The sequence below is a fragment of the Prinia subflava genome, chromosome 1 (assembly GCF_021018805.1).
Source record: "Prinia subflava isolate CZ2003 ecotype Zambia chromosome 1, Cam_Psub_1.2, whole genome shotgun sequence".
NCBI lineage: Eukaryota > Metazoa > Chordata > Aves > Passeriformes > Cisticolidae > Prinia > Prinia subflava.
The window spans coordinates 140,784,187-141,072,544 of NC_086247.1; the positions used below are offsets into that span (position 1 = coordinate 140,784,187).

The following is a 288,358-nucleotide window of genomic DNA, read 5'->3' on the forward strand; positions in this document are numbered from 1 at the left end:
CCACTTAAATCCCCTCAAACGTCAGTTTATTTTCTCTTGTAAGGTATTCCTACAGTGTGGGATTAACAGACACAGGGGAGGCCTTCAGGCACCGAGAATGTAAATTAGCCTAATCTCAAGAAAACAAGATGAGCACTTAACCATAAATATTTTTTATAATCACATCAAACATGACATACCTGGTATTCAGTTTTATATAAATCAGTTGTTATGTCAGACCTACTTCTGAGGTTATCCAAAACCCAAACACGTAACATTGTTTCTACTCTTCAGGCCTGAATAATATTTACAGACATTAATGCTATATCCAGCTCTACACTCATTCAAGACACATTATATAACTTTATTTTTTTATTTGACAAGCAGCAGTATCATGTTCGTCATTGTTTTTTTACATTTTAATGTAGATACAATTATTAGGTTATCTGTCATATTACAATATTTAGGTTTTTTGTGTGATTTTCTTTTACTTTGTCTTAAGATACATTAAAAAACATCAACTGCAAACGTGAAAGGGGAGGGGGGGGAAAAAAAAAGCATGGTACCCAACCAATTCTCCACATTTCAGCAATACTTCACTCATTCTTTAGTAAAGTTTTAAGAAATGTCATAATGACATGAGCTTGAAATATCTATAGGCATTTTCATTGACGCTCATGACATGGCACTGGTGATGTTGTAAACAGCAGAAAAACAGGGGCTGCCAAGTGACCAATTATGGAGGCACAGGCCTGCCTCTTCCCACAGGAACACACCAAACAGTGACAGCAATGATCTCCTTACAATCATACCTGCAGGATTGCAACATCATGCTACATAACTGTATTCGTCTGCAGAGGCCTGGCTTCGCTCTATGTACTGTTTGTCTATCAGGACTTCAATACACTTCTTAATCATGCTGATACTGGGGTTAAACCTAGCTCTTGATTGGCTAATTACCTGCAAAAGAAAGACACAGTTTTGGTGTTATTTTTGTTTTTCACAGTTATAAATGTCATCTAAATATTTGCTAAAGGCTTTAAGGCAAATTCAGTATATTTTTCTGTTAAAGACAGGATGAAATAAACCTGGAATAGTTAATTTATAACAACCAAGGAAGTATCTCTATGTATTGGTGTCAGGACACTGAAACTGACTGGTCAGCTCACTGGTTATTTTGGCCACATGCTCCCCAGATCTCTTCCTTCCTCTTGCTTGCTTCATTTGTCACAGTACAAATGAAGATAAATATCCATGTTAAAAATTAATCTAATATTAACACATTTCTTCACTACTATCACAGAGGAGTTTCCCTACCACTAACCCCCTTTCCCATACGATTGGAGAAAACCAGGATGAACTTCTTCTTCAGTCACTTAAGACAGACCTACAATTTAGTTGGCTTCATCTGCCAATGCTAGAACTTTTTAATACATGCAGTAAGAAGCTATTTATCGTAAAAACAAATCAATATTTGCATTATGGAAGAAATTGCCACCGCAGGCAAAACTTTAGATGTCTCTTAGTAATTCTCAGTTTTGCCCATTCTCTTGTAGAGAAGGGGACGAAACTCTGTAATAACAGAACATACAAATCTGTAAGTAGGAAAATTTTTCAAACAAAATATCTTACTACTCAAGTGTCTCAATATATTTTGTCTATAATTTTTTCTTCTGTAAAGAAAATTATTTTTTCTTCAGCTGAATTTTCAGTTTTCTTTACAACTTCTCATGGCTGGCTTTGTCCCAGCTCTAGAGTTTGCTGGGGCCCTCTGTGAGCCAACAGAATTCACCAGGTGGAACTCACCCAGCAAAGCAAACAAAAAGCTCAAAAGAGTGAGTTTTGTTGGGCTAACAGCCAAGGCTCTGGTACATTCCACAGCAGCACAAGTGAGGAGAAACTGGGTGCTAACAAGCTGATAGATCTGCTTGGATTTCACCTAACTTAGCCCTCCACTGAAGCTAATTGTCATCACCACACTTCATGTATTTACTTAAGACAGAGAGAATGAAAGAGAGAATTTTGTACTGGTATGGGTTTTCTTATTATTCTTGCTTTTTTTTAAAATGAAGACTAGACAGAAATACCTGATGGCCAGTATAAAAATTTTCTGGGAATGACTGCTCTGACGTCTTCCCTCCACTACTCTTCCATACTTACTCATTTTATAGGAAAAGCTACCTTGTCCTGCAGGTGACTGTAACACTGAGCTAGAATTGAAATTACCAGGGCGTATCTAACAAAATTAACAATTCCACAAAGACCACATGCTGACATATACAGCTCTACCAAGGGCCTGGAGTATTTTCTTGGACACCTCACCCTAAATGAAATGTGTGGTGCTCTAGTCCAAGTGTTAGAATCAGAGCTAACTACATTACAGTTAGGAGTCTCTCAAATATCTCTCAAATATCAGTATAATCCTGCCCTTATAGCTAAGAAAAAATATTAACAAGGTGAGAAAATATTAACTATTCATAATAAACAGACTCCTTTCAGAAAGATTTGCTCTTACTCAAGAAGTCAAACAGCACATTTTAATTGATACATTATATAGAAGAATATAAACAGCATGATAAAAATAACAATGGCACCAGAATTAGTAACAGTATCACAATTATACTCTCTGCTTAGTTTGTAACTGAATAACCATGAAAATATCCACCTTTCTTGCAAAACTGAAGGGAGAAGTTCCTAATGTTACTATTCTGCAAGAGCCCTTCAAGTGCAAAACACAGCAGGGACATATAAGTGGCCCTTCTGTTACACAAAGGAAGAAGCAACCAGAAAGGATTTGTTTCCAAAACATAAAAAATTGTAATCTATTTCACCCTTACGAACTGGTGTCAAGCAAAGTACATTTCAAGAAATTTTTCTAATAATTTGACAGTGGGCAGAAAAAAGTATTTTCAAAGATGAAAGGGCTTGCCTATCATTTTCTAGTTTTAATTGCAAATTCTTACATGATTTAATCATAATTGTATGGATGATTTAAATAATGGGAAACCAAATAAACAAAGATTTTGAGAAAAATCAGGACCTATGCTGCCTCACCTTTTAGATATTCAAAATCAGATTTCTCAAATTAAGCTTGCTTTCAGATTAGTGTATAAACACTTCTTCAATATCCAAAACCTTTAAGAAGTCTCACACTGCATCTTCTGGGCTTACAAACACCCTGTTGCTGCTAGGGTTTTTTAAGAAATAAAAAATAAGTAGTAGGTGTGGTAAACTGTTTCCTCCACCACCACAAATTTACTCAATGTCTCTCCACTTCTATGCTCAAAATGGTTGAGTAAAGCAGGAATTGTTATTCCCCCTCCCACCAGTCTTCTCTGAGGCCATCCAGCAAGGCTCAGAGATGCAAGAATGAATTAAACTGAAGAAAGAGCTTTGGAAGTTTGAAAAAAGTAAAACTGAGAACTGGTTGGAAGGAGCAAATATTAGGCTGGAATGAGAAATGCAATTAGGCAGGCAACCAGCAGATGGGAAAGTGGGAGAAAAACATAAGAAATAGCTCTTCCTTCCAAGCCAGCCTGTGCCAGTTCACAGGTCATTAATCTGGAATTTAAAAAATCTAGAGAACTGTACCATTTTGTGGAAAAGGGAGATTAAAAGTGCACATCTCCATACTCAGATAACTTTTAAAATTTAGACCATGAGTTATACTAAAATAACGATTAGAGCACAAAATTGGCTAAGTGCTTCTGTGGAAATTCCATACTAAAATATCCCTATTCAGGTTTTCAGCTGAACCCATAGCTCTGGTAATGATTTTTATAGGATACAACACTTCTTGGCATAGAACTGGCTAACAGGAAACAGCAAGAACTTAATGCTTCGGTGCTAAAACACATTTACAAGATTGAGGGATCCCAGCTAGTGCTCAGGTTCAAAATAGACCCCAGGGAAATTCTCACTAATTTCACTGGAGAACTGGTTTCTACATGGTTGAGTTTTGTAGTGTGATGTTTTACCCCACTATCCTGAAGATTTTTGTGACATTAAGCTCAAGGACTTTCTCTTACCTCCTGAATAAGAGCGTTATGTCGCAGCACCTTACGTGCTTTCATGATGCGGACTATAGCAGCTTGAAGATACATCTTCCTGTCCTCATCTACAGCACTTCGGGTCTGCTCCATCTCCTGCCACACAGGGAGAACAGGAAAGATCCAAATACAGTGAGACCAATAAAGACTGCATAAAAGTATCTTCAATCTATACTTTTTACTTTACTGAAAGTGGTGAACTAATACAAAAATGCAGGTGTAGTTCAATTCCAGGGAAAGCATGTGCATGAATCAAGGATACCAGGTTTCATGAAAGTCAGCAGGAAAGAAAGAGAGAGGCATCTAAACCAACATTTCTGCTAGGGAGAAAAACAAGCAGAATTGACTATAATGTACTGAGTTTGGCACAGACCTATCTTGTACAAAATCCTGTGTTTTAGGAGATACACTGAGAGCGTGGATTAACAACACAGGAATAGATTTGAGTTGTCAAAGGACACAAAACCATAGGAAAACAGTTGATTGGTTCTGCTCTTTTTGCAGTAAATTGCTTTTATAAACAGCAGCAACAAAAAAGTCTCTCAAGACAGACTAAACAGCAATACCATTTGGTACTGTCATTTTGTTTATCTTTTTTCTTCTACTATTGCTCCCTATTTCATCTTCTCTTGGCTATATTTAAAGTACAAAAAATTGCTTAAGCTTTAAACCTACAAAATTTCTTTTGTAAATCTTGGGGAATCTGATATATGCTTATACCAAACTAAAACAGTAAATTCCATTTTAGAAAAATAAGCTTTTTAAGCTATTCAGGCTAGAAACACCAAAGAATACTTGCCTGTGGCGTGTCTTTCTGCATTGATGTGGTAATTTTAAACTTTGTTCGTTTACTGCTGAAGTTCATATTTAATGAAAATGTAGACTCTGTCTCTATATCTTCCTGCAATAGAGAATAGTTTTTAAAAATCATGACTGGAACCAGAAAATAGTAACAATTTACTTTGAAAAGTCACAGAAAAAAATTCAGATTTGTAGTTAGAAATTCTAAAATGCCACTTGAACTGGGTCAAATTTTAAAGCTAGTTTAACTGACCTAGAAATCAAGTCTTTTTCAGAAAACACTATGAAGAACTCTGCCATACAAAAATTTAATTAACAAGTGATTTCTCTTTTAATACTTTGATAGCTTATCTTAGTTGCAAACATTTAAAGTCATTTTGTCCCTGCAAAGAAAGTAGGATTTGCATTTATTTATGACAGGACCTTAAAGGGGAGCTGCTGCTTTCATAATTTTTACAAAAGTTGTCTTCCAGAATTTAAGGAAAAGCATCCAAGCATTTTGTTATGTTATAGCAGAAACAGCTGACAAACTGCAACTTCTGCAGTGCACATCTATCTGCAGATTTCTAATTTCTTCCTGTCAGAATCTCAATTCTTTTGCATATATACGTATATGTGTATATACATTTTTTAATATATATATGCGTGTAGGTTTTTTTCCCTGCAGTATAAACACCTTTACATTCAACACAGCATGACTGGACAGATCTCTGTGGATTCCAGGCAAGAGTCTGGACAAGTATTACCAATTTCCAGTAGAATAAAGTTAATGGGATTCTGAGACCTTGCAATCTTGCCAAACTGTCTAAAGCACAAGCATTTTAGTAAAGACAGAAAATATTTATCCAAATATGCACTCAAACCAATATTAATTCTAATTTTATTATCTCACAACAAATTGTCTTCATTACAATATATATAAAAACCAGGATACCAGGCTTTGCATGGAAAATATAACATGAAAGGGGAAAGACCAAGAGCTTTAAAAATAACACACTAACAAAAAAACGGGCTAACATTAACTTTTAACATTATTTTGCAGATATGGTTGAATATAAACCAAAATAAATTGTGTATTGAGCATGAACTCAAAAAGCATGATTCTAATGAACCAATGAAGATTTTGCCCACAGATTCTCATGCTCTTTCCCCCATACCCATTCAAAAAACGAACAAACAAGAAAAGGCAAACTACAACATTTACTACAATGTACTTTTCCATCTGGCTCAGATAGGGGTAAAGAGAAGTTTGTGTTACTTTTCTGTTTGGCTCAGATACAGGTAAAGAGAAGTTTGTGTATTGAATTCCACTGCTTAAGCCACTAAAGCTCACTTGTTTATTTAATAAGTAAGCTGATAGACTGTCTACAGATCTGCTATCACATTGCTGGATGGAGTGCAAAGAAAACAGAAATAGTACAGACACTTGAAGACAATAGTCTGGAAGGTAAAGAACTGGAAAATGCAGTGATAAACAATAAAAAATAAAAGGGTTGGAAATCTATATTATTCCTTCTTCTATGACATAAGCTTTAAGAAATTGGGTGAACCTTATACAACAGACATAAATGAATGTAAATCCTTTAAATAACAGGCAATGTTCTAAGATTATTAAAGGTCTCACTGTTTTCTGTAATAGGTCCCAGTGTTTTATTTGACCCATGGTTTAACAGATATCTTCCCAGCAATTGTTCCAACCTGAGCTCATTTCTAGATATTGGAAGCATGTCCTATGCTTCAGCCAAGCATCAGATCTTCCTTGTGATCTCACCTTCCATTTTCTAAAATTTTCCTGGTTAAAACCAAAAGCAGCTGTCAGAGCAGCTTTGGATTTCTTCTTGTAAGGGAATTGAACAGCTTATCTCAGTTTCTTCTGTCTGATACTGTCTGCATAGCAGGCTTTCTGGGTGAGCTGGAAGCACAGGCTAATGTCTGTATGGGATGCACAGGCACTTCTTGGGTGTTTCTTACTTAACAGAGTAAAGTCTGTGCCCTTCGCTGTATGGGAAAAAAGGTTTCAATAGGCTATACAAAAGGATGAGACAGAGACAGAAAAAGAACTATCAACCATTGCCTTAATCACAAACAAAGCTCAGATATTACTGGAATTCCAAGAAACTTATGGAATGATAATGCTGGCAAATTGCAGCAAAAACCCTCTCACAGAAGTCCTCCTTGCTCTCTTTCTTGGTCCTGTAATCTGTCAGCAAGGAAGAACACGGTTGCTGTTGCTTTCAGTCTCTTAATCCCACAAATATTTTTTTAGGATCACTGTAAGACTGGTTTACTACTTGGGCTCCTTCTCACGATTCAGTACAACTTTGAAAGCAAGGCAAAAGAAAGAATAGAGTCCCTGCATTATTACCTTTTCATGCTGCTATAGGCATAGAAAGCCTTTATGACAGGCACTCTACTTCCTCCTGTCTCTTTCCTTATAAGCAGAGACTTAAAATTTTTCACAAGGGTCAAAAATAAAGCTCAGAAAAATCAAAGTGAACAATGGATATTAAAAAAAAGTGCTCAACAAATACAGAATGTCAAGACTGAAAACACGCAACTTTTTCACATCATTATGGCATACCTTGTCTGAGTCATGGTTGATCATTTTGACATCAAGCAAAGATTTGATGGTTTTTGTCAGTTCCTTCTCGTTCATTTGTGTACTGTCCTGAAGCTCCTTGTAACTGACAGTCTCACTGTTGTTGAAGGCAAGCAACACTGCCATTTGGTATGTTGTGACCATGGCTACGTAAGGTTTGCACAAATAATTCATTTTCACTTCACCTGTAATGACACAAGTAGGATTTTATAAAGCAATGAAAGGTGCTGAAAAGTCATCTGAAGCTTAACTCCTAGAGCTCCTCCTACATTTCCAGACATTCAACTCAAGTCTGTATTTAACACTTGAAATGGAACAATGACAACTGCTGCTGTGAATTTACACATATACAACGTGGCCTACAACACCCCCTTTGTCATGCTTAACTATGAATACTAGACAAATAGTGCAATATAATATATAATTATTAAAACAAAGAAATTCCAAGTAGCCTTAACACATTGCAATGCATAAACTTCAATTAACAGCTTACACAGAATCTCAGAATAGTGATTAATCGGAAAGTTGAAATTTAAAGGAAAGATTTAAAAACAAAGTAAAATAATTGTCCATCAAAATTTTTTCACATTCTTACATTTTTTAAATTCCCATGAAAAACAAAAAGCATTGAAGGAATCTACCTGAAAGCAGATTTAGATTTTCTGAGCAAAGGTGAGTGTGTGTTAACAGCAACCTTCTATTACCAGAACTAGATTTTCATTACATTACATTGTTGTAGGCTAGTATGATTTTCAGCTCCGTGGGATATGTTGCAGTGCTCAATTGTTAAAGCCTGATACTGAAAGCACTTAAAATAAAACATGATTGACTGGCACTTACTAAAATAAACTGTAATTTAATATATATCTTCTAAGATATTTTTAACATATATTCCTATATAGTAAATATAAGAATGCATACTCACATACCTGAGTAAAATAGTATAATATGCATTCTTAAAATTATTTAGTATTTATGTAAGGAACATCTGTACTACAGAAACAATGCCAGGGCAATTGTTATTAACTCAGCAGATCTGCAGTGCTTTTCTGCAGCTAAGAACATACAACTCTAGTTTTACTTGGATTTAATAAATCACAGCTTTACAAAACATAGATTTAGAAAATTCTAAGTAGTAAACATTAATTTATAAAACAAAATATGTCCGTTGACATCATATGCAAAATAATGTTCCCACTCCCCATTTTTTTGTCATTTGAAAAGAACTTTTAGTAAGTAACTGTTAGATCATAAGTTTAGCAAAGCACTTATTTTTACCTGTACAAAGATAATGTAACCAAGTAAGCTTCCTTCCACTAAAATGCTGACTGTAAAATAATTCAAACTGCAAAACAAAATGAACACCAATTAGTCATACAACTATTCACCACAGTTTATCATCACCCTACCACCCTAATGAGGAAATACTGGTTTTATGTCCATCACACTGGATGCAAACATTGCAGATGAATTCATGACAGCATTTTCCTTTAGAAGATGAGTGATGACTGAATCCTAATCTAACGTCTACCTCTCGTAATGAGAAGAACTTCAGTAGATTTGAAGAATCTTTTCTTAAAATGGGATCAAACTCCCTAAACACCCCAATGCCAACACTGTGTACACACACTAATTTGGCTTATTCTGGTTTGGTCTGGCAACTCTGACTAACACTGGAAGAAAACATAAAAACAGGGACTTTTGATCTCTTCAAGAATTAGGTGTTTCTCCACCCACAAGCCTGCAAAGTATGAAAACCAATATTTGTACACCACTCAGATAAATATACATTTACAGGAAGCTCCAGCAGTCTCAGAAGAAGCTGCTGAAGAGGTTGCCCAGTTACAGAGGTACTCACACACTTTGGAGTGCAATTGCAAAACTTTTTTTTTTTCTAAATCCTTGTGAGAATCCCAAGAGAACTCTCTCCGTGGGTCAAATGATAAAATTGGACATTAAATAAAGATATTGTCAGCCAGTGTTCAAAGACTCCCCCCCTCCAGATCATGTACTGTTTCTTTAGGGAATTCTAATTTAAAGCACTGATCTCTAGCTAGGTGACATAAGAATAACTTTGCTCCTTTAAAATGGCAAAATGGTGAAATTAGGCAAGCAACCCAGACTCTAAGCTGCTTCTGATACACAGTTCTGTACCAATTTTCCAACAGAGACACAACTGACAATACTCGTATTTTAAACCCACAAAGACAGCAAAATCTCATCAGTCACCTGGTCATCCTGTAGTCTGGATTGGAAACTATGATCTTAAAACCAACTGCCACTTAAGTGGAAATTAAAGCTGAATAAGTAGTCGTAATACTCAGTAGTAATACAAGAAAAAAGATCCTTCACTACAGAAGAAGACATTTGCCATTATAACTTACATCAAATAACAATTTAAGGTATGAAAACTACTATAAAAATCTCTTATGTCTAATAATACAAAATTTGTATTGCCCAAATTGTACTTCACCATTAGACACACCTTAGCAAGGATCAACACAAATGTTTTCTATTTTAACAAACATTGTGTAGGTAAGATTTAGAATACAAGAATATAATCAAAAGCAACAAAATACCTCTGCAAAGCAGAAATAATCACATAAGAAAAAAATATTTGGCTAAAACAAAATCTTTACTGCTTTGAAAAATCATAAAATGAGCTTTAGAGAAGTTTGCACAAAGCTTGACTTTGAACAGTTTCTGTGAAACAGGGAACAAGAAGCCTGTGTTTGCATCTTAATCTGCTATTAAGATGGTTTGGATTTAATATTAGAAATAGAATCTTAAATTCTCTTTTATCTAAATTTTATCTAAATATCAGGAGTTGGTTTCAAAGCAAAGAACCAACCTAGTTCATTTGATTGCATTTATTAGCATCTCTCAGCAATCACAAAGTGTAGAAGAGAGATGTGAAAAAGCTACACAAATACATACATAAATTCTGTAAGGTATTTGGGTGACCCTTCTACATTGCATATGGACTGCAAACTGATACCCAAAATTTACAATCAAAATGAAGCAGCTCAAGTTTTTCTCTGTTAGAGTGATGATTTTTCATTTGGAGTATTTTACATTTTCCACATGTTTACAGGAAGCCTCCTACTAACCTACCATCTGTACACTTTTTTCCAGTTCCTGAGGAATTGCAAACGTAGAAGAAGGAGCCTGAGTAAGAGGCCACGCACCAGCCTAAAAGTATTGGGAAAAATAAAAGCATTAACATTTTCATACAACATATATATTAAGAAAAAAATAACACTCTTAAGTGGATGTATAGTGTACATTATATCATAAGACAATCCACTGACTCAGGAAGTTTTACTGATCATTTTTTACTGCATGTTCTGCACTGCCCACTGAGGTATTAATTGAGCCTGAAATTTTATATCACTATTGTTTAGGGACCCAGTGGGCTGATTTTACAAAGAAACACTAGGAAAGTAAGTAAATCCACAGTGATCACAAGCCATCAATTTCCATATAAAGAAGTACTGATAATGAGAAAAATTGTATATTTGTCATCAGAACATAAAAAATAAATACAAATAACTCAGCAGCAATAAACATACATTAGTACCTGTAGAACATATATCTGAAAACTAATTCCCAAATCAATGATTGTGTCCTGGTTTTTGATAAAGTTGTTGAATTTATTGTTGAGATCAGCGCTAACACTCATGTCTGTATACATTCGATGAAGCTTGCTGGTGAATTCATAACCACAGGCTTGCTGTGAAGAAATATTGTAACAGGTTTTAAAGCGAAAACAGTATTCATCATATAAATTATATTCCCTCACTAATACAATATGAAAACCTAGTCAGCAAAAGTGTTGTTATATTTACAGAAAACACTAGTTACAATAAAAATGAACACTGTAAATTAAAATTATCACCTTCATCTTAGTTTTACCTTATATTTATGTATATGAAAAATATTGCTTTATAAAATCAAAAGATAGAGATGTTTATGAAAGTCCTTGATATTTTTTTAATGTTAACATGAATGTTTTGAACACAGCTAGTAAAATTATCTAAAACCTCCTAAAACTCTCAAATGCTTAGGTGATACTCAGCCTTTTATCTTTCACAGACTACCAAAAAACTAGCTTTTGCTTTCAGCTACTGGAAACAGATTTACTGACTGCTAAATCACCTCTGGCACCCTCTGCTGCTCCCTCTCAACACTACACACTTCTACATTTGTTTAATCTGTGTTAGAAGAACATTACCTTACCTTTAGTTTATTTATCATCGCTTCTTCAGAATCCATAGACATAGACAAACCATGAATTAATCTCTTTGCCAACATTCTGGCATAGAACTGCATTTAAAAAAAAAAAACAGATGAGGATTTTAAGAAGCATAACCACATCCTTCAAGTATGCTTTGAATGTGACATTTTAACCATTATTAAATAGGAAAAGTTACCTTTTGGAATACATCTTTGTCATCAATGTATTTGAAAACAGTAATGAAACTTGTCAGCTTGTCTTCTACTTCATTCTCTGTCATTCCTTTTGCTGATTTCTTTAACAAGTTGTCACAGTATTTGGCCAGCTCAAATTAAAAAAAGAAAAATCAAACCCAAATCTACTTGTCAAGCTTGAGAACAAACATATGCCAAGGTATTTCCAAATTTCTACCACAGTTCAAACAGGAAATAACTCACAGTCTCACATTCTATACAAGGGCTGTATTCATGGGCAAATGATACATTCTACATCCACAGAAAATACAGTCTATATCAAAAATTAGAACCATAGCAATTTTGCACTCTCACAAAATGTGTGTGCAGTTTAAGCTGTTGCTACTGAAATACACACCTGAGTGTCACCCAGTGTGAGAACTGCACAGGCATGTGAAGGACCCTATGGCAAATCATTTGCTGGTTCTGTACAAGAATTGCTGCTCTCTGTGTGCATCACTTACCAACTCAGGCGCTTTACAGATCGACTTGGGCTCCCGATAGTTAACTACTGATGTCAAGGCCTGCATAAAGACATGGTGCAAAGAGAAAAACTGTCAATGACTGAAACTTTTGTCTTTTATGAAATTTGAAGAAATCAAAAGAATCCTCAGGGCAAAGACCATCTGAGATTCTATGAAATTGAACTGCACGAAAGCGAATAAAAAAGAAACAATTAAAAAAGTTTAAATTACTGCTCTATGAGATTTTTGTTGTTAAACATTTTTAAGTTGAGAATTTATGGAAAGTGGAAAGAGTAGAGGAAGACAAATAATTATAGAAGACCAAAGAACAAATTATGTTCTGTTTAGAAACTTCACAAAAGTATGAATATTTTGGTATACAGCAATATTATGGTAAAGAAAACTTGAATATGATGAAAAACAGAAGAGATAATAGCAGTTTAGAAATTAAAAAAAATTTACAAAAATAATGGAGTTTCTAAACTACATGTCACATTTAAATTCGTGTTGTAAACTAACAGTGAACCAAAAATACTGCAGGACCATAGTTTGGAGGACTTATAGCTCCTCTGTAGAAGAAAATCTTCTTGTTATTATTATTATAAAGATAAACTGATGAGGAACTGTTCTGTACAATACCTCAAGATTCCAAAATTTGCTAATGGGTCCCTAGAATTCCTCTGAGACAAGAATGCACGACTTGACAAGAAATAGGAAACTCTGTAAATCTTGGAGCACTCTTTTGCAATAATCCTGGAAGCAGCAATAGCAATTTTGATATCCACCATCAAAAATTAACAGCAAATTATTATTTTAAGTATTTATTGTAAGAAAGATAAATGAAATGAAGAACGGAGCTATTTAAGAAAAGTACATTGTCTATGTGCCAGCAAATGAAGTGGTCAGTCTCTGTTACTCCACCTTCTGGTACATGACATTAATTGCAATGGAGAGAGAAATAAATTTGGTACTGAAGTATTTGCTTTAAAATGCTAAATAATTATTTTATCAATGTCATAAATACAGATGGGTAACTACTACTGGTACCTTCTCCATTATGGCTTTTCAGGTTAACCTTGACTGAAAATCATCAAAGCTTAGACTCTGACATTAACTAAAAACTGCAACTACTGCACACAACACAAAAGAGAGATCAACTGTATGTGTGCATGCTGTGAAAGGAAATCAAAGAAAATAAAGATATTTATTAGTTATAATTAATAATAATTAATATTAAAATTTATTACAATTTGAACTGTTATCTTGAATACCTGCATGGCTATGCATTTCAAATTAAAGCAGCAACCCTCTTTCCCTATATTTATTATTTAAATTCAAGTGAGCTCTCTCTGGAAAAAGTTACCTATCGTGCCAGTGATTGAAATAATGTAAGTTTCCAGTTTTCTATTCTTTGTAGTCCACTTGAAAATTCTAAGCAAAGATTCTGTGGAAGTAATACTAAGAGGGTTCAGAGATAAACATTATCTCAGCAAGCAAATTCAAGTTCAAATGCATGTAAGAATTACCAAACCTCCCAAACCCCACCAGCTGCCTAGTTATTATCTGCACTTATATTTACCCTGAATGGATCAGCACCATTTTTTTATTTTGAAATATGATGAAAAGAAAGGTCCTTCTTTCAGAAAACAAATATTGAAATGGTCTCCTTTAATATGTCTTTTCCCCTACACTGGATTGTCTTTTGCTCCATTGCATTTCTAGACTAGAAAGATTGTATATGAACTATCATTGAACATGTGTTGATGCCATGAAAAGTTTAGGTGAGCCTGAAGGAGGGTCCTGGATTTTGTTTTCCAATGCTTTGTTTATTTAAGTAAAACTTACCTTGTCAAGGGCACTCATAAAGTGTTGATCACCATTCAAAACAGTGTTGATCAGTTGAACAAATTTACTATGTACTTCCAAAACTGACTCCACAAACTGAGTTGGCATCTAAAGAGGGTAGACAAAACAGAACACAAGTTAGTGAGAAAAGTAGTAGTATCTAACACAAACATACCTATATTAGTTGTAGATTTTTTTACTAATGACTCTTTTTTGAGAAAGTTAATACTACAGTGATTTTTGAGAGGATGGATTCTGCATTGCTGTACTCTCACACTATGATGCTAGGGCATGTTTTGGAAACACAAAGTCTAGGCTACATTTACAGTCCTGCTATCCAGGCTAGATTTATGTCTATACTGCTCTCATGCCATCTAATTTTCCCTAAAATCCTTCATTAGCCTTTTCAAAAATCATTAATGCTAACATAAATACAGCAATCAAGCAACTGATGCAATAAACTGCTGCTTCTCCTACACAGTGACTTGAGCAACAGAAAATCTGGATGATCCCTTTCTATTTTCCTACACAGGGCAGTTACCAATTAAATTTTGTGCACTCCACTCCAGCATCACATTCTGCACAGAAATGACTGACATGAGCTGGTGGAGCCCCTACACAGACAAGCTGGCAGACACAAGTGCAACAGTGTGCAAGGCACTGGCTCTGTAGCATAACTCCCCAAATACACTCTCAGCTCACACATTAAAAATGTTTCAAAGTACGTCATATATACAATAGAATGAGTATTTCACATTTGAAATTATCTACATAAGGTTTTGAATTGTCACCACCCTCATGGGTCTGTATTTATTTCCCTGTGTAGACACTATTAGTTTGAAAAAAATAATTTCCATAAACCTAGAAGTAATTTGAAAGCAAACTATACTACTGAAGACTTCAGTCCCTTTTCAGTATGCACACAGTCACAGAATAGTAAGCATTCCTGTGCAGTCAGGAGTGAGTGTTCAACAGCTTGTGTTTATGTATTATTACAGACAGAAAGACTGGATAGCTAAAGTCACCATCCTAATGTGAGCACAGATGTAGACAGCAAGATGTACACATGCACAAATAAAATGTCAAATGAAAGCCTCTGTCTCTGAAGAGCAATGCTGGAAAAACAAAAATGGAATTGAGTAACTTAAATAGATATGGACAGAAAAAAAGTTTAACAGACTTTAGTAAAATAAATGAAATAATATTATTTTCAGAAACTACACAACAATATAAAGCAAAATGACTTGCAAAGCCATTAAGAAAACCACCACATTGAAATCAGGACAGGATGTCAAGTTTTTACACAACAGAATCATTGGCTCCTAATATACCAGAACAGCAAATGCCACAGACTTAAGAGAAATTCAGGAAAAAAATGCATACAGGGAACAAAAGGACCTACTTGCTCTGGCAGTATTATGCAAATAACAATGAGAAATATCTAGCTGCAATTGTTTCTGATTAGATCACAATTACAACAATCAGCTCTCAGGATAGATAAATGTGGCAGAGCTAACCATGCTGATGACAAATTACAACTTATCCATCACATTCCAAACCAATTTTATGTAGGCAAAATTAAAAAAAAAAAACAGACAGGATAAACTAACAGCAAAAGGGTGAACACTTAATCAAGAATTTTAATCAAATAGTCATTTCAGCTGCCTGAGGAAACTCACATTTTCCTGAGAAAGATTGCTGGTTGCTCTAAGGCCCTCATCATGGATATGGTCTTGGAGTTCCTGAATCATACGAGGTAAACCACTTGACACAGCACGAAGCAGAGTATACATATTGGCCATGTCTGTAACAGAGATACATTTATAGAGTACACTTAGAAATACTAAAAAATTAACACTTAATATAGTACCATAATTTCACACAGAACATTTTAAAGACTGAAACAAACCCAACTGTTTTGAAAGAAGAAAATTAACATACACTGGATCACTGACAAAAGAAAAAAAGGAAAGAGTAGGCCTATTATCAGTATTTACTGAGTCCTGCCATTGTGACTACCTCACTATTCCAATACAGCTTCTTTAGGAGAGACTCTAAGGAGATAGGTGGGCTAGTGTGGAGACAGTGTGCCAGTTTATTTTAAACCTTGCCCTCCCTGAATCTCCCTTAGCCCGAGCTGACTAAAATCAGTTTAGTTATCTTCTTGACTTTTTATTTGCCTCCAGTGATAGCTTGAAATTTTTCTCAGGTGAGAAAAGCTCTAAAAAAGCAACTGCTATTTTTATTATATTTTGCCACCCCACACCCCAAAAAAGAAACCAATGAAAACAGATCCAAACTCTGATCAAAATTGAAAAACTCCCTGGAAAATGAACATACCATTATTAGATACAATTTGAGTTTGGCCGTGAAAAATAATTTGTTTCACATAAGAGATACCATCTTCCATGCAAGAATAAGCATTCTTTCAAAGGTAACAAAGGTAACATAGTCATCAGGATGCATGTTTTTTTAGTCAGGCAGGGAGTGTAACTACAAGAGCATCTCCTGCTATAAAAACGATTTGGGATGAGAGGACCCAAAAGATTCAGGATAACAGAAAGTAGCTATGAAAAAAAGCCAAAATTTTTATAAGCCTGAACTGTTAAGTGATGATGAAGAAATCTATTAAGACAGAGCCATTGGTTTACAAATGAAAACATAAACATAAAATATGAGCAATTCTAGAGGACATAGGACTTCAATGTGTTTTCAAAACGACTAAGACAAGGAAAGAGAAAAAGCATCAGCTGAAAGAAGGGTTGTTAACAGTCAAAAGAAGGTTTTGACTGTATACTTGGAAGAACAAAAATTAGTTACATGCTAAAAGAAAAATTTCATTCAGGGTTTAATGGGGATTTCTAAATAAGTAACATTAGTTGGAAATGCTTATGTGCACAGAAGGTCATTGAAAAAAGATAGGAAATTGCAATTCTAAGTGAATAAAACAAAAATCATTTCAGTCTTTTTGTGACCAGTGAGACCTACCACTTCTTTTCTCTTGTCTGATAATATTGTGACATTCTGCATGTAGAAACTGCAAGTGATCAGCTACCATCCTCTGTTGGCATTCATGAGTCACTTTGCCATATGAGCTGGGATTCAAGTACTTCCGACATCGCATTTCTTCATCTTTTAATCTACCTAAAACCTGCAGACAAGAGTTTAAACTGAGTTGAAGACACTGACAACCACTACAGCATCAGAATATACCACAGTGTATGTATATAGAATGAGAAACAAGAACAAGTAATAAAGTTACAAAAGAAATTGTGCAGGATGCTGAAAAATTTAATTTATTCTTCTGAATCAGGCTATTACTGAATGAATATAATCTAGCCTAACTAAGCTTGGTCATTACTAGATGTCTACCAGCATTCCACAGATTTCATCTTGAAATTTCTTGTTCCCTTTAACCTTATGACCAGTCTTCCCCAATTTCTCTTACCATACTTCTTATTCCTTCTGAGAAAGTTTTCCACAATACCTAATAAAAAGAAAACTCTAAGAATCACTTCACTATTCCAAGTCCATCTGCTTGTACGTAAACATCTGCTCAATAGGTACAGGAATACATCTGAGCTATTAATAAAAGCTCTTTTTATAACTCAGTGAAGGAAATAGGCTTTATCACAAGATAAGTCTTATGAATACTGCCATAAAAGCACTCACATCCTGTGAATAAGAGGGGAGTCTAGGGAGAGTAGTGCAGCTGCAGACTACCAGTGATAGGCAAAACTGCTTTTGGTTCAGTTGAGTTCTTAGCCTGCCCCTGAATTTCACCATGGGTGTAACCATGAGCTTAAAAGCAATTTCACAGCCCTCTTCTCAACTCTTCTACCATGGTAGTGTGGACAGTACAGGACCAAGCACTGACTCCTGGTGTTGTATTCATCTTTGTTTTCTCTAACAAGGTATAAGAATTACAAGTAATTTAACCACAACTTAACTTCATACACCACAAAACAAAATGAAAGAAAATCCACCTCAGAACATGTAATTTTTAATAATGTTCTGTGACAACTTAGAGTTTACTCTAACCACATATTGCTAAAACTCTAATGTTACCCTACTTCAAACTGAAAGAAAATAAGTGAAAGAAGTGAGAAAGTAATACTGATCAACCTGATGTTTTATTTTTTGTCTCTTTTTTTTCACTTTTCATGCCATTGAGTCATCATTTATTATGAAATATTTTGATACTGACCGTCCATCCAAGGTTTGTAGTTTATGTTCAATTTAACCATGTCACTAAAAAGTACCATTTCAATTGCATGAAAGCATAACAAAGAGCAACTATGAGAACTGCAGAGGACAATATGTATCATCAGCAAAATTATTGTAATTATTGCACACATATTGAAGGATCTCTTACCTTCTCCATGTACTGTGAGCAATTTGACTCTTGCAATAAGTTTGAAGCTTCTTGTTTATAATACTCCCCTGTTTCATTCAGAAAAGGACACTCAAAAATTTCCTGATAAAACTAGAAAAGAGAATTTTTAAAAAGGACAAATAATATATATGCCAGGCTGACATTCCAAATTGAAAATACATAATCAGAAATGTGTATCTACCTTTAGGGGGAATTTTTTCTTATACTGTTCAACATGAACAAAGGAGTTAATAACCCCATGGATTACTTTCTGGTTTGGGTCTTCTCCACAGCGATCACTGAAAAGGACAAAGGAAACATTTCTGAGAATGCAGGTATCTGATGTAACTCATCTATAGCCAAATTAAATAAAATTGGATGAAAACATTTTCCAGTAAACTCCTCTGCTCAAATTGGCAAAATTGAAGAAGATTAATCTTAAAATAAAAAATGCACTTTTTTCTCTTACATAAATTGTTGAGATAGTTACTCATAAACTGTTCAAAAGCATTTAAAGGTCATGAAACTTCCAAGTATTTGCTAAGGATATAAGTATTCCAAATTACATATTCTAAGCAAGTAGTTTAAAAGCTACAGTAATTTCCATCTAGTATTTGGGGCTTTATTATACAGACTACCTTCATACTCTTGCCCCTTCCAAAAACTCCATCCTTTTTACCAGGATCACAACAAGAAGCAAGCTGTTTTCTTTTATGAATATTCAACATTTACATTTCAAGTGGAATAAATAACACACCTGGCCCATTGTCACAATATTTAATCATACATCAGAAAAGGAAAACCCTACATCTTCCATTCAAGTTCTTAGCTTCAAATGAAGGAGTTGAAGTAAAGAAAATTTTGTCTTTTGTTCCATTCAGGTGAAAATAGAAGTAATTAAAATGAGCATTTTGCATGCTAAAAACATTAGTGTTCAGCCCTTTGCAAAGACTGGACATAACAGACCCACAGCAGAGACTTCCTCTCAGGACATGAAAAGTTCTAAAAAAGACCACTTTCCATATGTACTTTACAACTAAGTAAAAAAAAATATTCCCTAACTCCTAAGTTGTTAAATAGGACTAAAATATGGTTGACAAAAATATATTTAATGATTAAGCATCAAAGACAAACATTACTAAATACCCATCTAGGCTGGGGTGAAATGAGAGAGAAGTAATTTTGCTAATATAATTTATTTTGGTTTGTAATCAGGAAAAACTCCAGAGGATATCCATGAGCTGTGGAGGTTTACCAGGACAGCCCCATCAGCAGTCATTGTATTATGCACACCAGACCATCTTCATGTATATACAACACTGTTAATTTTGGATACTGCTTTCAAACACTACTATTTTCTCAGATCAGAAAATTTAAGCTCATGATGGGTGTAAAAAATTAGCTCTCTTAACACATTATGAACAGTCACTGCAGTTTTGTTACCCATTATAAATGAACTGAACTGATGGGTTTCACCAGGGGTGGTCTGATTTTTCTCACTCAGGAACAGGAAGAATTCCTGCTAGCCATGGAGCACAGGAAGCCACAGAACTGAAAGCTGAGCACATTACAAAGCAGGGCTGTGGCAGGAGACAGCCCAGCCCAGCTGTCACATGCAGGGCTCTGGACCTGGAGAGGCCCCTGGACCAGGCACACAAACACAAGCAGCACGACTGGAGGAACAGCTCAAGGCTTCACAGGCCACCTGTTAGCCCATACACCCGTGGGAGGGGAGGGAGCAGCAATGGCCAGGGCCAGGGGACTCAAAGTACACTAGGAAAAAGCTGTATAAGTACAGGAGACATGCCCCATGGAAGAGCTGGAAGGAAGAAACAAGCTTTGGAAGCAGAGGTCAGGTGGCACAAAGGTAATAAATGAAAACAAACCCAGCAGAGAACAGCCCTTGCCTGCTCTGGCAGCCACTTCAGGTTTTTGTTTACACTAATGGCCCTCTGCTCCCAGGAACGTGCAGTGCAAATGTCAACAAAATTTGACAGAAGTTTTAAGGATGATTTTCACAAAAGTTGTAGTAGTAAGAACGACTACTACATTAAAATGGAATTGGTGACTCCAGAAAGGTAGAAGTCTATGAAATGTTTATTTTCTTTCTTGGCAGCAGTCAGCAAGCATTACAGATGCATAAAGCTACAGAGAAGCTACAACACAGGTTGAAGCAGGGATGTCACAGGTATCTTGGGTATAAAGATATGATGATGTTTGGAAAGGAATCTGGGTAAGAAGATAAAGTGTTAGAAATATAAGTTCCACTAATTCAGGTGGGGACAAGTTATTTTTTTCCAAAAGAAACAGAGAAAGCTACAAAACACATGCATGAGAAAGTTGTGCTGGTTTGTATTAACTCCATCTCGTTCCTGTCTTCAGGCTCAAGATAACAGTGGATGTTCAACATGCATTGTACAGTGTATTAGTACAACCCCAAAGAAGAACATTTTTAAAATTTCATGTACAATAATCGACTATCAGGTTCACTAAAAGAAGATTCCATCACTCAAAACAAGTGCTTTACTGTGTCAGACCAAGGGTCTCTGAAGGCCAATTACCTACAGAATTCATTGTGAACTAGCTGAGCCTGTTCCAAACACTTTTAAAGTGCTGGTTATCATTAGCAGAGAAGCCTTTCTCAGTTACTCTGTACTAATCACACTGTCATTTGAGATAGCACCTAATTTCCAAATTATTTCTGTTTAATAATTTCATAGATGAATTTTCTCACAATTCAAGATCTTGTTGGCTCCCTGCTGTGTTGAAACAAAAATGCTGAAGTTGATACTCAGCTTGCCTTGTAGGAGAAGTGCTTGGGCTAGAGCTAGGGGGGAGAAAGTGTTATACTCAGAACTCTGTATCATGAGTGCAGTCAGACAGGAGAGGTTTAAGTGACTTAAGAATTCTCTGCTGTTCAAGGGGGCTAATCCTGCTCCCTTTTGCTCAGTTGCAGACCTCTATCTCTCTTCCTTTGCTTTGGCACTCATCTAATGCTTTGCTGAATTCACTTTCTGTGCCCATCTGGTGAAACATTAGCCAAGATGGTTTTCTGTCACATTAGCGGTTGAGCTGGGTCACTAAGGGACCAGGTGAGCACCAAATTCATCACATGAAAGGTGGTAGAGCACAATCTGCTACTTTTCAGTGTCAGTAAACTCTTAGATCAGTTTAGCCATCTTGTTCAGCTGAGCCACAAGATGGCTCCTTCTACTTCTTTATTTTCATATACAAAAAAGCTGCCAATTTTAATGTATAATGTATATAGCTTCTAAAAAGTCGGTGTGCTCTAGGCTGTAGTCAGAAGTCTTTTTAAAAATCCAATTAAATGCATTGATAAAGCAACATTTGAAAGAATAATCTGTGGCTCTGCTTCCCTGCCTTTTCCAGTGCAGTAAGAAAGCTACTTTTATATGCAACAATTGACTACAACATTGGTTATCAACTCCACATACTGTTGTATGCTATGCAAACTTCCTGCCTAGAAGTAGTTCAACTATCCCATCCACATTAATGTAATTATTTAAAGCATTGTAATAAATCAAGCCATGCACAAACAAGTACTATGAGGAAGATGGAGAACAGAGGAGTTTTTAAGCCAATACATATATTAGTAATTTTATTAAAATTTCTAGGTTATATTATTCTCATGCATACCCTTGCATGTCTGACAGATATAATTTATGGATAGCCACCTTGTTTAATCCCTGAATTACTGAACTCAGTGCTTAAAGACATTTAAGTCACTTGCAGCAGCATCTTTAAAACTGCCTCTTAAAGCTGTACTGACCACTGAAATTATAGCAAAGAACAGCAACAAGCCTATTGCTACATGCAAAGGCCATCCTCAGAAGCCCCAGAGGAAGCACTGCATTTCATGACAGCAGGAATAAAACAGCTACAAGAAGTAGTTCTCTCTTATGTAATTCATTAAATGATATGCAGATCACAAAATGGCTAGAAGAAACTTAATTGTTTGATGTATATTTTGAGAAGCAGAACTGAATTAACTTCTCTGAGATCACACAAAAGACTCCCTAATAAAGAATGGGAAAAAAATCCAAATCAAATCATTAGAGACAATGACCAAAGTTTTATTTCAAAGTTTCCAAATAGTTTAGTAACAAATAGTGTCAACTTGTTACAGTCTCAAGATTTAATGCCTTGCAGAGCCAGTGACAGCCTTGATCTAAACACCAGGGGGAGGTCTGCAATCAGCCTCAAGCTAAATACAGACCAGTACTTTAAGGGGCATCAGATGTCTCTTGGAAAATTTTTTCACACACATTTCCACTCCCACCCACTAGTGACATATATACATTAACTAAGATAAGTCTTCAGCATCACTATGCTTGAGGTAACAACGGAGAATGTTTTCACCATGAATTAGGGAATCTCCATTTAGTAAAAATAAACAGTCAGAGTAAAAATGGATAAAGCACTATTAGTCCTGGTTGCAAAGGAACAATGATTCAACAACTGGAAGCAAATAAATACTTTTTGGCTTCAGAAATGCCATCCAAAAGAGATATAAAATAAAAAAAAAAAATCAGGAATGAAAAATACAAATAAACTATTAAAATTACATTTTCAATGCCTTACAATTTTTTTTCTGACCAAGTGCATGTTCAAGGAACTTCAGTCTGCCAAATTACCTCTCTCCCTCAGTTTACCTCCCTGAATCTGGTCACCTGAATAACCACTTAAAAAACCCCCCCAGTCATTAGGCAACTCCAGAGTGGTAGGAGCACAGAAACTGATGAAGTTTATAACTACACACAAGATCTGTTGTAGATCTCAAAATTTCTGTTTACTCATAAATTCGAAGATCCTTTAGAAGTTAAATAAAAATTTTAAATCAAAGCTTTAAAAGTCCCAAGCTCTTTGGCTTTGTTTAGAAATAAAAAAAACCCAAACAAAACAACAAACTATATTCAGAAATAAAATAACTTTCCCTCATACTGCAAAAAATAATTATTTTCATTTCATTCAAGTCAAACACCAAAAATGTTAAGTTTAGGTACAGATCTGAAAAACAGAAACCTAGAAGCTTTGTCTTCCTGACAGATAAGTAAGAATTGTTCTGGGTTCCATGCAAAGCAATACAGCTTCTCTGGCTTTGGCAAATCTTTGCCCAGTCCTTAATTTTACTGACAGCACAGAAGCTAAAAGGCAGTCAGTATCAGGCGGAGAAAAAGACAAAAGGCCTGTGGGACCAGGTAATTTATCTAACTCCTCTCCTATATCATTGATAAGAAGGGTTCCTGAAACAGAAAGATCACTGCTGTGTGGTTACAGGGAATTCACTGCCTTTTTCTACACATTAAAGCCACAAATACATAGCTACAGTGAGAAAAGCTGATAGACCATCACCATCAGATTAGAAGTTACCTTAAAAAAAACCATAAAAGAATTCTGTCAAAGTCCACAGATTTTCAAATTAAGAAAAACAAGTGCAATACCCCCACATTATGTTAAAGCAAGAAACAATCAAGCACTCACTTTTTTATTTCTCGGAGGAGCATCCGAATAAGGATGGCCTGCAGTGGCTCAATCATTAATTTTCTCCACATATCAAGAGCTAGCTGTCAGGACACAACACAAGTTTACATCAACAAAAAGCACATTTTAAAATACCCCTAAAAACCACCATACCAAACCCAGAACAGTATCAAAGATGACACAATTCCCCATTCAGGATTTTAAAAATTCAGTTTCATAACCTCTTCTTTCTTTAGTCAGGCAGTATGTGAATGCTGGCTTCCCAGCCCACATCTCATAGAACTGATTCATTCCTTGGTTCCACTCCATCAAGTATTCTCAAATGCATATAAGGACCCTAAGCAAGTTGGTTACAAGGGTAGACTGCACATAAACAAAACATCTGCACAGTAATAGGTAAGTAAAATACCTTCTACTCAAAGTGTCTGAATGTGTACAAACACCAGTATTGCTAACAACAATTGTAGAATAACCCTCAGCTGACAAAAGGGAACTTCTCTTGGCCAATTGGTCAGAGATCACAGCCAAAGATGCAGAATCCTTTCATCCAACACACAAAGAACATCTCCAAACCAAGATGCTTACATCTTAAGCACAGCAAAGTCAGTGGCAAGCTAACATCTGGCTTCAAATGGAACTCAATTCACTTAGGGATGGGCTACCCTATTTCTAATTTATCATTGCAGGAATCAGTCAAGTGGACTCAAATACTTCAAGTTCTTATGGGTGAGGCAGTTGCTCCCAAGAGATACCATTTTTAAAACCACAATTACAATAGTTCAAATGAGCTTTTACAGTTTAATCAAAGTCAGATTTAAAGCCCAAATGGGATAATGTGATCCCTTATATACAGAGAATAACTGCAAATAGGACACCTCCAAAAACACATGCCAGGATGTAGCAGACTCGGAAAAAAATGAAACTGCAAAGTTCAGTAAGGACAGAGGGAATAGTGCTTCTAAGAAAGCTTTGACACAACTAACAGGTCATTAGATTTAAAAATTAAACTATCAATCAGGTATGTCTCAACTGAAAGCAGGAACATAGCTATCAACTGCCAATCTGACCCACTCTGTGAAATAAATCTTTTTAAAGAGCAGACAAATGAACCTGGCTCCAGCTGTCACAGCACACTCAGCACCCATGCTGCAACACAGGCTTAAGAAAGTAAACCTGACACAACTGCATCATAAACAGGCTAAAGGAGAGGTAAAAATTTGCTTATAAAACCAAAGACAGATCATGTTTTGAAACCAAAGTTGTCCAAGGGGTGATTTTCACTGTCTTGCCTTGTGGAAGGTAGTTGGAGAACAGTTAAGTTTCTGTAAGACAGTGGGAACTCATCCAGTACAGAATCAAAGAAGCCAGCTAAAAGAAGCCAGCTCTGGAGAGAGTAAAGAAAGGGAGAGGAGAAGAAAAGGAAAAGAACTGATACATTTTATGACTATGAGGTGAAGAGAAACAACCTCAGGTAGATCTATTCTGCAACCCATTCCCTAGCGTGGTCCTTCTCACATATAAGCTGCCAGTGGGAAGCAAAGTCAAGCTGCCTACTGGAATTTTCTTGTCCAATAAACTACAGACAGATCAATCCAGCAACCTGATGTATCAGTTCAAGACAGTTTCTCCCCCTTGAGGATAGGCACTGATCTTACTTCCCCAACTAGACTGGCAATACTGAACGTGGCAGCTTTCTCAATTTTCCAGAATCTATTTCTGGGGAAAAAAAAAACAAACCCAGAAGGCACATCTTAACTGTCCTCTAGTTCAGGGCTCCCAGAGTCATTGAAAACTCAAGAGTTTGGAATCAATGATAGGAGCTCAACTCAGAAAAGCTGTCTCCTTCACCATGCACTTGTAACATACAGAGGAGAAAAAAGTAATCTCTTGCAAGCACTGGCAGACTATTTTCATTAACTTATCTCATCCTGTATGTTTCCTAGTGCAATTATTGAATGTACAGTGTGGGGATGAGGAACTGTTTGAAGCTGTGCCCGCACACCTCACACACGCACCTCTGCTCTCATGTACAGACCTCCTGTTACACACCTCAGAAGAACTGAGCAAGAATGGACTTGTTTAAGATTACTGAAAAGCTCACAAAGTTTTGTTACCACACAAGAGTGATGTTGAGACAGAAACTTCAGAACAGAGAGTGCAGTTCTGCTTCTAAAAATACTGGGCATTATTTATGTAACTTCATGCTGAGAATGAAGAGAACTATACATAAAATAAACATGTTTGACCTTGGGTAGATAAAGGCCAGATCATTTCAATCATCTAAAATGGCATAAACAGTAATTCCTTCCATTCTGAAGTGATGAACAACAAATAATTTGACTTCTGCCAGAGCCCTTGTACAGTCCAAAGAATAAAAGATAGAACCCTACAGGAACCATAATGAAAGAGAAAATGCTTTCAAAACAAAGACTTGATAAACTTGTCAAGATCCATGTAGGTTAAGAAATGGAGCAATGAATTCACCAAAATAGTGCTGCAATTTCATACATGAATGTAGGACTCAAGTCTCCATTATTTTTAGGACAAAGGAGTGATTGCCATAAACCTAATCCTACACCAATCATGAACAGATATTAAAATTACTGCCTTGAGATTCTCAAGAAAAGCTTTTATACTTTGTCACATCAATAAATAGAAGCCTAAAAACTAATGTTTCAAGGGCTTCCAAAAACAAAAGTATACTGCTTCTTCAGCATGTTTTCTAGATAGCAATATCATTTAAGAATCTAAAGCTTGTTTGCAAAGTGGTTCCAGTATCACATTTAAAACCCAAATTTTCCAACAGTTTTTGTATTTGGTTTTTTTTTCTCTGACAGGTCACTCTTATTTTTCTACACCAAAACTGTGATCTCATTTTACAAAGGGAACAGGGCTTACGTCTACAATATTTCTGTGACATAAAAAAGCAAAAATTTCAAAGGACAAAGCTGAACTCATAGCATTCTGAATACCATTTATATCCAATCCCACTTTCAGAGATACCTACCTCACCAATTTCCATCAAGGGTTCATTCATATCCACCCCCCCATAACCATACTGAAGATCAGCTTCAGTCAATTTGTTCTTCTTAATAAACTGTGTGTTGAGGTACCTACAGAAATAAAGATATTCTAATCAAATCAGGCAAATAGAAAAGGCTTTTTAAATTACATTTAGAATTGCGGAATGTCTTCCACATCCCAAAATATAACCTCCTTTAACCAATGCCATTGTTATTTGTAGAAAAACATTACAATACAAATAACACTGAAAGATTTTACGTCACATTGAAACAGTAGTGTTGGTAACAGAGATCAAACAAGAACCTGAAATATCACTGTCAGCATTTTCTTGGTGATCAATATACTTGAGTAATAATCTAACTTTAAACAAGCCCTGCTGAGTTATTCATACATATATGTGCAAAATAACTCCTAAACACACAGATTAGAGTGATAGTAGTTTATTCTAATGATAGAGAAACACTCCTACTATCAGATACTTTTAAGCTAGAAGTATTTTCTTCTACCTGTACTATTTATTCTGTTGTGTTTCTCTCAGACTGAAACATGGAATTACTGCTAATTTCAATGGGGCGAACTTTTGTCAGTTATGATCCCTTACTCAGGTCATGGTAACTAGCTAACATCCAGATTACAAATTTTAAAGAGAAGAATCTCCAGAAATCATTTTAAGTAGCAGTTATTAAAAGGAATGCAATAAATGCTATTTTTAAATTTAGTATTTACTACTGTATGGATAGTTTTTATAAAGAACACAAAATGGATTCTGTGCAAGACCTGCTAAAAATCCCTCTTGTCTCTCAGTATTACCATAAAACAAATATTGTAACATTTTTAAACTGAACCATTACTTTCTTTCCCATGTAACTGGGAAAAAAGATTCTAATACATTTTACAACTACACTTATAATATTTCTTATATTAGAAATGCTTAAGTGAGGTAGCTGAGAAGGTTTTTTAAATTTCTGATCTAACTAGAAGTTTCGAGATGCTCAGTTTCAGACACTGCAAAGAGCCAGATTACTGAAGCACTTTAAGAGATTCAGGCTTCAGAGGCTGCACCAGACCAGAGACATCTGAACACTCTCGGCATGAAGGCAAAAGGCACGCAAAGGAGAAAAGGAGGAACACACTGTGAAATCCTGTGAACTTGAAAGAATTTAGGGCACCAAAGAGTCCAAAGAAGGAAGACTTGTCATAGTGCAGTGATGATAAACTGGAGTACAGCAGACCGAGCCACTTTCAGACTCTTACAGAGTACTGTAACCCTGTGCTACCATCAACACCAACCACAAACTGTAAATGCAGGTCTCTCCAGAAGGCTACAGGCCCTCCATGTCACAGAAAACCCGAGAGCATGTCAGGAACACCAGCCTTCAGCAGGCTCCTTGGTGGCATTTTCCCATGTGAACAAAGCCAACAGTGGCCAATCTGCTTTTTCTCGTTAAACTTGCTAAAAAGGAAAGCCCTACACTCCCCTCACTTAGCCCTTCTCTCTTCCACCAGTACATACAGAAAGCAAACTAAGAGCAGCATGTAAAACTAAAATTGCTATACCTTGATATGCCGGTATTGTTACAAATATTTTAAAGACAAAATGGAACAAAGCAAAAGCTGTACCATGTTTGTTTAGTTTTCAGGATTCTATTATGAACAATTGTAATCCTTTCTTTTTTCGCTTTTCCTTTAAATTACTTAATTTCAATTTGCTGGATAATAAAACCCTCCCAACCACCTGAAATTAAAGTATGCAGACCAGACATTTTAAAAGCACCTATGAAACCAGTTACAGCACCAAGACACTGGTAACATCTGATGTCCAGCATTGCTTTTATCTATTATTTTTACCATCAGAACTAACAAAAACAACAACTGAAGAAGTTTCTTGCAGTGTTCATTCCTTATTCCATCAGTTTTATCATCTTGGTTTAGTCAAGCACATGTAGGATTTTACTTTTCAAACTGAATCCAGATTTGTTTTCCTAGCAAAATGGACCAAGGACAGGTAAAAAAAACCCCCAAAAAACAAAAAAAACCCACCCAAATCAACACTGAAGAAAGAAAACCTTTAGCTCATTTGCCAATTACATGATTGATCTTACATTTTATGAATTTTGCTCATAAGTGTCTCACGCTTGAGTAGTGTTTCAAATATTGCCTACCAGGTTAGAAGCAGAGATGCAAGTCTAATTAAATTTCAAGGGAATCTACTTTAAAATAACTTTCAGATTACCACCTGTAGACATTAATCAGTTTTTGTTGCCGGAAGAATTACACAAATTAGAATCTGGGATACAAAAGAATCACCTAAATTATGGTTCTTTTTTCAGAGCAGGTATGCAATAAGAAAAGAACTCCAACTGATTTATAAAAAGCAGAATATCTTAAAGCTTTGACTCAAACCATGCTGGTTCAACTGCATTCTGCAATTCAGTGACATCCTTGTAGAAGAACTCCTAGGATTTGAGCTTATACACTGCAGGGTTGGTCAGCAACAACACATTTGGCACTGCAACATCAAGTAGAATACATTAGTAAAGAAAGAACTTTAGGAACCATCTTGGATACTTACCTGTTGAGGCATTATTCCTTTTCTCTCACGTTCTGCTACTGTAACTATATTCTCTTCAAAACTGACCTGAGGCATATTCATCTATTGCACTCTTTAATCAGCACTCTTCAACTTCCCCTGCAGATTATTTCAATAATTTCAAAGGTTTAACAACCCTTTTGCAAAGCTTACCTGTACAAACAGTCCATATAGTCTGCCCCTTTGCTATACTCTTCCCAGTATCTGTGATACATAACCAGTACTTGTTCCTCAGCTTCCAGAACTCTCTGTGAAGGCACACACACCCCACACATCAGAATTAGTATGAAAATAGCACACATACTTAGAAAGTTATCACGGGATTATAATTTTGGAATAGCATTTGCATATTCAGAATTGTGGCAATGACCAAAAAGCCAACACATCTTAATAGTACCAAGTTTTGGCAAGCCAGGTAGAACACCTGGACTTGCTTTATTTTGTATCTAAAAGTAGCAATCTCTCTACTGTATCATTTTCTATAGATCTTTTCAGAAGTACCTGTTTGAATAAGCCTGGTTCATATCTTCACAGCAAACTGGTGGGATAACTCAACAGATAATTCTCTCACTGACACCGATCAGTTTTATATTCACACAGCCACATACACTGCACACCACAAGAATTGAGCACCTATAACCCTTAAAACCATTATGCCTTACTGGGTAGACAAGTCCTTATACTTACCAAGAATCACAGAATAAAAACAAGTTTAACAAAGCACAGATATATATAAATGTAAAATACAATAAAGTTTTTCAAATCTAGGCCCAAATATTTTGAAACTTAAGCAAATCATTATCTAAAAAGCTACTGAACTTCTCAAAATAGATTCATACTTCAGAGAAGTAAGTTCAACAGTTTAAACTAATTATTATGATTTGTGAGGGGGGATGATATCCTAGGAATTCAGCTTTAATTCTCTCTAGAGTTTGTAATTTTAAAATGTGGCTCAAGCATCAAAAAAAAAAAACCATGCAAAAATGCAAAAAAGGGTAAAAAAAATCAAAATAGGAAAGCTGGTAGACAAATCAGAACTGAGAAAGCTTTCCTCTGCTGTAAGCATTTTGCAAAGGTTTTCCAACGTTATTTCAGAGACAAGTGGTGGATAGCCAATTTAAAAACTGGATGTATGCCTTCTGCTACTTCCCACAGCTTCCACTGTGCTAGCACCTGCTTGATTATCCTAAGTGAGCTCATTCAGCTCACTAAATAAATGACAAAGAACTTATTTGGCAGAGTTCTCTGCTAGTTTAGTGAACTGATTCAGTCTGATGTCAGAGTGCCAGAATTATCCTCTCTGTAACCAGTGGAAGTGCCCATTAAGACACCCAGCCTATCTCCTCAAATACTCAGGTACCTGAGCATGAGCCCATTTAGCAGCACTGTCCAGGATTTGCAATGCTTTACCCCATATAAACACTCTAGACACTGATAAGCATCTTATTTAAATCTACTTTTTTTACTGATATAGGTGGACACCATTCATCTATCCCATCACAATTCGAATGATATTTGGTGTCTTAGCTGATGAAACAGAAGTTAACTCCCAACTATATAGACATACAAATACTGTTGTCAGAAAATCTGCCGTTATTTCCTCTCCTCCCAGGCATTTGTGTTATTTCCCACATATTTCAGAAGGTTTTTGTTTATTTTTAACAGAGTATATACAATCAGTTTCCAAGACACTGAAGTACATACTTTTCTGTTGAAACAGAAGGATAATGACAAACTACAGTACATTTGCAAAGTGAGGATGTTTCTCTAATTTGTTTGATTATAAATATTTAATGTAAAAAAAGAACTTGCTTTTCAAGCCAACAAATATATTGCATAAACCATAACTAATGGCTTAGAAAGAAAATTATTTCTTTTGTGTTGCATATCAACAGCTATCTGCAATACCTGCCTACATTTGTGTATATGTTGTGTGACACGTCACATATTTAATGTGATAAATACGTATTGTGTCTCTGCAACTCTGTCATCTGTGATTTAGTCTTATCAAGACCTACAAAAAGGTCAAAACCAGGATGAAGAACACCCCATGGACATCAGTAACTACAGGTTACCTTGTGCAAATGGCGTACATGATTCTCCAAAAAAATTTTAGTCTCAGTATAAAGTCTCTCTCCAAGAGGTTCGGGATAGGCCACACACAAAGCATAAATGTCTCTGGGCTCAAAGTCAAGGTTTGTATTGAAGTGTGAAAACATATCAACAAAGTTTATGATTTATATAACCCTTTCTTCTCCACACATGCAGTTAAAGTTTTGGGGTTTTTTTTACCTTCAAGCAAAAAGGATAAAATGAATCATTTTCTGAAATTAGTTTAAGTATTGGCTCATGCAGAACCCAAGTTTATAGCACCAGTATTAAATTTTAAATAGTGAATGCTGAGGCAATGTTAGAGCTAAGATCTCGAAACTTCTGATAGCCCCATACTGATGTGGCTTCTACCCTTTATTTGCCATGTATAATATACAATAACCTCAAGGTGAAAAAGCAGCTTTCATGCACCATTCTTCTGTATTTGCAGCCAACATGAACTGAAACTCTTCTCATATAACAGAAAGAACTAATTAGGTCAAAAATGTGATTAGTCAAACATGATTGGAGCAGAGCAAACACATGGTGAAGCCAACTTCAAGTTTTCCTTCCTGGAGTCCAAAACAACTTACTGTCCCTGCATTTTGCCCTCACCTCCACAGGTAAAACAATTCCACAGGACACTGAAAATTAAATAATCACAACAGTGGTGTGTATAAAAAAAGTCTGTATTCTTTTCAACCACTATTATAATTTCAGTAATCCTATCTAGATCACAGCCACAAAAAAGTTATACTTGTTAACTTAAATGAGCAGCAGCAAACTGTTAAGCCACCCTTAAGGTGGTTTTGTCCCTAAATTACCTTGGTTGTATCAAGTTTTAAGAGTAACTTGAGGAAGAGAAGTTATGACTGAGAAGTTTGCTTCCCAAAAAGCCAAGCAAGGATTAGGTCAAGCTTCACATGAACAACTGTGGGAAATTAGGTAATTCTGAAAAAATTACTTTAAAACATGCCTTTCCTTATTCTAGAGAACAAATTTTCTTACAAATGAAGAAAGCTGAATCCATTATTCTTCCTTGACATTTGCCACTGTGCTTAGAATCAGCAGATACACAAACGAAAGAGCTTAATCACAGAAGCACTTGAATAGGCACCTCACCCTCCTGTATCAACCAAATACTACTTGCTGGATATCAAGTCTCTCTGAAAATCTACAAAAGAAAAGCTACCATGAGACTGAAATATATCTGACTGTAGCAAAACTGTGCTTTCTTGCTCTATTTGCACTTGCTTCTTTATCCATTTTGTGTACAGAATTCAAATTTAAGTACCATATTCAAAATGTTGTGACTTGCTTAACAAAAACAACAACAAAAATCCCACAAAAACAAACCCAAAAAATCTCTGAGGTGAAATTAATCACTAATCATCACTGGTATTTTACTCCATAAACTTGAAGCACATTTATTTTTCCTGTGCTGCTGTCCCTTAGAACATCAGGAAGAAGCCTTTACTGTTCAATAATTTATCTTTAATGGGGAAAGCCATCTGCTCTTCCAGCTCAGCATGCAGTTTTGCAGGGTGAGAAAGGCCAGAGGAAGCTGCAGCCAAACTGCTGCCTAGGGGCCTTCACTCTGTATTGAGAACATCAAAACCCTTCTGTTCCTTAAGTGCTTTGGTAGTTGCTGTTTGAGGGGCATTACCCAGCAATGGGAAACTGAAGCACTTCCAAACTAAGAAGGAACAATAACAAAATTACTATCAGAAAATACTATATCCAAGGCTATAAAACCTGACAAATACTGTCTTCAGGGTTAAAAAAACCCACCTAGTTAAGACTTCTTTAGGAGACCAACATAGAGCTTTGGGCAATTTTCTATTTATCAATCTTCTGTAACAGAACCAAAAATTGTAGAGGATTTCAGGACTCAGTCAGAAAGAATTATGACCATACAAACTTTATTTACTTTTCCTTCTTGGCCAGTTGTTTTTAAAGACACATGTTTAAGTTTCTGGTTCATCATGGGGTCCTTGCAAAACAGTTCATTAGAGAAGGAAAAACAAACTTGGAGAAAAAATGGTGAAAAAAGCAGGTGGCCATGCTGCATACTTCTAATATAATTCTGTTTGAAGTACAGCTGCCCCTGGGTACTGTTCATCTTATTTGTAATTTATTGGGTGGAAAATCCAAGACAACAACAGGAAGAGCTTGATGTTCAGAAAAGTTCTAGGTAAAGGCAGTTACCAAAGCACAGATGAACTACCTACCAGTCTCTAACCAAGCCTTAACTTAAAAGCACTCCCATGCCTACTGAACAGTTAAAAGTAGAGTCTTGAAAGTGATACAATGTATTCACAATAACACCTTGAACAGAGACAAAACTGTCACTCATTTACCAGAAAATGAAACAAGTTCATACACATTTCTTTCTGCAGAGAATCTTAAAAGGAAATCTGAAGGTCAAAGGTGGCTCAGGATGACTCACATTTTAAATAAAGTGACATATGGTCTTTCAATTGATCTTTTCCAGAAGATTTTTAACTCTTACACCATTGTTGCTCCCAGCTCATTGCCATTCTAGCATTTCAAGTATGAGGTAAAATGTTTATTTAAAGACAAGCCATGTTTAATCATAAAATTACCATAAGTTACAAAGGAAACACTATTTTCAAGACAAGTTCTGGGGAACTAGTGGGGCAAAAATTAGTTCTAGAAGTGGAATATGTGGATTATAAGACTCTCATCCTTAAAATACTGTCAGCTTCCCTACTGCACTGGCTCTCAGCTGCCTCAAACAGCACAAGGGAAAGCTGAGAATACACTGATGCACATGTGATTGTTTGCTGTATCTTATCCCTTTTTCCACATCCCTGTGTCGACTATACAGTACAAAGATCAACTGATACTATAATCAATGAAATAATCTGCATGAGTTTATTGAAACAATTCAAATAATTTGCCATCTTTCTAGTGTTCTGATTAAGCAATAAGAAAAATAGAGTTAATAGAACATTTCCTTTAAAATCCCTGATGTTTAGAAACATTACTCCAATTAAATTGAATTTAAGAAAAAAAACCAAAGAACAAGATGACATATTTTTTAAATGCCAAATTTGTTTTAAATATTCTTAATACTTTAGTCTTCTTTATGTATAAAATCTGGAAAAAGGGGTTTTTTTTCCAGCTCTATAGAAGTACCAGTTCCCCCAAGCTGTTGAATACTCACTGAGCAGCTTGTGTTAAACCACCAAGTTTGGTTACAGGAAGAAGAAATACTAAAGAACCAACACTGAAGCTGGGCCAACACAAACCAACACAAACTCCTTGGGCCATTCAGCCACAGACAATGAGCCAGAAGGTTCATGCCTGTGCCAAATCAGGCAGTAATAGTGCCACTTTCCCAGGAATGTAATTAAGAGATGATAGTAAGGAAGGTCTTAGGAATTACATGCCAAATGATTATTCCAAGACAGCTTCCTGAATCCGCTATTCATAAGCAATCCTTTTCTGATGTTCAATCAACTGGACTAAATCCCAAAAGAGGATCAACAGCAGACTTGTGTGCAAGGTCTCCACATAAGGAGTTGTAAGCTAAACAGTGTGACAAGAGGAATCAATACAACATCTCCTGCAACAACTATTATTTTATACTTAAATCTATTTTACAAGTCCTTGTTTAAATGTTTAAAGTTTTAAGCTGCAGAATTTAACCACTTGATACAGACTGAATTATGTAAGCCTCAAAAAATACTTAGAAAGAATGACTGCAAACTGACTTCTCAGCAAAGTACCCACCTAATTAATTCAAAAATTTTTTAAATTCTGGAGTCACTTGAACTTGACTTCAGTACAAGGTAGCAAGTCATGCCCCCAGAAATAAATTACAAAAATTTAAAATGAAAGCTCTTAAGAGATTATTACACCACAAAACGTCTCCACAAAAACTACAAGCTATGAACATAAACACATGCACACACTAAAAACACAGGCACGAGGGAAAGTAATTCTGAGAAATGGTTAACATGTTTAGAATGAGATGAGAGTTCAGAGTCATGCTCCTGCACATAGAATAAGCTTATGTTGTAAAAATGTATATATAAGGATATTCTCAGGTGCTTCTTTTTCACCCACAAGAACTAATAAATTAATAAGTCTAAACGATTCTTCTCCCTTGTAATTAAACCAAACTGTGTCCAATCCCTGCAGAACAGGTGCAAAGCCTCCTAAATTTCTCCAATTATTCACCACAATGTAATGGCTAATGAATATATAGACTCAGGCCACAGCATAACTGGTTAAAAATGTTATATTTCTTTTAAAAGTTCACTGAAACTTAAATCTTGTAAAATATTACAGGTGCATTTTACATGTAAAACACAAACCTTTCCACTACAACAATGTGTGTGCAGCTGTGACTTCAACAGCAAGACCATACGAATGCAGAAAGAGTAGTTATTTTTAAACATAGCTTAACTGTCACGAGTAATGAGGCAATAACAGCAGAGGGAAAGGAAGAAGGCTTCTTCATAAAGCTGCTGTAGAAATGTCTAGTATGGTAGTTATCAGGACAGTTAGAAATGCAAAGAAGAGGGGGAAATCTTTATGCAGAACAACCTCATCATCTCCCACATCCCAAATGTAAAGATGTGCCCTCTCTGCCTTGAGTATTTCCCCTGCTACATATAAACACTTAAACATACAAGAAAACCTCACTGTCAGAATAGGGGATACTCAATACCTGTAAGAACAGCTTAGCATAAGCTAAGTATTAGAGCTACCAAAACTGGGACCAGTTTACTTTTTATCAGCATGGCGATTTTCATATAGAATATTTCCCAAATATACAGAATTTCCCATCCCTTTTAACTTATTCACAGTCCTAATAACAGGTACAGCCTAACAACAAGCTGCTCAAGATCACAGTTATGTAACACAGGTTTACTCTGTGCTAAACACATCACACAAACACATCAAGTCAGATTTTTCACTTAAAGGATACGAGAAGCGATCATTCCACGTTGCTCTTTCAACATAATCCAACATAACAACAGCTTTAATCGTTGTTAGAAGTTTGTTCCATGTTTCATCAAAGTCAACTACTCGTGGTTTCAAGGACATTGTGGGGCTTTAGTGTTAATCTGTAGAAGAATCAAACATGTCAGACAACATTGCACAACCATTAAAAAAATATACACTTCCTTTGAATTTTTCAGTTTAAACTTTGTACACTGTTGCACCACTATGATAGAGCGACACAAAGAACACCCCTCCAAAATGAAGCTTACAATCACTCATTTTTAATGCTTTCGAATGGAACATTAACGTTGCATGAGTAGTCTACAACACAATACTTATTAATCTAACAGCATCATGCTTTGTGAAGTTCATTATTTCACCAAACTGTTCATTTAACAGTCACATGAAGAAAACAACTTATTTGTTCACTTTTATTCCAAGACTGTTTCAACTGTCTCTATGAAAATTTGAGGTAAGAACAAACTAACTACAACCAGAGTATCTGAAATTCCTCCTGTCAGTTTGTAGCCTATGTTCACCTCGGGCTTTCATGAGACATTTTCAGTGTGAAACTTAAAAATCCGAAAGCTTTGATTGGGATGTAAAAAAGAAAACACGGCAACGAGCAGAACTTGTGCAGCTTACTGCACTATGCAACAGGATAAACAGTGAGATCTTTCAAGTAAGACATGGCTTGAAAGTACAGAAGCTGTGTTAGTAATTTCATATCAAAAGTATTGGAAGCGATTTATTGTGAAAAAACCCATTCAACATTAAATTATCTAAATAAAACCAGGTGAAAAGTAAGGTGATTTAAAAAAGAGAACTGTGAAGGCCTCTTGTTTCCACTAGTCTCTGTCCTATGCACCTAATCTAGAAAGAACCTGATGTGTGACATTCCATGCACAAAGCAAGTCCAGTTCCTGCTCAGAAACACAACATTGTAAGACTACAATAAAAAGTAGAAAGAATACTTCTATTTCCATTTCAAACAGATGGACAAGTGACTCTTGTCTTTCCAAATTTTCAAGGTCAGAAGGGAAAGTAAAAAGCTAATGACAGACTTTGAGTACAAGAGGCAGACCTGTGTAAGGAAAAGAATCAAATATCATGCTAAATAACTATTTAGCAACCAGTTTACTATCTTAACCACTACCAGCTCTTACAGGATATATCACTTCTCAGTTTAAGAAAAAAGCAATAAAATCAGATGCAAGTTTTAGCACGCATGCATACAATCCACCCCCTGACTAACTAACCAAGCCCCTCAACTGCTGTAAATGTTGTCATATTTGTAACATGGTTATTAATTCAATTCATATGTGTCAGCAGGAGCTTACACAGAAAAATCACTGAGAAGTGACAAAACAAAGATCCATCAATGAAAGTCAGCTGAAAAACACATTGATGTCTGTTTCACAGAAACATAAACCTCAGCAGAGGCAGACTTCCAGACTCACTTCCAGGAGGGCAGAGAGGGAAGTAATAATCTTCAAAAAGTCCCAATATCCCTCTTCTGGAAAACATGAGACCATTTCCAGCTGACCCCAAGAAAAAATAATCATGGTCCACAAAAGATATTAAGAATCATAATGAGTGCTTGTGTTAATGAAGCTGTACTTGTGCTGTATTAGAGGTCACTGTCTTGGAAACACACGTGGTACACCCAAGGTAAAAAAGCCTTTTCTTCAAAGACAAGCAAAACTGAGGGGAAGAACGAAAGGTGAAGAAAAAGCTCCCCCCCGCACATCCCAATGTAATTAATTAAGAACACCGTGTTCAGGATAATTAAAACCTAATATTATGTAAAGCATCCACATGCTCATCCAAGTACTCTGGAGTTAAATAGTTTAGGCTAACTTTATTTGGCATTCTCTTACCACTTTCATGGAAATATGAATTTAAATGTGTTTTAAAGACATTTTAACAAATATTTTACTGTAAGACACCGGACTTTCTGGGGTATGCTGTGCTTCCGTGTCAGCAACGCACAAACTCACCAACTTCAATTATTAAATGTCTTGTATTGATCATGGTAAGAACTACAGCAGGGCAGAATATCTAAACCCTAGGGTTTAGACTATTCAGGGGGTGGAAAGCCATACCTGTTGATAAACCCTAAGGTAATATATGTTATTGAAACACATTTACTCAGCAGGATAATGAAAAGAAGCCGCTTCCATCACCTCATTCTTTTTAAAACATACCGCTGCCGTGCTGCATATATTTGTTCACACAAATAAACATAGCATTCTGTGCAGCATTAAAGAACGCCCCAAATTCCCAGCCTATTTAAGGGTACCTCGATAACCAACATTACAAGCCCGTGGTGGGTGCGCAGCCACAGGCAGGAGCACTCGCATCAAACAGGTGATCAGTGCTGCCGGCCCCCGCCCCGCTCCCCACCTTCTCCTTCCACCAAAACAAAAGCGAAACTGGCTCAGGGCGCAGCCAGCGGAAAATGAGCGGCCCCGCCGAGGAGGCCGCACCGCGCCCTCCCCGCGGGGCAAGGGCAGGACCCGGGGCAGGACGCGGCGGGCGGGCGCTGCCGCACGGACACCGCCGGGGGATGGGGGCCCGCAGCGGGGGCAGCGGCGGGGCCGGGGCCGGACGGGAAGCAGGGCCCGATCGCCCCCGCGCACACCCGGCGGGGTCGGGACCGCCACCTCCCCGCGAGCGCGGCGCTCCCTCCCCTCAGCGCGGCGGGCCGGGCCGGGCCGGGCGAGGGCGTTACCTGGCGGCCCGGGGCCCGAGTCAGCGACCCCCGCCCGGCCTCCCTCGCTCCTGCCCTCGGCCGCGGTCGCTGCCCCGCTCCGTCCTCACAGCGCTGCCATTACCCAAAGCCGCTCGCGCCCCGCCCCTCCGCCGGCGCCGCCACTGCCGGGGTGCGGTCCCGGTCCCGCGGCTCCGCTCGGTGCTGCTGCCGCCGCGCCGCCGCCTCACTCGCGGTGCCGCCGCCCCCGGGTTCTCCCCGCCGGGCTCTCTCCGCCGGCCGCGGGATGAGCTGGGGCCGACGGGTGCCGGCGCTCCGCCACTTTCCGATCGCGCTCCCCCCGCCGGAGCAGCGGGGTTTGGTACAGCCCGCGCTGTACGGCGAGCGCGGGCAGCCACACTTCCCAGCGGCGGGCCGTGTCGCGCACGCGTCACTCCGCCTCCATGGCGGGACCCTTCCCGTCCCGCGCCTTCCCGACATGGAGTCGCGGAGGGCGGGCGGGGGTGGCCGGACGGGGGCTAGAACGGGCCTCTCGCCCGGGCGCGGGGTTCGAGTGAGGAGGTCGCCGTTACCTCGGAAGGTGGAGGTGTCCCCCTCCCGTCGCCGGCCCCCAGCAGGGAATTGCCCCAGCTTCCAGCGCCCTGCTCCGGTGTGGGACGCCCCGGCTGCCCCGGCAGAGCAGCCGCCGTCCCCGCGGGGCCCCGGCGGAAAGGGAACAGAAAGTTGTGGCGGCAGTAACAAAGTAGAGCCGCTCTGGAGACCAAGGAGCCGCGCGTGCTCACGTGCGGCGGGCGCACGTGCGCGCTGCGGGAGCGCCGGGCACCGCGGCTGGGCTCGGAGCGCTGCAACCCGACACAGGAGTGCTTCTAGTAAAAATGCAAAAAAACCCAAAAAAAAACCCAAATAGGGATTCATTTGGAGCACATAGTGCCGCTCTCGGTAGGAGACAATAGTCTTCTGCAAAACAGATATTTATTTCTGAAAATTCTCTATTGTTCAAACTACGCAAAACTCATGTCTAAATAATTGCTTTCCCTGATTTCAAATCAAGCCCTTGCGCATTTCATTTCCAGTGCTTGCAGCTTTATCATTAAGCCTTAATGCTTTCCTTTGTGTTCCCTTAAAATTCTTTTTATTAGCTCCTTCTAGAAATTTTAAACACCATTTCAACTTTGTCTATTTTCAACCCAAACCCCTTTATTTTTCTATTCTGCTAGTTTAAAGCTCTGCCATTTGCTGGGGGAGAGGTAGGCTGTAACTTTTAAGCTTTGGGGTGCTTGTTATTTCTGCAAGTGTTGGATTGTATCTGTGGCACTTTCTCCTTTTTTTAAGGACTGAAGGCTCTTTTTTAGTGGAAGCGTTAGCCACAAGATTACTTAAACTCTTAAGTAAGAGTTTACTGAGTTAAACTCATAGAAGATCAAATATATGCTGGCACAATTTAATTCTGCTATTGAACCATGCTGTGTGAATGTATTAATTGTACAAGACCAGATATCACAACTTAGACAGCCGTTAATGAAAAATGTCCTTATCTATACACTACCCAAACATTACACAGTACATATTTTCTAAATTTCTCTTACATGAGGAAGTTTAGTCCTGAGTTAACTGTTACAAACTGGAAACACAGATACAGGAAGGGAGGTATTTTCAAACTAATAATCTGGGGTATTCAGCATGGGAGAATCATGTATTAATTTTCTGAAATTATGAATATTCAGAATTAGCACAGACTTTAATTAGGTACCAAGTCCTCAACTATTCTGCACACTCTGTTCTAGAAGGCTGCAGTTGAGGAAGCACAATTAGGGAGTCACAATTCAGAGGGAGAACATGAACATTTGATACTGCTTTTATGTAAGATATTTAAAAATTGTTCTTGGATTTAAATGTATTTAGGAAATAACAATTCCTACTGTCACGGGTTAGCACTGGCCAGATGTTAATGCACCCATGAATATATGGTTTTTTCCCTAACAACTACTGTGGGATGTGATTAGGAACAGAGCAGAGCAGGCCCAAAACTTGAAAACAGAAAACAAAACTATATTACATTACATAAAAACAGAAATAGAAAAGGAAAAAAAAAACAAAAAAACAACCAAACCTCTAAACACACACAAAACCAGAAATGGAAACTTCCCAGAACATTTCTTCTCCTCCTCCAATTTCCACCCCTTACATGTTACCCTCCATAGACCAAACCCTTGGGTTTTAAATCAAACAATCACCACTCAAAAAACTAATCTTCAATTCAGCAAGGGAGAGAGGAGTCTCTCCTGCACCACAGACTGCTCCTCAGAAAACACAGGTCCACCCTTTATGTGTTTCCATGTCACCCATGGCACCACCTGGAGAAGTCTGCCGTGGTGACGCCCTCCTTTCCATGTCCAGTGCTCTCACCACTGTCTATGGGCCAAAGCTGCTATAGGGCTCTTTTAAGGATGCTTGCATGCTGGGCTCTCCCCATCTTTCCCCTGGGGCCAAGGGTCTCTTCTCTGAGGGCAGAGGGTGCCACCACACCCTCTTCCTCTCTTCTCTGTTCACTCCACTGCAGCAAGTTGAGCCGGCCACATCCACCCCAAAAATGCAGTTTATGTTCAAAAGAGACTCAAGTTCAGTCTATGGCTAACATTATGCAAGAAAAGTCCAGCCTAAAAGCCACTCCTCTTCATCTCTGCCTATCTGGGGTTCTTTTCATCTTCCTTTATCATCTCAGTCCCAGGCTGTCTCTCTGTCTCTTCTGAAACCACTAGCCATGAGAGTCAATGTCTGGGAAAAGTTTCCTTCTGCCTCAGAAAGAGTTAACAGTTCCTGGCTCCCGGCAGGGCTGCTGGCTCAGGCACTCCCAGGCTCGGCAACTCCCACGCAGCTGGGCATCTTCTCCCGGGGGGTGGGGGGGGAACGGGGGACGGGACGGAAGGCACCTCCACAGTTTTCCACCTCTCCATCCTGGATGGGGCCAGCTCAGCTCCAGTCCTGTTCACTCTCTTCTCCCCCTGGGGCTCCAGCTTACCTCAGCCCCGCCACGTGGTTCCCCTCAGCCCGGCCGCATGGTTCCCCTCCCCCACTCAGCCTTGTAAGCTGAGCAGGGGAGGAGGTGAAGATGTTTCCCTGCTGAAACCAGAACCCAAAAGAGGCAGACCCTCTAGCAGTCCTTGCTTTTAACCCCTTGTGTTCTCAGAAGTGTGTCCAAACCTCCCAGTGGTTACTCCAGGTGCCAGCATAAAACCTGACCACCGATTGGTTTGCCCATAACTTCCTGGAAAATTCACCTCCCCCTCAAACCGAGACACCTACTTAAGCCACAAAACTTTAAAATCTGGGTATCCTTTTCATCAAATTTTTTTGTCAATGGTGTCCAGAGAATTACCACCTGAAAACACAGAAAAGGGTCTTTCAGGAATCTTGAGATAAGCAAGCTGTGAGCATTACTGGGTGTGTTGCTAAGGTCATCTTGCCACTCCCACAGAGCTACCTGCACTTCTGAAAGAACAAAGGTTCTCATACAGTCTATTAAGAAAAAATTATAATGTATCTGCGAAGAGCAAGACTAAAACTTGTGTGCTTTATGTGAGTGGATACATGATTTGTGCATCAGTGGGTTCAGTTCAGCGTTAGCTCTGTGGTGGGGCTGCTCCTGCCTGCTGAGGCCCAGATGTTGATCATCTGAATTCACTTGCTGAGCAGACATGCCCAAGACAGCCAGCAATGAAAGCTGCCATTGGCAAAGCGTGACCAATTAATGGTGTCCTCAGCTGCCTCAGTCATGTCTTGATGCATTTCTTGATGGCAGCAGATCTGTAGACCTACTTTAAATCCTGCTTGACCAAGGCTTAGTGATGTGTTTCAGCAGTTGTAGATAACGAAGTTTAATATGGGGGACAGAGGGAAATTCTGGGAGTTTTATAGGATAGCCCTGTGGAAAAGTCAACTTCTTCCCACTAAATTCTTATCAGTTCTTTATATATTGTTGATTACAGTAGTGACACAGGTTGTTTTCTACTACATGCATATGCCACCTTAAAACTTTGCCACCACATATACAAATTGATATTGCGTTGATTACATCTGCTGTCAAGTCTGCTCAGTACTGTCCTAACCAGTATTGCAGTATTTCCTGAGTTCCCCCCTTGTTTTTATGCATTTGTTTTCTCTCATCTGACACTTCTGTTTCTCTGTCTGTTTGCATTAATTTGTTTTCTCTTATGTAATTAATTCTTTTGGAAGGTGCTGTCTATTTTATGTTTATGCTACATCTAACACCGTATTATTGTGGTAGAGAACAAGGAGTCCCATACCAACACTGTATGAAATGTGCCACGATACCACCTACGGCTGTATTTAAAAGCTGGTTTAGACTGCAGTCTGAGCTGATAGTGAGTATCCACATTCCCCACCACCACCATTTCATTTGCAAATGCCTTCCATGTTACTATCTTCTTGTCTTTGATTTAAAATCCTGTTTTTACAGTAACATATTCATATGTTAGTCTTTTTCATGTAGAAAATGAGAATATTGACTGGATTGTTTATGTTATATTCATGTTATATTCAATTTTTACTAGCTGAGTTAGTCTGAATTATTAATGCAGAAAATAATACTAATTTTTAAAATAATGTTTTGCTCTTGAAAACAAGATAAATGAAAGCAGGAATGGACCTTTATTTCATTATAGCTAATTTTAATCTAGACTTTTATTGTGGGTATTTGTCTTTCATGTGGTAACATGCAAAATGTATATATAAACTGAAAAAGTCTTTTGTGATTATAAAAATACACAGTAATTAAGTATTATTCTTGCAGATTTTTTAAGTTTATGGAGAATTTTAAATGTATGATTATTTAATCTGCTTTAACCCCTTTAATTTTCATTAAGAAGTGGCTGCTCACTGCACTCCTGGCCACAAGATGGCAACGCTGAATAGATCAAAAATAGTAGTTCAAGAGTTTCAGCTAGCACAACCTACAATAAAACTAACAAAAGCTACAGCTTTTTTGCCCATGAAATAGGAAAATTAACAAAAGTTGAACTCTCCCAAACAACATTTATTAGATAGCCATCATGTGTTTAGTTCATCTCTCAGATTTATTCTATCCTTCCCCGGGATGCTTGGAAAAAAATCTGCAAATATCGTTTTTTTCCCTTATTAAAAAGAGGCGCCAATTTATTTCCATGTCATTGTAGCTAAGAAGTTAAATTGTCTGTCTGAGCAAATCTAGTTAGTTTTTCTTTCCTATTTTTTTGCCAAAAAAAAAATTTGCTATGGATATTCTGCAACATTATTGACAAGCAAAATTGTGTATTTAGAACTCGTATTTTAGAGATCAATAAGCTGTCAAGACTTCATGATGCAGTAACTGAGCCTACATTGTTTTACATACAGGAATGTTCAGCTATTATACAGCTTTATGTATGAGGTATCAGAAGAGTAAAAGATTTTGGAGCTTTTGTGTGTTCAGTTACAAGGCTGTAAATCCTTCCTGTTCAGGAAGTGCATCAGATGCCGATGGCTCAGGTACTTGCTGTGGGCTGGGTGAACCAGATATAACAATTTACCAACAAACAAGCAACCTGGCATAGAAGAGATTTCAGTGTTCCTATTTATAATTGTTTAATATTGTTTACCTAAGCATTTGGAAAAATAATGCAAAAAGCTTCTAAAGAAGGTATTAGGTGGATTTATTTTCTGAATTGTTAAAAATGAAGGAGTCCTGGCTGAGTCATCTGGCTAGGTTTGAGTTAATTACTGGGATTTTGCTTTCAGGTTTAACTTGAATATGAAACTATCCCTTATTTACTCTAGTAAATAAGCTGGCTTGTAGTTTTCATGCTTTAGCTTATATGCATAAAATCCCAAAGCTAGTATGTTGACAGAGCTGAGGACATACAACTATTCAAACATCATCACTTATCTCTGCTGGTGGAAATGAGAGAGAGAGGGAGAGAGCCATGAGAGGATGCTGCATGCTAGGGAAGGGAAGCTGCAGTTCCAAGAAAGTTCTGTTAAAACTACCAGGTCATGAGCTGGGAATATATTTGTTTATAGTACCAGCAATGAACCAAACAATATTATTCTAAATGTCTCTTCTTCCCTTTTGATTCAGAAATTATGCAATTGTCTTCAGAAAGTGGTTCCAGTCCTTTTTTAGCAGTTTCTTTTTATAAAAGGCTCATAGATTACGTGCATAATTGTATCATTGCTTTTAAAAATCGTAGTGAAATAATCCTTTCATGGACATGCCATAACACAGTGAAAAGACATTGCTCAGTGCCTCGAGTCCTGTGTCTAGTTCTGGGCCTGTCACTTCAAGAAAGACACTGAGATGCTAGAGTGTGGCTGGAGAAGGGGAATGAAGCTGGTGAAGTGTACAGAAAATGTCATATGAGGATGCAGCTGGGGGAGCTGGGGATGTTTAGCCTTGAGGAGTCTCAGAAGAGACTTTATTTCTCTCTACAGCTCTTGGAAAGGAGATTGTAGCCAGGTGGGAGTCAACCTCTTCTCCCAGGCAACCAGAGACAGGATGAGAGGAAATGGCCTCAAGCTGCAATTGGAGATGTTCAGGTTGGACTTCTGGAAGAATTTCTTTACTCAAAGGGTTGTCAGCCATTGGAAGGGGCTGCCCAGGGAGATGGTGCAGCCACCATCCTGGGAGGTGTTCAAGAAACAACTGGATGTGGCACTTGGCACTATGGTTTATTTGACAGGGTAGTGTTTAGCCAAAGGTTTGACTCCATGACCTTGGAGGTCTTTTCCAACCTCAGTCATATATTTTATAATCCTATGATTTTATGAGCAGATACTGTGGGAGAAAGGGAGCTGTTGCTTTTTGTTTGCCAGGCACAATGTTTTGGAGAAAACAGTCATGTAAATCTTGAGTGGTTCTACCACTACTAAAAATGTAAACCCCAGCGTTCAGCTCTATGACATCTGTGTGTGCAGTACATATAAATATACACACAGATGGAAGAGAAACCCTTGAACTTGGTGACGACAGAACCCCTAGTGATGATGACTCTTAGGCAACACGACTTAATTTTGAGGCAAGGTTGAATTTGCAGAGCTGTTGTTTCCAGAAAAAGGGGGGGGAAAAAAAGGCAAATGGTATCTGTCTCTACTAAAATATGATAAATGAGAAGTATCTAGTGCCCAGTTCTAAAATGTCATTTTCCAAATCAAATTAAATTGGGCATCAGTCAATTTCCTTGGGTTTTCTTAAGAAATTATTTTATAAAAGTATATGTATTTGTCTCTCAAATAATCCAGTAAAACACATATTTCATACAATAGAGACGGAAACCTGTAATGTGCAAAAGTGCTAGACAAATAGAATGAGAGAAAACAGCTCATAAATAAGCCAGCTGGCAAAATGGCATAATCAAAGAGATAAATTAGTTGAGGTAGCATTTGATGAAAGATATATCCTTTTCAGAAAAATGTTTCTTTAGCCATTTATCTGTATAGGGGTAGATTAAGAACTAACAATTCTTGACATGAGAGAAATACAGAAGCTTTCTCACATAAACACACTGTAAATAACCTGATAATCTTTTGCTATACAGAATACTCTTTCATTTAGTTATTTTTCACTTGTACCTCTTCCTTCTCTTTATAGCTTTTATACCCCAGACACCTTTACCTTGCTCCATTTATTCAGCAGCTTTTACTTTTCATTTTATATTCTGCATTCTTGCTCTTCACAGTCATTTACAACCATTTACCACCAACAAAACAATCTGCTCCCCATCAAAAACAACCTACAGTTGCTAGAAAATCTAGTCTACAGCCACTGTGTTAACCAAATGCAAATTCTTTTTTATGTATTTTCATTGAATATTTTTAATAAATATGAACTCTTTGTATGTGTTTGTCTTTTACTGAATGTTTGATGTCATTCACTTCTGTATAAGGTAGTTCCTCAATGTCCTATTAGTGCTGGCCACTTTTCTGTATGCCAACTGTTTAGGATATCCCTATTCCTGTGGCACAGTGTATTCACATTCAACTACAAACTGTTTTCTGTGTAATTATTTTAATAGTAAAGTTTCATGTATTGAAATTTTAAATAAAACTCAAGCAGTTGTTTAGAAATTTAATATTCATTCCGTAAGTACTAAATAATGCTTTATACAAACCTGGTACTTTTCACCTGAAAAGTTCAAACAGCAATAAATTGTAAATGGTTATGAATGCTGTGAAGTACATGTTATATTCATGTTATGGGGAAAGTGTCATATAAGTAAAGTTCATTGTTCAGCAGAAGAAATGAAAATTTCATGTAGTAGATCTAAGTTACCTTTTTTTTTCTGCTGCAACAGAAATATCATTATGCATATATCTTGAAGTGACCAGTCGATCCTTTAAACATTTCAGACGCCTTACATTTTCCCTAGTCAGAATATTATTTTCCCATTATAATAATTTCTCTCGTGAAATGAATATGCAACAAATGAGTATGCAGCAATTTATATAATGTTAAGTTTTTTGTCACACTATAGGTTTCTTCATTGTTTTGCTTGTTCTGGCTCCAGCGTGTGGGGAGACACCCATGCTGGAAACCTGACCTGGGACAGGTAGATTAGGAAATAGTCTGAATCCTCTCAATTCTCCTCATTACTTACCTACTGACAAACACCTCACGAGGTATCTAACTACACATTCAAAAATCATTTTAGTAATTTGTGTTGTTGTTCAAGCAGTGATTAATAAAGTGATCACAGTTTAGCTGCTGGTGTACTCTGATTTGCTTTGCTATGTTTTGGTGCATCAGTAAGTACCTCCTTTCAAACTGCAGGACATACCAGACAGTAGCATATGACTTGGGATACCTGTTTCGTATTTATAAACTTCAATTTCTTATTACAAATCCTAAAAAAGTAAAAAAAAAATGCAAACAAACACAAATAAACCACATTAAAATGCTGTATTTCATCTTTGGAGTGTAAAATATTACAACATTACTGCAAGTTATTATCCAAAATCAAATCATTACAAACCCAAGAAAATCAAAGTAATGATATTTTTAAAAATGGACCTAGAATAGTACTTGATATCCCCTTCACCAATAATAATGTCCAACTCTTTCAATAAAGAAATCCTGATGTTTACATGACACAGGGCAAAGCAGAGCCAGCTGAAGTACTGCAAAGCCTCACAGCTGTTAGGCCAGGCTTCTCACTAAGCCAGGCCTGGGACCCCCCAAGGCTATTCCTTCCTGTGCTTCTGGCTTATGCAACCCACAAAAGTGAAGGCGGTGCCTTAGCACAGCACTAATTTCAGCAGTATTGATTTGCAGAGGTTCCAGTGAGGGACAGTAGCAAACAACAAGAATAAAAGGATCATCAATTTGCTCTTGTGCGACTTGTACTGTCACTCAGTCTCATTTCCAACTTAACATAGTTTAGGGATGGAGACATTACAAAATGTTTGTAATTATACAGATGTGTAACTTTTAAAAAATCTATATACATTTTTAAAAATTTACAAAGCTTTTACCTTTTACGATGTTGTTCAAGTTTGCCTTCCTAAGGGAGTGTGTAATTTCTGTTTCTATTTGTGAGCCAATGGAAATCCATATTTTTCTTGCATTGCTAGGAGTTTATAAAAGAAAAGCACAGGCAAAATAAATTATTAGTCTTATAGTTTATACATATTAAGGTGTACTTCTTGCCTAATCTGCTCTCTGTTTCAGACTGATCAGGATTCTGTTACAGCATGCAGATATTGGCTACTTCTGACTTTCGTCACATTTACAAAATAAATTGTGAAAACAGTGGCTGCGTGGTGACTGCACTTTCCTGTGACCACTCTGCAAGTTCTGCACTTGTTCCTCTATTTCCTTGCAGGCAGTGAAAGAGCAGAGGCAGGGTTATTCAATAATCAGCTAAAATTGGAGTGGTCTATGAGGAGAGCTGTGGTGAAATTATTAATCAGCAAGTGTCAGTATTATTTCAAATAGGATACCAGTCTATTTTTGTCAGTTTCACCTGTATTATTTTCAGATGTTTGGATTCTAATTAAATAGAAATTGACAACTAAGCTAGGTACCATATCCATTTTGCTGTCATTGTTTATGCCAAGACAATCATAAACTTTTTTACAAGCAAACTGAACAGGCATTTCATTAGATTAGAACTGAAATGCACAAAATTCTTTCAATTCCCTTAAAAAAATCTATATACGAGGTAGCTGTGTGAGCCATATGTAGAATCGTGTCTGAAAATTACACTGATAGCATTCCTACTGATGTAATGTGTGTTGGTGAGGTATTTATGCTCTCTGCAAAGAGCACCATGCTTCTTTTGGTGCCAAATGAAGTTGTTCCACCTCCCTGCTCATCTACTACCCTTCCTTGTTAAGGTGGTGGTGATGGTGCAGTGGATCAGACTTAAGGATTGATCCAGGTTGAAAGAAACTTACTGGCTCTGCCCACTGAAGTTAAAAAAAAAAAAAAAAAAAGCAACATTTTGAGTTTAAGAGAAAAGATGACTCAGGCAGTCCTTCTGACAGCAGCAAAGCGCCTGGATTTCAAGTACATGTTCCTACATAAATTATGAAAATCATGACGAATCCTGAACTGTGTGGCCTTCGTATGGGTTGCTTTTGGTCTCGGTGTTTGAAATTAAATGGGTTCACAGCAGGCATTGATCCCAATTTATAGAGAACTGTTTTCAGTCGAAGTGGGCACTTTCCAGCCTGGCCTCAGGTAACAAACACGGTCCCCCAGCCCTGCTGGGGTGAGAACACAACAGTCTCTTCTCATTCCCCTCCTCTTCCAGCCCTTCAGCTCCAGCGAGCTGCATCAAGAGCCAGATCTGGTTAGTCATCTTTGTCTTGCCAGGGTCTAAGTCCCTCTGGCAGTTCACTTACTTCTCTGATACACTTCATTACAAGAGAAGTGGTATAAATAGTAATAAATTTTTTGTTAAACATTTCAAAGCTGTTTATGACTTACTTGAAAACTAATAAAAAATAACTGCTTGTCCAAATCCAGACCCTAAGAGTTCATGGAAATTCTCAGTTTGTTTATATGTAACTCACTCCAGTGGTTTCCATTATTTAACATGCTCATTTCAAATTTCTTCCTGTTTGTAATAAGACTTCTACATTCAAAAATATTTTTGAGGTGCTGCTAATATCCTAAGAGCCATTTTTGGCTCTTCGAGCATACAAGGCAAAACTAAAATTTCTTCCAAAGGTTTCAGCAGAGTAATCTTCAGTAGTTTAACATTTGCCTGTTCCTTTGATTACCTGACTATTCTAACAAATATTTTTAATTGACGAAAGATTTTAATGAGTGAGCATAACAATACTGTAAGTGAGCTCTTAAAGCAGAATTCATTACAGGAAGAGAAACTCCTGTTTTAAAAACCCACAACAGATATATGCAACAAACAAAGGGAGGGAAACAGAACTCAAAACAGGAAGAGGCTGTTCAATATTTCAACAAAGGAAATGTAGGATGAAAACTGAAAACTTGCATAAGCAATAGTGATAATTGAAGAATCTGTATTTTTACACTAGATTGCAATTTTGATAGCTGTGTTAAGTAACTCCTGTGAAGCAAATTAAAGAACTAAATGCCTAAAGGCAAAACCTTTGCAAATAAATGTGATTCATCTCTTATGAAGTCAGAGATAAGAGTTATTTGTTTTTTTTAAAAAATACAGGAAACCAATACGCAGGTTCTCTTCATGGCATGAATAAGGCTGAGTGTTTGACCTGTGTGGACCTATCACCAATCCTGACACACACATCCTCCAATTCTTCAATCACAATGAGTTATGTGCAATTAACTTAGGGTTTTCATATTTATTTAACACACTGAGCTGTTTCTCACAGTATTAAAAAAAACAAACACAAAACCAAAACATAAAAATGGGTAAATACATTATGTAACCTCAGAATATACGTGCAGTGATGTATAGACATCCCATTTAAAATACACTGCAGTGTAATCCCTTCTTACACTACTTTGTAAAATACTGAGCAGCAATAAGATAGCCATAAGCAGTATGATGTTCAAACATTGCTAGTAACAAAGTTTATGGCTTACGCATTTGTTGCATTTTAATATTATTACCCCTGAGCCGACGGGCCCCGTGCTCCCGGCAAAGGCTCACACGTACAGCACATCCCAACATGACTCAGGACACTTGAACGCAATCCCGCGGCAGCCAGCGGGGCAACGCGCATGTCGAACCCGCTTGTTGCCTCTTGGCATTTTCTGATTTATTTAGTCAAATAAATGTAAAATACTATGTCATACCATGAAGGACTGATGTAAGGAACGTGCTTTTACTAAGCAGAATTACAAAACAACCGCGGGCAGCACCTCGGCGGGGCGGCCTCTGGGCAGGTTTCCGCGTCCCTCAGGGCTCCGGCACCGCCCAGGGGATAACCGAGGGCTGCGCCACGTCCCTTCCCTGGGTCAGCGCGGGGACAGCCGGGGCTGGACCCTGCAGGGGGGCCCAGCCAAGCGCCCTTATCAGCGGGGCCCGGCCGGCGCGGCGAGCGGCCGGCACCGCCCCGCTATCGCACGCCCAGAGCGCGGCCCAGCGAGCGCGGCGGGCCCGCGGCCGCCCCGGCTGTTACCGGCCGCCCCCGCCCCCGGCAGCGCGGGGCCGCCCCGCCCGCCCCGCGGCGCGTCCCGCCCCGGCCGATGGGCGGCGCCGGCGGGGCCCCCGCGGCAGCGGTTGGTCAGCGCCGCGGCCGTTGCGCCCCGCGGCCGCCCGGCACCGCCGCCCCGCGCGGCTCCGCCTCCCGCCGCGGCCGCTGGCGCTGGGAGGCCCCGCAGACGCCATTTCCTCGGCGCCCCCGCGGCGGCGCGGCTGCATCAGCGCTGACGTGAGGCCGACGCGCGGCTCCGCCCGGCTCGGTCCCCCCCACCCCCTGTGACGGGGGCAGCACGTACAGGGCGGCGGGTGAGTGCGGGAGGGGGCGGGGACACGTGTGCGCGCAGCCCGACCCCCCGCGGGCCGGCGGCGGGGCAGCGCGGAGGGCAGCGGGCGGCGCGGCGGGCAGGGCAGGGACGGGACGGGCAGGGGACGGCAGGGCAGGGCAGGAGGGGGGCGCTGTGCCGCTCTTGGCTGAGCCCCGCCGCGGGAGCGCGCAGGAGGCGGCGGGGGCGCGTCCCCGTCGGCAGCCGGGAGCGCGCTGTGCTCAGGGGCGGCCGCGCGGAGCCCGCACGGAGCTGTGGGGCTGCCCCGAGGCGGCTCCGATCCCGGGAATTCGGGAAGGGCTGCGCGGAGCGCCCGCTCCGCTGCCGCCCGGCAGCCGCGGCGCTCCCCGGGCTCCGGCAGGAGGTGGCTCCTGCCCTTGCTCGGGACATCGGCTCGGCTCGCCCGGCGTTGCGGCTCGGAGCGGGGGCAGCGCCTGCTCGCTGCGGGCAGAGGGCCCCGGACGGCCTCTCCTGGGCCTCCGCGGGGCTGCCCCGGGGCGTTTGCCGCCGTTACTCCCGGTTATACCCTTGCCCACAGGGCTTTCGGAGCTGGGTCAGAACAAGTGGGGAAGGATCACAGCGGACTCTTCATGAGTCCGCAGTCGTGCGTAAAACTTTGAGCCGTTTGTCTGCATCCCCCACTGCTGAGATAGCATCATTTTTGGTGCTGCAGCGGCGCGATAAGTGATTCCACGGGGGCTGATGCCTGATTGATCCCCTGGCCTACTCAGGGGCTGGTTGGGCCCTTCTGAAGGGGCCGCGTGTCCTCTCTGGGCCGGCTCCGCTGCCTTGTCAGCACGGCTGAGATGGCAGGTGCCGAGGGCCAGGTAGCATTGCCTGTGCTCAGAGTGATGGCACGGTGGGGTTTTAAGGTTTTGGGGTTCAGGGTGTAGCTGAGGTATTCGCGGAAGAAAACAGGGAAATAATTAGAGTGTAGAGACACAAGAAGCTTAGAGATGAAGCTTCTGGTGATACTGAAAACTGAAAGTTTGAACTTTAAAATTCGCGTTTGCTGTGCTGTTGCACATTTTATTTGACTGAATTCTGTGACCACCTTATCAGCTGGTGTCCTTCACGCTACCAGAGTGGTAAAACACTTATTACAGAGTTCATACTTGAGAACACAATGCTCTCCTGAAAGGACTGCATTCTGAGAGTTTCACACTTGCTGTGAGGTCATCAATAAATGCAAAACAGGTGTTTGTAAATTCATATTCTTGCTTTCTAGTAACTCCCCTGTGAATAAAAGCCTTCAAAGAGATTTTGAGCAAGGGCTGAAACATATTTTTTAGCCCCTTACGAATGATACCCTTTGTATCAAAGCACCTTTGTAAGCAGTCCCTGATGTATAAAGGATGGTTGAAATAAAAAAGTTGTTTTTTAAAATGTGTCTGGGTATTTATTTAGACACTCACACGCTTCCAGTTATGTAAAATACTGTAGCAATATGCTTTTGCACTATAATTTCACCAATAGACATTAAATATATTAATATGCAGTGGTGTAAAACAAACAGCAGTATTGGGAGGAGTGAAAGGATTTCTTGTGCTCTTTATTGCAAAAGAACATGTCATGATAGGGATGCTGTCCTTCATCTCTTACCTATGGGCAAAAATGTAAAAATTTCACACCTTTAGCTGTAAATTGCTTGGAATTTTCTAGAAAAAAAATTCTGTTTTCCTTTAGCTGATTCCATCTGTCAGATTTCTCCTGTCAGGGGTGGTTCATCTGGTTGCAGTTGAAGAAGCTTTTGATGTGCACTGTGTGCATTATCTTGATCAGTGTTTATCTGCTACTGACCTGCTGCCCATTAGTCTCAGTAACTACAGTAAACATGTGCTTAGATATATCGAAATGGAAACAGTTAAACTTCCTGCCAGATCCTGAAAATCTCTTTACAATGTTGTAGGAAGAAGCAGGTATCTTTGCTCTACATTACAGAAAACCATTTTTGTCCCTTTTTTACGTGAGTGCAGAGGTATAACTTGCTTATTAATTTGAAAATCCAGACTAGTATTTAAAATTATTGTTCAGTCTTCATAAGCAAATAAGATAAAAACATAAGAAAAAATGTATTAATACTGAGTATAAGACTAAAACTTGTATATAATTAGTCATACAATGAAGAAAAACATTATATAATTCTAAACAGGACCCAAGACCACCTACTTTAAACTTTTTGCTTAGTTTTCCCTTAAAAATAGAAGGAAATGTAAACTTTTAAGTGTGATGTGTACTGCTACTGATAGAATTTTATAAATGATTTTAAGGGCTTGGCTGAAAATTCTGTTTTACTTCCTTGGAAACTTAAAAGCAATGAATATGTTAGAATTTGCTTGCAATGCAGATTGATTGAGTGTGATCTGTGTGGAAGCAGTTGTCTGAATTGGATTACTAATGGTTTCATGCCACAGTCTGTATTACTGATGTTTTAGAAAAAGCATAATATTGCTCAATATTTTTTCTGTGTAATTATTTTAAAAGTTTGATATATTCATGTTGACATGATATGTACGGGAAATAAAACCCCTGTACAATTCAGGTTATAAGAATGCTCTGAAGACAGTGACAACCTAGTCTGAAATTCAGGAGTTCCTTGGCATGCCTGGTCTTGAGCTGTGTACAAACCCACATGAACTGGCACAGCTCGGTTTGACTGTGCCACCACTGACCCTGTGGGCTCAGATAACTGCAGCTGACCTGCTCCTGCCGCTTCAGTGATCCCGTGGTTGTGTCTGTGAAAGATTCCTAATCTTGTAACATGTCTGAATTGTGATACTAATGTGCTACAGTTTGTCCTAAGTCATCTTTTTCACTGAAGTTTTATGCCAAGATAGCTTGTGTATCTTTTAAAATTACTCATATACTTTGTTATTTTTGTTTTGGTTTTGTTTTTTTTTTCTTTAGGCTGTGACTGGATCTTTATATTTGGGTGTTGTTTTAAGTCAAGTCACTTTTTGGTCACAGAGATCAAACAGAAGCAGGTTTGAACTTACTGAGGAAAAATATTTTGCTATATTTCAGAGTAGTGATTGCATTTTATGTCAGTCAAATATTCAGAATTTACTCCACCCTGCTTAATTTTTCAATTAAGCAATCATTTGTATTAAGAGTCAGAATATACACAATTACAGATGGAAAATCTATATAAATTCTAGAGTTTTCCATATGTATCATAAATCTTAATTATGTTAGTCACTCCACTGACATGTATAGTTCTTGCTGTTGTTTTTCTAATTAAAGATAAATAATCAAAAGGACACCCCTTTCTTGGTACTGTATTTTGCAACATATGAGGAATACCTTTGTTAGTTTTCTGCTGCACTGGTGCTCTTTTTGTAGCTTTTTGCTAACTTAGTTAGCAAAACTACCTGCTGCAGCACTGAATTTTTTTCAAGATGAAAAGTGGCTCTTTCTGGGCAAAATTTCTATGAAATACATTCAGTGGGAATAAAAGTACTTGATTCTTGATTTTTGTTGTTGGGTTTCGGTTTGTTGTTTTTTTTTTTTCCCAACAGTAGGTTTTCTGTGACAGATGGCTCTGGATACAAAAATACTTCAGGACCTCCATAAAGTGAATTAATTCTGACTATATTCCCATCTTGAGGAAGAGATTACAATGAATATGTTGCCAGTACCTATGCATTTAATCTATCTTGGTGTGTGAGCTTATTCTTGTATGAACCACAGACCTTTCATATTTGAGACTCTATGGATGGTCCTACTTTACAAAGGAAGAACTTTTTTTTCCTACTTTATTATTGTTATTATATTACACATCTATAAAACCAGAAGAGTTTAACTAGATAACATCTTCTTATAGAAAATTATGGTGAAAAGCTTGGTGAAAACATTTTCTGCAGAGCTGTTAGACTGGTGAATTTTCGTAGATATTTAATTGGATTATATCCAAAGAAAAAGATAATTAGTGTTAACTAGCAAGACAAAAATGTGGAAAGATTTTAGATGTAAAATAACTCCCTATATTCTAATATTCATAGCTCCCTATGATTCTAATCTGAATTGATACTGGCATGGGGTATGTAACTTCTCTGAGCAGAAATACTCATGTTAACCCATAAAATGTTGAATTGTTTTGCACCTTGGTTACCATTAGCTCTAGTACTGGTAAAGTCTCGTCAGTAGAGTACCACTGGAGGCATATGAGCTCAAAATAGGCTGCTCTGCATCATTTGACTGGGTATCTTTTCATATTTTCACGCTTTTATTTTGGGCAAAAATTTGATTAAAAAAATACCATTTATTCTCTTCAAAGATTGTGTAATGTTCTGTAAAATAGTGCCACAAAAGGAGTTTGGTTTACATTTAATTGTATTTAATGTAGTTAACTTACAACACGTGGGACTAAATTGCAGAGCCTCAGAGTCGGGTGGGTAGCAGTCCCTGCCTGCCTCTTGCATCTCCTGGTGTGAGTCCTGAGGAGAAACCAAAGTAACTATCAGCCAGCTGAAATAATTAAACTTTGACTTCAGTCAGGCTTGGCATTCCTAGTTACAGAAACTGAACCTGGGGAACTGAGATTTGCTGCCTCTTAAATCCCTCACCTAATATCACCTAATATCACGTCCCCTTTTTTGGCTGGCAGTTGTTGTGTAAGCAGGGTGTAGGTGGGAGGCTGCAGGGCATCCTGCCTGCCTCTGCCTGACCCTGTGGTGTCTGTGTTCTGTTTGTAAACTGACCTGTTGCCATGGCAATGTTTGACATCACCTGTTCAATGTTGCACCTTCAGTGCAGGGTTTGGTAGGAGAGAAAGGGAGCCGAAGAGATCCAAGCTCTTGTTTTAAAACTCACACCTTCCGTTATGACTAAGTGTGCCAAGAAATATCGAAAAGGAGCTGTCAGGTAATTTCGTTTTTATATAGCAGATATATAGCAGTTTTGGAAGTTTTCTCTATAAAGTTTAAACTCTTAGCTTAAATTGAGGGTCAGCAAGTTGCTTATTTTTCAATGAAATCTACCCTACTTTTAAACCTGTAACGTGAGCAGAATTGTTGTGACTCTTGAGCAGTGAGTATTTTACAGACAATTGAAGCGTGGATGCCAGCAGGGAATAGGCATCCTGGAAGGTTCAGGAGAGCTGTAGCAGCCCATGGCTGCTGGGCAGCCTGAGGCTGAAGGGACTTGATGTGTGCAGCACTGGCAGCACTTCATGGGATCCTGGGACTCTGCTTGTCCCTTCCTGAGAACCATCTCCAGAACTGCCTCTCCCTGCAGCTTTCCAAAATACTTGTTTTAGAGCTCCTAGTTATATGAGTGAATATTTTAATACAGGGGAATGAAGAGAAGACTTCAATTTGACAGAAACATTCTTTCTGTCTGCTCCAAATAGTTTGGAATTACCCTCCCTAGCTGAGTTATTTAAATGTATATGTACTTACTTTTAGACTGATGACCATGGAAATGGTTGAACAGGATGACAATGCAGTGGATTCTATGACAGAGAGAAGTGCTGGTCACCTTCAGAACCAGCCAGGCCAAAGTCAGATTTCCTCAGGAGCTGAGGTAAGTTGAAATGTGGAAAGATGAGAACAATCAATGAAGTGATATTCAGAGCTGCTGTGATTTTTAAACTATCAATTTGTATGACATTCTCATGTTTTATAAGTCTTTATTATATTAAATAGGAAAAATACAGCAAAGGTATACTGGAAACTATGTCTTCAGTAGTTAACAAAGGACTAATATAACATCAAGTCTGTTAAAAGGTGACATTTTAGGAGCCCTTTCAGACAAGAGTGATCAGTAGACACATGGATTTTTTGCTTTCGCTTTCACAAGGTGATTGTTATAGAGATGGGATACAGTCTTAAAGAACTGAGGTGACTGCAAGATCAAGTATATCTAAACCATTTGTGTATCACGAAGATGTGTTGTATAACAAAAATGGAAACAGGAATAAAAAGAACCACGGTTCTCTCCTAGTTCCAGTTTTTGTACAGAATGTATTTTATCTAATTGCACGTACGTTTTAAATGTGTGCTTGTTTTGTTTCATCCCTCTGTATCTAATGATAGTGTGTGGACTTCTAAAGGCATACTTTACATATTTTCTATGGTTGCTCTACCTGTATTATTATTTGGTAGTTAATGGATAAAAGCTTATATAGTAACAATTCTCAAACCATTAAAAATATGTACTGCAATATTTGTCACTTGAGAGAAATAGTGTTCCTGACAGTACTAAGATTTATAGCTTCATTGAAGTGTGTGGACCACTTAAAAGGATTTCCAAAAGCCCTTTGTTGAATAAAAGAACTTAAAAAGCATCTTACAGAATTTTTTTGTCACTGGAAGTTAGACATTATTGACTAAGATTTGATGCCATGTATTTTGCAATGTATTTGGTATGTTAGATACTTGATTTACATTATAGATGTATTTTTAAAACTGAAAGCAGCTGCTCTTTTTGTCAGATCTTCAGGCACAAAGTAGACTGCAAAATATTTATCAACCTTTTTTTGTTGGTTTTGATACATGCAGCATTGGGAATATTGCTTGTACGGTTTTTCCTCTCTTTTTCTTAAAGAATTTTGTTTGGTTTGCTCTGTTGATGTCATCTCCCCATTTCTTCTTTAGTAGTTCTGTTCAAATTTTCTGTTTTAACTTCATAGGATGATTGATGTGTAAAATCTATTGGCTTGTGCAGTAGTCTGTGGAGAAGGCAGCTGTGAATTCCGTCACTTGGGATTTTTAATGTTGATCCAGAGACAAAGGTGTCCCTAATGCTGTAGAAGAGTTTCTGCACTCCTATATTGTGCAGTGTATAACACTTTTTATGTTTTTCTGCATTTAATGCTTGAGTACTGTGTGAGAGAAGGTTCAGCTGTACTGAGTATGGGTCTCATACCTTCCAGTTAAAATGAGTGACTGAAGTATTGATGAATCTCCTTCAATTAACGCTAAACCGAAGCACGTACCTCATGTGCTTTGAGTGTGAAGGCTGAGGGTAACAGGCCGGAATTGGCATCTGCAGTCCCTGTTTTTGGTCAGGTGGCTCAGAGAGCTGTCCTGGGTCTGTCGGGTGCTCGGTGCAGGCAGCTGGAGCTGACATCCCTGTCCCTGACTCCCAGACCAGCGGCCTTGGTGCTGTTATCCCTCTGCGAGGGCTCTGGGCCTGTGCCCGTCTCCAGCCACTGGCTCCGGGGCTGCAGCCCTCGCTCGCCCTCAGGGCTGTCAGGCTGCTCTGCCACAGCATTGGTTGTGGTGAAAGTGCCCGGGCAGAACGCTTACTGCTGGCAGGCCTTGTGGAGACGCTCCTTTGGCCTAAGATGAGCAGGCTTTTCATAGCCTGTGTTCCTACCTGGCTGGCTTGGAAGGTGAGGCGCTTTGCCATGGCGAGTTGGGCCTGAATCAGCTGGAATCAGCCTATATGGGACATCTGACTGGTTTTGTGGTGGTCCAGGTGGGAAGTTCGTGTGTTTCTGTGGAATTTGTGGCTGTGCCACTGGTCCTGTGTATTTTGACTATTATGGAAGAACAGAGATCCCTTCTTCCTCTTTGGCCTGTGAGGAGTGCAGTTAAGAGAAGACAACCACTACAAGATATTTGTTGGCACAAATATCTTGTGCCAACTTGCAGTCATCCCTCCTACTAATTTTGTTGCAAATATGCAGAAATAGGAGAAAAGAATCACTTGATTCTTACTGAGAGCTAAAAGGCCCGATCACTGAGGGCTCAAAGAGCTGAGGGCTCTTTTTCAGATATCTCTGATGGAGGGGGCAGATGGCGGCTTTGTTTGTGGTTTTTCTGGCAAAATATTTGTTCAACCTTGGTTTTGATCAGTCAGAAGTAAAATATTTAATACACTGTCTTTTAATTTGTGGTTTTCTGTGTATTATCAAAGAATTAATTGTAGAAGGGTCAAGCTTGGGAGAAACCTTTTAAGATTATCTAGTCTGACTTGCCTGTCCAAGCAGGGTCAGCCAGAACTGTGTTGTAAATATCTCCAAGGATGGAGTCTCTACGAACCTCTCTGTACCAGCAGCTGACTTCCCTTCCAGTAAAACAGGTGGAGTTTTTATGTCCAGATGGAATGTAGTGGTTTTTAATGTGCTTGATATTTAATTGAATTATGACTTTGGCCAGGGAGTGACTAGCAAAATGCTGAGGGATGCAGCTACATAGGAGGTGGGCACCTTTTTTTTCTTTCTTCTTCTTGGCGGGGGGGGGGGGGGGGGGGGCAGCTGACTTATTTTCCCCTCCTCTGTAGGCTTTTTAAAGAAATATCTGCTATTTAGTTTTAAAAGGATGGACCAGGTACTCCATAACATGATAACCTTTAGAGGGCAGAGATTGTTTTGTGCTGAAGTATTTTTAATGTCTCCCCTGTTGGGAGAGAGAGGAGACATTAGGCTGGAGCACTGTGGTGTGATGGGATAACCTCCAATGCTAAGAAGGACCTCTTATACATTATTTATATAATAATACCTCTTATACATATGTAGAGGAAAAAACAGTGTTTGTATTTTTTTCTTAGCTTGTGACATAGATACTGCTATATTCTCCTGCAATTTTGTTGGTGCTGAAAGTAAAATTGCTTTTTCTACTAAAGCAAAAATGAGTAAATTTGAAATTAGCAAAGACAAGATGCACTTTTTGTCCATTAAATTGTTGTTTTTTAAATAAAATGTCCTACTATAGGATCACTTTATGGTTGCGTTTCTTGCATCTGTCACTTTTAGCCAGTTGATGAATTGACATGGTAATGTTTTTGTGATCCAGGCACCCAAATAAATAGGTGAGAAACAAAAATTATTGGTGGCTGTCTTTAGAAGCGGTTGAAAATGTGTAGAACACCTGTACAAAAGCTTGGTGTCTTTGAGGAAGGAGCAGAGGTGCAAGATGGAAAATTTCTCCACCTGTTTTGAGATGAGATCCATGGGTTGTCTCACATGCACAGATCATCTGTTGCTACATATAGAGCTGTACTTAAGAGGAAGTTAATTTCTATTGGAATATTCTAACATTGTTGATGATAGTCAAGCTTACATCTTGGAAGACTTATATCTGGAATGATATTCAAAAAGAAATTAGATGTTCCTTTTGCAGGATTTCTAGAATCCATACTGCATTCTGTGTTGCTCTGTGCTCAGCTACATTAAATATAACAATGTAAGATCAATGCACTTTAGCCTTTCTCAGATTTGATAATAACACTTTCAGTTGTGTTTTCTTTTTTCTTTAATGCTACGTCTTGATGGGTTCCTGTTTGATTCACTTTCTGTTAACCTTGTCATGTTGTCTTATCAGCAGGGCTGTGTGCTGACCTTGTCTGAGGTGCCATCTGTTGACTCTTGGTGCTGGCCCTGAGTTAGACAAATGTCAGGATTTACAATGTGAGGACTGCTGTCAGAGAGCACAGGGGGATTTTCAGAGCCTGGAGTGCCCAGCTAGTGCAAGCTGGGGCTGTTCAAGTGGAGCGCTTTGGGAGGATTGTCCTTGTGGGCTCTTGACATCAAACAGTTAAATCTTGCTCCCTAGAGACTGAGACCTATAGGAGTTTGCTAGGCTGTTTTAAGTAAGGCTCTAAAACAAGCCCTCCAAATGCAAATGCTGGCCATTAAGCAAAGTTGATGTTAGAGGATTATAAATGGGGAGCTATGTCACCATTTTGTGCTTCCTTGAAGGGTATGGTGGCACCAGATGTCTGGAGTCAGCCTAACCATATTTTCTTTTAAAGTAGGTGCTTCTATCTCCAGCGTTTCCTCATAGAGGCTACTTGGTGCCCAAGTGTGGCAGGTCCTTTGTTCTTTTGTTAGGTGAATCCAGTGTGGATTTGCTGTGACTTTTCCAGAATTACTTTTGACTTTACTTCCAGTGTCCTTGTAGTATTTAGAGTCTACAGTAGGGGCAGAAATCAGATGGGCCTGTGTCCTGAGTTCTTCATTTGGCAATGTTGAAGGTATGAGGGGTTGAATGTGAAGGTCACCTCTCTAGTACAGGGACAGGATATGTGACATTCACAGGATCCCCAGGATAACTGTTCAGATGGTCCATGTAATTTGAAGTTAGAGAAATGATGGGCAGCCTTTTTCTGTGCAAGAGTGTGTGCCTCAGTAGGAAGGTAGTACTTGATCATTCTTGCTGGCTACTTTTCTCTCCCCACATAGAAGAAGGAGCACTTTCATTTCCAAATACCTGAAATATTGGGACAATACTGCTATTATGGGTTGCATGTTCGATACTTGTTGAAGCTATTGGACGTGACTCTTCATGCGTAGAATGAGCGTAGAACCCGTAGAATGTGTTAAGCTTCCCCTCAGCCTCTGTGTTCCTGAGTTGCTTCTGTGGATTGTTTTCAGTCGCTGTGCCAGACAGTCCTTGAAGTAGTGATGTTAAAGGTAGCATTGCTCATTGCTGATGTCAGAAAGGAATTTCTTTGCCAAGTCTGCTTCAGTCAGGATTTACGCATGATAGCGTGAAAATGTTCTAGAATTTCAGTTGACACAGGAATATTCCGTTTAAAAACTGTAAAGGAAAATCTGAATCAAAATTATAATAATAATTTCCAATATCTATAAAAGTGATGTAGGGTATGAACCTTGAAAATTTCATAGTACTACCATCTCCTCTTCCCTTAGCACTTATCCCCCTTCATTTAATCTCTTGTCTGGATTAATGGGAACAAAACAATTTCTCCTGTTATATTGTAAACTTTAGTCCAAAAGAATATTAGCTGAGTGAGGTTTTCCTTTTTTTTAATTTCCTGTGGAGTTATACTGAATAAAGAGCTCTAAAATGGATGTAGTTTTTTAATCTCTGTTGAATGGGTTGGGAAGAAGGTTTGTGTGTTCTGTTTGCGTTTCATGCCATTTAAGGAATGATTTAAGAAACTCATTTCAGGGTTAATAATGCCCTCAATTGTTCGGTTTTCTGAAAAGCTGTTCAGTTCCTATAAAATTGAACAATTGCATAGTGAATGTTGGCAAGATCCTGTCTTTGTTTCCTAGAAACATTGTTTCTTTGACGTAATTTGAACCAACATCAGGACTTTTTGATAGCAGTGCATCTTAATAGTAGTTAAAATTTTTCACTTGCTTCAAGAAGGGATTATTTCTTAGGCAAGCAATATGTTATGGATCAGGAATGAAAACTGCTTTTATATTTGGATTTAAAAAAACACTTCAGTGTAAATACATAAAAAATACAAAAGTTTCTTTAGCTTTTTTTTTTTTAAATATTCAGCATTCTTCATGTTTTTCTTTTTACTCTCATCTGATTTTACATTTACTCCTCATACCAATACCTTTGGAGCTGAGAACAAAGCTAGGAAGGGAATGATAACAGAATTTTATGTTTGAGTCTGAGTTTATTTTTGAATGTGCAAAATATAGAAATAAGACTTTTCAATGCATTTTAATTGAGAAACATAGTATTTCTTTTTATGTTATGGTTTATGTTTGTCATTGTCTTCTGAGTTTAGAGATCTTTTATCACACAAGTTGTGATCAATCATAGTGTTTTCCCTTTGTATCACTACTTGTTTCTGTTAATAGATTTAACAGTAACAGCAGAGATATTGAACTATTTCTTAGCCCATAGGTGTTAAGCTGTTTCTCAACCCATTCGTCCTTGGCACTGTGAGTTGAGAGTTACAGGCTGAGGAAAGCTCTTCTATGGCTGTGCTAGGCCTAAGAGAAGATTTGGCTATTCTTTATTTTTGTTGTTGTTTTGAAGCACTGATGGAGTCCAGCTGTCTTTTCCTTGATATATATAATAATATATGTAACAGGAGTCTATTAAACTAAATCAATTTACAAGTAGCTTTATTTAACAGGGTGATTTTATAGCTTTATTTAACAGGGTGATTTTTCTCCTCTGTCCCAAAAGCATAACTTGTAACCTAATAAGCAAAGCAAAACTAAAGCAGTTCTAGATTTTTTTTTTCCTATGAACATTCTGCCCTTTATGTTGTTGCAGTGACATTCCACTCCAGTGAATATGCATTGGGTTTGTGACATTTCTGGAGGTTCTTCTTAACCCTCGTGCTAGCAACAGCAGATCTGGTGTGTGATGGCCAATAGTTGGGGTTTTTTTTATTGAAAAGAAAATACAAAGTCTCTGGAGGGAAAAAACCAAATAATTGCAGTTTGTTAGGGTACAGATTTAAGCTTTCCAGACCTTTACCAGTAAAACTAATATATTTGTGTGTGTGATGATATACATATATACATATACATACATATATATATATACATCTAAGCTATTTTAGATGTGGCAACAAAATCAGTTTGTTTTAGTTATCACTTCTAAAAGCATTTGCTGAAGTCTTAAGGCATCTGACTTAAACATGATGCTTGTAATTTTTGCAGGTTTCTGTAGCTGCTTCCAGTGCTGGAAGAGGATCTCCAGCTGTAACTCTAGTGCAGTTGCCTTCTGGTCAAACTGTTCATGTCCAGGGTGTCATTCAAGCCACACAGCCCTCAGTCATTCAGTCACCACATATGCAAGCTGTTCAGGTTAGCTTTTTTATTGTTACATTTTCATGAATATTTGGTACCTCATAACTCTTTTCCCAACCCATCTTCAGTTTCTTTTCATTCCAACCAATGCTCCGAGATTTACTCAGATAGCACAGGAAACAGCAGGGGGAAAGGTGGCAAACTTCCAACCAGCAGCAGCTCTACAAGCATTGTGTAGCAATTTCTTACTGCTTCCTGTTTATCTTACAAGAAATTGTCTTGGAACTTGTGTCTGAGCTTACGCAATAGCAAATTTGTGTCATAGCATGGCCTTCCTTCAGTGTATCCTGTTAAATCCCGTGAATATAGTATTGCTAATGAGACTGTGAACTCAGAAATTTTCAAGTATCTCCTATTTTATTATTGCAAAGGGTCTGGATATAGTAGAAGCAAGCATATTGTATCAAATGGTTCCTTGTTTTTAGGCCCTATCAGACCCTGTTAGAGCATCTTGTATTGCTTTTTGTGGATGTGGATATATAGATACCAAAAATACGGGCAGCCTCAAAAGAAACATTCATGTGGCAGGTGTTCACGTGTTTAAAGTTGCTGGAACTACAAAACAGGGATCAGTGCAAAATGTGTAAGACTTTTCAGAGTTTTTAAAAGGTAGAAAAGGCAAGAGAGAATGAATTTCCAGTGTTTTGAAAATTGCTAGGCCTCCCACTGGCGTTTTTCTTGTACCTAGGAAGGCCTCTGCTCTAGTTTTATTAAAATCTGTTTGGGAAATGTCAACTGAATTGCTTTTTGCAGATACAATTGATATTTCTGGTAACACTAATTGATATTTCTGGTGACACACCTCTCCATGTTATGAGGGAAGGGTTTTATCTATGGCCATTGCAACATGTTAAGGAAAAGCCACGTGTTGTTGGTCTTGAGAAGCCATGTTTAATGTTAGAGGCTTCTTAGTAACTTTCTAGTATAATAAATAAAAATACATATGTAAGTATGACTTATATTAAAGAAAAAAATGAAACCGCAATCAGATAATGAATATTTTATTGTTGAGCCATAGGTGTAGATGATGGGACCTCAAGGGTTTGAAATCCTAGATCCCTGTTGAAAGAGGTGCAGTAGATGTCAATTCTTGATCAAACTTGGCATCAGAACAGAGTATTCAAAGTAAATACTTTTTTTCACTGCATTCTTTCTAACAGTAATTTCCTGAGTAACCTTTATTCTGTAAGCACATTAGTAGTTCTCAGTTTCTGTCACTGCTTTTAAGTCGGTGTAGTCAGGTCATACATGCAGAGATAGAGGACTTTTTTCAAAGCTCAGAAGGAGAAGTTTCTCAGGAGTCTCTTGCCAGCTGCTGCTGTGTCGTCGTAGGGGAATGGAAGTCAACTATTTGTTGTATTGAGTGAACTCTGGCTGTTCACCCTTTCCCAAAGGAGTAGAAACAGGAAAGTTTTGTCCCAATTAGTGGTGACTAGTTAGTTCCAGGATTTTGCTTTGGTTTCATCTGGATAAGAAAGGGCTTGAAGGTGCTGTAGAAGACTCCATCACAAAGGGTGTTGAGCCCTTCTGGATCCTTTTCAGTGCACTATCCTGCCACCTGACATTTCCTCTGGATCATTTGGCTTTAACTTGCTGCCTTCTCTCTGTAAGACAGTGGGGAACTTGGGAAATTAAATCCATTTAAAAATTAAATAAAGAAGTATGCTGAAGGTTGATGCTGAAGCTTGCATGACCTCTCCCTCAAACATCTGCCATTTTCAACCAGAAAGTGCTCAAGTTTTTTTCTCATAATGTTGCTTTTTAGATGAAAAATATATTTGTAACATTCTTTATTGTTTTGTTAAATGTGGTTCTATTTATAGGAAGATTTAAATTGTTATTTGACTTATTGCTTACTCTCCCCAGTAATGTGTCAGGTCTTGGAAGGACTTAACATGAGTTTGAAGTTAAATTTGCACAAATGCAAGTGAAGTTTGAAATAGGTAAAGTCAAAATCTGAACGATGTCAAGGAAAAAATTACAATGGTTTGTCTTTTAATATTGTAGACATGGTTGCTTGCTATTAGAGCAATCTAAAGTGTTCCTTTCTCTCTTTGTCATTATGAAAATGAAAACTTTTGAAATTTCTTGCAGAAATGTCCTCTTCCACACTGTGGTGGTTTGACACTAGCCAAATGCCAGGCATCCATGAAAGCTGCTCACTCACCCTCCTCTGCTACAGCTGGGCAGAGGAGAGAAAATGTAACAAAGGGTTCATGAATTGAGATAAGGACTGGGAGAAAACAATCCAAGGGCAAAACAGGCTCAACTTAAAGATACAACGTGAATTTATTACTAACAAAATCAGAGCAGGATAACGAGGAGTAAAATACACCCTTAAAAACACCTTTTTTCCCCCATCCCCTCCCTCCTTCCCACTGACAGTGCAGGGAGACAAAGTGTGGGGGTTTTGTTCAGTTCATCACCCGAGGTTTTATTCTGCTGCTCAGGGAGAGAAGTTGTTCCTCAGTGAGACTGTGAGGTCCTTTCCACGAGAGACAGTTCTCAATTATCTTCTCTAGCATGGCACCAATCTTTTGGGCAGCTGTCCTCCCAAAACTACTGCAAAGTGAGTCTCTCCCACAGGCAAACAGTCCTCTCAAAACTGCAGTGGCAAGGGTCTCTTCCATGGGGGTGCAGTCCTCAAGGACAGGCTGCTCCAGCTTGGGAGCAAGATCTGTCTCTCCATGGGTCTCTCGGTGGGCTGAAGCCTCCTCCAAGCATCCACCCACTCTGGCTTGGGCACCTCCCCCGTGGGCTGTAGGTGGAGCTCTGCGTCTCCTGTGGATCCCTGAGGGCTGCAGGGGCACAGCTGCTGCACCATGGTACTCACCACGGCCTGCAGAGGAATCTCAGCTCCAGTGTCTGGAGCAGCTCCTCTTCCTCCTTCTCCACTGACCATGGTGTCTCCATGTGGTTTCCCTCACATGTTCTCACCTCTTCATCTTTCCTGCGTAGAATTGAAACTGCCTCCAACCTTTGTTTTGATTTCTTCTAAATATGTTAACACAGAGGCATTGCCACCATCTCTGATTGGCCCCAGCTTGGCCAGCGGCGTGTCCATCCTCAGAGCCATCAGGGATTGGCTCTGCTGGACACCATGGAAGCTTCTAGCAGCTTGTCGGAGAACCACCCCTGCGGCCCCTCTGCTACTGAAAACCAGGCTATGCAAAACCAACACATGCATTGAAATGATTAAATCATCTTGTGATTTCCTTACCTTCTTCCTAAAGTAGGACTGTTCCCAACTTCTTCAGCCATCTTCGCAAACTAGGGGATCTGTTGGTAGCTGTTAGTGGAACGTGATGATTTAAAGACAACTGAGGTCTTGTTTTCAAGCAGTTTGTCCTGGAAAAAATAGATTATTTATTAACCCCCATGCCCCAGCAGAATAAAACCAGAAAATTCTGTTTTTAAGGTAGCATGCCCAGATTCTTTCTTGGCTGTGCTATACTATCTTGCTTTTGAAGAATTATGCTAGAGGCTTGAAGGTTGATCCATAAGGAGACTGCTGAAGGCATATTGGGAGGGAAATGTCTTTCAGGATCTCTCTCTTGTGCTTAGCATCGGTCTCTCCTGCAAAAGGAGAAATACAAATTTCTTGACGCACCCGTATCTCTGAGGTCAGCTCTGATGTCTGGTTTGGAGCTGTACATCTGTACCCATGCTGGAGTAACTCTCACTGCCTAGATGGCAGACATAGACTTCTAATGATATTTGTTGCATATTATCCAGAAAAATAATGTTACATTAAATATTGTTACACAGAAGTTTAATATAATAAAATTAACAAGGGGAGAGACAATTTGGTTCTGCAGCAACCTGCGGTTCCTTCACAGTGTGGTTCTACAAGTTTGAGCTGACCCAGGCCTATAAATTCCCAGAACCTTCCAGAGAGTCATTTTCTATTGAGGTCAGGCAGGTTTTGTTTCTAGTATGAAACACTGAGGACTGGCAGATGCATTAATTCTAGAGCTCTTCCTTGTATTCCCTGAGCTTCCACGGCAGCCAGGTCAAACACTTGAAGTCTTCTAGTCTTACATCATGTTTGTTCAGTGTTAGTTTAACAAAGTGCTTCATCTGAAATTGCAGTCTGGTCTATCTTTGTGTGAAAAGGTTTTCACACTGTTTCAATTTGGAAGTCTCAACACAGCAATAGATCTGAGTAAAGAATCCAAGAAAATAATGCCTTTTACTTGTTCAATAATGACTTTCTGTGAGTCAATAATGAGTTCTGTGTAGTAAGATAGATGCTGGTCATGGGTGTGATTCAGCCCTAGGCCTTAGTGTTGTCTGGGATAATTTTAAGAGAAGAAGAATGTATGAAAATCCTAAAGGTCTGAGAAAATGAGATAATGTGGACTTTTCAGGCACTTCCAAAACTCATACAACATTGCTAAGCAATGTCTTTGTATTTCTGAATGTGTTAGTAAGTCTAATAAATGTATATATTTAAATAAAGTTATTTTAAAATAATTTTGGTGTGGTGTGAAGAAACTTTTATATTGTATACTATTATTTAAGGCATATTAGCGCAGTATTTTAAATGTTTGACCTCACTTGAAGAGCTAATTAAATTGTATAATATTTTTATATTTAAAGAAATCTGTTTCCAGTACTTTTTCTAAGTGGCATTAACAAAAAAGTAACCTGGATTATATTGACTTCTTCCTTTTTCAAATGGAAGACATTACCTGAGTAGCCATGTCTGGGTAACCTCAGAATTTGCAATTTGCATTGGAAACAGTAGTCCAAAGTCACATGATTGGTGATAAATAAGTCAACAGACTTCCCATATGTAAACATGGAAGGAACTTTTAGAAATATTTTACTCTGCTGCTATTTTTCTTAATGAAGTTACGAATTTCAGGAACTTTGCTATTACAGGTAGCATCGATTGCAGATGAAGCTGCACAATCAGAAGTGATAATTGATTCTCAAAAACGTAGGGAAATACTTTCAAGAAGGCCTTCATACCGGTAAGGACTTTTAATTTTGGTTTTGCTGGCTTTAAAGGCAGCTTATTTATTACATCCAAACTGTCTGATAAAAGTTATGGACATGGATTTTCAAGTACATAAAATTACTTACATTCTTTTTTTAGAAAAATTTTGAACGAGCTCTCATCAGATGCTCCTGCGGTAGCAAAGATTGAAGAAGAAGAGAAGTCAGAAGATGAAGGAACGCCTTCTGGTATTTCTGCCATGGCCATGCCAACCAGCCTGTATCATACTAACACGGGGCAATACCGTATGTTTGCACATGTACTATGTGATGATGCAGAACATGCATAGCACAGCTTTGTTTCTAGGAGTTACATAATGCACCTGTTTGATTTTGATGAAGAAGAATGCGAGATTCTGTATTTCTAAGTAATTCCTATTAATTTTTTCTAACATGGGGATTATCGGCTTTTAATCTTTTACTATTTGTTGGCTGCTAGATTTAGTCCTTCTAGAGCTTTTATGCATTGAAATGTGGAGGTGAGACTCACCTGAAATGAAAAATGTTGATGCTTTTATGTGAATGTTTAATGATACAAATCATTGCAGTTTCAAATTCTTGTGATTTGCTATGAATTAGTGCTGTTCATTATATGAAATGGCAAGTAGAGTTTACTGAAATGTAAGGCTGGAGTATGAAATTACTTATTAAGTTCCAATTTTCTTTCTTAAAAGGACTATGTCTTTTTGTCACCAGTTTTTAAGTATCTACACTTTAACAGCAGAATTAACCTAAATCATGGTTTCCAAAATTTGATAACTTCATCTAAATGCAAGTTGAAAGTTACATTTATGGTTCTGTTCTATAGATTTGCTTTTGGATATTTTTATTCCTGTATTTATAATAGAGGTGTTGCATAGCTTTCACTCTGTGGCTTCTTTGGACGTCATCATAAAATCAGTTACCAGTTTGGATAACTTTATAATCCTAACTCTTTTTAAAAATATGTATTTGGTAAAGCTTCACTACTATAGTTTGTAGGGGGTTTTCATGTCTTTTCATAAGTAGACACACTACAGTGCAGGTGTTTTTCCTTTGATATAATGACAGGAAGATTGCGTAAGAAACATTGTGGAGTTTTTTTCCTGAAATGAGAAAACAGAGGAAGTCTATTAAAACACTGCAGTGGCATATAAAAGAGAATAGAATGGCTCTGGTTGTGTTCTACTCACACTTAGAATTCTTCAGTTATTTTTAATTTATGCATCTAAAATAATTATTAATGGTGAGAAGGCAGAATTTGCCTGTATTATCTGTTCTTTCAGCATAGAAAGTAATTTTGCTTGTGCCCCTAGGGGCCCCTAGGCCCCTTTCTGTAAGCTATAGACATAAATAAATGTTTGTTGTGTGATGTCCAGTATCTGGAGTGTTCTTTTCTGTGGAAAAGAATATGGTTATCCTAGATTACAACTGTCCAATACAGAATCTGGCATGTATTCATGTATTCTTGTATTTCAAGGAAAATTAAATATTTTTCTTCAATTTTTGAATTGTATTTTGATTTTGCTTATGTTTAATTAAATATATATATATATATATTTGCCATTTCAAGGCTTAAAACAAAGTGTTATAATGTCTGTGTATTACCTAGGTAGCCTGTCAACCTATCAGATTTCTAAGAAATTTTAGAGCTTAGGGTTTAATTGTAGCTTTCTGTGAGAAGCCAGAGTTGTACTTTGGCTGCAGTGTTTTGCAGGAGGTGATTCTTAGGGGAATATATTTTCGTTTGAACTCACCTGTAAACAAGAGTAATAGGGAAGTATTTAAGTGAATAGCAAAATTCAAGGGTTTTGCTTTCTTGTTCAAGCAGACATTTACTTCTGAATATTAAGCAACAGAGAGCATCACTGACAATGTGAGAACAGAATCCACAAAAACTTAATTAAATCTCGTGTCTTATTTTAAACTTGGCTATAAGCCAGGCTTGAGAGATTTCTGTTCTTTGCTGCTTTTTCTTTGAGTAAGTTATAGTTGTAGCCTAAAACATGTGCTGTATAATTAAGATTCTCATCATAATGGGGCATTGCTTCAAGATGCAATGAGACAGCTTTCGTGGACTCTCTTGGTTTTGGCTCAAAAACCTTGTTTTGAGAGCTTTTTCTCCTTGGAAATAGTTTTTCTTGCTGAATTTATTAATTCATTAATTTGGGTTTTTTTAAAAGTTCATTTTTATAAGTTAAAATATCTTTTGCCTCAGTGGAGTCTGTGTATTTTAATACTGTTTGGGCCATGTGATAGCCAAGATGGTAATTTCCTTGTCATAAAGGGGGGGTCTTGATTTGGAACTTACTGAAGAGAGCTTGACTGCTGACCCCTGGTCTTTACACGTATGAAGCACAGACCTGAAGCATTTCTGAGCCATCCTGTTGGTTGCCTGTGATCCTCAGGAACTGCTGTTTGCTGAAACAAGGCAGACTGGGTGGGAATATAGCAGCTCCAGTGTTGATTTTAGACTGGATATGATGCAGAGGGTCACTCCATGTACATCCTTCATCTTTCCTCCTCCTGTCAATAGCTCTGTGCTTCTGCCTGTTGTTGCTGTGCCTGAGGTCTCCTCTCTCCCTGGCCAGCACGGGCTGCACAGGTTCTCCTGTGCAGGCACCCAGTAGTTCATGAAGCTTGTGCAGGGTCTGTGGCAATGAAGAACTGGCCTTGTGGTATCACTGTGGCCATCCCACTGTGCCCTGCTTTAAAAGAGGTGTTACATTATTACATTTGGTTCCTTTTTTTCTCTACTGATCTCTCTATTCCTGCAAAGGAAAGGCAGTTTAGTTGAAAAGATCATTTTGGTTGTGTTTATGTCTGGATGTCTGGGATGACTCTCTTTGGTAGAACTTGACAAGTAAATTTTTCTGGAAAACAAATGTATTTTTGTCTATTAGCAGCATTGATAGCTGTTCTCTACTTACTTTTCACCAGCCAAAATGGTATGTTGCCATGGTTTCCAAATATCTTTTTCCCCAGAGCTCCTTGGCTTTGACTTATGGAAGCAGACAGACTGACATGACCAGATAAAATGTCTTTGCCAGCTACCTCCATCAACATATGTGTGGTCTTTCTGTCAGGGAAATGGGTGGTTTTGCACAAGGTGCTGTTTTGTGTAGGAGCCTCATATTCTCATCTGACTACACACCTACTCTGTTGGCTGTGGTTCTGTCATGTTGGTGTCCTAGGGTGACTTTATAAGTCAATTGGTTATTTAATAATGAAAAAAAATTATTAGTTTTTCACCAGTGGTAGTGGTCTAATGTATAAGAGTTGTTCATTCAGTTGGGATGTGTGAATCAGCCTCCCCCATCCCTGCGCCTCCTTGTGTGTATCGTGATGATCTGCATGAAAAAATGCAGGGGAAATGAAAATTACTAGACCTTTTGCTGTATCTTTGGGTTACTTACTGTCTTAGAATAGACTTTTAACAAATTGAGAACTAAGAAATCTTTTGGGAAAGACTAACTTCAGTTCCATTTCCAGTTTTGGAGGGGAAAAAGACTTGTTTTTTTCTGGATTAGAGCTGATGATCATACTCAGAGAGTGGTATTAGTACTGTCTTCACCCCAAGCTGGAAGAGAAGATAGCACTTGCATCCACCCACCTGCCTGACATTCAGCTGTAGGGACTGTCCAGGAAAGTTCTGTAAAAGTAGATGTTTTCTGTCGAACTCCAGCACAACAAAGTGTGTGCAGTGGTTAAGATCAGGACAGTGAATGGGGGGATGGGATGGGCAGTGTGTTGTTCTGGGAATATCTGGGAATATGGCAGGAATCAGTCCTGTAAGGGAGGCAGTTACTGGAGTTAATTCACTTTTGTTTATGAATTACTAGATTGGGATCTGAATGAATAATTGCAGGACAACTGTGACATATTTGTTTACCCAGGTTCCCTGTGGAGCCAAAAGCTTTGTATCAATCTGTGCTGATGTCTTACTGTTCAGGAAGCCAAACTGACTGGGGTTTATGTGGTATGGTTCTGTGATGGTGTAGATGTAGCATTCCTGGTGCTAACTCTGAGAGGCAGAAGTTGACTCTTTATAACTTCTCTGGGAGTTGACAAATGTTGCTCTTGTCCTGGATTTTGTGAAGAGTAGAGGATACAGTGCTTTACTTTTCTTGCTTCTCTCTTTTGTCCTGCCCTAAAATGGGACACTTTCTGCTTTGGAGGCCAGACTGAAATATCTTGCACTCCACACCCTGCCACACTCTTCCCCTTCTCCTCAACACCTTACGGAGCCTCTGTGCAACGCCCAGCTAATTCCTATGTTACTCCTTAAACCAAGGGTGGGACTGGAGGTCCATGCTGAACCCTGTTTCAGCATTGCAGATCAGGCTCTAAACTTAATTCAGCACGGGAGGAATTCTATGTTTTCTCCAAAAGAATCTCATTCAGCTGTTGGGATTTGGCAATCTCAGTCTCTTTCAAGTGTTTATATCTGAAGTTGAGCTTTTGAGATAACCTACTGTTGTCAAAACAGAACATTTGAAATGAGCAAGCTCTAAAATTCATATAGGTATCTAACAAATCCTGTATTGAGATAAGCAGAGCTGAACATTCAAGAATGGCATAAATTACTGTAATCTGACAATGAATTCAAAGGAGCTGGCAAGCCTGAATCTTTTTTTATGTCTGACTTATGTAACATCTCAGATCACTTTAAATACAATAGATCACTTTAAATACAATGTTCATAGTTTAAATATCTTTTGGGGGAGAAAGGAGTGTTTACTCCTTGAGAATTGGATTCTTAGCTAAAGGTTTCAGGGGATTGTTTTAGTTAACATAGGAAATGTGGATTTGGCTGGTGAATCACTTGGTAGAAAAGGAATTGGCTCAAAGAGCTCCAGTCAATAGCTTGATGCTCAGGTGGAGGCCAGTGATGAGTAGTGTCCTTCAGAGATCTGGTTTGGGACCAGTATTAATTAGTATCTTTGACTGGAGGTGTGGAACTCGGGGCTGAATGCACCTTCAGAAAGTTTGCAGATGACACCGGGCTAAATGATGCAGTTGATACTCAAAGCTCAGTAGAGAGAAGGGATCTCATCCAAAGGGACTGGGACAGAGTAGAGAGGTGGCCCCATGCAAACTTCATAATAAGGCCGAGTGCCGGGTCGTGTGTATGGGTTGTGGCAATCCTAAATGTGGACACACGCTGGGCAATGAGTTGATTGAGAGGGCTTGGATGTACTGGTGGCTGAAACACTGAGTATGAGCTGGCAACGTGTGCCTGCAGCCCAGAAAGCCTGAGGATGCATCCAAAGCAGCCTAAGAGGGCAGCAGAGGGGCAGTGTGGGCAGCAGATGGAGGGATGGCATTCTGCCCCTCTGCTCTGGTGAGACCCCACCTGCAGTGCTGCACCCACCTCTGAGTTTCCAGCACAAGACAGACATGGACTTGCTTGAACAGATCCAGAGGAGGTCCATGGAGATTATCAGGGGCTGGAGGTGTTCCCTGTAAAGACCGGTAGACAGGTTTGAGATTGATTAGCCTGCAAAAAAGAAAGCTCTAGGGAGACCTTGCAGTAGCCAGTACTTAAAGGGGGCCTACAGAAAAGATAGGAAGGGACTCTTATCAGGGAGCATGGTGATGAGAGGCAACAGCTTTAAACAGAGAGGATAGACTTAGTTCAGATATTAGGGTGAAATCTTCACTTTGAGGGTGGCAAGGCGCTGGAACAGGTTGCCCTGAGAAGGTGTGGATGCCCCATCCCTGGAAGTGTTCAAGGCCAGGTTGGATGGGGAGGCTCTGAGCAACCTGATTTAGTGGAAGGTGCCTTTGCCCGTGGCAGGGGAGTTAGAGCTAGATGATCTTGAAGGTCCCTTCCAAGTCAAGCCATTTGATTCAGTGATATTTCTATGTTTAACAAAGGCAATGCTGATTTCAAAAGGAATATACAATTAATCATTTGTCTAAGGAATGGCATTTTTAAAAATACTTGATTATGGCAAGAATGCAGTATGATTTTTTAATGGGGAAAGTATATTTGTTTTTTTCATATTGCTATTACATTGAGGGAAGAACCCCGCTTTGTTCTGTTTCTCTTTTTACATGAGTATTGGACTCCGTACAACTGTGTGCAACCTGGTTAACATTGTATTCTTCCTTTTTCTTACACTAAGGAAAGGATTGTTAGTGCTAGACAACTCTCTTGCTTTGTCTTGGTGTCCTGGTTTTTGTTTTCTGAGAGTCTATAAGCAACTTATTTTTAAGAATATTTTAAAACAACTTGTATGTTACTATTGAAAACATCACTTTTATGTGACTAGGAGCTAGTATTTTTTCCCCCCATATTTAAACTATTTTAGTAGAGTTAATATTTCTGGAAACATAGAGATAAAATGTGTTGAACGCTGCTTTTTGTCTGTTGTATGTATGGTATATACTACACAACAGGCTTTATATTTGTAGAAATCAGTATTAAGAGTACCTAAGTTTTATTGTACAATTAAGCCATAAGCAAGGAGAGGACCAGCAGTCCTATAAGACAATATTTATTTCATGTTTTTTAGCATGAGTTATGTCTTCCTGTTGCCTAACTTATATTTTTCTTTTTGTTTTTTCTGTTTAGTTACCATATCTCAAGGTGGTACAATTCAGACTGTGACAAATTCCGGAGCTCCTCAGCCAGGTGCTACCATTGTGCAATATGCAGCACAGTCATCTGATGGCACACAACAGTTTTTTGTTCCTGGAAGCCAAGTTGTTGTTCAAGGTATATTTTTTTTAGTCTACTCCATTTTCACTTTTTCATATTAAACAATTTTCCTTAAAAGGTTTCTTATTTTATGTTGACATTATTGCGTTATTAAGTAAATTACTCATAGTAAGATGAAAGAGTCTTGGATTCAGGTTCTCTGCTCAGCTACTATGCTTGGTTAAAAAGAATGAAGTAGCAGCATAACATCACTTTCTGCTTTGGATTCTCCTGTCCACACTTTGAGACATGTTTAATTGGAATAAAGGTACTATGACAGACTGAAGTGAGATGCTGAAGGTGTACATCATTTAATACATGAAACTAATTTGGTTTTTACAGCTGTTAATGTTAATAAAACACACATTCTGACGATTTGGGATATGTTTAGGGCAGAATTTCTTTGCGGCTTATGGCTCTTGCAGTTACTAGAAAGCAGATCCTTTACTGAAGCTAGTTTTCTCACAGAGGAACACTTTGAAGGTCCTACAAAGTGCACACATGATGTGATGAAAACCTTTGAAAATGGGAGAGAGATTTCTATATGGAGACACTAAATTAATAGCTGTGGAGGATATACAGAATTAAAAAAAAAAAAATTGACACAGAGAAATAGGGAGGGAGGGCGGTATGAGTCCTTTCTTAAGCCAAAACAGCTATATGAAATAAGCCATGAGAAGAGCTAGGAAGGATTTAGATATGTATTCCTGGAGTGGATGAGGGTCATCAAATAAATGCTGAAATACATCATTGACCCAAGACCTTCCAGAGGCATTTCAAGTGCTTTAAGACTATAAGATGAAAACACCGTAGCCAAATGTTACTTTTTATTGTTCAGAGGATATTGTTACAAGTTCCCTAAATGCTATTATGAATACATTCTTAAGAAAGCTTTAAGACCTAAATTTGTATGTCCCCCAAACCAGTTTCCCACTCCAGTACTGCATGTTTTTCTGAGTATGAGTCTAATACATTTTCTGTGTGTGCCTGCACATCCCTTAAATCAGAGGCCATCTCCATCTCTCCAGGTTAACTGCAGTGTTTTGTAGGTATTGCTTTGATTCTTCAGAGTTTTGGCATTGGGGCGGAAAGAACAACTCCTCAGCTGTTTCCTAAAACTTCCCAAATCTGTGAAGAAGCACAGCATTTGTGGATTTTATGTGGCAGGATTTCAGTCCTTGGGAGTTCCATTTGACTGATTTTCCTTTACAGACTTCCCATTACAGAGCTGTTCTCTGACAGGGCTACTCAGTCTCAGCAAGGGGCTCCACAAGATGCAATTGCCCATTAAGTGCTTTGCCTGTGTTGAAAACTCTCAAAATGGATTCAGAGACAGTTAATGAATACCTTCTATACTATGTTTCTAGAAGCATCCAGATACTTTTTACTAAATTGATTTATTCTCTGTCCATGCTCAGAGAAGTTTATATCCCAGAATTTTCTATTCCTTTGGTTCAAAGTCCAGTGCTTTAGTGAGCCTCATAGCTGTTAACACAGAAGAAAAATGGGACATAACATATACAGGGAAAGGTACAAAGCAAACAGTAAGTGAGCATGATCTTGGAGATGATGAGAAGATAAAAGGCTTCAACTTATTCTACATGCTATTGATATTAGAAAACGTTTAGAAAGAAACAAACCCTCTATAGTAAAAAAGAGATGTATAAAAATAGTGTGAAAGCACTTGAAGATTTTTATAGTAATAGAATTTTATGTAGGCAGCAAATTTGAGTTAATCACGATGGAGTGAGACAATGGAATAAGTTGAATATTCACGTGTCTGAAATGTCCTTACTACAGGTCATCTTGCCTATGCTAGAAAGTCTGATGGAATACAGGTTATGAACATTTGTCATTTATGTGTATTTTGTGGTTTACTGTTCACGTAATATTGTGGTAGCAGAGATTATAATAGAAAAATTATTCTACTTAGTAATCTTACCACTTACATGTGTATTTTTATAATCATTTTGGGTAGGCAGCATATTCTTTTTCTTAATCATAGAAGAAGAAAAGAACATCATAAATATCTGGAAGCAGAAAAGATCTGTTTCAGATGCTTTTTCATAATCTTTCAGGTATCAATATGTATTGATTTTTTTTCTAAAGTATTTGCTAATGAATCTCATATAGTAATGGGTAAGATCACATAAACCCTGTGTTTGGTATTTTCTGATATCCTATGGTGTGGAAAAAGACTAGGATAAAAGTGCCAAATGCATTGATCCAATTGAGTGACATTGAATTTGCTACAAGTTTACCTTTGTAGGCAAAATGAGAGGCAGTTCTAATGTCTGGGCAGTTTCCTAATATATTAAGGGTTAAAGATTTTTTTTTTGCTAGCTGAAGAAGGAAGTGTTTGACTATTAGTGAAAATGACTGCAGAAAAGTTATATAAAAATCATTCTTTTGGGATCTATATGTGTTTTCATTATATTGTTAGTGATATTTGAAATATCCAATATGGCTTGAATTCCTTGTGCTTTAGTTCCGATCTTCTGTACATGTGATCCTGAAGTGGTCCTGTAATCACAGAACACTCCTGTAAACACAGCATGTAAGACACAGAACATCAGTGCAAACATTGATGCTTCCACTGCTGCCATCCAGCACAGTTTCACAGTTGATAATTACCAATCTGAATTTATTACAAAGACCTTAGAAGTTTTCTGTGCCCTACATACAAACTGGTGCTTGGACTCTTGGTCTGAAACTAATTTCATTTGCAGTGATGTAAATAAGGAGTAACTCTCTTAGAGCTGAGGTTTTTGTGTTTTTTTTTTTTAATTTATATTTACAAACTAAGTTAACCAGATCTCTCGGACCTATTTTGAAAACAGATGGAAGGGGGAAGAGTTAGCCTTTACCCAGAGTTACTGTTCTGCTTACTACAGCATCTGAAATCACTGGCATTAGATTGACTTTGTTGGAGTGTTCCTAAATAATTTCTGAAGCTTTTAACTGAAATTAAATGAGTGGGTTGTGGGTTTTCCTGCAGTGCGAGGAGCCCTAGCCTTTCATTTACCTATTTGTTACAGCTTATTAAGCTTTCCTGTCTTGCATGTCTGTCCAGCAGAGTTCTCTGCCTTCTAGTGGAACTGTTCCAATGAAAACAACGGCATGTCTATTTTAAATTTCCTTATTTTCTATCCAGTCATGACTTTATCATTTGGATTCATTCATGAATGCTAGAGCCACGTTTTAATTTCTGTCAGTTAGTGCTGTGAATTTTCAGGTCTTTCTTAGCAGCCTGCTTTGTGGTGAGTGCTTTCTGTAGCTTTATGAATAATTCAGGGGAAAAGAACAAAGATAGGATTATAGCAATATGGAAGAGGGAAAGAAGCAGGTTTACTGGAAAAGGAATTCTTTGGGCTGCAGTTTCAGTGAGCTGTTCCAGTGATGGAGCATGTTAATGACAGTGGTAAGCAAGTGAGGTCATTGTGATGTCAGTGCTCTTGCTTGTAATCCTGCACATGCTTGGTAGTTTGGAACAGTTCATGCTGAGCTCTGCTAGAGGAGCAGCACAATCGTGTGTGCAGAAGTGGATCATGGCTGTAACAGGAGATGAAACAGGTAAAATTTTGTTAGCCTTTGACATGGTATTTTTGTATGTCTGTGCAGTGTTTAGTTAATATTTGTGACGTTTTCTTTTGAACCTGTTGCTGCAATTCTTTCATCTATCTAAAAGTCATACAAATAGCTTCTAATTATGTTTACTTACTGTAGGATTCCAGATAATTTTAACAGTTTTGCTTGGGAGAAAAAACCAAAAAAATCACTGTTAGTGCATGAGTTCTTGCACAGATTGATTCAGCAACTATTCTTTATTGTTTGATGCAGGATTTTGCTGAAAACAATCCACTACTCTACTTTTACATTTTTCTTTGTTGTGGCGATAGTCATATATGTTACTGCGTTTATAATTGCTTTTTGTTTTGTAAAAATGACAACTGCCTTTTTTATTGAGCAATAGACGCTACAAATTTGATAGCCATGAGCTTAAGCCTAGCTGTATAGAAATTGTTTCAGCAGTGTAAATCAACCCTATACTTCCATTATTAAAAAAAACACTGAATGGAAACAAATTTGAGGGCAATAATTGAAGTATTGTAAAGCCTGCTTGTTTTCTCCTCCGCTGTTAAAATGGTCTGTTCCTCAGCTAATTGAGTTCAAAAGACTGACGTCATTGGATTTCCTGGAATCGTGTTGCAGTAGGGAACTGGAAAAGTTAAACTCCAAACAAGATACACATTGACGTCAGCCCCAAGTCATGCTGCGAATTTAGTCAGTTCCTTTCTGCCTCGTCAATCGCCTCGGGCAGCTCGCTAACATTAACTGCTTCCGTGCCGCTTGCTACGTGCTGCTGCTCGGTTGTTTCATTAATCCAGCGATAAGTATCTTCTGCAGGTCGATGTTTTTAATGCTCAAAGGGATAATGATTCATGCCTTGTGTAGCCAGTTTAGTGGTGAAGTTAAAAACCCTTTGATAATCAAGCCCCACCATTATGACTCACAGAGGGGGGGGAATAGGCATCCAAATACATCGGGCATTTTTTCTCCTGGGTAGTCACTGAAAGAACTCGCGTGCAGGGATGCTCTCTAGTGTTCAGCAAGTTACTTTTTCCAAATGGTGGTTGCTTTTTTAATTTATTTTTTTAAAGAAAGCAGTTTATTGTTTTCACTAGTTGTCTTTTGCCTTTCTTAATTTTCTTTTTGTAAGTCTCAACTAAAAGCTTCAGGTTTGCAATGTCTTTTTACTCCCTTGCATTTTGAGGAGTAAAAAAAAAAAATACATATATGTATATATATGTATGTACATACACATATAGCTGAGTCTGTGTGTTAGGGAAATGCACCAGCTCCAGGTTTGTTGCCTTCTTAACAGTCTCAGTTCTGCTTCTGGTACCTTAGGAATTACGTTAAACCTTTGTGAAGTGTCATTAGAAACAGCCATAGAAGTTTGTCAATCTGGATGAAGTGTGTGTGACATTTGTCTCAGATGCTGAAATGGAAGGTGTGCTTCACTGTAATATAGATACATAACTAGGCTTAAAATAACTTTGAAAAAAAGAGTTTATTCTACTCTGTTTAAAGCCCCTTTCATCTTTCTAAAGGTCTTTTCTGGGGAAATCAGTTACAATGTAATTTCTTGAGATAATGTACAAAACATTTTTCAGTCTTTGAAATACTTTTGGCAATGATATATCATAAAAATAGATTATTGCACAGCTAAAAGATACTTTGTCCATGCTATGCTATGCTTTCTTCTTGTTTCTAAACTACAGTGTCTGGATTTTCAAGGTCTGTATCACCAGAATAGTTACATATCTATCTGTGTTTCTGTGCTGGCAGGTTTATAAGTGAGACAACTGTCAGGCAGAGACTGCCAGTGCTGGGACCTGCTCAGACTAGAATACTTACCAGTGGTGTTTGCTGATCCCAGCTGAGATAGGGACTTTTGTTAGGTCTTGCTGGAGGTACATGATCACACTGAGTCCTCTGTACAAAAGCTGCAGTAAGTCCTGTTTGCTGCCATCTGAGTATAAATCTGACACAGACAACAAAGTAGTTGGTCTTGCCAGGCTGAGGTGATCTAGATTGTGAAGCTTTCCCCATGACTTGATCTACAGAATGGTTTGCTTGGATTTCTGATTCATTGTAGCTAAGGCAAACTAAGATAACATCTGTTTAATACCTAGTGATGAGATAGAAAAAGATAGTTCTTGCCATAGGATCTGTAAGATATATGTAATGTGGCCAGCATAAAGGTGAGCCTGAGGAGTTGCTAAAATTCCATGTTTATAATTAGTGAGCTGAGGTGTCATTCTATTGACGTGACTGGGACTGCTAAGAAATGTGGAGCACTTAAAGGGTTAAGCAATTCCCCTGTAGATGTACAAGATGACCAAGCCCTGTGTTCATAGCAGCTGCCTGTCAGTGCTCACAGGGCTCTTCTGGGCTGATTTCTCCCTCCCTCCCTCCCACATCCCCGGGGGATTATCCAGGTCAGTTCACTGGTCCAGTTCATCTTGTAATTCCACAAACACTTTTACCCGCAGGACTGACGGGGGGAGGTGCATGGGGCTTAAGCTGATAATGATTTCAGGACATGTCTGTAGAATTGTAGTCTAAAGACAACTTGATTCTATTGGTTTGTTTTGAATTAGTGAAGCACTTGCATTAATATAGTAAGAATAATAGCACATTTTTATTAAATTTAATCTTTTCCCCCCTATAGTTAACTGGTTTTTTTTAAGTGCTTAACTTGCCAGCCTCCCCAAGATGTTTTTGCCTGCATTTTATTTTTCCAAGTTGTCCTAGTGTCAGCTAAGATAGTTAATTTTCTCCCTATTACCTGGTACAGTGCTGTGTTTTGGTTTTAGGATGAGAGAGATGTTGGTAGCACACTCTTGGTTTGGTTGTTCCTCAGCAGTACTTGCACTAAGTCAAGGACTTTCCAGCTTCTCATGCTCTGACACTGAGTAGGCTGGGGGTGCACATGAAGCTGAGAGGGATTATAGCGAGAACAGCTGACCCCAAAGAGCCAAAGGGATATTCCATACCATAAAGCATCATGCTCATCATATAAACTGTAGGGAAAGGTGCCTGGCCACAGGCTGGGCATCAGTTGGTGAGTGGTGAGGAATTACTTTTAATTTGCATCAATTATTTTTCTTGGTTTTATTTCTTTTTGTTATTTTCCTTTACATTATGTTTATTATTTTATTTACATCAAACTTTTCCCATCTCAACCTATGAGTTTTCTTACCTCATCCTACACTGGGAGCTGTGTGGGTGAACAGGTGACTGTGTGGTTCTTACTTGCAGGCTGGGGTTAAACTATGAGACATATTTTTCCATTATTTGAATAGTGCTTTAAAGAATTAAAGTATAAACTAAATGTAACATAATAGTCCTTGAAACATCAGCTATATACAGTTGCTTTCATGACAAAATTTGAAATTTTGTTTTATGATACTATAGAATAGTTATGCAAAGGAATAGATAAATACTTGGTTAGAATGTAAAGAGGAACGTATTTTTTGTTTGCTTTTGTTTTCTGTTAGACAAGACACAAGCACTTAGAACTTCCCCAGTGTTTTTGAGGTACATCATGTAGGGACAAGTACGTCTGAAATGAAGAAGTGACGTGAGACTGTCAGAAAGGTGTTGGTTTCAAGTCACGTCAGATCAGCGTTTAGCTTGGGGAGAGTACAAAACTGCTAAGCTCAGGAGCTCAATCTGAACTTTTACCCTCTGATTTACTGTGCAGCTACACCCCTTCCTGTGCAACCTCCATGCCTCCTGTTGTTTGCTAATGCTGCAGCATCCCACGTGTGGTCCTCTTGCCCAGGGAATAAATGCTTGTACATCCTGAGCACTTGTCTGTTCCTTTTCATTGTAGCAACAGCAGCTCTCACTCGTTATCCAAGGGTTGCCAAACTGCTGTTGTAAGAGGAGGAGAGGCTGTAAAGCTGGTACTGTTGCTATCACAAGGAAGAAGGAGAAAGTTGTCTTCTGAAGCAAATTGAGTCCTGTACAGGGAGAACAGGGTAGCATATAAACCTGAGTGGCTGCAACAGCAGGACCCTCTTTTTGTGGGATTGTGCAAACAGGAAGTAAGTGTCACTGCTCAAACTGTTTCTCAGACTGCTTTCCCCATGCTGTCTAAAGAGAGCCATGTGGAAGTTTTCAGTCTGGCTGGCTAGTGGGGCCACATGCTAGAGCAATTCAGATACTTTACAGTGTGGAAATAAACACTATTAAGATAAAAAATATAGTTGTGTCATTACAGCCCTGTGAAATAATTTATGTATCTGGGATCCTGGATAAATAATTGTCAGAAATCTGTTATTTTCAGATATACCTTCTTTTTTTGCCATACATTTTAAAATATGTTTCTTTTATACAGCTGCCACTGGAGACATGCCAGCTTACCAGATTCGAACTCCCACTACTACCTTACCTCAGGGAGTGGTTATGGCAGCCTCGCCAGGGACTTTGCATAGCCCTCAGCAAATGGCAGAAGAGGCAACACGCAAGAGGGAGCTGAGACTTTTGAAAAATAGGTAAGACTATATAATAGTTCATAGTCAGTATTGCAAACCACTCCCTCTCCTCCACAAACATTATAGTAAAGTTTTCTTCCTAAAGTCATGAGCACTGCCTGTAATTGAAGGGAAGGCAGGGAATTCTTTGTCCGTCATCCCATGTCCTTCTAGCATAAGTATTGCTTGTTAACTCTGGGAGATTAGAGTTGACCTTATACCCATGGATTTTTAGTTTGAAAATACTAAGTGATTCAGAAATCAATATCTGATAATTTTTGTGATGATCTAGAGTTATACTTTTTGTTAAATTTTACTTCCTGTCCTTTCCCACTACTGACAATATAATGACCAGTAAGGGCTTTTTCATTTTAAAACATCCCAGCAAAGAACTGGTTAGGAAAGTACCTGAGGATCTCATTTGCAGCTGTCAATTAATGATGCTGTGAAGAGGACTTACTCAAAGAAGGAATGATAATTACAGACTTTCCTAAATACTTGGCTACTGGGATGAGATACTTTGCAGTGCCCCTGTCATTTTGTGAGGCATATTGTGTGAAGTTGCTGTATATTTTTTAATTAGTTGTCATGAACTTGACTGAATGCTGTAAATGTCAGTCTTTCTCTGTGCACTCTTGCTATTCTTAGGGGAGTCTGTCTTTTTAAAATGTGTAGCCACCTCTGTCACTGGCAGATTAAGAGTAGAAATAGTCCGCTCTGCAGATCTCTAATACACTGCTAACAACTTGTCTTATGATTGAATTAATGGTATTGCTTTGCTCTCATGCCTGTCCTTTATTTTAAATTACTTATGAGGATCACTGCATTGTTGTGCCTCCTTTTTGTTTCTTCTCTCTTCAGTTTTAAAACTAGTGCCTGTGCTATAGCTCATAACCTGTAGGAATGTTAGCCTCTCAATTTGATAGTTTATCATGTTCCAAGGTGGTAAGGAAGACTCCTTACTTCTAATATCTCCGTACTTCTAATATTTCCTCTGGATCTGAATACTTGTTTAGTCACATGCTTCTGAACACACTAGCCAAAGCATTTAGCTCCAATGTAAGAGACTTTTGAGCAGCCTACAAGAATGACTTCAGGCTATCATTTGCCAAAAACCACAGACTCATGTGGCTGAAATGTGCTCAGGCAGCCAGTTCTGAAATGCTAATAAATTATATTTGTTTGGATTTAAATTGTACTGTACATTGTTACAACATGTTGTAGGTTTTTGGGTTCATGTAAGCTTGGCATCTAGTTTTTTATCTGAAAAGATTAGTGTTATGTTTGTGTTTTCTGAAAGTATATTCTCTGGGTTTGGTTTTAAGATTTTGATGGCAGAAGACACTGCTCCTGATAAACACACAAAATAGAATATGACTGGAGAAGAAATGCTGCTTTCCATCCTAATCTTTAGTACGATGCAAGTCAATACATTATCATTTACTCCCTGTTTTTCTCAGTTCTTCTGTGTATTGGTTCCATCTTTGTATTTGGTGATGCTGGATGCCTTTCAAGTTCTAGATGTTTTGGATTATATTTTAACTATGTTACTGCTTTTGGCTGTTATCCAATGTTCTGTTTGTGCAATCCAGCAATTGGTGGTGGTGGTTGTTGTTATTGTGGAACCACAGGGATTGCAGGTAATTGCATTTATCCAGTCTTTGCCATATTGTGGCTGTTCCTGTAGTCATTTGCCTTGTATTGGTTCCAGGGAAGCTGCCAGAGAATGTCGCAGAAAGAAGAAAGAATATGTCAAATGTCTTGAAAATCGTGTGGCTGTGCTTGAAAACCAAAACAAGACTCTCATTGAGGAACTCAAGGCCCTCAAAGATCTTTATTGTCATAAAGCAGAATAACTGTCTTTCATTTGGACCTCCTTTATTATGAACTTTAATCAAGGCATGAGAGGAAGCAATTCTACAGATTGCCATATGAACTTGAGAAAGAGACACTTGAGGCCCTTGTGGAACCCAGTTTTGCTTAGTGTTTTCAGACTGATTTGGGAGATATTCCAAAATTTGGAATTCTGTCATAGTCTCCATACTCTGCTGAGCTTTCTAATGGCATGCAAATGGCTTTTTTGTTTGCACTTTTTACTTCTGCTTTTTGCAGGGAAGCTGCTAAAGAATGTCGACGTCGGAAGAAAGAATACATTAAATGTCTGGAGAGTCGTGTTGCAGTGCTAGAAGTTCAGAACAAGAAACTTATACAGGAGCTTGAAACCCTAAAAGACATTTGCTCTTCCAAAACAGATTAGTAAAAATATTTATTATACTGTGAACTAAGATATGTCCAGTTGCTTTTTAAGACAATACATAGCCAACATGACTTACGGCTTTCTCTTTGTGTCATTTATAATATATTCCAACTCCTAACATTCCTGAATGCTTTCCTGCTTTTTGTCAATTCATAGCTCTAATTTCAGGTTTTTCATGCACCATCCTTCTGTCTCCCAAGGAGCCAAATGTTAAAAAATATAACGAAGTAAAAAAGCGCATAATTTCTAAGAGCTGTTTCTTTGCCATATATTTACATACTACTTTTTACATGTTATTGACTGTCCTGCACATTCAAAATATTTTGCAATTGTTTTAGATGAATCATAAAGATGATGCATCCAGTAATACAAGAAAATCAAACAACTCAAGGTATCTCAGGAAAGAGTTTATAAAAGAATGTTATGATTATATGTATGTACTAGCATACTAGTCTACAGATTATTTTATGGCATATTTTTATATTAGTTGCTTTGTGGAAAAAAGTATTGTATTGCTGTCACTGAGTGCCATGGTTAAAGATAGTTTTTAATAGAACCATGTTGTTTAACCTGTGTAGTGTCTGATTTCCTTTAAAAACCTGGTTGAGATGCTTTAAAATCCATGAGTATCTGAAAGAAGACAAAGGGAAAAAAAGCACACCTAAGCTCATGATGTGATGCTAAGTATATTGTAAATACCTGTAAGAAGCTCGCTGTTATATGGCTGCTATTTACTTAAATTTTCTGTAATCTGCAGAATATTTGATTGATGGGAGGTCTGTATATCAAAATTTAAATGTTCATCCTGAACACTTCACACTTTAGATCCTGTGCACCTGTGGATAGTTGCCTGTAGTGAAGATTGATAGTGCAGTTCTTTTGTACAATTAATTAAAAAATCTGTACAATTTCAGCAAACTGCTGAGTGGTGGTCAAGGTGTCCTAAAGAAGGAAGCTTTCCAATAAATAGTAACCATTTGCTGATTCACTGGGTTCTGGAATAGCCTACAGATGAGATCTGAAGATTTTGAAAATAAACCCATGTTTAAACCAGATTACAGCTCTCATAAATGGAGTGTGTGCCAACTTTCCACGTGCTTTGAGAAAAACTAGTGCAAATGCAAAGTTGCTTCTGGGTACTTTTTTAATTCAGAGGTGATCTAATTGTTTGGCCAGTACAGTCTATGAGCAGAGTATTTGGGAACTTTGCTGGAACTAATAGTACCATTGTCTTACTGATGTGGTAGGAAAAAAGGCCTGGTTCCTACTTAATTGGCATTACTGAGGGGTGTGAGAGTGTGACTGTGTGGAAGAGGGATGGAATCATAGTGAAGTCATTGAGACTTTCTGATTTAATTTAAACTCAATTTGCATTTAACCCTCTTTACCCTGACCCTATTGGGGTGGGTTGGTTTATGTATATGTTTCTTTTCTTTTTTCTAAATTACTTGAAATACACAGGATAATTTTCTCAAATATTTTGAAAATCCTACTCGGTACTTAAGTGAGGCCATTTGTAAGAAGAGGTATTCTCTCTCTCTTGCTGCAGCCACACAGTTGATTTAAGGAGGTAACAAGATGCCTCTGATCTCCAAGGCTCTGCTGCAAGTGTGGAACAAAAGTAACGTAAACTTTGAAATACCTCCTTCAGTGTGAAAATACATCTGAAGTGCCAAGGTCAGCAGAAGTCAAAGGTTCTGTTCAGGCTGGACAGGATGAGTGCAATCTGCAAGTCCATGTTCCAGCCTCTGAAGTGCAATAAGTTGTTTGTTGTGGCTCTGTTGCTAAAGCCTGTTTTCTGTTACAGGTAGGCATTGCTCCTGACTCGCAAGGGATTTGGAAACTTAGAGAGAAACCCTCTGTGCGTGTGTTAGAATGTCTCCAGTAAAAAGACCCCTTTATCTTCTAAACAGTATCTGGTACTAACTGCAGTTAGAAATTTGATAGCAGGAATCCTTGTCTCTTGGACATTTGCATAGTTTATACTCATTTCTTTACTAGTAGAATCATAGAATGGTTTGGGTTGGAAAGAACCTTAAAGGTCATCTAGTTCCAAACCACAGTGCCATGGGCTGGGATGCCACTCATTACTAAATCATGTTGCTTAGAGCTCCATCCAACCAATGCTTCCAGAGATGAGGCAACCACATCCTCACTGAGAATGAATTCTGAGTAAAGAATTCATTCCTAATATCTAATGTGAATCTCTCCTCTTTTCTTTATAACTATTTTCCCTGTCCTGTCATTGTCTGCCTGTGTAAAGAGTTCTCTCCTTTCCTGTAAGCCTCCTGTAAGTACTGAAAGGCTCAGTGAGCTCTCGCTGGAGCTTTCTTTTCTCCAGGATGAAAAAGCCCAGCCAGCTCAGGCTGTTTTCATAGGAGAGGTGCTCCTGCCCTGTGACCAAACCTGCTTTAACAGGTCCATGGTTTAGCTGTGCTGGGGCCCCAGAGCTGGATGCAGCACTGCAGTGCAGAGGGGCAGAATCCTTCCCCTCACCTGCTGCCCACCCTGCTTTGGATGCAGGCACACACTGAAGCAGGGTGATGGATGTGGTGCAGGAAAAAGGCCTTTTCCATACAGTAGTATTCTTTATATAGAAACAGCAAGTGAATCTGAGTTGCTTTATTACAAGAGAATTTGAGCACTGCCCAAGCTTTGATTTGGCAGAGCCAGGATTTTTGTTTATCACTATCAGGAAAAAAGGCCAAAATAATTTTATTTTTTTCCTTCCTGTTAAAAAACTGTGTTTCTGTGGTGTGAAACTCCTTTCTTGCTGAAATAACACAACTGCAAATTTCTTTAAGATCGATAGCTAGAGGATTGGCCTTTGAGGGAAAGTGTACACAGGCCTCTAGGGATTTTTAAATTTATTTTTCAAAATAGATTTTCTTGTAGCTCAGGTAAAATAGTCTCTTGTAAAGTGTCTTCAGCTTCCTAGAGTTGTGGGCGATGAGGCATGTAATAGTCAGCTTCCTCTTAAGGTACAGCTTTGAGTCATAGCTGTTTCCTTCTTAAACAGATGTGCAAAGAGAAATCTCGATAGACTGTCCAGACAGATCTCTCTTGACTCTCTAAAACAGCCAAAACAGCTGTTTTGGCCAGTGAAGAAAGTGATTAAAATGAGTATATTGTGTGAGTAGGTGTGGATTTAATTTCTGTGGGAGGACTTTTTGATTGTTATTCCCACAGATTTTGCTGTTTGCAGGAATTATTTCAGACTTTTTTTCCTTTGGCTGCACTCATACATTCCTGAGGAATGCAGGTTGTCTCCTGCTTGGTTTTCCTTCTGTTTTTGTCACATGTAATTGCTGATCTGTACTGGTACCCTGCAGACATAAGTGTAATAGCTAAATTCAGTGTGATCTTTTTCTGAATTAAACCTGCATCCACTTCAAAGAAAACTAAGGGGTCTGCTCAGCTTCTGGTTTGGATTGACTCATTTTCCCCACTGTTTTTTTGTGTTTCATCCCCTTGGTGTTTAGTGTGTGGGTGTGTACATGTTAAGAGTGTAGTGAATGCTGAGCTGTTAAGCAGGTGACAGAAGTAACTGCCTTTTGGTTGTCAGCCCTTCTGTAGAAAATATTGTCATGTGGGGAGGGGTCTGGGGTTTTTTTTTGAGATTTTTTTTAAGGTACCATGAGGCCTTTCTGGATGAGAATAACAGTGATCTCAGGATTCCAGCAAAAGTGTTCTAGTATATGCTTGATTTAATAACTGAGGAAAATAATCTAGGTAAATGCTAGAGCAATTTGGTCGTCTCTCATGCCAACTGGAAATGGCACGTAACAAAAATTAATTTATTCTTCTGTGTCTAATGAATCCTTAGTCTATCTTCTCAGGTTTCTCTTTTTTTCATGATTCTGATTTAGAACTTCCTTCTTGCAACGGGCTTGTTCAGTACAGTATGAAGTAGAAGCTGTGCACAAAGTCTGAGAGAGAGAGTAATGAGTTGAGTACTGTGTGTAGACTAAGGAAAAAACTAACTTCATTGTATTCTGTGTGACTTGAATGGAAAAAACAGTGGAGGAAGTGTCTTTGTTATGGTAACTGCTGAGCTTTTTCCTCTCCTTTAATAGCCTTTGTCAGTGGAATTGGGTGTGATTAATACATCTTGTGAATGGAATTATGGCTATAAAAATGTCACAATTCAGAAATCGGGTTGTCTAGCCAAGTCATTGTTTTGTTTTGTGGCTTCAAAAATATGATTTTCAAACAACCTTGAGTGAGGCTCTTAATATTTTCACTTCCATGATTCTCCCCTATCCCCCTTCCCAGTGTGTTGTTCTCACACCAGGTAAAAACTGCTGCAGAGTTGTTTAACAAGCTTGATCTGGACCAAGGGGATTGTTTTTTCTAAAACAGTTCACTTAAAGATTTTTCCCTCTAAGCCAAGTATTTATCACATTTCTAGCTTTCATTAATTCTTACAGAAGTGAGAGAACTGCAAACACATTTTTAAGTTTAATGCATACTGAGGTGTTTTGCTTGATGAAGTTGATTTTGAAGAACAAGGTTCTCCAGGATCCTGGTTGTGTGAACTAAAAGCTTTCTGAAGTTTGTCATTTGGCATAAAACAAAAAAAAAGTCAAATCCTTGACAGCCCTGCATTTTTACCAGTGAAGTTGTCAGTTACTTCAAAGATCCAGACATGGGCCTGGAGCTGCAGATTTCATGACAAGTGAGCAGCCCAAATCTGTTGAGATCTTCGAAGCAGACGTTGTTCTTATTCTCTCATTTGAGGTCTGATCTAACTAGCTTTTCTGAGGTACCTCTGTTGGAAAGGGTCCTAACGTGAACTACAGCCACAGGAGAAGTCAGGATAGACTGAACAAAGGGTTTGAAAGCAGTGCTGTTACAGAGTATAACACAAGCAGTTATGGTAAGTTGGATGTGGGACTGTCTGTTTTTTAATTTCTGTATTTTTTGTGCAAGAACCCCATTGGTCTGTGGAGGGATCAGAGCTCTGCAATGTTTAGCACAGGATGAAAAGTGTTAACATTTCAAAATCAGTTCTTCTTTCTTTTGTTGTATCTTGTGTAAATTGTTACCTATATCTCCCTCCCTCATGCTATCAGACATGTTCCATAATTGCTGATTTTCATTTTCCTGGAATACTAATATTATTCCCTGTGAAATGACAGTTGCTCATGTTTGTATCACATTTCTTCTAGCACGTTTTGAACCTGGTGGTCAACAGCAATTAAAGTTCATAGATTTGTCAAAGATCTCTCAAACATTCATGCAGATAGGTAGTTAGCAGTGAAGGCATGGACTTACTACAGAAGTTGGAATGTAAGGTTTTTAGATTCAATAAAACTTACTGGGAGTTTTCTGCTATTAGATTTCAGAGCATTAATTCACTGCCCGTGAACTATAGAATGTGAGGTTTGTTGCTGATGACTGTTTGTATTTTTGGAGGATGTTTTAATGTCTACAGATTATACCATATTTGTTTAAAAGGACAATTTGTTTATAGACAAAATGTATTTTATTAAAAAGCTTGAATACCTTGCAGACCTAAGCTGTTGGGTCTGACGTTGTTGTCTGTCTCTTCAATGAGCCAGTGGTAGTTGAGTAAAGGGCAGTGCAATGTATCCTGATAAAATACTTGCTGGATGTTCCCCAAATTGACACAGTTATTGTCACACAGGTTTGTTTTTTTTTTCTTTTTCCCCCACTTCAGCAAGGCAAATAAATTCAAAATAGACTGGTTTTGAAATACACTGTTTACAAGAAAATATACCCACTGTCTATACTGTTACATTGCAGTAGCTCTGAGTAGAATCTGATAATTCAGTCTTAAATTTGAAATGCTGGTGATTTCTGGCCTCTGGGTAAAGTTCAAAGCAGAAAAAGACACGATTTTTTTCCAGCTGTTTTAGAGTGACACCTTGTGGAATATAAATGTCTGCACTTTATTTTCAAACTGAAAAAGCAGCCAAAGGATGTTCCAGAAGTAAGGAATTTCTTATATCCTATGGGGGAAATATGGAGGATGGGGTGTTCGGTAGCTGTTGAGGACACAAACTCATTTTTCCTGCTGTTCCTGTGTTAATATATAGTTAGAAATAAGTGATTTAAAATTTGATAGCCTTTCAAGAGGAAAAGAATCATATTGACAATTTTTCAATTTATAGTATTTTTGACCAATAGTCCCATTTAATGAAATAAAAAATTGGGAATTATTTAATTTTGATTTATAAAAATAATAATAATTTTATTTAAATGCTATTACAAGTACTGCTATTGAAGCCCAGCAGTTATTAGTGCTAGGTCACAGAAATTAAATGCAATAAAAAACCTAAGTATCTTTTGAGATGTAATGATGTGAAGGGAAAATTAAATAATGTCATTTTAATTCTGGCATATGGAAATACCATTCTGCAAATGGAAAGGGGAGGTAAAAAGGGGGAATGCAGAACACAGGAAAAGATAAAGGCAAAGTCATGAAGGAGATCTTTCTTCAGGCTAGATAGAATCCACTTTTCTAATAAATTGCACAGTTGTGCTTTACAGCCATGACCATACAGCATTCTGTCCCCCACAGACGTGTCTGCAGGTGACCATGTGGATAGTTCATGTGTGTTTTTCCACAGAACCTGTGAAGTGGGTGAACTGAGCACCTAAACAGCATTTTTTTGACTCTTTCAAGAGAATTAGCCAAAAACATGAGAGGTGACATCAAGATCCAGAACAACAAATGCATTTGTTTATGGTAAGTTTATAGGCCAATTCTATGAAAATGAAAATATATGTGGTTTGGGAATTGTTGTTATTAAGAGATTAAATTAAATATTTATATAATTTGACAATTAAACAAGTTGCTAATGCCATGCAATTTTTTTTCCAGTCCAAGGTATTAACTTGGTCACAGTTAAGTTTGTGTTGTAACAGAGACAGTCTGAAGAGGGTCAGTATCCATTTTCACTGTAGTGTACAACTGCAAAGCTTATAAAACTGATTTGATGTCCCAGCAGTTTTTAGTGTTGCTGTTTTGGCCAGTCTTAGATCTGATTGTGCATCTCTTCTCCAGACTAGAGCATTCCTGAGGTGGCAAACAGTATCCTCAAACAACATGTACCATTAGCCCTTGCTGTTTGAGTGTATCAGTTGGTTTCACAAAGTCCTTCTGTTTCCATTTCAAGAATGAAGGAAATAAATGTTACATTTCTTTAGCCAGTATTTTAGCTCTGGAAATCCTTAGGTGTTCTGTTTGGTCTCCCACTTTGCCATTAGCTCCCTAAGGATCAGAAATGGATTTGCTCTCATAACCCAGCTGCGTGCTTGTATGAACAGCAGAGGTCTCATTGTGCAGCTTGGAGAGGTATGAGTGGAGAACAGAACAACTCCTGCAGATATGCACAGCAGCATCTGCAGGCCTCAGGTCAAGAGCCATCTCTAAAGACATATTTACTACTCCTTTGTAAATGACTGACAACAGAACCTCTGCTTTCTACTGTAATTTGCCCAAAACCACATATAAGAGTACTTGCTCAAGTTATTAATATTTCTGGAAGTACCACTTTTTATTGTCTCCTTTTAGTTTGTGTTTTAAAAGCTTTTTTCTCAGACTGATGACTCTTCTAGCCTAGTTAACCTCTAGGTTACAAAGGTCACCTCTAGGTAACAAAGGTCAAGTTTGAATTTTTCTCTAGCAAGATGGTCAGCTTCCACCTGTGGCAAGGCAACTTGTTACTCTTCTTAATGCACACTTAACACTAAGGGAACAGCTATAGAAATGTCTTAAGAGCTTTTTAAAGTGTACCAAGGTAAAATAAAGGCATATTCTCAAACTTGAAGGAAGGAAAAGCTTCCTTCGAGCAAGAAGAGGGCAATCTCATACTAAAATTATTAAAGCTCTACTCTGAAGATTCATAACAAACTTTAAATCTGGCCAAAGCATTTCCTCAGGTACTCCTCTGCCCCCTGCAAAGGTTTTGAAAATACAAAATTTCAACTTTGTAGCCAGTCCAAAGAATCTGAAAGAATCAGTTTACAGCAGATTATGTAAAAATCTGATTCTGATGCCTGCGTCTGCTGAAATTGTAAGTAAATAAACCTAGTGCATTCATGGTTTTATTATGCACTGTAGAAAGATTATATTTAGGACAAAGGAAAGCACAATTAACAGTGTCCACATAAACTTAAATTTTGGTTAGGATATGGGGAAGTCTTGTCTGTCTGAATTACTCATGGAAAAATCTTCATAAACAAAAAAAATTGCTAAAGTACAAGGATTTATGCAATTGCATGAGAGAAATTGTGTATAGATCAAACAAAAAATATGAGTCCATTAGTGTCACTTAGGAATAGGACAATGGTTAAGTATGTAGGTCACTTTATAGAGATTAGTTATGTGGGATCTTGGACAGATGTGCAGCAAAATGAAACACACTAAATGGAATTGCTGATATAAAACAATCCTATTAAAATACAATTTTGCAATAATGTAGAGAAGTGGGCTTAGGACAGCAGCTTTGTTTTAAGATACATACTTGATAAGACATAAGCCTATCAAATAAATAGAATCATAAGGACAGTGGCTAAATACCTTTTAAGTGTGGTTAAAGATTTTATTCTTAATGAATTAATCTACTTTAAATCTTTAGCAACATAAAGTAGGATGAAAGGTACTCAAAAATACAGGGAATGTAGCTGATATATCATCAGGTATGACATTTAGGCCAGATCAGCAGGTTTTGTTTGCTCAAGTCAGTCAATAGTTGTAGCAGAAAGTGTAGCTAGACCTTGTAGCATGGAAGGTACAAAAAACTACCCCACCCAGTAGAAACTGAGGCAGAATGAAGGAATATACTCCAGCAAAGGGACTGGAAAAGATAGTTGTCCCTACTGTCTTAGCTCAGTATTCAGTAGCAGTGCTGCAAAATGAGTCTGGAGTTCTACACCTGGCTCTCCTTCAACATCTGTGAAGCTGAGTATGTCCAGTGATGAGAGAAGCAGACCTGCCTGAAGAACAGAGCTGCTGCACAGCCAGACCTTGGCCTGCAGATTTACTTGTGCCTCATCACTGCAGAAGCACTAGAGGGGGTGAAACTCTGAAGAGCATCTCACGTTGATGGTACCCAGGAGAACTGCAATGGGAGTTGTGAACCTGCTAGGAGAAACAGCCTTATCTTAAGGGCCAGATGCTAAATGGTCCAGTAAATTGTTGCATGTCTAAACTTCAGATATCTGGTCCCAAATCTGGTAGTTGGATCTCTCCGTGTGTACCAGCTCTCCACACAGAACATGACTGCTTACATTAAAATTCAGAGAAGTTCATAGGAGTAAGTATAGAAAGTCCATCTTTCTCCTGATTCCTGGTTAACTGTTAATTGCTTGAAGTGATACTTGTCTTATGTAACAATGTTAATCTAAACTCTAGGTGTTTCTCTGTAGTCTAGTTCTGTATTTCAGTGGGATGGCAGGCAGTGTTTCCATAGTGCAGTCCATTACTCTGAGGATCAAGTTATTTGCCCTTATTGAAGTCCCTGCCACTAAACAAACAAACAGTTCAGAGTGGAGCTAGGAACAAAGGACTGATTTTTTTCAATTGAAGTTAATCAAGATACACCCAACCCCAATGTTATAAATTCCTGATCCTTCCCAAGACAGATCAACTTTTATCTTGAAGAACAAGTCCTGAGAGGAGCAGCTGTGGTAAGGAAGGGGAGATGGTATTATCAGAATAATGGTGTACAGACAGCAGACCCTGACCAGCATGGTAGCAGATGACTTCCAGGAAAGGTGAGACTGAATATTCTTTGGCAGATGAGGAATTGGATACATCCTACACATCTGTAGGATGTAGGGACAGTGATCTTCTCTGCCATAGAAGATGCGCCATAAAAATCCCAGGCATGGATGATGTCATTTTAAAGGGTAGTAATAGTTTTGTTGGCTTCATATGTCAAGCTTGATCTGAAAGTATGAAGTAGGTTTTGATGTTAACTGAAAACCCTGACGGCATCAGGTTGTGTTTGGCTTTCAGGTTATGTTGAGTGTAAGCTGCAGCTCTGTGAGCACTGAAAGAATTGTAGCTGTTAACAGGAGCTGTAGCCATGTCAGGAGCCCTTAAGACTGAGATATCCAAGTTCATTCACATCCCATTTTAAACAGCAAAACCTTGACTTTAGGTCTGGCCTTGTTGCAATATGCTTAGTCAAATATCATGTTCTCATTAATATTTCTGCATTGGTGAATGTGGATATAATTAAGCTTGAAGTACAGAGATACCCATGACCATTAAATAGTATATAATGATTATTTTCTTTCACTTTACTCTTATCAACCAGTATATTTTAACTTATTTAGCATATTTCTGAGTAGTTCCTAAGCTTTTGAATGTGTTTTAGAAATATTTTATGGATATTTACAGAGCTGAACAATTGCATAAGAATACAAGGAGGGCTTAAGCTAATGTGTGACTCTGCAGCTCTTGGGGATCACTCAGCTAGTCATTTGGAATTGAAAATACACAATCCCAGGAGGATATTATAAAGTGTTGTGGAGCTATTTTGCTCAAATTTGTTGTATTTTTGTCAATAATTAATTTTCAGCATTGTTATGTAAATGGGAATTCACTGTTACCTGTGAAACAGTCTCAGTCTCCAATAAAACCCCAAAATTCTTCACAAGATTTATTTTTCTTTGTTAGGGAGGAAGGTTTAAATTTGAACATTGTATAAATTGTATATTGCAAAAAAGTTCCCTGACCCAAATTTCTAGTCTAACCTAGATAGTTATTTAGTTTATGTGGGTTCCCGATGTCAACTTCAAAAGTTATGTTATTCAGATGAACAACATAAATTAATAATCAGTGCATATCTGAAAATTTTTGAAGATGTTTTCGTCTTCATTTGCAGTACCATGTGCCGTTGATGCTGACAGCTTTAGGACACGTATGATTAGTTCTCTGTGCAGAGAGAAACCTATTTGTTGTCCTGTATTTATGCTTTCAATCTTACCAGTACCTCACAAAAAATCCCAATTTACAGAGCTGTTATGGATCTTGCTTCTCCAGTTCTCTATACCTGACCTATTCAATCCCTTCTGGAAACCAGAGCTTGCCTCAAGCTCTTGCAGTTTCTGTGCACCTCACCATTCTCTTTAAGTAAATTGGTTTGCATTAGGAGGTAGGATAGCAAAGGCTTTTAATTTTAGTTCAACAGATCAGCTGGTTGAAATAAGACTGTTAAAATAGTTATCCCTAAAACTGTGTGAGTTTTTTGGTCCATTAAGTTAAATTGCATACCTACTAGGGTTGCAACACCATACATAATAGGGTTCCCATGTGCAGTAACTATAGACTGCAGGATACTCAGATCAGTGGTGAAAATAACAGTGGTATAAAGAGTTGCAGAACTGAGATCCTTATTTGCCAAAAAAGAGATGAAGATATATATTCCTTTCTCAGAAAATCCCACAGATACTGAGTTGGTCTCTTCTGGCAACCCATCAGCATCTCAGTGCTTTCTTCCATGAAGTTTTCCCTTTTATTATATAAAGGAAATTGATTAGTAATGAAGGCACTTGCCTCCTGCTATGGCTGGCTAAAAATACTTGGTTTGCAATGGAGTAATGTTTTGTCTCTTTTCTTATAGTAAAAGAAAACCCTAAACTCAAACATAAAACATCAGTGAAGGCTTCTTTCTTGACAGCCCAGGAGTGTGAAACCCCAGAAGGATTAGAACAACATTAAAGTTCCCTGTGATATGTTCCATTGGTCTGTTCTGACCTTAAAAGACCAGTGGGTATGATGAAGATGCCATCTGCTTATGGCTTTTCATCAAATGAACTCTGGAAAGTATAAGGTGAGCAGGGTACCCTTTTGTTGGAAACTGTTCTGATACCACAAAGGCCATTTAACTTATAGCCATGATGCCCATAACACAAGAAGAGAAGGTGGTTAGAGTGCCTGCTCCAATATGGTAATTCCTAGACCCCCATGGATATGTGCTGAAGGAACAGGACTAAGCAATTAAAATGCATTTCAAAATAAGAGAATGAGCAGAACAGAATATCTCACGTGCACTTCTCTGTGCAACGGGCATTAAATGCTTGGAGCTCAGAGTAAATGTGTGTTTGATAATGCTTGGTTAATAATGCTTCTCTTATGGTGATGTTTACTTCTGTGATCTCAGAATCTCAAATCTTTGAACCTGTAACCTAATTCCTATTTCTACTATAGCCAACAAGGAATAAGGATAAGGAATAAGGTATAAATACTTCACCAGTAGTAAAATCCTGATATTTCAGTCTGTTGCCAAAGCTTCCTGCCCAATTCTTGGGGATGATAGTCTTGCGAAGGAAATTCTGTAAATCACATTGGGGTTCTGCTGAGTTGGGTGGTTAGTGAAGATAGCACAGCTTTATTGTGCAGATGTTTGAGCTGAAAACTCTTAGTTCCAGATTTTGTGTATCAATAAAATCGGAACAAATGGAATCCCAGTTGTGCAACATTCCTCTGTTTCAGGTGTCATTAGAGAATTGGGTTTTGTGTTTATTCAGACCTAGTGTTTGAATCCACTTGTTCAGCAGTCAGATGAGGTCTTGTACCACTGGGGTCTGAAGGTTTGCATTCTATTTGTTATTTGTAAAAAATGCATTTTTACTTTGTAGGAGTGACTTGATCTTGCTTTCTTTGAATTTGTGCTGGTTTTGGCTTGGGTAGAGTTAATTTTCTTCACAGTAACTGGTGTGTGGCCGTGCCTCAGACTTGTCTGAGATCAGTGCTGATAACACAGAGATGTTTCAGCTATTGCTGAGCAGTGCTGATACAGCATTGAGGCCTTTTTCTGCTTCTTGTGAGGAGGCTGGGGTGGCACAAGAAGCTGACCCCAGCTGACTGAAGGCATATCCACATGCTGATGCCATGACCCCACAGGGTGCCATTCTCTGCATAGAAAGCTGGGGGAAGAAGGAAGGGGTGGATGTTCAGAGCAATGGTGTTTGTCTTTCCAAGTCACCTTCACGTGTGATGGAGCCCTGCTGTCCTGGGGATGGCTGAAAAGTGATGGAAGTGATGGCTGGGAAGTGATGAATGAATTCCTTGTCTTGTTTTGCTTGTATGTACAGCTTTGGCTTTACCTGTTAAACTGTATTTATCTCAACCCATGAGTTTTTTTCACTTTTCCAATTTGTCCTGTATCCCAGCATGAGGAGAGTGAGGCTGCATGGAGTTGAGCTGCTGGTTGGGTTTAAACCAGGACAGACTTGGTAGCTAAGTACAGGAATGAGACAAGATTCCCTTTAAATGTGTATTCCCCAGAGAACTGCCCTAAAAACAGGATGAAGACTGGAGGTGGTGGACTCCTGTGCATATGAAAGGATTGGGATATGCCTGAGTGGGGATTTCTGTTTCAGGGCTGTTGGCAAACCAGTGCCTTATGCAGATTCCAAGTTTTGCAGCAGAAGTTTGACAGTGGAGGTAGGAATTTTTTCTCTATTAAGTTACATTTATAGACATTGCAAAATTACACTTGCAAATGGACAATTTTTTTCTTGAGTATACAGGGTACAATGATCAAGACAGCCATTACCCATCACTGTATGTATTGCAGGTGAGAGAAGCTTCAAAGATGTGAACGATGCTCAAATGCATAAAATAGAGGTACTAAAAAGGGCTTATCTCCCTCCTTTGAAAATGAGAAGAGTCCCTGGAATGCCTTGACAGAGAAAAGAAAGTAGGATTTCCCAGATTTCAAGGGCAAGAAAAAGCAAGAATGCTTGGTATACACAGCTGTGAATATACAATGTTGTAAACTTCTCAGGAAATGTGAAAAGTCAATGTACATAGAAAGGCAGATGACATGGACATTGCATTAGTCCAATATGAACATACCTGGGTCTAGAAATTGTGGACACAGTCTGAAAAACATTGACCTCTGCCAGTAAAAGTATTTCCAGGTGTATTCCCAGGTGTGTACAATAAAAGGTAAAAGAAGTATTTCTGTAAATAGAATTATTAATCAGATATGTGGAACAATACCCAAGAACCTTTATCTCAAAAATGCTCAGAACTAAAACTGCCCATTCTTAATCTAGACTTCAAGAAACGAGTATTTTTTTCTCTTATTTCAGGTGGAATTCAGTAAACTTTGAGACAGCTGCAAGGAAGCTAAGATTTAATTCTTCCAGGTTATGCTTGTTCTCCAAAGGTGTGAAAATTAGTTTTTTAGGACTCTCATGCCAGTGCTTCACATCCAAATAATAATGTGTAGTCTCAAAGGTGTTAGGAAGAACTGAGAGAGCCTTGCATTTGTAGGCTCCTCATCAAAGGGTAAATCATCTCAAATTTATTATAATTTGTTATATCCTGATGTAACATGCTTTTGTTGGTTTTGTGAAGGTAACAGCCTGATAAAATCTTTCTCAATCTTCTCTATTAGCTCCTCTTATGTTCAAATAGATTGCTAGAAGTCAAGATTAGCATGACATCACAACTTTGGAATTAGAATCAGGTAGCTTGTAGTTTTCATATGTCTAACTAATAGTAAGTTGGAGTGGGTGAGTGATTGTGTAATAGCTGTTAATATTTTCTTTTTGAGAAGCAGCATGAAAAGAGATTAGGTTTCACTAGGCTATATAGCCTCTCATTTCCATGAAGATTTTTATTTTGTCAAAAAATATAAAAGTCCTCCTTTCACAGAACATTACAATTCTAATTTTTCTTTGGCACAGCAGAAGACTTTGCATCTTTTACTTAAAAATATTTTCCAAGTATTGCAGCAGCAGAGATCCAGCAACTGTGCTTGTGAAATGAGGTAATTAAAAATTATTATTTCCAGCATGATGCGTAAATGTAACAGCTTAATAAAAACCCAGCACTGGTTTCAGCATCTGTATTACATATTTCTGATTCTTGGTCTGTGCTCAGCAATGCTGTCTGATGTTCCAGGTTCTTGAAGTGGAAACAAGTGAAAAAACCCAAACAAAGAGAACAGCACAGTGGAAGATGTCAAATAAACTGCTGAAGCTACAGTTGTCTGGCACTAGTCAAATTCACATGATTAAAAATCCTCTCCTGCTTTTATTTCAGCATCTGAGAAAAAACACTGAAATGCTCTGCAAAAGCAACTGGCAATACAGGAGTAGTGATAGGGAGGATTCATGAGAATACATTTGCTCTCAGAGATGATTCCCAAATTTAGGCTGCTGTCTCAGTCACTTAAGCCCCTTGAGTGAGACCATGACCCAGAAAAACAGTCCTATCTTTCCCCAGTCACGTATTTCCACTGCTTCTCCTTAGCCAGTAATAATGTTAGCACAATTACATGGTAAGCTGGGTTAGAGACTAGCTGAAAACTTTGCCTGATTTAGCTTCAAGCAGAACAGGCTGATAGAGCTTCCTGAACGGCCATACAAATAACAATGTGGGCAGGGGGGAACAGACATCATCCTGCGTGTGGGAGGTCAGGACAGCTGGTTTTATAACAGTGAACACAATTCAGAGTGTCAGTTTATCCTGTGTTTTTGAGGAGATGAATGTAAAAATTGGGAAACTATCATCAGGGGCAGCAAAAGTTCCCAACTCATGTGTATTGGGAAGGAATTGCAGACAAGGATTTTCCTTCTTCTGCTTATGTGCTGGTCTCAGGGAAAGGGGGACAGTTTTGTGTCTTTCAGTGTTGGCCATTTTGAAATACTTTGTGTACCATTAGTAGGATCTGGAAGAAGTTCTGCATATTGATGCAACTGAGATGTTCAGTGATGCAAGTGAAAATTAGGCTGTTGGATCTTGTTTACTTTCACTAGAAAGGAGGCCTTTACCTCCAAACCTCAGAGTGGCAAGAATCCCTTCTGAAATGATCCTTGTACATTCATTCAAGTGTTGCAGTCTTTGGGCCAGAGTGATTTGATTCTCCTTGGGACAGACTCTACTATGCAGTTTTTAGTGAGGCTCTATTCTGCAGGGGACCCTGACACATTTACTGCTATGATGGAGCCTGCAAAATTGTACATTGAGTTTAAGCAAATCTAAAAGCAAGATATATTGAAGAGTGAGCACTTGCAGTGAAATAGTTCTCAGTGCTTGTATTTCTGCTTCTCATGGTGGTTGTTCTGGGAAGTTTTGTTCTGCAAAGCTGGTTTAGTGGTTTTTTGGGGGGTTTTTTTTTGGCACTTTTTAAAATTCTTATCAATGGGATTGTGCATGATTAAGGATATAGATCAAACTCAAAGAGTCTGTGAGCCCTAATACTCTGGATGAATGATAGAAAATTTATTTTGCATTACATAATGTGTAATTTTTCTCCTTTTGTTTGCTACACTGTGGCCAGCAGCCTTACTTATTCTGAACCTAAACACTTTGCCAGCACATAGTTGATTAGAAATATTAGCCATTACCAAGACACATATTTTAGCTATGTAAGCAATCACTAGCTGTGAATTCTTAAGATAACTCAGTCTGAACAACTGGGAAAATTATGAAACCAATTAACAGACTCAGACAAAAGACTGTGTTATCCTTCATATTAAACAATGAGATGTATCTTTGGCAACTTTATTTTGGACAAAGACAATTAAGGTTGAAGTTAGAGGCTTTGTGAGCTTGAATACCTAATTAGAATCCAAAGACTGCATTTCACTGGTCTTCAGTGTCTAAGGGGAAACTGCAGACATCTGACCTGAACTGCCTAAGCAGTCCAAATAAGGAAGTTTGCTTTCTAATCTTGTACCAGATGTTATAATTCATGTAACTCACCCAGTACTAGAAATTATTTTAACTCAGAGATTACAGAAACAAACAAGTATTTTTTGAAGTCTTTGCCATTTATTGGAGAGGTCTTGCTACAACTGTACTTTTACAACAGAATCTGATGAAAATAGGCATATGCTTATAGACTGATATTCTGCCCTGTGTTACACAAGATATTTTTCTGGTTTTCAAAATGAATTTGAGGAGGCCTGTCTTTTCTGTTTGGAGCCAAGCTTATCTAGAAGGGCTACAATTTATAGTCATATCTTGTTATATGCTTTTGTTATGTATTCTTTAGACCTTAGTTGTCAAATTATGTGACAGTTCAAAGTTCCTGGAATGTAAAAATCTGGTGTCTCTAAATCATTTCTAGTTAAGTAGCTTTAAAGTAAAGGGACACTCATCACTGAATTAATCAGTGTTATAGAAGTGTCACATGCATGAGCACAACAGAAGTATCCTGCAATAAATCTGGTGGTGCAGTGAGCTGGACCTAAGAAAATACCTGTTTTAATGCACACATTTTATTTCCCGAAGCACTCCCTAAGGGGCATATTTTGAGTGACAGCAGAGGACACTTGGGTGAAGTGTTAGCTGAAGAGTTCCAGCAGTGAAGGATAGCATTAACTTTGAATGAAAAACAGCAAGCTAGCTCCTTACTTGAGATAAAAATGTCTTCATTAATTATATTCTCTTTAATTTGAAATATAATTCAAATTGACTAGATTCTTCACAATATTAGTCAGCAGTTTTCTTCAGAAATGTGCTGAGTTCCCTGTTTAACCACACATTGCTAGATGCAACTGCAGGTCACAGGGCCTGCTGGCTGGTCAGCTGCTGAAATTCCAGAACTGCTGCAGGGACTGCAGGGCACTGAACATGTATAATAATTTCCTCATCAAGAGTTTAAAAAGTATGGCTCATTATGCCTTTTGATAATTTAGAATACTTGCACAATAATGTAATTGTATTCTTATTAGTTGCACTTGGTATTATTTTCATGTTTGCTATGATACTTTATTTCACCATAAAGTCCTGCTTCTTTAGTGCTTTAATTCTTGTCACTTTTAACTGTGTGAAATGGATTCCCAGACAGCCAACAGGAAGTGTTTTTAGGTCAGCAGCTAATTTTCCCAGGCCCATTTTGCAGACTCTTGTGATTTATACCAACTCTATTTATAGAGGAAAGATGACTTTTTTAACCTATGAACTTGCTATCCTCATGTTGGCATTTTTTCTGTCAACTGATGTATCTGCTTGTTGAGTGATGTTGACAGCAAAGTTAATAAGCTACACAAGTGGCAAAATGTATTAAAACAGACAAGAATTTAATAATTTAATGATAGTCCAGGCACTGCCTGCATCCTGCCGTGTTGTTGTGCATGTCAGAAGCACCACAGGAGAACAGCACATCTGTCATTACAGATCCATTTTATTTACTTGGTCCCCTTTCCTGTAATACATGAACAACTTGCTGTTTTAAAGATTTTAGTCTTAAAAAAAAACCCTTTCATATAGTGAGATTCTGTGATTCCCATTCACTGAAAGGGATATGAGATGTGGGGTTAAGTGATTTTCAAAAGTCTTGCACAGTCTGCAATGGAGCATAAAAATGAATTTGAGTTCCTTGACTGTGGGCAAATCACTGGGTGGTTATTCTCAAAAATAAAACAATCATTAGTCCTGTCTCTGTGTTTTTGTAGTTTAAAATGCGATAACAAAACCCCATGAGTTTCACCTGATTCAAGGAGAAGACTTTCTTCTTCCCCCCCTCTTCCCCCAAGTAATGGAAACTTAACCTAAGGATCATGCCAGATTTTGCTGTATTTGAGGGGAAATTTTTAAATGTTCACATGGAAGCCACAATTTTAGTTCTTTAGGCTTGCTTATGTCCTGGATACTTTTTCACTGAGATGGAAAAAACTCTGGAATACAAAGAGGTAATGTTTTTATTGTTTTTGTTGATTTTGTAGCCATTCTACTCAAAGCACATTGATATCAACGACCAATGATAGTGGACAGAATTCACAAGAAAAGCTTTTGGCCTGTTTTCATGTACAGTTTTCAGTCTGGCATTGCTTTTCAAAGGAGAATGTCCTGCTAATCCTATATAGGACCTGAGGAACAAAATCTGTAAGAAGTACAGACTCAGAATTACATATCTGTTGATGATTTGTTAAGTACACTAATTAATTTTTGGTTGTTTTAAGATCCGTATTTCCATTTTCTATATCTTCCAGACATAAACATGAGGGTTTTTTCTGGAGAAGCATGGGTTTTGGCCTCTCTGTAATTCCAAATGAGTTCCTACAAGTATTCACAATTGTAGTACCCTGCTAAAAATCAAGAAAGGTCATGCCTAAACACTTTTCTATTGAAAACTTGGATGCTTCAATTTAATTTTCATACTGAGAATTTTCTCACTGTTTCATTTCACTTCTTGATTTGAAAATTAACTGAGGAAAGTCTATTTTCACTCAATACAGATGTTAATACTTAGGGGAACTTAGCTTGAGAATGGAATCATTATTGAGATGCATCTGTACAGCTCACTGTAATAAGCTTGATTCCCTGTCTCTGAAGCCTATAACTTTTCCTCAGATCAATCCTTCAAACAAAACCCTTTTTTAATTCTACTTTAAAAGGATGGTCTTCTGGGGAGTTGTAAGATAAAGCAATAAACTTACTCACATTCTTCTTCATACAGAGAGCTCAGCCTGAGCAAATCTGTGTATCAACACATGACCTTCTGGTGAGCCATTTTTTAAAAGACTTCAATCATTTGCATATTACCCTATATTAGCTCATATTACAGGACTTGTAAGCTCATACTACACAAAAATGTTTTTAACTGTGAGTTGCCACGACTGATACTCAAAAATACTAGGTATTGACAGTTGGTAAAAGTAGGGGATGTTATTTTCTCAAGATGAATTGGAGAGAATACAGTTTTGTATGAACATGCTATCCTAAATTGCTGGGCCTGGTTCAGTTCTCATTCTTAGTGGAAATTAGGCACAGCTTCATTGAAACTAAAGAAGTTATATTTGCCTAGACTTGTATGAAATAAGAAGAGACTAACACATACCCCTTTAAAGAATGGGATCTTTCACAGGCAGGGCAGACTAAAACACAGTAGGCTCTTATTCATACTCCATATAGACTCTAGCTTGCAAAGTGCTTTGTGGTAGCACTGCCTGGTTTTACACGTTTTGTTTTGTTTAGTTAAGCTTTTCTCTACAAGGGGTTTTATTGTTCAAGAGGGGGCACTCCCACCCTTGCTCGTAGTCATCGAGTCATACCATGGAGTAATTACTGCTCTTTACATGCCAAGATCTCAGACCAAGAAAAGGCAGCCAATCCTGATCCAGGAAGACACACACTGGCACAAAAAAACTAACTGGGGAGACAATGAAGATGGGAAAACACAGAGTGAGCCTGTATGGGATTGTGCTCTATCTGCCTGTGACAGTAGCATCAGGGGCAATGTTGTTTTTCCCCAGTAGCTTTCCAATATAGTTACTCCATTCACTGATGAATTGAGAGTATGTGAAACTGTGCCAGAGCTAATCAAATCCAATTCCACCCAGCTGGTTCAATGCAATTGCCTGTGCTTTCCTCACAATGCAAGGGCAGCCGTGGTACACTCTGCTGCACTGCCTCCTCGCCCAAAGCTCACTGCAGAGCTGTGCAGCGTGGCTGATCTGCCCTCATAAGCGTAATGCGTGCATTTCTGCCTGCTCCTGTGTGCAGCTCTTATCTCATTCAATCCCTGAAGAAACAATAAAAACAAAAAGAACACATGTATATGTATATATAAAAATAGTTCTTCAACTGTTTCCCCTAAGACAATGAAAATCTTTCCCTACTTGTGGAGAAAGTGCCTCTTTCTGCAGTGATTTCAAGCTGGTGAGAAATATGGCACTAATAAAAAGAATTTATTATAATATGCACTTATCTGGGCTGTGTATGTTCCAGGAAGTACTCCAACACTTGCTCTCTGGTGTATCACGTTCCTTCTTGAAGCAACTGTTTCCTCCTGTATAGTAAGTGGCAATAGGCAGAGTCCTCTGCTTGCCACACACTTCAGAGTAGGAGTGTGACTTAGGGCTTTGCATTGTTGCCAAGAATAATATCTCTTTATGGGCTAGCATGAGACTAATATCCCAATTTATGCACTTAAATTTAATATGTTAAATAGCCCAAATTTCTGCCTTGATCTTAAAAAGAAATTGTTACCTACTCTTTCCCTATTTCTCACTGATTCCAGTAAGGTGCTTGATTCCTGTGAAACGTGCCATTCACCAGAGGAATAACTTCACTGATACCATTTGATACCATTCTTTTAAACCAGGTCCCATCTCTTACATACTTCTTGTTAGGTCTGGGTGTCTTTCCTGTGAGCAGCAGCTGCAGCTATCTGGGATTTACAGAAACCTCCACCTGTCTCTGGTGATGGCTCAGTGGCTGGGGCTGGCAGATAACTGGTGTTGAGGCTGAAAGGAGGTTTTCTGGCAAACACTGGATTTCTGCCTCCAAGAAAGAGAACACTGTCTTAACCCTGGAGGAATCAACACCTTCAGCCAAGGGGAAATCTGCCACAGGAGTAGTCTGTGCAAATACTTACAGGAGGGAATCTATGATGTGATCCATGAGTGCATTGCCTTGAGGAGCAGCACAGTAAAAGGCTTTGCCAAACAGCCTGGGTCAGAATCAAGTGTACTGCATTCTGAACTTGCCTTCAGGAACGAAGCCTGCTAATGCTACTGAATTTAGGCTTGTACCAATAAAAGCAAATATTAACAGAATTGTCAGAGGGATAATAACATTCCTCAGGTGTGTTCATGACTGGTTTTAACTGATTTGGAATTTATTACTACCACCGAAAGAAATTCAGCTATTACAATCAACAAACTCTAGGGTCCGATTCAGTTGATCAGACTGAACACTTTGCACATGGGAATGTTAACTTTAAGCTTTTGCTTAAAGTCCAGATAATGCATAGTTCTGTGAGAAAACTGACGTGATGGCATTTTAGAGTGGCTGTACAACCAAACTGCAAGTAGGACTCCTGCTAAACATCAGGGGGCGGTGTGGGGAAGGTATTGTGAGACACGAGTTTCTCAGGCTGTATCTGAAAGATGGGAAGAATCAAAAGATCTGGTTATCACCACTCATCTATCTTAAGCATTGTTTATTTTCTTTTTTTTAACTGTGCTTCCCAAATAATTTGCTTTTCAAGCAGGAAATATTTCTGAATTAAATAATAGTTATAATTTTATCTGCTCAAAATAGATAAAAAGCTTATATAAGTGAAACACTGACCTATATCTACTGATCCGAAACACATTTTTCAACAACGTTCCAGGAAGATTTCAAGCACAAAATTTAATGGGTCACATAATTAATTCTAGCCTATTAAAATCAATTGTCTTTTGTATAGTGGAGTGTCTTCTGTACTGTGGAGATGCTGCAGATTTAAAATATTTTTGTGCATGAATAGGCACTTTTTAAACAGAGGTATGTCAGCACTGAGCAATCATGAAAGCCTTGGCCTCAGTTCAGGGAGCTCTGTGGTGTTCCTCAGCTGATGCAGCTGCTCAGGAGGGCAAACTCAAAAATACATAGATGGTAAATCTCAAGAGCAGAACAGTCTCTAATCAAAGAAGGACATCTCTTGACATCTAAGCATGTCAGTAAGGTACAGTGAGCTGTTCTTGCTTTATGAATATTTATCAAATAATGCAGTTACATTTGCATCATGCATTTCAGATAGCTGAAATAAAATAATCATAATCAAACCCCAAATATGTTTTCATGGTATATATTTCACTTCTTCTCAGCTCTTACATACTAGCAGGAGACCATTACCCTAGTGCAGCATCCCTTTTCTTTGATTTGAAATATGTATTGTAGCACCTTTGTCATTTTAGTGTACTTCAGCAAGGTCTTAGAGTGAAAAGGAGGTATAAAGGTAAAAATTAAGAATGAAAGACTGCAAGTAAGAAAATAGGTAGCTATACAGAATAATAGAATAATAGATAGAACATAAAATGGTTCGGGTTGGAAGGGACCTTAAAGAATATCCATCATAGTCCTATCTAGTGATTACATGGTCACAGCCAGTGATCACAAATTTTAAATACATTAAAACAATAACAATGTTTAGTTTTAGAGTATTAGTTTTAAATAAAAACCAAAATTTAAATCAATCCTTTCTAATAGAGAAAACATCTTTTTAAGCTCTACTGATACATTTAGAGAGGCAAACTTTGTAATTAACCCATCTCCATCACTGGAAGCCTGTTTGGTTTCAAAGCTTATAAAAATTGTGGAGTAAATATAAGCTGCAAGTTTTGTCTAAGATTTTGCTACAATAGATTTACAACTGTTACAAGTTTCTAAATAATTAGGCGTTATGAAATGTTTCTGCAAAAACATTCTTATGCCCATTTGAGATTTAAGCTACCCCGCTGCCAGGTTCAGGTCAGGCCTGGTCTGGGCAGGCTCAGGCTCAGCTGGAGAGCAGGTGAGCTGCAGTGGAGGAGCTGAGGTGCCCTCAGTGAGTGATGTCTTGGTGGTGAAAGGCACTAGCTAGCGTGACATCCTCCAGGACAGCATTTCTAAACCAGAGCTCAGCAAAGATTTGCCTTTTGTCTGGATGGCAACTACTGAATACACTAATACAAAAAAAGATGCTAAACCTACCCTTAATTTATCTTGAGTTACTCAAAGGGACGACGTAACTCCAAATCTAGTGCCCATCCATGCTTGGGGAGGGGAGTGTCACAAAACTAGTTACAGAAGACATCCCCAAAACAGTTTATTTTGAAGAAACCTCAGGTTTTCTTTCTCCTTTGTACCCCACTGGAGTACATTTGCATCAAAAAGGCAGTTGAAAATTAAAAATTAGTTTTACTTTACAATGTGTGATCTGAAAAAAAAAAAGTAGGATTAAAAACTTACAAGTCTTTCATGTAATCATCTGACTTGAGCAGATCTTGTGAAAACATCAGCTATCATGAGATGCCTGATAGAATAAGTAATGGCTCCCTGGACACAGGGCTCTAAGTCAAAGCATCTTTTATAAACACAGAAAAGTGTTTTTCTGTAATCAAATTATCAATGTACCCATTCAACTACCATGACTCAAAACTCCGGCAGTCAAGAGACTTGCTTAGATTGCAAAGATTTAAAGGAAAAAATATCAACAAGAAAGAGTAATGAAATCCATGCACTATTCCCATCTTTAACATTACTTTGAATACAAAAAAGGTGGATTTGACTGGGAAAGCCCTAAAAAAACAGGGAAGGTGGTACAAAGGGGCACTTGACACCCTCTCATTTCTCTGTGGCCTGTTATCTTTGGAACGCTCAGTCTGCACGGGGGCTTAACAACTTCTCCAAGGCTCCGTGCAGTCCCTGCAAAGCTCTGGGACCCCAGTGACCATTTCCTGTTGGGCGCGGGTCCCCACGGCGGGGGCAGGTGCGGGGCCGGGCTCGGGCCTAGGTCGGGGCGGCCCGCGGGGTCCCCGGCGGGCACAGGAGCACGGCGGGATCCCGGGGAGCCCCGGGCCGGCGGGGCGGCCTCAGCCCGGCCGGGCACCGCGGGGAGGGCAGCGCCCGGCGCCGGCCGCGCAGCGCCTGCCGCGCCCGCTCCAGCATGCTGAGCTCCCGGGCTGTGCGAGTGTCCCTGAACGTGTGCTCCAGTGAGGAGGGCCGGGAACCCAGGGCCGGGAACCCAGGGCCAGCGCACCGGGAGGCCCGCGGCTCAGGGGGAGCCCTCGGCCGGGCGGGCTCCGCCGCCGCTCCCGCAGCCCGCCCGGCGGGAGGCGTCACCGCCCGCTTGAACCGGAACCGGTTCGCGGGGGCCGCCCGGGGCGGCTGCTGCTGCCTGCTGCTGCTGCTGCGGTGTCGCTGCCGCGGAGGCTGCGGCGCTGCCGCGTGGGTGCGTGCGCGGAGCGGGCCCGGCGGCTGCGCGGGGGCGGGGGAGGATGGGGCTGTGCCCCGGCGGGCCCCGCGCTGCCCGCCCGCGGAGGAGGGCGGCTTAGCTGCCGCAGCCCACGCCGGCGGGCCGCGCTGCGGGGCCGCCTCCGCGGATGAAGCGCCGGGGGGAACCGCCGGCGAGTGCAGCCGCAGGGCGCCGCAGCCGCCGCCTCCTCCCCCGCCGCCGCTCCCTGTCGTCGCCGCTGCCGCCCATGGCTTCCCGCCGCCCCCGCTGACCGGCCGCCCCTCGCCTCCTCCCGAGCCGGGCCGGGCCGGGGCCGGGCAGAGAAGATGGGGAACACCACGTCCTGCTGCGTCTCCTCCAGCCCCAAGCTGCGCCGGAATGCCCACTCTCGGCTGGAGTCCTACCGCCCCGAGGCCGAGCTGAGCCGGGAGGACACGGGCTGCAACCTGCAGCACATCAGCGACCGGGAGAACATCGACGGTGAGCGCGGGCGGGCGCCCCGGGCAGCCCCCGCATCCCTTCCTCTGCCCTCCGCTCCCCGCGGCGGGCACGGCTCTGTCCCGGCGGCTCCCCCGGGTGGGGCCGGGCCGGCCGGTCCCGCTGCCCCGGCACCGGGTCCCTCCGGTCCCTCTGGTCCCCGTGCCCGCCCCCGGGGCTGGCGGGGATGCCGCGGTACATTCCGCCTCCGGAGCTGCTCCTGTCCCCGGGAGCGCTGAGCGGGACCCTTCTAGCGGGGGCTGGGAGCATCCTCGCCCCGCATCCTCTGGCAGGGTGCTGCTTTTCGGCCCGGGATCTGCCCTGCCGAGACCTTTCGCCCTTCGGAGTGTGGTGAGGTGACATTCCGGGCAGCCCCGGCGGGCTCGGGGCTCGGCTGTGGCCCAGGGGAGCGCCCCTCGCCCTTGGCAGGGCTGGCTGTGCCGAGCTCACGTCACCTGCCGGGATGTCACCTGCCAGGCCTCTGCAGGGGTGAGCGTTTAAAGGACAAACCCTGCCAGCGATGAAAGTGGGAGAAATGTTTCCCATGACAACCTTCTCTTCCAGTGACTTTTTCTCTCGTTGCTGTCACGATGAGGCGCAGTGCTCATCATGAATGCTGCCTTGCCCTCTCCTTCTCTGCAGAGATATTAAAAAAGCCATGTTCCTGCTGGTTTAATCGTGTCTGAATGTAGTGCCGTTTGCACTGGCCAGAATACAGCTTTATTTTAAAGATGTGGGTTGAGTTAATGTATACATGTAATTTAGTTTTTGATTAGCTGAAGTATTTAGTCCTAAAACTTTACTTGCTAAAAGGTCAGCTATCTCGTGGGGTTGTTCACATGAACTGCTTTTGGTAGAAAGCCAGAAAGAAGGACTTTGGTGCCCTTCAGTTTGCCTTCCACATTTTTTTTTCACAGCTTACTAGATTGTGATTTTAGTGCAGAATTCAATGTTGAGTCACTTCTTGACACTGGTAAAGTTGTGAAGCCTGGGGAAGCATATAGATACCCTCAATGGTTTCTTTCAGTGAGGTGCATTCTAGAAATAGGAATATTTTTCAGATGTCTTTGCTACATGCAGCAGAAAAATTGAGTGTAAGAGGATCAGGAGGTGGAAAAAAATACATAATGGTCTGATCTGAGAAAGGCAGGGAGATGAAAGAACCAATTGTTGATCTGTGAATGATTAATTCTTCCAGCATCAGTGGTGTACAGTGTAGCAGGATGCAGCTCTCTCTGATGGTACGGATTTCTCCATCTATAACAACACAGGCTGCAGTAAAGTTTTTGGTCAGAGATGTGTGGGTTTTGTGCCTTGTTCTCAGTGTGCTTTTTAAAAATTATTTATGAATGGGAAGAAAGGCCTTGATGGAAATAGTAAATGCATGTGTACTTGTTAAAATGTGCATACAGTGCAGATAAGTTCCTGCACCTTAGTAGTTACTTGCAAAAAAGTCCAGATTTTTATTGGTTGGTTGTTTCATTTGTTGGGTCAAGGTACATGTGTGTTCTGTCTCTTCTTCTTTAAACTGTGGCATGTGTCAAGTGTAGAGTTGTAACCTGTTGTTAGAACACAGAAAATACCTCAACCATTATTTATTTTTACGTTTTGTTGGTTTTCATCAGGGGCCATTGTCCGTGCAATGCCACAGTTTCAAATGGGCAAGCTGTCTTCCAATTTGAAAACAAACAGTTACGGGTTTCCTTTTTATGCTTTGCTCTGCTCTTGACCCTTCCTATGGATAGAGTCTGAGAAGTAAGTTTTCACTGGTGAGACTGATGGGTAGTAGATGTCTGTACATTCAAAACATCTGGACAGACTTGGGTAAAACAACTTTTTGAAGTGTGCTTTCTTGCAGGTCTTGCAGGTTACCCTGGAGTCATGCTTGCTGGTGGTCTCTGGGTTAAAGATGATGACTGAGTATTAAATGTAATAGGATGATTCTTCGTTTCTGAAATTTTATTTTAGAAAATGTTGTATGGCATACAGATATTTATGGATGAGACTTTGGGGTGGGAAAAAACCTTTGCTGTAGAGAGAACTATGATGATCTTTTTTTTACCATTTTAGAATGAAAGAACAATACTTCGATTATCTGTGTTGGGGAGAGAGAGAATGCTGCATGTTTATTCCTTAGTGTTCCTGCAAGTCATAAGGTTTCTCAAATTGGTGGTGTTGCCAAATGTGCTTTTTTTAATTAAATAAATGATGACAAAGACTAATGCACGGAAAGGAAACTTTTTTGACACTTCATATTTATTTCTCACTGTTCTTCAAGTGAGAGGCCTTCCATCTTCTCACTTGGGTATGTGTGTCAGTGACAGGTCTCAAAGTGCAAATTCACGTCTCTAACAAGCGTTTACTTTGTCACTGGCACTTTTAGGAGCTGAAAAAATCATGTCAGGCAGTGTCTTAGTTACTGGGTTTTGTGTGGAAGTTGTTTTCATGCTCATATTGAGGGAAATTCAGGAAACATTTTATTTTTTGAAGTGGGTAAAGCTGCTTGAATAAATCAAGAACTTTTAGAATCTTTAAATCAGCTGTGGGCTATTTTAAGCTTTTAAGAGATGCGTGGTTTTCACTGTTGCAGGCCGTGTTTCTGGCAGTATGTGAGGCAGAAAGAAAAAGAAGGAGGGATGTCAAATCTTAAAGAGTGATTTAACTGGAAATTTTAGTACTAGTGGAACTGTTTGACGTCTGCCTGTCTTATGTACTTCATAAGGAAATGCTCATCAAAGCTGCCTTCAAAATCATGCTTTTGATTTCTCTTCTCCAATTCAAGTTCCATACCCAACTCACTAGTAGTTTTTCAAAGAACAGGTGAAGGAATTATTTTCCAGTAGGAACTGGTTTTATAACAAAATACCTCTACATCACTGGTACTTTGCCAGAAAAACCACAATTTCCCTAATATTTTAGAACTATTTGTAAATTGGTATCTGAAAGAGAAGAGAAATTTTGGAAGAGTTTTCATGAGGAGGAATTTATCAAGAGACTTTTTCTGGAGAATGGTAAAGTTGAATTTACCTCTCTTCCTCTTTTTCTTCCCCTCAGATTTGTAAGAAGGTAATGAACTTCTACAAAAATCCACACATGCAAAATTGCCTCTCTGTATATTGTGCAGTCATCAGAATGCTTTGTTTTTGTTGTTTTTTTTTTTTAAAAAAAATTTGTTTATTTTATTATTAGTTTGTACAGGCCCATGATAATGAAGAACACCTAACAGATTTTTAATGTTTTTCTCTTCTGAGGAAGAGCAAGAGGGTAACTGTAACATACAGAGGTTACCTTCGGTTTTTGATGATTTATTGCTTAGGGTGAGCTTCCACATTTTTCAGTTCTTCACATTTAGAAGTTAAATAAAATTGTGGCAGTGGATTCAAAACTTGTAGATTCCTACATCTATCTGTTTGCCATCAAGAGCTTTTTTTACAGCAGTTAATGGCAGCCATAAGTAGAAATGGTTGAGACCTTTATGTGCCAGATTCTGTATTTGTGTGCAGACCTGTGCCTGTGCAAGCCGTGTGAGCACCCTGCTGTATGCATCGTGTAAGTCCTCACTGGCTGGGCTGACTCCATTTACTCTTTACATCAGCAAGTCACAGTCAGAGCCAGAGGTGGTTTAACTTGTCAAAGGCAGCATGTGCTCAGGAGTGATTCCTCTTTTGAAGCATGACTTTTGCTGTCAGCTTTTCAATAAGGAGCTGTATTGAGGGGGCGAAAAGGAACGTCTTACTGCCAATATGATGGTGTGAAGCAAAGCTGATACCATCCAATAAATTGGCCAAAAGGCTGGTCTTGAAACAGAGAGTTCTTAGGCTATTTGAGGAAAAGACAATTCTTAATGATCAGCTTCTCCCCATTTCCCCATTCACTCCACAAAAATCAGATTTATTTTTTTCCCCTCTTTGTAAACTTCTGCCAATGTCACTAGGTCATGCATTGCTAGCTCAGATAATGTCCTGTGCAACTGTGCATCACTGATAAACCTTTTCAGCCTTTTTCATGATGGGTCAATCATTTTAATTGTTTTGCTGCATAATGCACAGACTCCTAAGAATGGACTGCTTTTTGAAAAGCCATTTATTTGTTCATTTACATTTTTTTCCCCTCCATCTCAGAACTGGCATAAGAGGGCTTCTGACATGGGATTAGTTAGTATTTGTGCATTTCTTGTCTGCTGGGTTTTATAAGAATTACAAGATTTTAGCAAAATAGAAGGAAGTTTTAAAATGTCCGCGTCATATACCTAATGGAATTTTGCTGAAAGGGAATACTGGTGTTTTCAAGAGCTAGGGCATAATGTGAAGCACATTGTGATGGAACTGACCTACTTCACAAAAGTCAAGACATAAGCATTTCAGAAGCAAATTAAACATCTAGTGTGCTGCACACAGACATTCCTGCTAAAACACGGTTTGTAAAAGGATAGCCCTTCTTTAAAAACAAAGTATTTGATTTACAGAAAATTCTCTTTCAAAAAACGTTCTTGTTCCCTTAGCCAGAACTCCAGCAAAGAGGTGATCTGTGTTTTTCAGTACTACTGTTTAGGTATTTCATATTTGGCATTATCTACCTAAGCATTTGTCAGAGATCATGTGTCAAGGTACCCCTGTATTCTGATGCATCAAAACAATTAAAAATGCAGCCTGCTGTGGCCTACATTGGTAAACTTTGGCCTCTGTTGCACCTTGCTAATGGTGCCTCCTGCACAGCTTTCTTTTTTTTTCTGTTGTCAGCCTCATCTGTTTTTTTTGTCTGTGCCCTGCTTCTCCTAAGAGAAACCATCGTGTTGTACAAAACCTTCCTAAAAACTCATTTTTACATTGTTCACATCAAACCAATAAATTTACACCCTCTATGAAGTCAGTATTTTCATATTTAGCTGCAGAAGCTTTCAGGGGTGCACGTTCTAGTCATAGCTGAACTTACCTCTAAGAAATTTTGTGAGTGCACTGCCATCTGATTATTGTTTTCTTTGAAAGTGAGTTACGCAATCTTGGCTGGGTAAATTGGTACTTGAAACAGAAGAACAAAACTTAAAATTACAGGTCTCAGAAAATGGAAGAACTACTGCATTTTGAGTTGTTTTGGATATTTTTTGATTTATATTTTGATTTTTTTCCCCTTGAGTTTTGTCATAAGAATAACGTATGTAAAAGGAGTAAACACCTCTTCACCGTGTGATCATAACTGGTTTACCTAATTTTATGTGCTTACTGAAGGTTTTTCAGGCTTCCAGGGTATGTTTAGTGCATCTTCAGGCCTTGCTCAGGTCAGATGATACAAAAACCAGTCCTGGTGGGACCCCATCCAGCAGCTTAGTGACATCACGAATGCCTTTTTCTAGCTGCTCTCTGCTACTGTCCTGAGGCTGGGAGGGAAATAAGTGACCAGTGCCTAGCACTACCTGATGGCTGTCCTTGTCCTTGTCCTTGTCCTGCCAGCCAGCTGCACTTCAGACACAGTCTAAGTATCTTCCTTGTTTAACATCTGTGCAGGAATATGAAATACACTTTGCAAGCTGAAAGCATACGTGTAGCCTTTCTCTGAGCTTTCCATGTAGCAATGAATCAACACTACTTTTGCTTCTTTTCCATTCCTTTGAACTTGGATAAATAGAACTTTTAAAATTTATTGATTTTCTATGTGCATTCTGACGTATGGAGTGATCTTTTTCACTTCATCCTGGAAAATATTTAATATATGTGCCATACCTCTCTGAAATGTATGTGATGAGCTAGTAAGCATTAATAAATCTTTCAAGTCTAGAACTGTGGATAGACTAGATGGACTACTCCAAGCAGTTTGCATAGGTGATGCCCTCAATGGAGTAGTTACTGCTTCCTCTGTATCTTCTGTAAGAAGAATGGACAGTTTGTAAGGATTTTTATCTCCTTACAAACCAACTTTAAAAGCAAATACTCCAGAACTGCTGAAATGGACTGTTGGGATGTTTGTTTCCTGAGCTGAGGCATTTTGCAGAAGTTGACCGAAGTTCAGAGATGCTTTTACTGAGCTCAACATAAACTAGCTTTTGTTGCTGATTTTGTAGCCCCATCTGCCACTGTAACACATCGCCTTGCTGGTGCAGTAGGAGCATCACCAGCCCTTGTGCTGCTTCTGGGAGGACTGAGTTTAAATTTGGAGTGCTCAGGAGCCTGAACTGGGTGGAGACAGAACTTAGTCTTCAGGCCAAAGCTCCTGCTTCTAATGATCAGCTAGTATAGAAGAGGCTAAGGAGCCATGGTTGGCATTAGTGGAAAGTTACTAATGAAAACTGGTTGGATAATTTGCACAAAATCCTGGTTTTCCCAGCTTTTCTTTTAATTTGTTTCCTTTCCCATCATGCCTATAACATTTTGGGCCTGCAAATTGGAAAGGATTTTTTAGATCATTCAGCTAAGACAAGATTCTCAAATCATCAAGTTGCACATTTTCCATGAGCTGGTGTTAGAATCAGAATATTCTGAGTTGGGAGGGACCCACAAGGATCACTAAAGTTCAACTCCTATTTATTTACTTCTCTCTTTATTTCTTCATAAATGAACACCATTTCTTTTAAGTCAGGCTAATGCTGTAACCATGTTGCTGAAATATCTTTGCTATGCCATCAATAGGTGCAGTTTGCACTGCAAAACTTGTGCCCTCCTCCTGTAGCTTATGGTGGTTCTAACAAAATGTATCAATAAAATCAGTGGTTTTGGTGCTGTGAGTAATATAAACACTTTATCACTTTATTACTGTTTTTGTTGGTGTGAAAATGTTGCAGAAAACTGCAGTAGTTGAATGCTCAGACAGGGTTATGGAGTACAGCTAATCCCAAGATTAAAAGAGAATTTTCTTCTACCTTGTGTAACATTTCCCATGCTCTTTTCTACCATGATTCTGAGAGGGAGAGTCTGCACTGTGATATCCTTCTCTCTGCAATAAGAGTCAGCCTTCAACTACTGAGTCATTATTTTCTTTTAAATAATATTCCACCCAGCCTTAGCTAAAAAAGTTGTATCTCAGACTTTTTGCGTGCTTTTTTTTTTTGTCTGCAAAATGATTCTTATAAGCTGTGGCCGAGATCCAGAAGGTATCAGATGGGAAGGAAGGTATTTACTTTCAACAGGATTGAAACAATATGAGAGCGTGTTGAAATTTAAAGGATTCCTTTTTTTGCTGTGTTGGTATTTCATTAGGAGTGGCAATTGATGAGTTATTCCTGCATCTGAAGGTTGGATTGTAAGGAGAGAAAACTTACAGAAGATACAGAGTACTCTAGGGCTTTGTGAAGTCAGACTAAGTGACATGGTAAAGATGCAGTGTTACTAAATGAAGATGCAAGACTTGATGGTACAGGGCTTCTTTTCTAGATTCAGAATTGAATCCAGAATTTGGAATTACTGGTATGCTTAAAATTATGTCTATTTTGCATTTTATCTCTGCACATCAATATTCTTTTTGTTGCCATGTTGTTACTTGTTTTATGACATCTTAAGGGACACCTCCAACTGAAAAAGAAACTTATTACCATCTTTGTCCCTGGAAAAAATACACTTATTTCAGATATTGCAAGTAGTACTGCATGGGAAAGAAACCATGCTTGGTCAGCAAAGATGTTTTGCATTGCTATTCTACACTTTTTCCCTTCTATGCAAGCTCTCTGTGGAGGGAGTTCTTTAGGAATTGTCAGTAGATGAGGCTGTAAATGGGAAATGACTGGCCCTAGTTATGTTTTTGTGCTGTTTATCAATAGTTCCATTTTGCAGTTAACTATACGGTGCTTTCTTTATCCTCCTTCCTCACCTTCCTATGGAAGGACATTGCATTAGATAAGAAGATCCACAGTTAGGGAATTATAGCTGATCCTGAATACAGCAGACCATGCTTCCCTGCTTTGACTAAAAGAAACTTTCAGGCTGTGGTCAGCGAGCTTTACAAGCAGTAATTACATCTCTGAAGTACTTGGAGAGGTGCTGTGCTGTAAAGTGATGCAAGTGATCTAAAGACCTTGAAGAAGGTCTTTCAGAATTTGAAATTAATTAGATCTCTTTATTCCTGGGCTCATATTAGGAGTTTTAGATCTCATCTGTTTTTGTAGCTTGAAAAAAGTTGTCTCTATGTTATATATGCAGTTTTCATTCAGCAAACTGTAATCTCTACTGATTTGGTGTGGGTCTCCCCTCACTTCTCCTCTTCAAAGAACACTGTTAGAATACAGTGTGAAATACAGGTTGGAAAAAGAACTTACATGAGAACATGAAGATAATCCTAAAAAATTTTGATTTCCAGGTGGTTGGTTTGCTCTTTATAGAATTGCAGTTTCCTGTGTGTTTGGGAGGTAGAACCACGGCTATTTGGAGCTGGGATCTTTTCGTGTTCTTGTTTTCTCCTCATTTTGGAGAACTTTGAAGGACACATTTTGTTTTTATTAATTAAGTTTATAAAAGATATAACTGAAATCAACAGAGTTAAAATCCACAATAATAAGTCCAGTGGCAGAATATTTTGCTTAACAATCAGTAGCATTATTTTGCTTTGTTTGTAATTAGCAAAAAAGCAGTTTGAGATTTTATTAGAAATAATTTTATTTCTAGTTGCTGGCAAAGTTTCAACTGCTGTTGTAGGCAGTAACTTAAATCTATTGGCTCTCCAAACTCAGTAAAATCTGTTGAGGATGATTTTTAATGTGAAATTCTCTGCCCTATTCACTATCACTTTTAAAATAAGGATTGTATTTAACCACTTGACACAGTTGTTCATACATGGGGTCTGAAATCCCAGTGTTTCCATTTTTAATAGTAATCAATGATTGATTTATTTGCATTTGGACCGAACAGTTCCTGAAAAGGGATTCTGAAATTAAGATACGTGAGCTTTTTTCTGTTTGGTATTATGATATTTCTTGTTAAAATCATATGCAGCAAATTTCAAAGTTCAGATGGTGAAATAAACATCAAGGTATAAACCAGTTTCATAAGTGAGCAAGAAGATCTTTTTGCATGTGCCTCTGCTCTGAGCTGTGTGACAGTCCAGTGGCCCTTTTTTCTTGGAGCTGGTTGCTGTGACTATTCCTAGCTGGCAGAAATCCATTTGCATTTATTCAGTCAGAGGAGGTTGAAAGTGTGTGGAGAGTTTGGAAATGCAATTGTGTTTTAAGCTTTCAAATACACTTTGTGCAGCTAAATGTCCTCCTTTCTTCTAGGATAATTCACTTGGGATAAGTGTCTAGAATGCTGCATTCACAATATACAGTTACTCTCTCTGTGTCAGACATAGAAATTTGAATTATAATTTTATGGACGGTTTTCTGTAGTTTTTCATGGAATTAGGTACAAGAAGGATTCCTATAACTGAGAATGTCCTAGAGATCAGGTCTGTGATAAAAAGAATAAGAAGTAGGAGAGATTTAACTGGTTGTTTTATGGAGAAAAAGAAACCAATACTGCCTTTGAAAGCCAAAAGAAACAAAAAAATAATTTAAAATTCCATATCTAAGCAGTGATGCAAATTCTAAATCTAGAAACTAGTTTCCCCTGGGCAAAAATGGGTATTTAAGTGAAGGGGACAGTGCCAAGTTAAATTGGGCTGTAAATTAATATTTTGTGAAAAGTAAATGCTCAACATTGTCACATTTTTTTAAAAAATATTATGGTAAAGAATTATTTTTGTAACAAGTATTTGAGTCACAGTTCATGCAATCCAAACAATGAGATTTTATATTTCTATACGAGAACCTGAACTTATATTGTACAACTGCTCTCGTATTTTCACATACCTGGTGGTGGGAGTTTTTTGTTGCTTCCATTTTTCTCCTTACTGCTGATTTTAGTTTTTGAATATAAATTTGCAGTTCAACAGCAGTGAAATTATGTATGATTGTGGGTAGAAAAGGAGAACTAAGGAAGCACAACGTAAGTACAACAGTAAAAGCAGCTTTGAGCTGAAAGATAAATATATTCCTTTGTCATCATTCTTCCAGTGATTTTTGATGATTTTTCATCCTTGTTGCTTTACCAAGACTGTCTGATTTTTATCTCCTTTCCCCTCTTCCCCTTTGTTTTGTATCACTCTGTCATAATCTGCCTTACTTGCCTCCTGCCTGTGCTCAGCCCAAACTTCTCCCCACAGCACACAGACATCCTGTCCCTGGTCTCATCTCCTCTTACTGGAGCCCTTGTGTTTCACAGCTCTTTTTGAGTGATGAGGAGTGCACAACAATTACAATTTGTTCTAGAGCAGGGTCAGTGAAGATTCCAGGGTGGCATCATAGCTGTCAACATTGGTTTCAAAGCCCTGTATTATCTTATGTCATGTTTTCATCTCAACGTTTGCTGCACATTCCTACTTTCCTCCCTCTTCAACATGTTTTACAGACAAGCAAATAGTCCTTGTTCTCTGGGATCTGTGTGATGGTTATCCACAAATTGGTAAGATTTCTGTATTTCTGCATTGTGTCTTTGGACTTCCAAGTGCATTTTAATCTCTATAATTTTCTTCATATCTTTTGGAGACTTGTGTTTTATGATGAATGTATGTCCTGGATTACAGTTTGGGATTACAAATAAGTAAACCATGAGTTGTAAGTCTTAAAACAGCCTGTGAAACTGTGTAGGTTTTTTCTTTTTAAAGAGTATGGAATGCACATACACCGCTTTCTTCTGAATAAAAAGCTGAAAAGAGAATTAGTTGGTAGGAGTCTTAAGATCTGCATTTCATGGAAGACATTTCCTGGTAATTACCATCTTTGTAATTGATACTCTGCTCTTTATTCAATGTGTCCAGCTGTATGTAAATCTTCTCTAACCATGTGTTTTTGCATTTCTTTCCTCATGCAAATGAGGAACCTTCTTGGTTTCTATTAGGGGACTCAAATCTGACTGATTTGGCGTGTCCTAATTGAAAGACAGGGTCTCTTGCTGGAAAAGGTTTTCTTTCTGTTGAAGGAGTGGGAATGTGCTTGAGCTCAGCCTTGCCCCGTGGGGTTGGTGGCTGGCCTGTCCTGGCTGGGGTTACCAGGTGTCACCCTGGGGCTGGCAGGGCAGGAGGGCAGTCGTGCTGTCACTGATGGGTGTCTGGAGTCCACCCAGTCCTGTCCTGCCACGTAGTGATGGGACCATGTCTGGTACTCTTCTTTCTCTTAGTGTTATTAGTCTGGGCTCTTGGCCATATGAAGGTTTGAGTTTGTAGGTCAGAAGAGCTCTCTATTCCTGTTGTCTACTTCTAGCTGGTGTTTTGGGGAAGGCTGCTGAAATGGTCCTGAGTGCTTGCTGTGCTCCCCTTGCTGGCCATGCCGTCATCTCCAGAAGTTCCATCACAGTGGTCATACTGTGCTAATTGAAGCTGGGGGAATGTTACGGGCTATGTCAGCACATTGTCAAATGTGGCTGTATCTGTATAACTTGTTTTATTTATGTGATAAAAATGATATTTGATCGCAACTAAATTTCATGGTAATGTACCGACTTGCTTGAGCCATTGTCAGTTCTTACATGGAGGTTATAATCTTGGTTTTCATTGACATAAAATAGCTTTGATACAGGTATACCAAAAATAAGCTGTTACAGGTAACTATCAAATGAGGGGTGGGATGATTCACGATGAAAATGCTTTGGCAGGGGTGCAGCAGTGTATAATTAAGTGTGAAGCTCGGTTCAGCAGTGCATGTAAACTATATATTCAAGTGCATTGCTGGCTGTAAAACACTTACATTTGCAATGATACTAAAGCATCTAAGCTTGTTGTTATCACACAGTTAATTCCTATGGTAAATTTTCTAACCAGGTCCCATGTGAGAATAACTCTTATTGAAGTAATTCAGAACTTGGAGCTTGTTCTTGCAAGATTCTTAGTGTTCAGCAAGGCACTTTTTGAAAGAGGATATTGCATCTGATTTCTAAATAGTCCTATTAACTTCCTATTGCTTGCTGCAGTTCTCTTTCCTCATGTAACTAATGTACTCATGTACATTTTTCTTCATATCTGATAGAAAATAATAGGGCAAGAATCCACTGATAAAACTTTATTATTGATGTCTTCTAGACAATTGGTAATATCTACCTGTAACCTGGAAAACAAATTTTACCCAGGAACCTGTTTGATCTCTGTAAAGATCTCTGTGGCATCGTTCAAGTAAGATTTGACAATACTTACTTATTGTCTGGAGAGAAACCCAGGACTTGGTTCGAGAAACCAGTTTTATGCCACTGCTAAGTGGCACTCCTGTCTACTTTGCTGTTTGGGTCTGGTCTTCTTTCATGCTCAAAGTTTTTCTTGTATCCTTCTCTTTTGTCTTCTGTTTATCCCTTTTTGACAGGGTTTATTGTTTTGCCACAAGTAAGCTTTTTTATCATAGCAAGCTGAAGTTATTACCCAGGACTCAGTCATGATAGCATTTTTTGATGCCATAACTAAACTTGGGGTGAGTGTATTTTCCTAATGGAATTTACAATAGATGGGAGGAAAAGGTCAGAATTTCCTTCTGATAATATACAGCAGCTATGTCCAGGCACATGCCTTAGTGTTTTAAATAAATAGCTAGTATATTGGTAGTTAGCATTAGTTATTTCCATTACCTTCATCTCTTTGATTAAAAGGGATCATTGTCATCTCCATGGTGGTACACTGACCTAGTAAACAGTGGAGAATCAGAAATTACTTGCATATGAAGGTTGTTGTGATGAACAACACTTTATGTGTTTTACTTATTAGTATAATATATTAATGATGGGTACCTTACGTGTTTTCAGGCTTAGACATCAGTAAGAAATGTCCTTGGCTCTCTAGTTATCAGAAATATGAAATTAAAAAAAAACCAAAAGGATTAGTTATATGAACAAAGAAAGCTGAAAACTATTTGAATATTAAATAATTTGCAAATACTGTGCCTGACTCTTGGGAACAGAATTTATTTCTAAGTTAATGTATGTCCTCTTCTTTTATTCTTTTATTTCCCTGATACTAAAGATTTTAATTCTTTTAAGACAGTATCTTGATGCTGCAAACTAGAATTAAAAATATCAGTTGGCATCTTTCAAGCAAAGTAATCTCCATGTCAACAAGTAATATTTGTGAGAGAATGAAAAGCCCTTAAAACATGCCAGAAGACCTACAGTGGGTGGGGAAATAATTGTTTTATTCACTGGAACTGCAGACTGTAGTAGAAGTTGCAGCATCCCTAATTTACTTGTTCCAATACTGTTCTCAGGGAATTGGGTAGAATCACATTTAAGATAATTTCTCTGTTTATTTTCCAAGGTGATATGTCAAGGCAACTCTTGAAGTTAGATCCGAGGTTTGGCAGCTCCTTCAGGGTGTGGAATGTTTCAGAAACCTGCAGGAAAAGAAATGGAGAGGTTTTCTGCCAGTTTAGACCAAAGAAAAAGTTAATCTAGTTTTTGTAGTAAAATTGCTTCCTTGAAAATAAAACAATGCTGTAAGATTTAGAATAGGTTTTGTTTTAGTTATGGGGTTATTTGGTTTTGTTTTGTGTTGTGGTGGGGTTTTTTTGTTTGTTTTGTGAGTTTTTTGTGTGTGTGTACATGTACATATGTATACACATATTTATGTACATTTATATAAAACCCCTCACAACTAAAACCTTTGGTAAAGAAAATTCAGGGTTCTGTGTGAATGTAGAAGCTCTTGAGACATAGATCCCTGCCAGGACTGTGTGAATTAAATAGAACTGGTAACAGCCCTGGCAGGAACATGTAAATTAAATAGAGCTGATAACAGCCAAAGACTTACTTTGCTAATTCCTTTACAACTCTCTACACTGTACAATGGCTCTTCTTGACATCTTGACATCTATTGTTTGTTTAAAAAAAAATTAAAAATTTAAAAATATATTAAAAAGATAACCTTCCTGTTTGCAGTCAAAGCCAAGGTATCCTTTTGGGGTTTTGCCCTTAGTTCCTGGCTCGTACAGGAGTTTATCATTCTTACCAGTCCTGGCTGGAAATTCCTTCTGTGCTGACTGTTAGGAAGTGAAGGACACACACTGAGAATTGCCTTATGGGACCTGCAAGGTGAACAGCATGTGGTGGGCTTACTTGGCTGGGATGTATCCAAGACAAGATCAGCAAATTTGGTCTTCCTTTGAAGATTAAGTTGGCATTAAATTATGCATTTGACTTGCTGTTTTCTTTTAGAGTGAACTTCAGCAGTGTCTCTACGATAGTAGCTACAACCTTGAGCTGTGGAAAAAATCCTTTCTACCTTTTCAACCACCTTGGTTTTAGCAAAGGACAAATTTTTACTATCTCAAATATTTTCTCTATGAAAGTGTAATTAAAAGGTAGCTGACCAATTGGTCTCCTGTCTCCCTCCCTGCCTTCAGACTAAGGGTCCATTCCTGCCACTGTCATTTTCTGATGAGTATTTGCTATGTGTATGTAATGCTGAGATATTCACTGAATGAGACTAATTTCTAGAAAGCCAAACCACTTGATTACTTGATGAATTTAAAAAACAAATGCAGAATAAGCCTTCACTAAACTTTATTTCCTTCCAAAAAGTACCTTACATACTTGTCTTCAAGTGTTGTATTAGCGTGTAGCAGAGAATGTGAAAAATCCCGCAGTTGGCCAAGAGAAAATCTGACAGCAGCAGCTGCTCGGAGAAAAGTGCATAGGAACATCTGCACTGTGCTGTAGTAGAAGAGCTTTAGAGAACTGAAGAATACCTGTAAACATGTAAGACAGAGGCAAGAATTACAACTGTTTTTGGACTCTTTTTTAAAGGGAAGATAGTATTAGCCTTAAAAAAAAGATCATTCCTTGTTTATAAACCTCTGTATTAGATTTGGCTTGCTTCTGGTAATGGAAAATAAGTTTGTCTGTGGGTTTGGAGTGCCTGTATGTCCCAGGCAGAAGGGCACGTGCTGGAGTCCTACAGAACTGTGCTGTGTGTGAGCAGCAGACATCCTTACATATTTGACACTTGAGTTTTATCAGGCCTAGGCTGCTGGATGGTCTATGAGCACACAGTGACAAGTTCTAAGAGTTGACTAGAATGCTGAAATGTAGTAATTATTTTTTGTTTACTTAATTTTGTTCTTCAAAAAGTTACTTGTTTTATAAGGACATGCAAATCAAGTTGAATTTTCAGTGTGAAATATGGTTTTAGTGCTTGTGCTGCACAGTTGCACGCCCATAAAGGCTGATGTTTGATTTGGACTTAAAGGGAGGAGCAAGGGGCCATCTTTCTCAGTCAGCTGTGGAAATAGGATAGGCTTTTCCAAACTCAGTAACGAGTATATTTCAGCCCTGGCCTTTCTGATTTCTGTACACAGCCTTATGGTTTCTTCAGGTCTCAACTCTTTTGCACTGAATGCTGGAGTTGATTTGAGTATTGCATGTCCTATAATTACACTGTGGTAGGAACACAGTGGAGTCATCAGCTGTGCTTCACAGTCTGGGTTTTCCTTGCCTGAGCCGTGTGCGAAGGGGAAAAGAAACTGGAAACATGAAACTTCTGTTAACAGATACAGTTTTGCTGCTCTGTGTATTGGGGAGCCTTGTTAGCATACACTGAAAAGAAAACTGGATTTATATGGGGAAATACATTGCTATGGGATAAAAGGAAGTGTTTTCTTCTAGAAAAGGTGTCTTCCAGAATATACTGCACTTGATTATACAGTAATCTTTATCTTTATTATCTTTTTATTACTTATTATCTTTAGTAATTGCAAGAGTTACATACTTGAAAGGTAAGTAAAGGTATGTAAAGGTAAGTAAAAATCAGAGGTTAAACTAAAGTTGAGGACTAGCCACCAAGTTGTGGATATCAAGTCTGATGATGCCCTAAACAATAGATAAGGTGGAAAAAAATTTGTCACCCCTCCCACCCCGCCCCCCACCGAATTCCATACTGCCCTTTTGACAAGACAGATATTCAAGGAGGAAGCAATATTGCAATTTGAAACCACAGTCAAGTGCTCATGCATTTGTGGTGTTACTGTTTCGGTTCCCCTTAATTTCCAATGAATGGAAAAAACTCCTGAAAGATTGTATTTCACTGAAGATTAGTGTTCAGGATATTCAGTGTATGATAGTCAACAGGTGACATTCTACACCGTAATTTTTACGGGTTTTATCTAAAGCCTGTCCAGAACACTGATTAGGAAAATACTTTTACCTTGGCAGTTTTGGTTCAGTTAAATAAAAAAGATTTAATTTTTGTACGTATCTGTTTGCATAACTTGATTTGAAACCTAATGAGGCACCCATCAGATAAAACCTATAAAATACCAGTATTTTCAAAACTGCCCCGTACCCAGTTCATTGTCTGAGATTTAAAATCTTGTGCATTTTTAATCTCTTATGTCTTAATTTAAAAGCTACTTGCAGTCATTACTGAAATTGCAAGAAAGTCTCTACATTGTCTGATGCTTGAAAGGTCTGGATATGAAAGTAAATAGACAGAAGGTGATGATATTCTGTGATCTCTCGGTTACTGCTTGCTGTTATCTATTTGTAGTCACCACCTGTGACTTCACTGATGTCTCAGGTGCTCACTTCTGTTTGTTTCCTAAATGTAAATGTTTTTTAAACGTGTAATAACCAACTGTTTGGCTTTTTGCCACTTCTTGTATCTAAAGATAAGGGAGAGCCAGCTGATCAGTACCTCCAGTGCCTGTGTGCAGTGTGACATGGGGTGTCCCTGCCCAGTGCTGTTCTCTGGGGTGGGCTCTGTGGCTTTCACTGGGTGTGTGCAGCAGTGACAGCTGTGTCAAGGACAAGGTACAGCAGCACGTGTTGTGTCTCTGCCTGGAAGTGGTTATTTTTAATTGGTGGAAGAACAGTCAGAGCCCACTATTGGCAGTAGTCCTGTTATTGTTTTTTTAACTATAAATTGTTCAGTGATGGGCACTGAAATTCCAGTGAGGCTGATGGAAAGGCAGCAGAAAGCTTTTAGATTTAATAAAATTAGAGTCTTTGCTTTGGCAAGACTCAGTTCTTTCTTCTGTTTTAACTTTGTCTAGGGAAGGGAAGAATGTTGCTGTAATTAAAGAAATTAATTGCAAGCAGGTGTTAATATTGTTAGTTCTGGTTTGTGTGTATCCTTTCAGCTGTATCTTCTAACAAAGCTATATAAGCATTTTCTTTGTGAGGCTGCTCTTCTGTAATTTTGATGAGATTAAGTTAACTCTTTGACTGTTAGTACATAATTCCAGCTTTAATTGTATTGCCCTTGAAATATTATTAATGTATTCATCATAGATTTTCATACCTAAAAGAAAATGTTCTGTTGCTCATAAACACTGCTTGTTTTCTATTGCAGCTGGACTGCCTTACCTCGTTCTGACTGCTCTTTAGAAAGCCCAATAGTCTACTAAAGAATTGCCAGCTTTCTGCATGACTGTTCTTGCTTCTGCCTTGTTCTGAATAGTTAAAATATTCTGGTTTTGAAATTAATGTGTTTTCAGAAGCTTCTTGTTGCACCTAAAATCTTATCAATTTGCTTCCAATGGTTTCCATTTCAAATGATCCTCTATAGTCCTCTTGATTATATGTTTTCTGTTTCTCTTTTCTCTGTTGCTGTGAGAAAAATGTCCTTTTGCATAGGGTAATTTCACTATGTAATGCTGTGCTCATTCTTACCTTTTAAGAAAAATTGCATGATCTTTCTAGTAACAATGATGATCCCTACATATTCCTTCTTGTGTATAAATGTGTATATTATTAAAATAATGGAGAATGGTTTGGGAGTTCGGGTCATTTATACACTGCAGGATATTGAGAACTAAAGGATACATGCAAATGCACCAAGAGGCCAAAAATGTTGTTGTAGGGATCCTAAGCATATACAGTGTCCCTCCCTCTCTGTTTCTGTGTTACCATTGCTTACTGAATGATTTATACAGAAAGATAATGTAGATGAATATTTAGCAAATAGATCCATCACCTTGAAATGTAAATGTGTTAGGAAGGGAGACCAACAATGTTCAATTAATGTTTTAATATTTCTGAAACTGATCCAAACTAAGAAATAGATATTTTATTGTAGTTTAGATTTGGAAATTGATGCCTAATCATGCAAATGAACTTATTTTCATGAATGTGCATCTGCTGGTTTTCTTTACCATAAATGTGATGTGATTAATTATGTGAAACTAAAAGTTCTATAAATAATTTAATTATATTCCCAAAATCTCCCTGGTAGGAGTGCAACTCAGATTACCAGCAAGAACAATACCAGTCTGGATTGTGTGCAGAAGTCAGAGAGGACCTGCTGTGCTTGTTTTCAGTTTAAGTCACTTGCTGGGACAGTACTGTGAAATCAAGATACAGGAACCCAATCTTTAAATCCTCTATTGCAGCATTTAAGTGTGTGGAAGATTTGACTGGGTTATTTTCTTGTCCCCTTTGAAGAAAGCAAATGATTCAGTAGGCTTCCAGCATACGATTGAATGGCATTTTTTCCCAGGGAATTTGAGATGTGTTGTTTTTAGGGAAACACCAAATCACATCTGCATGCCTTAGCATTTAAATGTTTAAAATACTAGTTTTGTATTGGTTAACAAAATTGCTGGAAACTGCTTTTTTCATCACAAAGAAGTGGAGCTTCTCTTTCTAAGGTTGCTTTAGCTTGTTGCTGGATGCTGTAATGCAGAAATTGTTCTTTTTCTAGCTAAACTGAAGTCAGAACAGAATTGCAGTATGCTCAGAGCAAAAAAGCTTGAGGGTGATCCCTGGTCTCTGTGGGCACATTGATCCCTTGGAGGGAAGTGTCTGTGTATGTGTGTTTGTCTAGCTCTAATCTTTGCTTCTTCAGTGGAGAAACATAACTGCCAGGTAATGAAGTTTTTTTTGGGGTTTTTTTTTTTTTTTTTTTTTTTTTTTTTTTTTTTTTTTTTCAGATTTTTTTTCTTTCACTGAATTTATTTATTTACAGATTTTAAACATTCTAAATTCTTGAAAGCCCCAAATTCTGATGCTAATTCTAGCTAAACCTGTGACACCTGTGCTCATTTATCTCAACCATGCAATCCCTTTTAAGGGCTTAAATTTTCCTTTCTAATCTGCCAGCTCACATCACAGTGTTTCCTTTCAAAGCCACTCATGTGTGCTCTGAAGTTGAACACTGATATCATCTGGGGCTGTAGCAGGCTGGAGCCCCATGGGTTTTATCTCTGTCTGCCATAATTTGCCTATAGTAGGCAAAATTTCTGGTTTAATCATATTTTGTTTGCATTCTGAAAAGACTGTGTCAGTTGATTTATTTCTGTGACACAGTTAACCAACAGGTAACCAACACAAAACTCTAATTTTAAAACAACGTTTCTTGTGCAGTTGGTACAAAGCTGCCATGTAAATACTGGACTTGAGAAATGTGTGAAGGACTTCAAATTTTCTAACATTTGTGAAATGACTGTGCTGTTTATCAAGCAGTGGTACTGTGGGACATGAAATGCAGAGCATGCTTTGGTTTTACCTTGGGGAAGTGCTTGCAAGTTGTGTATTTGTTTCCAGAGTTCTGTGATATGAGTGAGAGAGTGGGCTTGAAGTCTGCTGCTCCATGAAGAATTCCCGGCCCCAAAGCCAGGATAGAAGTGCAGCAAATTTGCATCCTCTGTGTTAGTTCTGCTTTGTGGAGATTTAATTTAAGGTCTTTCAGTCCTTAGAAATATTAATTATCAGAGCTGGCTTTGAGATCTTGGCATAATGACATGGGGATTCTGGCATGCTTTAAGAGAGAAACTGGATAGCCTTTCCTTACTGTGCAGTTGAAAGCTCCTTTATGTTTTGTCTGAGAAGTCACTGTGTCACTGTTGCAGGAAAAGAGCAATTAAGCTGGCGTTTCTACCGATATGAATTGATTTATTGCTTCTTCCCCCTGGGAATCAGCTGGGGATGAGCTTGAAATGGAGATGCTATGGAGCTCCAGCTTCAGGGCTTCCCGTATCTGAGTCTTTAGCATAAGAGAATATTGGGTAGGTTCTAAAGTTCCCGTAAAGCAAGGACAAATCCTAGCTAACAGAAGTTATGTCTCTTCAGAAAGGTGAATGGATAACTACTAGAGGCTGTGTTTTGTAGAGGCTGTATTTAATTTTGTAAAACAAACAGCCATGACAGCCAGAGGTTGAATAAGTTGTTTGAAACAGACATACAGCTTTCAGATAGCAGGGAATTGCAATGTCCTGTCTAGAGGCAAAAGTAGATATTAACCATTAAAATATACAGCAGATTTGAGATTTTTTAATACATTGCTTATTATAACATTATATTGGGTTTGAGTCTCTTAAACCTTGTTTGTTTGTTTGTTTGGGTTTTTGTGGGAGTTGTTAAAACAGAAGGAGTCTAAAACCTTAGTATGTACCTGACCTCTGAATCACCAACAGCATATGCCTTTTCTAAAAAGGAGATTTGGGTTGCATTTCTTTATATATTTTTGTCTTCCATGTGTTAGGAATATTTTCAGAGGTCTTTCCCAAAGCTATGTAACACCTGCAATTTTTTTTACCCAGAACAATCAATACTGTTAAGCAGCCAGCTGGGTTTGTGGTTCCTGTAATTTTCATTCTGATTTGTGGCGTTACCTTGTTTCATACATACTTGTTTAGTTCTGAGATATTTCACGAACAGGTCCCCATTAGTGTTTCAGTTTCAAAATCAATAAAATTTTTAATGGTCTGATTGACCATTCATATATTATGGTATGTCACACACTGAAAGGGCTGAAGTATTACTTATTAATAATAGTAATAAAGTTTTTTCCGCCATTCTGTCTTCTCAAAACAGGAGCGCTCTGTAATTGGACTTCAGGAATAATCTGGTGGAGGACTCTGCATAGCTTATTCTTTAAATTTGTCAAGGTTGTTTTGATTTTTAAGAGTGAGCAATTTACAGCTAGGAACTGTTTCCTGTAGGACAGGATTTCAGGACAAATTCAGGACAGGACAAATTCAGCCTTTTTGTTAAATTTATGTTTTCTACATGTTTTTATGACTGGGGAAGAATAATTTTAACTTATTTTCTGTTTGCATAAATGCCTATCTTATTTCTGTAAATTAGTTTAGCATTTTACCAGGTGACTTTGAATAGGCTTCCTCCTTCTCTCCCTGTTCTCAAATAACTCCTCTTTCAAGTTTGGTGCATTTTAGCTTCATTATTGCTGTTCATCCGGATTTGTAAGTAATATTATTAATTTCACTGCTAAAGGGACAGTACTGTTATATTTTAACTTACTGTTTATGCTTCCCCTTGGCTGAGCACTTGTGATGGGAAAGAAAACCTTCATATCTCTGTGTGGCTGATGCAATGTGGACCCATGGCCTGAGCATGAGAATATTCTTCTGAGATATTCTGAGAATATTCTTCTCCTTTTTCTTAGGGATGTGCTCAGTGCTGATGCAAACCTTGGAGGCTTCTAATTATGGGCTAACTTTTAGTAACATCATAAGGATATATGTGGCCAGTGGCATGCTACAGATATGTGGAAGGTTATTAATTGTATGTTCATGTGGGAAAGTGTCTTGTCAGAGAGATGTTTGCTGAAGAAGTGTTTGCCTGAAAAGCTCCCTTGCTCCAGCAAATTTCAGATGTCTGCCCATTTTTGCCTGCAAATGGTCACCCGTCCCAGTGTCTGCTCTTGCTTGTGTTGAAGTTAGTTTTTCTTTTGGGTTGAAATAAACCAAGTGTTGATTTGGCTCTGGCAGTCTTTTCATTGCAAGTTTTTTTGAGTTTGTTCTCTCCTCTGTTTTCAGTATACAATTCCAGCAATAGTGTGATGAGGAAAAAGACAAAAATAAAACACTGCTTGCGTTTTTTGTCTATTATCCTTTCATTCTCTGGTTGAACTCACTGTAGATGATGGATCAAGGACTTTTCTCTTCTTTGCCAGGGTAACTTGACAAAACAGAGGAATAGAAATGAATGAACTAAGATTTACCATTTTCTAGTATGGTAAAGTTGAAAACAAAGGAGGAATACACTTTTGCTAGGAGGTGGAAGTGTAGGACTTAACCTTACATCATCTCTAAGGCTGTGTTTTACTGATATGCAATGAGGTATGCCTGTAGCTTCAGGGCTGTATATAATTCAACATACAAATGTTTTCCATTGGATGCTAACTAGTGGAAACCTCTGTGAGACAACATCAGAAGTAGAATGCAGAATGTTTAATACATTAAACAGAGTCTTCTGTTTTTTCCTGGTCGTAGCTAAAGCAGTCTTAGGTATAGTTTTGGTTCAAGTGTGGCCCCACTGCATACAGACATTCTCCCATGAGCCAACTAAATTTTTTTTGTGGTTAAACCACAAAGTGTGTGGTAAACTGAACTATTATCTTGGTTTCCTTCATATTTATGGAAATGTACTATGAGGATTTTGCTATGTAAAAAGAAGGCTGCAAATTAAGAAGTGTGTGATCCCTCAAATAGGAAGTATTTTGTATGGTTATGTTTAAATCCTGTCTGAAAAGTAAAGATTTCTATAAATCCATGCAAATGTCAATGTCTTCTGCCCCATCTTGAGTGGGAAAGCTAAACAAATTTGAAGTCTTGTTGTTTATCATGTCTGAGACTGAATGAAGGACTGTTAAGAGGGAGTCAAAGCCCAATAAGTACAGCCACAGAGATAATGACAAATTTTCATAGCTGGTTGAAAATAATTTTCCATTTGACAGGAGTTTTGGTATTTACTCGTAATTCCTGCTGCTTTCCCATATGCAGTTTAACTGAAATGGTGTTAATTATGATGCTAGATAATGAACATCCTGCAGGCAATGGGGTGGTTGTTCTCTGTTCCTTAAACCAGCACAAATAGAGACCTCTCCAGCCTTTAGCTGTGCTGTGAAGTTGCCAATGCATTGATTTTCCTACTGCCAATCTTCTTCAGAGAAACACAGTTTCTTCTCACATGTCCTACTGGGAAATCAGCTGGTCCAGATTAAATGAGATGAGTTTTGGTCATTGTGGACTTGGGCTTTTCACTTGAGTGGAGACCACACTTATTTTATTTTAGACCTAAAAGTAAACTCCCAAATATCTTTCAACCCACACAGCTCCCACCATATGGATCAATAACATTGTGCTTTTTGATTATTAGGTTAATTCCGAGGAGCTTGTTCCTGTTATCTTTCTCTTTCAAATGACTGAGCCTCTGTAGTGCTGTATTTAGGGTTGCAAACTGAGTACTAACTTACTTTAATATCACAAACTGTTCTTCAAGCTTGAAGGTACTTTTCTAACATTTACTTCTGTAAATTTAGTATTTGGGGTTAGTAACTTGAGGGTACATCGGAGGTAGATGCTCCTTAGTGACATCTTTCTTTTTATTCCTCAGTGGCAAATATGACGAGTACAGAGTGTTAGTATCTTACAAGAAGATAGAAAATATGTTACATATATATGATGAATGGTTTGATTTAGTTTTTTGCAACAGTCTTCCATCTCTTCCTCCTGGTTTCATTCCTTCTTCTCTACAGCTTCTTTTGTTGTCAGATCCTGTATTTCCTTTTAGTATTGCTTTTGCTTGTGTATGAGGGAAGCTAGTTTGGTATTCTTTAATAGAAACAGAGATTCATGCTTTCAAGGCCAGGTGCTTGAAATTAATCTCTTAAATTAAAGAAGCCCAGCTCTTAATGTGTGTCCTAAGTGTACATAATTTTCTGTGGAAATTGTATGTGACCAGCATTCTATCCCTCTTTGATTTAGAATGCTAATCTTAGGGAAGTGTTCAACTTTGAAACAACTTGTTAGGTTTATGTTTTAATAATATTGAATGGCAAACGCGTTTTTGTTCCTATTTTTAAAAGGCATAAATACTACAAAAGCTAAGCTATTAAGCAATTTAAAACTCTCTCTGTGATGAGACTTTCAGTCATTTCCCTTACTTTACCTAGATTTGGTAACTAATCTCTGGGCTGTTTGGTAGAATTTGCTTAAGTGTTAGTGTGCAGCAGGGGCAATATGTGTAAACTGTTAAAAATGATCATTTGCCAGCTAAGTCACAGACCAGCTTCTGCTGAATGGGACCACGATGTCACCTTCTGTTCTCAGTCTGCTCTTTTTGTGTGTCAGGCAGGTGGCTGGCAATGTCTTTGTAAGTGGTCTGCCCTCAAGATTGCAATGTAAATAACTCCATTAAGACAAAAGGAGGAATAGAATTACAGCATCTTCCGTCTATTCACAGTAATGTAATTTGGCTGTTACAGTTCTTTCTTAATGTACAGTCAGCTAGGAAAGTCTCCTAATGCCCTCTGCAGCCTGGGAATTTTATCTCCTGTTCTTTCTCATACATTAATGGAAATGGGCTCTCCAAGAGCTGTGAAACAGATGTCAAAATTGCAGCAGAGAGCAGTGACAAACTCTGCCCTCTGTGTTTCTTGTTATCGTTGGATCTCAGCGTGGTTTCAAATCAGGATGAAAGGAACCACATCAATATAGCAAACTCCTTTTGCTTGTGTTGGATGTTCATTCTAAGTGTTGGCTTCAGAATATTTTTGGTACAATCAGAAATCTGTCTGTTAGAACAGCAGGAGAGATTTGGTTTGGGTGCATAGCTGCAGTGTGCTGAGCAGTCTCGTGCCTTACAATCAAAAATGTACATTTTTGTAATGTGTAAGAAATCAAAATGCTGTCTGCAGTTTTCCAGCTTTCCTTTCTCCTTGGCTCTGGAAATAAAAAAGTTTCGGAAATTTTTAAAAAGAACTTAGTTCTTAATTAGCTTAAACATTTTTAGTGTTTATTAAAAGCTGTCATATAATTCTTCCCTCCCCCTCTACCACTCCAAAGATGTAGAGCTCAGATCTTAAGGGATTTGTTAGTCTGGGAGTTTGCAGCTTGGAAAATGTGTAAAGGTAAAGTACACTGCCAGTTTTCTTACTGTTAATGCTTTTTCCCTACAACTTCTGCAATCTAGTCTGCTCTTTACATATTATTTTGAAGCTAATGTTTTTAGGGCTTTGGAAAGATGAAGATATCACCATAGAAGTACTGTGAAATAAAAACAGACTTAAAAAGTATTAATAAAGTGTGTTCTGTTGTGAATAGCCTGAATTTGTATAGAGCCTTGATTCATAATGCATCTACACATATGGTGCAGTTATGAACTAGGTTAATGAAAGGTATTTTTATCCTCAGCTTCAATATTCAGTGTCTTATTTCTCTTAATAGTATCAAAATGGGTGAGTTGTTACACTGGATGTGTAGTTAAATAGAGAATTCTTGCAGCTGCTCAGTTGTTTCATTGTGTTCTAGCTAAAGGCAATTCCATTGCAATTTCATTTCTTTGCCATGACTTTGTTCACATTTACAATTTTTTTTCATTATTTTAAATTAAGATACAAGATTTCCTTAGCCTGTATGGCTTATTTTTTTGCTATTTGTATCAGTCTGAGCAGGCACAGCTCCAAAGCAATGTTATGTTCAGTGGCGATTAGATTGACGTTAATTTACCAAGAAGAAAAAAAAATTACCAAGAAGAATTTACCACCCATGCTTACTCTTTTGGCCTTTAACTGAAACAGAACCATGCTACTAATATGTTTGCAGAAGTTCTCAAACAGCCTGCAGATAAATATTGGATGATTAAACAGGTTGTTATTTGTGTCATGGAAGTCAGTGGCTGTGCCCCTGTATTGGCAGTGAGGCATGTGCCCCATTTCTCCAAATAAAATAAAACACCAATTTGAATTTACACTATCAAGGATTGTTTATGTCCATTATTTGAAATATGGGAGGTTTTGAATTAGTTTCTAAATTTCTGCCTTAAGAAATAAGGTTTTGAACTCATGTGGCACAGTGAAGTAGGTCAGTGGCAAAGGCATGAGAAGGAAACTAAAAATGTCTTCTCGCTGTCTTGCTGTTGTATTTCTAAAATCTTGAAGCCACCCCTGCTTAGTCTTTCCTCTGAGGGATTTGACATGGAGATGCTTCAGTGATTCACCGTTGCTATGCAAATGGTTCAAGTATTTTGAGGCACTTTTCCTTCAGGCATCCCATGCTGTGTGGCAGGTTCAGATGTTTTGAGACTGTAGGAAATCTCCCCATCAGCTGAGATTAAAAAAAAATCTTTTGTCCCCAGGTATATATCTCCAATCTGCAGTTACAATTATAATATAGGAAAGTACTTCTAAATTCACACTATTGGATGGAGAAAGATATTGTGGAAACACTGTTTTCAGGTGAGTCCAGATAATTTTATCTTACTCAGATAAAATGATTTATTTCAGTACTGGGCAAACCCAAGCAGGTATATATTCTTTTTGTTGTTGTTCTTGTAGCCAGATGAAACTGATGGACGTGTTTACTCTTCAAGTATAGAGACATTCAACTTCTATTTGAAGACTGTAGTGAGTTGATCCTGGCTGGATGCCAGACACCCACCAAAGCCTCTCTGTCACTCCCCTCTGCAGCTGGACAGGGGAGAGAAAATATAACAAAGGGTTCATTGGTTGAGATAAGGACAGAGATCACTCACCAAATATCATGGGCAAAACAGGCTAGAATTAGAGATATTAATTGAATTTTTTATTAACAAAATCATAGCAGGATAATTAGAAGTAAAAACAGACCTTAAGAACAGCTTGTCCCCAACCCCTCCCTCCTTCCCTGCTCTGCTGTCTCCAGCAGTGCAGGGATATGGGAATGGGGGTCATGGTCAGTTCATCACAGGTTTCTCAGGCTGCTGAGGGAGAGGAGCCCTTGCCCTGCTCCAGCATGGGGTCTCTCCCAGAGGAGACAGTTCCCCATGCACTTCTCCAGCATGAGTCAATCTCAGGGCAGCAGTTCTTCACAGACTGCTGCAATACAGGTCACTCTTGTACAGGGTGCAGTCCTTCAGGGACAGGCTCCTCCAGCATGGGTCCCCCATGGGGTCACAAGCCCTACCAGGAAACCTGCTCCAGGGTGGGCTGTGCTCTCCATGGTTCTACAGGTCTCTGCCAGGAGCCTGTTCCAGCACAGGCCTCTCACAGGGTCACAGCCTCCTCTCAGGCATCCACCTGTCCTGGCGTGGGTCTCCTCTGTGAGCTCTGCATCCCTGTGGCCTTGTCCTGTAGCCCATCCATCTTGGAGCTAACTGGGACTTGCTCTGTTGGACATGGAGGAAGCTTCGAGCAGCTTCTCACAGAAGCCACCCCTGTGGCCACTTCTGCTACCAAAACCCAACCATAAAAACCTAGTACGAACACTTAGAAGAATCACCACAGTAAATAAATTGTTGAAGATTAATGATCCTCACAGGTAAACATAAGTTTTACCTAAATGTATTTATCACTGCTTCTAACTATTAGGTTTTGTTGTGGCTTTAATAATACACTCTACTATGTAATAATGTATCTGTGCAGTTTTCACCCAAATGTTTTTTGTAAGAATTCAGTGCTTATCAAAACACTGCTGTCAGTGGTTCTTAGGCTCTGTGCTTTCTCACATACTCCTCTGACTGGTAAACTTAATGATTGCCAGAGTGGTAAATTATATTTTTATTTATAATCTTTTGTTCCAGTAAATAATCAATTGTCAGTTTGAAACTCAATCAGTAGTCTTCTCCTTCTAGCCCTTTTATTCAACCGTTGTTTTTTCCCACTCTTGCAGAGGAGCTGGCTGTGTTCTGCTCTTTTTCTTCCTGTTTGTTGCTGCTGTGATGATAATAGATGGGAAGCTGTCTGTCATACAGCCTCTGGGACATAATTTAACCATAGCAAGGCTTGTCTGTACTATAGCTCATGGCAGTCTGCGCTTCACGGTGGCGCATGATGTCTGCCAGGTGAGCCATAAACCAGCCGTGACACCAAGAAACCACTCCGTTACTTTTGTAAAATAAAGGGAGCTGAAGACAATTTTCTAGGAGGTGGGTTGTAAATTGGAGGGATTGTGGAGGTTGTGTGTGGCACAGATGTGAGCAGCCTGTGGGCCACCCAGTGGGCATGGCTGCTGCCCAGCCTGGCTGGAAGGGCTGGCACTGCTCTTCGGACTCCTGTTTGTCACATGGAGAGCTCTCACCTCCTCATCTCCCAGGAGATGCCTGGTCATGGGCAGGCATTGCACACCTGGTGAGCCCTCAGCAGCAGAGCCCTCCTGGGACACAGTGGAGAAGTGAAGAGTTGTGACTGCCCCTTGGGAGCCGTCAGTTCCGTTCAGCCATGAACACCAACATTTCAGATGACTTGGCAGGCCCAGCTGCCAAAGACAAGCCCGGCCAGTTACACCCCTCGAGGGCCTGAAGCCACCCATGATGTGTCCTGTTCTGTCCCTTTGCAGCAGCACTCAGGGGTGCAGTGGGTGGGGATGCTGTCCTGCTCTGTCCCTGTGCAGCAGCACTCAGGGGTGCAGTGGGTGGGGATGCTGTCCTGTTCTGTCCCCTTCCAGCAGCACTCAGGGGTGCAGTGGGTGGGGATGCTGTCCTGCTCTGTCCCTGTGCAGCAGCACTCAGGGGTGCAGTGGGTGGGGATGCTGCCCTGTTCTGTCCCTGTGCAGCACTCAGGGGTGCAGTGGGTGGGGATGCTGCCCTGTTCTGTCCCTTTGCAGCACTCAGGGGTGCAGGTGGGTGGGGATGCTGTCCTGTTCTGTCCCTGTGCAGCAGCACTCAGGGGTGCAGTGGGTGGGGATGCTGTCCTGTTCTGTCCCTGTGCAGCAGCACTCAGGGGTGCAGTGGGTGGGGATGCTGTCCTGTTCTGTCCCCTTCCAGCAGCACTCAGGGGTGCAGTGGGTGGGGATGCTGTCCTGTTCTGTCCCTGTGCAGCACTCAGGGGTGCAGGTGGGTGGGGATGCTGTCCTGTTCTGTCCCTGTGCAGCACTCAGGGGTGCAGGTGGGTGGGGATGCTGCCCTGTTCTGTCCCTGTGCAGCACTCAGGGGTGCAGTGGGTGGGGATGCTGTCCTGCTCTGTCCCTGTGCAGCACTCAGGGGTGCAGTGGGTGGGGATGCTGTCCTGTTCTGTCCCTGTGCAGCAGCACTCAGGGGTGCAGTGGGTGGGGATGCTGCCCTGTTCTGTCCCTGTGCAGCAGCACTCAGGGGGTGTGTGCCGTGTGCGTGTGCCGGCGCTCCGCCGTCCCAGGCAGCTCTTCCTCTGGGGCTAGGCATTCACACAGTTAGGAGGAAATCCAAACACTTGGATCTGTTTCCTGGCAAAAACTTCCCTGCAGGGAAGTTTGGTATTTTAATGGCGTTTCTGCCTTAATTTGGAGGAAGGTTTTATTTTTATCTGCTTTACTGATCAGGTGGGAATTATTGTACAATTTATTGAGATTACACAGCTTTTAAAAAAAGGTAAAAAAAAATGGAAGACATGAAATGCTAATGTAACTTCTGTTTTCTTGGGTGTGAGTTTTTTTCCTTTTTTCTTTTTCCTAGTGGACTTTGTTATATGAAGAGTATACAGTACAGGAAAGCTCAAAGCTTCTTGCTTTTCCTAACCCTGTACAAGCTTCTACTATGCCTTGATAGACCTTTGGGATTAATTAGTTTTCTTCAAAAAAAAAATTAGCTATGCTTATTAAACTAGATTTGAATTTTGCACTGAGGTTTCATTTTAATAAGGTGACTGAGGTGTAGGAGGAAAACATCTGTGATGTCTCTCCTAGCTATGTTTTCTGGAAATACAGTTTTTATAGGGCTAAAGCTGTAGGTCAATGCAACATGCAAGTTGAATCTGCTGTATCAGCTGTATTGTTTTTTTAAAAAAAAAGATTTAAACAAAAACTATATTTTTCTTAAAATTTGGAGCACGCTTCTGCATTCTATTATTTTTCTGTTTAATTTTATTTTTCTGGTTTTTTTCTGTTTAATGTTGATATTTTTAAATGTCTTTGTTGGTTGTATATTGATTTTGAAGGATTGTGATATATAAACAAATGATACTTTACTGCTATGTGAGTCTGTGATCTCTCTAATATGGTGCTAATTTGAGCCTGTGATGTTGATGTTTTTAAGACGTACATTAACTGCAAATGGTGGTTGATAAATGTGTTTCTCTTACTTGCCTTGCAAATGTCATCTGAATTGGGATTCTTTCTTGGTGTCACTGCTGTTGCACTGCAGGTGATAAGAGTGAGGAGTGCTACTTCTCTAGCACAGCAAATTTCTGTCCTACTTTGTTGACAGCATGCCTAAGACTAGGGAAGTACCTAAATTTTGGAAAATGTTTGTCTCCTCTTCTGAAAATATTAAGACTCTAGTACATAATGTTCTCACAGCAGTTGCCTTTCTGATAGATAAAAATAAACAGTGATTCCTTAGGAGGACAAAAGCTATAATAAATTCCATTAAGATCTGAACAAATGCTTCTAAGTGTTATTGTAAATAATAATTCAAAAAAAAATCCCCATTACTTACCATATGGCACTGCTTTAGATCTTGCTGGGAGGTCTTGACTCTTTTATTTTAATGATTACATAACCTCTCACTTCAGAAGCTTGTTCACATTAATAGCTGGCTAAGGGAAGCCTGGACCTTTATCTCCTTTAGAATGTGTGGACTTCAGGTTTTAGCTTTAATGGGATTCACTGCAGGAATTCAAACTAGCTTTCCTTCTCAGCTTTGTTGCTGGAAGCAGGAGGATTCTTCATCTAACTAAGCAATAGTTGATTTCTGGGATTTTTTCCCCTTTTTTATTTTTCTTTCTCCTTCGTAATCAGCTGTGGATTTATTTTAAGAAAAATTCAGGGTCTGAGACTGCAATTTGTTTTTTTTTTTTTTTTTAAGGTGGGATGATTTACATGGAGAACAGTTGACTGACATAAGGAGGGGCTGACAGCCTCTAAGGGCTGAAGTTTTCTAAAAGGATGAGAGATCAGAATGACATTTGTAGAAAATATTTTTGCTTGCCAATTGTCTGCTTTGCATGTTTTTGGATTATGTGATACACAGCTTTATTGCTGGTGTTTTAACGAAAACTGCTAATAAAAGAGGTTTTAGTTTGGGTTGAGATTTCTTCCCAAACTTCTCTTCCAGTTCAGGTTTTAAATCTCTCAGGCAGTGGTATGCTCCCTTTTCCTTGGGAGCTTGTCACAGTTTGGAAGCATAATCAGTATTATGTTTTTTTAAAGATTCCCCCTGACATCTTTTCTCCAGGTTTTCCTCTACATACATCTTCTCTAATTTAAACAGTGTTAGGAGTTGCCTTCAAGATTTTTTGTGCACAGTGTAGGAGGAAATGGACTCAAGCAAATTACTGCATCTCTCTGTGCTCCTAATCATACTGGAAGGACTGTGAGATTTCAAAGTGATTTCAAAGTCTGAGAAGACACCACACTAATTGTATTTTTGCTTTTAGACTGATTGTTCCAGTGAAATGCAGACAAGGCAGTTGGGAGTGGGCCATTATGGGTGTCTGTGCAATTTGTTCTTGGGTGATATTTAGGATCATTTATTTTTGTTCAGGGATGAATCCTTTGCTTCCATAACACAGATGCACATCAAAGCAGTGTTCCCATTAGAAGTGCACTTACTGTATTCTTGATTTGCGTCAGATTTTTTTGTTGTTGGATTTTTTTTGTGTGTGTAAAACATATAGCAATGTAAGTATATAATACATTTTTACTTTGCAAGGTTGGTAAATCTGCCACTCTGACTCTTATTGAATTACTCACTTTCTCAGTAAGTTAAACTTTTTTATTTAGCTTATGCAGTTTATTTAGTAGAAATACTTTCACTGTAAAATACTTTCTGACATTATTAAATTTGCAAAAAATAAATCCAGTAAGCCATTAGATGCACTCTTTTTTATATGGAGAAGATATTTCCTACAGTTCTTCTCCTACTGTCACACCTGCTTTTATTATTGTAATTTATCCATTTCTGTAATGCAGGTTCATGATTGAAATTGTTGTGGAATTACACACTGTGTCAGCAGGGATCTCTTCACCTCAATTACTGCCACAAGCCTTTTCCCAGATGAAAAGCACTAGCCATAGCACAAACACCAAGAACAAAGCAGTTTAAAGATTTGGGTGGATGCACCATGGGCTTCTAAGGTTTCGTGACTGGAATTTTTAGCCCAACACTAAATTTATGTATCCTTTTATGTCTAGTAACAAAATTACATCTAGTAGGAAATTACATTATAGTCTTCATTGGCCACCATCTTAGACCTAGATTTAATGCAGGATCATGTGATGATGGAAGATTGATTTTGAAATAAATTAATTGAGCGTCTCCTTCAGAAAGTGAGACCAAGTAAACATGTAGTACTTGCTCATTGCTTGTTTTTAGCCCTAAGACTAAAATCTCTACTTACTTCCCCAGGAAGCTTCATGTTTCCTGCCTCTTTAGGCCTGAATTATTCGAGCTTCTGGTGTACACACCATTAATGTGTCATCTTTGGTATTTTATGTCTCAAGAAACTATTTGCCCTGCCTGCTCTGTGGAAGAGCTGTAGTCTTGTACAGCAGCTTTGTGCTGGACCTTGACATCTGCTGACGAAGCCTCAGTCTGTGAATATTGCCATCCTATTTGTCTTTGGCCTCCAGGTGTATTGAGTCACCTAAGTACTCCAGACGTGGATGTGTATCTATTTTAGCTGAGTTACACAAAATCTTCACTAAGTCTTCAATGTAAGTAAGATGGTGTTTTTTAAAAATACTGGATTTTAAAAGAAAATACTGTATTGTGAAGAAAAATCAACAGGAGGCAACCAGTCTGCCAGCATCCCATCTTGTAGACCAGGGGGATTCTTGAAAACATTCAGCATTCTTCTTTGAATATCCAAATACCTTTAATGATACTTTGTGGCTTCTTGTGCCTCAATATAAAGTGCAGGTAAGTATATAAAGATTATATTTGTTTTTGTAAGACTAACTTTAGTTCTGTGGTTTGCAATCCAATTATTTTCCCCTTCCATAAGGATTATTCAGGTAACTAATCCTCCTTTCCTCCCCTGTGATCAAAAATGAGTTTAATGCTGGGTGAAATGGACTGTGTAATGGGCTGCCTGTGCATCCTGAGGCTTACTTGAACTCACTTTTCTCATCAGGTACTTATTATTATTATTATTTTAAGGAAAGAGCAAAGATTGGAGGATTAGAAATATATACTATATTTGGGTATGGGATCTACTATAAAGAAAATAGCAAGATAATGATATTAAATTCTTGATATTTAGAAATAATAAGTTACAGTGGAAACAATCAAAATAATTAATCCTCATTTTTTCTCTCTTATACCTTTTTGGACAGTTAAGTTCCAAGCTGTTTATTTATTTCTATCTATGTTCTAATTTTATTTTTAGTTTAGTTTTCCCTGACTAAATCACTTCATGAAGTACTTCTTTCCCCAAAATAAATGTTTTTTCCTGACATCTATAAATAATATTAAATTGGAGTCTGAATAGATAGTCCCATTGGCTTTTGTGCATTAGTAGTAATTGGGCTGTAGTGTTGCTGGGTAGTGTCAGTGTGCTGCCAAGGGACCACTGCCAAAAGTGGACCTGAGGAGGTCCTGAACTTACCTGAATTTGTATAAGTTTCCCTGTGAATTGTTTTTTTCTGTCCTTTAATAAAAGTATATATTGAGTTGCATAGAGAGTAGAGGAAAAGAAAGAAGAGTGAGGAGTCAACAGACTTCCCAAATCCCGATACTTCTGTCATTCAGTTTTCAGAAACAGATCTTCTTGTTAAAGGCCAAGAAGCGAGCTGCAGGAGATGTCTGGTGTCCCTGTGACCCCGTGTGTTAGAGCCAGTGTGGGCTGGCACAGGCTGCTCTGCATCTGCCCTTGGCAGCAGCGAGGGAGGAGTGCTGTTCATGCTCCAGTCCTGCACTTTGGGGTTTTGGGTGTGGGACTTTTGTTTTTTATAGTCTCCAGCTCCTTCCTGGATAGAGGTGTGCCTGTTGTGGATTTCTAGCAATTGTTTTCTATAAATACTTTTAAAAATGTCATGTGTAAGCAGTGCCCTTTTTAGAGCTACTCTTCATTCTTTGTGACAAAAACCTGCTAATCTGTTTTGCCTTTGTTTTGTTGTTTGTCCCCATTTCTTCTGAGTTGTCTTGAAAAGTTATTTAAGTGTTTTTGATAGAATTGGGTGGGCTGTGCCTTGGGGCTGTGAATTTGGGGTGCTAGGGATGGTATCTGTATTTCTCTTCAGCGTGGGTTCCTTGCAGCAGTGTTTCTGGGGAGTTGTCCTCCCGGAGGGGCCGTGTTTGGGCACTGCTGCAGAAGGCACTGGCCTTCAGGGAGAGGCTGCACAGTCTGGATAACTCACCGTGCTGCTGGAGTGAGACAAAGCACTCAAGTTCCTTGTTGTGACCAGTTATTTGAAAATTTTTACAACAGGCAAAAAACCCCCAGACCAACTAAACCACCCACGGTGTTTTTGCCATCATTGTTTTGAAGTCTTTGATGTGCTGTGGTCCTTTCCAGCAGCAGAAGACCACAGATGGAAGTGTTCCTTCAGGGTAGCAAAAAGCCTCTGGAACATCAGTCTGCAATTGCCCATCTGTGCAGGCACCTCCCAGCAGCTTCAGAAGGGGTGTGCATGTTCCTAATTTTTTTTCCTGACTGCTTTTTCCTTACATCTGTATGGCTGGGCAGTTCTTTTTGTGTCCCATTCTGTATTTTTCCGTGTGTGCTCCCTGCTGTGTGGAGGGGGAAGCTCAGCAGAGCTGGTTGGGAGAACAGTGTGGGTGTTGGCTGTCTGCAGCTTACTGCCACAAACACTTTTTGAAACGTTTACTTTCCTCTGCGTTCTGGGTTTGCTTCCCTTGGGCATTTTTCCATTATTAGAATGCTAATGGAAAACAGTTTCTGTCCTCTCCTGGTGAAATTGGTGTATCTTGAAGTAGCTATTCATGTCTTTCTTTCTTCAGGTTTTAGTAATAAAAGGTTTAAAGACTCTTATATCGTGCTGCTCAACAAAATTTTTTGTGCTGCCTTTCTCCGATTTTCTTTAGATTTCCCTTGGTACCATTTGCTCCTTAGTTTTGGTAATGTACCTCCATTTTAGCTGGAAAGTGATCTCACCTATAGCCCCAGGTGTTTTCATCTACATTTATTTTTTTGAGAAAGGAACCTTGGTTCTTGTGTGAAGGTTATTTGTAAAAACCACCAGATTTCTTTGGATGGATTTGTTTGATTTCTTGCTTTCAGGAGTAGTTCTACTTGAATAAAATGAGAAACATTTTATGTTTTAATGTTGTTCTCTTTTGTTATAATTTCAGTTGTGCAGGGCTCAGTATTTTACTTCAAAAACCTATCCAATAAACATTATATAGTTCATCTGTCTTATATTCAAGAATACTTCTTATTCTGAGTTTTTTAGCTAGAGAAAAATTACCTTACTTATGTATTTGTGACAAAGATCTCTTGGTTTATGCCAAATGGGATGTCCTGTGGAATGGGGCCTGATGCTTCTCAGGAGGCAGAGATACATGGGTGTTAGTGGCTCCTAGGATGGAATATATTAGAATATATTAAATATTTAAAAAAATAAATGCTTCTGCTCCTAGAATGGAAAATGACAGAACTGGAACAAGAGGGATTGCTGGTGGGGATGATAGGTCTTTTCCTTAGCCTGCCTTATTTAAACAAGGGAGTTTAGTCCCCAGAGTTTGTGCCTGGTGTATAAAGTGTGTGGAATGTGCACCTTAGGTCTTGATTTGATTTTTGTCTTTTCTTTGGTCAGCATAGATCTAATCAAAGTCATGGCATCCTGCTGAGGTACTGCAGTGGGACAAGCTGGGTTGATTTAGGTATTCAAAATTTGTCATCTATTTTTTTGTGTCCGGTATGAAATGTTTCCTTCCTGTCTTTTAAATTTAGGATCTAAGTTCTGTATAACTATATTCCATTTTCATCTGAAAAGCTTTCGAAGTCCTTTTGGGCATCATGAAACAACTGAGCTAATTACATTTGCTTTCACTCAGCTTTAGAGGCACTCTTAGCTCATCAGGGATATTTTTCAGGGGTTTTACATAGTGGTTAATTTTGTTGTCTCGCTCTGTTTTAAGCAGCCAGTATACAGGGTGTGCATTTAGAGTAACATTGGTTCTTACCTTGTAGAAGATCATGTTTTGTGGTTTGATAGTTCATCTCCACAGAATGGCAAATTTGCCATTTCTAAGGTAAGTGAAGTTTAGTATAAGGACAAAGTTAAAGGAGTAGATTAAAAGAGATAAAACCAGGTTGTTTTCTTTTGTTCAGTGAGGCAATAGAAGTGATTTTTAAAAAATGCTCAGAAAGGACTTGGCTGCACTTCACTACACGGAAATCTTGAGTCTCTAAACAGAACTCTCTGAAGCAGTAAGTTTGTCCTCAGTCAATGCGTTTCACTATTTGGTCAACCCTGAGAGCAGGCAGCCTGGCTTTTGTAAGGAAAACTAAAGATCAAAAATTGGTGACGTGCAAAGTAGTAACAGATGATGGAAAGAATTAAGTCAGAACAGTTCAAACAAGGTATTAATAGAAACATTGGTTCTTTTTCAAAATATGGTCTGCAAAATGCCTACTTTCAAGGCTTCTGTTTTTCTATGTTTATTATAACTGTCTTCTTGAAATGTTTTGTGAGATTAAGTCTTTAGCTCAGTTTATGGGACACAGCTGTCACTGAAGTGTTCTGCCACCCCCACTGGAGAGGTAACATTATTTAATCCTAGCATGTTGAATTGATGCCCTGAAAGGTAAAAAGCTGCATTGAAATTGCTGAAAATATTGTTTGATGCTACAAAGTAGTATTCTGTGTAGGGTAGAAATCATTGCACAACCAGGTAACATTTGATCAATTTATTAAAATGTCATTAGCTGCTGTTGAAGGCAAACGGCAACAGTAGTGATACTGGGTTATAACACTGCTTTTCATTTTCTGAAGGTACGCTGCTGCCTTTATCTAGCATTTCCTCTCATATTATGACCTTCATCCACCCTGTGGAAGGGTTTCCTTGGTTTTTTCCCCTTTCATTTTCTTTTCTGTGCAAATTCCCAGCTGTGGATAGGAAGCCCTGCTTGCCCATCTGCAGTGTGTGGGGTGGTAGAGAGCCCTTACTCGCTCTCTTTGGTTTGTATACGGGCTGTGTTTGTAGGGATGCCAGTTTCTGGTTTATAGACCCTAACCATTCTATGAAATGTCTGATTGATTTGATTTCTCTGCACAGCCCCAGGGTATCCTCCTGTAGTTGGCAGGAGTTGTGGTGCCCATCCCTGCCACCAGGACCAGCCCTCAGGGCTGGGTCGCAGAGCCGTATCTGAACTTACCTGTGTGGCTTCAGTCTTGTGCTAAACTTCCTCACTGTTGTAGGGGGTATTTACTGCAGGCCAAGTCTGCATGTGTATGCCCCCTATTTAAGTGAAAAGGCAATTTGAAATTTCCTTGAGTCTTTTTTGCTGGATGTGACTCCCTCCAGAAGCAGAGATTAAGAGTGTCTCATGGAAGGGTCTCCTGGTGCTCTTGAAGGAAACAATTAAAACCACATTGTTAAGCATGAGGAGGACAGGGACTCTTTTTCCTTATGATGGATAACGTGTTAATGCATTTAATTTGTTTGCCACCAAGCTGTTAGTCAGTGACATTTCCAGTTTTCCTAATTTCTTGAGCAATATGTGTTGCGGATAAACTCGGTTCAGGTTTGCAGTGCCTTGACCTGCTCTGGATCATTTGGATCTGAGGTTTCCAACTACTGTTTTCTTTTTCCAGTTTTCCACCAGTGCTGCTGTCCAGGTGAGGTCAGGTGGTGAAGGCTGGTTTGGGAAGGCCTCATGTGTCCTGACATGCTGTTGATGTGTCTCTTGAGGGCAGTTATATAAAACCCCTAAATAAGCAGGCATGACTTCTGACGCAGCCTTTTGCAGCCCAGGAGGAAGAATGTAGAATAAGGCTGATCTTAGGCTTCTGGATGTATGTTATAAACTGCATAAATATACCTCTAGCAAAAAAACCAAACCAAACCACAAAAAAACCCCCAATAAAATACAGCAGAGGGACTCTGGAGCTGTCAGCTCTTCATCACAGCCTCAGGGTCATTTCGGGCTTGCTCTGCATTTTTCCCACTGACCCGTGGTGGATTCTGCTTCTCTGTGTAGGAGAATACCTGTGGGACAGCACTATCTCTCACTTGCCACCTCTGTCAGTAAGCTGGTAACAGAAAAGCCACTTGGAGATTTTCAATTGGTGATTTTTCTTGTAGGGATACTTTATTCTTGAAATTCCTTGTGTTGCTTCATTTTAACCCACTGAGTGAATAAGCAGCCTCCTTTGCAGTATATCTGGCATAGCATAGAAGTGGTCCTGCTGCTGTGGATGCTCTGGTTTCATCAAAGATGCTGACCAGCTGCTACACAGTTTATAATTGGGACTGAACTGGAGTAAAAGCCATACAAATCTTTATTTCCCTCATAATTGGGTAAAACAAAAAAAATATTTTAGAAGAAGATTTGTAAAGGCTGGAATTTTTGTGGTGGTTGGTTTGTTTTCTTGTAGCTGAAGTTCTGCCCTATTTAGTGCAAAAATGCACTTGACATTTATGTGCTTGTAAATATATATTTTAAACATCTTTTTGTTAAATGAATGACCCATAAATCTTCAGCTTTTATGCCTTTATCTACCCTGCATAATGTGAAACTTTTCTGTTCTGTGGTCAGCAACTTGAGTCATTGGCTAAAAATGGTGTAGAACAGTAATTTCTTTTACAGATCTTAAGCATACCTCTTTTAATACAGTGTTAAACATTGTAAGAAAGCTCTTATTATATTGCATTGAGATAAAAATTCAATACTGTCTGCTTAAAATAAATTGTGGAAAATATCCTTGCAGAGAAAAGAAGTCCCTAATTCATCCACCCTGATGAAGTTGCACAAGGACTTCTGTCATCCACAGCATTATTTATTTTTAAATGCACATCCATCTTACTCAGTCTTTCTCACCTCCCTTTAGTGGCAAGCAGCTGTTTCAGTCTGCAGAACCTTTGCTGTTTTTATAAGTGACAAGCAATTATGTAGCTTCTACATACATCTCTTAAAAATTTAACTACTGATTTAATAATGAACATTGCCTTATGAAGATATGTACCTTTTCTCAAAAAGGTATTGTGAGCCATTTTAGTTGTCTGGAGGAGTGTCAGTGTAGTCTTAAAGAGAAAATAAAATTTGAACTACATGTTTCTGTATTGCAGTAGTATCTTCCTCAGGGACAGTAGGGTCAATACCCAGTAGAGCTTTAAACCTCACTAAGGTGCTTGTTCTCCTGTCTTTAAAGTGATGTTTAATAAGCTCCTGGAAATGGTTGGTTTGGTTTTTTTTTTCCACTAGCAAACACTTTGCAGAGTGGTTCATAGGTGGTACATGTGATGCTTAATCCCTCATGTAAAGCCTGGATAATGCATGTGTAGCATGCAGAATTGATAGCAAAAGGCTTATTCCCAACACTTGGGTTTCTTAATTTGTTCTTCTGATTAAAGATTTTGGCCTGAAATATCCTGCCCAAGCTTGAGTTTTCATTCTGTGTGTGTTTTATGGTACAGAACAGGAGACAGTTTCTGGAGCTTTGTAATAAACCTAGGCCTGTTGTAGATCAGGGCTGAGTGTTGCTTGCCCTACAATTAGTTTAGATCCCTTGTAAGTGTAAACCTCTGTACTGTTTTCTTTCCCAAAGCAATTAGCTGTTGAGTACATGCCTTTTGAATGTGCCCCTGATGAGTTCACAGGCTGTGTGCATGTGATTCTGTCTTGTTTGTACCAATCATTTGTGCCCAGAGCAAAGAAGACATCAGTAACGTAATGTGGGACTTGAAGGATTTTTCTATGCCTACATTTACGTGGCAAGTTATTTTTTTCCACCTTCTGTTCAGTGTGTTCCAGCACTGAAAAGGGAAGTCTTTGAAGACTTAAATAAAATGAAGCTTTTTTGTCAGAAGATCCTACAGTGATAAATGCCTTAGAAATGTTGATAGGTATTCTGAAAAACTGCCTGTCACTCAAAAAAAAATTTAGTTCTGCTCATTCAGTAGTGTGTAAACACCCTTAATTTAGCCTGATATTTACACTCCTGCCTTGAATATTGAATGCTGGGAAATACAATTGCTTCAACTTAGTGCTAAGAAAATTGGGGGAGTGGGGGGTGGGGTTCTAATAAAATGAATTGTTGCAGTGAGCTGAAAATGGACAGAATTTGGAACAGGAATATGATCTAGTGTTTTGCTGTTTTACACAATTTTGAACTTGAGTGATGCCTGTGGAGGTGAAAACCCACATTTTCCTACTCTTTCATTTATTTCTTCTCTCTTTAGTCTGCCTCTTTTCAGCTTCCTCTGAAATTTTTAGTGCTGGTGTCTCCAAGATCAAAGTCTTGGTGTAAGTGGGAGTGTATCTGATGGTATATAGCAGGTACCATCCTTGAGCTCAGATATGTAGGGAAGGGACAAGCACCTGAAGTGTCTCCTAAACCATCTGTGTGAAGTGCTTGCCAAGACAGGAGACAGATAATAAAATCTGTATCATCAGTTTTTAGTAATTTTGATGCCTGTCTCCATTTGTGTGAGGTGTATGAATTATATAAAGAATACATGCATAGCAGATGCCCAGTTAAATCAGATGTGCAGCGTGCTATCATAATGAAATACCCTTCTGTCTCTTTTTCACATGTTCTTCTGTTTGAGGTACTGTGCAGAACATGTGAAAGACATGCACACCTTTGGTGGGTGTGTTCTGGCTTGCCAGGTATCGTGGTAAGAGTGCAGGCAGTGTGGGCAGACTGGAGCCTGCTGGAGAAATCAGAGATGGAGGGGGCAAGGATTGGTCAGATTGCTGGGAAGAAAAATGAAGGTGCTGCCAACTGTCCAGGAGGAATTCAGCCATTGGAAGGGCAGTGAGCATGAGGAGCTCACAGAAGCTGCAGATCATGTGGGAGAGAGAATAGTATGCTTAGAAAGGTTGGAGAGCAAGTCCCGTTTCCAGCTTCTATCTGGAACTTTTTTTCTCCTCACCAAAAATTTAGTTAAGGCAAACTCCAAGACACAGCCACATGCTATCACAGTTTTCAATGTGCTTTTGCAAATTTACTCGCCATCTTTCTGCTGTTTGTTCTACAAACACACCAAAATAAATGTAGTGGTTTAATTTCATGTTACTGATTTTTTTTTTGTTAGTTTGTTTTTTTTTTGAGGTAATTTTTCTCCAAATTGAGTCGATTTCCCTATTTCATGTTGACATATCCCCAGAATAACACATAGGGAATAAATTAATTTCTGTCAACTGTGATGGGAGCCTGAGGTGACTAGCCCATAATTTAAGCTTTATTTGGCAAGATGGGTTGACTGTGAACCTAGCGAAATGATTTTGTTCTTTTTTGAGGGGAGAATTAGTAATATTTAAATGCAATTTAGTATTATAGTCTGTTCTCTGGTCTCGTGTAAGTCCTTACTGTTCTCATGCAATCCCCTTGAATCCTCCATTTTTCTAGGCCATATCCCTCCTTTAAGCTGCATTTTTCTACAGCACACTTACCCTCCATAGCAGTTTTCTGTTTTAGCAACTGAATTTCTTATATTGAAAACATAAACATAGTGTGTCCTTTCCACGTGAGAGAATTCCCTTGTCCCAGCTGCAGGATCTGTATGGCTCTCCAAAGATCCAAATGCTCCTGGTTTTCAGTCACTTATGGTGTCCTGGGTCATCTCCTCTCCTTCACACTGAACCTTTTTGGCTGCCTGAAGCTGTGTGCCCCTGCCCTGAAGCATTGCCTGTGGACTGAGTGAGCACACCTCACCTCTTGCATACTGTATCTGTTTCTGTATTTCCCCCAGTGCTGGAGCCCTTGAGTAAGCCCTGCCAGTTTATTTCAGACTGTGATTTTGATACTGGAGATCCAGGTAGCTGCCATAGAGTGGCCAGCCACTGATGCAGCTGCCTTGACTTGTTTGGTGCTGCATGTGTGTCTGCATGGATGGAAGTAGGTAAAGAAAACCTAGTGAGTGCTCAGTGTTGATGTCAGCGGAGTAGAGAGAAGTTGTCTCCATTTCTCTTCTGCTAAGGAAGAGAAAAGAAAATGTAGTAAACATAAAAAACTAAAGCCCCAGGGCAACAGAAATAAATCTAAAAGCAAGAGAAGATAAATTATGTAATTTTGAAAAAGATATACCTCGGAGGAAAAAATTGAATTCTGGGGTCATGCAGTGGAAAACCTAGATTCAGAAAAGGAGATGTGCAAATAGATAATGCTGTATGTTACTGTGGCATTACAGATTTTTGTGGAAAAAGAACATCAGGAAAGTATAGGAAAATTCACTTTCCAGATTCATAGCACTAAGAACAGGTTAATGGGAACAGACATGATGGTGTGGTGTCCTGGTTGGTGGTACAAAAGTAATTTATGTTGTGTGCCAGCAATAGGGCACTGACACAGAGGAAAACCAGATGACATTAGTTAAGATCTCCCATGTCTTTGCTTCTCATTGCATCTGGAGATTTTGTTAAACACAAATCACCTTTATGTCCTTGTTCCTACAGGATATGAAAATAAACATGAAATTGCTGTTCAGAATGGACATTTGTATCAAACAGCCTAATGCAATTTGCCTTAATTTTTCTAATTTGATTGGAACATAATTTTAGCCTTCACCATAAAAGTATTAGTGCCAGGGGACATATTTTAACAATTGTGGGGAGCACTTAGGATCATTTCAATGAGATATGGATAAGTCCCATTAAACAATTGAGCAAATCTTTCTGCCAAGACAGAGCATAGTATGCTATATGCAGATGTGTGAAGTGTTTCATGAGCAGCAAGTCCAATGAAGTTTCTCTGTTAAATTTAATTTCTTTTTTTCTTAATAGTTGCTTGTAACTTGTATGCTGTGCTGCTCTGCCCTGACTTCCCCCCATTTTCCATCTTTGAATGGACACAAGTGCTGTCTCTGGGCTGGCCACCACCTCTTGAGATGAACCATCACTACCTCCTTCCTTTTAACAAGGTCTTTGATTTAACACTGCCTTTCCTACACCAGCCTCCCAGCTTTCCCAAAATATTCAGGCAGGTTGTTCTTTTGGGGTACTTAGCCTTTAACAAAATTTGTCAGAGTAGGTTTTGTTCTCAGACAATTTCAGGGCAGAGGGCTGTGTTACACAGTTACATACGCCTGATTTCCTTTGGAAGTACGCTAAAAATAGTGTTATGCCTGAATATTTATCTGCAAGCCAAGACGCTGACATCATCTATTGTCTGCGAGCCCCGTTTGCGAACAACAAAAATAAGCAAGCATGGCACTTCTGTAGGTGTCACTTTAGAAAAGGGAGCTGAAATTTCCTAACCCTAGGTAGTAAGATTCTCAGTACTTTCCTACTTAGTTTTTTAGCAACATGCATCCTGTATTTTCCCTTTTTTGTTTTTCGTTTTTTGTTTTATTTTTTCCATTTTTCCTCTTCTTTTTCCCCCTTTCATTTTCTTTTTTCTTAAATACACGACAACTGTTTTGGTGCAGTCAAATGCATAGGCAAATTGTTGCATATATAAATATTCTATAATCATTATTTCATGTTTTTGTAGGCTTCTTGGGCCTTTGGGCTAGATAGTGTGCTCTGTGCCAAGAAATGCTTTGCAAAGGGACATGAGTTTCACTGGGTTTTGATGTTTCTCTTTGGAAACCAGTTTTAGAATGATGATAATAATAACAACAACAATAATGTGTAAGAATAATAATGATGAGAAAAACTGTCTGCAGATAGTTCATACCTCTCCCTGTTTGCTTTGCCCAAATCCAGAGCCACTTTGTATATGTACCTACTCCGTTGCCAAGATGGATAAAGCCAGTTACTGTTTGAGCAACAGTCCTTGTACAAATGCTTAGAATTCCATATCATTAAACTTTTTGTCCAGTATTGTCTGTGAAATACCAATATCTGCTATGAAATATATGAATATCTTCTATGAAATAATACATGTCAACTAATGCTAGTTAAACAATTGAAAATTTTTTCTCTTCAAGGGAAGTTTATTTATGAGAAATGTGGCATTTACTGGAATAAGCACTAATGAAACACTGTGTCAGAGACAGATGATTTGGATGATTATTTTTAAGCCCTGAATATTACCTTTTTTTGTTGTTCCAATTTTCCTGGGTTTTTTTCTTTCTTTTCTATGTGGGTAAAGCATGGATTTTAGTGGAAAAAACCTCACAAGGAAATGAGTGCTGATTGCTATTTAATGAAGAGCTGGAGATTAACGAGATTTAACAGCTAAGCTACTTTATTTACTTGGTAAACAGACAGAGTTGTAAGAGAGCACACAGTAATGAATTTGAAGATACAACATAAAAACTGTTCTGACAGCATCATGTGTTTTGTTCTTCATGCAGACCAAATGACAGTGGACAAACATTTCCTTATCTCATTTGATGCTAAGACTTGACTTAAGTAGTGTTTATTCAGAATAAGTGTCTCTGTAGTTAATTAATAGCATAGTATGTTTTCCAATTTACAAACAATTTGCGTGTTTTAAAGTGTTTTAAAGGATTTTGTGTCATTTATTTTATTTTTGGGAAGCTGACAGCCAAGTAACTTTTGCTGTCATGTGCTCTACACTTGGATTGTAAAGCAGGAACCACTCATTCTCTTGAACATCTTGCTGCCCCTGACAGTAAAAATATATATTTATTAATTCTTGTCTTCTGGAGACAATGACTAGATAATCTAGAAGGAAATAAAATTTTAAAAGTTCTTACAGGGTTGCACTTGTAATGAAAAATTTCAAAATCAGAGTAGTTATTTAATTTGTTAATAATACATGCTCCATTTTTTTCCTATAGTGCAGTGGGGATTTATTTACTTATTTATTTGTTTATTTTTGTAAAATAAAAATCTTATTTGGCTAAGAGTGTTTTACTTCAGACGGCTACTTCAGTAGAAGAAGTTTGCTAAGCTAGAAAACCAGAAGATAAGAACCCGTTTTTAAAATGATATAGTGGTCAGCTGTGAAGCACAGTTCCTGTTCCTTTATTTTTTTCTGTAGAGGAAGTTCAGGATAACATTTCTTGAACATGTTATGAAGCAGATGGGCAGTGGGCATCCTCTGTATGAATTGTGTTATAAATAATGAATTCAAAAAATACTAAGAGCCAAAAATCAAACACTTGAAAAATAGGGTATACCAAGAAATAAAGTTGCCCTTCAAGCATAATTCATCTTGTTATTCCCCTCCTGTTATTCACAGTCCAGTCCAGCAGTGTGGACACGTTCTTGCCTTATTCAGTAGCATTGGTCACCTAATGGACTGCTTTACAGCATCTTTCATGTTTGTTTGTCACAGACCCAGTCTCCTGCTAGTCAAACCTTGTTCCAAGGTAATTTACACAATTGCTTGTGGACACAAGCATTTTTACTTGTCTTCCAGGAGTTTTATCAGATTTATCCTTATCCTGCAGATGATGAGCTGATATACAGAGTAATTTTGGAAAGGCCTGCTAATTTAGTCTTGTTTCTAAGTGCCCAGGAACTCAGTTTACAGGTTCTGTGCATTATGTAGTGGTTCCTGTTCTTAGCAGAGCTGCTGTTGTTGGTTCAGAGTTGCAACTCTTGATTACTTTGGCAGTTTTTAAATGAGGCCTTAGGAAGAGTTAGACATAGAATTATGGAATCCTTTTGGGTGCAATAGACCTCTAAGATCATTGAGTACAACTATTAACCTAATGTTGCCAAGTCCAGACATGCAGCACATGAAAAACTTGCAGCTGTGGATTGCCTCTGTAAAGTCTGGGGTTTGCCTGGCAGCAAACAAGCTCTGTCTGGGGGCAGAGGAGCCTTTTTTTCTGTCACCACTAGAGACTTCTCTTTACACAGTCCACTGCACACCTTGTTTTCTGTGACGAGAGGAAAAGATCCTTCAACACACTGCTGTCTTCATTTGGTGCTGCAGGTTTGTTCCTCCAGCTGCCTTTCTTGTGTGTAGTGCCTCTGTAACCACGGGGCAGGGGAAGGGTGCACTTGGGGCAAGTAGGGGCTGTCAAAATGAAGGAAGGCTCACAAAGGCTGCACACAGACCAGACTGCTTTGGCTGAACTTCCCAAAGTTTTGGAACTATGCTGAAAGGTTTCTGGTCACTTTTCCCAAAGTTTTCCAAAGTTGTAAGTAATAGGGCTAAGTCTGCATATTGGAAACATAAGCTTATCAGCTGAGGGTGCTGGGAAGACAATTAGCCTTGCCAAATACAATTTTTTTTTTCAGAATACAATGCAATAAAATACTCACACATTAACATTACCTTGTTGTGGAACTGAACCTTGAACAAGTGATGAGAGTTTGCTTATTCTGGCAAATAGGAGATACCAGGATGTCTCAGGATATTTAGGGGAATAACTAGGGTAGTGATTCAGGTTATTTCACAATAATAGAAGCTGGCTGCACTTTGAGTTCTGTGTCCAGTTCCGGGCCCCTCAGTTCAGGAGGGACATTGAGGTACTGGAACAAGTCCAGAGAAAGGCAGCAGAGCTGGTGAAGGGTCTGGAGAGTAAGTCATATGAGGAGCAGTGAGGGAGCTGGGAGTGTTTAGCCTGCAGAAGAGAAGGCTCCTGGATGATCTTATCACTCTCTATCACTCCTTGAAAGAAGATTGTAGCCTGCAAGTGGGGGTCAACCTCTTCTCCCAGACAACCAGTGATAGGATGAGAGGACATAGTCTAAGCTGCACTGGGACAGGTTTAGGTTGGAGGAAGTTAGGAGGAGTTTATTTGCAGGAGGGGTGATTACATAATGTACTGGACTATCTGGAGAGGTGGTGGAGTCACAGTCCATGGAGGTGTTTAGGGAAAGACTGAACATGGCACTCAGTGATATTGTGTGAGTGATACAAGGGTGTTCAGCAAGGGTTAGGCTCAGTTGCAGAGGTCTTTCCCAACCTGTTTGGTCCTGTGATTCTTTGATGCGTACTTAAGACCTTTCAGTTGCAGTTTCAGGTGCAAATTATTTCTAATGGCATTACTTTAGTTTTTCTTGGCTCCTTTCAGAAAGAGATGTTGTGCAGTGTGTTTTGATACGCAAGCACAGAAGAACCACATGAGGACAACCTCAAAGAGGGAGTTCACGTGGAAGGGGCAGGCACTGATCTGCTCTCTCTGGTGACCAGTGACAGGACCCGAGGGAGTGGCACACAGCTGTGTCAGGGAAGGTTTAAGACTCTTATTAGGAGAAGGTTCTGCACCCTGTTGAAGAGAGTGGTTGGGCAGTGGAACAGGTTCCCAGGGAAGTGATCACAGCACTGAGCCAGTCAGAGTTCAAGAAGGGTTTGGACAATGCTCTCAGACACATAGTTTGATTCTTGGAGTTGTCTTATGACTTCATTAGTGTATCAGTGGCATCCTGATTGCCACAATTTGTCAGCAAAATTTGCTGTGCTTCATCGTATCATCACTCTGGCAGCTTGGGAACTCTTCTTTTGCAGTGTCCATGTGGTACTTTAGGGTTCAGAGCAGAATAACTAAATGGTCTCTGTGGTAGAATATCTGAAAAGTCAAAGAAAGTGCTCTCCTGGATTAATGTCCTGTAGTGAGGTGCTGATATTTCCAGCATAACATTCCTAACCATAAATGTTATTAGCATTCAAGGTATTATATCTGCCTGAGTTGTGTGCTGCATTCATTTAGTTTATGTAGAAAATATGTCCATGTAGTAACTGCCGTACATTAGGAAGATAAATGGTGTTAGAAATTTTATTACAGAAGCAAATATTAAATGTGATTGTGAAATGACCCTTATGGGCTGTATAAGATAACAGACAAGCTTGCTTGGTTTTTTTTAAGGAAAATTGAAGTATGTTTAATTTACTTACAAAGTAAAGTTTACAAGTTTAATATACTTACAAAGATCACAAAATATATCTAGGGAACTCTCAGATAATACTGTAGGTATTTCTGCTTCTAAAGGCAAAAAGGATACAGGTTCTCTCTCTCTAAAAGTGTAGAAAAAATGGAATAATCTCCTTAAAACTATCAACTGTATCTCTCACTTCAGAACTGAACTTTGTTTTCTACTACACCTTCTGGGAGAAATGCAGATGATTTGGTTGAGTCTGGCGTGCTCTACCAGTAACATTTATTTGTTTTACTGTGGGATACAAAAACATGCAGTTTGCCATGCTTCATGCTAAGCATCTCAAGATATTAAAATTATTCTTAATAAACAATTTACGTTGCCTTATAATATTTTAGGGATAAGGAAAACAAAAAATTTTTAAAATTTTGAATTATTCAAAATATTAAGTAAAGCTGTTAAGCTTTTATATCTCCTACAGAATTAAAAATTACTGAGACAATAGTGACATACTGTATCTCTGTGTAATCTAGAAAGTTGTTTCAGCTTATGTATTTAAGCATTTTCCTGCTTTGACAGAAAGGAAAAAGTGTTGCTGTCTGCTGTCTGTTGAAAGTAGGAGGGGAGGGTAGCAGCTAAAAGAAACAAAAGAACCAAGCTGCTTTTAAAGGAGCCAGACCAGCTGACTGTTTATTAATTATTCATGAAGAATGTGTTCATGTGAAGTCCTTCATTGTCTGAAGTGTCAGGCTTCCTGATGAAATATAATAAACCTCTTGGTGAAAGGTTTCTATTTATACACCTTCAAGCTCCAGAAGGGATGATTGTGGTAAATACGACCCTGCATATTTTTGAACGCCTGATTTGTTATTTTTCTGAAATCTGTTTTGTAATTGTTTTCCCTGATGTATTTTTAGGCTTTTTGATCTTGAGCTAATCAACCGAATCTGTATAAATGTAGAATGACTGAGTGATAAAAATTTTAAGTAGTGTAATATTTTTTCCCAATGGCCGAAAGTTTTTTGTTCTCTCTTTTTCTTAGAAACAAACCCCACTATAAGAAAGTGAAATTGTACAACTAACATTAGAGTGTTAATTTTTAGTATTTTTTCCTCTCACTGTTTTCATTCTTTATTTATTACCATCTTCAACTCTTTTGTTTCTTTTAACATTAAAAATAATTAGGTCAAATCAGCTCTGTTATAGCTATCACCATGTAATATAAAAAAATATCAAGGAAGAAGATAAACAAGGATGAGAGGGGAGTGATTATGGACTTTCAAGTTTACTCCTTTCCTGAGTGGCTGACTGCCCCAATTGCTGAGTTACCTAGAAATTCTACATCCTTTTTCCCTTTTCCTTTATATGCTTCAGTTAGTCTCTGCTCCCTGTTGATTTTTGTTCCTTCTGGTGTTTCTGTACATTGCAGGCATAATTTTCCTCTTGAGCTGTCTTTGGGGAAAGCTAGACTTGAGGGAATTCAAGCAAGATGAAAAAGAGAACACCTGCAGGAGTACTACGTTGTTTTTAATTAAAAATCTTCCTGAATTAACTGCAAGGTGTAAGGACAATCTTGTTTAAATAAAAAAAGGAACATCTTTCACAAGCACCTAAAGTGTCAAAAACATTTTGGCAAGGGGAAAAATGAAAACAGATCAAGGTGTATCGAAGCTCGAAATAGAGAGAGCGTGATATTCATATTCATTTCACTAATGGTTGGTGACATCTCTCTTTGAAATAATATGCATAAATTTGCCTGTGAAATAAGCAGCATATGTTTTTGTGGTTTAAAACTAGATCTGTTTGCCAGTCTGCTGCCATAGGCATTCATGCCATTGATCACTGTAGTTTAAAACCAGCAGCTCTTCTCCAGCCAGTGTTGTAGTATGGCAGGATGGTGGTAGAATATCTATTCATTTGATGCATAACAGGGAATTTACTGTGTGGTACGAGCTGTAATACATGATAAATGCAAAGGTGCAGTACAAGAAAGCTTTACTTTATATTTTCAACTGTTTACTAATAGAAACTTGGTTTTGGAGCAGTTTGGCAGCAAGATATCCATTCTACCAGCAGCTGTAGAATAGGCTGAATCTCTTTTATATAGGAATGTGTTTTGTTAACCAGAGAAGGAAGATCTATGGGTTAGATAAGCATCTATATTCAGTTAAAGATTAAACTGTATATAGGTGAATGTTTATCTTTCTGTTAGAAGATGCTAAATGATACCTTTTTTATTTACATGATGATGAGGTCCCCAAATATACATCACCACTAACAATATGCAAACCACTTCACAATGATAAGCTGTCTGATATGTAGCAAGGGTAACTTCCAGTGATATTTTGTGCTGCCTTTTAAAGGTGTCAGTAGTGATAGTTGTACTTGATAGAAGTATACACTTGAAACTGTGCTAACACATAGCTCACTTTAAATGTGATGTCTGTCAGGCTCTGCTTGCCAAGATGTAGCTGCTAGTGTAAAGTACACTGAATTTGTTCCAAATACAGTCATCTGCTGTTGTTTGCTATTCTCTGGCCATCTTAAAAATGTATTTTATCATTGATGCCTGAAATTGAAGCCTGGGGACTTTTAAAGTGCACATATTCCACTTCTCAGAGACTGGTAACTTCTGGCTAAGACTTTGTAGCCTATTGTGGTCCAAAGAGTATTTAGAGAGACATTATCCAAATGTTTTGTTAGCCTGTAAGGTGTGATCAGGAGAACTTTGAAAGGCTGGCAACATTGAAAACTGTTGTGAAAGGATGTACTTAGATGGAATGGGACATGCATAGGAGGGGAGAATGGTCAAATAAGTGATGGATGATAATCACATGCTACTAATTAGACAGACTTAGTTACACTTGGAGATGGGGAAATTGTCATATCTATTGTAGAAGGGGTTACTTTTGATGACCTGGGTAAAGTCATTCTATTTAAATTTTTTGTTTGGTTTACTGAAGACAAAGGAAGTAATGAAATCCAGTTTGAAAGTTAATTTATCCAAAACATGTTGCAAAGTTCAATTCTATGCTTCTGAGAGCAGAAGAGTTAATTTTTCCAACAATGTAATAATATTTTTAGTTCCCAAAATAATGTGTATATATAACTGTCTCAATTAAGAGACTAATCATCTGAAGAGAACAGAGCAGACCCTCAGATGGAAGATAACAGCTGGGTGGACAGCAGGCTGCAGCTGTAGTTTTGAGAATGTAAATATTTGCAGGAGATATTAGAGTGAACTAGAAAGAAGGTATTCCATAGCAAGATACTTCTTCAACCTCTGCTTTAGGTTTGAGTAGAAATCAATAATAATTGCACAGTGGACTCCTCTTTCAATTTAGGTTTAATCAAGGACCTTTACCAATAAACGGTATCAATCTTCATCTGCCTACAAATAACAAAGGCCTGAGATAACTGACCATGATGGAATTCCATTTTCTGTGCACTGGTCTACTGTTTCTTAGGCCTTTACTACACTTCCCTTTATAAACAGAAGATAAATGAAGCTTGGGAGTTGCCAGTGTGGAAATGAGAAAGTTAGAAATTAAGTGAGCCAATGAGAAATAGGAATTAGATTCTGTGAGTTCACTAGAGACTAGGGCAGCCTGGATTACTGTGAAATGTCATACACATAAATTGACAGTATGAACTGCTTTATGGCCTCTGCACTTCACTTGCTCATGTGTTCATTTGTAAGTTTTTAAAACTTCTGTTGAGAGTTTTGTTCAACAGAAAAGCATATGTTGTAAGGAAAATGAACATTGAATCAACCACCTGTAAATGGTGAGACCTGTGGTAATGCAGAAGTTATACATAGCTGGCAAAAACTTGTATTCATGTGCTTTTTTTTTTTTTCATTTCAGGCAATATGAAAGTGGCTTTAAAAAGGCTCTTGGTGATGTTAATTTTCTTTTTTCTTTGAGAAATCCAATAAGGAGAAAGTGATGTTGGTAAAAGAATGCGAGGCAAATAAACATATTTTGAAAGCTTCTGTTCCAGTAATTTTATTTTGTTTTTTATTGCTTATTGGTTTCAGTGGGGGATTGAAGGGAACAATTTTCCGCTTGATTGTATGTGTTACTTTATGACAGTTGCAGAGATACTGATTCATTACAGAATGGCTATGAAATTTTTCTGGTGATGAGAAGTGGGAGAGAGGGCAGAGAGAAAGATTTTCTTATGACAGTTAAAATTAATAAGAAGAATTTACTTGTGAAAAAAGCATTCAAACAGAATTTTCTTACAGCTATTTGGAGACCAGCTTGTCTTTGTTTCTGTCACCTTGGAGTTGGAAGTGAACAAAGCTGTATTTTGGAAAGGATGCCCTCTGTAAAAATAGGATTCTTCTGACACCAATGTGACCAACTTAGAACAAAAAATGAGAAAACAAGTTTATGGCTTACCAGAAGAAAAAGGTGTAATCCTGTCCAGTTTTCTGGGCAATACATTTGTTTTCTGCTGTTTTCTGGTTTTGCAGGTTTAAAAAAATGGGAGTAGGCCAACATGGACAGCCTGTATAGTTCAAGAACCTATAGTTCAAGAGTACCTAAAGTTCAAGAGTAGCTCTTTGCATGCTTGCTCTTTGCAGTGTCAGTAAGTGGAAATTTTCTAATGAATGATGGATTCACCCAATGGCAGAAATGCAGGAATTTTTATTTGTAGTGTGCTGTCTTTTCCAGAGTTGATCTGACTGGTCAGATTGGTGGAAGTTACACTAATCGAGTTGAACACTCCTCAGTCTCAGGATTTCAGCAGTGCTGGGACATCAGTTTTTCTGTCTGTATCTCAGGAAGCCTTTGTATTGTTTCTTTCTTGGCACATCTGAAAGATTTCCTGGTTTTAGACATATTGTTACCCTGTCACTAAATAGACAGGGTAACACCCCAATTAGCTCTCAGATCTGTGCTAACTTCCAGGATATTTGGAACCTAAATACAACAGTGTCCCAGATCCCCATCCATATTGTTTTTCTGAGACACCCAGTGCATGTGTGGGAGTGTGTTATGTGTGACCCTAATATTTTGAACTATTTTAAGACTTCCTTGATTTTTACTTACTAGTATAAATTATATACAGATTAGGCAATAGTCTCTACCCTCTGGTCTATTTCCACTTCTGGAACTCTGCTTTGGCTCAGGAGGATGCTCCACAATTCTTTTATAAGTGCACCCATATTCACCCCTTCCTCATCTCAAACTAGCCCACAGCCTGCCTGTGCCAGCTCTGTCCTCTTGGCTCATTTGGTATGGTCCAATCCCCAGACTCATTTTCTTAGCTAAGAAAAGCTTTTTCAACCATTCTCATTAGTGCTTCAAATATTTGGTTCAAGTTTGAATGTTTTAGTCAGTCCTCTTTAGTTTGGTGGGTGCATACTGAAGTCTTCTCTAGAAAGGATAGAGCAGAGCATGCCAGGATATGGCAGCTTAGTAGCAACTTCTGAAAATCTGAAAGTTATCATAAGCTCTATGTAAACTCTTCCTCTGAATCATTGCACATGGCTATTGATTTTAAATTAGCTTGTGTGGCTTTAGTGCAGACAGTCCTTGCTGACTGCTACACGAGCCTCGAGAAGCTAAATGGCATTCTTAGAGCAAGAAACTGCAGTTCTTCTGCAAGGTTTGAAAGTGTCAATGATTGAACCATGAGGAATCCATGACAGAGTTGAATGCTTGCCCTGAATCTCAGGACTGCCAGCCTTTTGCCTCAGCTGCAGTGACAATCTCCCAGTAGGTTGTCAGTACTGGAAATACTGGTAGCTGATGGCCTGCAGGCCTGGAACACAGTGTATATGCCTAAAGCATGAGGCACATGGCAGATTTTTGAGATGGGTGTCTCAAAAATTGCTCCTGTCTCTTCAGTCATCCTGGTATTTTGAGGAACTGACGTACCATGAACTTTCAGAGTATATTATCATATTCAGTTGATCAGAATAACTCATGGCATCTCTTGTCATTGTTGATGAAAAGTGAATAAGATTTAAAAAAGATTTCAGGAATATCAGCTATTTTCCAGTTGTTTATATGGGAGCTAGTCTGTGTCCAGTTGTGGAAGTTTTGTTTGCATATCTTAAAGAAGAAATGTAAGGTAAAAAATGGTCAAAATGAAAGCACTCATAAAGTGTTTTTCAGTATGCAGATATAATCATATTGAGGACAAATAGTTTTCTCCTTTTGAAGTCAGACAGATTGGAGACAGCATCAAATTTTAAAGCCTGAGAAAGACAAAACAAAGGTGATGCTAATGATTTTTTAAAGGTGATGCATTTCAGCTGGATTCAGCTTCCTAGAGCTTGTGCTGTTAAAATATGTTGAGTTGAACCTTGTCTCTTTTCTATGCTTTTCTTCAGTACTGTGAGTCTTCAAACAGAATAATTGGAACTTTTCTTAAGACTGCAAAAGTCAATATTAAAACTTCTTCTGTGGTATTTTTGAAAATCTTATCCTATCAGTGGAAACAGACTGACGTCACTGATAACTAGAACTGTTCCATTTGCCTTAAGAGCAGGGCACACGGAAGAGTGGTAGATAAAGGGAGCAGGAAGACCTGTCCAACACTTCTGTCCCTGGAACTGCTGGTGTGTTACATGCCTGAGTGTTTATTGAAAAAAGGCTAAGGTTCAGCCAGTCCACAGATTTCAGAAAAAGCTGCCAGCAACACTGACGTCAATGTCAATTCTGGTGACTGTATTTTACAGTGACTGATCTGCTGGTATTTGGACTGAAACCACTGAAGTTATTAGATAGTATAAATTGGTGTAAATCCATTAACTTTTTTTGGATCTGTTCTTATTTATGGCAGGACCAAGCTGTTGTATAGATGTCATGCACGTTGTAATTGTTTCTGAATTTTACCCTCTAGCCTTTGTGGCTTTTGGTTTTTTGGTAGCTTTTTTGATGGTATAGAGTGAAGGAACTCAATTGTGATTTCAGCTACATGGATGTGTACTCTGGAGAAACATGCTGTTGAGCTTTAGAATGCATAAGAAGTGGCAGGTTTTCAGGCAAGCCTCCAAAACCCTCCCACATAACTGGAGATTATATAATCAAATTGTGTGTGTGTTTCATGTTGCTAGGACAAAGTAGAAACAGCAAATTGAAATTAATTCTCATTTTGTATAAGGAGGCTGTGAGGTGCCAATTTTTGGAGCATTATTACAGCAAAAGTAACAGGAATTTTTTTGAGAAGATGGCGAGGATGAAGTACAGATTGGATCTAGACTGGTTACAGGCAGTAGATAAAGCTGGTCAGTCAAGTCATTTTTCTTCACAACTCAGATGAGAATGAGGGGCAGGCAGAGAAAGACAACTCTATTGCCTTCTAGACAAGAGAGTTTTATTTTGTAGATTCTCAGAGCACAGTGTCATTCAAATCATAATACAGCACTGTAAGGCAGTGAGGGAACATTTAAACATCATGGTTTGAGGACTTCTTGTTTATTTGTTTTGTTATGTTCCATTTCTTATTTGCCTCTCTATCTGGCAATGATCATGATTTACAAAGTGTGGGAAATCTGTTTTAAAAATGTGTGTCAGAATGCTGACATCACCTTGAACATTTTTCTGTATCTAATTTTTAGAAACACAAACTTGAAATATTTTGAAAAATGTTGACAAAAAATTATTTCACCAGGGTCTTTACTGTTAAAAAACAGTAGCAGCTTTGATCTGTGTTTACTGAAGTGTTAGAAGTTTATCAGTCTCACTGAGCAGTTCTGTGCTTTAGGTGTGTCAGGCAGCCTGGTGTAGGCACCTGGTGAAGTCAGGATCCAGTTCCTCCATACAGCCAAAGCTTTGTTGAAACCTCACTTTGTTGTATAGATGCATTATAAACTGTACATTGAATAATGTGTAATAAATACCAGTAAAAGTGTTCAGCAAGAGCTTTTAGAAACTAGCACGAGTTTGCCTGTGGTTTGACACTTCCCCTGCCCATTGCTAGTTATGATAATAACCCAGATGGAAACTGAAATCTTGTGTTTCTTTCATAGGTAGGAAGGGCCTACAAAATGCTCTGTATGTAATCCATTTTCAAGAAGAAAAAAAGAAAACAACTCAAAACCTTGTGTTTCATACAAAACACAATACCTAAAAGCATCTCTTCCTCTCTACCCAGAAGTAATTTTTTCTGCAGAACTAAAAAATCTAGTCATTGTTTTACAAATGTTTAATCTATGGCTTCAGGGTAGATCTCTACCAGTAGGAAAAAGAAGTTTCATGATGAATTCCTCTTGGGCTTGTCTAGATCCTTAGGCAATTTGCAGTGGATCAACATGTATTTAGTAAGAGATGGTACATGAGCATTGTTCCAACCAGAAAAACTGCAACATGGCAGTGCACTGACCTCAGAGCTAACTGGGGCAGTAACATGGCCTGTAGCAGATCAATAATTGAGTCCTTACTGAATTTGGTTTGGACTTGTTTCACTTCTGACTACTGTGTTTTGATTCCTGCAGCTGATGTACAAGACATGCAGTACTTCCCTTTTCTGCTGCTTCCCAGAACTGCCAGAAGGACAAATGCTTCTGAGAATGAAGGGCACGAAGGTGCTCTCTGAGGATGGAAGTCCATATGCTGCCATAAATCTGATGCTGGCTGGACAAGCAGTCTGATTCAGTGGAGACAAGTTAGTTAATGTTAAACTATGAGGCAGTGACAGCTTTACTCCTTGCTTCAAAAGTACCTGCTTGCCCAGTAAATTCCCAGCTTTGGGTTTAGGTAATTCAGATATTTCGGTAGCTCTCAACAATAAAGGACCTGTTTCGTTTAATTTAAGATGTTTATTTTACTGGTTTATCAGATTGCAATGTAACAGGATTTTAATGTGACTAGTGCTGGTTGTACTGAAGTTCTGCCTGGCCTTCTCCAGTCTCTTGCCACTGGCAGAATAATAAAACAGGAGCATAACAATATTTGCCCTAAGACTGCACCCTGGGAATTCCCTGAGGTGTTACTATGCACTTTCCAATTATTAGTGAATTTGTCTTCTAGTAACTTCTCTAATCCCTTTTGAACCCATGGGTACTGTAAGAACTTCAGTGATATGTGGGAAGTATTTACACAGTGCTAAGCCTGCTGAGGAGCCTCCTCCTTTTGTGTGATTTGAGTACCCCCATATCTGATTGCATTTTTCCCAATTCCTACAACATATTTCCTGAGAAGGACTATTCAGTGCTCATAATATTGAAGAGGAATTCTGAATGTTTTTTCCTGTGTGTCCCAATTTTTGCATTTATCTACACCTACCATTTTGTCAACCAGTAACTAAGATATTTTTCACAGTTGATGCTGTTTGTGATGTTATGTCCTGTCATCTGCAGACTTTGCCATCTTATTACAATCAATTCATGGTTTTGAATGTATTGAAAAATGACAGAAAACAGTTGTTGAAAAGTGACCATTGCATCCTGTGCTTCCGTTTCCATCTTTTTTGCAATTTGTGCCTGGCTTTTCTGAGCACTCAGTGTTTGCTTAGTCTAGAAGCAAGTGGCCTTGTTAAAGCCTTTTGGTAGTCTTAAGCTGCACCAGAGGAGATTTAAGTTGGACATTAGAAGGATTTTTTTTACAGAAAGGGTGATTAGACATTGTAATAGGCTGCCTAGGGAGTTGATGGAGTATTTAAGGAAAGACTTGACGTGGCACTCAGTGGCATGGTCTAGACATGGTGGTGTTTCGTCACAGATTGGACTCCATGACCTCAGAGGTCTTTTCCAACCTAATTGGTTTTGTGATTCTGTATATCTGCCAGATATCCCTCATGCAAATGTTTTTTATCCTGTTAAGGATAGAACTTAAGAAGGTCTGAGAGAGGTAACCTTCCATGACAAATGCCTGCTCAATTTTCCCCACTCTCTGTCTGGATATTTTCAGTATCAGGATACCATTGTTAAAAATAGATTATTTAGAAGAGTAGAACCGCCAGATAAATATCACAGGTTAATTTTCCAGGTGACTGTTGAATATATGAAATTGGTTTTTTTTCACTTTTAAAGGGCAGTCATAGTTGGATTTGGTACCTGCCTCTGTACATACAACACATACCAGTAAAACCTCTCCTATGATGTCAACTGACATGTTTTAATGAAAAAACCTCTGATAATATTTGAGATGAGGAACTGCTGTCCTGAGTAAAATGACTCACTGTATTTTTATTGGCAGATTAGACATCGGCCTTTGAATTGGAAAAAAATCATGTCTGCTTAGCAATTGCTTAAACATTTAATTTATGGTGTGACTAAATGCATTTCTGACAGTTGTACAAATTGCTAATGATGTGGTTATTCTTTCCTGTCAGTAGATTCCTTCAGTAGATTGTCTTGGAGGAGACTTGATGAAATCAGTCTGATTAGCATGCTGCATTAGGTATTCTCTTTTCTGATTTAATACATTGTCTTTCTCATTCTCTTTTCTCATAGCAACTCCTAAAGCAGTGTTCTAGGCTCACGTGTGGTGGTTTTAGCTGTGGTAGCAATTCACAGTGGCTGCTTTTGTCTAAGGGGTTGACCATAGGTCTGAATTTGGCAGTGAACATCTGAACATGTTGAGCTATTTAAGGCAAAAAAAAAAAAAAAAAAAAAAAAAGAAGAGGGCTCAGAAGAATTGAACTTGGTGAATTAAATTAACATTTCCCCAGCTGGCAATAATAGGAAGTGTTTGTTCAAAAATGTTACATTACATATGGCCTGACATTTGGATGTATCTTTCCAGTAGCCTTGGTACCTGGAACAGTTCCCATAACCTGGAAATAAGATACTGCTTATTAAGTAAGCAACAAATAGTGTCAATGGGAATAGTTAGAAGTTAGTGTAGTGGGTTAGTGTAGTTCATTATTATATATATATATTTAATTAATTTCCTGGTATGTTTGTCAATAAATGTATTAGGAAAGATAAGGGAGGTCTGACTATGTCTGTCTCTGGTCCTTAGGAAGAACAGAGATCAAATTTTTGATGATATTACTTGACATTTTAGTAGGTCCTCTCCTGAATCTGGAAGGCTTCTCGACACAACACGTTTTTCTAAAAATAGGATCCAGATGTTCAAGCAAATGTGCATTCATGGTTTTGAGAAAAGATTTAAAAGATTAATTAAGATAAACTGATTCTGGAACTTTCAAGATTAGATAGAATCGAAGAAATTTATTCTGTCTTTCCCAGATTTCTTATATGCCCATACGCTGTTTTTCTGCAGGACTCCTGTACTGAGAATGGACTGGTCCAAGTAATGCATCAGTCAGTGCAGTGAAGGAGAGCTTGTCTGTAGGAATCCAGTGTGATTTGTGGGTGAAATAAAGATTGTATGTGGAGGACATCAAGAGAGAGTGGGATGTGAGGACAAAGAGTCCAGCTTCATTCACAATGCACAGCGACCAGTGAGCTGCCTGTCCTGGGTGACACAGTCAAATCAGAAACTTGTTTTAACCTTAGGTGACTGCATCTTGGTTTAGACTGAGTTTGTCACCACTGGTTCCATGCATAGACAGTGGAAGAGGGTCAGTATGTCCAGAGTGTGATATGTCTGTTCTATCCCAAACATTTGTTTTAGGATTTTGTGAAATAGCTGCTAAACAATGCACTTCTAGAAGTGCGTACTTTGTTTATTGAGGGGCAACTGGATGACTGGCTCTGAGTTAGACATCTAAAAAGCAACTGTAAAGTTTGGACAAGATAATCTTGTGACCCCCTAATTGTGTGCTCTTCTTTTTCTGACTGCCTAGATTAGTGCTTGGAGTCTGATCCACAGAGCTATGGACTAAGTGCAGAATGGCACTGGGATTTTAATGGGGCAATGACTTTATTCCTTTACCTCAGTTCCTCATCTGTAATGGAAATAGCAGTACCCCATTCAACTTTTTGCTACACATAATTTAACCTTGCTCTGTGACTTGTCTTTGAAGTTCTGTTTCACAGTGCCTCTTCCCCTTCTTACCAATGGCACAGGTTTGTTCTGGGTTTGATCCGTAAGGTTTTATCTGCCTGGATTTGGAATGGCTGCATTACTTGATCAAGTCAGCCTCAAGACTTGGGCATTACATGTGATGGCACCTGACTTGTAAAAAAAAAAACAAATAAGAAATTGCTTTTATCTTTTTTTCAGTTGTCCAGGGCTTTATCAAGAGCTTGAGAGCTGCAAGATATTCAATCTGAAGCTAGTTGGCTGGACTGGGACTGGGTGTTACTAGTCTTGGGCATAGAGCCAGTGTAATCTTGCAAGTTATTTCGTGTTTGGGACCAGAACAGAACATTTCTGTAGAATTTTGACTAAAAAGTAAATTTAAGACTTTTCTGTGGTTGTTTAGAGCTACTCAGATATTCAGATTAATATGTGAAATCATGATGAAGATAGATGGCAATGTTTGAGATTGCTATAAATTCACAGAAAATAACAAAATATCAATATACTGCTTTTTATCTCACTGGAAATGGTAGCTCTTATAGTGACAATTCATGACATACTGAATTGTTGTAAGGTGCTTCATCAAGATCAGCACTTAATGACTCTGAGCTGACTCTTCTGAGAACAGAGGTTGATTAAAGAACTGAAAGACTGAAATGTGTATTAAAGACATCTTTCCTTCAGAGTTGAATTATCATTTTCCTTCTTCTTGCTCCTTTCTGTGTGCCTGGTATATGGGCTGCATGGGTGTGGAGGTTGCAGGGGTTTAGTTTATAAAAGGTGTGGTGTCTGGAGGATGGATAATAGTGTCACAATAGCAGATGGGTGCTCAGGAAGCAGCGTGGTACCTGCTCTGCCATCAGACCCCAGTGGGGCTGAGCAATGCCCATGTGTGCATTACCTGCACATGTGCTTTAACTCTCTGTTTATGGGCCTTTGCATACACTGACAGATGTAGAGGCTCACTGATAAGAGAGGTCTGTGGTATCAGTTGACTTTCAGTTTTAGGTGTCAATTTGTATGTATGATTTTGACACTGTATCTTGGTAGCTTGGTAATTTGGTTGCCATGTGAATGCAGATCTGCAGGGGAAAAATTGAAAGCCTGTTATTGTAGTTTGCCAAATATCCTGGGGTCCTCCTCAGAAAAGATTACAAGTTACACTTTTGCATGTTAAAAAGCAGCTGCTGTTCTTGAAGTCAGAAATGTACCTTTGCAAGGTACATTTGTTGTTTAATACACTTGCACTAAATTTTCTGAGAAACCAGGGCTAATATTTTTCTCTTTGTATTTCAGAGATTGCCTACTTACTTTAAGTTTGGGTCACACAGCTCAGTAGGGAAGCAAAAGAAAAGAAGAGAGCCTGGAAAGATGCCATTTTCACTGGCACTTTAAAAAATCATTCCTGTAAGGGAATGAGGAAGGGTAAACTCATCATACCCTGCTGAGCTGGTGTGAGAGCTCCTCAGAGCTTCAATCAGTATCATAAGATGCCTTTTTCCAGATGTAGAGTTGAGCTGCAGCTCAGGCTCCTGTGCCCTGGTTTGCAGAATATAATGAATCTTTAAAGTCATGCAGTTTCTTACTGTTTTGTGTGGCAATAATGTCTGTGTTTTGAGGAATGGTAAGATGCATGCACCTTGGTGCAAAGCTGCAGATAATGCTTCAGTCTAAGATTCAGGCTCATAATGTCAGCTCAGCTGTGAAATGCTGCTGCTGCTAACTTTGTATTGATCTGTGTCTTCAAGTAAAATTACCTCACTTTGCTGTAGGTTAACCCAACACTTTTGCTGACTGGTATTGTGGGTTTGGCTCATTGATAATAGTGTCCTGCCAATTGCTAACCTCTGGGTTAAATTTGTGGCAAGAGCACCTGGGTTCACAGCCAGCCTCTCTTGGGCTGTGGATGGCGTGATGTCTCTTGGTGGGAGAGCATGGTGATACTCTTTGAAACAAGTGAAATAATTTGGTGTGGCATCAGCTGGTGTAATTTGTTTGGGTCTGTAATAATACCGTATTTAAAAGATTTTACATGTGTCATGTAAAGTAGGTATCATAATGAGTGGTAAGTGAATAATAATATATTTTTTCTGATACATTTATATGAAGAAAAATAACTTGTGTTTTTTTGTAATTATTAATTAAAAAAAAAAATCTTTCACAATGCTTTGTGTTCCCTTCTGTCTGCCTTTGAACCTAGTAGGGCAGAATAAATTAATTTTAAAGTGGGGTATAAGTTAAGTAAAAGTGTGCTAGGGAGAAAGCATTCATGGTGCTCAGTGTCACAGGGGCATTAGAGAAATGCATAAATTTCAGTTTGATGTTATAGGACAGTGGCTTAGTTCTTTTTGTTGCTTCATGTGCTGTAAGTGAGGCACAAGTGATGTTGACAAAGCAGGCAGTAGTTAAGGTGTTAATAAATCCCACTGGGAACAGGTGGTGGAGAGTTCAGGTGGTGACATTCTGCTGGTTTAGGTAAAAAGGCACTTGGAGTTGCAAGACTCCGTATTCCCGAAGGTGGGCACAGTGATAGGATCACGTCCAGTGTGCTGTAGCTGGCTCTGTGGCAATTAATCAAGGAAGGTTAGGAGGAGAGAAGGTATAACTGGGAACTTGAGTACTGTGTTCTCAAGTGTGGTCTAGTAACAAAATGAGAAGGTTATCAGTGAGAAAATGAGCAGCGGCGGGTGATGCACAGCAAAGCCCAGGAGTGCAAAGCAAGGTGCTGTTAAAATGGGCACTGTAGTTTCTCTCCCCAGACTACATCACTTGAAGGCAACTATATCATATATGATTATTGGGGGGAAAAAAGGTTTTTTGAAAGTATTACTGTTTATGTTACTTATAATATTTAGAGCGAACCATGCTTCTAAAGAAACGAGAGCAAGCCTTACCCCATGTTTGTGTTCTAACAGCAGGACTGAAATACCATGCACATTCCTTGCCTTTTGGTGAGAGGTGTTAGGAGCAGTTTCTCTTGGCTTCAGCCGTGTGTCCCTGACAGTGTGTTCTCCCAGAGGAGTTGGCAGATGGCTGTTTGCAGTTCTGAGACCTCTGAGGGAGGCTGCTGCACCTGCTGGGTCTGGCTCAGGCCGCCCATATCTGCTGGGCTGAAACCTGCTCTGTCCTCAGTGCCAAGGCATCAGAAGCAGTGGGAGCTCTTGTGTCATGGACTTGCAGGACTCCTCTTGCTGTCTCAGTGTAAGCCTTTTGTTCCAAAAGTCATGTTACACTTTTGGTATCATGAAAACGGTGTTTCAGAGTGAACTTTTGTCCATGAAAACCTGTAATGTCCTAGGGAATGCTTTTCCTCAGCTCTGGAGTCAGTTTATGTGTATCCCAACATGCCTGCTTGATATCCTTCATAGGAACAAGTTTTGGGCCCAGTTGGAATTCTTTGTGATTCTGGGGTCTGTTAAACTCTAATTAAAAATAATTTTAAAGAAATTAAAAAAAAAAAAAAAAAGACATTTACAAGACTGGTGGGAGGCTTTCTTGTCTTCGGAGTTCTGTTTCACAGTACCTCTCCCCCTTCTTACCAATGGCACAGATATCCCTGTTCTAGGTTTGATCTGTAAGGTTTTATCTGCCTGGATTTAGGCAAACTGTGAGGACAGTTTTCAACTAAAGGGTTATCAGTGTCCTTTATCTTGTAGCATGCCTTGGGCATGCTGTCAGGAAGGAAGGCAGGCATGCTCACACACATGCTTGTCACCATTCTTGGTAATTTTAACAGGAAATTGAAAATCTTAAATGCACCATATTTGAGAAGTTGTTTCACTTTGCTGGCCTTAGCTTTTCAGTCAGATAAAGAGAAGGAAAAGTGATATTCTTGTATGTCAAGACTTTTTGATATAAAGTGGCTTTTAGAATAGACAGTGTTCTACATTCCATTATTGTATTTTATTTTTCTTACACTTCAGATGTTTAGAGTAATGTAAAATGAGTCATGCTTCATGACTTGAGTGCTGGAGTGTGTCCAAAGGACAGTGAAGCTTCTGAAAGGACTAGAGCACAAGTGTTAAGAGAAGGGGCTGAGGGAGCTGAGGGTGTTTGTCCTGGAGGGAAGAAAGCTCAGGAGAAGACCTTATTGCTCTCTACATCTCCCTGAAAAGAGGTTGTAGCCAGGAGGGAATTGGCCTCTTTTTCCAGGCAGCCAGTGATAGGACAAGAAGCAATGGCCTCAAGTTGCATCAAGGGAGGTTTAAGTTGGGTATTAGGAAACAATTCTTTGCTGAGAGGGTTCTCAGGCATTGGCACAGGCTGCCCAGGGAAGTGGTGGAGTCACCATAGACTCACAGAATGTTAAGAGTGGGACAGACCCTAAAGATCATCCACTCCCAACCCCCTGCCATGGGCAGGGCACCTTCCACTAGACCAGTCTGCTCCAGTCCTTATCTGGCCTGGCTTATAGCATTGCCAGGGTTGGGGCACACACAGCCTCCCTGGGAAGTCACAGTTAAGTGCTCCTTTGAGCTATAGGCTTGAAGGAAAGGTCAACCTGTTAGACTCCAGTCTGCATTGTATCCTCAGTTACTTCTTGTGTAGATCCGAGAAGGAAATGACCCTCACTGGGATAGGTCTTTAATTTCTGCTGTGTGCACACCTTGAAACATATTCCAAAGACTTGGAACAGTGCAAAAGGAAAAATTTTATAACTTTGAATTTTTTTTCCCTTTCAGTCCTTGGTTTTCTAGGGCTGCTTAAATATTAGTATTCTATTATTCATATAGCTTACTTTTTAAAATGACTAAATAAATTTCAGCATTTTTTAATTAAGTCTGTTTTGACTACCAGTGCTTCTTTTGTACAATAAGAAGAAAAAAAGGACTTGGTAGTCCTTAAATGTCTCTTTTGCCTTTTCATCGCTAGTTTCTACAGTTACCCAGTCTAAATTTATCGTGGCCAAATTTACTGCTAGGCTATAAGTACAGGCTGAAAGACTGTAAAAATTTAAATTTTAAAAGCATACTTAGAAATCTTACAAAGCCAGGAGCGTATATTCTTCCAGCTAATATTTGTGTTCACATTAGTATTAATCTCAGAATACTTTTTATTTAGATTTTCTCTATGATTGTGACTTCTACAAGAAATAGTATTTAATGTCTCCCTCTTAAGATGTTAGCATTCAAGAAGTGTTTTTATTCTCTTGGGTGTTTGCTATGCATCTTAGGTTGCCTGAAGGTTGTGCTGCTGTTTTTGAAGCATTGTCCCTGTAGGCTTCATTGAGCTGTGTAGCCTGTCAGTGACAGTCCCGTCCCTGGAGGTCTCCTAAAGTCTGTAGGTGTGGCACTGAGGGACATGGTTGGACCATCCAAGTGGTGGAGTTGGCAATGTTGGGTTAATCATCTTAGAATCTTCTCCAATCTAAATAATTCTATGATTCTATGATATACTCAAAAGCCAGAGGAGCAGTATTTGAGTATGATGGAAATATGTGTATGCACAGTCTTATATGTTGTGTTAGGCACTTTTTACAGTGGACAGTTGTATTTAAATAAGGGGAATGATCCTGATTCAGTAATAGCACAGAATTGGTACTCTCTTCAGTCCATGCTGAATTCTTCATGTAATGGGGAGAAATAGTCTTTTCATCTCTGTTTTTTCTGTAGGGAAGGAAGAAGTGTTTGCATTAATATTTTTTTTTCTTGTCTTCTTCTGTTTTATATATCAATAAAACTTTTGAAATTAATTTTGGTTGCAGTTAAAGCAAAAACAAATAAGTGCAGTACTGGAATGTCTGAAAAAACTTCCATGAGGTGAGTTTGAGATTGAAAAGATTTAATAATTGGTATCTTTCATGTTCTAAATGTAAGGAGACATTAAACAAGAAATTCATCTATAGCATAATGTTAGATCATTTAATTTGCTCTTGAAATATGTCTACTTAATTTGGAGAGACTGCTGTGTAAGGGAAAGCAAATCCTGAAAAGTGATACAAAACTAAAAATCCTGGATACAAATCTTGTTCACCCTGTGGAAAGTTATATCTGTGATTTGCTTCTAGAAGAGAAAATAAATATAGCTGTGCCTGTAGGAACTACTCTGGGCTGTAACTTGGCTGACTGGTCAGGCATAACTGTGCAGAAATGAGCATTATTTGCTATAGAGGGTTTCTTTTAGTGATGGACTATCCCTGCCTCCCTCGAAACCCGAGAGCAGAGCCTGGAACAGAGTCACCATGTAATTGGAACTTGCTGAGAAATGTCGTGCCCATCGTTTGCTTGGAGTGGTAGGCAGAGAAAATACCATAGCTCCGGGGTACCAAAGATCACATCCAAGTTTTTCCAGCAACCTAGCCAAACCTGAAGGAGTTTACCCTTCCAGCCAATTGGCTTTTGAAAGCCTTCCAATTTCCTTTCTTTTCATTTAGTAATCTGTGTTAAAGTGTACTGGAACATGATCACAAACATTTGTTCTTGCAAGAATACTGCATGCAGCTGAGACGCATTTTCATTGGTGGTGGGTTAGTGCTACTTAGATTAGACATGAAGTATTGTAAAAAGTTACAGCTAGATCTTGTGGGCTGATACTGCTAGATCTTCATGCTGTGATTGTGTGGTGTTTGAACGACATGAGCTGGAACTTCTAGTAATGGATCTCACATCTTGGAAGTTTTAGTGTAAAAGCAGCTGCAGTTATTGTTACTAGCCAGTGAAATCAGCCTGTGCAATTCAGTCTTGTTTTGGCTTGAAAGTTTTGAAAACCTCTGAACAGAAAGCACCCCAGTGCTTTATTTATTTATTTATGCCATTGAATTATTTTAGTCCCAGTGTTTGGTGCATCCCATGTTTTGGAGACATTGATGTACAGAAATCTCAAATGGAAACTTTACTGCTATTTAGTCATAGTGTTTTCCAAATGTAAGGTTGTATCATGCCTCTTTTGCATAAATTATGGTGCTTTAAAACAAAATCTAAGGAAATTGATAATAATGGTGAGGGAGCCTTTCCCAATCTTGTTTTGTTGCTCTCTTGTTTTATTTTAGTCTTTATTTTAGTCTTTATTTTAGTCTTTATTTTTAGCTTCATTTGACTAGAGACAGATGAGGGAGATCATCTTAGCTGATGTGCCCTTTTAACTCTTACCAACTCCTCAGGGAATGCTAATAACATAATAACATTTAAGGAAGTATTTTCATTACTGTACACGTGGCAAATTGCTGTTAATAGAGGGGAGCAGCCCACCAGAGTAAGAAAGAAGCAGAAAGGCATAAGGTATAATGAGACTTTTGAAATTTATTTCAGCAGGTTTTTCTAGGTTCAGTGTTGGGGAAGCTTACCTCTCTGTCTGTGCCTGGAGAATACTGTTTCTGTTTCTCTTCCCACAGATGACATCAGCTCATTCTTATGGGCTGGTACAGTGAGAGCAGGAGCAACAACTTCACTCTTCCTGCCAGTTGGACAAATGAACACCTCAGGAGCTGCTGGGCACAGGGATGACACGGGCTGGGGAGCCACAGCCGTGCTGTTCCCTCTGGAATCAGGGCACGTGGAAAGCCCTGCCTTTGACATCTCCATGCCATCTCCATCTCTAAGCTGTCCCCTTAGCTCAGGTCACCTGTGCTTCCCTTTCCCTCTGCTGCTGTGGGGATTGTTTTCTCTTCTGTGTGACACGCTTCCTGGAAGTGGATAGGGTTTGGAGATTACTCAGGGCTTGCATTGCTCAGTGAGAACCTTTGTGGTGGTTTTGTTGTTTTCCACCCACTACAGGCAGTCACTCTCTAGTGTTGGGCTGTGGGTGGAGAAAAGATGGCAATCAAAGTAATTTGTGTAGTGCCTGGTCAGCTCAGTTTCCTCTGCAGCATGCCCTGGACAGGTCTGTTCTTACCTCAACTCCCTCTAAATAATTAAAAAAAATGTATTCTTACAGGATGAAGAAACATGGATTAATTTAGTTTTGAAGTATATGAGAAGGCATTAATGTGGGACACACTCTATTTCCTAAATGGTAATGGTGGCTGTGCAGTGGCAGTGATGGCTTGTGGTCCCAGGGGCAAATGGAAGGAAAAAGAGTGTTTCACTAGGTTATTTCAGAATTGAGTAAGATTAAAACCACTTAGTAAACCAAATGGTTTACTCAGTTTAGACTTTATTCTGTTATCAAATCAGCATCAGAGCTTTGGCGGTGCAGACTTACCTGACTTTCATTGTTCAAAAGGAAGGAAATAACATCTTATTTTTCTAACAGAATAAACACATTTTCAGACCTGCTCCCTGTGCTGCAGCTCACGTGCACTAGAAAAGAAAAGCCATGAGTGTGTTGGTTTTTCCTGTTTGTGTCACGCAGAAGCTTTGATGTGTTTTGCTTAGAAGTTAGTTGCTACTGCACCCATCCTTCAATCTCTTGTCATGCCCTCTCCTATCATAGTAAGACTCCTAAGTTGAAGAAGCAATCAGGTTTTTTGTTAAATTTTTGCCACAAAAGATTTAGTCTCATCCTTTACTCTTTTTTATCTTGCATAATGTATTCTAACCACAAGTTTGAAAATGTACCTCTTTCTGAAGAGTTGCAGCAGAGCTTAGTGCAGTTTTAGAAAGTTTACACATGTGCCACTGGGATTTGCTGAGCTCTTGTGCTTAATAATTTAAATATTGCTATTTCTGAAGATTTTATAGACCTTAGGCTTGAGGCTCCTGGGATCATCTGATCTGACCTGCATATGAATCATGAGCAAGTAACTTGCATAAGTTATTCTTAAATTGAGCCCAGCTACTCATGCTGGACTAAAGCCTAAAGATGCTTGGCTGAAGCAATCTTCTCGAAAAGGAAAACATCAAGATAAGTTGAGTGCATGTTCCTTGGGTGTGGAGCTTCACTGCCTAATTGTCCTCCCTCTTTTATCATCCAAGGTCATAATTTAGATCTTTCTTTCTGCTTTCATTTTCCACTGGTTTTTTGTTATATTGTGTGTTAGATTAGAGAGAGCTTGCAGTACTCACGAAGTTGTATGTGGAAGGCAGATACCTCCTAGTTTTCCTTTTTCTTCAGCTACAGTATCAAGACTGTTAATTGAAGGCATTTTCAGCAGTCTGTTATCCTTGTAGCTCACCTTTACACTCATCTAAACTTCATTCTTACTCTTTGCTCTTTAAAAAGTGCAAACTGAGGCTGTGTTCAGGTTTTTTTGCCCTCAGTAATGCTTTTTAAGATTTTGTTTTGAGATTTAAAATCTTGCCTGGGCTTTAGCCCAAGTCTGAAGCCAAACTGTTTTACAATTTGCTTCTTTTTATGGCCATATTTGAATGCAGCTGCTGTGGCTTTATGAATTATGTTTCTCATACTGCACAGGGTGAATCTTTTTGGGGTCTTCTGGTGATTGTCTTTAACTCAGCACAGTTATGTACCAAATTAAGTTATTTGCACGGTCTACTCATTTTTTTTTCCTCAGAGAGTGATTTTATTTTGATGTAATGCATCAAAATGCCCATTATAATAACTATTAATATGGCTGCTGTTAAGCAAATAAGAGAATGCAGTCTTAAGTATATTTGCATGCATTTGTAACTGTTCTTGTCCAAATCCTCCAAAATTGTGTGAATTCTGTTAGACATATGATCTCTTATTTGAAGTGTGTGTGAGTCTGACTTTGCCTTGGCTAACCAAAAATTAGGTTTAATTTAAATATGCAGTTATCAGTCAGTCTATAGATATGTGCATGTGTACATGTATTTATAGACACAAACCTTTGGTTCCTAATCTTTAGAAGACAAAAGCCTTGAGATTTTCCTGGGGTACCAGACTGTTGAGGTGTTTACAGGATGTGGATTATATTTTGCATAATTTAACAGTCCTTTAGTTATGAAAAAAACAAACAAAAACAACTAAACCAAACTTGATCTTTGAACTAGGAAAAAATAGAGAAAAATATTCCAATTCTGTTTAACAGAAAAGGAAGCTGCAGTGGAAGAGTTGGACCATGTACGAGACCATGGCTTTTTCTGTTTTGGAGTGCTGGGTAACTGCTGGAAGAAGCAGCCACTGTTACTCTTTCATTTGAAGGCTGTGATGAGTTGCAGAACAGACTGTTAGTAATGGAGAACATTTTTGTGCAGGTTTTGAGACTTAAAATTCTGGCTCTCATTTTCCTCTCTTTTGAATAACAGACTATTGCTTGTGTGAGTTTAAATCTTTTTATCTTTGTTTCATAACAAAATGGGTAAACCTTTCCTATTAAGGCTGGTTTTCATGGTACTTTTCAAATACTAGAAAGAACTAGTAATAACACAAAAACAATATGAATATACTATTTTCTTTAGGATGGACTTAACCTTTTTATGGATAATGCCCTTTGGTGATGAGTTACTAGCTTTAGATATTTGTGTATCATTTGATCTCTTTCTTCTGTTACGTGTTGTGTAGTGACAGATCTGTCAGGGTTTGTTGCCATATTCAAGAAGACATTTGTTTTAAAGTTGTACAATGAATTAAGATATCTAAGAACCACCAGAGACTGAACTCTCACATGTTGTGAATCATCCATTCTAGCACTTCAGTGTGCTGGCAGTGGTGGTCTGGAGTGATGTGGTGCCACAAGTGGCCTGTGGGATGCTTGGATTTGCCTGCCCCTTTTCCCTGGAGGAGCTGGGGGCTGAGCTGCAGGTGCACAGCAGGCAGTGCCTGCTTCTGCCTGCAGGACCTGGGTGTTCATCAGAGGGGCGTGGGGAGCCAGCCCCTCTCAGCTCTGTCCCCTTCTGGCCCCGTTGTGCTGGGTAAAACAGGCCTTGCCTTTCCCCATGCCCGTGCTCTCCTCCTCTGAGTTCTGTGCAGGCAGTTTGAGAAGCACAAATGGATGTGTTTGGTGGTTGCTGTTGCTGGGGAGGATGTGAAGGAAGGGATGAGGAGAGAGGAGGATGAGTGCTGCTCTGCAGGGTTCAGTGGTGGGAAGGAGCCACAGTTGCTCCCTGGCTGTGGACTGTTTGCCAAGATAATTAAAAATCCCTGGACCCAAATCTCTGCAGCTGCTGAGATGGGCTTTTGCTGGCCTTCTTTCAGCTCCTGTCAGAAGAATAACAGTTTATCTGAGAGCCAGTGTTTTTTCGTAGTTCATGCTTTTTTCAGACAGACTTTTAAGTCCTCTGTTGTTTTACTGCTCCTGTAAAATAGCACCTTGTAACACAGGCATCTTTGGGAGACACAACTTGACTGTAAGATGTGGCAATTGGTTTTCCTTTCTTTTCAGCTCTGCAAACAAACTGTGAGCCTGCACCAGGTTGTTATTCCTCAAGCAGATAATTTTCTAGGCTTAAAGAAAAGAAGTGCTTGTCTAGTTTTCTGTGTTTTGCAAGCTGGATTCAATTTTGTGTTCCTGATCCTATTTTGTTGACTGAATTTGTACTGCTGTACTTTGAAGCATTTGCAGAAAAAAATATCTGTAGAGTTTTAAAAAAGAAAAGGCTCTTTTTTTTTCTGGTGATGTATTGTGCTGATAGAAGGTGAAGAGGTTGATAAAATGTAATGTATTTTGCGTTTTAAAGTGCTGATTACTTTTCACATAAGGAAATGCATCTTGGATTCAGCTTAACAGAAAATCTTCCTGAAATGGAAAACAGTCTGTACCAGCGTTGTCTGTGTCAATGGGCAATTATTCTTATTCTTTTTCTTCTGTATGTCTAAATAAGATGCATAGAGTAACATGAAAACATTCTAGTTCATAGTCCTTTGAAGTCAGAATTCCTAGTGTAAGATGACATTCTTAGGATCTTCTCCAAACTTGTCTGTGATTTCTGGGACAATCAAAATAGCTTTCCCTTGAAATCCCTAGATTCCCTTTCTTTTGTGGCATTGGTGATAATTATAATAGTAATAAGAAGACCATTTGCAACTGAGAAGTTGCAATTCTGAATTTCTTAGTTCTTCCTGTAGAAAGAAGATCAAGTTTTTTCCAGAAGTTATGCCCATGTTTCCAGCAGCGTGTCAGGCTGCTCATCCTAAGGGCTACAGAATGCAGGGAGGTGAAAAGGAAACCAAGAGAGCATAAAAGGGAAAAATACAAATCAAAAGTACATTTGTAAAGAGTGTGGTGAGGAGAAAAATGCAGGGAAGTGGAAGACCTAGTAAATTATTAAATCAAAGGGCAAGGAGAGCGGAGTATGGGCATGGATGCTGAAGGAACAGGGAAAGCTGTAGACAGAAGAATTTGACCCTGGGGCAAAAAGACTTTGTTTTCTTTTCCTGGGACCTGGGGCTTAATTTCCAGTTTTACTGAGCTTTCACAAGGATATGAAAGGGGAATGAAAGAATTGTAGAAATGCTGTAATAATCACAGAAGATAAACAGATCACTGCTCCTATATAGTTTCACATAGCCTGCTGAAAATGCAGGAGAATGTGCATTTGGAGATGAGAGATGTAAGACAACTAAGGTTGAGAAAGCCACACTGGGAGAGCAAGGAAATGTTAAAAAAACATGTGCAATTTTAGTAGCATGTTTCCCAGTGGATACAGGCTTGGAAGCTTTAGCAAATTGGTAATGGAGTGGAGTTTGGGAACAAATAAATTCAATGGATTTTAAACTTGATAAGGAAAATCATTCATAGAAGTTTGTATAATGTGTAATAGATTTGAGTTTGTATCTGGTAAATATCTTTTAGGACTGGTTTGGGTTTTTTGGGGTTTTTTGAGGTTTGTTTGTTTTGGGGTTTTTTTGGTAGTTGTGGGGGTTTTTGTTTCTTTTTTTAAAGCTGTTACAGCAAAGAGAGTGTTAGGCTGTGAAAGTGCCATGTTTTTCTAATCTTGACCATATAAAACAGTCTGGCCTAGATTTTACTTGTTTACATTCAGTTGCAGTAACTACTTTGTTTTTAATCATGTCTAATCTTGGAAACCTGTCTATCTGTAGAGGGTTGTGCATTTGTTTGTAATACTTAATTCTTCAATAATTACATATAACAAGCTGTGTTCCTGTGCCAGGCTGTGGCTTTGGGGCATGGTGGGAAGAAAGTGATGGTAAATAGGAAATTCCTGACTTCTTGTGTACCAGCTTCTCAAGCTGCTTTATCTGTTTTAATCCAAAGGCAACCCTTAGAACTGAAGTCTAATCCCAAAGCTGTGTTGATGCAAATGATTTGCATGCCAAAAAGAACCACTTATGCAAAGAAGGATAAAAAAGTGGGCCTCAAGATGGATTCTGATTTACAGTAGCTGCTTCAGTATGTAAACTTGGTGTTACTAAAAAGAATGAGAAAATCTGTGTCTGTCATTGAATAATCATAAATGGTTTTTGTGGTGTTCTTTCTTTCCAGATTTGAACATGGAATTCAACCCATCAGATCATCCACGGGCCAGTACGATATTTCTCAGTAAATCACAAACAGATGGTAGGTTACTGAATTTATTACAGTATTTATCTAAACCCTTTGTTTGAATGCATGTGATAGTCCTTTAATGTGTAATTACCCCCTCTCGCCCAAAAAGAGGCATTTAGAGGCATCATGTTAGAGTTTTAAATAGTCACACCTTTAGCTAATTTTCTTGTCAGACCAGTAGTACAAATATGAATGAAGCTTAATATAATTGTATTTAAAAAAAAATTTCTCTAAATTCAAATTTTTTTGTGTGTAACTGTTTCTTAATTTTTTTAAACTCTGAACAGGCTTCTTAAAAATGTGTAGAAAGTATTTGTTTAGAAAATGACAGTTTATATGAGCTTAGAAGACACTCCAGAGTTTCTCTGATATAGGTGATACTGTAAATGAATTCAGTACTAGACTTTTTTAGCAAAATAACTCCCATCCTACCCAAATGATCTCTCTTCTTCTCTTGTTATGGATTTGATATAATCATGCTTGTCTGGAAATCAGTTGGATTTTTTTTTAATACATAGACAAAATGATCTCTAAAATTAACATTGGTTAAACAAGCCTCCTGATAGAGTTGGTAGAATAAAGCCATTTACTGTGGCTCTTTTGTTCCCTGTTGGACATGTATGACATGTTGGTTTAGAAATAAATGAATAATGGATACAAACTACATTATTTTCTAGCAGGACTTTCAAAGCAGTTCCTGCATTGTAATTCTGACTGTTCAGTATGAGTTCTTTGTCCTCCTTTCTGCTGCCTATAAATGCTGCTTTTGATTTACATAGTAAATTACAGTGTCAAACACATCACTTGAAAAATAATGTAGTTTTCACTTACTGTATATTTTTTGCTAGTTTTTGAGCATGACTAGAACAAAGAGGATATACATTTAGGCCCTAATTGAAGAGTTGATTATGTGAGTACCTCCTTTGACCTTGAGATTGTCTTTCTGAAGGCAGCCCTGGTTCTGTCAATGCCTCATTATATGGGTTTGGATGCCCTTTACCATACTAATCTGGTTTGGTAGTCTGGAAAATGAATATGATAATGTTTCCTTAGTTGTGTTATGAGGATTGATGTCTATTTTATAGTGAATTTGCTGTGTTTTGAAACTAATCCCATGTGGATCCTACTTGTTTCTTGTTACAGCTTGTTGAAAGAAAGGACAAAATAAACCCAAATTCAACAACTAAAATTTTGACCGGACCTGATGATTATTTTTACTTGTAATAAGAGTGGTTAATTTATTGCAATATGGAGTTAATTTTAAGCGTTTTATAAAAACCTTTATACCAGTGCTAGAGTTGTCTATGAAGCTTTGTTCTAGTTTAAGTAATGTGAAGAACATATTTTTGAGTAAGAACAAAGAATTTAGTGAAACACTATAGAAATCTTATCAATGGGAGTGTAAGATCTCTTCAGCTGTCCTTGATACATTGGAAAAAATACAAAGGCTATTCTGTTTGTACAAAAATAAAAAGATTCTAGAAACATTTATCTACTGATGTGTTGCCAAGAACCATTGTGTTCTGGTGGGACAGCTCCCAGTACCAAGCATTTGGCTTGGCTGTACTTTGTGCCCCTTGTTGAACCAAGTGAGCCGTAGGAGTTACCACACTGTTCAAGGATGTTGCCTAACCAAAATGCAATAAAGTGTTTCTTAAGAGCACAATTGAGGGATTTTTTAGGGCATGTAGGTTTGTAATCTGACAGGTTACTGTGGAATCTAGGGGACCCCCAAGACTTTTTCAGATGATGTAGAAGAGGAGAGCTGAGCTGAGCTGTGTTGAAAACACCTAACTTGGGCAAATAACTGCTCCATTTCTTGAATAGTATTGGGTTGGTAAACCTTCCTGTTGACTGTAAGTGAAAATATTTCTATAGATAAGACCTGTGGACATTTAAACTACACTTTACAGAATACACAGAGGGTCAAGTGGCATCAGGATGCAGGGTTTCATCCAGGAACTGGCTCTGGCTGTGAGTGTCCATCTCATGGTTTTACAGTGGGAAATGGCCAAGTCCATCATTAGGTGCTAGAGTGACTTGGAAGTGTTACCTTCAGACAGTTCCATGTTTGGCTTTCTAGTAGCCCTGTGCTCTTTGAGCCTCACTGGCAGCATTCTCCTGGCATAGGAGCTGTGCTTGACCTGCTTCTGATCAGCATTGTGAGCAAAGAGCAACAAATAAAATGAGACAGGATGTGGCATCTTGGTTTATTACATGGTCTCTAATTGTCTTTGCTCTGTGAAGCCTGGATGCCATGCCAAGCATATAAATTGCCCTGCCCCTCTTAGTCAGTAGTATGAATGAATTCTTAATTATCTGAGCATTCAATGAATCTGTAGAAAAGTTAAAGTCACAACAAATATTAATTTGATTCCTAGCTAGAGGAGCTTTTCTAAATGTTCCCATCACTTTGGGGAATTTTCTAGGTGCTGAATCATATGTGTGGAATTCTTTCTATATAGGGAGCTGGTACAGAATATTGCCTGTTATGTTTTTACCTTCTGTGAGTGCTTTATGCAAGTTCTCCCTTGTTTGCTGAGCTTGGCCAGTGAGCTGTGGCTGACTGGAAACCCATGCCCTGTTTAGTGTGTGGCTGTGGTTAAGCCAGGGTTTCCAAACAGCCCTCCAGCAATGTAAGTGCCTTTCCTTCATGGTAGCAAGAAGGCAATGTTTGCTCCTCCAGGATGCTGGTAATGGTGTTTCCTGTCAGTGGGTTCCAGCTGTGCCCCTCTCCTAACTTAGATCGGGCTTTACACATTCAATGTACTAAATTAAATGGCTAAATTTTGCAGAGTCAGTGCAACAATGGGCTTCAGACAAAAAAAGATTTTTAAATTGTATTTATATAGGCAGATAGAAGTGGAGTAAGCTGTTTTTAGTCTTTAATGTTAGCTGGGACCAGTCTTCTCAATTAAAACAAAAACAGATGAGTAACCAACAGTGGTTGGTAATTCCAACTTCTGAAGCACAAGATGTTCTTATAGTTATAATGCTCAAGGATTTTGTTGTTGATCTTGGTATGATTAACATGAAAATTAGTCTGTAGAAATGGTACAGTTCAATGAAAAATACATATATACATACATATACACACAGGTGCCTCTGTGTGTATTTCCTGACTTCCTTTTAATTTCAGGATACTTTCCTCCTATTGTGAAAGCTCAACAATAACAGCTGAAAGTGCCTGCAGCAATAGGAATAGGTCATTGACTGTGGAATGAGGTGAACTGAGACAATTTAGCAGCATCTCAGGCTCCACTTGAAGAGTTCCATTACAACTTTGAAGTTTTATGTTGTTTTTTAAAAAGTAGACATTTAATTGTTCAAATTGACTCCAAATCAGTTCGGCTTCACATCATCAAAACCTCATGCCTGAAACCCAAAATCCTGGAGTTGTAGTTAGGAGTTTATCCTGAAAAATGCTGGTTAATTCTAGCACAATGGTCTGGCCTGCTGCAGACCATACTGAGTTGTGTGAGCAGCAAAGCATTTTTAAACTGACTGAAGGCAAGTGATGGAATTACCTCTTTACAGTCATTTTGCCTTATATAATAATTGGCTTCCCCTTGTTTGAAGTGGGGGTTGTGATTACAAAAGAGAATGGTTTTGTCAGAATGGATTTCTGCTCTGCCTGACTCCCCACTGGCATGTGTTCTGGAGAGGGCTGAGCCTTACACTGGGGCAGAGTGAGCCAGAAGCACAAAGGAAGCTGCTGCCTCCTGTAGTGCCTCTCCTGAGAGGCCAGGCTAAATGAATTCCTGTTATACAGGGAGTTAGGGAAAGGTGGTCAGCATGGTGCTTGCAAAGATGTGCACAAGAAGTGCTTGAGCAGGCAAAAAGAAGGGGTGTGTATAAATATGTTAACATATTCTTCTGGAGACTGGAAATAGCAAATGGGATTGAGCGGTGAGTGATAATCTTGCTTTGGATAGTAGAGGATTGTACCTTCATGGGGAATTGAATAAAGGATACAAATACAGAAGAAAAAAACCTGAAGGTCATTAAAATGGAATTTGAGGTATATGGGCAGGCTGTCTTTGTAGGATTTGAACAACTTCAAATGTGGTATAATTATTTGTGATTAAAACCGCTAAATACTTAACTATGTTCAGTAAATAGGTGTTACCTTTGAGTTAAGTACTACATTAGGTTTGCACACAGATTATCAGAATTGTTTACTGCCTGTACATTGCAATATGTGATACAAGACAAATACTTCAGCTGTTCTTAGAAGTATCTACCATCATTTTGTTGTTCCCCTGTAGATGTCTTATGTCTTTTGCTGGTGATAAATGCAAGTGTGTGGAACTTAAGTGTAGTGAAGTGTTTTAGCAGGATTTCAAGCAGTTTAATGATTTACTAGATCATCAGAGTTTTTCCTCTGTTCCTGTATAATTCTGTTTCTTATACAATGTCCATAATTGTGGATCTGAGCATATTCTAAGTGACATGGCTAACATCTGTCATGTGTGATTCTCCTTTCTGCTCCCTGGGAGGAAAATTATGTAAGGATTTTTCAAAGTTTTTTCTTATTTTTTTATTTTCATTTTATGTCTGCATTAAACACAATTATTTCACAGTATTCACATATACAGCCTTTGTTTATGTACGATTGCTTGCTCGTAATAAATCACAAATAATGGCTTCTCATCCAACAGGGAATGGACAGGCTATCCCACCATTGTGAACACTCTTATTTTGCTAAGTGCATTGGGTTGCATAGCTTTCAAATCATGATGCACCAAAGTGCATTTAATCACCTACAGCATGAAACCATTATTATTTTAATCCTGCAGTTTGATATATGTGTTAGTTGCCTCCAGAGTTATATCCTAAATGCTGTGGTATTTTCACTGGAACAGAGCTCCTCAAGCTCTCTATGGGGTGAGTTAATTGGGGAAGTGCTTTAAAAAATGAAATAGAGTATATTTAATCAGCTGTCATAAGCATTTGCCTGACAATTAAGACTTTATACATCTATCTCCCTTTTTGTTGCTATTTACTTTTTGACTGTTTTGGCTAATTGTGGCTTTGACTTGCAACCTTTGCGTGTGGTGACTGGTTCATACTCACCAACGAAATATATTTTCATTGTTACATCCAACCTGAGTAATAGTTTCAGGCTTGTGCCTGATCATTATAGAAGGCAGTGGTGTAATCCCTATGGTTTCAAGGCTCCTCTGTGGGAGTTAGAGCACAGTAAGCTGTGATGAGCATTTGCTAACTCCGTGGTGTAGCTGTGGAGGTGCTTTCATACCTGCAAAGTAGCGTAGGCCACTTTGCAGCAAGGTACCTTGCATGAAGGCACTGGTGGCTCAGGGAACCACACAGAGAACTGGGGAAGAATGGCCACTGCTACCTTGGACTGCAGCTTACTGCATATTACCTTGCCCATGTGGACCAGCACCTGAAATACCCAAATGGATGAGAATTTTAACCCATCACCACGCTAGTGAGCATAAATGCCTTTATGCATACAGATATATGTTCCTTCTGTGTTTGCTATATAAATATACTTGGTTAGTGCAAAAGCAATTATAATGTTGCACATAGATAGTCTCCTGTTCTTTTTATTATAAATGGTGTATAAGAAGCTTAATCGGGAAAAATAGTCATGTAATATTTCTATCATATTTTGTGTTTTTGCAGTGAGAGAAAAACGCAAGAGTCTCTATATAAACCACGTAAGTGAAAATGCCTCGCTATGCAGCTTTCTCCTTGTTGTCTATATTATACAGTAAATGAGAGTTACCACACATGATTTCCACATCGCTGAGAGGGTGCTGATGCTTCACATGTTTGTTCTGCATCAGGATCCTGAAGTATAGGTCTTGACTATTGAGTTAGTGGAACAAATCTGTTGGTTTGAGGACAGAATTATGCTCACTACCAGTGTACATAGGTAACTGGTACCTGGGAAAAAGAGCTGCACACATTGGTATGATTTTTTAAATTACTGCTCTTGAAACTTTAGATTACATTTTATCCAAGTTTGCATTAGCAGGGAGCTACAGCATTGGATATTTACACAGTTGTTCTGAAGTGTTCATGCAAGGTAAATGTGGATTGACATGTGCTACATGCTGAGTACAAAGACTGGGCTTTGATATGCTTGTGTACCCTGGGCATTTCTCAATTCAGTTCTCTTCTGTTTGAATCAATTCTCAGTGAAGCTGAGAGCAAATGCCCTGTAGCCTGCTTTGGGTGCAGGACCAGGCTCTTCACCTCAGTTAGCATTGTTTGTACTGCTGAAGCACCTGGAGCCAGCATGGTTCCAGCATGTGAAGCCTTGTGCTGAAATATGTGGAGTCATGGCTCAGTAAAATTGAGAAGGGAAAGAACTAATTGTCTACCAAACACTATTTGCCTTTAAGGTGAATGGGGAGAAGCTCTCAAGTTTTTCTCTATCGGGAAACAAAAGCTGTCATTTCATTTTTATGACCCTACAGCTGCTGAAACAAGCAGATGTGGTTTATACCTATTTCATCTCTCTGTGCTGAGGTGAACAGTTGTCTGGCTTCAGATAAACTGGATTGGGGCACAAATGCAGGTGGGTTCAGCTGAATGCTGAAGTGGGGCTCCTAACTGTGGCTCACTCCAGGGCTTGCACCTGCAGAAGGGGAGGGAGCCACGAGGGCAGGAATGAACTTCTGTGTGGGGTGAGAGGGCAGGACTGCTGCATTTGTTGATAGAACTGCTTGGTGTTGAATATTTCTAAAACTGCAGGCTTCCAAAGCAAGCTGAGATTTTCAGTTTCCCAAGAGTTAAGATTCTGAGAAGTCACAAGATACTGTGAGGCTTACAAAACCCTTAAAGTTGTCCTCACTAGGTTAGCAGACGTTCTTGGTCCTCATCTTCTATTCCCCTGTAAAACATTCCCGTTGTTTACAGTGTATGTGAGGGTAGTTTGCAGAGGAGTTGTCTCGTTATAAAATGACTTGGAAAGCCAGTGTACTGGGTTCCTGTGAACTTTAATAATGTATACTCAGTACCAACCATTTCATATGTAAAAATTGCATTGTGAGTTCTGATCCCTCCAGCAGATTAACAAAGATGACTATTGCAGATGCTGCTGAAAGCACACTATTGCAAACCCTAGTATAAGGTGTTTCTAGGTTAGGCTGGCATATTGCAGAAAAGGGAAGGGTGATCATATCACTGAAGAGTTGTGTTGTTGGGAGTTCAGTGTACTGCAGCATATGTGGTTGATGTGCTAAGTGCTGTACCTCTTTTTAATTTGTTGTATTTTTTCACCCCCGAGTACAGTTCAAAGCATTGGCTGAGGTTGCAGTAGTGTAAACTTCCCTCAGTGGTTTACTGCTACCTTAAGTCTGACTTCTTTGTACTTACAAAGTACTTCTTCTGAATTGCAGAGCTAAAAATAACCTTTATGAAGCTGAAGTCCTTACCATGTCTGTGTCTTTACAAGTCAGTTAAGTTTTTTAGGCAGTACTCATAGATAAACTCTATTTTCAAACATGTCCTGTAATATTTAAGTTGTTTCTTTAGCACACCTGTGAGTATTCATTCAGCACCTCCTAAATCTTCAGTGTGCTAAACCTGATGTACCAAACTGGTGATCATTTTGGAAGGAGTAGCTGTGGCTTGTAACTGGAAACTGTGTTTAGGTTTTCAGACTGCAGGGAACCATCATGGTTTTCCTAGACCACCTTATTGGAAGAAATTTAAGGAACTAGATTTAACAGTTAAATGTGACAAATGGTGGGGTTTATTTACACAGTACAGTGGTTTATGACATACCCTATTGAATGATCAGTTCTCTTCCACTGTTTCTCAGTGTGTACTAACAGGAGCTGTTGCTACTCATCTGTTTCCCTGTTGATGAGAAGGGCTGAGTCTCCACATCTGCTCTGGAGGAAGCCTTCCAGAGAACATAAATTCTGTAGTGTTATTTCATCTTTTTTAAAAGAACTCATCATAGTGCAACACTTTTGTCTTTTTGTGGTTTTTCCATGATATCATCTTCATTATTGTTGTTTTTTATGCTTATTCTCCTTTTGTGATAAATAACCAAGATGAGCAACAAAATATTTTTATCTTTTTGTGCAGTATCTGCATAACTGGTTATTTTGCAGGCAGAATTGAATTTCTCCCAAGTGATATGGGGGGCTGGTTAGAAGGAGAAGTGTCAAGAAAAGCTGTGCTCTTTTTTTCAATTGCTTGCCAAATTCTGTGTAGTAACAGATGAGAGCAGTAATTCATACAAATGCAGTTTTGAAATATTACTTACGAAAAAAAAAATTAATATTGACTTTTCCTCATTTAAAAATGCACTTTCTTAGCATGACCACACCACTATTCTTTTCCTTTCTCGCCTGCTTTTGTTTGTAGAATATTTTATTTGGCTGAATAGTTTCCTGTGATCCCCAAACACAAAGGGTGGGTTCCTGCTTTGATTTGTTGCACTTTGTCAGGGGCTGACAGTTGCCGTGTTTCAGGTTCACCTTGTCAGTAGGTGTGATGGAAGAAGCCAGCAGCTGCTCTTTTTTTTGGGGTAGGGAAAGAAGGAAAGGAGGGAGTGACAGAGTGCTGTGGAGGAGCTGTCATCTCTCCATCTTCCCACAGAGCCCAAGGAGACAGATGCCAGGTTGGGAATGGTGCTGGAAGTTCCCTCCCTCCAGTGTACCTGACCTGTTTGCTTTCTTCCAGCCTGTTCTAATTCCCAAGCAGTTGCAGCAGACTCTGCTTCTCTTTCCCATTGCACTGGCAGACACTGGTTTTTGTTATTTTATGGGGGTTTTCTATGCTGCCTTGATGTGCACATGTCTTTTAATCTGCTTAGTCAAGCTGCTGAGAGGGATAAAGATGAAGACTGAGATAGGGGCATTTCCTTTCTCAGAGGAGAGAGATTGCATCAGTATCTCTGCCTGTACAAGGGAAGCAAACAGGAAGACAGACACGTTTTGTGTTTTTAGAGGAGGTGGTGGAGAAATAGCAGATCTTTTATTACTGTTGCAGTAGGTTGTTCTTTTTACTGGGTTTTTTGTAGAGGAAAGGAGCAGGGTGGGGGGAGAAAAAAGGTTGTTTTCTCTTTCAAGTTTTTCTAGAAATTTTCTCTTTCAAAAAAGGAGAAAATGCTGTTAGCCCAAGTAATCTCTTCTAGGCAAGATACACTCTTAAAATGAATCTGTGTTTATAAATAGTAATGCCCCTTAAAAATAAGGAATATTTTTCACATACTGGTATATTTCTGAAAGAAGGTAAAGGGTAGGAAAAGGGAAAGAAAATAAAAGGAAGTAATGTCTCTTTTTTGCATATTTTTTATTCTGGAGCCTCTTTGCCAGCCTTGTAGCAACAGCATCCTTTCCTCTTTGTCTTTTTAGGGGTCTGGACATAGCTTCCACTGTCTGCTACCTGGCAACTGCATGTTCAAATGCCAGCAAATACTGTTTTTATCATTCCAAATAGAAAAGTTAATGTTAATAAGTTAAGAATTTCTTTTTCATCATCCTGGGGAAAAGTTACTGGGCAACACTCATGTCACAACCCTGGTCCATGTAAGTGACCCTGTGGTGATTCACATCAGGGGATGCTTCTCCCCAGACACAGTACTGGGGACTTGCAGAGAACAGAGGGGTCTTTTGCTGTTTGTGGTGTGGCAGGACCAATTTCTGTGAGTATTTATGCATGCTTGGAATGATGTATGACACTCCTGTGTAGCCCCCAGATTTTCTTTGCCAGATTGAATAAAGAGGCTGTTCTGCTTCCCTGTTGTAAAACTAGTGGACATGTGACTGATAATCAAACACTTTCAACTTAGTGATTAATGGGTAAATAAGATGCATGCTGAAATGGGAACACAGTCTGAAAGCAGTTTAATCTGTGAAAGCAAGGCACAACATAAAACGTGAAATGTTTTCAAGGTGACTGCCTGAGGCTGACTATTGCAAAGACTTAAAACTGCTGTCCAAACTTCTTAAGATATTTTAATTGACATTCCTTACTTGAAGGAAAGAACAAGATAAACTGGAAGATAGATTAGAGGCTTCTCAGGTGCTGTACCCCTAGAGATTGCTTAATGTGGTCTTTGCTCTTCTCCATTGCAAAATCACAAAAAAAGCTGGTCTAAAGGGGCCTTTATAGGGCACCTGGTCTATTTAGCAGATTCCCTACACTGATGCCATTCCTAATAGATGCAGCTTAAGATTCTTTCCAGGCATTTAGTAAGTCAAAATTACCAGGTTCTCTTTCATGGCTTACCAAACTTACTGTTGGAAATACGTTTTTCTAAAGTCTTTTGGTTAGCTTCTTTTCCTGTCCTGTAGGATGAAGAATTTTACCTCTCCTGTCAGCCTCAAGGCACTAGGTTATGTGAAGTGGTAAACTTTTTTATGGGAGAAACAAAAGCTAACTTTGGAGTTAGAATGAGAACATGCAGGAGAGTTCTTTTACAAGGGGCTATGTAATATTTGCTCTGCTGGGAATGTAATAAAGCCCCTCTGGTGAAATTGCACAACAGTAGCAATTACATGCTTTGTAAATATAAGCCTTTGAGCTGATTTTAACATTCAAAGAAATATTTAGTCTTTCACGTTTGTAAAGCAGGGTGCTTTATCAGTGTTTAAATAGGGCCTGCAAGTGCTGCAGAGGAATTTATGGGTGACTGCTGAGCCCCTCAGGAGCTCAGTGGTTTGCTGACATAATTTTCTCTAGTTGACATTAGTAAGGACAAACTTTAAAAGCCAAAAACTTGCACGTACAGATCTATTCTAAGCTAGGCTGGTTTTGGACATTATCAAACATTGGTGAAACTAACAACTGAGGACAAAGTTGAATCATGAGGATCAAGGGGTATTACTTAAGAGTAGTTGGACTGGATTTCTTTTTAATTGTAGTTGCTGGCAGAGGAAGATGAACGGTGGTGCAGTTCCCTATTACTTTTGTTTTGGTGAATACATCTACACCAAAAATAGACAATTTTGCTGTATTGACATTAAGCAAGATGAAAAAAAAGTGCAGAGCTTTGCAGAGCCATGAAGAGAATTGTGTTGCATGGTTTGCTTGATTTTGGAAGCACTTTGTTGACCTGTAAAATCATGTTTCCTCTGTAAAAAATGGTGTTAAAACTAAATCATGTCCTGAAGCAACAGAAGATCCTCAAGATAAGAACATCCCTTTTCCAAGTCAGAAGCAGTCCTGGTATTTTTGCTTACTGTTGCAATTTGGCTTCATGTGCACTTTTACATGCCAGTTTTGCCTTTTAGCGTCTTGGCCAGCCTCTGCTGCCTGGAAGCTAATGGGCATGTCTGCACAGATGGGTGCAAGCAAGCCTCAGTTTTTCCATGGGGGAAAATACTATTTATTAGGACCTTTTAAAATCATGCACTCACCTGGTTCGCAGGAAGAAGAGACACTACTATCATTTTTTAGTACAGAAGCTCCAATTTATCTTTTGATGGACAAGTGCAGAGGAACCCTGGAAAAGGCTGAAGCTGTTTTGCCAAACTGGAAGCTGACTGGCTGAGGGCCAGCACTGGTACAAAAGCTGTATAGCTTCATTAGGGGAGTGTTGTGCCCAAACAAACAAATCCTGCTGAGCATCAGGGCAGAGAGCCACCCTAGTGCTGCTGAAGAGGCCAGAGCTGGCCCTTCTGGTCAATTCTGAAGTGCTTACTTTAACAAAAGAAAAAGTAACATTTCTTCTTTCCCCGCAAGTTTAGATTTAATTTCCAAGTTATGCTCCCTGAAAGAAATTAAGTCTTTTGTACATTCTCATTGTGAAAAAGTTAGGAATTCGTTGTGATTCCTTTCAAAGCAGGTACCTAGAAGCAGTTCTGCAGTGTTTGTATGAATTTGATGGCAAACCAAGCTATTAGATTTCTGATAAAATGGTTTTCTGTAAACTTTGAGTAAAAACCTGTAGTTCAAACATCTTAAAACACACAGGATTTGGAAAATTGGAAAGTGTCAGGATGAGGCTGGAGGAAAACAAAGCAGTGATATTTGCTAAGTACTTGCTGTGCAAGGTAAAAAACTGCTAGTCTTAAGAGCTAGGAACACCTGCATTATTGGAAATTGAACCTTGATCTCTTAGGGCTTTTTCTGTAACACTTTCAAAAACTTAGCAAGTTGCAAAGCTGAGTTTTGTGTCCTTCACCTTTTCCTGTTGAGAAAGAAATTCCACAAAACGCCTATTTTGTATTCATTCTGGCTTATAATGTCAGCATTTCTTAGTGACTTTCTTTGGTTGAAATGAGAAAAATAGCAACTGTTTCTGGAGTAACGAGCTACAAATCCTCTCCACCAAATGATAGAAGATTGGTCCAGAGTTCATTAGAAGAGCTTGTTCAGTCTGGTTTTGTGTCCCAGGAGCAGATCTCTTCTTTACAACTTTCAGTGATGGAGATTCTTTCTCTGCTCAAGTCATTTAAGCTCTCCTGTTATTAGAAAAAGTTGGTGCCGTGGGGTTTTTTTGCTATTGGCTCTTCTCACACTTTGTGAGAAAATCTTAGTTTTCCACAGTTTAATATAAGCCTGCTCTTTCTTATCCCATCCACAAGGGTCATGGAGAACAACATCCTCCTCTTTGGAACCCCCATGTCAACATGACTTTAAGGCCATTATTTTTGCTTTGTTCCTGGAGAAAACCTTTCTAGCCTGCCAGCTTTCCCTTGTAAATCAGGTTTTTCAAATCTCCGATGCATGTTGCTGCTCTGTCCTCCCACCTCTCTGAAACAAATTCATCTTTCTTGAAATACAGTGTCCAAAACTGGACATAAAATTCCAGCTGAGCAGAGTGGGTGGGTACTCTACTCTGTTGCATACATAGTAACTCTATAAATTCTCTTGATATATTACATTTTTTAAAGAAAAATGTCCTCTTCAAGTTAATTTCAGCTGCAAATTCAATAAAAATACCTTGATACTGTGATCAAATTGTTGCTCAGTATTTTATGTGGAGTAGACCAGACCTCTGTGGAATGTCCCTTACTTCAACCTTCCAGTTTGAAAGTGATCCCTGGCTGACCAGAATATAATTTTCCAAGTAGTTTTTACCTGCCATATTTTGCTTGGTTTGCTCTTTGGGAATTTTATGTGAGATGAAGTTGGAAGTCTTGCTGAAGTTGAGAGGCGTGACGTCTACAGAATCTCAGCTTGGGCACAGAAATAGCACTGCAGCTACTCGAAATACATGTGAAGTCAGTCCCACTTCACTGAGTTGCTTTGAATTAGTAAACATTTGTAATAGCAGAGGTTGTCAAGGCTTCAGACGTGTCCTATGCTCATTTTTGCATATGAAGATTTACAGAAGGAGGTGTACCAGTCTGTCCTTTTCCCTGTGCCAGCCTTATGGTGGGATAGAAGCTTAGAAGGATCTCATTAGTGGGTTTGCCTAATTTCTCCAAAAGCTCTAGTCATTCTCAGCTCTTCTGTTTTTTTTTCCTTAATTAGAGCCTCTTTGACTTGTCTAAATGGGAGCATTTTTGTGGTCAGCTGTGATGGATTTGAAATACAAAGGCATTAAGCTCCTGTGCAATTTTGGTCACAGACTTATCCCATTGAAATGGATACAGAAGGGAGTTTGTCTGTAGGACAGTGTTGAATACTGAGCTGATGCTTGTTACATTTCCCTGTGGGAATGGTTTTTCGCCCCTCAGGGACCCCTAGAGTTTGTACCATGTAGTTTGACCCTTCCTTCCCTTTCTGACCCCATTGGCTGTGTCCCAAACTACCCCTCCCTGGCAAGACCTGAGAAAAGACCCTGTTCCTCTGTGCACGCCCTCTTTCCCTCTGGAAACCACCTGGAATAAACATCTTGAACTGCAGCTGGGGGTTAGAGCCTCTTTTGGGTCCTTTATCCTGTCCATGAAATATTCCTCCAAAGCCTTAGAAGGCCTGAGCTAGCTTGGAACTTCGGAGGGGTTAAAAAGGAGGATTTATTTCAGATGCTCAGTAACCTCTTTTGTCCTTCGCAAGGATGGAGAAGGTTCCTGTGCAGCATTTTATGCGGGCTCAGAAAAGTCTGTTTGACTGAACTGTGGGACTTCAGATGTCTCCCAGCTTAGTCAAGATAAAATATGAAAGCTGGGGCCTTTTCCAGCAATCAGAAAAGGCAGAAAAGCTGTTACCTGCTGTGTCATGTGGCTGCAGTTGGACATCAGAGTAGAAGGTGGGAATGTTCATCTCCCAGCAGGTCAGTTATTCCCATGGCACAGGTGTGTGTACATTTACCCAAGGGTGTAGGTTTATACTTGGCACCACTCTTCTGACTGGGGGAGCTGCTTCTTACTGCCAAGTTGTTGTGAACAGAAAGTGAGGCATGAGACACCACGTATTTTCCTGAGGTGTGAAAAGTTCCAACCCTAATGAAGTGTGATGTGGGCTGAAAATCCAAGAAGAGTTCTGTGATGTGGTAGTTGCTGAAATAAGGTGCATTGCTCTAATTATTGACGTGTGTCAAATGTTAGAGCGCTGTTTACATAAGATTGAAGTCTGGTAGTGGTGTTGTGACAAAGTTATTTTCTGTTTTTTAATTGTGCTTCCCTTGAATAAATCTGGTAGATTCATCTTAAATTTTAACTAAACCTTTAAAGCATGTTGACACTTACTATGCAGAAAGAAAACTTTCCATGTGTTAGGTTTTTTTTAATAACAATTCTGAGATGTGTCTACATCTCCCTTTTTCCCCCAGCCACTAGGGTCCCATTCTTGTTGCTTTTAAGTTGCTTTGCCTTTATCATGCCTGTGAAAGGTACTCAACAGACTAATACAGATATTTAAACTAAATTGTGATAGAACAAGAGCTATGAATCACCAGTCTCCTAGTAATTCTCTCTGTATGCATCAATGCTAGATAATAAGTTTTATGACATTAATATTCACAGTGCTTCTAGTTTTTCTCCTTCTTGCCTAACATACAATAGCGTGGAAGGTAGATGGATTGTCAGCTTCCAAAGTATTATAAAGTACCTCTCCAAAGTCCTGAAGGATTTTTGAAAAGGAGTATTTTTCATTTTCTCGCTAAACCTTTTCCCTTCCAAGAAAAGCAGTTCAGCCAACAATTTTATTGGTCAAGTGAAGGACCTTGATAGAATTTGTTGGTAAGCTTTCAGATACTTTGAACATAATGTTTCCACAGTTGGGACAGCTTCAGAAAATGTTGGGGTTTTTTTCAATTAACAGGAGACTTTGTGTGTTTTTTCACTCACAGCTGTGAAATACAGAAAGATGACTTAGATGTGTGTAGCTTTTACCAGGAGTCTGTCTGTCTGTGTAATGAGTGCTGTTAAGAAGTCAGCTGCCTATGGAAAGTGGAGCTTTGGTGAGCTGATGGGTGCTGGCACTTGTAATAATATCTGTTTTGGAAATTGGGCAGGGGAAGATGTACTGAGGTAGGAGTCACAGGACCGTATCCTGGATACTCAGTTGCTCTGAGCTGGTAAATACCTGTGAATTCTGCTGAAACACTGGAAACAACCTTAATTGTAAAGTGAATTAAAATTTCCATGTTGATATGCCAACTGAATTTTAAACCTGTTCTGTTGTGAGTTAAATGTGTAATTTGACTGATCTTCACTTTCCTGACATAGGTTCAAGTTATTTGCTAGTGTAGGTGGAGCAAGCAAAGATAGAATCAGTGAGGGTTAAGGACTGTGATAGCTATTAGCTGATGCGATGGAAACTGTTCTCTTCAGCCTGGTGGAGTGCTAGCTACCCTAAACAGCTGATGGAGAAGCTCTCTCAGCAAAAAATTATTAGAAATAAATAGTGTTCTCAAATGCCAGTTTTTTGGCTGAATTTTCCAGTGTTTTTCTATGGTAGTGCAGGAAAAGGACTGAAATATATAGAAAACCTTTCTATTAAGAGATGGTTCTTTTTAATTTGCTTATACTCTTTTCTTCTGTCCTTCGATCAGTTTTCTTCCTTTCTGATAACTATCTATTCTTGATGAATTATTTTTTCTGAATTCTCCTTATTAATTTAGTAGTTCTGCTGTAAAGACCTCTTTCCCCTACTTCATTCTGCTAGGAGCTTTTTTGATGGTTTTAATTTTTTTTTTTCTGCAAGCATGGTTTTATATCTGTTGCTAAACCAATCTTCATTGCTAACACAATTTCTTTTTTACTCTTCCATTTACTCTTTTGGAATGAGGACAGAAATATAGGTCTTATTCATCTTTGCTTTCCAAATGTATTTGAGTAAGCCTGCAGAAAAAATTTTGCATGGTTTTGGGGAAGGAAGAATGCAAGGGATTTGGGACTTGAAAGCATTAGCAAGTCTCAGGCAGAGATTTTTGTGACTTTTGCACTGCACTGTTAATTATTTCTGGACTTTCTGAACTGCTTCCAAATGTGTCACATTACTGTGTGCGTCATTATGAGAGACAGAAATTTGTCATTTTAAAATTCTTACATCTCCCCCCAAAAATGCTTTGGTATTACATAAATGCTATTGTTCTTTTGCATGTTTTTCATAGCATCCTCCTGGGCAGTTGAGAAGGAAGTACAGTTCCTGCTCCACTATTTTCCTGGATGACAGCACGGTCAGTCAACCAAACCTCAAATATACCATCAAATGGTGGGTTTTACAATTTATTTATTTTTGCTAGCACTTACATTTTATGTGTGTATTTATGTAGCCATATTTCTGAACCATTACTAAGCAAACGTCAAAGGTTTTCATTTTTGCAGTAATAAATTTATTTAATCAGTCATGGTCCAGAATTACTGGGTGATGTCTTAGATGAGCATTTTAAGTTTCACTGCTGCCTTTTTACCTTTGGAGAGAAATGAAATTGATATTTGTAGGGTATTGTTCTTTACATTTTGTACAGTAAGGGGAAAATAGAGACCCAATGTTGGGGCATTTTATGCTCTTTGTTAATGGTTGCTGATAGCCTCTCTTGAGCTGTCTGTAGGTTGGTTACCTTGGTGTATGCAAATGCAAAAATTTATTTAGACAGTGTCTCTGCTGCAGAGGTGTTTATATGAGAGACAAATCTATTCAGACTAACACATCCAAAGGAGTTTGTAATGTAGGTCACTAAGATAGTCCTTAATTTTTCTGTTAAAGGAAGAAGAGGGGAGACGAGAGAGGTTTAAACTGATACCTGATTCCTCGTCAGCTCTTTCTGCCTGGAATATAGTCTTGCTTTTCTTCAGGTTCCTGTGACTAGTACTTTAAAATAGTTCTGATTAACACTTGAAAAAGATTTTGTGTTTTTGAGGTGTTAGAGGTTGTTTCCTCCTTGAGTCTCATACTCCTCTGCTCTGAAATCCTTTGTATGCAGAATAAGTGCAGCCTTTTTGGGTGGGTTCTGTGTCTCTTTTTGCATCAGAACTGCCACAGCTTCACACAGAAGGACGAGGGGGTGGTGGGGAGAAGGGGTGGTCTGTTTGGGAGAGACTTGGGTGCATGGTGAGGGGCAGAGTTGTGAGGAGCAGAGGGGCTGGAAGAGCCAGTTCTGGGGTTGGGTGGGAGTCATGCAGGGCTGGGGCCAGGCTGCCAGCATGGGAAGGGCTGGAAGCTGCCAGGGCTCAGAGGGCTTGAAAAGGGACTACAGAGAGAGAGAAACTCTGGCACACAAAGCCTCTGCATCTTCTGTCCAGCTGCACATTTAACAGGTTGAGGGGTAAGGAGATTGTAGGATTATTGCTTGTGTAGTACAACTTCATTTCTTTCCCATCTTTGGAGTCTCTGCAGGAAAATTGCTATTGCATAGAGGTAAATCTGAGAGGGAAGCATTTTACTCAGCTCATTTATCTCTTCTGGATCATGTTATGCACTAGTGTGTTTAAAATATTACTGTATCCACTGCAGCAGGAGGGGTGGCTGGGGTAGGGTGATGGAAAGCTCCATAATCATTATTTCTGCACTCTTGGTGCCAGCTGAACCAGCATATGAAAGATAGAATGAAACTTGGATGAGTTACTCTATTACAGCCCTGAGAGACTTTCAGATTCTGATACAGATGTCTAAATAGTAAATATTTTGTAAACTTAATTTGACATTTTGTTACAAAAGCAACCACACGAAGCAGAGCTGTGCACATAGATTCTTGCATCTATTTTCATAAAGTGAACTGGAGCTTCAAGTGTGTTCCTAGGGGCATAATTTAAAATTAAATTTTAGGAATAACTCATTTTGTGAATAGCTTTCTGTCAAATCAAATTCATTCATATATGTGGGTTTTTCTTCTGTTCAGTAACAACTGTGGCCTTTAAATGTCCATGATACACACTATCTCTTGATTCCTTAAATATGTGTCTGTATGAAAAAGTCAAATTTGAAAAGCAGGTATAATCTAATAACTTCTAATGTAGCCAGGTAAAAGCTCATAAAAATTTAGTAAAATATATTTACTTTTAATGGAGAAAAATATTTTCTACTGTATGGCTGTTCAAAAAAAAACCCAATCAAACCTGAAATAATTTAAAATTCTACTAAAGTTTTAGCTCAAACATATTATTTTCCTAACATGCAGTATCTCAGTTTTCATGTAAAAATTCTGGAGTAAAACCAGAGAGCAACTGATTGAAAGTTCCTTTATGGAAAAGGAAAGGGGGGGATCTTGGATCAGTATAAGACATAAGCATCTTACAGTGAATCACTGATGAAACAAACTGTCTACACAGAATTCCCTCCTCCATCCTATTTCCCCTCTAGCTTAGACTGGTTTTATGCTACTGCAGTAAGTAGGGAGAGTGCTGGCTTGGCTTTGTTCTTCAGTAAAAATGTGTGGTGAGTAAAGCATGAGCTGAGAGTTGGAAACTGTAGGATAATCATAAGAATCCATGCTTTAATTTTGTTCCATCTCAAGTGTGAATGAGATCACTTAGTTGTGTATGTAATCAAAATCTTAACTTTTTGTGAATATAAGGACACTTTTTGTCTGTGTGCAGAATATAGACAGGGGTGCTTTGGTGTGTGGTTGAGAGTAGGGAAATGCATAATGCAGTAAGTTATTCAGGGAGTCGTCTTTCCTGAGTTAAAATAAGTAACTTGATGCCATAAAACTGTGGGAGTGTGGTATTTGAGTGTGCTGTTTGAGCAGCTACATAAAGACAGACACAAGCAATGAATTTAAATATACAGTCATAAGCCAATGGTGAGTAAAACATTTCATGTTTACCTGGCAGCAGAACTAAAGAGAATGTCCAGTGCCTGTGATGCTTTGTCTTCACCCTTGTAAGTCAGGAGGAGTTTAATCACTGAGTTTAGTGGAGCAGGGCATTAAATGGAAAGTATGTGCAACTTGATACATGAAATTTGAACATTATTGTAAAGCACTTAATTACTAGTAAAAAGGATATAGTTGGAGTGTACAGAACAAATATTATAAAATTATCTGTTTACAGCAGTTGTCCTGATGCCTAGGTGTGAACAAAAGAAAATAGGCTGTTGACCATATACTGTTTGTCATGCCTTGTGCTAGGTTTTAAGTTTGCATGTAATATGAGAGAAAATATAATGTGGCAGTCCTGAGATATTAACTCTGTATTTTTCTTTACAGTGTAGCTCTTGCAATATATTACCACATCAAAAACAGGTATGTGAATAATGGAATCTTGTACTGAAAATGTCTTTTATTGAAACAAGCAAACTGCTCAAACTCTAAAAATCCATGCTTAATTTCTTTCAAAATGTTTTTGAGTAGTAGTTTTCTTAACTCCCATGCAAGCAATAAGAAACACTCACATTTTATATGTATATATAATTTTACATAGAAAAATTAAAGTTGGAGGGTTAAATACCCTAAAAAATGGAAGTACAGCTCAACACTGAAAAGCTCTGATAATGCAGTGTTTGGTTTTATATGCATTGGGCACTTCTGCATTGTTGCATATGTTGCAATTGCATGTAGAAAAATCTGAATAGTATCTTTCAGTTTTGTATTTTTAGCTGCATCTTTGTAAAGTTAACTGTGCATATCAGTGATCAGTTAGGATTTTGAAATAAAACCCATGAATTATACAGTAAGAGCAGTATTGTGAACAGATCTAATTCAAGATGCCTTAGAAACAGAGCAGGTCCTGGTTTATCTCTCCTGGTGTTGTATGTTTTAGATCTCTGCTCAGTCAAGTTGATTGAAATTGAATGGAAAAAAGGTTTTCTAAAAAGTAACTTGGCACATACATGAGTTTTCTTCATGTTGAATTGTGCTTTTGTATCTTCAATTCCCTATCCTCTTAATACGTCACAGTATCTCAAAAAATATTTCCTGACATTTCTAAGGAGAGGTTGTATAAATAATTTAAGTGACTTGCATGCCCATGGTTTTTCAATTGGCCTTTTCAGAGGACTTGGCTTAGATTATCTTGATTTATCAAGTCACTTAGACATTTTTTCTTCTGGACTGTAAGAAGTCCAACTAGAACAAAAGGAATTACTCATGAGTTTAAAGTTCAGCTGGTTTGTCATTCAGGACCATGGTTCAGGTCACTGCAACCCATCACACTTCTTAAAACAAGGCTGACATCTCAAGAGAAACCTTTAAATGTGCACAGGGGCGGAAAGGGGTAGGGCTTGATTCCTGCTGAAAGCTCTTAGAAGACTTTCCAAGACATCAGCGGGCCTTGGACTGAAACATGGCAGTGTATAAAGCAAAGGTTAGAGTGAAGTCTTCTCTCAAACTTTTAATCTCATTTGGCAGGAAATAAGGCATGAGTGGTCATGCTTGGATTACTTGTTCATCTGTCTGTGGTTCCTTTTTCTCCCTTTTTTCCCATGGTCCCTAGAGTAGTTTGGTTAACTAGTCGATTTTTGCTGTGCTTGACTAAATAATTGAGATCTCGAAGATAATCAGACTCCGAAATTTTGTGGAAATAAATTATTAAGTGCTCTGCTTTCACCATGGCAGCTGAGTGAAAGGCTTGAGAGAATCGGGCACATTAGAGACCACAAAGGGTACAAAACCTCAGTAAGGGCTCACCAGTGAGCAAGAAGAATCCAGAGCCAGGGGCATCCAGAGCCACAGTATGCCATACTGGCTTTATGCTGATTGCCATGGAGCTGATCTCTGTCTGCAGTAAATTGTGCCCATTCGTGGGCTTGCAGGAAATGCAAATTTGACCTACAGCTGGTAGACAGAGAGACCAAACCTTTATAAAATAAAGAGTACTGTGTCAGCATCTTGGAAACAAATACATTCTGACACTTACTTTCTTGGGAAAGTTGTTCTCTGTCCTTTCACTTTTGGGATGGAGAGGTGATTTATTCAGGAAACTGGTTTCTGCTGCTTTCCCTGGGATGTGCCTGGGCTGGGGAAGTGCTGTGCCTGCACCTGGGACAGACAGGCCCAGCAGTGATGCTGGAGCTGGGCTCACTGGTGCCAATTAGCAACTCTGAAATGAGGGATGTGAAACAACTGTTCACGCTTGGGTTGTCCCTGATTTGGAATGGAGGGACAATGAGATAACAGCACTCTGTTGTGCTTGCTGCTGTAACAGCAAGAGCAAAACATATGTTCTGTTTCCTGCTATTATTGGCAAAAAGGAAGTTGTTGACGTATGTGGGAGATTTGGGTTCATTATGGGGGATGGGGGGTATGAAACCAATGTGACTCTTTGACTCAAAGTTCATTTTGACAGAAAATGAGTCAAGCATCTGCTTTTCCAGAGAAGAATTCTTTTTAGACAGTATTTAGTTGGTCCTGTTCTCCTGCATAGGAGACTTAAACCAAAATTACTTCCTAATATTTCAAACTCTCACCAATCTAAAGTTTGAGAAGGTATACATGAAATATAATATTTCTTCAAATGTTTCTCCCATTTCGTTTAATTGTAACATTCCTCCCTTTCCCAGTGTCTCCTGTCGTGGTTATACTGGTCTGTTTTTTTCATGGTTTGTTGTCTTAGCTATTCAACAAGTGATAAAAAGCTACACCCATCTTGTTTTTGAAGGAATGCATAAGCATTGGTGAATTTGCTAAAGAAATAAAATAAACCCCAGCAAACTAACCATAAAGAATGCTTGGATAATCAGTAGATGATCCATTTTTGAAGAAATACAGTGTGAATTGTAGTGAAGACAAAAACCTCTCAAGTTTTTTTTTTTTTTAATAGATTTTCAAGGGCAGTCAGGTGTGACTTCACAGCATACAGCAGCTACAACCTGTAGAAATAAAATAGGAAATTATTTCCATTTGCATTGTGAAGTGACATAGTTTAATGCAACACACTAATCATTTCAGGGAAACTACTTCTGCATTAAGATACTGTTTTAATCTTACTGTTAAGATTAAATTTTTTAGGTAGGGGTAAAAGAGTCTGGCCTAGAACCCTTAATGATAGGAATTTTCTAGTAATTACCTCAGTCACCCCAGTCCAGGGTTTCTTGGTTGGTTGGTTGGTTGGTTGATTTTTTGGTTGGTTGTTTTAATTTAGGTGCTCTTTTTTAAAATTAAAAATGTGTTTATTTCCACTGTTAGCCTCCATTTTAGTAGAAAAAATGACACCTTCAGATATTGAATTAAATGCATTTTGCAGACATAAGTCCACTGTAAAACTTGTGATTTGCATGCTCTGAAAGACATGTGCTGCTGAGTAAAGGAAGAAAATATATTCAGTGGTTTGTTTCTTAAGAATTATATGATCAGAGTACCAGGGATGCTAAAAATAAAGATAGGATTGTAAAAAGTAAGTCACATGGGTGCATCTGTCCAGAAAGTGCCAGTTCTGGTACAGTTTACTTCTTGATTTTGTGTTTGTTAGTGTCCTTGCCAAAGTTACATACAGCAATAAAAATCGTGTCAACGTGCATGCTGATATTGAGCTACAGGGGTTTCAGAGAAACATCTAATAAAACCAATGAATAGGAATATTATTTTGTCTTATTTTTTTTGTATGTACTTCTTTTGGCTTTCAGAAATCAGTGGTACAATAGGGTTTTTCAAATAAATTAAAAGTGAAGTATGTTTGTATTAACTAAAAGATTGCTGTAAAAATAGCATTGCATATTAGTGTTTACAATGTTGATAATGAAGGAGGAAGAGGAGTTGAGAGATTGCAGGGGTGGACATGATTAAGTTAACAGAAGGAGAAAAGGAGAGTAAGCTGCTGGGCTGATTTTACCAAGTCTGTAGTAGTAATTCTTAAGCATCACAGTAAAGAGCACGACAATTTTGTATATTGGGCACTGAAAGCTGAGTGTTTTAGCATGCTCTGTAATATGAATTTCATATTACACAAGGGCCTTATGGCAGAGTAGGTCCAACCTCTATTTGAAAATCACATTTGAAAATCACATTCATCAGTGTTTCTAAGCACCCTCCAGCATGGGGAGTGTTGGAGTTTTAATGGTGCTCTTGTGTCTGTGAAGGCTGTGTGCTGCTGTGTTCAGATAATGACAGTGCTTTGGTTTTAATACTTTTTAGGGACACAGACGGAAGAATGCTCTTAGATATTTTTGATGAAAACCTTCATCCCCTTTCGGTAAGTTCATCTGCCTCTCCTTCCCTTTCACGTGAACTGTCTTTTTTTTTCTGTCTGCTTCGTTTTGTTTCAGTCACCTATTTGGAAGTGTTTCTTCCTTAGAAATCCGAAGTGCCACCAGACTATGACAAACATGACCCGGAGCAGAAACAGATTTACCGCTTTGTCCGGACGCTGTTCAGTGCTGCTCAACTGACTGCTGAATGTGCCATTGTCACCCTGGTGAGTGTCTGAGGGGTGACATCAGCCATCTGACACACACAGTTTTGTTCTCAGGAGTTGTGTTTGTATGATTTCATAGATGTAATTCCCTGGTGCTGCCAGGGGGTTTTTTCTCACTATGGAGACCGAGGAAATTTCTTGATGGGAAGAGATGCCACAGTTCATTTTTGTGGATAGAGTAAGTGAGGAAAAAGAGATTGGGAACATGTGACACTAAACCTGGGCTCCTGCTTTCACAGAGTGAGAGTGTTAGAGGCCACCAGGGTGACTCACAGAAAATGTAAGTGGCATAGGTGGTCTGAACATGAGGGGATGTTAAAAGGAAAAAGGCTTCAGCTTTCAGGGGGTTTGCCATGTCTCACTGTAGCTCCCAGGAGAGACTTGGGAACAGCTGCAGGTGATTTGATAGCACCAGTAAGAATTGATGGGCATGTGAAGGATTCAGTGAGTGACTGGGACATGTTGGCTCTCTTGTACTTTCACTATGCTTGTCATGGGACTGAACAATTGTACTCAAGTCTGAAGCTTAGCTACTTAAAAATAGCACAACACACAAAAGAAGGTTCAAATTTTCAGCTGGTATGGATCAGCATATCAATGTGGATTAAAAGAGCTAAAGTGATCTCCACCAGCTGGGAATTTCTTAATTTTTTTGAAATTTATATCCTGCCAATTCTGACAAGTCTCTTCAGCTTTCAGTCACAATTTTGGCCATGTTCTTTACTCAGAGGTTTTAAAATAACAAAATGGTTTTTTACCACTACAACATGTGGTTTCATAACAGCTTAGTTATGCATTTTAGATTGAAGAAGGGGAAATTGGAGAAGGTGAATTTTGAAGCCCAGGCCTACTCATTTCCTCTGTTAATCTATTTCCCTTGGCTTCGAGGATTAGTTGGCAGGCTTTTCTTCAGACGTTTAGAATGAATTGTACTAGTCAGTAAAGAACAGGAATATGAGAGAAATAGGGCAAGAAACACCCCACAGTGCTCCACCCTTCCATTTTGTAGTTCTACTCTACCTAGTTGCTTGACACAGCCAATATTTGTTTTCTGAAATGACATTTTGCCTGTCTCTTTTGCATAATTGTACTAAGTGCTTGTCCTTCTTCCTTTTTTTCCTGAGTGTTTTCTGCTGGAGACAAGATATGTTGTGTGAATCAGTATGTTCTTCTGTAATTTAATTAACCCACTGTCAAATACCTTGTTGTATTTATCTGTTTTTCAATCTTAAGTTATTTGATCAGTGAGGGCACTGTTTATTGAAAGACAGGGGGCTTTTCTTGTTTTAATAGCATTACCTTTCTGTTACTGCAATACATGGAAAGTTCTTTCCCATAAGTCTTATATAATTACTTCCTTGCCTCTTCTGGTCCTTGTGTGGTTTCCTTGCAAGTGACTCTTTTGGTGTGATCTCCAATGAAGTATAAATGTTTTTAGTTAATTCATTATATTGCAGAAGCAGTTTCCATAGTTGTTAGTGCCTGAAGACTTAGGTGACTTGTTCTGGTTTTTTTACCCAGTACAATGGTAACAGGAAAGTGTATTATAGCCTAGTTCTCAAAGGAAAGTGTATTATAGCCTAGTTCTCAAAGGAAAGTGTATTATAGCCTAGTTCTCAAAGGAAAATGTATTATAGCCTAGTTCTCAAAGGAAAGTGTATTATAGCCTCGTTCTCAGAGCAGGCATGCAGATATTTATGCATAGATTTGGTGCAGGTGATCAGTGTTTACCTTTCTGCTGTTCTTGCCTGTGTTGTCAGGATAACAGCACCTGCCTGACCCTTCTTTCCAGAAACCTTCAGAGTTTATACATACTGTTTTACAAGTGTGAAATTCTGCTGTTGATGCTCTCAGTCTCCTCTCTACTTCTAGATCCCATTTCTTTTATTGTTTGTGTCATCAGGAGGGGCCCCAGACACAGATTGTGTTGGTTTTGAACTACTCATACGTGGAAACTAATCTGTGAAAAAGCAATCGACCTTCTCCCCCTTCCCACACTCCTGAAATCTTAATAATGTTGATACTGCTGTTTATGAAGCTCACAAGTGCCTTCAGTTTTGACATGGTGTCTGGAGCAGGAGGGATCAGTGTTCCCTGCTGGAGCTGTGTTTTCCATGGTCTGGCTGTCCATCAGAGCAATCTGATAGCCCTGTCTGCCACCCGTTCCTCCTGGGAGGGCTGCCAGAAGGCAGGAAGTGTGGGCATCACAGGCATTGTGAACAAGACTCCACAGTTTTATCTTTCTTTCACTCACTCTAATGATTTTTAAACAGTTCTAAGCGCCCTTTTTTACTGCCCACATTATTAATGTGGTCCAAAGTGTGTGGTTGAACTCACCCACTGTTTGTCTTGGTACGTGCATGAACCAGGTGAAAGCAGCAGTAACCATTAGTTCTACAGCAGTCAGTGTTCAGCACAGGAGCTGAGTAAATGTGAAACTCCAGACTCTGAGATAAGCTATTCTACAGCAAAAAGCTGGCATTGTGTGGCTTCAAGCACTTAATTAAAATATTTCAATTAAAGCTTCCACTATTACAGCAAAACCAATTTATAATTAAACAAAAAATTTAATTTTCACATAGCCTCCAGAGCTGCCAAGAGATTTCCCATACTGATAGGTGGAAAATTAAAATCTCAGGTTGAAACAATTAAATACTAATTCACATTATTTATTTTTAAAATAATACCATAAGAATACAATTAGTTTTAAGAATTGTTTTGCCAGTTTAAAGCTTGTGACTAGTGGTTCTTATCCCAGTGCATAGCATAACTGTATGCTGTGACCTGACTTTTTTCAATAAGTCTCTCTTGCCTCAGAGTATTCCCACCTTTGCTAAAACTGAGAAATGCCTGTGTCCTCTTTAGCATCTCCTCCAGTGCAGAGGTGGGAAGTTGTATTGTGTTAATGTTCTAATTGGATGGCAAATAAAAATGTGAACAGGAGTGTTACCCATACGAACAGGAAAACAATGCAGTGTTTGCATGTCAGGAGAATCAAATATTTATGCTTTGTTCTTTTGTTCTGTGAAAACAATCCTATGAGCTAGACCTGAAGAGCAGAATGCTCCAAGTTTTTTGCTTTGCCTTGGCACAGCATTCTGAGTTTTTTTGCAAATAGGCCAAATGTAAGGCTCTTTTAAGGCACTTCTGTGTCCATAGTGGTTTGAGAGAGGACACATTTTGCATTTGCAAATATGCTGGGTCTGTATGCTGTAGACAGATCAGATACAGTGATATGTAAATACATACAGTACATGAGCTGAGTTATTCTGAGAAGTTCAGAGGAGCATGTTTTTGGAATACCTTACTTCATGCTGTGACTGAGGGGATTTGATATTAGCAATTTTGAAATTTGAAGTATGTAAGAATAAATTCTCCTTATGAAAAATTGGGATTTAATTAATCCAGCCAGATGTTCCTGAGTTCTTACTGTGTTCTTTGGTCACATTTTCAGCAGCTAGGTAAAGAGAGAATACTGCTGAGCTATAGTGTGAAAACTATTGTATTTGCAGAGAATTTTGTTTTATTTTCTGTGTATTTGGAGGAATGGAGAAAGCTTTTTATTGGTTTCCTTTCACAAGGATATTTTTACTTATGAACACTGATTAAATACTTTATTTAAAAAGTATATTTCAGTTGATCTATAAAAAATCTGATACTTCTTTAAAAGGAAAACACAAGAGGGTGCCCAGAGCCCCTAGAGACATAGAGTCCTGCTTGTGTAAGGAACCCATGAGGAGAGTTGTGTGTATCCACTACTGATGGTGCCCACCTTTGTCCTGGTCTTCAAGCATTCCTGGGGAGGTGCCAAAGGCCAGCACTTGGCCACATCAAGGAAGGTCTCCAAGATGTAGAGAAAAGGTCCCTGGACCTGTGCTGTAAATCCTGAGCCCCTTGGCAGCTGGACATGGCTCAGGGCACTCTGGAGGAGGCCAGGAGGAACCTGTGCTCTGGGTACTGATGGGATAAGGGGATTCTGGTCCCTGGTTTTAGGACTGTTACCTTTTTACTGCAGTGTAACGTGCAACACATGAGTGATTATCAGTTAATACACATCTACTTAGTTAATTCTTGCCTTAGAGTTGCTGAGGTATGCACTTAATAAAAAGAGAACAATTAAGGTGGGGATTGAGAGGAAATCCTTTTTAAATGGCAAGAGAAGAGGACATTCAAAGAGTGTGTATCTGCTGATGGGGGAAAGAATGAGTACTGAAACCAGTTTTAGACTGGAAGGTCAATCTTGCCTAACAGTTGGAGTGCATTTGACATGGATTATAGGTATGTGTCTTAAAAAAATAAATTAGGGGGTAAATCTGGAGATGTGTAACTTTTCTCTCAGTTTCATTTGTGCTTTCTATAAATATCTGTAATGTACTTAGCACTTGTTCACCTTTCTTCATAGTTCTGTGACTACTTTTGTTACTTCTTTTCACCATTTGTCCCAGAAATAAAAATTGGATGAATTTGCAAGGACCAGAACAATGTCCCAAAACGATTTCACCAAATGGGTGGCACCAGAACTCTGTAGAACATTTTAAATGCCCAGCTGGGCAATTGCAAACCATGGTTATTTCTGGAGAGTCGTGGTAGGGAACTGGCTGATTGCTTAGAACAGAGCATATGGCAGTTTAGTGATTGGATTAGAGCCGTGATTTGGCTGTGTGAGACCCACTACCAATTATAATCTTTTCCATAAAGATAGCATTTCAGTTTCAAGGCATTGTGGCACACTGAAGTTTTCTCATTAGAGAGATGACTCTGTATTTCTCCATAATATGTTGGGATGGAAATAGCTTTGTTAGTTACTCTGTGCTCCTACAATTTAGAGTTTGGGTTACCTGATGAGGGAGGGAATGAGATGTTTGCAAATAAAGGTTAATTTGTAGATTCTCAATTATAGTAATTAAAATAGCAAAGCCATTGTCTCCTTTCTGTCAATGTAAATCAAGTGAGAAATAATTAAAGCCACTAGAGTTTTATTGGTAAAATAGAGATAGGATTTGATATAAAGCCATATAAAAACCACCTGGGAGAAGATAATGCTTTGCTCTTGCTGCTGCCTCAAAATTCAGAATTATTCTAGTCATGTCAGTGACATTCCTTGGTGATTGCCCATTGCTTGAGTGTGCTGAGACTCCCAGTCAGCTTCCTTGGGGGCAACACACAACTCCTGACCTCTTAGTGTGGCACCACAAGAAATTCTAGTGCTGCACACAAATAGAATTGCATCATAATTTTGGTTGGAAGGGACTTCTAGGGGTCATGTCTGGTTTGACCTTTTCTCAAAGCACAACCAGGCTGATCAGAGCCTGACCAGTTGAGTTCTGAGTTTCTCTGAAGGTGAAGATTTCATAACCTCCACAGAAAACCTTCTCCATTGCTTTAGGGAAACCTAAAAAAAAGAGCTACTGTATTGTTAGTGCTTAGACTGCAACTCCAATGCAACAAGAGGTATCAGTGGAGTATTGAAAGTTAATGTTGGACAGCTTCAAGATGAAGTTACAAAAAGAAGCAAAACTTCTATAAGAACCCCATAGTTTTTTTAAAATATGAGTGTTTTTTGTGACTGTGAAATACTGAAATGAAATTGACACTTTTGTATTTGGTATATATCCTCCTGAAGAGAGGAAAAAAAGAGAAAGAAATCTTCTCCAGTATTTTAACTTTTCTTTCTACTTGAATGTATTATATAATGCCCAAAGTCTGCTATAATATCCTCTGAGATGGGAAACATGAGATGCTGTTTCACACTAATTAAAACTGAACTCTTCAGTGCTATCTTTGGTTTTCACTTTCTTCAAATGATTTATGTTCTGTTGATTGGGATGTTGTGTAACCAACACTCTGCTGTCCAGGATCATGGGGAGCCTGACATCTTAGATAACTGGGCCAACACGGGATACTGTGGTTAGTTACCATTAAATACTTGGGGAAAGCAGGATGGACTCACCCATCTGCAAATAACCAGCCTGGGGATTAGTATCAGGCTCAGCAGTGGCCCTGCTGGAGCAGCACTGCTGGGAATTGGTTGCTGTTGCTGATCCTGATAGTTTGTGCCATGTTACTGTTCTGTCTTTGGATAAAAAAAGCCCCCCAGGACTAGTGGTTATAATGAATGGCCTAATGCTATTTAGCATGCCACTGCAAGTCCAGGTCCTGCGAGTCAAGATCAGAGGCATCCAAACTAGGTCAGCATGGAGTTGTTTCAGGTCTGGCAGATTTAAGAGCTGAAGATACGTGCTGAAACAAATCAGTTCTGTACTTCTGCTGGACCTGAAATGGCTTTGGAAGCCATTTAACTACATTCCTGTGGTGCTACATCTAAGCTAATGAACCTCTCCAGAGTTCATTGAACTTCCAGCCAATTTGGGATTATCTATACCCATGTTGTGGTAATTTTATTTAATTAGTAGAAATAAAGTTTCTTTCATTCAGACAAATGAATTTTTAACAGAGGCAAATCACCAAATTGGTTTGACTTAGGATTAAATAATAATTTGCTGATAGTCCAATTATAAAGGTCAGTCATTGTGAAATCTTGGTGTTAGTCCATGGGAAGAGATGGAAAATAATAATGCAATATTGCTCCTTTGAAATCTTAACTCTATGCAGTGTGCTTTTTGATGTGTGCTTTGTTACTGAAATGTCTCCAATGAGGTGCAGCTGTTGTCCATCAAAGCTTGTCAGACAGACATCATGTAAAATCATGTGGTTCATTCCCAAATGCAGAATGTAGACTAATAATGGAGGTACCAGACTCTGAGGTATTGAGTTTGTAAATAAAAATGTATCGACAGACCAATGTCCATTGGCATTTTCCTAATCAGAATTGTATTTTCATTTCAGCTAGGATTTGAATTATGGTACAAATGAGTTTTGAATATTGTAGTGTTGTTGTTACTTACACTGAGTTATATTTGTTCTTTGCAAGCTGGAAAGAATTCAGAAGGATGTGTTGTTGGGCTGAAAGCTTTTGCTCATGAAACCACTGAAAGTTTTTGCTCATGTCACACCAGTAACTTTAATCTGTAGAAGTAGTCTTGTTATCATTCTGTAAAAAATACCTATACATTCAGTCCTAGAACTAAGTGAGCAATTGTAAGTGTGATGAAGATGCCTCTTGGATGCTGGGTGCACAGAACTAGTTGTTAAATCAAGGCAGCATAAATCTGAGTCTTTTGGGAATTCAGGGTTTGAATGTCTAATAGAGAAGCACTGAAAAGTTCTGCCTCAAAAGCTTACTTTCAGGCACTGCAAAGGATGAAGCAAATTGGAAAAAAGGAACAGTGGTGCAACAGCTTCAATTTGTTTTAAGCTTTAGTTCCCTTCTTGAGCATGAATGCAGCTGTTAAAAGTTGGTGGAGACAAATAATATTTTAACTTCTGGACACTAAATTTCTTTAGTTCTATAAAGGAACATCTGCCAAAATAATTAAGAGGCAACATCGTTCTTAGACTTATGTTTAAAAAAAAGAAAGAAAAACAGTGTTTCTCACATTGTTTCTTCTGCATTTTTTGTCTTTTGCCATATAAGCCAATTTATTCCAGCATTCTGGGATGCAAGTTGTAATATTCTTTTCTATTGTAACCTTTTAAAATTCAGCTTTATTATATTACTTCAGAGCAGCTAGTTCTGAAGAAGATGTAGAAAGTATTTTGGTTTTGAAAATTAGGGCAGTGAAATTCATTACAAGAGACAAATACACTGAACCACACAGTAGACTCAAAATCCCAGTCTGATACAAACCCCATATTTAAGAAAATGACCCTTGTGTTTAAGACACTGTTCAATGTGTAGACATAATTGCATACAAATGGTATTTCCATATCTCACGTTTACCATTACAGGGCCAACATTTTCAGTGGGTTTTTTTTTGTTTAAAATGAGGTGGAGCATGCCCTCCCTGTGTGTGTGGGAAAATACACTGGCTTTTGCTAGCAGAAGCAGGTGGTGTTCTCCCACCAGCCATGAGTTTGTTTGGGATGAGTAGCGCAGTGATTAACCACCCCAGCAGCCTTCCTCTTCAGCCAGGCTGGCAGCCACCTGGCCCTTCTCCAAAAGTCCCTCCTGATTCAGCACATCTTGGCAGCAGCCAGAAGCAGCCCTTGCAGCAGCGAGGGCATGGCAGACTCTACCTGTCCTGCTCTGGTGGGATAGAGTAGGACATCCTACATCATAGGATATCATGGGCTGGTGCTGTGTCCCACTAGGGCATTGTGTGTTGAAATACTCTGAAATCAGACCTGCTCCATTTATCAGAAATAATGAACTTCAGCACATTTACATTGGAGATAGCTCACTTGGCTCTATACATCCTGCTCTTATGAGGTTGCTCTAGTGTCCAGCCTAAATTTCCTGATCTGCAGTCAGTGGATTCTCTCTGGGAGAGAACAGGGAGAGCTGGAAGAAAGACTGTGTGTAGCTGGGTGATCTTGATTAAAAGTTGAAGACCTACACTAATGTCTCCCAAAGATACACTGATGATGTCACAAATCCTAGATTACAGTGAGTTCTCACTGGCTGAGGACTTCATTAAACTTTTACAAGTGCTTGCTGAAAGTGGTCTTGTTCTTTTTCTGTCTTCTCTTACTTGAACATATACTTAAAACCCAAGTCTGAGTAAAGGAGACTACAGCAAGTGAACAAAATAAAATGCTCATGTAAGGCATGTTCAAGAAAGGAGTTGAAAGCCACACTAAGTGCCTTTCTCATGGAGAGCTGTTTATCATCCTCACTTTTATTGAAGGGTGATAAAGAGCCTTGTTCCAGCGAACAGTGTATCTGGAGTCAAGCCCAAGTTATCACCAAGGAAGCAAGAGTGATTTTTCACAAGCCTCAACATGCTATTGGAAGATGCATTGATATGTTAATAAAGTAAGTGTAGGAATAGAGTCTTATCAAACTCCTATTTAATTTTTAATTCTGATTTCTCAAGTACATGGTGATAGGAAAATAGTGGCAAGTTTATGCTGCCTTTTTACTGAGGTGTAATTTCATCTGCCATGCAGATGGACCTTGACAGGCTCGAGAGGCTGCCTGTGCAATGCTCATGAGGTTCAGCAAGGCCAGCTGAAAGGTCCTGCACATGGATCAGGGCAATGCCAAGCACAAAATGCAGCTGAAACAGAGCATGGCTGGAGAGCAGCCCTGCCAAGGAGAACTTGGAGGTGTTGGCTGGGGAGGAGCTGGACATGGCCTGGCAGTGTGCACTCACAGCCCAGAAAGCCAAACGTGTCCTGGGCTGCATCCAAAGCACCGTGGGCAGCAGGTGAAATGAGTCTGTCCCTCTGCTCTGTTCACCTGAGTGCTGCATCCAGCTTTGGGGTCTCCACCATAAGAAGGCCGTGGATCAGCTGGAGCAAGTCCAGAGGAGGGTGGTGAAGCTGATCAGAGGGCTGGAGCACCTCTCCCATGAAAGGCTGAGAGAGTTGGGGCTGTTCACCCTGGAGAAGGCTCTGGGGATGCCTTGCAGCAGCCTTCCAGTACTTAAAGAAGGCTTACAGGAAAGCTGGAGAGGAACATTTTATGAGGGTTTTTAGTGATAGGACAAGGGCTATAAATGGCTTTAACCTGAAAGAGGTTAGATTACATGTTAGGAAGAATTCTTTACTGTGAAGGTGGTGAGACACTGGAACAGGTTGCCCAGAGAAGTGGATGCCCCAACCCTGGAAGTGTTCAAGGCCAGGTTGGATGGCACTCTGAGCAATCTGTCTAGTGGAAGATTTTCCTGCCCATGACAGGAGGGTTGAAATTAGATAACTTTTAAAGGTTCTTCCAAACTATGCCATGATTCTGTGTTTTTCCTTGCAATATAATTCTTACCTATTTATGTTTCTTCTCTAAGTGCCTTTGAATTTCAGCCTCCACAAAATACTTAGTTGTTTTTCTTTTCTCTGTCTTTCTAAGTTAGAGTTGTACATAAGAAAGGATACATTTTCTGATTTTTATATGCTTTATATATCTAAAAATGTGGAGTATTCATTCTAAATCTTCCAAAACTGGATATGAAAAGTTGAGATTTAAACGGTTTGCATTAACAGTAGAGAGTCAAATTCTGCACTGATGTGAAGCAAATTAAGTTCATCTGCTAATTTGAGTGGCATAATATTACATCTTCCATATGCTCTCTGCTTATGGACCTCCCAGTGTTAGTATATTGCCTTAAAGAAGTTTTTGCTTCCCAGGGCTGACTCCAGAGAATGCTGTATTTTCACTATCTGAGGAGCAGTTTTGCTTGCAAAGTTGACAGATTGCCTTGTGCAATGTAGAGTGTAAGGAGCTTGTTTACACAGGCTGTCTGGAAAGCAAAAAACAGTGTTTTGCACAGAGCCCCCAGGTAGTGCAGATGCCAGAGAGATCCGTGTGCCACCTTCTTACTGAGCTTTGCAGTCTCACAATACCAGATTTTGTACATCAGAGTCTTTTCAGAATGGTCTGCTAAGTAAAAAGTCAAACTTCCACCTTCAATAATGGGCTTGACACATAATTTGGAATTTTGTGCTTAAATAACTGTGTGCCTTCCTTAAGAAGGAGAACAAATTTTTTAACAATTGATATTTTTCTTTACAGTATTATAAGATAATGTTAAGGTTTTCTTCAGCTTTAGGATGGCAGGCAGGGGGAAATCACAGCTAAAGAAGAAATGGTGTATTTAGGAGTCTGACCTCTTGAAATGGGCAATAGGATCAGAAGGCAAAGGCCAACTGAAGTGGATTTATCACATCAGTTTTGAGCCTAGCATTAACGTGTATTTGAAACTACAACTTTTATAATAAAATAATCTTGAAAGCAGATTATTGTTTTACAATTGCTAGAACAAGAATAGTTTTCTTTTTCATTTCTACATCACAGCAAAATCAATCAAGTCTTCATTTTGATGCGTTTCCACAGGTATATCTTGAAAGACTCTTAACTTATGCAGAGATAGATATTTGTCCAGCAAACTGGAAGCGAATAGTACTGGGGGCAATTCTGCTGGCATCTAAAGTTTGGGACGACCAGGCCGTGTGGAACGTGGATTACTGCCAGATCCTGAAGGATATCACTGTCGAAGACATGTGAGTGCAGTTTGTTTCTCTTTGTCAATGAATGCCAAGATGTGTGTCTGTGAGGGTGACGGGAAGTTCTTTCATAAATTATCTGAGGTTTGTATATTTGTGTTGTATCTAAACGTGGTGAATGCTGATACATGGCATGAGGTCAGCTTGACAGCTGCTTGTATAGAAGACATGAATTATTTTTGTTTTCTGGTTGAAGTGTATTTTATGGCTGGATGATATTCATGCACAATAATGAAATCAAATCTACAGAATACTTAAATGTATTGTTTGATAAAAATCCCAAATCCAGTGAGCCTGCATGTATTCACTTCAGCATCATTTACTGTCATGCTAATTCTCCATGCAGATGTAGATGGACATGTAATGCAGGAAAGGAAGTTATCTTTATGACCCATAGATGATCACCTAGGTATTTATTGCCATTATTTAAAATGAATGCTTTTGGGGTTTGACGTTTTTCCCCTGGTATCCTGCTGAATTAGTTTTCAAGATGTTAAAAATCCAGACAGAATGAGGTTTCCAAAATGAAAGAGGGAGATAAGATGGACAAGAACCAAAATCAGGCCCTTCACTTTTCTGTGTGCAATATTATTCCATGCAGAATAATTTCCTAATGCTTCCTTAACTGATTGTGTGGAATCTAAGTGATTTTGCAAAGTTACTTTTCCCCTTGATCCTTTTCTCATGCTTTTTGAGTATTCAGTAGCAGTGAGGGTCTCCCTCCATTGACTTCTCCTCCAAGGCAAATCTGGGTGCTTTTAAGGTGTTCCTGAAGCTGGGACATGAGCTGAAGTGCTGAACAGCTTGAAGCAGTCACAGGTTTGACTGTGCCATATGACAGTATTAATCAAGAATGTTTCTACATGTGAGGTTTGAAATTGCTAATTCTCTTTCCTTGAAGGTGGTGTGAAAGGAAACAAAAGGGAGGTTCTTGTTTCTGACAAACACATGATGGTGCTCCTGTTAGAAGCTGCACTTGAGCTATATAACACCAATATTCACATGGCAGACCTGTGCTAACATCAGCCCTTTTCTGCACTGCACATTCCCTAAGCCAAACTGTGATGACTCCTTGTCCTCAAGGTTTTTAGCTTCTTACCCCTTCCTTAAAAGATTTTAGGGTTCTCACAGAGGTCAAACCCAGAAGCCTGTGGGAAGCCTGAGCTCTCTATATGTACTTGGTGATCTGGTTCCTGGGCTTTGTGTTTAGGGCACCATGTGAATCCCCCAGCAAAGATTCTGGTGCTTCTATTCCTGCTGTCAGGTTTCCAAATTTTGTTTTCCTCCTATCTGCATTGTGGCAGATTTTTTTTCTTTCTTATTTTTTAGTTAGCTGGGACAGTACAGTTAGGATGATTTTGAAGTGTCTGGCTCTAAGCAAGACAGGGCCTTTCATTGTATTAGTAAGGCAGAAAAAGAGCTCTAGGTCAAAATCTTCAGTTTGTGTGAATTGTTCAGCATAAGTGTATCTTGCAAAACATCAAGCAGACCTTTCAGGGTTTTTTAAGTCAGCACCAGTGCAGTGAACTGTGCCTAAATGCGAGCAGAGAACTTGAGAGGAACTGAAGTGCAGTGGGTACCTGTAGTCATGTATGTGGCATTACACTGAATTTCTGAGGAGTGGCCCAGGAAAGCACATGCTAAAGCAGTCTGAGGGAGGTGTATGGGGTAAAAGGGGCATGGTGCTTAGTTATATTACGTGAGTTCAGTAAGATGTACTTGCATGTTTTTGTCCTTTCTGATCTGTAGCTGATCTACTGATCCAACTTCAAGATCTTGAAGGTAAGGGATAATAAGAATCTGAGGCTGTGCATTTGAGATTTTTGAGGGTGCTCTTCAGAAGGGCTACAGCCAATGTCTTCTGTCACTAAATAGCCTTTGTATAATCAGTTAACATAGAACTTTAGGCTTAGCTTGCAGAATGTACCATCTTGGCAGTGTAAAAGGATATGTAAAGGTAATATTTTGTTTCTATTTGTAGGCATCTTAAGGTGTAACTTTTTTACTTGAATTTTAAGTTGGGATCTTCAACAATGTGAATTCAAAGACTCCGTAGACTCTATATCTAACTTTTAGTTAGGCTTTTAGTGTTAATTAGTATTTATCATTATGTAAACATAGAATTTTGGCACAGAGAGTGAGGATAGGGAAGGACAATGATTATTATGTAAAAATTATATAAAGGTAAAGAGTGAGGAGAAAAATAATTCATTGTTGAAAAACTACTGTACCAGTACTTTTTATCTTCAGATCCTTCCTCTTCTATTGCCAACTGTGCAACTTCTATTTCATATTCCTTGCATACTTGCACAGCAGTCAAAATGTATCTTAAAGACAATGAAATCATCAGTCAGTGCCCATGGGCAGCACAGCAATGCAGTCACTGGGTTCTTCAGCAAACATTGATAGCTTTCACTACCCATTTATTTTTTTATTTTTCATAGAAATCACTGTTTTGAATGTATTGTATGTCCCTGCATAAGTAGGGACATAAGTAGGATATCCAATTACTGTGCAATTTATGAATATTTCCAGTCCTTAATTTTGTTAGTTGGCTTATTTCTCAATGTAGTTTTTAATGTATGGGTATAGGTAATAATGTATTTGTATACAAAGTTTTACAGGGTGGGAACAGAGCTCAAATAGGAGCTCAAATGTTTGGTTTAGGTGCTGGAAAACACATGATCACTGCAGTGAATTTTGGTTGCATGTCTAAAGGAAAAATTGCTTTATTCTGTTCATAAAGAGAGTATGATGAAAAATTCATGTTTCCCATGACTAATACTAAATGATTGATTATGAAGAGCTGCAGGGAATAAATAAATTCTTCAGTAATTTATGTGTTAGAGTAATTTGCAGCGTTTATGAGAGAAGCCTGACCAATTTTGGGCGGGGGGTGTGTGTTGTTGTGGCATAGCTGTGTGTGCAGACCCACCTAGTGGAGGTAAAGCAGAAACTACGAGAAATTTTTTTTCCCTGCTAGGTTTTTTTTCCAAAATTGTGTTAGCTAAACTGATAAAGGTGCCCTTTCACTAGCAAAACTGTGTCTGAATTTGATTGGCATTGCAGTAGCAGCTGCAAGGTCAGCATCTCTCATTTTCCTCATTGGTGTGAGTACACTGATAGAGATTGGTAGAGAAGGTCATACCTTAGGCTGGGGTAATTGCATCAGGCAAGAATGAAAAATGAACTTGGTTTATACCATTTGCAATTTAAAGTTAAATTACATTCAGAATGCACAGTCTGAAATATGTTTCCATGTTTATCTTCTTTCCCCAGGAATGAACTAGAACGCCAGTTTCTTGAGCTGTTACAGTTCAATATTAATGTTCCCTCCAGTGTTTATGCCAAGTATTATTTTGATTTGCGTTCCCTGGCAGAAGCGAATAATCTGAGTTTTCCCTTGGAGCCCCTCAGCAGGGACAGGGCATATAAACTTGAGGTAAGACTCCTTTTAGATTGCTCAGTGTTAAATATATAGAGGGATTGGGAATTTCTGTGCTGTTTCTCTCTTCTCCCATCTCTTTCCAGATACTTGGATGAGATATTGTAATATCACGAGCCTGATTTTCATAATGGTTTTGTTTATGCTTTGAGTATTTGTGGCTGTGGGGACAGCTTTTTTACCCTGTTTGCTTCATACCTTACCTTGCTTTCCATTTCTTTTCAGTTGCAGTTGTCTATATTGGCCTTGTGAAAGTACCCACAAGTTTTATAATTGTTGTTTTCACAGTCTAGTGTTCATTTGTTTGGTTGCTTAAAACTGATTATCCACCTTAAATGACAGAATATTAACAAGTGTTGCTGAAAATAGCTATTCCATGTTTTTCTTCCACAAGTGCTCAGGTTCATGTGGATCCAAATTTGTTATCTCCCTTAGTGTTTTTCTCAGTAAAGGGAAAAAAAAAGAGCACATGCCTTCAGTGAATAAGTCATGAATGCTTATGAAATGTGGGTATACCATATGCTAGAAGCACTGTTGGATGGTCTGGACCTGTGAATACCACAGACATAGGAGGAATTTAAATTATCAGCTAATTGTGGGCCCTTTGCAAGACTGCAACACATTTTTCCTATTTTTGGGATATGTTTTTCAGATATGGGCATTATTGCACTGGATGTGCATTTTGTTACTAATTTTGAAAATTTTCATTAGATGCTGACTGTTTTTAACAGCACACATCTTTAATTACATAACATCTTTGCACTGGAGGTTGTTTGCCTGTGGGTTAGACTGAGCTTTGCATGTTCTGAGATTCCCAGTGCTCCTGTAGAACAGACAGGCAGTTCTGTGCACGTTTTTGTGGGGGGGAAATGCTGCGTGGGAAGGTTAATTGACTTGTTTGTGACTCTAATGGGAGCTAAAAGTGGTGGAGAAAGAATCAAAGCAAATTTCACTGAAGTTGTATTTCCCATTCTTTCTAAATAGTCTTCCTAAATTTCACAGGTAGCCTCAATAAGAATGTCATTCTCTGTATGGAGTGGGATCTAAATTTGTATCAGATTTTGTTTCTATCAAAGAGAATATTAAAAAAATCATTTGGAATATAAACATACTTAAAAAGAGATGCCTTATTGAGTTATGAGTGTCTTGATAGTAAGTGCTATTACATATATCAAATATAAGTTAATTACTTTTTGATTTAGTCCACAGTTTCTTAAAACTGTCAGTCTATATCACATACAATGTATAACAGCAGGTTACAAATGAATATAATCATGATAGCTCCTAAAACCTTACAAGAAAAGAAAAATTGGAAATGACTGTTAATAGCCAGGGAATAATGGTAATTCTTCTGTACAAGCTAAAGAAAAGGCACATGTAAAAAGAACTAATGGAATATTTTTTCAATAAATGTGTATTATTAAAAATTTCCGCATTGGGCATGCTTTGAGCTGCCAGCAGAAGTTGGCTGTAAATAACCCTGCTAACCAGAGGATGTCTTCAGGGCAGAGGAAGAGTATCTGCTGTGAAACCAGCTTGGTCTGCCACCTCCTTGCCTCTGTGTTCTGTGGCCAGAAGGAAGGGAACTGCCTTGTTCCCTGGCAGTACGTGGTTGTCATTAGTGTGCCCTTGAAACTACTTGACAGCATAATTTATAGCCCAGTTCCCTGAGCACAGTTAAGCATTTAGCTTGCCAAGAGTCATCAAAATGCATTTGCAGCACTTCTGTAGTCTCTCGTGTGCTGTTCAGACCAGAGTTCTCTGTTTTAAAACAGTTGCCTGGATTGTCAGGTGGAGTAGATGTAGTACCACACAGGCTGTGATATTTTTGATACCGAGAGAAAAGCTGCAGTCTGGGATGAAAGACAACAGCCTCACAGCAAATGTATTCATGCAGTGGAAGGATTTGCCTTGTGTGATAAACTAAAAAGACCTTGCTCAGTCCTAAGATTAAAGCAACTTACTGGCATTTGAGATCACAAAAGGTGTTACACAGAGAAATTGCTATATTATATTTTTGCTGCTTTAGCACTTTAAAGCTATTTTTTTGTATCTAAAGCAGAAGCATTAGATCTGACATGGCAGAATCTGCATCGCGATTTCTGCAAGCATCATGTAGTTGACATAACCATGATGATGAACAAAAAACACCGTAAAAAAACCAAGGACAAGACTGGCAAGAAATGTTCCACATCAAAAGGAAATGCTGGGCAAGATCTGTTAGCTTAGAGGTGTTACGAGAGACTGCAGTGCTTGTTAAAAGTTACATCACTTTCTCCAGCATCTGCAGTGGATGTTTCCTCTTATTTAATGTTCTTACAATTGACACTTAAAAAGAAGTGTTCTCTTTTAAAAGACAAAATGAAAGTATTTTTTGTTGTTTTACCTTTCAATTATCTGTGGACTGAAGTGTCCTGGATTTGTTTTACCAGTCCATCTAGTAGCCAGAAACCATTTTTATGACCCCTCTTGTTTTTTTCTCCTGTTTTATGGAATCAGGCAAATTAAAAATGGCAAATAAACTTCCATTAGATCATCCAGTCTGTCCACCTGCCAATGGTATTTGTTCCAAACAGCATATGTTATAGTGTGTTTTGTTCTTCCTTTTAATTATGTCAGATATCAAGACTTCCTTTGCTTTTCCTGAGAACTGTTTTCTAATATGGGAGAATCTTTTCTGCCAAGAAGGTTGTTGGGTGTCCAGCCTTAATCCACTATTTGTAATGTCCTACTCTTGCACCTGGTTTTTCTGCCATGTACTGAGCTAAATATGAGTCAGATTCTCCTTTTTGGGTTGAATAGACAAAACTTTTCTATCCTATTGCTGCTTGTGATCTTAGCACTGTGCTTGATTCAAGGTTAGATTTTCTAAGAGTATTCATCAGTGTACTCCCAATTTAACTGACTATATGTTATGAGATCTTTCTTGTTAGGATGGTACTGGAGCACATAGTTCAAACCCTTTGAAATTTGTGCTGTTTTCTTGACCCTAAAGAGATACAGTCCCCTAGATCCAACAGACAAAACCAGGAGAAAAATATGTGAGTTACAAGGAGAGAGGTGTCTTTATATCTCTTCAGCTTTCCAGTGTCACAGTGACTTGATTGCAGTTCTGTGTGTTTTGTGTGTTCATAACCCTCAAAGCCAGGAAGAAAAGGAAGAGCAAAACAAAGCAAAACTCACCTTTTTAGTTTTTAGGAGTAACCAATTGTGCTTTTTTTCATGCTTTATAAATTAAGGATAACCACCTGCTGTTTGTTCCTGCTAAGTTTCCTGTGGTTTGTGAGTTTTTGGAGGGTGTGCAGCACTCAGCACTCACTGTCTGTGTCTTTGTGCATTCCTGGTAGTGAGCCCATAACCAGCCATGCTGCTTTCCTGCTCTGCACAGACATGCATGCAGCCAAAATTTGTACTGCTGCTTCTACTATGACTACTACTACTACTGCTGCCATTTTCCTGCCTTATTTCTCCTTACTTGTCTTCTATTCCAGTGATTTAATCACTAGAAGAGTGATCTAACTCAGCAGAGGAACTGACTTGAGTTCTGTATGCATGGATATAGTGTTACAATATATATATGCATGCATTCTACTGGATATATACATTACAGCCAAGTCCAACAAAATTTCACATGATGGATTAGTGTTGCTGGTTTTTAAGAATGTTTTGATTTGACATGAGAAATGGTCCCTTGCAACTGTCAAAAATTGGTTTCTTTTTCTAGCAATAAAAGCAACAGAATTATGAGATGATAGAAAGGTGATTATAGTGGTTATAGCTATTTTGATTTATTTTAACTGAAGGACAATAATAAATATTTACAATTTTCTGCTTTTGTCTTGTTTCCCCATATGTTATACTAAAGTCAGCTAACTACCTTGCCAAGTACGCTCCAAATGTCGATTTTATAACTTACTTGTAAATGAAGAGGCATCTTCAGATGCAGAGCTGCTTTAAATGGCAGTGTGTTTCTTATCCATATGATTCATCAGCATAGCCTAGAGATGCCAAATATTAAGTGCCACTTCCAAGCAACATTTCATTTTGTCTGACCAAGTGCCAGAACAGAAATTTTCCTGTGTTACACAGGCATTTTTGAAGTGATTACCCTCTCTGACTGTTTGATGCCTAAGGTAATAGCCTGATTTGGCAGCTGAAGGAAGCTGAGCTCCACCTCAGTACAGCCCTTTGTCATGCCATGCCTTGGCACATGATTTCATGGATAAACATTTTTAACCTATTGAATTTTAAATCTGATTGAATTGCGTAAACTCTCTTAGTCCATCAAGTTCCTGGTTAAATTAAATAAAATTTTATTAAGCAGTTTTACTTGAATGAAGTTATGGTCTAAAAAGTAGTAAGAATACTTACTTGTGCTATTTTATTCTGTTCTCTTCATGTGCACCATGAAGGAAAACTGTGTTTAAGAGTAGTGTTAACAAAAATATGCAGTTTACAACTGAAAAGTAGCAACTGTTCTCTGTTGGTGGGAGGTTTTATGTTGTTTTGGGGTTTGGATTTGTTTCATCTTATTTTGTTTTCTAATTTAATGATGTTTTATAGCTGGCTTGACCAGAGCATTAGGTGATCTTGCTCTCAAATGTATGAGCTGTGTGCTTCTGCCATACCTGCCTCTGGTCTTTGCAGACTATTCAAATTAAAGGACTCTTCACTGCTACAACTTGCTGTGCTATAAAGATCAAGAGAGAAAATGATGATCCGTGGAGTCCGGATGTTTAATTATTTGTAATGCCTTGTGTTATAATCAAACACTTCTACTGGGTTTGTTTGTACAGTACTCTTCATTAAACATCTTAACTTAAGGCACAACTTGAAAGCATTCCTGAGCAAATAAAAAATGCTGCTGTAGTTTGCCGTATTTTTGACTCTGACCTTGAGTACTCCTTGTAGAGAGCTTTCTCTGCAGTTCTGCAGTTTGATTGCCAGAGTTAACTTCTCTACTGATGCCAGCCACAGCCTGTCCCAGCCACATGAACTCTAATAGACAGCCTATTTTAGGGAACAGAAAATTCATGCATGTGAGGTCCATAATAAATACTATTTTTAAACTTTGCTAAAAACAGTAGAAGAAGCATCAAGCATTAACTCCAGTGTAGCATAAAAGGAGTTTACACTTGAGTAGTATTTGTCTCTCTCTTCAAAAGGTTTAAAATTGACCTGGTATTTATAACATGAATTAAATTATTCTGAGTATGAGTTTCATTTCCCTCTGGCACTAAATAAGATGGCCTGGTCACATAGAAATGATCATCTGCTGAAAGGTAAGTTAGCATCAGCTCAGGAGGCAAAGCAGGGTGAGCATTCTGCAAGACCATTTCTCAACAGAGAAAAATGTAATTACTACTACAAGACTTTTAGGAAATAAAAAATTTAAGAGCCACCCGATTTTTAAATTCTCCAAATACACTTACAGTTTCTATAGTTGTTTCATTAAATTTTCCACAATTTTTTATCTGTGAAGGATGATACATCAGTTACCTTGTAGAAATGGATAAGCATTGTCAGCATAAGCTCCCTCAGTGAGGTTTATGATGATTCACCTGCAAAGAAAGGGGGGTATGGGGTGTGCTGAGTCCTTCTGAAGCTGCCATGTGGGGCAGTGCAAGCCTTCCTTCCAAGACTAATGAAATGAAAACTAGGATTTCAGGAGAATGTCTTCATATGTTTTGCTAATGAAGTGACTTTTGTAATTTCAGCTGTATGCAGAAATCTGCATTTAGTCTTGCTTTATTTGTACCGCTGTGGGCAATGCAGTTGAGGGTTTTTTCATCTTTTCTCTTGCAGGCCATTTCTCGCCTATGTGAAGACAAATACAAGGACTTCAGGAAAGCTGCCAAGAAGCGGTCGGTCAGTGCTGACAATCTGACTGTGGTTAGATGGTCCCCTGCAATTATCTCCTAACAGAGGAGACTGGAATATTCCTACAGACGTACTGTTTCATCCATCCATTTTTTTCAGAGTGGGCTGGGGGCGGGGGGATAAAGAAAAAACAGACTTTTGATTTTTTTATTTTTAAATCTGTCAAGCTGCCTTTACAGTGCCTCCCCATTGTGTAGCACACGAGTGAAATACCTAACAGAAGGAGAAATGGAGAAATTGGTCATCGGGAGAGAAGATCGACAACAATTATTTTCTCACTTCCACTAACAGCTTTACACTTTTATGAGGAAACAGCAAATCAGGTGCTTGGAAGAAGAAATAAAAAAATGAAGTAGAGGCAGAAAAATATCTAAGAACTGTGCCATTTTCTGATACACTGTACTCATGAAGGGAAATGGCAGCATGAAAAAAAAAACATGTTATCAGATGACTGTGCACTAGAGGAATGACATTGGGAGAGTTCCATCCTAAAGGTTTTTCTTAATATCTTTTGTTGTTGTTGTCGTTGTTGGTTTTTTTTGCATTCCTCATTGCTGCTTCCCAGGATAAATTCTTCCCCTTGCACAGCAGGAAATACAAAGTCTGTATTTACAGTAGCACAAGCCCCTGAATAAATAGCGTTGGGTTTTTTCACTGCACTTTTCTCTGTAACCTGTCTTATTAGCATTATTCTTCTTAATTATTATGCATATGTTACATTTCTTGTATGCCTTTTATTGTATTTTGAAAGAGAGAACTTGACCATAGTGCTGAACCAAAAGTGTGTACAGGGATCAGAAGATCTTCGTAATTTCACGATGTGTTTTATTTATAGTATACTTGGGTGCGTGTGCCTTCCTGAGTCCTTGGAATCGTTTATTTTTCCATAATATAAAGATACAGTTGTTAAAGTCTTGAGATGATGATGATAAGACTTGGGCCAAATCTCTGAAATTTGCAACAGATCTTGTGATCCTTTTTGCAGATTTTCATAGCATTAGAAGTTTAGCAGAATTCATCCATTTTGAAGGAGATTTTTTTTTTTTAATAGCTTGACAAGCTCATTCCTTCACCTCCAAGTCCATTGTTGCAAGCAATATTCTCAATTTTTATATGTTTACTTTAAATCAAAGTGAGTCTGTTTGTATAAAATAAAAAATAATAAAAAAAAATTCCAACGAGAAGGCCTGTAGAAGAGCAGAATGGAAATCTTAACAAGGTATCTGTCACAAGGAAATTTGATTTGGAAACTAAAATACAAACCCTCATGTTTTTCAGTGTAGGTGCTTATAGAAATGAAAAGTAACTGAACTGTGAATATAATTTCCAACTCAGATTATTAAACTCCTTTGTTGTTATAATTATTCTACTCTTACTGTGGCTGCTGCCCCCTTGGCAATTGTAAGAACCTTTTATACAAAATAACTTTCAGCATAAGCATATTTGCTTCGTAACACCACAGGGTGATTTTTTCCCCTCAATTTTTTTTTTTTTTGCACAGTTTAGAAAGATGCAGCTGAAAGCTCTCAGTTCCCTGGAATCTGCCCTTGTGAGTGTCACTGAAGGGAATGGCAGCAGATGTCCCTGGCTTGTGCACTACTGTTGTACCCACCAGGATTCCGTGGTTCTTTGGTTAAGCCCTATGGGCTTGTAGCAGCCTGGGGGCCCGGGGATGCTCCGGGCAGGGAGGCACCACAGGATTGAGGCAGGCAAACCAAGCAGTTTCCTCTTCACTTTCCAGTCTGATTGGTTTAGTTTGAGATGTGGAGGCTTTGTCCATAAATACTCCTGATGATCTTTGGGCCTTTAAAATAATCTGATTCTCATCACTTCTTGTTGTGCCAATGCATCAGAACTGTGAGTATCCAAGTCCATTTTTCCCGTGAACGTGGAATGTAAGGCAAGTGTTTATAACAAATTACAGCATTTGGGACCTCTTTACAGATAGTATCAAAAGGAACATTTTCAGAGCATTTGAAATTCATCCTTTATAAGCATAAATTCAGGCTTTAAAATATGTAAAGAATATTTTGATTTATCAACACTTTGCTAAACTATTTTCCATTTAACTTGATATCAGGAATATTGGTTTTATCCATTTCTGGGTGATAGAGATATGAACTTTGGATTATGTAAAGATATCAATGCATCTACTATAATTTTTGTGAAGTTTATTAAACTACTTTAAAGATTGTATAGTCTATTTATTGTATGTATGTACATACAGTCTGATACTTTAAAAAGTGGATTCCGTAAAACCTGGCTCAGTCTTGTTTAGACTATTGAATATCGTTTTAGCCTTGTGCACTGGACTCTACCTCTGTATAGGAGAATTTTCCATATTCTTAATTAGTACTGATTCTGTGATTAACTTGGTTATGTTTCTTGCACTAAGAATTAAAAAAAAATCTGCTGTAAGCGTGGATTTTTTTCTTTAGTTTTACCATATGAATCCTCTACATTTAGATGGATGTTTCTTTCCCTCATGGTTATAGAATAATTCTTTGCTTTTTCTTCTGGTTTGTTCCAGGATTGCCAAAAAATACAGTACCTGTCAGTAAACCTGAAAAATGTCTTTTGTTTGCAAGGTATTCTATACCAGGTAATTAAAAATTAATCATTATTTAGGATTATGTTGTGTTTAGTGTAGTTTTTTCAACATTACTGTATGGAAAATACCATTGCAAAGTTAGAGAATCACCGGAGATGTAAGAAGGGAGGAGAACCATATAACATTTTAATTAACAGCACAAAGACATTGTGTTTTGCTGTAAATGTTTTCTGGTTTAAGGTTTTCATTATTGCTTTGGTCACCGGCTCAGAACTGAAAAGGTGTAGGAGATACAATAAACCTGTCCCTTCAAGTATCATTGTCTTAATGAATTATTTGTATATGTTGAGCCAGTGGGCCACCTGTTTGGACTTTTATGTGTTAATAATTGGATCAATATTTGAAAAAGGCATCTTGTAAGGGTTTAATCATTTCATCCCTATGCAGCCCAGAGTTGTTTCCGTAATTCCTCTTTCCACCTGCAGACCTCTTTATATTTGATTTGCTGTTTGTATTTCATTGTTTGTCAGTGACATACATCATTCTGACAGACACTGTCATGTGGGACTGAGAGCACTGGAGTCATGGGATAAAGTGCAAAAACAAAATGGTCAAATCACCTTTTCCCACCTTCCTCAAACCCAGTCAGCTCTTGAAATGATACATATTTTCTATTGCTAAAAATATACTAAATCCTATCCTGTAGCAGGGTAATGGTTTGGTTTTGTTAAGGATTTGGGGATTTTTCTTAGAGAAATTAGCATATATTGCATAATCGCTGTTCACATTTATGGAGTCTGAACTAAGACTTTGTGTTTTAACACCTTTCTCTCCAGCTCCCCTAATGCCAGAAACCCTAGCTGTAGTATAAAGATTAGAAGTAACAAAATCCTCATCAGAACAGGGCAATGGTGTAATGGTGGCAGATGACAAAATGACATCTGGTAGTGTTGGCTATATATAAAAATAGCAGTATGTGGGAGGGGATAGAGGAACTGAAAGAGCAGAAAAAACCCCAGAATCTTAACACCTGAAGAAACAAATGATTTACAGTCATCCTTAGTTGGTAATGAGCATTTCATTTCCCAGTGATACGTTTAAACTCCCAACTGAAGTGCTGCACATCCACTGCAGACTCGTGTTGCTCTCTGCTTCTTCTTGGTCTTCGTGTGGAATCCACTCAGCCTGGCTTTTAGCACTTTCCCCACGTCTGTGTAAAACACATTTTTTCTGTAATCAGAACTTTTTTTTTTTACTTAAATTGGCAGTTGTTGACAACATTTGCCTACTGTGCAGTGAAGTTCCCACTTAGTGTCTCTAATGGGTTCTGAGAAATCAGCTCGACTATAAACACAAACATACCTGTGTGAGTGCACCTGGGTGTGTGTGGAAATGTGTCTGCACCCAAAGTGCCTTTGGGTAAGTGTCTTTCTGCTGTTTTTATCTTCCTGCCAACTGAACTCCATCCTGAGGAAAGCACAGAACTGGTGGGACTCATTTAGTTTCAGACTTCTTTTCCATACATCTCTGACACATAGATTGGGATGTTGTAGTAACTAATGCAGTAAAACTTAGTGAAGCTGGAAAATCTCTGGAGCTTTCAGTTGCCACCCCTTTGAATTCACTGGCAGTGAAGTGAATCCTCAAAAGGCAGATGAAGACTTGCTCACGGGGCATGAGGGCTTCTCTAAACAGGCATAAGAGGAAGACATCACCTTTATGTATGAGATCCTACAGCACACTGAAGTATAGAGCTACTTCTTCTCTTAGCTGTAGATTTTCTTGCTTCACTTGCTCTGGGTTTTCTTGCCCTTGTATTTTAGAGGTTAATATAAATTATTCTCCATGGAAACAGTATCTTGGGAACTGGCAGCTGTGATACCCTTGCTGTCTTATATTTAAGCAATACAGATTGTCTCATGGCCACATAATTCTCTTTCATGTATTTCAGGCAAGTGAAACATTCTCCTGTATAAAAAGGAAAGGGCAGTAAGGTGGGGATTGGTGTGCTAGAAGGGCTATGAGGCACAATTAAATGGGTATATTTAGAAAATAATCCAGGAAATAAAGATGGGGAAATGTGTTTGTATCTTCTATGCTGTCAATACCAAAAGGCATTGATGATACTTTAAGAAGTGTGATGGTGTTAAATCTCTAATGGGCAAAGAGTTTAAGGGATTATTCAATGGGACAAGATATGCAGAGTGATTTGCCATAGATCTGGGCAGGAGGAAGACCAGGCTGTATGGAGCAAAATGGTACAGAGGAGCATGTAAAATAAATACACCAAATAATCTTGAACATAAGCATTAGAATGGCAGAATATCTTGATGTTGGTGCACAATTTCAGTGTTTGGAAAGTATTGGTGGTCACCTTACTTCCATAATAGCATCTTTTTCCAGTAAAAGGTCATCCTGTGTAGGCAAAAGCTTAGTACACATTGTTAAGTACTAGAATATAATCAGTAATACTTGAAGGTAGACTTTACCAAAAAACTTTTAAAAAAATATTAAGTTCCTGTTAAGTACCAAAGCAGCAGGAGGAAAGCTGGTGCTGCTGTGGGGCCTCATCAGTATGAACATTATCTAAGGGGAGTCTCCTGCTTGTGACAATTCTCGGTACAGGTCAGTCCCACTTCTGAAGTTACAGGCTGGGAAGGTGAGAAGAATTGCAGAGAACAGCCTCCCACTCCCTGGTTAGAACAACCCAACCCCGAGTCCTTTGTAGTTACAGTAGTTTTGCACAGCAGAGTTTGGAACAGAGATGGAAAATTATCTTCCAACTTGCATTGTTGCTTTGCACAAAAGTAAGAAGGGTTTAGATGTGTAAGTCACCACCAGCATTTTTAACATAAAATATTTAACTTATTACTGCCAACAGGTGCATACCTCACACTCTGCCATGGGAATGAGTCCACAGTCTGAATGTGTTCTCTACCAGTGCTTCGTAGGGCACCTGTTCTGAGTCTGTCCTCTGAGAAACTGGAGGAATGATTCTTGTAACCTAGGGAAATAGTTGGGTGTATCTTGATAATTTTGGGTGCTGTTGAGTAAGGTGATCTTCCAGATCTGCCTGGCTTTGGATCAATGGTTCCTTCAGCTGAACAGAAATCAATACTACAAAGCATAAAGTGACAGTACTGACTTCATCTAGAGAAATTGTGGTCGTGTCACCCTGACACCGAGCTTCAGCGATCAAAGGACTGGCCTGATTCTTCTGCTTCCCCATTTAATCCTGAATCTCAGTGAAAACACTGCCAGTGTTTCTGACCTGTGAGAAATCTGGACTGTGAAATCATTGCTTTTCTGTGGCCTGTCATTGTGGTACATCAGAAAGGCTTTTTTTGTTCTGCTCTGTTTTGCTGGCATGTGGCAGAACAAAGTTGTTCTGCCCCTTAAAGTGTGCAAATAGCTGAACCATGTGTTAGCTGAAACTGTGTGCTCAGATAGCTGATTCCCAGCTGTGACATTTTCCCTTAACCTTTTCTAAAATGATTTCCTCTTAGAAAAAAGAACCAGGGCAGGCAATCAGTTTTAAGTTTTCTCCAAAATATATAGCAAAGCAGTATCTTAATTTTTCCATTTCAGAGTTTTTCTATAATTTCAGATTTGAGCTTTTTCTTGACAACTCAGTATGAGTATGCATGTGAGCATTTATTTTTGGTTTTAATTGCATTAGAAAAGGAATTTCTATGGCAGTTGCTAATAGAAAAAGCCATTATTTAAAGTGTCATTTGAACCTGTTGTTTGCCCCCTGAAGAATGCATTTATCTTTGACTTACTAAGAATAGGTAAATCCAGTGATACAAGGTTGCAGTGTTTTGCCCTGTCCCCTTCATCCTGTTACATGACCAATGAACTTCTAACCCTTTTCCAATATTCATAAGAAATTTTACAAATTTCTAATACTTTTAGTATAAACTGAGATCTTCAGAGGATTGGGGGTGCAGAGAACAAAAGAAAACTGTAGCTTTGATTTCAAACAGAGGAAAAAAAAATAGAAGAGACTCTAATCTCTCTCAGCTTTTCTTAATAAAGTGTCCCTAGAAACAGTTTCAGCATCTGTCCTGTGTTCTCCTGAATGCAGGATTTCTCAGGATTTGAACAGAAAGCCTCAACCCCACCAACTCTCTAAGAGCTGAGGTGCATTCCCAGGGAAATTGGGCTGAAATGCAATATAAAGTGGTGGGTGATACAGGAGGGTGGGGGAAGAGGATCTCTTGGGGCAGTGCAAAAGTTCCCTTGACCTGATTCAGGACCAGACTGAGGGTGTAGGTGAGAAACTCAGGCTTCCACCCCACAACTTCCTTACCCTCATCCTTGCAGCCACAGGCCTGAGCTGCCACTGTGGGCATTGAAATGATGGAATTCTGCGGGTCTGCCCTGGTTTGTGTTATCAGGTGTCTATGTACAGGACACAGTTAAGTGAAATTGAGTCTGTGTGACTGGGCAGCTCCAGTGCATCTCTCCTAACACAGATTTGCAGCTTTTTTCTCTGCACGGATCTCATGCCTCAGGCTCTGCCCCTTGCCTGTCTGTACCTGTCACAGGCTGTGCCAGTGCCTCTGCCAGGACCTGCCTGCTGCACAGAGCTCCTGGCAGTTCCAAACCCACCTGGCTGGGCCCCCTCCCTGCCCAGCACTGATCCTTGCATTGGCACAGTGCTCACCTGGTGTTGGATTGCACAGATCGCTGGTAGGCATCACAGAATGGTCAGAAGGGAACCCTAAAGATCATCTGGCTCCATCCATGGCAGGGACATCTTCCCCTGGACCAGGCTGCTCAGGGTCCCTTCCAGCCTGTCCTGGTGCCCTTGGTTTGTCTGTAAACTCTTCAGCAGTGTTGAGTGAGGTCTGTGCATTCAGCCGGGCAAGGCAGGAGCCTCTGCACAGACACTTGTGTAACAACACCTGGGCTGAAGTGAAACACCGAGCCCACCTGAGGGGCTTTGGGCTACTTCATCAACATCAGGCAAGCTGAAACCTCTAAACCTGAGGGATGAATCGTGTGATTGCTGAGGGCAGGAAGGAACGGTAGGGGGCCACATTACTTGAACTGAAAATTGCTTTTGCCTATCTGAGCATCACAACCTGGGAAAGGAATTCCTGCAGACCAGAAATGGGGATCTGGGGGATTTTGCCACAAAGCTCTAAAGGGAGAATTAGTCCATACATGAGGAGCTGTAACATTAAAGTGAAAAACTTTATCCTTCTGACTCTTTCTCTGTGAGAAACTACATTATTACTGCAGGGGAATGCAGTTTAAGCACATCCTGAAGCACTCATGCTAAATTTCAAAGACGTAAGACCTTCTAAAGTCTATATTTTTGCATATAAATGAATGTTGCCATTGAAAGAAAGGTCAGTCATCTTATATACACATAAATATGACATAACTTCCTTTGTCATATACATAAAAGAATACAGCTTATTCAGGAATGCAGATATATCATATACCATGATTCGGTTGGCAATTTATTGGATTGATTACCCAGAAATGAAAATATCATTGGCAAATTGTGTGCATTAATGTACTTGAACAACTGTTCTTTGAGATGTTTCCTAGGAGTTTTTGGATGGCCTAAATATTTTTTTTCCCCAGGAAGGGATGTGAAGGCAGTCAAAAGAGAAAGTAGCAAAATGTAAAAAAATGTGGGGAAAAAAAGAGGAGAAACTGAAATAGTAACAGCAGTTAGGAGGCACAATACAGGTCACAAGGGAATATATCCATAATATCTTTGGCCAGTTGTCCTGGGTTTGCCACCACTCAACCCACTACACCTGTTAAAAGAACTAATACGATTTTTAATAGTGTCAGGAACACAGTAATTGGTGGCAATTTTGAAGATTATATTGAAATGGCAAAGTATCCGTCATAATGCAGAGGAGGCAGAAAGATTGAGCTAATGGCCCTGTTTTGTCTTTTTGTGCTGCCTTTGTGCCTTGCTGTAGTAATAAAATATTTCTGTTACTGGGACTGAAAGAATTTTCAGTGCAGGCTGTGTGATATCTGGGAGTGACAAAATCGCTTCACCCAGGTGATCTGAAAGGTTTTGCTGAGGCAAAGCCTGGTTGGCTGCAGATATTTCTGTTCTGTTTCTGTTCTGTTCCACCTTTGGAAGAAAGCTTAAGGAGGGCAAATGTAGAAATGGGAGATTCTGTGTTTGTGCTGGGCACAGTGAACGGAGAGGCTGAAGTGCCGTGCAAGGGATGTGTAAGTAAAGGGAGCATAATCAGTAATTCCTGCTCTGCCATGGAAAATAGAGTGTCATTAAAAAAAAATAGAGTATCATTAAAAAAACAAACAGAACCTAAACTGGTGTTCTTCTCCATTTCTGCTGTGGTTTACCTTCCTAGCAAAGCCTTACTGCTCTCTGCCTTGACCCCAGTCAAGGACACCTGCCAGGGCTTTTATCCATTCTGTGACATTTCTGTGCCTCTGGACAGTGCTGGGAGGTGCTCCAGGGTCGGGAGCAGAGCTCTGTGCTCCCAGCCTGCCTCAGGGATGGGTCCTGTGGGGAAATCCACTCTTGGTCATTCCTTCCTGTTTTCCTTTGCTCTCTAAAACATCAGAATAAATCCTTCAGGATCTGTGTTACCCTTTTGACATTGTGGTAAAAATTTTGAAGAGAATGAATGAGAGCTGGGTGTTAAACTCCTATTAATTTTGCTAAGGGCTGAGCCATGGAGCTGAAGTTTATGATGCTTTTCTCTTTAAAACAAAAAATCCTGGTTGATAGAATACATGGAATGTGAATATTATTGCAATTTTATGAGGGAATTCCTTGTGTACTGCCCAGTATGTGTTGAGTTCATTAGCAACGATTATTAAAAATGGCTCTTGGAAGAAAAGAAATCAGAAACCATGGAAACTAGGCAACTGGCATGGTAGGAACATATTGTAAAGCAAAGGTTTGGGGCAGAGGGCAAATTTAAACCCTGAAATAAAAATCTGGGATAATTTTTTCTCATATTGTGGAGGTTGACCTATCTGAATTTTGTTTAAATGACCTTTTACAAGGCCACACAAAACTTTAATAGACAGACTATGAGCAAGTCACAGTTTAAGGTCAAAACAAACCTTATAAAACCATAAGGTGATGTGCATCTCATGAAGGTGAGGTGCAAAAACTCAATTTTGTGTTGTCCTTCAAATGGCCAGACGTACAGTACATACATAACGTGCATCCTGATATTGATGCAAGAAATGTAATAATTCTTTTGTCTAGTCAGCTGTGAGTTGCAACTATGAGGAGTATTAGGTCTTCCCCTTCATTGTTCATCAAACACAGCTGAAGATCAAAATTTCTCATTATGGAACGGTATGATAGATGTACACATTGTTTTTAGACAGAAGTACTCTTCTGGATAAGGATTTTATTATGCACAGGATACAGCCTTTATTTATTTAAAGCCGTATTTTCAAGATGCAGATGAGATTTAATAGAATGACTTTTTGACTTGAAAATGACACTTCTTCACATATGAGAAGAAATCCACAGCTGGTACTGCCTGCAGTGGCTCCTGAAGTTTAACTTGTATGTGAATTAGAGGGGGAAAAATACGATTTCTCTTTTCAGCTTCCTTCTTTCTTTTAGCCTTTTCCCCCATGCTTGGTTTAATGACCACATAGTTCCAGTGCATCTGTCCATGGTGAAAGAAAAAGCAATGTCAGTGTCCAATAACAGAGACAACAGTATAGGGTTTGCTTCTTAAAATGATCAGCCATGAAATGGTATGTTAAATCTAAGATGACAGAGTTATTTACTGAAAATCCAGAACCAACACAGTAACCTCTTTTACTGTGCATGTTGCAAACAGGGATATTTGCCCTCCCCAGCTCTAGCAATATTCATTTGTAGAAACAAAGTATTAAATTTAAAACATGGTGACCCCAAGATTTTCTTGCCATCTTCTGTTTATTATTAAATCTGTTTCCCAATTGTCTAAGGCCTTTTTCTTATTTAAATTATTTCCATGGTATCAGCTCACTGTGCTTTTTGCCTGCCTGACCACTGCTAGGTGTGGACCTGCTTGAGAGAAGAACTCCTTAGTGCCAAATGTTGGGCACTAATGAAACATGAAATCACCTGCTTCATCATAAAATACAGATCCTTAAGCATTCCAAACCTTCAGTTTTGTATTTGGCACTATGAAGAGAGGTAAGTGCAAAACTCAGTGCACTTATGTTAAACGCAGAATTTTAAAAAAAGCTGTAATCTCTCTTATACAAGATTTTTTTACAGCAGAACAAATTTCGGTAATAATGTCATATGCTCATGTAGCTACCTATTTCAGTGGGAGTTAAGCAGATACTAATAAAGTGCTTTTGCAAATCCAGTGGACTCACTTTGTACTTTTACTACTAAGTAAATTAAATACTTTTGCAGAAATTGACCCTGAGCTCCTGAATGAGAATATATGTTCCATTACTTAATTTTCCTTCACATATCTGCCTTGAAGTGTTCAAAATTCTTGGTTGAGTAGCTGTGAAATTGCTGCACCAAAGTCTGAAGAAGAGCTGCTTTTTCCATTTGTTGTCCTCTTAGAAGCAGATTCCTTTCTAAATATTCAAATATTAGAATAAAGGGCGCTCTTTGAGACAATGTGAGAGAATGGTCAATGCAAGAGCATGCAGTAGAACAGAGTCTTTTTTTAGGTTTACTAAATTAGTAAAGGAACAGTAGAGGAGCAGTGAGACACCACAACACGTGCGAGGCACTGAGGCACCAGGCTTGGGCGTCCAGGAGGACTGAGCTGGTGTGGAAGTCAGAAAGGTGGAATCCAATCAATATCAGCAGTTAAAACATGAACTTCATTATTCTAGGTGTCCTTCTGGGCTGTTTCAGACACACATGCATTGGCATTTATGTACATTTGGGCATGTGTGCATGCAGCTCTTCCCTGGGAATGGAAAGCAGGAGGAGATGGGGAAGAAGCAAGCATGTTTGTGAAAATTTCCTTTCCTTGCACTCAACTCTGCCATTTCTGGGGACTGATGAGTTAGAGGCTGAGCAGTGAGGAATAGGAATTGTTTAAGCTCCCCACAGAATAGTTCATGATGGAAAACATTCACTGCACCCCTACCTCAGTGTGTGTAGGCTCTGTAGCCCAAAAGCTGGAGCTGTGATTGCCTTGCCCTATTCATGTCTGAATTTTTTCTATGTTTCAGGTCTTTCTTCTTTTTCTTTCTTAAATTATGATATGCCAAAGGATCTGGACTGAAATCCCTTTGTCTATTGGAGAAGCTGCTATGCTGACCTACTTTGCCTTAACATTAATTAAATTGGTAGAGGGATATTCCTTCATTTCCAGGTGCTTGTAGGGTGCAGTCTCCCTTAGTAACTCTCACTTCACTTCAGTGTCATTAGTGTAGGTCTTGACTGGGTAAGACAGATGGGTTTGGGATTTGCTATGCCAGAGGAATGCCTTTATTTTCTGGCAGCTGTTTTGATGTGTGATGTAGATTGTGGCACCATTCAGGTGACAGATTTGATCCTGAACTGGCTTCAAGCTAACTCTGCCTAACCTCTGGATGTCATTCTGAGCCAGGGACTAGCTGAAGTGTCTTTGCTCTGTGTGAAGTATCCCAGGTCTAAGCCTGGGGACGTGGCACAGGTCCACACTGCAGTGAGATGTAGTTCCAGTGGTTCAAAATGTTTCAGTGGGTCTCTCACAGCGATGGAGTCACATCTGTGAATTTTTGCAAGATCGAGCCCTAAATCTATGGTAAAGGGTTATAAATGTGGACATCAGTTGTGAATTTTAAAATAGATTTGTGTCTTTTTGTATTTCATTGTTTATTTCTGGAAGCTTTCCAGTGGCTTTTAGGGCCCTTCCTAAAATCAGAAGTGATGAGGTACTGCTGGGTTTCAAAGTTTACCCAATACCATGTCAGTTTTTTCTTCCTGCTTCTCTTTCTAACTAGAACGCAGTGCAAATTCACAGATTTGGCAGCTTTTTAGGTTGGGAAGGGTTGTTTCTGAGATTCTAGGGCTGGAGTTTGTGGAGTGGTGGGGCTGTGCCCATCCTCAGCTGTGGGAAATGGTGCCAGCCATTTCTGGTGGCCCTGCAGAGCTGGGGTCCTGCTGCTGCTACACCCATGCCTGTAATATTGCTCTCCCTATTTCTTTACAGTCCTTAGAGGCCAACAGGGAATACAGGGAACAGCTAAAGAGAAATAATGAGGGGGATTTTATGGTGAATATCTTCAGCTATGATGTGGAAAATCTTCAGGTGGGAACTGTGGCCTGAAAGATAGTGCTGAGCCAAGGGATGAGGAAACCAAAGCCTGTGGTTCTGTGGAGACCAAACCCTCTATAATAACCACCACAGACTGGAGCACAGCATGGACTGAGGACAGGGGCTTGGGACGAGGACAGAAAGGAGAAGCACTGGATTCAAGTGAGATACGAGCTGTCTGGAAAAGCTAAAATTAAAAAAAGCTAAAGTTGTCTGAAAAAATATAATTCAAGCTTTCTGACCTAAGCTAAGCTGCACTGTGACTCTGGAGGGTGCCTGCCTTCTTTTAGACAAAAATGGGCCATCCTGTCTCAGTACATCCATGCTGTGGGGTCAGATGCTGTTGCCTGCTATAGTTCCTCAGGCAGCAGTCTGGGGGCTTAAATTCCTAGCTCTTATCCCTCTTCCACAAATGGTGGAGGTCTCACAGCAACAACAAGCAAGGATATTTTAACTGGCAATATTGAGGGAGACAATTTATAGCCTATTGTGTGGATGCAGCTGCTGAGCATTCATATCCTGCCACTGTCTTGGCATTCCTGACTTTATTTTTGACAAAGGGTGTTTAACCAGGAATACCTTCATACCTCAGCATAATTCATATCTTGGCCATTTGCATCCTTTCTCTATTGGCTTTCTCCAGCTTTCCTTCCTTTCTTCCGTTATTTCTCACACACACACATATCTCTGGAAAAGAAAAAGAAAAAGAAAAAGGATGTGTGTAAGTAAATGAAGCTAAAACCATAATCAGAAACCATAAATAAAACTTGGTAACAGAAGAAATGGCAGTTTGGCAAATATTTTACATAAATCAATTCTGAAACCAGTAAAATTTCTGTATTTACTACTGCAATTAAAAATCTTTTTATACAGATAAGAAATAAAGGGTTTGGAAGGGTCATCTTTTCAAACCCCATTTTAGGGTTTCCTTAGGGTGGTGTTCACTACAGAGAGGATTCTCAGTGTGTTCTGCCAGAGAGCAGAGAGCTGGGGAGAAAGTCTTTGTGCAGGTATATTTTACTTTATGAAACTATTAGTTTTACCTTTTACCAGGTAAGATGTGCTCAGCCATAAAGCTCAGCCCAGCTGCAGTGCCCCTCAGCCATGGAGTGTTTCCCTGCAGCTCCCTCTGAGCTCCCCTTGCTCCCCCAGAGCAGTTGTGGATTGAAGCACACAAGCAGTGCCCAACAACAAGGAAAAGCTGTTGGCACCCCACAGGTACCAGGAAATCACTTTTCTCCCTTGCTGTATCACACACAGGCCGCTTCTTCAGCTGCCTTTCTAGGAATTGTTACTATTTCCTGACTGTTTTCACAGTCTGTTTGTCCTTGCCACAGCGCAAATTAAAAATGACAGAGCAACATCCCAAAACTGCTTGAACAGTGGGTGGAGGATGGTGGTAGCTTATTTTCCCCAAGTTAACCTGAAATGTGAGGTGAAGAAGAAAACTGAGAGTCTTATTTTCAGCCCAGCTTTTTCCTGGGGCACAGCACAGGCACACCGTGCCCGGGACCAGCAGTGCTGGTGCACCTTGTGGCCAAGGAGTGCTGACCCTGCAGGGATCCTGCTCCGAATGGGAGCTCCCTCCACCCCTGCTGAGGGGCTGCTGGGTGTCAGAGCCCCGGTCAATCACCCTTGAGATCTTCTGAGTGACCTCCAAGCAGCTTGAGGGAAGCACCAAGCAGTTTCAACCAAAAGGACTGATATAAATTAAAAATAAGTGATTTGTGACATCTTGAAAACCAGCCCTATTGTTAGGATTTTTATTTTTTAAAGCTTCCCCTGTTTTTCATTCTTTTCTGCAGTGAGGCTTAGCCTGCTGGCTGGCTCAGCACACAGAGGAGAGCTTGGTGGGGCTGTGATTGACAGGGCCATAGAGTTCTGTCAAGGAGGTTTTGATTTAAAAACCAAGTGGTTTGGGGAAATGTCAGTGGGGTGGCTTCCAGTGACCTGAACTAAAGTTGCCTTTCAAACACAGGGATGCTCATCCTTTTCTATCCCCTCTCATCCATCTGCAATTCTTGTGGGGAGACACAGAGGTCTCTGTTATTTCCTAGTCTATGCTATTTTTTCCTCTCTCCCTGTCTTTCACCACTGAAGCATCCCAGCAATGCCAGGAGGCTGGTATGCCCTGGGAGGGTAAGAATAGTCTACAATGGCACAGATACTCCTGTTGTTGTTTGTCCACTTGCAGTTGCCTGGACAGAGGGTCCACACAGAGGTAGGAGCAATTGGATCTGATAAGCTAGAGCTTTTGCAAGACAATGAGTTAAAGCCTGAACAAGATCAACATTCAAAACTAACAGTTCTGTTCAAATCATCAAAATAATCCTTCATCAACACATTGTTTTGGCTGAGTTCCTGATTTCTGTCCTTGACCCTTAGCAAAATTCCTTCCTTTTTTATTTTTTCTTCCCTTTTTTTACCCCCTTTCTTCCCTGTCTAGGTCTAATCTCCTTTGGAAATGAAAAAACTGTTAGGGCATCTGGAGCTGGAAGTGCTTTGAGCCTGTTCAAACATGGAGCACTGGGACTCACTGGGATTTTTGATAGTCACACTCAATTATAACGTGACTATTGTAGGTAAGTACATTTAAAAGAGCTCTCTTCTTTCTTTTGCTGCTTCAGATCCTGAAGTGCCCTACTGATGATCAACTTTAATTTCAGGCTATAGTTCTGTGATCTGTACAGTAAGTTGTTTTCTTGATACCTGATAGAAGAGGTTAATGTATTTCTTTTCTTGTTAAACAGATTACTTCTCTCTCTCTGAACCTTGTGTGAAATATTCTGGCAAGGTTTTCAAATTTGGGTGTTCTTGATGACAGGCCTTCTTGTCAGCTGGAAGAGGGATCATGGTAAAAACACACAGAAGTAATGCTGAACTTATATCACATAAAGTGAATGGTAGAATGTATGCAATAGCTTTAGTAACAGATTTCAAAAGTTAAAGATTCTGGAAGATCCACTCTCTTTTACAGGAAGAAGTTTGTGCTGACTACCATTGTGGTTAATTACTGCTTTTCATTCTTTATTTTTGTAAACAAATAAGGATCACATGCATTTTTAAAAAACAGCAAACCAAAACAAAATGCCATTGTCTTTTCCTTAGCTAGCTGTTTGCTGTTTATTTTTTACCCCTATTACTTAAATAAGATTCCGTTCCTCTTTCATGGGCTACTTTGAACAAAATGTGAGCCAGAGAAGAACTTTCAGGGGGCCTTTAAAGACTCTGCCTGCAGCAGTTGCTGTGTTTTATGCTGTGCTCTGCAGGGAGCATCCAGCTGAGCCCCAGCAGGGTTGCTGCAGAGGCTTGTTCTTGTATGTTTAATCGAGATTGGGTCTTTAGGGACAGGGATGCATGCAGGGGTTATCTCTCAAATGTGTGTCACACTAAACTGCTTCCTAAGGAGCCATTGATTTTTCTTAAGCGGTACTCCCTATTGTACATGTTCTAATTAAAAATTGATAGTGAAATAACATGTAGTATTTTTAGCCTAATTAACTAATGAGCTTCAAACACTTTGAGGTCCTCACAGGGAAAAAAATACTACCTAAGGATGAAACATGGTTTGCTAAAGATGACAGATTCTGTGGAGCTGGTGTTTCCTATTGACCCACACTGTGTCAAAAAGTGAGTAAGAGTACAGCCTGCCAGCAAACACAGGAAGCAGCAAAACCACCACTCCAGCTCAGGTGATTAAAGATAAAATGGAAAGGCCTCCATTTATTTATGGTTGGATAATATATTATTTTGCCAGGAGCAGCAGTTTCTCTGATGATCTCTCATAAAGCTGACATATTCTTCACCTTTTTCCACTACAGAGTGCAGTTTTACTGTTCTAGCCCATAATCAGTCTATGGTTTTTAGAGGGCACTTGAACTGTATGTTCACTACAATAACAGGTGTCACACAATGTTGTGGAAATATTTGAATGTTTTAAATTCACACCAACTATTGGGCAATAGCATTATGGGAAATACAGAAGAAAATTCTCCAAGGCAACACCCATAAATAATTGTATAGTTTATAGAAAAATGCTTTGTAATCTGGATTTTTTAAAAGCCTTTATAGTGTATATGGGTGCTATTTCACAAATTGCACTCAAACCCTTGTGTGCATGTGAGATGTGGATTCACTATTAATGACTTGAGCTTTTCAGTACATTTCTCAACCATTAACTCTGCATAATATACTTTTCTTTAGTCACTGAGCCTTACTTTTTCTCTGCCTGTGTTTACAATTTGTGTCTTAAAATTCTTTAAAACAGAATTAATCTTAGAATTCTTTTATGTTGGGTTCCCCCCCAACTTTTTGTTTTTAAGCAGGTATTTTCCTCTTTTCCTGCAGAGGATTATTAAATTAAACTACTTTCTCAAAACTATATCAGGAATTTGTGATGAGATTCAAAAAGAAATGTGAGAAATTCAAATGCTAAACTTAACTTCAGATGTTGAATATGTGTTTGTACATAATGCACTTTTAACTTTTGACAGCAGAATGGTTTATCTTTAAGCCTTCCCAGCCAGGAAAAGGTTTTAGACTTTGACAGAATCATAGAATGGTTTGATGGAAGGGAACTTTAGGTCTGAGTGGAGAAAAGCTGCTCACCGAGGTGAACAAAGGTTGGAAATCGTGGCCAAGATGGGGCAACCAAAGAAGCAACAGAGAGAAATGTGTACATTTGCATACACAAATGTACATTTGTAGAACACTTTGCATAAGTTTGCTAATAAAAAAAATAATAACTAATTAATAGCTTACTGGTAAATACCATTCTAGACATAAAGGAGAGATTTTGTTGGCCAAAGTAAACTGTACATAGAATATCATGGCCAAGACCAAGAACAAATACTATGTCATGGAGCAATCTTCTCTGTCTAGGTGAGTCTCATACTGTCTTACCTGATCTGTATTTTTGAATTAGGAAAAAATTCAAGTGCAGGAATCCAACAATAAGGAAAAACTGTAAGTGAAATGGGAGTTTAATCAGTTTTGATCTCTTTTTGTCAGTGTTTTCATTAGGTTTCAGCTGGCATGGCTTATTGTATGTTTAACTCCTATATTGTCGAGTCTAGATGAAGATTATGGAATATGTCAGCTACACATTTTCACTGGATTTTCAGTCCCAGTCAAAAAAAAAACAAAATGAAAACCAAACAAAAAAACCCTAAAACAAAACAAAAACCCCAAAACCAACCAAACAAAAAACCAAAAGGAAAACAAAAAGGGAGCTAATAAGAGCGGAGGCTATTTCTTCAAATGCCTCGTGTATAGAAAGAGCATCACTGCATGGCCTGCCTTCCTTCTGGGGCTCTGACTCCGTTTCTTGCCTTTCCTTCCCTTGCAGGGAAGGTCTGGCTGATGCTGGTAATTCTGCTGCGGATGGCAGTGGTGGTGTTGGCTGGGTACCCCCTCTACCAAGATGAGCAGGAGCGCTTTGTCTGCAACACCCTGCAACCAGGATGCTCCAACGTCTGCTACGACTTGTTCTCTCCTGTGTCTCACTTTAGGTTCTGGCTCATTCAGACCGTGTCTGTCCTGCTGCCTTATATTACGTTCTGCATTCATGTTCTGCACAAGGCAGCTATGCACATTGTGAGAATGCACTGTGTGGTGCATGGCTGCAAGAGGAACAAGGGTTTGTCAAGCCCCAAAGATGTGAAGGAGCTCTGTAGAAGTGCAGTTGTCAACAGAGTAGATTGTGGTGCAGACAACCTAAGTGTCCTGAATTTTTCAGGGGCATATACCATTCATCTTTTTATTAGGACCCTACTGGAAGTTGCCTTTGCAGCTGTGCAATACTTTCTTTTTGGATTTTCTGTTCCTGACCGCTTTTCATGCTACCACTCACCTTGCACAAGCGCTGTTGACTGTTACATCTCCCGGCCCACTGAGAAATCCATCATGATGATTTTCATCTGGGGGGTCAGCAGCCTGTCCTTCCTACTCAGCCTTGCTGATCTCGTCTGTGCTCTCCGGAGAATGACAGCAAGAAACCAAAAGAAGGTGTTGGCAAACCTCTGCACAGAGAAAGAGTGCATGTTACACCTTCCCCCAGTCCAGCACAGTAGCTCTCCTCCACCTCAAAATGGGGATGGCCCAGTAGCAAACAGCTGTCAGCCCAGTGATGGCTCCTGCTCGCTTCTCTCTGAAGAGGAGGAAGAGGCTGTGCTTCATCCCGAAGGTGTCCCTCAGCAAAGTGCCAGCACTAACCTCAGCAGCAGCAGCAATAAGTGCTGTGTGTCAGCAGACCTTGCTGTTAAGCAGCAGAGCACAGAAGGACCCCTGTGTGCCAGGGACCAGCAAGGAACCCCCTGCAGCCAAGTGAGAACCAGACTTCAGCCAGACTTCAATAAAGACACTGCCCTGGCTTTGAGACCTCAGATGGAGTCTCCCCTTGGAGTTTCTTCCTCTGTTGTTCAGAGCAAGCTTTTAGGGTTCTACCCTTCAGCTGAGCTAAAAAGCCCTGATGCACAATCAAATTATAGCAGCACTAGCTGCCTGAGGTCAAAAAAGTCCGAATGGGTATAGGAGCCAGAGTGAGCACTACGCTGTGACCCTGACTGGGCAAATCATTGCATCACCAAAGAGGCTTCAGGGAGTTTCAGCTGAGTCTCTTGGCTGTGGTTATGCTGCAGAGATGCTCTACCCTGCTGTGTACCTCCATTAGAAAAGAAGCAAACACTTTGGATAAGAGTTTGAAGAGTATTGCATTGCGGGATGTGTTCCTCAGGAAATGTGACATCTTTATGTTTTTCTGCATGTAGGTGGTTTTAAAAGGCTGTGGACTGTTGCTGATGTGACTGGCCTGGTTTTCCAGGAGCATGTGTGAACACTTGTTTACTCTAACCTAGTTTTATTGCAAAATATTGAGCTTAGCAAAGATATGTTTTCTACTGTCAGAAGAAGACTAATTTATCTCCTCATATTAAATTCTCAAAGTTCACTCTAAGACAGGATATTCAAGAAGACTAGACAGCTAATATAACAAAAACACTTGTTTTGTAGCAAAGTGTTAATGTGTCAAAATCCTAGATCTTGTTGCTTGAAGGTGACACCCCTCCCAGCTAGCAGTGCCAGGGCAGTACCTTCTCTGACACTGATGGCAGCAGCAGCCTGACCATGCCTGAGATACTCAACTATAACAACTTCCAGTACCTAGAGGGGCCTAAAGGAAAGCCAGAGAGGGACTTTTTACAAGGACATGTAGGAATTTACAAGGACAAGGAGGAATTGCTTCAAACTGAAGTAGGGTAGGTTTAGATTAGATGCAAGGAAAACATTTTTTACTTGATGGTGGTGAGGCAGTGGAAGAGTTTGCCCAGAGAAGCTGTGGATGTCCTGGATGCCCCATCCTTGGAGGTGTCCAAGGTCAGGCTGGATGGAGCTTTGAGCAATCTGGTTTCATGGAAATTGTCTCTGCCTATGGCAGAGGCCTTGGAAATAAATGATCTTGAATGTCCCTTCCAACCCAAACCATTCTATGAACTACAATAACCTGCAAAACAGAGTAGCTGCATCCACATTAGCTGTTGGGCATGGTCCTGTGCTTGAGAATTTCTTGGGAAACAACAAGGAGCTGTGAGCCAGAAGGGTGTCAGGGAGTGCTCCAGCAGCTTGGCAGGGACTGAGCAGCAGTGCCCGTGCTCTGGCTCCACTGACACATCTACAGGGTGTTGCTTCTCAGCCTTAAATAGTGACACTGGGCTCTCAGTTTCAGGAGGTGGGAGTGAGTCACCTGACCTCTTCTAGGGGTCTCTAAAGGTAAGATGAGTCACTTTCTGGGTATGCCTATTTCTCCCATATATGATTATCTCAGACTTGGGTTTAGGGAAAATGGCTTCTACCCTGAAAGAAGGATATAGTGGCAATGTCTATATCAGAGTGCTTGCCCTCTTTGTCTGACAGACTTATAATGCTAATAATTTGAAAACATGTCTCAATTGAGTGAATCACAGAAGATTTTATTACAGTTATGCCTTTTCTTTCCTTCAGTGTTAATTCTGCAGCATTTGCATAAACGTGATCCAGCACTACAGCACAGCAGTGCGTGAGATGAATTTTCTTTTAGCTACAAGTCAAGGAGGCTGAAGGTTGCACATACCTGCAGATCATTAGTGGGAGTGGATGTGGAGGAGCATGTACCCAGAGAAATGTGCTGCTGGTATTATTCAAATTATTCAGAGGGTATGAAGAGCTGGTATCTGCAGATACTGCTTGGTGCTGGAGTAGCTACGATGCTGTTTAGACCAGGCACAGATCTAGTCTTGCTCTTGGGCTGCCATGTAACAAGTTTCTCCAATATATTAAGGGCTGGGTCCCATGTGCAGGACATGAAGCTTTCACATTCTTCCTTTTCTCTCCTATGTGTTCAGAAGTCTTCAAGACAGGCTGATCACACCTGTGTAGCATTTCTCACGTGTAAGGTGAAGACTAACAATGATCTCTTCTGCATTCCCCCAAAATTAGGTGGCTTAATAGATAGACAGAACTGCTCTTGGGGTCAGGAGCAAAGTACTTTGGGATCCTGAGGTGGGCTATGAGCATTTTTAATTACTACCTTCTAAGTAAGGTTTTCCTCTCTATTAGCTCTGTTTGTTTCTTTTATCGTGCATGCTTGTTGTGTGATTTGTCATTTCCAGGGTAGAAACAGCATTAATTATTAAACTTATCATAGGCAGAAAAACATTAAATATTTAAACTTCTCATCCTCCAAAGCCTCTTTAATGGGGTGTGTGCTGATTACACATGCCATGACAAAACATTGCAACAATGAAACCTTTTATGATTCATTGCATCTTCTCAGACGTGAGAAGGAATGCAAGGAACAAATGTGGATTCAGGCTATTGCATACATCCCACAGCATGAGATAGAAATAGGTTAGGAAAAATAATAAATGCATTTTGGCTGGACACAGTTTGTGGTTTTTGGTGTCTGGTTAGGCATTTTTTAATGACTGAAGAGTCTTATTTCAAATTGGAAGGATCTTTTGTTTGAAATGGAAAGTGAAATTAGTGGATGTCTTCCTTAGTCTGCAGAGACTGGCTTTTGGGTTGTGTTGCTCATCTGCAAACTTGACTGATTTTGGGACTTGTGGATCCATTGGCACATAATTCAGTTAGTGTAATAAGCACTCAATGTGTTTACAAAAACTGCATACTAAAAGAGAAAAATTTGGTGTGGAATTTTCCCTGAGGAGTGAGTAGAAACCTCTGGCACTAACAACCTGCTCCTAGGGCAATGACTCAGAGCCTTTTACTACTATTTCTCCAAGTCACATTTATTAATTACAAAGACTGTGTGGATTTGCCAGCAAGAGAAGACCAAGGGAAGAAGTGTAAAGGAAGTTTGAACTGTTGTGAATGTCCAAAGCTCAAAGAAATGAAGTGATGGTTGGGAGGGACATCCACAGTGGGGAGGAGAAAATAGAAAAAAAAGATCTGTTTGAAAATACAGAGGGGATCCCCTCTAATTTCTCCATGTATTCAAGATCACTGAATGTGGAGGTGCTGTAGATATCTAGATGTCTTAGAGTGAGAAAAGAACTGATAGATGTGAAGCAAAGAAGCAGCAAGGTTTTCTGCTGTCAAAACAAAAATTTAGTCTTTTAGACTCATGTATTGGTTTTGTAAGTCCTTCCAGAAATTATTACATACTCATAAAAATGTTACAAAAGTCTCTTATTACGTTTACTGATGTGTCTTTAAATAATTTCTTAACCCATCTACTTCAGAGAAGCATTTCAAAGATGCGTTGAAAGCACAATACTCCTAAAACTGCCCTCAGGGAGCTTTGTCTTGTGCTCAAAGTGCAGGAGTCACTTGCACCCTGTGGTGGCTTTATGGAACAATACAGAATATATATACACATATATATATTTCTCATCCAGCCTCATGTGGTACTGACCATGAGACTATACAGTAAGGTATTGAACTCCCTGGAAATAAGAGTTGGAACTGATCAGAAAATCTATGATAAAATAGTTTTCATGTAAGAAATAAAATATTTATTGGAAAATTATAAAATGTCTTTAAAATGTTGTTGTCTTAGTATCTTCAATAGCACTTCTTTAGCTAAATAAATATCTAGCAGGCTGCTGGAGACAGAATTTTCATGTTTTCTATACAGCAAAATCAAGTATTGCTGGAAGCTTCTGCAGTTTGAGCATGATTGAACGGAAAAAAATCAATTTTGTTACTTTTAAACTAACAAAAATAGATTTAATTTTTTCACTAAACAATTTTTCAGGTTTTTTTTTTAAAATATATTTTAAAATACCAAAATAAAAGTCAAACTAGTTTAGATGCCAAGTTTCAGTCAATTATAATCACTTTATCCTCTTCTTGCCCTTTTTGGGTTGGGTCACTTTGATTTACTCTCAGCAGCATAACAAAAAGCTGTGACTCTCTCTTCTCTTGTGAAAGACACTCTAGACAGGTGTCTAGGGAATCTATAATTTCCTGTCAGCAGCAGTTGTTCTCCATGAATATCTCAGTTCAGCCCAGAATAAGTATTAAATCTGAAGTTAGCAATGTAGAGACATCATTAATGTATCCTTTCAAGTTATTATCTGTCCTTACATGATACATAATTATTTCAATTATTAGCTTTCTAAAAAAAATCCTTAAAGAGCGTATTAATTGGACATTATATTATTGTAATGTCATGATCACAATGGAGAACAGATAAATTGTTACTGCTTGTAGTATTTTAGGACAATAACGAAATACATCTCAAAAAATAGGACAGTAGAGTAGTTCAAAAGGCTGTTCTTTAACTTCTGTCTTTTGATCTACTTTTAATAGCCCAATGTTCTCAACTGACAGAGAAGTAATTTTACAACATGTCTTACATTGTAATTGAGTTGCTAAAATGTTCTGCAGATTAGATGGTCTCTGCTCACTCACAGCGTGAACTCTTGGCCTGTGATACCAAACAATGCCAGTTCTGGAAAATGAGTTCACTAAGGCAGAAATCAGAAAGCATCAGCTGCAGCCCCAGGTTAAAATTATCCAGTACCCACGTAGATAGATCACAATTACAATCTGCTTCGCCAGCTTCTGATTTCTCTCACTTTACTGTCTGTTTCCTTCCACTTGGTTTGACAGGCAGGAGGTCCCAGGCCATCTCCACAACAGTAATTTATTCATGGGAGTGCACATACAGGGCTGTCTGAGAACAGTTTTATAATCCTGTGCTGTTCTCACCATGGAAATGCCAGGAGGTAGAGAGCTGCCTCTAATTCAGTGTCTGCAGGTAACACTTTATGTTCAGTACTGGATTAGATTTGAAAGGCTTTCACTGATGAACAACTTACTGAGTGAGGATGATGGCAGATTTTGAGCTTGTTGTTAGAAACTGAGGTTCATATATGGTGCTCTCAAGAATGATGAGGGATTTGGGCTCAGCAATCAGAAGTAATTTCCTTCATTTCTGGCTTTCCTATGTGAATAGCATCTATTTTGCCAGTGAGACTTTAGGAACCACTGCATTTTCTGTGACTGAAAATGTTACTTTTAGCAAAGAAATAACAATAATGGAAATAAACAGGAGATTTTGACCTAGCAGAATAAAGTTTTGCGTTTTCCTCTGTGATGACTTGCCTTTTCCTTGCACTGAAGATAGGATTTTTTTTTTTAAAGAGAAACCAGGATAAGATGCTTTCAGAGCCCCACTTGTCCTGACAAATTAAACACCCACTTAGACACCCACTCCTTCTGCTCATTTCTCTATGAGTCAGTGTGAGTGATTCTTACTTCTGACAGACAATATACAGTGCAATGAGCTCCTTCTTTCTGGCACAAACTTTAAAGCTCTGAGCTATCTTTGGAGGTCTAGTGGAGATATTCAAGGGTAGGCAGATGAACAACTCGTATGCATTGGCTAACAAATCCAAGCTTTTTTCTTCTTCAGCAAGCCTCTTTGTAAAGCATTTCTCTGAAACATAACTAAGGAATATCTGTAAGAGAGTTTACCAGTTGTGATGCATTGGCAGATAGCTGTTTGTACAGGTTCACCAGAAACTTCCATGTACAACCTGATGACTTGATGTGATCTAAGTTTTGAATGACTGGAAAAAAACACAGGATTTGCATTGCAGCCCCACTTTGGTCTCCCATCAGTCACTCAGAACTGATCCCACGGGCTACCAACTTTTATGAAATTCACAACGTGATCCAGTATTAAGGAATGGTCCAAACATAGATATTTTTTGTAATATAGGTAGATAGGCAGAGAGACAGATGTGGTAACAATCCACTTCATGCCCTGGAGAAACACAAAGCTACTTCAATTTAGACTAAATCAATCCTATTTTTCAGAGCTTATAGCAATAGATTTTGAAACATGCAAATTAAGAGGAAATATTTTCTTCAAATTACCCACATCTGAGAAGTATATTCCATGACTTTTACACAGAAATATTGACAACCTCATAAACAACAGTCTTATGTTCCTTATTTACTCAGTCCTCTGTACTTCAGCAAAAATCCTTAAAATAGTATAGGGAGGGAAAAAAAAAAAGGAGTCAGGAGTTGATTAAAACATCCAAACAGTTGCTTTATTTGTACATGAGGTTCCTGAAAAATTGCAACAAGGCTTATTTCCAGAAACAACTTGGCTTAGCACACTTTATCTTTTGAGAAGTTTTGTTACAAATTAAAAGCAAAGGCTTAAGCAAACCATTTAAGCTGTTTATTTCTGTTGACACACTCATTGGTATCCACCAGTAATATTCTTGTTGTGTAGAACCTGGGATTCAGCCCACTGGAGCCTGGGTACCAGGTCAGCTGAATATAATCCCACACTGCTCCTGACACCAAATCCTATACAAATTCTGCCCTGATTTTGGAGTATGTGCAGATCTCATTCAAATAGTTCAGCTGGGGCACCAAAACACAACTTTCATGTCTCTTCAGTCCCTGCAGAGCTGCCCTCTGCACAGCTGCCCTCAGGCAGCCTGCAGGCCCTGCCAAGGCAGACTGAGCACCCCAAACACAAGAACACACCTGGAACAGAACACCTCCTCTGGATAAATGAGAACTCAGTAGATCACTTGAAACTGATCCCACGCTATGGGGTTACACTGAGAAACTGCTGCAAAGCTAAGCCCAGACAGGGCAACTGTTCAGTACAGTTGTGAGCACAAGTCTGTGGCTGCAAAGTTAACTATAGATAAATTTATTTGGACTGGACTATTTCTTTGCTAAAAGTAACATTTTCAGTCACAGAAAATGCTGTGGTTCCTAAAGTCTCACTGGCAAAATAGATGTTATTCACATAAGAAAGCCAGAAATGAAGGAAATTACTTCTGATTGCTGAGCCCAAATCCCTCATCGTTCTTGAGAGCACCATATATAAACCTCAGTTGCTAATCATCAGGATCTTCCTCAGAAATGGACTATACAAAGCACATCATGAGGGTGTGGGTGCCTCAGCCAGCACCTGACAAGAGCTCACCCACCCTCTCAGTGAGCACTGAGCTCTTTAGGTGGAGTGTTCCCTGGAATTTCCGTGTTAGCGTCCATGTTAGTTTTTGCAGGAATTAGTTTGTACAGAGAAAGTGCTGGTAAGTGCCAGCTACTTCCCATTTTGCCAATGCCTTTACACTCTCATGGTGCAGAGGGCTGTGTTTTTCCAGTGCACCAGCTGCACCCTGTGTAGTGCTGTCCCAGCTGCCAGCACATCCCTCAAAAAGCAGCAAGGTGCAGCCTCCACAATCCACCTGGGAGCACCACTCCCACAGTTTCCAGGATCTTTGGCAGTGTGCTTCCAAAAAACTAGGCAGAACTTGGTCAGTAGATTATCTGCAGTGCTGTATCTGACTGATCCAGCCCACCAGCAGAAGCCATGCAGCTACTGAAGAGGCAGGATCCTGCTATGAAGGGTGACACAGGAAAGGGAAAATGCGATAAACATCATCTTCAGCTGCATACAAAGCATTCCTTGCTTTTTTTTCCCTCTTTGCCTGACTTGAGCCATCTCCTCCTCCATGTTATGCTAGCATGCTGGGAAGACCTGCGCTACCTTGAGGCAATGGAAGATGCCAACTCACGGTAAATCCATTTTCCAGAAAGGATTCCCTTGCTTTGTCATGGCCTTGGCAGTCACTCTTACTCAGGGGATATTTTCTGTCCATCCAGAACTGTCTCCCAGTGTCCTTTGTGTCTAACAGAGGTCCGGTGGTGACTTTGGGGAAGGTGGTTGCCCCCAGCACAGGTGATAGTGGTGGTGACATGTAATGCAGGTCACAGGAAACTGAGGAAAAGCTGCTCTGCTTGCAGCCATGGGCCTTTTGCAGCTCTGGGGTTGGCTTAACTGACCAGGCTGTTAACTGAGAGAAAAACCTTTGCAAAAGCTCCTTTAGACAGTCAGTGCAGACCAAGAAGCTTTACTGGCAGAAAACCTTACCAGAGACAGGTCTGTGAGCACGAGCACATTTTTGGAAGCTCTGTTATTTGGGTTTTCCCATTCCTGAGTTTGCCTTATTAGGAGTGTGCCAGCTGTGTGAGCTCTCCTGGAGGCAGCTGTCAGTTGTGCTTGGAGACTGCTCTCAAAGAACAGAGGGACCTTTGTCCTTCTGTTGAAGATTTATGTAGCATTTAGGTCCAAACACATGGTGGCATTAGTCTGAGGACGTCTGTAGCTAGGAAGATTTTACATTACCCTAGCTATTTTTCTTAAAAACTAAAGAACAGTGGCTCACTGTCAGGCCCAAGCTCCCTCAAGCCCCAGTCAGTGCACACCAGGAACCAGAGTCCCATCTGTCACACGCCCACTGATGGACATGAGGATGGAGAACTTGTGGGTGTTCTCCCGGGAGTGAGTGCTTCCTCTTGGCTGCCAGTGCTGTGTAAAGATTGGAGCTTTGCAGCCCACAGATCTGGTGGGCATCCAAGTCTGGTTCCTGGCCCAGGCTGAACCCCTGTTGCCTTCCTTTTCTCCCCTCTGACATAAGATATTGGTGAGCTGCTGTTGGGCTTTTGGAGAGGGTAGGAGGCTTCCACACTAAATACCAGGGCTAGGACAGTTCTCAGACAATGTCTGAAAATGCCACACTCAGGTATAAGACCTTCATTCCTCATAGTTTTTTGCTCTTTAGCAGTACTTAGCAAGCTGAGTTACCAAAGATCTTGTTTCAGGAAACATTAGATTGAATCATGCCACTGTTCTATTTGAACATATTTGCTGCTCTCTAGAGGAGCTGATGGAAGTTGCATGATTTAAGGATATGTGGTTATGTACTTTAGGTGGTGCTAAAATTTGGATAAATGAAGAAATCTTCAAAAAGGAGGAAAACCGAAGTAAACAATAGCCTCTCTAAAATTTTGTCAGGAAATGAAGCAACAGCAAAATAAAACTTAAGGTAAAAAACAAAGAAGTTAATATACCACAAAGAGGTAGAAGAAAGCATGTGAGGGGACTGCCAAAAGAGGTGATACTAAAATAACATCTTTTCAATATATTATGATTATACTGAATAAATTATTATTATACCAATCAAAGGCCTTGTCAAGAATAAAATTCCCCCCTCCAAATCCTTAGCAGACAATGTGCAGAGTGCTTTAAGGGGTCAAAGAGGTCAGAGCAGTGGCTAAGAAGAAACCTCTCTACAGAACAATCTAAACTATACATTGTCCCAGCTTGTACAAAGACATGAGAGAGCCCAGCAAAAAATGTAAAACTTGAGGAAACAGCAATTAAAGAACCCTTCACCAAGAAAATACTGAAATCTTGCAACAGAGATGATAAAAATAATCACCAGCTTCTCTTGGGAGGGTTCAGCTCAAGGTTAAGACACCTTCACTTTGTCACACAGCTGTGAGGTCAGTGTCCATAATCCCACTACTCAGAGGAGATCTGGTCAAATCCAGACCTGGGCTGCAGTAAGTTGACCACAGAAGTATCCCATCTTATTAGAGTTGCCAGAGGGTAGCTGAGATATTTACCTGTGTTTTTCAGACATGACAAAAAATTACAGGAGACCCATGCTCATTAGGAAAGGCAAGGAGAGACTGGATAGGAATCTCAAGGATCACCTGGAGCTCATGTCTGAGCAACTGAATTGAGGCTCACAAGTTACTTAGAGTCCAGATTCTGCTTACACAACCTACTGACTGCATTTCTAACACTCTATTGACTACAATAAGAGTTCATACAATGCCTTACCTTAAAAAAACCCAAACCTATACTGAGATATCTACCTGTATTTACACATCCTAGTCTTGAGCTGGTCTTGAGCTGAACCTCAGCCTTCAGCTAAACACAACACTTGGAAGGAGGGGGGTGGAGGGAGGAGGAAAGAAAAGAAAGAAAGTATGAAAATGTTGAGAAATATTTAAGCAGTGATAACAGCTAGAGAAGTACTGCTATAGAAGATGTTACCTTTCAACCGATGTGATAATGGTTTTTATTCAACAAAAGATACACAGAAAACTAAGCAGGGAGAATAGTATTGCTGACCTGGAATAGCATATGATGCCAAATATTTTCACAGTAAAATTATTTAGAAAGAGAGCACAAAAGACAAAAATCACACTGATCACACCATTCATAGATTTCAAAAAGACGTCTTGCAAGCCATCACCACAACATTCCAAAATCCTCTAAAATGTCAAAAGAAAAATTGGCACTAGAGTCTGACCTGCACAAGTACAGTCCATATGTACCCAGTATGACGTCGTCATACTCTCTTTCAATTCTCATGTGTGTTGTTGCTAAAATTGATAGAAGTACAAGAAAGAAGTGTTGTATTTCCAGAGGAATATGGTAGGAAATGAAAATACACAACTGGAGCAATGCTTCTACAGAAACAAAAAGATTGTCCAGTGCTGACAGAGACAGATGATCTCTTAGTATCAGGAAAACACAGTTGCATCAGAATCTGCCACTTCAGCCATTACTTCAAAACACAAGACATTTAGAGGAAGACTCATTTTATTTTAGTATACATAATAGAAACAGTCTGTTCTGTCCAATATTAGTGACCACTGACTGGAAACAAAAAATGGCAGGTGTTTCTTAAAAGCAATGCTCTTACTTTTCTCAAAGACTGAATATAATATCACTTAATGCAAAACAACTTATCACTTTTCTTCCAAGAGACTAAAATTATCTATGTAACACCTTATATTCAAAACCTTCCATAATTTAGTTGAAATGAAACCAATAGACAGTATATAAAAGTCGCTGTATGCACTTTATTTACCTACAGCTTCCACAGATTGTTCACTGTTGGCTTTTGGACCTTACAGAAAATTCTATCCAGAATAATTTTCCATTAACTTCTTTTAAGACATGTAGAAATATACAATTTAAAAAATATTCTAGTCTATTCTATTTTCCCAGAAGGAATCATGGTTTGAAAGCACTGTGTAAATTCATGGGTTAAACCCTAATTCAGAAAAGCACTCTTGTTCAGGAAAACATTTATGCACATGCTTACTTTAAGTATCTTATAAAATCTCACTGAAATCAATAGGACTTTGGCATGCACTTAAATAGTCCTTACCACCCTACATGCTTATGATCCACTTCTATTCAAGAAAGCAATCAAGCACAAGTTTCTGAATCAGGATCTAAAGGTATTCTGTGAAAACCATTTCTATTCCAAGCTCTACTAATAAATTAGGGTTTTTGTGATTTTGCCTTTTTTTTCATTAAGAATGTATAACGTGAATGTGCTTTGCTTCATTTTAAGCTGCAAAGGCCTATTTTATGTACTGCTTGTTAAATCAGATTCTAATGATTCTTTCCCTCATGCAAATCTTTCCTCTCATTCATGGATTGTATTTAAATTCTGCTCAGCTTGTATTCATGATGCCTTGTCAGTGATTTGCATTGCTCTGATGCATTTGCCCTGGTTGCACCCCTCACTCACTTTGGCTTGAGAACATAGAAGCCATAAATAACTCTTTAGCTGCTAAAAACAACACACACAATTCTTGTACACTAATGAGCTCGAGGATGGCAGCAATGACGCTCCGTGTGGGTCTCCGTGGTTTCCTGATCTGGCTGTTCCTAAAGCCCTGCTCTGTGTCCTGGAAAATGAAGATTTTAGAACTTGTTATAGCAAAATATTTCCTCCCCAGAGTTTTGCGAAAAAGTAACTTCAGTTTAAAACCCACAATGATAAATGTGCTTTCCACCCCTCAGGTTGGGAGAGGGAAACTCGTCCATCTCCCTGTGGAGTGGCTGCAGCTCCGGATGGCAACAAAGTACAGAACACACCGTGCCCAAAGCTGCACGGTCTGCATGGGAAACATTTCCCTTTCCTTTCCTAAAAGTCAGATTTAATTCTATTCCCTCCCTACATCTGGACAGAAAGCCAAAGCAAGTAATTTGTTTCCTAAGCCAGATGGCTACATTTTCTGATTTACATTGAAAGAGAGCATTTAGATTTCAACCACTGAGAAATGATGAAGGTATCATGTCTCAAACACATTTGGAATCAAGTCTGTTCATAGCATGAAAACTATTCTTTCTAATTTCAGAAGATGTGAAAATGGGACATTCTGGTTGTAAGTTTATTTTTGGAAAAAAGTCAAGTAGAAAAAAATAATTTGAGACTAACTCTTCTTTGTGAAGAATGTCACATGAAATTACCAATGACAGACGTTTGGAGGAAAGGACTTCTAATTAATGCATTTAATGTAGATGTGAAAACATCTAACAAGTCACACATAAGGCAAAACTGATAGGATAAGAACCTCTTTTTTAAATGCAACATATTAAAAAAGTCAGATAGTGTTCAAGAGAAAAAGCCCACCTTTCTCCTTTATGATATATTAGACATCTACAGGAATGTGGCTACACCCTCCTGACTAAATTTCTGTGTTCTTGGAAAGCTGGATTTTAAGCAAGAGCATCTCAGTTCAGTATTCTGCTCTGCTGGTGGCAGCGGCGGTGAGCCCAGCCCGGAGGTGTCAGCGGCGGGCAGCGGGGCTGGCACCTCCCGGCACGGCCCTGGAGGAGAAGCTGCGGCAGGGCCGGCGAGGCGGGCGGGCCGGGCAGCGGCGGGAGCGGCGGGAGCGGGAGTTCCCGGAGTGCCCGGAGGAGGGCACTGAGGGACGGCAGAGCCGGGGGCACTGAGGGACGGCAGAGCCGGGGGCACTGAGGGGCAGCAGCAGAGCCGGGGGCACTGAGGGGCGGCAGAGCCGGGGGCACCGCGGAATGGCAGGGCCGGGGGCACTGAGGGCACTGAGGGACGGCAGAGCTGGGGACACTGAGGGACGGCAGAGCCGGGGGCACCGCGGAATGGCAGGGCCGGGGGCAAATGAGAGACGGCAGAGCCGGGGTCACTGAGGGCACTGAGGGATGGCAGAGCTGAAGGCACCGCGGGATGGCGGAGCTGGGGGCACTGAGGGATGGCAGAGCTGAAGGCACCGCGGGATGGCGGAGCTGGGGGCACTGAGGGATGGCAGAGCTGAAGGCACCGCGGGATGGCGGAGCTGGGGGCACTGAGGGACGGCAGAGCCGGGGGCACCGCGGGACGGCAGGGCCGGGGGCACTGAGGGGCAGCAGCAGAGCTGGGGGCAGTGAGGGACGGCAGAGCTGGGGGCAGTGAGGGACGGCAGCGCCAAGGGCACCGAGGGCACTGAGGGATGGCAGCGCCGGGGCCGCCCGCAGCCGCTGCCGCCGTGCCCCCACAGCCTCCGCCGCCGCAGCCCCTCCGCCGGTCGCATTCCTTGCCCGCTGGGGCTCCAGAATTGCTGTACCCCTCTTCTCCGTACCTGCCTGCCGCAGGGCATCGGAGCAATGAGTACTTTCCTCCAGTCTTGTACAAGCCGATGCCGCCTCGGCCCGAAGGGGCCCGGGCAGCCCCACGCGGCAGATTTGGGGTGCTCCCGGCAAACCCGGGCACTGCGGGCACGGGGCTGCGGCTTTGGGGCTGCTGGGGCACAGCTGGGGAGGGCACAGGAGTGAGAACGTGCTCATTAAATGGAGCTGGGGTGAGGACACACCAGCGTCGGGAAATCCAGATTTTCCTCCTAGACGTGCATTGAAGTGTCATTAGCCTGGGTATTATTACTGTGATTTCTGCCTCACAAGAAGAAATTTGACTATTAATTCATAAGTGAATGTAAAGTGTTTTGAGATCACAGATAAGAGACTAGTAGGAGTGAAGAAGTGTTATCTCAGCCTTCAAAAAGCTTGGTTCAGCATTTGACCTTAGGTACTAGTTTCTGACGTGATTTGACTATCCTTAGTCACCTCAGATTATTGCTCCACATTTTAATACCAGACACTAGTTATTTCCATACCACCACAGCATTTATGATGTGTGATCCTTTCTGCTGAACTAGTGAAATTCATATTCCTGATTACAGAAATGATGGGCAGTTATAAAAGCTTAAATAAATAAAGCTGCCTGAAGATTTCTAATTGAGTTCTCTTAAGGACTGCCTAGAACTCATCATGACCACATGCTGGGTGCCTGCCTTGTTTAATGTTTTTTCTTCGGACTGACATTTTCAGATCTCTATTCTTCTTAGTCTTATCCTATTGTTTTCAGCGTGACCTTTGTTGCCCAGCCTCTTTAATTCTAGAGAGAGTTGTGCTATCTTCTCCATACCATCCAGTTTTAGTATGCAGGACAAAAAGAGAGGGGACAGGGCCAGGAAAAGTAACGAAGAGAGACTGCTCTTCACTCGCTTCCCTGTTGGGCCAGAAGCTGCAGTGACTGTGGTGTGTGGGAGTGGAAAAGTGTGCCTGGAGAAACACAGGCTGCGTGGCTCTGGAATGGGGTGCAGGAGCAGGGCATGCTACAGGCAGGTTGTAACAGGCACTTTGGAGACTGGCTGTGATTCCACAAGCTGGTTTGACTGGTCCACACTAAGCTTTCCTCCAGCATGATCTTGATTGCAGGGGAGTTTTCACTCCAGGAGCATCTTTTGTAGTCTTCCAATGTACATTATTGATAGTTCTCTTTTCATTAGGTGGCCTGTCTCACCCATATAAAATGTCATGTTTTTATTGGTTAAGAGGGTTATCCTACTGTGCAGGCTAGGTTTGGCTTTTGCACTGCAGGTAGTGCTTGTGACATAAGTCTGTTGAGCGCAGTCACTGGGATTAAGCAGTGGTCTTGTGTTGAATTTTCATATTTCGAAGTAGAACTGGGATTCTCCCAAGGTCTTTCTTTCTCAGCTAGTGATTCCTTTTTAAATGTGGGCATTCTGCCTTGTCTCCCAGTACCAGTTTCCTCTTGTAAAAAACTGTTGCTTTCTTCTACAAGCCACTTTCAGGGGTCTAGAGATGTGTCCTCCTGAGGGAACCTGGAAAAAGCCCAGGCTCTGAAGCTGGGGTGAAGAACACTGTGGGCAGTGTGTGCACAGAGGCACCCCTGCCTCCAGTTTTTCTACCCCACCTGGGACAGCTTTTAGGACATTTGAAGAAGCTTTTAATGGGTGGGCAACCCAATATTTAAATAGTTTAAAATAGCTTAAATAGTTTTGTGCCAGTCTTAGCCTTCCTGCCTTCCCAGAAACCTGGCCACGTTTGTGTTATTACGATATACGAGAATTTCCTCCCTTTTTTGAAGGCCCTTCCCAACCAAATGATTGATTATCAAAGCTTCAGGGAAGCTTCTCCTGCACAGGGAAAACTTTGGAGTGCACTTCCAGCGAGCTCCCAGGAACTGAGCAGCAAGGCCTAGGGGATGTGGGGTGTCCCTGCTGAGGCTCTGCAGCACACCCGCACTGCTCTGCCTCCTTTCAAGAGGCCCACCAGAAGCTAGGCTAGCTCTCTGGGAGGCTGCAGGGTTTTTCAGTTTTTGCAGCAGGAGAAGAAAGATCTGTACGATTTCCTTTCTGAAGCAGGAGCATGTAAAGCAAGGAGGGGTCCTGGGGAAAAAAAAGAAAAGAAAAAAAAAAAGAAAAAAAAAAAGAAAAAAAGAAAAAAGGAAAAATAAAAAGCACTCTCTAAAGGTATCTTGCTTATTTGAGAAGAAAAAAAAATCCCAAACCCTGTTTTTCTGCTAACTTGGTCCCTAGCCTGAACAGAGCAGTTTGGCCTTTCTGTGGGAGGCTCTCAGTTGCCTTTATCCAACCCCCAAATGCTGCCATACAAATTGTCCTAAGGGCCACATCAGGGCAGTGAAGCTTTCCCTTAGCTCTCTGGAGCCTGTGTGTGTGGGTGCTGTCCCTGCCCATGGATGAGCCTGTGCCAGCAGGGATGCTGGTGGCACTCCTGCTCTGCAGGCACGGGCTCGGGCCATGGGTCTCCTTGGGCCATTTTCAGCAGCTCTCTGGGAAATTTATGGAGAAGGCAGTTTATCATCAGATCTTGAGAATTAACATGTCATTTCTGTCATCTCACCAATACTTTTTGGATCTTCATGGCAAATTTAACCTTCAAGTTTGATAAAGGGCATGCTAATAATGTGAAGTTCATTATAGTTGTGGATTATTATTTTTGGTGTACCCAAATGCCTTGCTGTTGGTGTTTCTGATTGTTTTTCCCTATCTACAAATTTTATGCTGATTCACAAAAATCTGCATGTCTAACTTTGCTTCTTTAGCTCCATTTCCCCAGGTTTATGTTTCTAGTGATTTTAATTTTGCCTCATTTTCATTGTTTAACCTTTGCATTATTACTCAGTCACTTCCAAAGCAGGCATCTTGTTTACCTGGCTAGCTCTGAGACTCCTTTTTTTAGTTTCACCTATAGCACCTCTTGCCTTATTCAGGAGTAGGTTAAGCCATAGGGCTGTTTCTATCTTTTACAAGAAATGCTTTTATCTCAGTGTTAGCAACCTGCACCAGCAGCCTGCCAGAGACCTATCTAAACAAATTCCCAGAGCAGGGTTGTGTCTGTGCCTCTCCTCTGTCTTCCTTGCTAGAACCTGGCGGAGGGGAAGGAACTCAGATTTTTATCTGCTGAACTGATTGTGCTATGTGGGTCTTCCCCAGCAGGAAGAGCTGACAGCAGGAAAAAGTGCCACGTTGATTTAAATGTTTCGACAACCTTGAAAAAATATTTCCAGCAATATAGAAAAATCTTACAGCCTTTTCAACTTACAGCTATGTCAATATTCTGCTGCTGGTCAGTTGGTGCATAAATAGGTACCACACGTAAATCCCAGTGGAATTTCCTTTGCATTTAAGAAGTTAAAATTATTTTTTTCCCATCAAGGAGTTAGGAGCATTTTAAATTACTCCTTTTCATGTTCCTGGCAACTTTGTAGAAGTGGGGTCTATTAAGTTGGAGATCTTTGAAAGGGACGCCAATAATCAAGTCAGTGCTCAATGAAACAAGGTTTTTCCCACAAATCATGACTGATATCTGTGTCATTAGTAGGGTAGCTGCCCATCTCTTATCATGATTGGCAGGTTAATAAGGGACCTGGGGCTATCTTTTCACTGCTAGCACACAACCTAACCAATTGCTTTTAAATGATTGCTAATTTGACAGAATATAAGCAGAAGATGTAAAAATAGCTGGAGTAATGTCTAATGCAGCTTTTACTCCTGATATTCTGAGTGCTCTCATTTAGAAAACAGATTAGAATGTTAGTTAGTACATTTAAAATTTTTTCTGGACACTCCGTTTTTAAAGAAAATCTTGTAGTCCTTCTTTGGTTCAATTAGGACCAAAAGAGAAGGGAGTTTTGTAATGCAATTGTCCTGTAAAGGAAAATGTTTTAAATTGGAGAGATTATGTGAGCAGACCACCTGTAGGGCATTCATAGCTCTTTTCTATAATGCTCCAAGCCATGCCTTGCTGCCTGCAGTCTGGCTAACAATGCAGGGAAAAGCTGTTTAAAAGGCTGTTCTCCCTTTTCCCTCTGGTGTTCACTAACTGTTACAAGTCTTGCTCTTAAAAAAAAAAAAAAAAAAAAAGTCCCATGTCCCTTTAATTGAAGAACTTTAAGGCTCCATGGTGGCCAATTGGTCTGCAACAAGAGGAACCAGGCAGCAGGGAAAGAAACTTCAGACTATACATCACGTTTGGTGAAGAGAAAAGATCAAAGTTTTCCCAAACTCAAAAGAAACCAAGTTCCCTACAGATTAACCCTATTCATTTAGCTCCTCTTAAAGGAATGATGTTCTGAGCCACTGGGCAGACAGGTAAAAAGTTCAACAATTGCCAAAGCATTCTTCTGTTAATTCAACAGCCTTCTGCTCAAATAAATTAGCTTACTCCTGACAGAAGAACAATACCTTTTCTCTTGAAAAAGGACCATATTTGATATACAAAAGTTAAGATGTTAGTTTAATCTGTTAAGAAGAGATTGATCTAACAAATCTCAACTCACTGTTCCACCATAGTAGATGATCTATGAATTTAAAACATTAACCTTTTACACTTCAGTATGCATCCCAGGAGAGGCAGGTGCTTACAGAAGTTCAGACAACAGATATGAGAGATGGGTGTGCACATTCCTAAAATAACACCCGTTTTAAAAGGATACTTAACATGCCATGGGAGATGACTTTTGTAAAGGCTCAGTTTAGACACTGTCATCTTTCAAAAAAAGGAAAAAAACTATGGTAAGGCACCTCCCAGTTTTGGCAAACACTTTTTCAGAACAACTTGTTGAATGACTTGTTTTCTTGTGTCTACATATCTCACTTCTTTAACAGGTAATGGCTGGAGCATGAATGTAGGTCACAGTTTATGGAACTACCTAAAAATACAGCAGCTGGAATAACCAGGGCGGGAGTAGCGGAAAAGCTTGAAAAAGTCATTTATCAAAAGTCATTTTATTGACAAAATAGAATACTCATATTTGCTCTTACAGGGGTAGCCTCTAAACTTTTTTACAAAAAAATTTACAGACTGTATAGCTTTGGATATATACATATTTTACACATCTGTACAAGGTAACAAATAATTATATAAATACATCCTTTAATGTAGGAAACCCGTATTTAGCTGGGGTGTATAATTAAGACATGTTTTGATTCAGTCAGTATTGTAAGGCATTTGCCTGGTCATCCACATCCCAAAAACCTGCAGTCCCCAGCAGACTCCCACCTCAGGATGGGGGGAGGAAGAGCCCCCCTCCCACGAGTAAAGAGCTGCTGTTAGTCCAGAGTGACTCAGAAGCCGCTGTGCCTTGCCCTCTGCAAGACACGGGTGAGCCTCTACCCTCCTCTGCCAGCAAAATAATAAGCTGGCTCCTTGAAGTACATGCTCCCTGCATATGAATGGAGGGGAAGGAGGAGGGGGCTGGAGCCTGGGGCCTCTGCCAGCTGCATTGTTCTATACAAGCTGTGGCTAATAAGGACCATTAGGGGTTCATTAATGGCACCAAACAGTGAGGGGGCATTTTAGGCAGGCCAGTGTCCCTCATTCCCTAACCTTTGGCCTCTTTCCCCCTCGTCACACTTGAGACAGGGGCATCTGCTTGGGATAGGAGACGGAGCTGGCGGTGCCCGATCTCCACGTCAGGCCAGTGCTGACATCGCTGTAGAGTGAGCCGCCACCTCCGGCCCCGAGTCCTCCTGCCGCGGTGATTACTGCCTGTCCACCCGCTCCTGCCCCTGCGCCCCCAGCCACGGCAGCGCCTTTGCTGGCCCAGCAGCAGCGAGTGCAGAGGGCCCTCCAGGATTCGAGGGTCTTGCCAGACCAGACCCAGACACCAGAGGTGATGCCCACCACCAGGCACATGAAGTACTTGAGCATGAAGACGGCGTAGTCGGGGCGCCGGGCCTGGTCAGGCTGCTGGTCTCGCAGGCAGGGGCAGTTGTGCGTGGCCTCCCAGCGGGGCCGGTTGTGCTGCTCGTAGAAGAGGCAGGCGACCACGCTGGCAGCTGGCACGGTGTAGAGCACGGTGAAGAGTCCCAGGCGTATCATCAGCTTCTCCAGCTTGTGGGTCTTGGTGGGGCCACCCTGCTGCTTGATGACGCTGCGGATACGGAAGAGCGAGACGAAGCCGGCGAGCAGGAACATGGAGCCGATGGCCAAGTAGATGAGCAGCGGTGCCAGCACGAAGCCACGCAAGTTCTCCAGGCTCTGGTTGCCCACGTAGCAGATGCCAGCCACGGGGTCCCCGTCCACAGAACTGAGCGCCAGCACAGCGATGGACTTGACGCTGGGGAGCAGCCAGGCGGCCAGGTGGAAATACTGTGCGTAGCCGGCGATGGCCTCGTTGCCCCACTTCATGCCTGCAGCCAGGAACCAGGTGAGGGAGAGGATGACCCACCAGATGGAGCTGGCCATGCCGAAGAAGTAGACGAGCAGGAAGACCACGGTGCACAGCGCCGGGCCGGTGCTCTCGTACCGCACGTGCTCGGCCACCGCCAGCTCCGGCTGCAGCTCGGCCGCGCCGCCCGCCGCGCCGCGCCCCCCCGCCGCCGCCGCCCCCGCCGCCGCGCCGCCGCCGGCCCCTGCCGCCCCGGCCCCCGCGCCGCCCGCGCCCGCGCCGCCGCTGCACGCCACCTTCTCGTGCCCCGCCACCAGCCGCACCAGGTAGCCCAGGGACACGAAGAGGTAGCAGGCGGCCAGGAAGATGATGGGGCGCTCGGGGTACTTGAAGCGCTCCATGTCTATGAGGAAGGTGGAGACGGTGGCGAAGGTGGAGAGGAAGCAGAGCACGGACCAGAGCCCGATCCAGAAGGCGGTGAAGGCGCGCTCGTCGGGGCTGAAGTAGGGGTTGTGGCAGGGCAGGGCGCAGTTGGCGATCTGCCCCGTCTTGACGCGGTTGTAGAGCGGGTGCCGCTCGCTGGACACCGACACCATGGGCGCCCGGCACTGGCAGCCCGGCTCGCAGGGCGGCGGCGGCCGCGGCTTGCGCGGGGCCTCGGCCGGCGGGGCGGCGGCGGGGGGCGCCTTGGCGGGGGTGCCGGGCTTGGAGCCGCGGAGCGGGGGCTTGGCGGGCGGCGGCGCGGCCGTGGTGAGGTCCGTGCGGTTGTAGTCCATGCAGAGCGTGTCCGGGCTGCCCTGCTCGGGGAGGCGGTCGCAGCGCATCCTGTCGGGCCAGGCGAAGCCGTACTGGCGCATGAGCGGGGCGCAGCCGGCCTTGGCCCGCTCGCAGACGCTGCGGCAGGGCGGCAGCGGCTTCTTGTAGTCCTCCAGGCAGATGGGGGTGTACATGCTGCAGAGGAAGAAGCGCAGGTCGCTGGAGCACTGGATCTCCACCAGCGGCCAGAACTGGTGCACCTCCAGCCCGGCCTCGTCCTGCGTGTCGTGGTTGAACTGGTTGGGCATGTAGGTGTAGTTGTAGCCGATGCCCTTGCAGAGGGGCACGGTGATCTCCTGGCACGACAGCTCCTTTGCCGAGGAGGAGGAGGAGGACGCGGCGGCGGCGGCCGAGGCGGCGGCGCAGCCGGCGCGCTGCAGCAGGGACAGGGCGGCGAGCAGCGAGGTGATTTCCAACAGGTAACTCCACTCCATGCTCGGCGGCGCGCGGGCGGCGGCCCCGGCTCCTCTCCCGTCCCGCTCAGCAGCCGCGGGGAGCACGGCGCCACAGCACCCCCCGCCCCGGCTACCCCCGGGGGCGGAGGGCGGCCCCCTCCGTGCCGGTCGCAGGTGAGAGGTCTCGCAGCCCCCGCCGGACTCCGTCGTCCGCGGGCACCCGCTGAGGGGAGCCCCCGTTCGGCGCCGGAGGGTGGGCTCGGCTCACGGCAGGGCCCTCAGCCGCCGTCGCATCGCTCCCCGCGGGGTCGGTTTCGCAGGGGGAGGCGCAGCTCCTCTCGCCGCTGCTCCAGCGCCGGCCGGGCACGGGCTGGCGGCGGCAGAGAAGTTTCGCCGTCAGCCCCCGGGCGGCGCGGTGAAGAAGGCTGAGGCGTCCCGGGGACCAGGCGGTGCCGGGCTCCCACCGCCCCGAGCGGGCGGGCAACGGCGGGGCCGGAGCCGGGGCGGCCGGAGCGGCTCCTTCTGCCGCCCGCCTGAGCTCACGGCTCCGCGGGTGACCGCCAGCCGCCGGTCCTCGCCCTGCGCCGGGTCCCTCTCCGGCTGCCGGGCGCCCCCGGCCGCGATCGCGCCACCTGAGCCGCGGGTCGAGCGCGGCAGCGCCTCCGCCAACTTCTCGCTCTCCGGCCCCGGCAGCGGCGCTCCGGCCGCCGCGCTCTCATGAATATTTATAGCGAGCGCCGCCAGGCCCCGCCCCCGCCGCCTCGCCCGCCTATCAGCCGCGCCCGGGCTGGCCGCGGGGGGCGGGCCCCGGGGCTCGTTAAGGTGGAGCCGGTGCCGGACTGTGGCGGTGTGGCCGGGTCGCGGCGGCTGCGGGGACGTGGCGGTGTTTGTACGGCCCCTGGCCGTGCGGGGACGCGCGGTTCTGCACCGCGGGCTGTAGTGGCCAGGCACCGGCCCGGGCTGGGGAGGGGACCTTTGTCACACTGCAAGGGCTCCAGGCCAAGGCACAGTCCCCGCAGCAGCAGTTTAAGTAGCGTTGGGGCTGTCTCGGAAGGGGTTTCCTATCACCTCGTTGCTGCCCGCGGGATGTGTCGCCCGTGCCGGTGTGCGCGCTGCCCCATTCCCGCCGTCCTGCCCCTTGCCCGTGCTGGTGCCGGGATGGATCGGGCGAAGCCGGGGGTCCCGGCAGCACCGCAGCCCACGCCCGGCCCCGCCGCCCCGGCTGCCCGCGCCTCCGGCCCCAGCGCTGGGTGCCGTGCCCGGGTCGGGCCGCGGCGTGTGCCGGGTGACACGGGGGTCCCCGGGGCGCGCACAGCCGCGGGTCACGGCGCTCGCCGGGGCGCGCTCAGGCGGTGCCGTGTGTGCCCCGGGAGCTCCCGGTGGGACGGCGGGGAGCAGCCCCGCGCCCCGGCAGGTGGACACCCGGCCCCAGCCGGGCGAGGACAGGGGCGCAGCTCCGCGGCCGCCGGCGGCCACTGACCCGGGGGCAGCGGCGGGAGGCCGGTCCTGGCACGGCCGCGGCTCCCGAGCGCCCGCGCCAGCCCGGCGCCGCGGCGGTGACTCGCCGAGGAGCCGCCTGCAGCCGCCCAGAGCGCCGGGTCCCGCCCGGGCCGGCAGAGGAGCCATCTGCGCCTGGGTGCCCGCTCTGCCGCCGCCGCCCCGCGGGGCTCCCCCGCCCTCCAGTCCCGGGGGCCGCGGGGCAGCCGCGCTCGCAGTCCCCGCTTCTCTCCGCCCGCGGCGGGGAGGGGGCGGGCGGGAGTTCCGGCGGCCCCGCCGGGGCCAGACCACCTTAAGGGGAGCGGCGGCGGCGGGCGCGGGCGGGCGCGGCGGGGCCGTCCCGGGGGGTTGTCGCGCCCCCGGCCGCGGCGTTTGTTTGTTAATTGCGGTGCTGCTGCGCGCGGCGCTCCCGCTGCGGTCCTAATCACCGGAACCCGGGAGCGCGGCGGGAATCGTGTGGTCCGCGGCAGTCACACCGAGAGCAGCGGGGCCGGGGGAGCCCGCACGCCCCGGGGGGCGGCGCGGGGCGCCCGCGGAGGAAATGGAACGCGTGAGGCCGAACAAGGGACAATCCCCGGGTTGTTGGCGGAGCCAAGAGGCTCCTGTCGCCGGGTCTGCGGCCGTGCGAGCGAGGGCGCGGATTACCCCGTCAGGAGGAAATGGGCGATGATGGGGCGATAAGCTCGCCCGCTGTGTAATCACAATTGCTTTGCAATTGAGCGAGCGCCGCTCCCGGGCCCGGGTCGCTCGGGGCTGGGGAGCGCTGGGGGCCGCGCTCCTCCGCCTGCCCGGGCTGTGCCACCGGCCCCGCGGGGACCGCGGGGCTGGCTCCGGCCAGCATCACAACTTTTCCAAAAGTAGCAGGTGGTTATTTTAGCGCTAATTTAGTCAACACCATTGTGAGAAGTGTTACGAGCTCGAACAATGCCCCGTGAAGAAAACGTCTGGCGCAGGACTCGGTGATTGACAGAGGTTTAAAAAGTCCCAGTCCTGCGTGCGATGCTCCATTTTGAGAAGCGACTCTTTCTGCTGGTGGCTGCTCGGAGCGCACCTTATTTAAAATCTCTACAGAATGTAAAACTGAGTGAGTCTAGTCAGGGGAGCCGGGCGAGTCTGTAAATTACCGCTCTGTCAGGATTCCTCTTGCCTGTTACAAAGTACCTTTTTATGCTGAACTTAAACTCTACACTACAGAGACAGCAGATGTGAGGTGATGGCTTCCAAAAGCAACACAGATGCTGTAAAATTTCCATTGCTATATTTCAGCGAGGAAGCTCAGGAGACATGCTGAATGCTGCAGTTTAGAATTACACTATAACTCTCCTAGAAATAAGAGAATACCCAGTTTCTCAACAGTACATTTGGCTTCATTTTTGCTGTCATTCATATGCTCTTGTTTTCTTACAGGGAGAAAAAGAGATGCAGCACAATGACACTGTGTGTCTTGAAGCTGTTCAGTAATGACAGAATTGGTTATATGGAACTTTATGGCAATTTAGTAATGACTGCATATCCAAATTCCCTAGGAAGACCATGGTAATTTTAAAAATTGTCTTTCAGGTATATAAAACAGCACAGCTGTGAGGAGGCTGCCTTGCTTTATGTGAATGAAAAGCAGCCTGGTTAGCTCAAGCCTGTGGAATCAGAGGCCATTGTGTGTTCCTCATACTTGGAGACTTCCCTGAAGTCCCCAGAAGTCCTGTGATGAAGGAATCAAGGGTCAAGTTTTTAAAATGGTTTGTGTGTTTATTCCAGAATAATCAGCAGCTGCTTTTTCTGAAAAGCTGAACTTTGCTGTAGCAATGCAGAATACTTTAGAACACTTTTTTTCCCCCGCTGGGATTTCAAAACAGATGTCCAGTCATTAAATAATGCAGAAATATAAAGCTGGCAAGAATGTTATAGATACTATAACTTTTTACAAAGTTACAGATTTACAAGATTTGACTTGTTGTCAAATCTAGTCACTTTGTGACTAGTCTTTGTCACTGCAGATCTTTGTTGCCACAGATACTTATGCCTCTTTTATTCAAACTATTAGGTTTGGCACTGGCCCCTCTAACATAGCTTAATTCTTCTGTGCATCTGAGGCTTTGCATTTGGGATTATATGGATCCCACCAAACCAGGTAATGGTCACTACAGGGCGTTTTAGTTCAAAATAAGCAAATTTGCCCTTTTGTTTGCGTGTTTTTGTTTCAACCGGAAATAAAAATGCCAAATGAAGTCTTGGATTTAACATATTGTATTTGTTTATGTAAGAATAGAGATATTTAGTTTATAAGATTGGGAAAAATCGCTTTTTAATTCCCACTAAATGTTCTTCAGTAAATTTTAGTGTGGCTTTGACTGCATTGGATAGGTCACTGAATGGTGCTTTTATAAAAATGTTTGAAAAGAAGAACTTGGTCCATGGAAATTGTTCAAATAATCTTGTTAGAATGAAGCCTTGACTGAAGGCAGTAATTTCATGGATTAATCCCAGTAGGGCTGGCTAGCCTGATCTCCTTCCTATCACTGGCAGCAGAGCTTTGTGCAGAGACTGTCTAAGCAAATGCTGGTTAGCTCCAAGACATAGGGGATTTTGCATGGACAATACATTGAACAACACCATGAAACGAGAAACTGTGGGACTTTTTGAGGACAGGATAAATAGGAGCAGGAAGAAAGAGTATTTTTACAGGCTATTTAGTAAACACAGGAAGGTAGAGTTGTTGTGTCTTACTATGTTCAGGTTTGCCCTAAAAACTTCCAATTAAAAGAAGCTTTTTTTTTTCTTTTTTTTTTCTTTTTTTCTTTTTTTCCCCAGTCTATCCTTTCCTCTCACATGCCACGTGGTCTAGAACTGAGCAACATGATAGGACATCCAAGTATGGGAAGGAACTGACTGATTGTGCTTCTGCAAGTCTGAAAAGCACAAATTATGAAAAAAATTCCAATGCTGTGAAACTTTAAGAGATGTAGGGGTAGGAGAATACAGTGCACACATTTGTGTTACAGTTTGATATTTTTCCTTTTACAAAAATAAATAAATAAATGGCATCCATACATTTTCTGAGTCAGACTGTTCTTTATTGTGATGCATGAGAACTTTTTGTAGGCAAGAACAATGTACATTTTTTCAGGCATGTCAGATCTGATTGGGGAGATGTTGTGCGGTGAGATACAAGAGAGACTTCAGGCAACAAGAAAATAGGCTGAATACAATGTGCTGCAATAGCTACTCCTGGAGTGAAGAGCAGGTGACAGAAGGGGAGGAGAATCTTCTGGAAGAGTACTCTGCTGTCCCTTTGCCATAAAGAATGGTGACACAGTGATTGCTCAGTACTGAGCATCTGAGGATTGCTCAAAAAGTGAACTGCAGGTTGTGGCCCTGACTGTGGCTGGAGGATTTTCTGCTGAACACAGGAGCAGACCATCATTGGATTTCTTCCTTAGGCTGCTTTAAGTGCATGGACTTCATTAGAGAAGGAGTATGAGCAGCAGAATGAGTGTAAGGGGTCTGTGGGAATAGCAGTTTAGCATGAGAGCAGTATAAGATGAGCTCCTGTTGAAGGGCTTTGGCCCTGTTCTCCCAACTGTGCAGTTGGTGATTGGGCTGCAGAGTACGGGCTCTCTCAGTGTAATGGATATTGCTTCATTTCTCATTAGTGAAGCAATGCAGGAGGAGGGAATGCAAGAAAATACAGATTATAAAGATTGTGAAGGAAAATAAGTGTTCTTGAGAGCTTTTCCCATAATATTATTTTTTCCCCACCATTATTTAACAAGCTGCATTTTTAATCCACCTGTGCTACAGACTAAAATACCTCATGGTGTGATGTTTCACACATGATAAATCATGTGACTTTTGAAGTCAATTTGTGCTGAACTAAATAGTCGATCCATTGTTACCCTATTTGGAGAGTAACACAAACTTCATGCAGTTAAATTGCTAATTATAATGTATGTAAGGTATGTATGGACATAGTGTTGTTTTGCTCTGATTACCCAGGTAACCACAAATTTACCTTTGGGCCACTGCTAGAACATTTGTGTGGGAATGCTCTCCTGAATCTCAGGAAGGTTATGTGGATTCAGGTTGGCAAGGGGAGGTCTGGTCTCTGGGGGTAAATATGAGAGTATGAACATGCACCACTCTCTTCCCAAAGTGCAAGCATGTCCAGGCCTAAGCACACCAGTGACTCCTGCAGTCATGTTTGTGATTCTGTCTCCATGCTCCATCAAATTATGTATGGATGAGCATGTAATTAATGCTCATATATGCTTGAATGGCACATTCACCATCACTACTCCCAGTCTGGGTTGGGAAGTCCATTTGGTCACTCTTCAGTTTTGGAGACCTCAGTTTTAACAATGTGGGTATAAACCCCTGCAAAGGTTCTGGTAAATATCCACTGCTGTTGCATTGCCCCCTGCCTTACCCACCTGGGATGGGCACATTTCAAGTTACAGCTCCCACCTGGCCTTGGCATGGCATGACACTCATCTGGACTTTGATGTCACAGCTTCTGGGGGAATTAAGGGGCTCCATCCATGAACTTGACCTCCCTGACCTTGTTACTGAACCCATGTTTGGGTGATAGCAGACGTGTGAGTAGCACATTTAACTCTCACCAACTCTGAGCATTGACAGTGACAGGGTGAAAGAAAGAGCCCCCAGAGGAGGTGGGGAGTGCAGGAGTCTCTCATGTCGGGTAGATCAGAGTTGGGATGGTTCAGCTGCCACACTCCTGCAGCTCTGGGGCTCCTTGCAAGGAATCCATCCCAGCCTGTGCCAGCTCATCCAGCCTGCTGGGAGAAGGTGGATGCAGGGACAAGATTAAACAGTGCAGCCCACTTTGAGCTGAGAACTTCTGCATAAGCTACACGGAGACATTAGCTTGCTCATATGGCTTCTCACATGCTGTAAATTAAAGAGGTGATGTGCTTATGAGTAAGAAGTGAATTGAAGAAAAAAAAGTGGTGCTTGTGTTGAAAGGCATGGATAAGGCTAAAATCCAGATATAAGAAAGCAAACTGTTTTATAACTGATTTGAAGAAAACATGTCATTAAATCCTTGAACAATATGAAGTTGGTCATAAATTCTGATGCTACTTGGTGCACCTAGGAGGTCAGTGAAACTATAAGTTAAGGGAATAATGTTTTGCATATGTTTGAAGTAGACATTTTTTAAGTTTCACTGTTTCTAATCCCAACTTTTGATGGATGCCCAGTAGTAATTTTTAAAATATTTAATGATAAAAATCACACTGAAAAATTCTTACTGAAATTACTTATTGCCCTGGAGATAAAATTGAAATAACAGATGTATCTTTCATCACTGATTTTGAATATTTATTCTTTGTATTTCATTTATTCTAAACAATTTTTTAACCCTAGAGTCAGACCCTTACTAATCCTTCACTGTACCAGTTTTGCTGGGACAGCAATGGTTGGTTATTTCAAATATGAGTAAGGACAGCAAGCTTGGACTTGTACTAATTTTGATGAATAGATTTGCCTTGAGAATGACAAATTATGTTAGCACTTCTCACTTTATAATATTAGACAGTCAAAGATGTTAACACTTTGTTGGGAATCAGGATTAGGCAGTGTTTGGAACTGCTTATAGGGAGCTCTCAGGTGCCTGGTCTCAGCAGAAACTGCTAAAAACCTTTCTCTATTTTTATTTTAGTAAAATAATGGTGTGATTGAAAAACAAGGTGTTGAAAGGAATGTCACTGTAATAGCAAAATGTCCTTCCTTTTGTTTTACTCACTGAGTTCTAAAATAAGGATATTTCTTTGCCAGTTCCTTTGAATTTTCTTGATTCTTAGTTGGCATAATGATGGCAGGAATAGTCCTCTCTGTGTGTGGTGAGGGGAAAGAAAGAAGTACCCTACTGGCATGAGATTTTCTGCAGTTGCCTTTTGTAGGTTCACAACAGTGTTACAAAAGGTGCAGTTTTAATTGATTTCTTGTCTTTTATTTATTTTCTTTATATATTTATTTTACAGTTGGGGTGAAGGGATGCGATTGTATGTCAGGAAACAGCCACAAGGGGAGAGAAATGCTGGAAATTTAGATGCAACATTTTTCCAGGTAGTATTAGCTGAGTGTTTCTTTGTCTTGGTCTGGTCAGAGCCTGGTTTTGTATGAAAAACTTTCAGTTCTTCCAGGGGATTGTGGGGTTCCAAGAAAAGGGATGATGATAGCCATGTTGGGATAGTTGATACTTTTTATTGTATTAGTCTTATTGGATTTATTCCTTCTGGTTTACTTTACTGAAATAGAGAAGCCTGTAAGGGAATAATAACTGGAGTACCTTGTTTTCTTGCCACTTTGCTAATTTTGCTATACATATTTTTGTATTACAGATTTCTTACTCAGTAAGTGTAGCCACTGTATGAATCTTATCCTCATCCTTTGCTTTTGTAAGGCAGGCTGCTTGGTCTTTTATAAGTTAGGGCTCCTACATTAAATTATCACATCCATTGAACTCTGTTTGCTTTTTGCTTTGCTTGCTTAGCTCCTTGGCTTTTGAAAAGTCCTGTTAACAGAACTGTGATGGAAAACTTGAAACATTTTACTGTTGTTTAATTTTTTTCTGATTTGTGGCTGGATGAGTCCAGGTAATAGGTTTGAATCTGCAGGTTAATAAGTAAGAAAGACCTTTCTTGACCTATGAAATTTCCTGCATGAATTTTTGATTAAAAAATGAAGCTTTTTTGGGTGTTTTTTGTCTTAATTTTCCAGGAAATACAACATTCTTTGACAGAATTCAGAGCACTGGAAGACTTTGTCTGAAAACTGAAACTTCTGGACTTGAAAAAATGTTACTGTGGTGTTCCTCTGACATTACAACCTGGATTCCTGCTGGCCCTGCTCTGCAAGGCTGAGGCTGCCTTCCACCTTTGACATTTTGCCATGATCTTTCCTCTTTGAAGGGAGTGCTGGAAGTGGAGAATCCCTCAATGTGATCTGTCACCAGAATTCTCATTTAAATGGTGAGTCTGGTTGATAGAGATCTGCCACATAAAGCAGGTAAGCTGGAGATGCAAGGAAGTGCTACACCAGAATTTCTTAATAACATACTATGTTTTCAATCAAAATATTTTTGTTGATAAGTTTGGCTTTTTGGTAAGAAAAGTATACTTGCAGAAGCACATATTTAGACATGCCAAAAACCCCCAAACAATCCAACCAGAAAGTGTTTAGCTGAAAGCCTCATTTCCCATCAAAAATAGATGCAGTGGAAAATTTTCAAGCAGCCCTATATTTAACCTTCTTGGATCAGAATTTGGTTGTTGGACTGAGGGAGGCTTACGGAGTTTTTTGGCTGATTTGTTAGGGTGTCTGTTTTTTCACTCATGACATCTGCCTTCTTTTCCAGCTATATTCAACCTTGTTATAACTCTTGCTATTGCAGCATTTTTACTCTGTTCAGAATGCTAATTCCCACTGGACTCAACTTGCTTGGGTATGTGCAAACTCAGTTTCTTTCAAGAGGTGCATCAATCTGGCTTTTTTTTAAATTTGTGTTTTAATAAGAAAATGTGAGTTCTGTGTACTGACTGTGCACAAAACAGTTCCTAGTTCTTTGCCCAGGGTAGCCTTGCTTTGGCTTGTGAAATACAGAAGTTTATAGAAGTTTAAGGGATAACTGAGTAAGTGAAAAAGAAGGCCCATTGGGCAAGATAAATAGATAAATTACATCAGTCTCAGGAATTCTTGAGTGGAATATTAGTTGAAGTGCTAGAGAGTTATTCTGGGAAAATACTAAAATACTAAAATTTGATTTCTTTGCTCATGCCATCTTCACTCTGACTTATGACTGCTTTTGGAAGCAGGATGCTGAGCTAAACAGACCTTTGATCTGAATTGTCATGGCCATCCTTGGATGCAGAGAAGTATCCTGACAAATGAGTAAATGTGGGCTTTGGCCATCTGGAATTTATCAAAATTTATCAAATTTTTTTTTTCACTGAGAAAAGTGCCAGCGAATCACTAAAATATGTGAACAAAGGAATAGAGAATTTTGTCTGAATAGATTGTGATTCTGGAGTCTCAGACATTCTGTTGATTTTTTTTTTTTGAAGTAGATTTTGTAGCTTCCATTTCTCCTTTGTTGCTTTTTGTAGAAGTAAGATTTTGCAGCAACTATGTCTTAAATACAACTGTGAACCTTTGTGTGTTCTACCAAAGTTGATGCATAGAACATTAATGTGAGACTTCTGCAAAATTCACTGGACCCTGTATTACGGCAAGAAGAGAAAACAAAGCAAATATTAAGAATCAGGGAGGAAAATTCATAGTATAATCTGCATTAGCTTCAGTATGTGTTATGTTCTGTCATTAGTTCAGTGTCAGAATGCAGTTTGTAGCCAGAAGCCACCACCAATTGGCAACATGTGGCATTTCTTAAGCAAAAGTTGATTGTTATTCTTTATTGCTTGTTTTGTACCATAACAGCTTTACAGAAATATCTTTCCAGATATTCTTAACTTCCATGGTAGTTTAACTTAGTTCATGGCTGCTAAGTAATACTATGCTGCTTTGAGTCTTCACAGGCATTAATGATCAAATCTGTAAAGGAGAATACTCTTAGTAAAACAGCAGGTTTTTTCTATATTTTTAATAAACTCCTCAGTATTTTTATGATTTCCTTAAAATAGATATATTTAGTTTTACTCCCGTGTGCTTAAATTTACCTGGGTGTTAGGTTGACCAAAATAGGTGGGGGTCTCTTTTATTTCTTTTCCTGACATGGCATACACTTTTTATTCAGATTTCTTCTGTCAGCACAATCTTAATATACTATGTTATTAGTACTAGAAGTTCCCTTTCATTACTTTAGAACTATTTAAAATGAATATTTTTGAGAAAATACAATAGCCAGACAACATTTAAAAGAAAGGAATAGTTTGAGAATTGTTGAGAAATAGATTAGTCAACCCACAGTGTGGCAGGAAGGAAAACAGAGAAAGGAAAGTACAACATTGAAATATAAGAGTGAGCTCATATGGTACCAGCTGCTCATGTGTGGAATCTGAACTTTCTGAAGCATAGTGCTCCACAGTCAATTAGCATGTCTTCAAATCATCATTGTACAAGGAAGAAATTTTAGTACATTAGAATTCATGAGTTGGAAAAAGTAGAAAAAAATATTCATGTTTTCCCAGAAAAGCAGTAAAAATATGTAAATTCTATTAAAATTAATTTAGAAATTCTGTGAAGTGAAAGAAGATGTTGTAATCCTGTCTCTAAAGTATATCAAGAATAACAGAATAGTGCATCTTCTCTCACATAATTTGTGTGCCTTAATCAGAATTTTTATGATAATGTCAAGAACTGGGAAGTGAATAGAGTTGCCAAATCTGTCCACTCTTGAAAGTGGAAGAACTGAGGGGGGCATTTCAGTGCAAAATAAACATGTGTTCACAAGTAATTGGACTGACACTATTAAATTTCCTTCGTTTCAGCACTAGGTAGTAATTACGCTAATTTCAAGGAAGAGAAAAGATTACGTCCTGTAAACTTTTTCATGCAAAATAGTCTGTCCTCCTCTCAGTGATGCTGGTTACTTTAAAATGTCTGTTTGCTTGAGAAAAGGTTTGTCAAATCGTGTCATTAAATGAGAGAGAAGATTAGGGAACAAAAATTTGGTTTGTAGTGGGAATTAATTTTTGGGAGTGTGGGGCAGAGAGTGGTCGATGAATATTACCATCTTTTAAGTGTTCAGTACTATTAAAACTGTTTTCCTTATGGAGAGTCCTTTATTGGCAGAAAATTTGTGAAATAGACAATGAAGGCAAATGCTATAGTACAATATATATGAAGAATCTTATGTCAAAACCCAAAGTTAAGGCATACATCTTCTACAGATTTAGGAAATTATGAGGCTAAACTGAAAAAATGTTTCTGTGCTTAAAAAGCCTAATTGTCATTATATATATCAGTCTCTTGTTTGTTTTGTAGACATCTTTGTGTTATCTAACTGGCATTTTTGAAGCAAACAATATTTTTACAAGAGTCACTAATTTGGTATGGGATATAAGAAATAGTTGTTAGCTTTATGGATATTGTTAGTTTTATGGGTAGTAAATGTGAATGTAATAATTTTCACTTTTATATAAGCTGTTTCATTCTGTATGTAAAACAAAATAGCTTCAAGATGCTTGGTTTTGTAATTAACAAATGTCTAGTTGATCAAAAATATCCTCTCTAGTATGAGGCATGGAGATTAGGCTAGACTGTGTTACAGAATAATGTGATTATAATGATTTCCTTAAGAGAGCACAAAAGCAGCATCTAAGTTTCAACTGACATTTATTGACACACAGCATCTGTTGGGAGCCCCATCAAACTTTCTATTCTTTTCTGTTTACCACCTCCTGCTTTTATTTACAGTCAGCATATCTGTTAATTAGCCTCTGGTAGAGCCAGTTCTTCTAAGAAGATCTCTTGTCTTCCTGGTGATGGCCCCATGAGGTGACCATGTACACACAGCCTGTGAGTGAATTAATCTTTAACTCATTAATTTCAGTGCCTGATTCTGCAGTGCTTAACTGCTGGCTTGGTTTCCTGCTCAGCAATTTGTATTTGGAGAATTATGATCCTTGACTTCTGCTGACCTCGATGTCATGAACACATCCCAGTGAGCTCTCAGCTTCTCGAGGGTAACTTCATTGAAAGTCATATCTTCCTGTAGTTTTTTGGTTTCCTATCATTGGACCAGAATGCAGAGAGGACACTGATGACTTCCTCTGTGTCATTGAGGTTATTTACCTAGTTTTTATTGCGCATTGGCAGAAAAAAATTCCTCCTGCACCTCCTCAGCTGTCTCTGTCACACCATCCCTGAATGCAGCGTTTTGCAGAAAAAATCTGAAGTAAGGTGTCAACACGTGGGTCTCACAGAGGATGCTCTGGAGGGTACCACGGTGTTCTACAGAGTCCCAGTTACACCTTGGGATGGGCTGAAGCTGTTTATAGCCACAGCCCAGTGCTAGAGGTGCTGGTTATAGTGCACTTCTCTCACAGCACGGCTTGTTGATTAGCCAAGAAAAACCTTGTAGCTGTACTTGAAGGAAAAATTCAGGAGCAGGATTCAGAGATCTGCTGCCCAGGCCTGCAGTGAGTGCTAGAAGGGCTTTGAGAGGTGAGAGGTGATCTGTGCATCTCACCAGGGTGCTAATGGTTGTTTGTTTCACCTGAAACCTAAGAAAAGAATGACTGGACCCTTATTTGCACAGCCAATTGTGGGTAATGTCCTAAGTGATGAGCAAGTTCCTCACTTTTGCCCTCTCCCCCAGTTGAGGAGTAGCCAAACTCTGAAGACTTAAGCAGAGGTTAAAGGTGCCCTTGAAATCCTGCCCAGTGCAAGTGCAAGTATTAAAAGCCATAAAGTACGTGCTGTGGTAATGTGAACATTTTTTCATAATTTAATGAGAGCTTTACTGATAAAAATTCACGGTTTCAGTTAAAAAAAAAGAAAAAGAAAAAAAAAAAAAAAAAGGAAAAACCCAACAAAACAAACACAAACCGCCCAACCAGCAGCATAATCCCTGGAATACATCCAGCTTTTGTACTGGAAAAGTACCTCAAAGGAGTATGATCTTCTCTCTTTAGTGGGAAAGTATTTTTGCTTATCTAAAAGGTTTAATGCTGGCAGAACTGCATTGCATTGTCTACTTTTTGTGGCTAGGCAGATCCAGGTAAAGTAACTTAATTTTAAAGGAAATAGAAACCATAATTCCTTTAAATCAAATTCCTAAGACATCCAGATGTCCAGGATGCTGTGAAATGAGACACAAAAATTAAAAATAGAAGGTGAATGTTTGCTACTGATAGTTCATGGCTTTGGAGGGCAAGTGGTGATGCAGTGTTGTGACAAAAATCAATGAAAAAGTATCAGTTAAAGTTTTCTTTGCCACCTTTAATTGTAAGAAGTCAGTGCCGACTGATTTGTTAATGTTTCATGGGGAAAGCTGACACTGAGGGGAAAGGGTGGGTGACATTTCTTCAAAACATGTTAACTGCTTTTACTTGTTTTGTGGTTGAAGGACAGAGAAACAAGAGATGCTGGAAATGTTTTCTAAAATTGTGTGGCTCTTTATCACTGTTTTATAGGTACTGTTTGAGTCATCTTTGCTAAGGAGAAGCTCCTTTACTATTAATATGCTGTCATCTTTCAAATCTCATCAAGGCAGCACCAGGATTTTTTTTTTTTTGTACAGATTTCTTTTGACGTACAGCCTCAATAAATATGGAAATTACAACTTAAATCTCTTTTTTTTTTTCTTGCAAAGCAGTGCAGTGCCCAAATTCATTGAATTTCAACTTTTATTTTTTCTTAATGTTGAAAGACATTTATGCAAATTTTATTAACAATATGCATGGTTAAATTTAGCTGTAAATTCTAGTCAGGGATTTTTGCTTTGTTTTTTGTCCAAGTCAATATGTCTGTGGAGAAAGCCTCCCGCTGTGCAGGAATACATAGTCAGCTACTTGGAAAAGTAGAAAGTTTAATTATGAGAGTTTATTCTGGAAAAAGATAAAGCAAACACTGTTTTTTGTTGTTGTTTGTTTTTTGGTTATTTGTTTTTTTTTTGTTTGTTTTTATTATGACTTCAGCTACCAGAAATTCAACATACACAGTTTGTTTTGACACTAACTGTTATCAGACAAACCACTTGATTTTTCTTTAACCTGGTCGTCCATGTAACTGAGAGGTTCTGAAATAAAGTAGAGGTTATGAATAAATGATGCATTTCTTAAACTTGTAAGGTAAATCATGACATAAATGAAATAAAATCCAAGTGTGAAGGGAAAAAAGAAGCATAAACACATGTATTGCTGACAATATCTTCATTAAAATATACTTCATCCTATGAAGATATTAGTGTCAGATGCAAATTTCCTTTGTTGCTTTCCCTGAAATTATTCTGATTTTTTTCTGTGGTAACAGTGAAGTACTTTTATACAAGGTTTTTGAGTGGAAGGGTAAATTATTGCTGGGGAGTATGTGTTATAAATGATATCCAAACATATTCTCATGTTTGCAACAGAAAGCCCTCCAAGACTGTAGTTACTGGAGTGGTTCCCATGTGTTCAATTTTTGTAAATCTTTTGCATGGAATACATTTTATTTAGCTGTGTAAAAAAACCCCACTGCATTCATAGAAGGTGTTTCTCCTGTCTGTGTGGAGTTTATGTACTACTGTAATAATCTGTATTTCTCTGTGTGGTTCAATGCACATTTCTCCTTTCTAAGCCTGTTCAAATGTACTCTGAAGAATGTTTTTATGACAGTTCTACTGTGGGTGTTAGTCATTACCTTTAAGCTAATAATTTTTTTTAAAATTGTCTTATGGATACTATTTGGGTTGCATGACTTGCATCAGGTGTGTAGACACGTTCTTTTTTTCTTTGCATCTGTGTAGGACTAGGATCCATAGCCTAGGCTTAGAGGTTCTACAGTAACACAAATGCTACATGATAATTGTGTGTGGAGAAAGGCTGGTAGCTTTACAGAGGAAATTTCTGCACCTGTACATAAATACAGAATAAGAAACTGCTTGTAACTTCCCTTTCCCCAAACAACTGCTTTTTACTGAGTCTCATTAAATGTCCTACGTGTAGGACATTAAATGTATTTATGGTAGAGTGAGAGTTTTGATCTAAATCACTGGTGCATCAAAAGTTTCTTCATAATGTTCCTCTGGTTGCCTGATACAGTGGGACAGGCCAGTGAGGAGCAGTCCTTGAACCCAAATTGTCAGAGGTGTGAAGGTGCCTAATCTCCCCTAGAACTGAGCAGGACTTTATGTCTCTAAGTAGGATTCAGTAACCTAAATACCTTGTAACTCTCCACGTATAGAGCTTACTTGCAATATAGCCTCTGAATTCCCCACACATCCCTGCATTCTTCTGTACATGTTTCTCTCATTGGCTATTTGGTGTTAATTGGCAGTTTGGATGCTTAATTATGCTTCTGTTTTGGGAGATATTTCTTCCTAACCATATCCTGTATTTCCTTGGACTTTTCCTCTTCAGCTCGTTCCACTCTTACACTTTCTATACATAATAAAGGCATTTAATTTCCAGTCACTGTCTTCCCTCTTACAATGGCATGTGTGAAACATGAGACTGCTGGTGTTTGTAGAGCACCTTGTAAAGATGCTATAAAAGGAATCATTAGGGCTCAGAATTGACAGGGATTTGACTATTTTGTCCAGTTTGTCTATTTGTTGACTAATGTACGACCCACCAATATTCAAGTTGCATATTAGCCAAATTCTACTTCATTTGAGTGACAAAAAGGGCAGGGTAGGGATGTGTGTCACAGATGCAGAACCTTGTGCCAGTCTAATGCTTTTGTCACAGGAAAACTGCTCTCTGCTCTGCTGCTTGCTCTTGTGAAACCAGCAATGGTAAACCAGGGCATAAATCAACATACCACTTTCTTCCCATGCTAAACATTATCTTAGTTTTAGGAGTAGGATGCAGTGTGGGTAGGGATTTAAGTGCTTAGATATCTCAGATTGCTTGTTGTTTCTGAAATATGTGTTCTTTTTTCCTAGTCAATGCAGGAGCATTAATTAATTAATGAACTAAAGAAATTAATGTGATCGACTGTTTCTTGTGGCTCACGGATTCACACTGTCTGGGCTAATCGATGGCCATGAGTGTTGCATATGTAAGTAATTATAAACACTTTGTTTAATTCATGCTGATTTTTATCACAGAACATCTTAGTTCGTACTGAGGAACACTCCAGGTGGAGCATGGCCCTTGCCTTCCACCTCAGTGAGGGGTGCTTTCAAAGGGCCTTTTGTTGCTCCATCAGTGCAAGGCCTAAATATATTCCATAATCAATCTTATAGGATCAGAGAACTGGAAATGGAGACAATATGGTAAATTATGTTAGGAACAGGTACCCTGTGATCCTTGAGGGACCCTCTGCAACACTGCCTGTGGCAGCATGTCTTCTTCCAGTCATCTCTTCAGCTCTGGGATGGTTGCCTAATGCCATGTGCTACATTTATGCATTTCATTGTCTTGTCTTTAAAGCTACCTAGCTGCTTTCAAACCAATATTGATAACTTTCTACCTAACAAAGCTGATTAAAATGAAGGATGTTTGTACTTGGTTGGCTTCTTCCATGATCTGGGATGCAGCTGTGAATTCAATCTATAGAATTTCTTCTTAGAATTATCTAAGTATTTCTGAGTGCCAAATATAACCAGCTGAAAAGTCCAAATATTAGTAGATTTCAAATAATTTTCAGACTGATCTAAAAATCACAGCAATTTTTTACATAGAACTGTTGATGCTTCCCATTCACTGGATTTTTTGTGGCATTAATGTAGTGTAAATAGGTAAATTTTACATGGGAATGCAGAATATAAATGGTTGGCTACTGCTATATTTTCTCCTACTCTGTATGTGTTAATACAGTACCACACCAGTACTATGGTCATGAGAGATTATGCTGGTGGAAAACATGATCATGGGATTTGACCTTCTTGGAAGGAAGGACTTTTCCATGTCATGAAAGGCCAAATATTCAGCTCGTGACTAGTGTAGAACTCTTTTTCTGTCATAACAGAAATACTGACACCTGGTTTGCACTTGAAAGTGTTATCAAGGAGGCCTGTCAGGGAGGGATAGGAATTTTTTGCTGACATAGCTATGCCAGCAAAAACCTCAGTTCAGAAGCTGCATAAGGAGTTCTTTTACCTGCACGTTTTCCTTCTCTTGAGGGATAGGTGTAGGTTGCTTGAGAAGAAGAGTCTTGTTAGTGTAATTTCTATATTAGCCTTTCTAGTGTAAATCAGCTGTAAGCCTCATCCTGTAGGGACCCATATGCCAGTTTATCACTGCACACAGAGATGATACATCACAGCTTATGCTTACATTGCTCCCAAGAATGACCTCCAGAGCAACTCTAAGCATAGTGTCTCTGTCTCCTGTTCATCTTCTGCCTACAGGCTTGTCTTACAGCTGCAAGTTCCTGACAATGCATGAATTTTCACGTTTGGCATCTGTCCTGTTAGTGGTTCTTGTCTTGAAGATACTTTTGGGGCCACACTTAGGAGACGGTGTAGATAAAACCATTGCTTAACTGAACCACTTTCAGGAGGAAAGGGGGCTGGATGTAGATATAACAATGAAAAGGAGGGAAGGAAACTCCCTAGTAGTGAAACTTATGATGTGCAACATGCAAACTAAAGGATGAGAAGTACAAAAGTGGAATTTTCCTTGGACAAATCAGTTCCAGCATAAACAAGCACATGGAAACACTTGGTGGATCAGGATTGTCCTTTGCTGGTGCTATATGCATACCATAAATAACAAATAGTTCTAAAGAAATTTGTAGTGGAACAGGAGAGTAGAAATGGTTTGAATGAGTTCAGGTTATGACTTGAAACCTTCCCTTGTCTCTTACAATGCTCTTCCTGTATGCCTCTAATTATCTTTCATTTAGAAGTTCTACCTTAGAATTGATGCCCTAAAGTGCAGGAAGGACCCCTTTTTCTCTATGGAGAGAGAGACACCCTAACTAGAAATTAAAGCTAACCTCCAGTGTGTGGATATTTTGTATTGCTTAAGTTACTTCATAACATCTGAAATGAAGGCTGGACCAGATACCAGAATACATTATTTGCAGTAGTAGAAATTATTTCACATCACACTCTGCAGGAATTCAGACTTGTTCTATTTTTGGGCTTGAAACGGGAACAGCTTGAACAAGCTAGGTGATGTTTTATTTGAGACAAAGGTTTCTTTTTTCCTCAAAGGTTTTTTCAAGACATGCAGAAGCCCATTTCAAATAACACTGCCAGAGCTAGGGCTGCGTATGTAAGCTCTGTGGCCGTGCACTGAGGTTGATTAATCAGCCAAGGTTAATTGAAATTGGTATTTTCACGTGAAGTCTTAGAGACTCACTTTGGAAATGCATGAATCTGTAGGTCTGCAGTCTGTCTGACAGATGAATCTAGTCTTGAGGATTGCAAATTCGATCCCTGCTGTTACCAGTCCAGCCACAGGGGCCATTTAACAAAAGATCCCCGCGTTAATGATTGCTGTTCTATGACAGGGATATTGGACTTATTATACACTGAACACAAAGGTCTCTGATCCATATTTGTGCCTTGTTTCCTGCTTGGGATTCAGCACCACATGGTGGTAACTGTCTGCTTCATGCAGGAAAGCGTTCTGCTGTGATATCAGCGAGTGATAATATCAGAAGAACATCCATTTCCCATGAATTTAAGCTATTACTGCAGTTAGGTGCAATTATTGAGAATCCCTGTAGAGACGTACAAAAAATGTTGTCTCTGTCCAAAGATGTTGATTCTGGAATGTAGCAGTGCCAGTCTGACATGCTTGGTTTGGGGTCTCAGTGGCTGCTATAAATTGTACCCTGGAAAATGGTTACTAGGGCTATAAAGTATAGTGCTGCATTTCAAGCCCTATTTTAAGTGTCAGTGGCTTTGTCAAACTACACACATAATTTAAATTGAATTTATATGGTGAAAATATGTTGAAGAGGAGCCAATGGAATAAGATGACTTCATAACAAAGAATATTGACTTTGCATATTAACTTCATTAACTTAATGCTGTCTCGTGTGTATTGGAAAATTGTTCAAGTGAGAATAATAGCTTTTGAACTACTTACAGGCTAATAGGTAGTGATTGTAGTCACTAGGACTTTGAATAGCTGTGGCTGTTGATTACACAGATTAAATGTGAGTGCAGTTTTCAATATGGGTGATTTTCAAAAAACTCATTTTCTGTCCTTCATTTCGACTTTCATGGCTAATGACACTGACTTCTAATGCATATTAAATTCTGAGAGTGGGAAATTAAATTCCTCTTCTTCTATCTCATAGTAGAC

At 39.7% G+C, this 288,358-nt stretch overlaps 5 protein-coding genes and 1 long non-coding RNA gene across 20 annotated transcripts; 3 read left to right on the forward strand and 3 right to left on the reverse strand.

The window, feature by feature from the left end:
• Positions 1-322: 322 nt before the first annotated feature.
• Positions 323-40,134, reverse strand: CUL2 (cullin 2). 3 transcript variants are annotated; one of them, XM_063415184.1, is made up of 21 exons: positions 40,055-40,134; positions 36,753-36,891; positions 31,774-31,876; positions 29,852-29,946; positions 27,092-27,197; positions 24,085-24,167; positions 18,785-18,881; positions 18,583-18,693; positions 17,196-17,358; positions 15,887-16,011; positions 14,208-14,315; positions 12,363-12,422; positions 11,862-11,990; positions 11,668-11,754; positions 11,009-11,161; positions 10,543-10,620; positions 8,707-8,773; positions 7,411-7,613; positions 4,828-4,929; positions 4,008-4,124; positions 323-939 (listed from the first exon to the last, which is right to left on the reverse strand). In XM_063415184.1, the coding sequence occupies exons 2-21, from the start codon at positions 36,869-36,871 to the stop codon at positions 808-810; spliced, it is 2,238 nt and encodes a 745-aa protein (XP_063271254.1). In that variant the 5' UTR covers positions 36,872-36,891; positions 40,055-40,134; the 3' UTR covers positions 323-807. The 3 variants fall into 3 exon arrangements, with proteins under 3 accessions (XP_063271254.1, XP_063271245.1, XP_063271236.1); XM_063415175.1 differs by lacking the exon at positions 40,055-40,134 and adding an exon at positions 39,607-39,743; XM_063415166.1 differs by lacking the exon at positions 40,055-40,134 and adding an exon at positions 39,504-39,656.
• Positions 40,135-47,366: 7,232 nt separating this feature from the next.
• LOC134559943 (uncharacterized) lies at positions 47,367-52,052 on the reverse strand. The gene is made up of 3 exons (XR_010082641.1): positions 51,757-52,052; positions 48,984-49,078; positions 47,367-48,356 (listed from the first exon to the last, which is right to left on the reverse strand). It is a non-coding gene; the product is annotated as an uncharacterized LOC134559943 (long non-coding RNA).
• A 215-nt stretch (positions 52,053-52,267) lies between these two features.
• Positions 52,268-87,472, forward strand: CREM (cAMP responsive element modulator). Of its 12 annotated transcripts, none has more exons than XM_063415228.1 (8): positions 52,268-52,411; positions 57,834-57,951; positions 64,760-64,906; positions 69,797-69,888; positions 70,014-70,159; positions 76,473-76,616; positions 84,511-84,667; positions 86,358-86,978. In XM_063415228.1, exons 2-8 carry the CDS (start codon positions 57,838-57,840, stop codon positions 86,500-86,502), a joined length of 945 nt encoding a protein of 314 aa, XP_063271298.1. In that variant the 5' UTR covers positions 52,268-52,411; positions 57,834-57,837; the 3' UTR covers positions 86,503-86,978. The 12 variants fall into 12 exon arrangements, with proteins under 12 accessions (XP_063271298.1, XP_063271330.1, XP_063271292.1 ...); XM_063415222.1 differs by lacking the exon at positions 52,268-52,411 and adding an exon at positions 57,194-57,291 and having other exon boundaries at positions 86,759-87,472; XM_063415217.1 differs by lacking the exon at positions 52,268-52,411 and adding an exon at positions 57,236-57,291.
• A 24,265-nt stretch (positions 87,473-111,737) lies between these two features.
• On the forward strand, positions 111,738-231,513 carry CCNY (cyclin Y). Of its 2 annotated transcripts, XM_063415197.1 has the most exons (10): positions 111,738-112,033; positions 184,817-184,891; positions 190,532-190,566; positions 201,321-201,421; positions 204,357-204,392; positions 208,218-208,275; positions 208,378-208,497; positions 219,389-219,555; positions 222,838-223,000; positions 228,809-231,513. In XM_063415197.1, the coding sequence occupies exons 1-10, from the start codon at positions 111,880-111,882 to the stop codon at positions 228,923-228,925; spliced, it is 1,026 nt and encodes a 341-aa protein (XP_063271267.1). In that variant the 5' UTR covers positions 111,738-111,879; the 3' UTR covers positions 228,926-231,513. The 2 variants fall into 2 exon arrangements, with proteins under 2 accessions (XP_063271267.1, XP_063271273.1); XM_063415203.1 differs by lacking the exon at positions 190,532-190,566 and having other exon boundaries at positions 111,972-112,033.
• A 12,442-nt stretch (positions 231,514-243,955) lies between these two features.
• Positions 243,956-251,608, forward strand: GJD4 (gap junction protein delta 4). Its single transcript, XM_063421064.1, has 2 exons — positions 243,956-244,257; positions 247,023-251,608. Exons 1-2 carry the CDS (start codon positions 244,194-244,196, stop codon positions 248,204-248,206), a joined length of 1,248 nt encoding a protein of 415 aa, XP_063277134.1. The 5' UTR covers positions 243,956-244,193; the 3' UTR covers positions 248,207-251,608.
• A 14,750-nt stretch (positions 251,609-266,358) lies between these two features.
• FZD8 (frizzled class receptor 8) lies at positions 266,359-269,154 on the reverse strand. The gene has a single exon (XM_063415312.1). The coding sequence runs from the start codon at positions 269,010-269,012 to the stop codon at positions 267,000-267,002; it is 2,013 nt and encodes a 670-aa protein (XP_063271382.1). The 5' UTR covers positions 269,013-269,154; the 3' UTR covers positions 266,359-266,999.
• Between the last annotated feature and the right edge of the window lie 19,204 nt (positions 269,155-288,358).

Coding starts and splice junctions, on each gene's coding strand:
- CUL2 (XM_063415184.1), bottom strand. CDS start 36,871: ATGTCCTTGAAACCACGAGTAGTTGACTTTGATGAAACATGGAACAAA. Junction 31,877..36,752: donor ACGTGGAATGATCGCTTCTC/GTATCCTTTAAG, acceptor CTTTGAGCCCAG/AGACATTTATGCTTTGTGTG. Junction 11,162..11,667: donor CGATGATAAATAAACTAAAG/GTAAGGTAATGT, acceptor ATTTCTTCACAG/CAAGCCTGTGGTTATGAATT.
- CREM (XM_063415222.1), top strand. CDS start 57,251: ATGACTAAGTGTGCCAAGAAATATCGAAAAGGAGCTGTCAG. Junction 57,292..57,833: donor TATCGAAAAGGAGCTGTCAG/GTAATTTCGTTT, acceptor ACTTACTTTTAG/ACTGATGACCATGGAAATGG. Junction 76,617..84,510: donor AAGCCAAGTTGTTGTTCAAG/GTATATTTTTTT, acceptor TCTTTTATACAG/CTGCCACTGGAGACATGCCA.
- CCNY (XM_063415197.1), top strand. CDS start 111,880: ATGGGGAACACCACGTCCTGCTGCGTCTCCTCCAGCCCCAAGCTGCGC. Junction 204,393..208,217: donor TATTACCACATCAAAAACAG/GTATGTGAATAA, acceptor AATACTTTTTAG/GGACACAGACGGAAGAATGC. Junction 219,556..222,837: donor GATATCACTGTCGAAGACAT/GTGAGTGCAGTT, acceptor TTCTTTCCCCAG/GAATGAACTAGAACGCCAGT.
- GJD4 (XM_063421064.1), top strand. CDS start 244,194: ATGGAGCACTGGGACTCACTGGGATTTTTGATAGTCACACTCAATTAT. Junction 244,258..247,022: donor TTATAACGTGACTATTGTAG/GTAAGTACATTT, acceptor CTTCCCTTGCAG/GGAAGGTCTGGCTGATGCTG.
- FZD8 (XM_063415312.1), bottom strand. CDS start 269,012: ATGGAGTGGAGTTACCTGTTGGAAATCACCTCGCTGCTCGCCGCCCTG.